Source organism: Panthera onca, chromosome B3 (assembly GCF_046562875.1).
Source record: "Panthera onca isolate mPanOnc1 chromosome B3, mPanOnc1 haplotype 2, whole genome shotgun sequence".
NCBI classification, from domain to species: domain Eukaryota; kingdom Metazoa; phylum Chordata; class Mammalia; order Carnivora; family Felidae; genus Panthera; species Panthera onca.
The window spans coordinates 97731308-98004108 of NC_138344.1; the positions used below are offsets into that span (position 1 = coordinate 97731308).

General features: G+C 39.8%; 4 protein-coding genes and 1 non-coding gene across 29 annotated transcripts; 2 read left to right on the forward strand and 3 right to left on the reverse strand.

The window, feature by feature from the left end:
- The first annotated feature begins 7465 nt into the window (after nt 1-7465).
- ATL1 (atlastin GTPase 1) lies at nt 7466-78915 on the forward strand. 3 transcript variants are annotated; one of them, XM_060619815.2, is made up of 14 exons: nt 7466-7650; nt 42358-42605; nt 44898-45032; nt 45473-45577; nt 47597-47647; nt 50024-50080; nt 64726-64818; nt 65858-65996; nt 70759-70886; nt 71966-72022; nt 73095-73166; nt 74475-74906; nt 76118-76132; nt 78463-78915. In XM_060619815.2, the coding sequence occupies exons 1-14, from the start codon at nt 7617-7619 to the stop codon at nt 78571-78573; spliced, it is 1677 nt and encodes a 558-aa protein (XP_060475798.2). In that variant the 5' UTR covers nt 7466-7616; the 3' UTR covers nt 78574-78915. The 3 variants fall into 3 exon arrangements, with proteins under 3 accessions (XP_060475798.2, XP_060475799.2, XP_060475800.2); XM_060619816.2 differs by lacking the exon at nt 76118-76132; XM_060619817.2 differs by lacking the exon at nt 50024-50080.
- On the reverse strand, nt 25334-25477 carry LOC132670541 (small nucleolar RNA SNORA62/SNORA6 family). Its single transcript, XR_009606772.3, has one exon. It is a non-coding gene; the product is annotated as a small nucleolar RNA SNORA62/SNORA6 family (small nucleolar RNA).
- Nucleotides 78916-79830: 915 nt separating the features above from the next.
- SAV1 (salvador family WW domain containing protein 1) lies at nt 79831-104687 on the reverse strand. The gene is made up of 5 exons (XM_060619818.3): nt 104328-104687; nt 100824-101267; nt 90914-91184; nt 87108-87251; nt 79831-81225 (listed from the first exon to the last, which is right to left on the reverse strand). The coding sequence occupies exons 1-5, from the start codon at nt 104419-104421 to the stop codon at nt 81024-81026; spliced, it is 1155 nt and encodes a 384-aa protein (XP_060475801.1). The 5' UTR covers nt 104422-104687; the 3' UTR covers nt 79831-81023.
- A 36-nt stretch (nt 104688-104723) lies between these two features.
- LOC132669840 (uncharacterized) lies at nt 104724-162205 on the forward strand. 12 transcript variants are annotated; one of them, XM_081795930.1, is made up of 7 exons: nt 104724-105232; nt 108105-108408; nt 111705-111777; nt 133397-133543; nt 136692-136871; nt 160378-160497; nt 162003-162205. In XM_081795930.1, exon 1 carries the CDS (start codon nt 104724-104726, stop codon nt 105066-105068), a length of 345 nt encoding a protein of 114 aa, XP_081652056.1. In that variant the 3' UTR covers nt 105069-105232; nt 108105-108408; nt 111705-111777; nt 133397-133543; nt 136692-136871; nt 160378-160497; nt 162003-162205. The 12 variants fall into 12 exon arrangements, 11 of the variants coding, with proteins under 11 accessions (XP_081652056.1, XP_078304399.1, XP_078304400.1 ...); XM_078448273.2 differs by lacking the exons at nt 133397-133543; nt 136692-136871 and adding an exon at nt 109378-109681 and having other exon boundaries at nt 160375-160497; XM_078448274.2 differs by lacking the exons at nt 133397-133543; nt 136692-136871 and adding an exon at nt 109378-109681.
- Nucleotides 139726-239097, reverse strand: NIN (ninein). Of its 12 annotated transcripts, none has more exons than XM_060619801.3 (32): nt 238920-239097; nt 238388-238441; nt 229706-229909; nt 219308-219389; nt 208928-209017; nt 207182-207342; nt 191850-191889; nt 190403-190593; nt 185865-186011; nt 185226-185393; nt 184601-184737; nt 184153-184293; nt 183740-183914; nt 180914-181024; nt 180436-180525; nt 176928-177066; nt 174954-175075; nt 173171-173676; nt 169970-172114; nt 168578-168703; nt 168404-168473; nt 166657-166872; nt 163436-163549; nt 160324-160446; nt 159557-159670; nt 158664-158810; nt 156787-156954; nt 155345-155494; nt 153088-153192; nt 149441-149641; nt 145803-145916; nt 139726-143670 (listed from the first exon to the last, which is right to left on the reverse strand). In XM_060619801.3, the coding sequence occupies exons 3-32, from the start codon at nt 229886-229888 to the stop codon at nt 143461-143463; spliced, it is 6486 nt and encodes a 2161-aa protein (XP_060475784.3). In that variant the 5' UTR covers nt 229889-229909; nt 238388-238441; nt 238920-239097; the 3' UTR covers nt 139726-143460. The 12 variants fall into 12 exon arrangements, with proteins under 12 accessions (XP_060475784.3, XP_078304382.2, XP_060475780.3 ...); XM_078448256.2 differs by having other exon boundaries at nt 153088-153189; nt 238920-238973; XM_060619797.3 differs by lacking the exon at nt 238920-239097 and adding an exon at nt 238758-238894.
- Nucleotides 239098-272801: the final 33704 nt, after the last annotated feature.

The window sequence follows — 272801 nt, forward strand, 5'->3', positions numbered from 1 at the left end:
AACAAGAGTTAGATTTCAAATAGGTGATGCGCATTAAGGAGTACACTGGTCATGATGAGTACCAGCTGTTGTATGGCAAGTATTGAATCACTGTACTGTACACCTGAAAGTAATATGACACTGTTAACTGGAATTTAAATAAATCCTTAAAAAAAAAGTTAGATTTCAGCACAGCCCTGGTGGAGAAGGACAAGACCTGTTCTTGGAGGAGAAAACTTGTGCACTGAAGAGTTACAGGATCTTGGCAAATACTTATCTATGTTTCAGGTTGACCTGAGAAGCCGGTGGTTTTTCTAAATGGGTTACTTGAAGCTGGTAATCTATGTGCTGAGATGCCAGAACTTCCAGGGCATACTTTAGAGGAATAAATCTGAAGACTTAGGGAGATGGGAATGTTGGACTTGCCCTATTATGTGCATCCTGCTTAGTAATGCTCTATCTGTACCATCCCTACAAGGACCCATAAAATTTACCTTTATCAAGGCATTGAGTAGAGGGTCACAGCTATCCTTGAAAAATTCTTTGGTGGCTGTCTTAATTGGCTGGAGATGATAATGGAGATGCCACAATGAAATCAGGATCCATGATTTCAGTGGGAATATTGAGATCCTGGTAGAGGCCAGGTGGAAGATTCTTAAATGTTAAAGACTTGTTCAGCACAATTATGATAACCCTCAGGAAGAAGTGATAATCAGAGTGTTTGAAAGCAAGGATCTTTGATGGTGGTGTATGATCATCCGTGTTTAGGAATGAATGAAATTAACAGTCTACTTAAGTACTGCTTGCCATATGTAAGCAGAAAAATTCTAGGTCTGATGAGCAGAAACGTAACTCAAGTCACTGGTATGGTGATTCAATACATATCACCCAATTCTTTTTTTTTTAAGTTTATTTATTTTGAGAGAGAGGGTGCGAGTGGGGGAAGGACAGAGAGAGGGAAAGAGAGAATCCCGAGCAGGCTCCTCACTGTCAGTGTGTAGCCCAACACAGGGCTCCAACTCGTGAACCATGAGATCATGACCTGAGCTGAGATCAAGAGTAGGATGCTTAACTGACTGAGCCACCCAGATACCCCCATATTTTTCAACTGAATCCAGTTCACAAGCCTGGATGGAGTCCCTTTGAGGGGGGAGCCTTGAGGAAGAAGCCTCATAGTTGTATTTCCACATGTGGAATTTTTACTAGAGCAAATCAGTATAGGCTTTGGCACCTAGAATGCAGCTATGGACTTGAAATCTAGAATGTGCTTTTCAATTCCCTTCAAAAGAAATAATCAGAAGCAGTTTGCCTTCATATAGCCGGGATAGCATTGTCGTTGTCTTACATCAAGGCTATGTAAACACGTCAATTGTAATATATCATTCCAGAGAGACCTTTGTTTCCTTGATATCCATTAGAACATCCTGCTAGTCTATTACCTTAATGACATGGTGCAAACCAGATAGATGAACTGGAAGTAGCAACTGCCCTAGATACCTTAAAAAGACCCTTCTATCAGAGGATAAGAAATACATCCAGGTCAGAGACCTGTGCCACAGTGAAATTTCTAACAGTTCAGTGGCATTATTGTGCTCCACCTCAAAAAACAATGCCCAGTCTTATTTGGCCTGTTTGGATTTTGGAATCACCATACTGCATGTACTGCTCTCTGATCCATTTATCATGTAACCTATATGACTGCCAGTTTTTCATATGACTTGGAAAAACAGAATGCCCCACAGATGGTCCAAGTTGTGGCACAAGCAGCATGGATAAGGTTTGGAATAAGAACATGCTCTCATCTCTTGGCAACTATTCTCCATTTGAAAGGTAACTCTTGGCCTGCTATGAGGCCTTGGCAGAAACTAAACACCTGACTATGGCATACTAAGGGACTGTGTGATGTGAACTGCTCTTTAGGAACTTGGTGTTACCTAATTTACTGAATCATAAATTGAACACGGGCAGCAGAATTCATTGTCAAATGGAAAGGTATATGTACTGGGGTGGCCGGAGCTGATATAGAAGGCACGAGTAAATTACATGGACAGATTTCCTCTGTACCTGCCCCTACTTCTTTGCCACTTTTTTTTGTTTTAACTTTATCTATGGGCTTGTGGTCATTTAACAGAGGAAGGAAAAACTTGGGCTTGGTTTATTAATGTTGTGCATTGTATCCAACTGGAAGCATATAGCCTCTGAATTATGCCCCTATCTGTAATGGGGTGGTCTTGAAAAATACAGATGAAGAGAAATTCTCCCTGTGGGCATAACTTTAAATAGAACATCTGGTTGCCCTCTTTGTTAGGAAGGCGAGCTGGCCTGAGGTATAGATCTATATTTATGTACAGTGGCTAGTAGGTGGGCCAATAACTTGGAAAGAAGAATATCTGAGATAAGGGAGTCAGTAGGAGAGGTAATACAGATGGATTCTCAAAGTGGGCCCAGAATGTGAAAATATCTGTGAACCACATAACTGCCCACAAGAGGGCATTCATTTCAATAATCAGGTTTACAAGAGATCTGTCCTATGGATGTCAGCCTCTACCTGGTCACCCAGTGGTAGTTCAGTGGTCCTATGTAAAAAAGGAATGAGGGCAAATGTGGGTTCAACAACATGGACTTCTACTTGCCAAGGATAATGTACTGGGGTGGCCGGAGGATAATACAGTTACTGCCACTTTGGAGCATTTAACCTGCTTATAACAGAGGCCATTGCAGAGACCCCAGTATGGTAGTATTCCCTAGACCAGTCAACCACCTGGTGGCAGTTTATTATACTAGATCCTTTCCATTATGGAGAGAAGAGGGATTCATCCTCATGGAAATAGTACATATTCCAAATACAGGTTTACCTTCCCTGCCTGGAAAGCTTTTTTACAAGTACCATAATCCAAGGATTTATAGAATGCCTTATTTCATCACCATGTATTACAACATTAAATTTAAGCAAGAAACTCATTTTATTTTGAGGGAAGTATGTCAATGAAGTCATAACCACTGAATTAATTGATCTTACCTTAAACCCATCACTTAGAAGCAGCTAGTTTAAGGGAAGAGAGGAAAGGCCTGCTGAAGGATTGGTTGTGATACTGACTGGGAGATAACCCAGTGAGGATATGGGATAGGACTTAACCTATAGCCAATATATGTTGCCTTCTAACCCACGTGCAGAATGTGTGGGTCTAGGAACCAAGGAGTGGAGTGGTGGCTCTTCCTACTACTAACAATTCACTTGAAGAATTTTTGTCTCTACAACTTTGTCTTTAAAACATTGGGCTTGGTGGATCTGAAGGCTCTGGTGCCCAAGGGAGAGATACTGTCCCTAGATAACTTAGTTACAGTTTCATTAAAGAGGAAACTGAAACTGTCACCTGGCCAATATGAGGTGTTTGGACTACGGAGGCAAAGGTTAGAGAGGGGATCATTGTACTGGTTGGAGTGATTGGTCCTCATTACCAAGGGGAATTGCTTGTTGCCCCACAAAGAGAATAGAAGGACTATGTCTAGGACCCTACGTGTGCACTAAGATACCTCTTGGTATTCACATGTCCAGTATTACTGAACAATGATAAACTGCAACAACCCAGTAAAGATAAGGCCACTAAAGATTTGGCCCCATGGAAATAAGTTTTGGGTCATCCCATCAGAGAAGATACTAGTGGAGGATAAGGGGAAAATGAAAGCTGTCATTATCACCTTGGGACTTGTGATATCTTCTCATTATCAGAACCACAATTTTGTTGACCTTTCCTGTGTTGCTATGTCTGTCAGATGAGACTGAGACCCTCCCTATGCTAGGGGATAAATCTTGATTGGCCTAGCCTCACTTCTGTTAATAAAGGGATGGCTTAGGCTTGACAATTCTAGATAATAACACATAGAAAAAGTCTATGGGAGTGCTTTTAACAAGGTACACAAGGCACAGACATACCTTTTTCTGTTTCTAGACATGGCTACCCACTTCTAATGACTGGAATGGCAGATGCCATTTTGGGACCATGATAGGAGCCCACATTAGAAAATAAGTCCACATATTAAGGATGGTAAAGTGCAACCTTGGTCCTTGTGGTGAAGTCTGCTGGTATTCTCCAGTATCCATTTCCTTCTTTTAAATTTTTTTTTTTATTTAAGTAATCTCTACATGCAACATGGGGCTCAGACTCATGACCCTGAGAGCAAGAGTCACATGTTCTTCCAACTGAGCCAGCCAGGTGCCCTCCTTTCTTTCGTTAGCATTAGATCTCCTAAATTTTAGTTGGATACACATATACATAATGTGTTTGTCAAATAGGTAGGACATGTACTGGTCAATGGTACTTGAGTAGAGGTGATATGTGCCACTTCTGGGTTGTACTCTTAGAAAGGATATATGCCCTTCTTTCCTTTCTTCTCCTCTATTTGGCTGGAATGAAGATGCAAATGCCCAAGCAACCATCTTGGATTATACCATGGAAGTCCAAGCTTAGGTTTCTTGATATTTCAGAGCCATCATTAATATGAACCCTGGAGGGTTTATGCTAAGATTATATCATGAGAAAGAAATGAATATGTCTTAAGCCACTGTAATTTTCTGCAGCAGCCACATCTATATCCTAACATGTCAATGATAAAGTTGAGCTGCTGAATTAATCCCCACAGAACCAACTTACCTTAAAAAATTATGTGACACTAAATGTCCTTTTGGTTTAAGCTCTTTTGAGTTACAGCCAAAAGCATTCTAACTGATATAAGTATGTTTCCAAGATTGCTAGCTGTAGAGGGAAGGAGTGAGTTGTAGCATCCACTATTGAGAAATTCCTGATTGAGAGAGCCCTTTTCTTTCTTAAGGAGGTTACAGTTTATTTTATTATTTTTTTATTGAAGTATAATTAACACACACTGTTATATTAGTTTCAGGTATACAATGTAATAATTGGACACTTTCATGCATTTCTCAGTGCTCAACAAGATAAGGGTGCCCTTGATCCCCTTTATTTATTTCACTCATCCCCCTCTCACCTCCCCTCTGGCAACCACCAGTTGTTCTCTGTATTTGAGTCTGTTTTGTTTTTTTTTTAATCTTTTTTGTTCATTTGCTTTTTCTTAAATTCCAAATCTGAGTGGAGTCATATGGTATTTGTCTTTCTCTGTCTGGCTTATTTCACTTAGCATTATACCCTCTAAGTCCATCCATGTTGTTGCAAATGGCAAGGTTGAGAGAGCCCTTTTCTTATGATTGGGGGAAATGAGCATGGTGAAGGAACAACTAGGAAAAAAATCATTGAGGATATAGGAGGGAGGGAATAGTGTACAGAGTAACATCCCAAGGGGTCAGGATGAGAAGGGTTCTAGAGTACTAATGTACAAATATCTTTTCTTCCTTTTTTCCAATTTAAAATAAACTTGACCTTGACTTTTTAAAAGCAGCCAAATGATGTGTAATACCATACCATATAATTCACCAATTTAAATTGTATAATTCAGTGATTTTTAGTATATCCACAAAGTTGTACAGAACTGATTTAAAACATTTTAAAATATTTTTAATATAATTTGTCAAATTGGCTTCTATACAACACCCAGTGCTCATCCCAACAAGTGCCCTCCTCCATGCCCATCACCCACTTTCCCCTCTCCACCACCCCCCTTAAACCCTCAGTTTGTTCTCTGTGTTTAAGAGTATCTTATGGTTTGCCTCCCTCCTTCTCTGTTTGTAACTTTTTTCCCCTTCCCTCCCACATGGTCTTCTGTTAAGTTTCGCATTTTAAAGTATTTTAATTGCCCCAAAAAGAAATCTTGTACTCAAATGCAGTCACTCTCTGCTTTCTCCTCCTCCTCTTATGTGTATCTTTGTGTGTCTGTGTGACTGTGGACTCTACTGTACTCCTTTTAATGAGATTTACCTGAAAGTAATTATCAGGCTGGAGTGTGAGCTGAGAATTAAGATATACAAGAAAAGCAGAACACACTTCTTTTTAATCCATGAATTTGGTTTGTAGATACAGGCGTGAGATAATTCCTGTCTTCCTATGTTGTTTCATTAGTGTTTGGGAAATGCAACTCTATTGAACACAGCCCCCTTCATTTATTATTTTTTTAAGTTTGTTTGTTTTGAGGTGGGGGGAGGGCACGAGAGAATCCCAGGCAGTCAGCGCAGCCTGAATTGTGGCTCGATCTCACTAACTGTGAGATCATGACTTGAGCCAAAATCAAGAGCTGGATGCTTAATCGACTGAGCCACCCAGATCTCCCTGACGTCCCTTTTAAAACTATAATGTAAACTTGGTTTACAGTGTTCCTAGCTCTGAGGTCACTAGAGCCATTAACCGAAATACAGAATGCATAAGATATGGCAGTGGTGGGTGAGATAATTTGGTTTTTGACATGTTGATTTTGAAGTGTTAGTAGGAAAACAAAATGAAGATGACCTTGGGCAGCTATAAATTTGGTTCTCGTAAGACGATTTTTCTCTCTTTAAGAGAGCATAAAACTAGAAGCACAGATTTGGAAATTATCAGGATGAAGGTCCTGTCTGAAGCCATTGTAGCAAATTACATTGAGTGAACATAGAGTGAAGAGTTGCTTATGGTGAAGAGACCAAAGATGTGATAATTAAGAGGCTAGCAATAATCTCATAGGCAGAACGCATCTGTAGAGTGTGGGCAACAACCAAATGCAGAAGAAAACTGTAAGGAATGGGTTAATGGTATCTTGAGGGTCAAGTACCATAAAGGACTGCTTCTAGAATACTGAAAGCTGAGTTTGTAGGCAGAGAGGAAGAAATCAGTGTCTTTGCCTTTTGCTTTGTATTCAAAATTGCCTGCAACCTTTGTGGATGCCAAGGCTCACCCAGACTATGTAATACGATTTTACCTAAAATATTTGCCAGTGTAACTCCAGAGGTTTTCTCTGCAAATCTAGTGGGCATTTTTGCCCACTAAACATTGAGTTAGTTACAGATTATGATGAATTTCCAGCTTTCATTTATCTCAATCTTGATCTAAATTTTTCTATCCTAATTTTAAAAGTCAGGCCTGTTCAGTATACAGGTAAAAAAATGGATGATATCCTCTTTACCAACATGACCTTGCTTTTAAAATGGGGGAAAAATGGTGCCTGGTAGATAAGTGCAGATTATTTTGACTTCTTTGGCTATATAAATGTTGTCTGCATATTGGTACTAATTTGTAACTGTTATAGGAAACGGGTATTTGAACATCCAGAATAATGCAGTATATTAGTAATTCTGTGACTGGCTAATGCTGTTATATTCTTTGAGAGTGTGTGTGAGGGGGGTACTGTTTATTTGTGTGTGTGTGTGTGTGTGTGTGTGTGTGTGTGTGTGTGTGTTCTCCGTGAAAGATGTTGCAGTACATCGTCTGTCCCTGTCTTCGTGCTCCGGGGGTGGGCTGAGGTAGGGAGGGTGTGACGCTGGTATTTGTGTGAACTCGGGCTTGTGATGCTGAGCTCGGTTCACCCGCTTTCTCCTCCCTTCTCCTCCCAGCTCCTTCCCACCAGCGCCACAGCAACATCCTCAGAGTCTGAGCGAACTGCGCCCAGCGCGGGCACGGAGCCTCCCACCGCCAGCAACCTGCGGCCCGGGAGAAGAGCCAGCACAGTGACAGCGCCTCACCGCCACCAGTCCCCGGACCACCATGGCCAAGAACCGCAGGGACAGGAACAGTTGGGGTGAGTAACATATGGTGACTTCTGCAGCCTGCGCCGGGACTGGCCCTCTGGTTTCTGCTTCTGGGGACGAGAGGGCCAAGGGCTGGGAGACGGGCCACAACCGAGCTGCTCCCTGTAGGGCCGGAGAGACCATGGCCGAGTGGTACCCGTGTAAGCAGAATCGCGCTGTGGGGCGAGGGCTGCAGCTTTCCGCAGGCCGGAGCCCCCTGTCTCTCCCCCACCCCCAGTCCTCCTCCTCGCAGCATTTGGACAGCACCCGCATGTCGCCTCCCTGGGACTCGTCGGTTCCGCTTTAGCGATCCTTTGGCAGAAAAGCGATGAGAGTAGGCAGGGGCTGTTACCCGGCCGAGAGGGGCGAGGGGGTGAGGATCCCTAAGCCCCGGCCCCTTCCTCGGGAGCTTTGAGCCCTTCCGCCAGGCAGGGCGCGGGCTCCCGAGCGGGCGGCATGCTGGAACAATGAGGCAGAGCGCGCCTAGCCCGGCGGGAGCGTTGCAGACCTGAGCAACCCAGAGGAAGGGGCGCCCGCCTGGGAGTCCCCCACCGCTGCAGTACTTGTTTTAATTTGGGGCTCGGAGGGGAATTGGGGAAGAAGGGAAGCAAAGTTGTGGTTTCCAGCCTCTGCTCCACCCCAATCTGAAACCCCATTCAGGCCAGCCCTAAGTGTGGCATTGTTCTTTGATTTTACCTTTTGGAGATATTGGGCTCATGATTCAGCACCAGGCCGAGGGGAGGGGGAAGGAGAGGCTAGGCCCAGTGGGTTCACGCCGCGAGTGGGTGGGCGGCGCTCACGCAGGCGGGGAAGAGAGAACGCAGTGATGCAGGAGAAATCGCGGCCCCGCCCCGCTCTGCTGCTCCAGACTTGGTTCAGGACGGAGAGTGTGGGCAGATTGGGCGTCTTTTTCTCCCCTCGGCTCGGGTTTTCTTCCAGTCACAGTGCTAACCTCACTACCATCTTAGGAACCAAAGCCTTTCAGGGCATTTTGTTTTCTGACCCAGAGCAGATCTCAGGCCACTGTTCCTCGGTGGGTAGAGAAATATTTTGTTCATTAGCTTTGTTATTTGGAAAGTTTACACACATCTTTTAGGAGTTTGGAGCTCCTGGATCTCTTCTGTGTCTCAGTGAGAACTCTTCTATAACTGTCCATCGGACCAGGAGGTATAAATTTAAATTTTGGGGGGGCTTACTTTTATCAAAAGACCGTATTTCTCCTTGCCTGGTTGTTCACAGAGCCAACTTAACTCCCAGTAGGCAACGTTTGTGGTAGGTGTGGGGAGCTAGGGCAGGGAGGTCTGGCTCTAGTTGTATGAATTTAAGAGAAAGCAGTTGCATTTTCTGAGATTACCAAACCTCAGTAAGTGTGAGTAACACTGTTTTCGTTGCTTCTTAGGAGATTATGAGTAAGCGTTTTCGCGGTCCCCCTAACTTTTCCTTGGCCTAGAGTAGGAATTTCTTTTTTTTTTTCTTTTTTTAAAAGTTTATTTATTTTGAGAGAGAGAAAGAGTGGGGGGGGGGGGCAGAGAAAGGGGGGAGTGAGAGAGAATCCCAAGCAGGCTCTGAGCTGCCAGTGCAGAGACCCATGTGGGGCTCGAACTCACTGTGATATTATGACCTGAGCCTAAATCAACAGTGGGTCCCTCGACTGAGCCACCCAGGTGCCCCTAGACTAGGAATTTCTTGAACACTCATGGTTCAGGTGTGGATGTTCAAGTCAGTTTTGATCCTGATCTCTGTGCATTGTTGACTCAACCATGTTAAGAGACAGGCATGTGAAAATTTATTCTGAGCATTAAAGTTCTTCTTAGTGAAGCTTTGGATCATTATTCTTCAGTATTTTCTTTGGTTTCAGATTTCTTATATGGTGGAGGTTTTTTCCTCTTGGAAATGTGTTTCTCAAATGGGATTTGCATAAAAATCACATTGGGAAATTGTTAGAAATGCATATTTCTACATCTTCTAGCAAGAGTTTTTCTCTTTTTTGATTATTTTTTATTTTTTTAAAGTTTTAATTTTAAGTCTCGTTAACATAGTGTTATATTAGTTTCAGGTGTACAATATAATGATTCAACACTTGTATACATCACCCAGTGCTCATTACAACAAGTGCACTCCTTCATCCCCATCACCTGTTTAACCCATGCCCCCCCACCCACCTCCCTCTGATAACCATCAGTCTGTTCTCTATAGTTAAGAGTCTGTTTCTTGGTTTGCCTCTCTTTTTTCCCTTTCCTCATTTGTTTTGTTTCTTAAATTCCACATATGAATGAAATCATATGGTATTTGTTTTTCTCTGATTGACTTATTTCTCTTAGCATTATACTATTTCCATCCATGTCATTGCAAATTAGCCAGAGTTTTTCAATCAATAGCTGATATGAAGTCTAGGAATCTGCCTTTTAATTAGCATTTCAGGTGATTGACAAGCACTGGATAATTTATATTTGATGGGAACATGTCCCGGACAGTTTACCCAGAAGTCATCAAGAGACTCTCAACTCAAGTGATGAATTAGGAAAAGAAATACTACAGTATTATACTAAAGTGTGGTCACTGGAAATTTTCACAGAAAAGAAATATTGGAATTGTGCAGTCTTGATCCTCTATGGAAATGCTTTAGTACTCAGATTTTTCTTTGCTATGAAGTATATATGACGTGGGGTGCCTGGATGGCTAGTTGGTTAAGCATCGACTCTTGGTTTTGGCTCAGGTCATGATCTCACAGTTTGTGAATTTGAGCTCCACATCCAGCTTCACATTGACAGCATGGAGCCTGCTTGGAGTTCTCTCTTCGCCTCCTCCCCCTCGCCCCCACCAATTTGTGTGCGCATGCTGTCTGTCTCTGTCTCTCTCTTTCAAAATAAATAATAAATAAACTTCAAGAAATAAAGTATGTGTGATGTAAATGACTTAGAAAAATGTAGTAACATGGAGTAAGAAATAGAGGTTTTTTGGCGAAGATGTTAGCCATGTCTGTCCTGATTTCATTTTATTACCAGCACCTAGTGTAATACCTAACACTGAGTAGGCATTTAAAAATAACATTAATAGCTAATGTCACTGAGCTAATATCATATGAGGTAGGTACTGTAATCCTCATTTTACATATTAAAGGTAAGTGATGAAGCCAGGATTCCAACTCTGGCGGTTTGACTTCAAATTCTTTTTATCTTCACCAGCATGCTATACTGCCTCTTAGGACTTGAAAATATCTGCTGCATTGTATAGAACTTCAGTGTTTAAGGCACAGTCACCTGCATCATTATTTTTTAAAATTTTAGTTAGCATGCAGTGCAATATTGGTTTCAGGAATAGCATTCAGTGATTCATCACTTAACAGCACCCAGTGCTCATCACAAGTGCCCTCCTTAATGCCCATCACCTGCGTTATTGCCTTTGCTCTTTAGCCTCTGAGTAGACATAATCCCTCTTTTGCAAATAAAAAAACTGAGTCTCAGATAAGTTAAATGATTTGGCAAAAATCATATATTTAGTAAGTTAGAGGAAATTAGAACCTCGGGTTGCCTTCTAATTGATTTTCTATAGCATAATGCTGTGGGATGTTTTATAAGATAATGGGGCATGGTGTGAGGGTAGAGAGAAAACAGGCTCAGGTGATAGCTTTTAAAACTCAGCTTTTAAAAACTCAGATGATAGCTTTATTATTTTTCTTAAGACAATGAACTGACCTTATCATCTGGCTAAATATATTTCAGACAAGTTAGAAAGCACTAGGTCAAGGCCAAAGGTAGACTCCCCCGAATTGGAAAATATAGTTATTTCCAAGAAAAGGGCAAGAGAGAATTTGCAAAATTTGTACAGGATACCTAAAATTGAGAGAAGTACACTGTAGGACCATATCACAGCTAATCTTTTTATCCGAGTGATCAGTGACCTGTTAGGTTCTAATAGGACCATGGAAGTTACAAAGCAAAAAAAGCAGCTCTAGTAACCAAGAATTGGGGATGTTACTTGAGGATCAGATCCAGAGATACAACTGAGAAGCAGGTCTGTGAGTAGAACTGAGAATCCCAACACCTATACCTAAATCTACACCAAACCAGACGTTTCAATAAATGTAAGCATTTAAAAGTCCATTTTTCAGAGGTAGACATTATTCTCATTTTAATATGTAAGGAATCCGAGACTCAGCATGAGGAATGTGCCAGAGGTCCCATAATTTATAAATTATAGATCTAAGGTTTAAGTTCAGGGTTGTTTGCTTCCCCAGTCCACTTGATGAAGGCCAGGAACTAAAATAGTATGCCAAAAAGGTGCCATGTCAAGCCCGTCTAGGCTTAAGCTGGTATAAGAAATCAATGCTGTATAAATTTAATCGCTTTGGACTAGAAAAGAAGGCGAAGAATGTATTAGTGTGGAAAATAAAAGATACAGATGGCTATCAGAGGCAGTAGCTCGGAAAGCAGTCTTTCAATGTTGAGCTTAGAATTTGAGTACTACCAGAAGCAAAACAAAAGTGCATTCTTTAAAATTTGTTTTTGTTAATTACAGTTGCTTAAAACTTGGGAGTTCACATGGGAATTTGGTTTTTCTACCGTGTAACAGAAACTGTCAGTACACTGATGCTTTAGAAAAATAATATTTGCAGTAAGTATAGGGAACCTCTGTTGAAAAAGCATTAGGTTTCTGTTTTTGTTTTTTGAGGCAAGATTATAAATGATCTTGAGTATAGTTACTTCCTTTTCTTTCTTTTCCAGTTGGTTGTATTCTATTTTTCTTAAAATGAGACTATTTGTGCCTTTTTACTCGCCTCATTCTGTATGTATCTATTCCTTCTGAAACAAAATAAAATTTCTAGTGAGTCATACATGTACTTCCCCTACAGACTCTCCCATCTCATTTTGCTAATTTGCCTTCCTGACATCTTTTCTCAAATACATTTTCCCAAAGATATGTATTTTTTATACTTTGTATCTGCTTACACCTTGTCTTGATGACTCCTGGGTTATATCTTTCCTCTGTTTCAAACTCTGTAGTCTTCACTATCTTTAGTCTAGTTACTAAACTAGTGACTAGACTCTAAATGGAACCTGTGATCATCAGGAAAATGATCTACTGTGAGAAAATTTTGGTCATAAAAAAAAGGTGGGGTGTTTTTAAATTTAGAGGCTTTTCCTCTTTTACATAAAATTTTATGAAAAATATCTGTACAAAAGAATATGTAAAACATAGTTGTTTTTTATAAACATAAATTTACTAATTTTCTCATAATTTTTTTGTAGTGTAACTTTTTAAAAGTTTGTTTATTTATTTTGAGAGAGAGAGAGAGAGAGCGCATGTACATGTGCACCTGTGTGAGAATGAGGGGGTGGGGGGAGAGAGAGAGAGAGAGAGAGAGAATCCCAAGCAGGCTCCATGCTATCAGTGTGGAGTCCAGTGTTGGGCTTGATCTAATGAACTGTGAGATCATGACCAGAGCAGAAACCAAGAGTCGGATGCTTAACTGACTGAGCCATCCACATGCTCCTGTAGTGTAACATTTTAATTCCCTTATCATTTATGTTTTGTGTATAGCATACACTATGGCTTGAATATTGGTATCCCCCCAAAATTCATGTCAAATGTGATAGTACAGGAAGTGGGGGCATTGGAAGATGCTTAGGTCATGAGAGTGAAACGCTCTGAATAAGATGAATGGGATGAACAGCCCTCTCTTTAAAAAAGCCCCACAGGGTTCCCTAGCCCCTCCCACCGTGCCAGGATTCAATGCGGACTCTTCGACTTGGAAGAAGGTCCTCACCTGACCATGCTGGCACCCTAATCTTGGTCCTCTAGCCTCCGGAACTAAGAACTAAATTTCGTTATCAACTACCCAGTCTGTGGTGTTTTGTTATAGCAGCCTGAACTAAGACATTCTAGAACTATTTTCTTTGTGGTTACCATGAGGATTACATTTAATATCCTAAAGTTACTATACTCTAATTTGAAATTATATCAGTTAAATTTCAATAACCTATAAAAACTCTGCTCCTTTTTAGCTCTATATGCACCCCTTTTAGTTCCTGACATCACACAATTACATCTTTATACATCATGTGTACAAAACATAAACTAATCGTTATTTTTAAAAATGCATTAGTCTCCAAAGAAGACATACAGATGGCCAACAATCACATGGAAAGATGCTCAACATCATTAATCATTAGGAAATGCAAATCAAAACCACAATGAGATGTAACCTTACACTTGTCAGAATGGCTAGAATAAAGAAGACAAGAGATAATAAGTGTTGGCCAAAATGTGCAGAAAAAGGAATCCTCACAGTTGGTGGGAATGTAAAATGGTGCAGCCACTGTAGAATACAGTATGGAGGTTCCTCAAAAAATTAAAAATAGAAATAGAACATGATCCAGTAATTCCACTACTGGGTATTTACCCAAAGAAAATGAAAACTTAATTCAAAATATGCATATTCTGTATGTATATTTCAAACACACACACACACACACACACACACACACACACACGCACACAGAAATATTATTATCCATAAGAAAGATGTGCTCTTGCCATTTGTGACAATATGAGTGGACCTAGAAGGTATTACGCTAAATGAAATAAGTCAGACTGAAAAACATATATCATATGGTTTCACTTTTATGTGGAATCCAAAAAAAAACAAAACAAAAAGCTGAAACAGAGTCATAACTACAGAGAACAAACTGATGCTTGCCAGATAAAAGGGCGGTGTGGGGAGAATGAGCAAAATGGGTGAAGGGGAGTAGGAGATACAGGTTTCCAGTTATGGAATAAATAAGCCATGGGGATAAAGGTACAGCACAGGGAATATAGTCAATGGTATTGTAATAGGGTTATATAGTGACTGATGGAAGCTACACTTGTGAACATAGCATAATGTATAAACTTGTGGAATCACTGTATTGTACACCTGAAACTATTGTAACGTGTATCAACTATACTTCAATTAAAAAATGTATTAGTGCCTTAAATTATGTAGAAAACAAAATGTGAAATTATAAACAAAAGTCATAATACTAATTTTTAGGTTAGTAATTGTATTTTTTTAATATATTGGTACCTTAGATCATGTAGAAAACAAAGAAACAACATTACGGAATGTTGTTTTAATAATACTAGCTTTTATAATTGCCCAAGTATTTACCTTTACTGAGAATTTTATTTCTTCAGATGGTTTTGAGTTACTGTCCAGTGTGCTTTCATTTCAACCCGTGGGAGTCCCTTTCACATTTCTTGCAGGGCAAGTCTGGTGGTAACAAATTTTCTCAGCTTTCGTTTATTTGAGATGTCTTAATTTCTCTCTCACTTTTGAAGGACATTTTTGCCAAACATAGGATTCTTGGTTGACAGATTTTTTGAAAAGCACTTTGAATATATCAGCCCAGTGTATTCTGGCCTCCAAAGTTTCTCATGAGTAATCTGCTGCCAATCTTATTGAGGATTCCTTGTACGTAATATCAGTTCTCTCTCGCTGCTTTCAGAATTCTATCTTTGTCTTTGTCTTTCAGCAATTTGGTTATAATATGTCTCAGTGTGGGTCTCCTGCTTGGAGTTAGTTGAGCCTTTAAATGTTTATATTCATGTCCTTTAGCAATTTGGGGAAGTTTAGGGCATTGTTTCTTCAAAAAAGTCTCTGTACCTCTTTCCTCTCCTTTTCGTACTCTTACAATGTGTATGTTGGTCTGCTTGATGGTGTCCTGTGTTTCCCTTAGGCTCTGTTCATTTTTCTTCAATCCTTTTTCCGTCTTTTCTGCAACCCTGATAATTTCAATTTCCCTGTCTCCAGCGGCTCATCATTTCCTTTGCGTGCTCAAATATCCCTATGAATTGTTCTTTTGAGTTCTTCAGTTCAGTTATTGTACTTTTCAGCTCTAGAATTTCTTTTTGCCTTCTTTTATGTCTATTTCTTTATTGATATTTCCATTTCTGTTCAGTGTTTTCTTGACTTTCTGCATTTTCATTTAGTTTTTTTGAGCATCTTTAAGACAGTCATTTTAATAAGATGTTTGTTTAATAGGTTCACCATCTGGTCTTTCTCTGGGACGGTTTCCATTTATTTTTTTTTTCTTTTGAATGGGTCATATCTTCCTGTTTCTTTGTATGCCTTGTGATTTGTAAGACTGGACATTTGAATCCAATAATGTGATAAGAAATAAGAAAGTTACTTTCAACTTGGTTAGTTCCCTATCTACTCCCAGAATCCTCCCCTGCCCCACCAGATTGCTGTAGGGGCCTAGTGTGCCTGGGAGCTAAATTGTTGACATTTCTTTTCTCCTATGCATCAGTTTTGCACAACTGGCCTTTTTCTTTCAAAACTGCAGCATTCCCACAGATGTGTGCATGTGAATAAAAATGCTAAAAACAAAATAAACAAACAAAAACAAGCACTCCGCCCATCTCCTCAGTACCACCTGGAAAAAACATTTACATTCTTTTCAATAAATAGCAAGCACTATGAAAAAAAAATAGGAAAGTCAGATTCTCTTCCTTCCCCAGGGTTTCCTGTGTTTGGGATTTGTTTGTTTGTTTTCATCATTATAGGATGAAATATATGTCTTCATGCTGACAATCAGCCTGAGGTATAAAGTTAAGACATTCTCAGGTCTTTTTTGAGCCTCTGCCATTCTGTGGGCATGTGTGGTGAGTTTTTTATTTTCCCTGTATATGCAGTTACCTTTGAATATCCTAATCTTTAATGTCTGACTCCCAAAAGAGGAAAAAGTGAAAACTGAAGAAGGGAAAAAAGGGACTGGCCCTTGGGGCATCTGGGTGGCTCAGTTGGTTGAGCATCTGACTCTTGTTTTGGCTCAGGTCTTGATCCCAGGGTCACGGGATCGAGCCCCATGCCAGGCTCTCCACTAAGCATGGAGCCTGCTTAAGATTCTCTCTCTCTGTCTCTCTCTCTGTCTTTCCCTCTCCCTCTCTCCCGCTCCCCCTTTCCCCCTTCCCACCCCCCCACCCCACCCCCACCCCCGCCAAAAAGGTACTGGCCCATTAAATCTCCTGGAAGTCACTTCACCGAGAAGGAAGTGGCAGTCAGCAATGGGGGAGAATACAGCTCTGTGTCTGTACCTTTGTGATAAGAAGCAGCAATCAGCAATTGGAACACAAATCCCCAAATTTTGGAGGACAGGGTCCTTACTGACTACCCTGACTTCTGTAAGCTGTGTGTAATGCGCATTAACTGCCTGCCATAGGGCTGAGGGGAGGAGGATCAGTAGCCGCTGCTGAGTTAAGAGTTGAAATTGACTAAAATTAACCACAATCTACCGTTCATGCCTCCCCCCAGAAGTTGTAAGCCTTCCAGAGTTCCAATAGTTCTATCAGGTAGATTCTGTCAGTGTAATTGTTGTCATGGTAGGGAGACAGATTCCTGGTGCTTCCTACTCTGCAGACTTCCCAACTTCATTTTAAGCTCTAGAACTATTTGGATTTTATTTTTATGGCTAGTATGATGTAGAAATCTTTTGGACTTTTTTTTCCATATGGACAACCAAATGTCCCAGACTCATTAGTGAATAATACACTTTTTTCCCATTGATCTCCAAACTGTATTGTCAGATATTACTCCTGAATATGTGTGAGTCTGTTTCTGCACTTTTTATTGTGCTCCAGTGCTCTTTGTCTATCCTTGTGTCAATAACAGTTTTAATTGCTGTGGTTTCATAGTGTCTTCATATATGGTAGAACAGATTGTCTCATTGTGTTCTTATTTATTGGTGTTTTGAACTATTCTTTATTCTTGGCTTTTGCTTTTGTATAAAATTTTAGAATCAGGTTTTCAAGTTCTTTGGAAAGCCCAGTTGGGATTTTTTAAATTAAAATTGTATCCTGTTTGTAGATTAATTTGATAGAATTTTTACTGTACTGAATATTTCTATTCATGTACATAGTATATTCCTTCATTTATTTAGATTTTGTTTATGTCTTTCAATAGTTTAAAAGCTCTCCTTGAAGGGATGGCTTTTATTTGTTAGATTTATTATTTTCCTTGTATTTTTTAGTTGCTATGATTTTTCCTTGTTATATTTTTTACTAGCTATTAATAAAAATGCAATTGAGTTTTACATATTTATCTTATATCTAGCAACCTTGCAAAACTCTCTTATTAATATTTGTGTGTGTGTGCGTGTGTGTGTGTGTGTGTGAGAGAGAGAGAGAGAGAGAGAGAGAGAAAGGGACAGAGAGAAAGAGTGCATGTGTGAGAGTTGGGAAGGGGCAGAGAGAGAAAGAGAGAGAATCCCAAGTAGGCTCCATGCCCAGCACAGAGCCCAACATGGGGCTCTATCCTATGACCATGAGATCATGCCCTGAGCCCAAATCAAGAGTCAGATGTTTAACCAAAAAGCCAGCCAGGTGCTCCTTATTAATTTTAATGACCTGTCTTTGATTCTGTAGAATTTTCTATGTAATGAAGCATACCACCTACAATATTGACAGCTTTATTCATTCCTTTTTAGTCTTTATCTTTTAAGTCTTTTTCTTATCTTAGAACATTCTCCTTTTTTCCTAAATAAAAGTTTTTTTTAATTATATGGAATTATAATTCATTTAATTATATGGAATTATAATTCATTTTCTGTATTTATTGAAATAATCATATGGTTCTTATTCTTTAATTTGTTCCTGTGTTTAATTACATTAAGGTATCTTTTGTGTTGAAGTGATCCTGCCTTCCTAGAATAAGCCAAGACATACTGTATTACCTTTTTAAATATGTTGCTAGATTTTCTAATTTTTAAAAAATATTTTCAAGCATGCTTATAATCAATATTCCCTTTTCATACTTACTTCGTCTGAATTTCAATATATCAAGTCTATATTAACTTTATGAAATGAGTGGAAGATGATTCTTTCTTTCTTTCTTTTTTTTCCTATTCTCTAGAAGAGTTTATATAAAATTAGATTGATCCAGTTTGGGAAAACTAGTTTATTAAAACTGCTGTTTACTTTATAGTAAGATTTTGAACTATTTTTTTTTAAGTTTATTTATTTATTTTTATAGAGAGACAGAGACCACGTGAGTGGGGAAGGGACAGAGAGAGGGAGACAGAGAATCCCAAGCAGGCTCCACACTGTCCATGCAGAGCCCAACATGGGACTCGAACTCACAAAACCATGAGATGGTGACCTGAGCCGAAACCAAGAGTCAGATGTTTAACTGACTGCACCACCCAGGTGCCCCAAGATTTTGAACTATTGATTTAGCTTCAGTATGGGTTTTGGAACAATTAAAGCTTTTTATTTCTTCTTGATTCAGTTTTAGTAATTTGTATTTTTCTTGGAATCTGTCCATACATCAGCTTAGCATAAGGTTGTTCTTAATTATCTGTTATTTTCTCTGCTTAATGTTGTGTTTTCCTTATTATATCTTTTATTGTTTAATCTCTCCTTTTTTCTTTATATTTACTTAATTTCCATGTATCTCTATTATTTTATTTTTTTACTTTCTTTGATTTTATTCTATATTCTCTTTTTAACTTAAAAAGTTGGATACTGAGCTCACTGATTTTCAGCTTGTCTTCTTGTATCCTATATATGTTGATATGCAGTAGATTAATTTTCATTTAGTTTCAAGTATTTTAAATGTCTACAATGATTTGTACCATGGTACAAATTTGGTATGGATTTTTAGGGCATCTGGCTGGCTCACTCAGTAGAGCACGCAACTCTTGATCTCAGGATCATGGGTTCAAACCCTATGTTGCATGTAGAGATTACTTAAAAATAAAATCTTTAAAAAAAAGAAAGAAAGAATGGATTTTTCTAAATTTTGTTACTTATGTGATACTTAATTTTACTCTAGTTAATATTATATAGCAGTACCACTTTCAGTGGTCATAAAAATGTTCTGTGTCTGTACTGTCCAATATGGTAGTCACTAGCCATGTATATCTTTTGAAGGGTTGAAGTATGGCTAGTGAGAATGAAGACCAAAAATTTACTTTTATTTAATTGTAGTCAGTTTAAACAGCCTCATGTGGTTAGTTGCTACAGTATTGAGCTGTTCATGTTTATACTCATGCTGTGAACTTTGTCGAAACTTACTTTGTCGTCCTAGTACATGTTTAATTTTTATAGATTTCCACAAAATCCTGGAAAGCATTTTATGTTTTCTAATTTTTGATGGACTGTGCTTATATATGTTTGCTAGCTCAAGCTTATTTTTTTTTAAAGAAGAGTGAATGAATGGGTTTATTTTAAAGACAAATAAGTTAATATAAATAAAGTATTTAAAGGTTGCATTTGCTGTCAAATCACTTTAAAAATTTTTGAATTTCAGTAGAGCTAAAATATAGTGTTATATTAGTTTTGGATGTACATTGTAGTGATTCAATAATTCTATATAGTTTAAGCTTATTAAATGTATATTCATGTTTTCCATACTCTGATTTCTGGACTGTTTGATCTATCAGATACTGATGTCTGATAGATACTTTAAAAATCTGATAGAGGGGCGCCTGGGTGGCTCGGTCGGTTGAGCATCCGACTTCGGCTCAGGTCATGATCTCACGGTCCGTGAGTTCGAGCCCCGCGTCAGGCTCTGTGCTGACAGCTCAGAGCCTGGAGCCTGTTTCAGATTCTGTGTCTCCCTCTCTCTCTGCCCCTCCCCTGCTCATGCTCTGTCTCTGTCTCAAAAATAAATAAACGTTAAAATAAATAAATAAATAAATAAATCTGATAGAAATTTTAAAAGATGATAGTGGATTTGTCAATTTCCCCTTGGTCTGTCAAGCTTTTATTGACTTTTGAGCTGTGTTGTTAGGTGCACATGAATATGGACTTCTTACATTTTCCTGAAGAATTGAGCCTTTTATTCCTATCTAGTGATCCTCTTTATCTTAAGGAATGCTTTTTGCCCCAAAGTCCATTTTGTTTGATATTAATATAGATGCTTCATGTTTCTTTTGCTGATTTAGTTTGTGAGCATACTGAGCAGAATTGGCTGGAGTAGGAGGCTGACTAGATCACACAAAACAAATCGTCTTGTCCATCTGATTTTTGAGTACCTTCTCTGCAGTGAATGCCGTCTGGTGAGCATTCACATGGAACTGACTATACTTATATTCCATGCCCATTCCAAAGATCCAGACACATACTTCTTTGAAATACCTGACCATCTGCCCAAAATGTTAGCTACTGTCTGTGAATTAGAACAGTGCCATACCTTTGGCCATGTGCTACAAGCCTCATGGGTTCTGTGTGCTCTCATATCTATCCGTTCTACTAGAAGACAGTGTAAGTTTCTTCTTTGCTGTCTCTTCCAGGTCATGAGTGCCTTTCATGGGCAAAATCTAAATCAGAAATCTAAGATGCGATTATAAGAACTGTAGTATTTTACTTCCCACACTTATAGTCTCTGCAAATTAGAACGGTGGAGATAGTCCTGAACATGACACAGTTGATATTCAGCAGAAAGGGTAACCAAAATTTTCCGAATAGCTGACTCAAAGATGATTAAAGGCCCAGACAATTGCTGAGAAACCAAATACTTCTAAAATTGACTTTTTTCAGTGACTATACATGCAGGTGTATTTGTTTGTTTGCCTTAATGGAAATGATACTTCCCATTTGCTTTTTTTCTTAAAATAGGTGAACATATTTTCTTATGATTAGGTATTTTTCAATCACATGATTTAAGATGGGTCCATATTTTGCATAGCATAGCCATGACATAATTTATTTCTGTTATCCTACAGTTAGGCATTTAGATTGTTTCCAATTTGTCATTCTATAAATAATGCTATAATGAACCTTTATGTAGACAAATACATATGCACAGTCTCGATAATTTCCTTAGGATAAATTCCTGGAAATGGAATTGTTTTATTAAAGGGTATGTACATTTTTTAATGTTTTTGAATGTTTCCAACTCTATGTGTACAGTTGACCCTTGAACAACATGGGTTTTAACTGTGCTAGTAACACTTAGATGCAGAGGTTTTTTTGATAACAGTATATAAATGTATTTTCTCTTCCTTCTGATTTTATTAATTACATCATCTTTTCTCTACCTTTACTGTAATATTACAGTATATAATAGCTATGGGATAGAAAATGTGTGTTAATTGACTTATTATTGGTAAGGCTTCTGGCCAACAGTAGGCTATTAGTAGTTAAATTTTGGGACAGTCAAAAGTTATATGTGGATTTTTGAGCATGTGGGGGGTTGGCACCCCTAATATTGTTCAAGGGTCAACTGTTTATATTTTTTTAACCATTGTAAGTTATGATAGCCAAAAACTTTATCTCCTTTAGTTAGTATTTTATCGGGGCACCTGGGTAGCTCAGTTGGTTAAGCATATGACTCTTGATTTCGGTTCAGGTCATGATTTCGTGGTCATGGGATCGAGTCCTACATCAGGCTCCAAGCTGAGGGTTGAACCTGCTTGGGCTTCTCTCTCTCTGCCCCTCCGCTGCTCATGCACATGTGCTCTCTTTCTCTCAAAATAAATAAATAAATAAATAAATAAATAAATAAATAAATATTTTTAAAAAATTAGCATTTATTCAGTTACTAGTAAGACTGAACTTTTCCCTCTATGTCTCTTACCCATTAGTATTTCTTCTTAAATGTTTATTCATTTTTGAGAGAGAGAGAGAGGGCGAGTGCACGCAGGGGTGGGGAGGGGCAGACACAGAGAGGGACAGAGTATCTGAAGCTGGCTCTGCGCTGACAGCAGAGAACGTGATGCTGGGCTGGAACTCACACACCATGAAATTGTGACCTGAGCTGAAGTCGGACACTCAACTGACGCAGCCACCCTGGCACCCCAGTATTTCTTCTTTTTATCTGTTACTTACCTTTCTATTTAAGTCTTCTCACGTGTGTGTGAATATATATGACACACACACATACACACAGTGCCTGAATCATGATGGCATTCTTCTAGAGGCATCCGTTGAATAGTTTATGGAATGCTTTTGTATTTAAAATAAATAAACAGACTGTTAAGTGATTTACTTATTTCTTCTAAGATTCTGAAGTTGTAGGACCTGCATTATTCCTTGAAATCCTCTTCCTTAAGGGTATTGCTAGCAGAACAGTCTGAGAGTCAGCATGGTAGTGTTCTGAGATCTATGTGTAATCATCTCATTGTAGTTCATAGCTCTGCTCTTGCTTAAACATTTTTAAGAGATTCATTTTTGTGAGTTATGTTTTGTTTTTGTTTCCTTAACCCATTTTGTCCCTTTCTATATGAACTCCCTTTGTTGTGATTTTGGAAATCATTCTGGGTCATTCAGACAAATGTTTTCAGTCACTTTTCAAGTTTATTTGTTCAAAAGAGATTTTACAGTGTAAGAAAATATATTTCCTTTTAATTTCAGTTGCTAAGAAACCGTTTCCTAGGTGCTATGTCTTTTCTCTGTAAAGGCTCCAATGTCCTCATAGTTCATCATCTTGTGGGGTTTAATTTTTGCTGGAAAGATGAAGTATAGATTTTTTTCAAAGTTTATAGTCAAGAAAATTAGAAATACACAATCCCAACATCTCCAATATATTAAAATGATTATTTTCCATATTTAAAATTTTTGAAGATTCCCTTTCAACATATATAAATTTATAGCTGGGTGGCGAGCTTCCAGTGATTTAGAATATCACGTAGAATGGAAAAGTCCTAGAAATCTTTATTGAACATAAAATCTACTATATGAGAAGATGAAACAGTATATATATTTTTTAGTTTTCCCCTTGTGAGCCATACATTTGTTATCATCCATAGTAAAATGTTAATTCCCATCTGGTTTTCTTCTATCCTGTTGTCTGCCTCTTTCCCTTTTAAAAATTTGCATAGTGTTCAGGGAATTGAAACAAATTTAGTTTAGCAAAACATATTTAAGAGGGTAAAAATCTGGTGCTAAAGAAACTTGGCATGCATTCTAAAGGATTTTTAGGTTCTTTATAACAAAGATAATCTTGATTGCTTGGTTGAAATGTAGTTATGAACAATGAGTCAAGCACATAACATTTATTCTTAATAGTACTGTGCATCTCAATACTTTTTCAGAACTACTTTATATTAATGTAAATATGTATTGGGTACCTACTGTGTGAGCTTCCATTTAAAAGTTTTTGTTTTTTTTTTTCAAGAAGTACAAACATGAGTAAGACAGTTTCCATTCTCCAGAAATTTTTAGGCTGTGATTTCAATTTTGACCTTTTTAATAGGAACTGAAGTTTTTCTAGTTTAACAGTTTTATTGAGCTATAATTATATACTATACAATTCACTCATTTAAAGTGTACAATTCAGAGGCTTTTAGTTTATTCAGAGTTGTGCATTCATCACTCAGTTTTAGACCATTTCATTAGCCCCAAAAGAAAACTTGCATCACCTCCTAATCCCCTCCTGCTCTCCAGTCCTAGGCAACCACTCATCTACTTTCTGTCTCTATAAATTTACCTATTCCTGGCATTTTATATAAATGGGATCATACAGTATGTGGCACTTTGTGACCCCTTATTTAACATTGTGTTTTCAAAGTTTATCCATGTTGTAGCATATGTTGGTTCTGCATTTCTTTTTATTGCTGAATAGTATTTCATTGAATGGATATACCATATTTTGTTTATCTGTTTATCAGTTGATAGATATCTGGGTTGTAGCTTATCTAAATACGTATTTTATATGTCAATATTTATTAGCGTAAATATATGTATAGATTGATGGTTATGATAGTTTCAGATAGGAAGCCTTTCTTAACTTTAGATGAGATGCAAACTAATGACTATGTATTTATAAATATTCCACAGATGCATTCTATTTTATTATTCATTCTACTTAATAAAAATTATTTCTGTTTTTAGAAGTTTTCTTACCAAAAAGGAATTTTTAATATGGTGTTTTGCCTACATTGGATTTTTTAAAATGTTTCTTTATTTATTTTGAAGAGGGGGAGTGGCAGAGAGAGGGAGAAAGAGAATCCTAAGCAGGCTTCACACTATCAGCATAGAGCTTCACTTCACAAACTGTGAGATCATGATCTGAGCCGAAATCACGAGTCAGTCACTTAACCGACAGAGCCATGCAGGGCGTCCCTGTTTTGCCTACATTATAATGAGACTTCTTCCCATAAACCACTTCATTATTTTATAGTCATGATTCAGATATTCGTTTTATTTTACAGTATACTTACATCACACTTAATATATAATTTCCCTTTTCTTCATTAAGTCCGTATGTAGCTCTTCAAAGGGCTTAAGCATATAAACCAAAAGTTCAGAGTTATCTATCTCATTCACTCCTAGTACACAAAGGTAGAGTAGAAAAGGATAATCATATACAAACATCTACTGAAGTCTTTTTCTCTCATCCCCAATATTTACTTTGTTGCAGATCCGTGCTTATCTCAGTCTGTTGATGTCACCCCTTACCACCTTCTCAGCCTGCTCCATCCATACCGTACTCCTTCTGTTCCTTCAGCATGCCAACACATTCTTCTTACACACTATACACATTGTTTTGTACCTTGAGTTATTTTTCACATTATATATTTGTAACTGTTTCAAATGAGCTCCCTTATTCTTTACAACTACCTTAGGTTCACAGGTGGATAAACCATAGTTTATTATTCAGTCTCTTGCTGGTGGGCATTTACATTGCTTCTAGTATTTTGCTTGTGTATGAGTATATCTGCAGGATGAATTAATTTATTATTTTAATTTTACTTATTTACTTATTTTTTGACTTGTAGCAAAAATTACTGTCAAACTCCACTCATTGGGCCAGAAGGGACCCTCGTGGTGTTAGTGATAGACTTGTCCTTCCTATAGCACACTACCTACACTTGTGAGTTCATCAGGATGAATTCTTTTAAATAGTATTGCTGGGTCAAGGAGTATGTTCATTGTATTTTTGATAATTATTTGCCAAATTGTTGTCTAAAGATGTTATATATATTTTAATTCCCACCTGCAATGCATGAGGATACAAATTTACATCCCAACCAATGAAAAGATTTATCATACTTCTTATGTTTGTGAATCAGATATATGTAAAAAGTATTGATCTATCTTTTAAATAAAATTTTGATTTTAACTTAAAGTAGTATTAATCAATTGAAATAAATTAAAATTTAATTTTAATTAAATGAATATGTTTTCATATGTGTGGAACCATTTGATACTGTGGTTTTTCTCAACTTCTTATTTGTATCCTTTGTCCACATTTCTTATTTCACATTTAGGTCTAAGATTTGTTTGGGACTGATTTTTATTCATAGTGAGAACAAGGGGTGAGGGTTCATTTTTTCCTCCGTAGGAATATCCACTGACTTAGCATTGTTTTTGGAAAAGATTATCCTTTCTTCACTTATTGCAGTGGCACCTTTGTTGCGTCAGATGATAGTATATGTGTGGATTTGTTTCTGAAATCTCTAGTCTTTTCTATTTGTCTACTTGTCTATCCTTGTGACAGTTGCACTCTGTTTTCACTACTGTAGATTTTAAAAATCTGTTGGTGTCTGTTAGTGTAAATCCCCCAAATTCTTCTTCAAGATTGTGTTTCTTATTTTCCACTCTTTGCCTTTCCATTTGAGCTTGTTAATCTATATAAGAAGGCTTTATACAAGAAAGAAACTTGCTAATTTGTAGAAGAAAGATTACTGAGAATTTGTTGGTATTGTAACCAAACTGTAGATCACTGGGGAACATGGACACATTTATAATACAGTCTTTTTTTAAAAAAATTTTTTAAATGTTTTTATTTACTTTTGAAGGAGAGAGAGAGAGACAGAGCATGAGCAGGGGAGGAGCAGAGAGAGAGAGAGAGGGAGACACAGAATCCGAAGCAGGCTCCAGGCTCTGAGCTGTCAGCACAGAGCCCGATGCGGGGCTCAAACTCACAAACTGTGAGATCATGACCTGAGCCGAAGTCGGACGCTTAACCGACTGAGCCACCCAGGCGCCCCTATAATACAGTCTTCTAATCTGAGGACATGTATATACCTCTTTCAATAATGTTTTCTATTTTTCTGTAGAGGTCTTAAATATCTTCCATTGCAATTCAGTGATACATTGGAACAGCTCATACTAGCTCCTGAGAGCTGATCAGGTGCATATCTTCCCGGTTCCACATTCAGTGAGTCTCACTGGTAGATAGAAATGAGCCATGGTGGTAGTATTTATATCACAGAAACTGGCAAACACTACAAATCAGGATTTCCCCATACCTACCTACTGCTAAGGGATGGTTGTTAAATATTTATCAGCACATCAGTTAGATTTATTACTAGATCTGTCAGGTTTTATACTGGTATATAAATGATATTTTTATTATTATTTTTAAACGTTTATTTATTTTACAGAGAGAGTAAGTGCAAGCCGGGTAGAAGCACAGAGAGAGGTGGACAGAGGATCTGGAGTAGGCTCTGTGCTGACAGCAGAAAGCCTGATACAGGGCTTGTACTCACAAACCATGAAATCATGACCGCTTAACCAACCGAGCCACCCAGGCGCCCCAATGATATTTTTATTATTAAAACTGAAATTATAAGGGCGCCTGGGTGGCTCAGTCGGTTGGGTGTCCCACTTGGGCTCAGGTCATGTTCTTACAGCTCGTGAGTTCGAGCCTCGCGTCAGGCTCTGTGCTGACAGCTCAGAGCCTGGAGCCTGCTTGGGATTCTGTGTGTGTGTCTCTCTCTACCCCTCCTCCGTTCATGCTCTGTCTCTCTCTGTCTTGAAAATAAATAAAACTTTTAAAAAAATAAAATGAATGTATAATGTACACATGATAAAATTTATGTCCTTATTTTCTGTCCATGTATTTTCCTTAGTGAAGCATTGGTTCACGTCTTTTGCCCATTTTTAAATTGGGTTATTTATTTCATTATTATTGAAGAGGATTGATGTTAATTCTTTAAATGTTTGGTAGAAGCCATCTGGTCCTGGAGTTTTCTGTGATAGAAGTTTTTTGATTACTGATTCAATCCTTTTACTTGTTATTGCTCTGTTCAGTTTGTTCCTGTTTCTTCCTGATTCAGTCTTGGTAGGTTGTACATTTTTAGAAATGTATGCCATTTCTTCTAGGTTATGTAATTTGTTGATATAAAATTGTTCATAGTAGGGGCGCCTGGATGGCTCAGTCGGTTGAATGTCCGACTTCGGCCCAGGTCATGATCTCACGATTCGTGGGTTTGAGCCCTGTGTGGGGCTCTGGGCTGACAGCTCAGAGCCTGGAGCCTGCTTCGGATTCTGTGTCTCCATCTGTCTCTTCCCCTCCCCCACTCATGCTCTGTCTCTGCCTCTCAAAAATAAAGAAACGTAATAAAAAATTTTTAAAAATAATAAAATTGTTCATAGTAGTCTCTTCTAATTCTGTGTGTTTTTGTAGTGTCAGTTGTAATGTTTCCTCTTAATTTCTAATTTTATTTGAGTCTCTTCTGTTTTTCTTAGTCTAGGTAAAGGTTTATCCATTTTAGCTTTTTTAAGAACCAGCTCTTAGTTTCATTGTTTTTTCTATTGGTTTTTTTTTTTTTTTTTTTTTTTTTTGGTCTCTATTTTATTTATTTCTGCTCTGATCTGTAGTATTTCCTTCCTTCTGCTAACTTTGGGCTTAATTTGTTTTTCATTTTCTAGTTCCTTAAGGTGTAAAGTTAGGTTGTTTCTTGAGATCTTTCTGATTTCTTAATATAAGAAACCTTTTATATATATAAACTATAAACTTTCCTCTCAGAACGCTTTTACTGTCTCCCAGAGTATTTGATATGTTCTATTTCATTTTCATTTTTTTTGAGATAATTTTTTATTTCCCTTTTGATTTCTTCTTTGATCCAATATTCTGTTTAGAAGGGTGTTGTTTAGGGGCACCTGGTGGCTCAGTGGGTTAAGCATACAACCCCGGCTCAGGTCATGATTTTGCAGTTCAAGTCCCGCATCGGCTCTCTGCTGTCAGCACAGAGCCCACTTTGGATCCTCTGTCCTTCCCTCTCTCTCTGCCCCTCCCCTGCTTGCACTCTGTCTTTCTCAAAATAAATAAATTTCTAAAAAGAAAAGAAGTGTGCTGTTTAGTTTCCACACATTTGTCAATCTTCTCATTTTCCTCTTGTTGATTTCTAGTTTGATACCATTGTCAGAGAAGATAGTTAGCATGATTTCAGTGTTCTTTTTATTTTATTTTTTTAAGTTTATTTATTTTAAGAGAGGCTGAGAGAGCATGAGCGGGGGGAGGGCAGAGAGAGAGAGAGAGAGAGAGAGAGAATCTGAAGAAAGCTTTGAGCTGCCAGCTCAGAGCCCAACATGGGGCTCTAACTCATGAAAGTGTGAGGTCATTACCTGAACTGAAATCAAGAGGCTGATGCTTACCTGGCTGAGCCACCCAGGCACCCCTTGATTTCCGTGTTCTTAAACTGCACAAAATTTATTTTGTAGCCTATCATATGAGCTATCTTGGAGAATTTACCACGTGCATTTGAAAAGAGTGCATATTCTGCTGCTGTTGGAAGAAATGTTCAAGTCCGTTTGTTCTGAAGTATGGTCCATATCAATATCTGCTTATTGATTTTCTGTCTGGACAATCTATCCATTGCTGAAAGTGGAATATTGAAGCCTCCTGAAATGATCTTATTGTTATCAACTTCTCCCTTAAGATCAGTTACTATTTGCTTAATATATTTTGGTGCTCGGCTGTTGGGAGCATATGTATTTATGCTCTGATGTGCTGACCTGTTTATCATTATTACTGACCTTCTTTGTCTCTTGTTACACTTTTTGACTTGAAGTGTATTTTGTCTGATGTAAGTATGGCTATGCCCACCTTCTTTTTGTTTCCATTTGCTTGGAATAGCATCTTCCATTCTTTTTGAGCCTAGATGTGTCTTTATAGACAAAAGAGTGTCCTGTAGGCAGCATATAGTTGGGTCCTGTTTTTTGTTTTTTTAAATCCATCTAGCTACTCTATGCCTTCTGGTTGGTGAGTTTAATTCATGTACATTAGGGTGATTATAGATATGCAAAGATTTACACTGCCATTTTATATTTTGCCTTCTTGTTATTTTTCTCTCCACTGTTTATTTTTCCTTTTGTTTTTGTCTGCCTTTACAAGTTAGTGGTTTTCCATGGTGCTGTGCTCAGTCTCCTGGTTTTTTGTTTTTTGTTTTTTTATGTTTCATATCACTGCTTTAGGTTTTGCTTTGTGCTTAAGTTTATTTATTTATTTATTTATTTATTTTAAGTTTATTTATTTTTGAGACAGAGAGAGACAGAGCATGAATGGGGGAGGGGCAGAGAGAGAGGGAGACACAGAATCAGAAGCAGGCTCCAGTCTCTGAGCTATCAGCCCAGAGCCTGACGCGGGGCTCGAACTCACAAACCGTGAGATCGTGACCTGAGCTGAAGTCGGACGCTCAACCGACTGAGCCACCCAGGCACCCCAAGTTTATTTATTTTAAGAGAGGCTGAGAGAGCATGAGCAGGGGAGGGCAGAAAGAGAGAGAGAGAGAGAATCCAAAGAAAGCTTTGAGCTGCCAGCTCAGAGCCCAACATGGGGCTCTAACTCACAAATAAATAAACTCAGTTAAGTTTACATAAAACATTTCATAGATTAAAAAGTCTTTGGTCATAGCAATTTATCTTTATTTGCCTATAAAAGTACCATCCTTTAACTCTTCCTCTTTTTTATTTTTGATGTCAAAATTTTTCCTTATATGCTATGATTTTATTACCAAGTTGTAACTATAGTTATTTTTAATGCTCTTTTCATTTAACTGTTATACTGTAAGAGTTTAATGTACAATTGTAAAAAAGTTTCCTATTTCTGTTACCTTAATCAGTTTTGTGTACTTTTGTATTTTTGTTTTAGCTTGAAGAATTCCTTTCAACATTTCTTACAAGGCAGGTCTAGTGGTGGTAGAATGAACTCTTATCTTTTGCTTGTCTAGAAAAAATTTTATTTCTCTTTCATAGCTGAAAGATCATTTTTTCAGTTGGAATCTTCTTGGCCGGCAGTTTTTATTTTAAATACGCCATTCCACTCTCTCCTGGCCTATAGAGTTTCTGCTGAGAAATCTGCTGATTGACTGATGGGATTCCTTTGTAAGTTACCGTCTTCCCCTGGATACTTAAAAAAAATTTTTTTTTAAGCTTATTCATTTATTTTGAGAGAGAGAGTGTATACATAAGCAAGGAAGGAGCAGAGAGAGTGGGAGAAGGAGAGAATCTCAAGCAAGCCATGCACTGATGGTACAGAGCCCTATGTAGGGCTCAAACTCATGAACTGTGAGATCATGAAGTGAGCCAAAATCAAGAGTTGGATACTCACCTGACTGAGCCACCCAGGTGCCCCTTCCCTGGCTACTTTTAAAATTCTTTATTTTCATTGATTTTTGGTAATCTTAATATGTATCTTAGAGAAGTTCTTTTTGTGTAATAAGTTATTCTATTGGCTTCATGGATTTGTATATACAGTTCTTTCCCCAGATTTGGAAGGTTCTCAGCTATTTTTTTAAAATAAACTCTGCCCCCTTCTCTCTCTCTTCTCATTCTGATATACCCATTCTTCTTAGGTTGACTTTTCTAATGGGTCTGGTGGTTCTCATAGTATTTTTTCACTTTTAAAAAATCTTAGTTCTCTCTCCTCTCCTCTTCCACCTGAGTCTTTTTTTTTTTTTTAAGTAAGCCCTACACCCAATATGGACTTGAACTCACAACCCCAAAATCAAGGGTCTCATGCTTCATCAACTGAGACAGCCAGGCACCCCACCGGAGTCACTTCAAGATTCCTATCTTCTAGCTTACTCATTCTTTCTTCTATCTGATCTCTATTTCCAATGCATTCTAATACATTCTTCATTTCATTTACTGAGTTCTCCAGCTCCAGAATTGCTTTTTTTTTTTTTTTTTTTTTTTTAAGGATTTCAGTCTCAGGGCACTTGGGTGGCTCAGTTGGTTGAGCATCCGACTTCAGCTCAGGTCATGATCTCACAGTTTGTAAGTTCGAGAACCACATTGGGCTTGCTGCTGTCAGTGTGTCAGCACAGAGCCTGCTTTGGATCCTCTGTCCACACACTCCCTCTACCCCTCCCCTGCTTATACTCTCCCCAAAATAAATAAATAGTTTTTAAAAAGAATTTCAATCTCTTTGGTAAAGTACTCCTTCTGTTCATTCATTTTATTTCTGATATCATTGTATTGCCTTTCTGAGTTTTCTTGTAGCTCATTGAATTTCTTCATAACAGCAATTTTGAATTCTTTGTCAGATCACACTATTCCCTTCCATGTCTTTGGATTTGGTTGCTGGAAAATTGTCATTTTCTTTTTATAATGCCATATTAATATGACTTTTTCATGTTGTTTGATGAAAAGTGCCTCTGCTACCACATTCGAAGTTGCAGATACCTTTCTCATTTAGGCAAGGTTTTATTTGCTTTGATTCTAACAGTTCAATAGATTTGGTAATTAGAAGTCTTCCTTTTGTTTTCCAGAAGGTGGTGCTATAGCACATGTTTTTGGTTTCCTTGACAAGAGCTTACAGCTGCTAAAGTTAGGAGCATTTATATATATATTATGTTTATTTATTTATATATATAAAGCTAGAAGAGGGGGAAAAAGGGTGGGTGGCTTTAGAGGGAGGAAATGTGTACTTAGCACTTGGAATTTGGGGTGTGTCCATAGCTGGAAGCCAGCCTAGTAGGGACTCCTTGAATGGAGGGATTTGGGTCTCAGAGGTCCCTGTGTGGTCCTTTTGTCAGAACCCTGGGGCAGACAGCAGGAGACATTTTTCTTCAGTTCTCTTTGCCTACTTCTTTTTCCTTTCTGTCTCCCCCTTTACTGCATTTTTACCTCAGAGACAGCAAAGGTCCCTCCAGCTGCAGAATGCAGAACCAGCCTGGCAGACCCCCACTCATTGCCTTTACACTGTACCTCTTTAAAGGCTTATGCTTCCCAGCTAATATACTTGATGCTGGAGGCTCTATAGCCCTAGGTTCCATGACCTCCTCTCTCTCCCTGCAGCCTCCTCTGTGGTCCAGTCCACCCACTTTTTGGTGCACAGATGAATGGATCTCTTGGGTGTTCTAGTAAGTTGTGGAGAGGCTCTTTTTTTCTTTCTCTTTTTCTTTCGTTATAGATGTCCAGTTAGTTTTAAATCAAAGAGGTGAGAAACTCATGAGGAAGGACTCATGTCACCATGATGCTGATGTCATTCTCCTCATATTATTTTTTAAATATCTGTAGGATCTGTAGTGATATCTCTTTGTCATATCTGATATTGTTGATATGTGATTTTATCTTTTATTTTCTTCGAATTGTCTTAACTTATTAAATCATTCTGGTTGATCTCTATTTCTGGTTCATTGATTTCCCACATCTTTATTCCTACTTTTTCTTTTCTTTGAATTTAATAAGCAATTCTTTTTCTTACTTAGGATTAATATTAGATTATGCTTCTTCAAGCATATTTTCTATTAAATGCATTTCAAAGTGTAAATTTCCTCTCAGCAAGTTTCTGATATGTTATATTTTAACTATCTTTGTATAATTAAAATACTACACTCCAACTTATTGATTCTAATACTTATATGGAAAGAGTCAAAACACCCCCAACTGTTAATAATTAGAAGATAGGACCAGCTTGCCCTACTATATGTAACGACTTTTCATAAAGCTATTTTGATTAAGATAGTATAATATCTCTGATGAATAGGTTACATTCATTAGATTATTTAGTTTACAACATTTTCTAATTTCCATTATATTTTCTTTTATCCAGAGGTATTTAGAAATTTACTGCTTAATTTCAATGTATTTAGGAATTTTCTAAATATAGAGTTATTGATTTCTAGTTTAATTTCTTTATTATTAGAGAACATATTTTTTGCAATATTTTAATAATTTGGAATGTGCTAACATCTGATATATGAACCAGTACACGATCTATTTGGTGAATATCCCATATGAACTTTAAACGAATGCATGGTTTTGCAATTAGATGTCAAACTGGTCAGGTTGGCTAATGATACTATTTAAATCTTCTACATCTTTACTGACTTTTTCTTTTAAGTTTTAGACAATGGAGAAAAATTCCTAGAAAGATAAAATGGACCAAAATTTTTCTCAAGAAGAAATGTAAAACTTTATTAGTACTAATGTAACTATTGCATCATAAGTATAATGAAATTGAGGTAACAGTTAAAAGTCATCTCACAAAAAAACAACAGGCCCAGACAGTTTTATAGGCAAGATCTATCAAAATTCTAAAGAACTGTTTTCTCTAATTTTTAAAAATTTTTAAAAATATTTATTTTTGAGAGAGAGAAAGAGCGTGAGTAGGGGAGGGGCAGAGAAAGAGGAAGACACAGAATCTGAAGCAGGCTCCAGCACTCTGAGCTGTCAGCACAGAGCCTGACATGGGCTTGAACCCACAACCATGAGATCATGACCTGAACCAAAGTACAGCACTTAACCTACTGAGCCACCCAGGCGCCCCTCTAATTTTTATTATAAACTCTTTTTGAAGATAGAAAAGAAAGCATTTGCTAATTCATTTTATAAAGCTAATGTCACATGGAATATTATACTTGCCAAAGACAAAAATGAGAATGGAAAATTGTAAATTCAATTCATTTGTGAATATAGATGCACAATTCCTAAACAAGATTTTCATGAACTGAATCAATAGTATATAATAAGATATTGCACCTTGAAAATATTAGGTTTATACAAAAACTTAAAATATATTACTTACTACATTAACAGAGTAGAGGTGGAAAACCAGATGATCATCTCAATAGGTTCAGAAAAGATATATGATAAAATTCATTTTCCATTTATGATTTTTGAAAACTTACAGTAAACCAGTAGAGGAGAAGTTCCTTAATATGGTAAGGTAAAGTGTACCTACCAAACCAAACTATAACAAATATGAACTCAAATATTGGAAGCACTCCCATTAAAATCAGATAGTTATGGTCACTAAAATCAGAAGTCATGTCTGCTACTACTATTGCTATTCAACATTGTATTGAATGTCCAATGATACAAGAAAAAGAAAAGAAAAACATAAGGATTAAAAAAGTAGAAGTAAAACTCATTATTTCTACAACTGATTTTTGTTTCTACATTAATAAAACCCCCAAATGTCTAAGAATTTATAGGGAATGGTAGTTTAATAAATGTTTCAATATGAGGCTAATCTATTAAAGTCAGTTACTCTTTGCCCAAGCAACAACTATAAAACATAATTAAAAACACAACAATGAAACCAGTTATAGTTAGCAACAAAAACTAATGTATCTAGCAATAAATGTCACAAAACTATTTTCCTCAGCACCCCAAATTATAAAAAGTTTATTGAAGGAGATTAAGAGAAATATCTCATGCTTACAGGTTGGAAGACATTATCATAACAGTATTGAGTCCTTTCAAATTGATCTATAAATTTAATATAACTTCAAAAAATTCAGCTAACACTTTGATTCTAATATTTATATGGAAAGGGTCAAAATAGCTAAGACTGATAATAATTAGAAGAATAAAGGGGCGCCTGGGTGGCTCAGTCGGTTGTGTTCGATTTCGACTCAAGTCATGATCTCACAGTTTGTGAGTTTGAGCCCCACATCCAGCTCTGTGCCCACAGCTCAGAACCTGGAGCTTGCTTTGGATTCTGTGTCTCCCCCTCTCCCTGCCCCTCCCCCACTTGCACTCTGTCTCTGTCAAAAATAAGTAAACATTAAAAAAAATTGTTTTTAAAAGAATATGGCTGGGGTACCTGGGTAGTTCACTTGGTTAAGCGACTGACTCTTGATTTTGGCTCAGGTCATGATCTCATGGTCGTGAGACTAAGCCCCCACATTGGGCTCCCATGCTGACAGCATGGAGCCTGCTTGAAATTCTATATCTCCGTCTCTCTCTCTGCCCCTCCCCCCCCCTCAAATTAGGTAAACATCAAAAAAAAAAAAAAAAAAAGGAATATGGTCGTACTATATTGGACTTTTATAAAGCTTTTTTGAGTAAGATAGTATACTGTTGGTGCTGATACAGACAAATTGTTGAATGAATCAGAACTGAGAGATCAGAAACAAAGTGTGTGTATGTGTATAAATATATACATATATATATTTATGCATATATATACAACATGCATATATGTGTAACTCTTATTTATGACAAAGATCACATGGTAGACTGCATGACGAGAGGAGGCTTTGATAGAGTTCTGAAAATTTTGTTACTCATATGGAAAAAATCAAATTGGTTTTCTATCTCACAGCTTACACAATAGCAACTCCTTGTGGGTTGAGAACTTACTTAAATATCAAAAGCAAAACTTAAAAACCAGAGGAATGTACGGGCGCCTGGGTGGCTCAGTCGGTTAAGTGTCCAGCTTTGGCTCAGGCCATGATCTCACGGTTCATGGGTTCAAGCCCCACGTCGGGCTCTGCTGACAGTGAGGAGCCTGGAGCTGCTTCAGATTGTTTCTCCCTCTTTCTCTCTGCCCCTCCCCGACTTGTACTCTCTCTCTCTCTCAAACATAAAATAAACATTAAAAAATATACTTTTATAAAATGGAGGAATGTATATGATGTCTTTATATTTTGTGTAAGGAATAATTTCTTAAACATGACAAAGTGCTAATCATAAAATAAATTATGAATAAAATCTGTTACATTAAGAATTTCTTTTCACCAGTAACAGCTTAAGGAAAGTGAAAAGGCAAGCTCTAAATTAGGAGAGTTTTGCCATACGTGTAACTAACAAAGGACTAGCATTCAAAATATATAAAGAACCACTGTAAATTGAGGAGAAGACAAACCTAATAGAAAAATGAACAAAAGGCATGTGTTCACCTTATCAGTGTTTAGAGAAATGTGTATGAAAACCATAATGAGATACCACTCACTCATTTTATTCCTATGCAACTGACAAAAATTAAGAATTCAGACAAAACCAAGTGTTGGAAAGGATATGGATGAATAGGGTCTCTAAGAAGCTTTTAGGAGTGGGTGAGGAGTGAAAATTTGGTACAACCACTTTTTTTTTTTTTAAACGTTTATTTGTTTTTGAGAAACAGACAGATCATGAGCACGACAGGGGAAGAGAGAGAGGCAGACACAGAATCCGAAGCAGGCTCCAGGTTCCAAGCTGTCAGCACAGAGCCCGACGCGGGGCTCGAACCCACAAACCGTGAGATCATGACCTGAGCTGAAGTCGGACGCTTAACCGACTGAGCCACCCAGGTGCCCCTGGTACAACCACTTTAACAGATTACATCTTTGATGCAATTTAAAAAAATTACAACCTAGAAATTCCATTCAGAGTACCTCTTATATATATGTAGTTTGATGCAAACAATCTTAGAGAATTATTTCAGTCTGTAGAAAGTTGTGAGATAGTTTTCAGCTCTGAAGATGTTTTTCCATACAAAATATTGTTTATCCAGCATGCTCAAGTCACATCAGTTGTGTACTCATGTGATAGGCAAGGAGCTTCGTCAAAGAAAATGTATATTTGATATCCTCAAAAAAGGGCCTGTGTTCTGAGGCTGAAATAAGGTTGGCAGGTAGTACTGGAATCAAATATGAATAGATAATAATAACTGATAGTATTAATAGAAATCACTATTAATAATAGTGCTATTAATAATATTTTTAGTAGAGGTCATTATAAAGCACATACCATTTGTCTGGCTCTTTGGCCTTCATTTAATGAACATTATTTAATTGTCATAAAACCTTTCTGATATAAGCACTATTCTCAATCGTGTTTTTCAGATAGCTGATAGTGAGCCATTGGGGGTTAAATAATTTCCACAGCTTCATATATGTGTACGTTGTGATGCTGGGATTTAAACAAAGACTGACTCCAATGTCTGAGATAAGGCAATATGGAAACTGTCATCCTTTAGATACAAAATCAATTTTTCTTCTTCACTTTGCTGAGAGAGCAGCTCTGATTCATGGCTATGGGCAATGGTCTTGTTGTCTCCAGATGCTTGGTACTATTGTTCAGAAAGTATTGGTATATATCTGTCTCCAATAATGAAAAACTAAAATTACATGTTAGATTTGCAATATTTCAGTAATACTATCTTATAGATGAACAATATAATATAAAGAGAGATACAGTTATCAAGGTGATACAATTATTTATATACATATATATGTATATATGTAATCTGAAGATTCATTTAAAATAACACCAAAAGATAAAATTGGCTTGTTTTTCTCTAGTTATCGGACTTCTTACTAAGTATAGGTATTCTCTTTTTATTGTACTTCGTTTTATTGCACTTCGCAGATACTGCGTTTTTACAAATTGAAGGTTTGTGACAACCCTGCGATGAGCAACTCTGTAGGCACCATTTTTCCAACAGCATTTGCTCACTTTGTGTCTCTGTGTCACATTTTGGTAATTATTGCAATATTTCAAACTTTTGAGTTTGATGACTTCAAGGGGTTCAAGACTTCAGTAGAGGAAGTAACTGCAGAGGTGACGGAAACAGCGAGAGAACTAGAATTAGAAGTGGAGCCTGCAGGTGGGACTGAACTGCTGTGATCTCAGGATAAAACTTGAACGGATGAGGAGTTGCTTCTTCTATATGAGCAAAGAAAGTAGTTCTTGAGATGGAATCTACTCCTAGCGATGATGCTGTGAAGATTGGGGAAATGACAACAGAAGGTTTAGACTATGACAGACATAGATGATAAAGCAGCAGCAAGGTTTGAGAGGATTAACTCCAATTTTGAAAGAAGTTCTGTAGGGACGCCTGGGTGGCTCAGTCGGTTAAGCGTCTGACTTCGGCTCAGGTCATGATCTCACGGTCTGTGAGTTCGAGCCCAGAGCCTGGAGCCTGTTTCAGATTCTGTGTCTCCCTCTCTCTCTGCCCCTCCCCTGTTCACACTCTGTCTCTCTCTGTCTCAAAAATAAATAAACGTTAAAAAAAAAAAATTAAAAAAAAAAAAGAAAGAAGTTCTGTATGTGTAAAATGCTATCAGATGGCATTACATGCTACAGAGAAACCATTCATGAAAGGAAGTCAATCAGTGCAGCAAACTTTATTGTTGTCTTATTTTAAGAAATTGGCACAGTCACCCCAGACTTCAGCGACCTGATTAGTCAGTAGCCATCAGCATCGAGGCAGGACCCTCCAGCAGCACAAAGATTACAACTTGCTGAAAGCTCAGATAATGGTTAACACTTTTTAGCAATAGTTTTAAATTAAAGTATATACATATATACTTTTTTAGACATAATGCTGCTGCACACTTAATAGACTACAGTGTTGTGTAAATATAACTTTTATATGACTTGCTTTATTGTGGTATTCTGGAACTGAATCTGCAATATCTCCAAGATGTGCCTGCAGACATAATGGAGGATGTCTTTTAAATATATTTTTAAAGGGGCGCCTGGGTGGCTCAGTCGGTTAAGCGTCCGACTTCGGCTCAGGTCATGATCTCGCGGTTCGTGAGTTCAAGCCCCGCGTCAGGCTCTGTGCTGACAGCTCAGAGCCTGGAGCCTGTTTCAGATTCTGTGTCTCCCTCTCTCTCTCTGACCCTCCCCCATTCATGCTCTGTCTCTCTGTCTCAAAAATAAATAAACATGAAAAAAAATTTTAAAAATATATATATTTTTAAAGATTTAAATGAAAAGTTGTTTAACAGCCCAGTTGGTTCAAAATTAACATTGTTGAGGGTTGGTTTGAGGTTAGGTCATATATCTGATGAGAAGAATTAATTGGTATATGTCTTGGCTTTCTGTTCTTTTGATACAAAACAAATGAGCCCATTTATGTGGTATCCAAGAGTTATTTGATTTCCACTAAAGAGGCAGAATGTTATAGTAGAAAGGCCTGGGATGAGAGTTTAGATACCTGGGATCTAATCTCAGGTTGACAGTTACTAACCCTGTGAACTTGGATCTATTGCTTACTAATGGGCACTCTCTTGGAAAAGTTACTTAACCCAGTTCTTAGTTTCCTCATATCAAAAGTGCAGATAATAATAAATACCTTGCTGGAATGTTAAAACAATAGTAACACAAGAAAGCATCCATGGTAGATTGCCTGATACAGAAATTCCATATTCTTTTCTTGGGCAAGGTTAGTTACATCTTTCGCTTTAGTTTCCTAAATGTATACTAATACTAATAGGATTTGTTACGTACCAGCCACTGTTCTAAGTGTGTTACATGAATATATTAATTCACAGCAACCTTATGAGGTAGGCACAGAGAGGTCAAACAACTTGCTTAAGGTTATTCAGCTAAACAATGGGGAAGCCTTTATTCAAATCCCACGGTCTGGTGCCAGGGCCTCTATTTTTAACCACTACACTGTACCTCCTTTCTAAAGGAAAGGGTTGTAGACTTTATCAGTAGTTTATTGCCTGTTATGCTGCATAATAAACAACCACAAAACCTCAGGGGCATAGAACAATAAGCATTTATTGATCACACATGTTGAAATGGTTGTTAGACAACTGTTGATCTTGGCTGAGCTGCCCCATGTGGCTTGGGGTTGGTTTGCTGTGGGGTTGGTTGGGACTGGGCAGTTTGCCTCTGCTCCAAGTGTGTCTCATCCTGCAGCAGACTAGTCTGGGAATATTCTCATGGTGAATGGCAGAAGTGAAAGAGCAAAACGGAAAAACACAAGTGGTTTTCCAAGCCTCTGCTGTCTCATGTCTGATAAAGCACATCACATGGCTGACCCCAGAGTCAAAGTGGGGAGACATTGCAGTTACATTACGAAGGCAGTAGATTTAAGAATGTGTCACTTGACACATTGAAGCTGTTTTGTAATATACCACAAATGCCACGGTCCAGGGTTCTAAAATTCTTGCATATTAAGGATTAATTCTAAAAGCTGACCTATGTCAAAATTGCCATTTCTGAAAATTAAATAAAAAACTTTTTTTTTCCATCTTACATATGAAGAAACTAAGCACTAGAGTTTCAAAAAGACTTGACAAGAGAACAAGACTTCTTTGGCTATATTTTTGCTTTTACCCTTTGACCCTCTTCAGCCATTTCTCCCACCCTCAACCCCCCATTTCTGGCAACCACCAATCTGTTCTCTGTACCTATAAGCTTGTTTTTTTTTTAATTCCACATATAAGAGACACCATATAATATTTGTCTTTAGATGTCTGACTTATTGCACCTAACACAGTGCCCTTGAGGTCCATCTGTGTTGTCACAGATGCCAAGATTTCATTGTTTTTTATGGTTGAGTAATAGTCCATTGTGTATGTGTGTGTGTGTCTGAACATGTATGTATATGCACACATACATATATACATACGTACACTCACAGACACACACAGTATAATTTCTTTATCCCTTCATTCATCATTGGACACTTAGGTTATTCTTAGGTTGTTGCCATATTTTGGCTATTGTAAATAATGCTATGATGAACATATATCCTTTTTAATTAGTCTTGTCATTGTCTTCAGATGAATACTCAGAAATTGAATTGCTAGATCATATAGTTTTATTTTTAATTTTTCCATACTGTTTTCTATAGTAGTTTCACCAATTTACATTTTCGCTAACAGTGCACACAGTTTCCTTTTTCTCTGTGTCCTAGCTAGCACTTGTTGCTTATCTTTTTGAAAATAGCCAATCTAACAGGTGTGAGGTGGTATCTACTTGGTTTTAATTTGCATTTTTTGATGATTATGATGTTGAGCATCTTTTCATGTGTCTGTTGGCCATTTGTGTGTCTTCTGTAGAAAAGGGTCTGTTTGGATCTTCTATTTTTTAATTGGATTGGGTGTTTTTTTCTTTTTTTTTTCTTTTGAGTTGTATCAGTTCTTTATATAATTATCAGATATATGAAAACTCTGAAAACACACACACACACACAACTTCTGGAAACTAGGCAGAAACTTCTTCCAGGAATACTTAGTTCAGTCTATAACCCCAGGATAGTGGTGGGGATGATGATGATGATGATAGGTAATCTTTAGGAGTTTACTATGTGCCAACCACTGTTCTCAGCACTTGATGTAGTTTCCTTAATCTTTACAACAACCCTATTAATGGGTACTATTAGTAGTTTATATCTCACAGATGAAGAACTGAGAAGTTTAGTAATTTCCCGGGGTTACCCAGCTTTTGTATAAGATCTCCACACCAGATAAATTTCAATTTTTTCTTTTTTTTTTTTTAAATCAAATTGTGTCTGGACTCCTTCGCTATGGATTTGAAGGTTGTCTGTAATTCCATTGCTCTGAAGTATAATTTTAGACATTTAAGAATCTGGGATTTTGTAGATGGCATGAATGTATTGAAAGGAGCTTTAGAACTAGATGCTTTAGAACTTTATTCCAGTTTCAAAAATATATGATTCTGAGTCCCTGTATGCATTTCCTCTTTTGTGTGTTCAGCTTTAAAAAGTGTTGCAAGGATCCTTTATGTGAATAACTAAACCTATTTCTAGGAGATGAAGAAAGTATGATCTAAAGTCCTTTTATTCCTGTGCTCCAAAAGTAGAATCCTTTGCTTTGAATTTCTTTCTCATTCTGCAGACAGAGTTCTCTGCCCTGACTTAGAGCATTCTTGAGAATAAAATTCTGTTTGATTTGGTCACATGATCAGAAAGACCAGATATGTCTTTCTGAGACACGATGTGAATGACATTAATGTATGTCATTAAAACAGGCATTTCTAATTCCACTGTGCCCCTGTTTCAGATATTTGAGAATTGAGCGGTACCTTACATTTCTTGGTATTTTGAGATGCTTAGCCGAGTAAATTGCTGTTTTATTCAACAGGTGGGTTTTCAGAAAAGACATATGAATGGAGCTCAGAAGAGGAGGAGCCAGTGAAAAAGGCAGGGCCAGTCCAAGTCCTCATCGTCAAAGATGACCATTCCTTTGAGTTAGATGAAACTGCACTTAATCGGATCCTTCTCTCAGAGGCTGTCAGGGACAAGGAGGTTGTTGCTGTGTCTGTGGCTGGAGCATTTAGGAAAGGAAAATCATTCCTGATGGACTTCATGTTGAGATACATGTACAACCAGGTACGTTAAGTGTTCTAAGGGGCACCTGGGTGGCTCAGTCGGGTAAGTGTCCAATTCTTGATTTCAGCTCAGGTCACGATCTCATGGTTCATGGGATCAAGCCCCATGTCGGGCTCTGCACTAACAGTGTGCAGCCTGCCTGGGGTTCTCTCTCCCTCTCTCTCTCTCTGCCCCTTCCCCACTATGCACACACTTGTGTGCTCTCTCTCAAAATAAATAAACTAAAACAAAAGCAGTGTTTTAAAATGTCTTCTTGTTTCCGTGCTTTTGTCACTTTGTGTTTTTATTCAGTAGTGTTAAGTATTTCCGCTTCCATTATCATATACCTTAATATGAACTAGTTTGCTAATGCTGTGGTACAACCATTCTGACTTCAGTGCTTTGGGCACCAAACTCCACAGGCCACTTTTGTCTGAAGCCACTTTGCAACATTTCCCTTAGGACATAACTTATTTTTTTAGAAAGAAACACAGCATAGTGATATGATTATAAACTTTACACTTTAGAGTGTGTAAAGTGTGTCAAATAATTTTTATCATAACTTTTATATTATAATCATATTCCCTCCAGCATTTATGATGACATTTTTCAAGCAGGCAGCAAAGTTAAAAGAATTTTATGGTGAACACCTACGTATCAAACTACCTAGATTTTACCGTTAATATTCTTGCTTCATCACATGTGTCTCCAGATACTCTTCCCTCTTTACATCTGTCACTGCATCTTATTTTTTTATTCATGTCATAGTAAACTGCTGACATTGGTTGCACTTCCTCATAAATATTTCAATATACATCATCATCATATATTTCAGTAGATTTTATCTTTTGTTGTAAAATCAGATACACTTACATGCACAAATTGTAGGTGTACATTTGCTAATTATTATTATTTTTTTTGGAAAATGCATATGCCTGGATGACCCCAAATGCTATCAACTATATCTTGCTGTTACCCCAGAAAGTTCTCTCTTATCTTTTCCCACTCGGCCCTCATCTTACCCATCCCCAAAGACAACCAACAGTGTTATAACATTTGAGACAGCAGTGTGGCACAGAAATGAGACTATAAGGGACCTAGGATAAACCAAAAGCAGAAGGATAAATGGGAAATCAGAGTCAGAAAACCGAAGGTTGGGAATGGAGAATGTACCAGTAGTTTTTTCTACTCTTTACCCACAGCCATTTCTGCTGCAAATATGGATGTTGAGGCAGAATAGACACACTACCCAAAGAAACTTTGTATCATGTATTTATACCATAACTATTCATTTTGGATTGATCTTTTATAGTTAGGGTATTTTTGATCAATTTTGTAAAGTTAACTTTAATATCTTCTATGTCTAGCTTCAGTTCAAACAAATCAAGAATAGAACTACCAAAATACTTCATGCTTTGAAACCAGACAGAACTCTCTGTTTCTAGCATATCACCATTAATATGCTACTTAACACAGCTGGGCAAATTAAGTGAACAAAATTAGTATCCATATTAGTTTCCATACTGTGGGATTATACAGTTTTAGGCATATTCATAGTTTTAACTGTGAAATAAACATTAAAATCAAATGCTCAGTAACACTTGTCCTGTTGCTTGTGTTAAATGGCACTTGCCAGATTAAAGTGTAACCGACCTGTTGTGTTTTTGTTTTTGTTTTTCTGCATCTACTACTAGGTGCCTCTCCTCTTGCTATTCACCCCCTCCTCTTCCACACTTGATCTTAGCCAAAAGGCCGAGAAGCGATCCCCCCCTCCTCTTCCAATACCAAAGCATTTGTATGTATTATTATTGTGTATATCCTGACATATTATGTTCTCTCTTATCTTTATTTCTTTGCTTCTAGAATGCCCTCCCCAAGTTTGCTCATCTGGAAAAATTCCCAAACATCCTTCAAGTTTTAGCACAAACACCACCTCTCCTATTAAGTCCTACCTGACCAACTGTTAGTTATTTCTTTTCCTATGCTTCTATCTTTGCGTAATACGCACCTCCATTTTGGCATGCATGTATGCATCATAATGGTTTCTTGACAGGTCTGTCTTTCTATTAGGCTGTAAGCTTCCTCTGGTCTGGAATGATATCTTCCTATTCCCAGGACCTAGAATAAAATGTAGCACATGGTTGCTCCTCTGTTATAATGTTTCAGATAACAAAGAAAGTAATTGTATCAGTACAGTAGATGTGAATACATCTCCTTTTGACGGCAGTTGGAGAGAGATACCCCCCAGAACGGATGCAGGGAAGAAAGTGTACCACGGTCCACTTCCATATCACAGACTTTCTTAATTTGCAGGAATCAGTCGATTGGGTTGGAGATTACAATGAACCATTGACTGGTTTCTCATGGAGAGGTGGGTCTGAACGAGAGACCACAGGAATCCAAATATGGAGTGAAGTCTTCCTCATCAATAAACCTGATGGCAAGAAGGTAAGATGCAAACTTTGTAAAGAAAATTGAGTTTTCAGTTGGCAACAGTTACCACTGTTCAGGATCCTTGAAAATGATCTTTTGAAAACTAATTTTGACCATTCGACATGAAATTCAAAAGGGATTCCTTGTTTCCCTTTCTGTTGATCAAGGTGATAAAATCATAGGAACGATAGAACAGCAGATCAGCAAGCTAACAGCTGTCTGTTGTTTCAGTGCTGTTTCTGTTAGCTTGGATTACCAGTGAAAATTAATCATTATAGTAGTCAGCTAATTAATATTTTCATTTTCTGTGGCATTCATGGCATATATAAAAAATTACCTGTTAAGTATTCATTGATAATGGGTTGCTATAGTTCTCATAGTGTTAACTTTGTAGTAGCCCTAATTCTACATATGTTCTATAAAATACCGATAATGTATTGTCTACTTGCCTGTAGGTTGCAGTGCTATTGATGGATACTCAGGGAACCTTTGATAGCCAGTCAACTCTGAGAGATTCGGCCACGGTATTTGCACTTAGCACAATGATCAGCTCAATACAGGTATGGAATAAAATAAATCCATTTCAATGGCTGTTACTTTAAAAATTATAAATATGTGTATTCCTACATTCTTACTACCATGCGTGTGGTAGTGAGACCAACAACAGAAATGCTAAATATGTTATTTGGCTCAGCTAGCATCCCAGTTCTTATGATTTCTATGAGTAGAATTGGTTTGGTTATTGTAATCTAATTTCTGATCAGTTTTCAAGCTGCCAATAGCCAGAAAAGTTTGCATTATTTCACTGATAATTTTTTATGTTTAAAGCCTACAATAAACGTAATAATATTGTCTTATAATGTATGCAGATAGATATATTGGAACTACCCATTATAAGTTACATTTACTGAACCGAGATTTATAAATGGGTTTTGTTTTGTTTTGTTTTCATAGCGTGTAGAAACATTGCTAAGGGTAAAAGCATTGATACGCTTTCCCAGCTGTTAAAAACACTTAATTAACATTTAGGAAAATAAATGTCTCACAAAAATTTTTTTATCTTTCTTTCCTTTTTTTTCTTTGTCTCTTACTAAGTATTGTTTTTGAGGTTAATGTAAGCTTTACAGATCATCTTGGAAAGTCTCTGGAGAGTTTTACTATAATCATAGAACACATAGCATGAAAGGTTTTACATTAACTTTTAGATATTTTCTATTTATTAGAAACAGCAAGAAGTAGTAGTAGCCAAGAAAACAGTTAAAAGAAAGGTAAGATAGTTTAAAAAGGTAGGGGAGGCAGAGTGGTTGGGATGAACAAGTCAAGGCTAAATTACAAGTGAGCAGAGAAAGAGGCTCGTGAGCCAGCAACCAGGGTATCATGTGTGGTTAGGACAGTGAGAGGGTGGATAGAAGGAAGACTGAATATTTTCTACAAAAAGCTTTAAAGTGGAAGCCATGATTATAACCTGTGATTGATTAGCTTTTAAAAATAGACTTCTTAAAACATATGAGCCTGTAAAATACGGACTTAATGTCTAATTTCTTCATAATCAGCAGTATAAAACCACTTGTACAAACCAATTAAAACATAATTCTTTATTACCTATATTTCTGTTTTACCTGAAGACATTGAATATTTTCACTGAAAAATCTTAAGTCCTTAGTAATGACCTTTTTATCATCTGAGAAACAATCTCTTATTTAAGTAAGTGCACAAAGCATTCTCTTTGTGTCAATACATAAACATAGAAGCTTCCTTCACTGTTTTTTGAAATTACTCCTCGAAAGAAAAAACAAAAGATAGAATGTCATCTTAGTACTGTGGTCTGTTCATGAAGTGGTTATGTATATGTATAGGGATATGAGCCTGATACTCAGAACCTAACTTCAATGTGATAGAACTTTCCAGAGACTTAACTAAATTAATCAATTGTGAGAAAGTCAACATAATTTTTCAAGACAAAATTTCATGTATGGCTTACTCAGATCTAGATTGTTATTATTTTGCTATGCTTGTAAGAATGATTTTTTATTGACTAATCATTAAATCAGTTTCATAAATAATTTTAATATTCTGTTTCCAGAGCAGGTGGCTGTTGTATTTCTGGAACAATTTTATGATCATTGTACATGGTTTATTGTTTCTCAAGCTTTCTTTACTCTTCTCTCAAGGTCTTATAAATACCATTACGTGAGAATACATGTAGGGGCACCTGGGTGGCTCAGTTGGTTAAGCGTCTGACTTTGGCTCAGGTCATGATTTCTTTGCTCATGAGTTCGAGCCCCGCATCAGGCTCTGTGCTGACAGTGTGGGTCCTGCTTGGGATTCTCTCTCTCTCTCTCTCTCTCTCTCTCTCTCTGTCTCTCTCTCTCTCTCCCTCCCTCTCTCCCTCCCTCCCCTCTCTTCTCCTCCCCAACTTATGCTTGCTCACTCTCGAAATAAATACACTTTAAAAAAAGAATACATATAAGAAAGTTTGATTTTGTGAAAATTGATATTTATAAAAATAAAGAATGACATAGTAAGTACTTCGAAGGATGCCAGTTATCGTTTCATTTTGACTTTATTTCTTAATCAAGGTATATAACTTATCCCAGAATGTCCAGGAGGATGATCTTCAGCACCTCCAGGTAACAATATGTATACTCTTTTTTCTATATATCTGGTAATGTTTTGAAGATGTGTGGATTTTGTTAGGCCTTCTCCTACCTAAAACTAAACAATTCAGAAAGATTTAGAAACATAATCAAATGGAGATTGTCTTATTCCCAGGTTTCTTGTTTTAGCCCTCCATGGTTATGTTCTCTGTCTCTCATTCAGTTTTCAAAGTTCTTTGTTACTCTAAAGCTACTTGTTACTGGCTCCGTATATTTGAAAATATATGGCAAATTAGAGTAGAGAAAGAGCCTTTGGTTTAAAAATGACCCCAGATGTGAAGCTGACCCAGTTATAAAATAAATAACTCACAGAGATAAAGAGTACACCACAGAGAACGCCGTCATTAATACCGTAATGACATCGTCTGGTGACAGATGGTGACTGCACTTGCCGTGGTGAATGTAGCGTAGTGTATACAACTATCAAATTGCTATGCTGTGCACCTGAGACTAATATTATATTGTATGTCAACTATACTTTAATACTACATTTTAAAACCCTTTCTGTTCTGTGTGCTGCCCTCAGGGGTATTGTTACAGCACAAATGCAGAGAACAATAGTGAAAGTGAAGTTGAAGTCTTATGGTCAGAGATTTAATAATTGCTAGTATGATATCAGTTGCGTGCCAGATTTTTTTTTCCCTGTGGACCACTTTATACTCAAGAACTATGAGGAGCTACCTGATAATTCATAAAACTCTGTTTTAGATCTGAAAGAGACTTCGGTGACTCCTAATTTACCCTTCATATTTTACAGATGAGGTAAATTTGGCTGAAAATAGTAAATGACTTGCCTAAACTCATGTGGCTAATTAGTGGTAGAGTGGGCATAGAGATCTGGGCATCTTCTGGGCTCAGGGCTTCTTCCACGCTCCAAGTAGCATTTAAATTTCAGATAAGTAAAAGATTAGATATTTCCTGAAGATAGTTTACATCTTTGTAACACTTTCTGCTCTTTTTCAATTCATGTTATTTTGGTTACACAGCAAAACCTATGTACCTTAAATATATAATCTATCTTGGCAATAAGAGCCATGTACAGCTTTAGCAGACAACATAGAATGATAGAGCAGGGTAACCTGTGATGCTGGACATAACATTTGGAGTTCAACATTATTCCCAAATCTATTTCTAGTATCTCACACTGAGCATTTGTGACAAATAGGCAGTATGCTGAATGACTGTTCGATGTTTCTTGTAATCAGTACGATTTACTTCTTCAGGCACGTGTCATAACTAGCCAATTATTTTCCAAGTTAATGGCATGGCACTGTTCAATACCAGCTTAGGGATTTCTTAAAGAAGGGCTGATTTTGGACTTTGATATTGAGTAAGTAATGTTTTTCTGAGACCATTTAAAACTTTTCCTGTAAATGGCAACACCTCAGCCTCCTCAAAAAAGATTGTGAATTCAAATTATGTTAGTAGATTATTCCAGTGAGAGTGCCTAATCCCTGGAGCAGCTGCAATATTCCAGACACAGTATTCCAGACTTTTCATTTAAATACTCTAATCAGATGCCTAGTAATTACTCTGGGCTTCCCCGATCCCCCTGCAGGGGAGATGGGTGTTGCTGTGGGAGCTATCCGAGAAGGGCAAGGGGTGGGAATCCTCTGTATCACTTGCACCCCGGCTCTGAGAAGCTGTTGTGCCTTGTAAGTCTTGTGGATGAAGTGGCATTTCCTGTGTACAGACGGGGAAACCCATTCCACTGATGACACACTCATCGGAGGCCTAATCACAGTCTTTGTTCTCTGAAATCTTCCTTAAGTTTTTAAACAACACAAAAAAATGAGAGGGTGCCTCTCAGTTGGGAGCAATTAAAAACAGAAGAAGGCAGTGTATTTGGTTGTATTTTTAAGCCAGATGCCTCTATACCTTTGTAATAATTCAGTCCATTGTGCCATTAAATTTCCTCAGGCGACAACTTTCGTTAAATATATCCAACATAGTTTATGGCTCTCTGGTCTAATCTGTGCAAGTTCTGCTTTGAAAGGGTTTTTAACATGTTTCTTTCTCCCCCATCTTCCCTACAAAAAACTGCCCTACATTCTTGATATAAAGTTGTTGGCTTTGAAGTAGAAACTTTATTTTTAACATATACTTTATGTCCTTAATTTTTAAATATCCAATTACTATCGTTCTGCTTTGTTTAATACTTAGTTCCTTAAAATGTTTATTGTAACCTTAATAATATAGTATTATGTTATAGTGAGGGGGGGAAAATGAATGGAAGAAAGCACAGAAGTAAAACTTTGCAGATACTGAAGTTTGTGTGTGTGTGTGTGTGTGTGTGTGTGTGTGTGTGTGCGCGCGCGTGTGTGTATGTGTGTGTTATTTCCCTTGTAGCTTTTCACTGAATATGGCAGACTGGCGATGGAAGAAATATTCCTGAAGCCATTTCAGGTGAGTGAAGAATAAAATTATGGTATATTCTTATTAAATTTTTCTAAAGAGTATGACCAGGTATATGAATTGAGAAGGTCACATTTCTTTCCTTTTTTCTTTATTTCATTCAAGAAGCACTTTGAATACCTTGCTAGTGCTATTTGGTGCAAGTAGGAGATTCAAATGGGGAAATGAAAATTTAACAAATTATTTTTTTAAAGAAATGGGAAAAACTTATTGGGAATAACAAAAATAAATAAAAGAAATGGGAAAATGAAAAGATGAATTAGATATTTTGATTCCTACAAGAATATCATCTTTTCTTCCCTGAATTCAACTCTAGAGATGTCACAGAAACCAAAAGAAAACTGATGAATTTGTCAAACATAAAAGCTAAAAACAAACAAGATTCCTGGGACTATAGAAAGGGTTACAAGTCACACAAAACCTGGCTAAGGCACAGAGACAGGATATTGGTCAGGTGGGTGCAAGTTTATTGAAGGTACTTTCTCTTTCTTACACAGTGACCCATGTGAACCATCACTTGCTTCATTGCACTAAGTATCAGACTAGCAACCAGCTCAGCCTCTTGGAACAGCAGGATAACATCAGGGCAATATATGAGCTCGTGTTGGGTGGTATAAACAGACTATTGGGTCCTTTAATGCTCCCTTCTGCCCCAGCAGTCTTTAAATAACAGGAACCAGGAGAGTATAATTAAGTCAAAAAGCCCTTGAAAGCCTGGAGGAGGTACAGATTTAAACACCCAAGACTGCTCACTTGAAGCATGACAGCGTCAGCCTTGGCTTCTCAGGGGGGCTCAGGCTAAGTCCCAGAATTTAGCCCCTCCGTGGTACGTATCACCAGCCAAGATGGATAATACCCTGAGAGGTATGTGAACGTACAAGGAGAACGAATGATAAAGGGCAAAGTAGAATTTATGGCTTCAATGGCAAGTAGTTTATTTTTATTTTTTTATAAGTTTATTTATTTATTTTGAGAGAGAGAGAGCATGTGCAGGTAGGAGGGGGGCAGATAGAGAGGGGGAGAGAGTATCTGAAGCCAGACTCTGTGCTGTCAGTGCAGAGCCCGAGACAGGGCTCGAACTCACAAACCGTGAGATCGTGACCTGAGCTGAAACCACGAACCAGATGCTTAACAGACTGAGCCACCAAAGCACCCCAGCAGGTAATTTAAAATGAGTTATTTAGTTATCTATTGTTGCATAACAAATCATCCTAAAAGGATAAACATTTATTGTTTCACACAATTTTTAAGGGTCAAGAATCTGGAGTGGCTCAGCCTGGGTGATTTTGGTTCAAGGTCTCTAATGAAATTATGCAAGATATTGGCCAACAAAACATTCTCAGAAGACCTGACTGGAGGGTCCACTTCTAAGCTTACTCACATGGCTGTTGGCAGGAGACTTCAATTCCCTGCCATATGGACCTTTCCACAGGGCTGTTCACACCAAGGTTCCCAGGGCAAATGATTCCACTGCCAGAGTGACCAAGCTGCAATCATTTATAACCTCATCTTGGAAGTGAAGACCCCGTCAGTTCTGCTAAATTGTATCTGTTGTACCCACCTACCCTGATATAATGTGGGAGGGGACCAAATAAAGGTGGGAATACCAGGAGGAAAGGATCTCAGATATAGTAAAAAATAAGCAAAGAAACTAGTACATACCTATTAGAATGGCCAAAGTCCAGATCACTGACAATACCAAATGCTCCCCAAATGAGGACGTAGAATGTTAGAAACTCCCATACATTTCTGGTGGGTGTGCAAAATGGTACAGCCACTTTGGAAGATAGTTTGGCTGATTTTTACAAAACTAAACATATTCTTTACATATGATCTGGCGTTGTACTCCTTGGTATTTACCCAAAGGAATTAAAAACTTCTGTCTATACAAATACCTGCACACAGATGTTTTTAGGAGCTTTATTCATAATTGCTCAAACTTGAAAACAACAAAAATGTCCTTCAATAGGAGAATGGATAAATCAACTTTGCTACATCCAGACAGTGGAATATTATTCAGAGTTAAAGGAAATGAACCATCAGGCCATGAAAAGACATGGAGAAACCTTAAATGCATATTATGAAACAAAAGAAGCAAATCTTTAAAAGCTACATACTGTACTATGCTACATACTGTAAAATTCCAACTGAAATTCATAAAACCTTGGTTTGCGAGCATGGTTCACTCTGGAAACATGCTTGTAATCCAAAGCACCTGTATATCAATGCGAATTTCCTCATAAGAGATAATGGAAACTCAGATGATTCATTTCACAACCCAAAAATATTCATATAAAAATGACTACAATGCTATAATATAATACAAAATAATAAAGTACAAAATACAAAGAAAAATTAACCAGCACTTACCTTTGAAAACCTTTGTTGTGAGGGAGACAAAAGACAGGAGTGTTATTGTGTAGAACGACTTTCACTATCACTCACAGAATCACTACTATCCATTGGGTCAATGGAATCTTTTTCTTTTTGTGCACCTTCAACAAGGAACCTATCCAATGACCTAGAATGAGGCAAATTATTCCTAAGCTAACTCTTGTATGGAAAAGCAAAGGACTGTCCATAGGTGCTTTGAAGTAACAAAAAATAAACTAGTGCCCATTGTGGGCACCTTCTAACATTCTGGAAAATCACTGATTTCTGCCAAACACCATAGCCTGAGACCAAGCATCTAAGCATGGGAGACGATCACCCACAATCCCACAGAGAGAGAGAGAGAGAGAGAGAAGAACCATGTTCACACAAGGGAAGAGGGTGCAGACAGGAGTTCAGGTAGAATAAAAACAGTCCCTGCTTACAATCCTCTGTTTTGTTTACAGTACCTACTAGTGTCTGTTAACTTTAAAAAATAATAATTTTTCAGGTTGATAAGTGAAGTATTCTATAGTAATTGGGCTATTAGCTTAGGTTTTTCTCTGAACTTTTTACTCTCTGGATCCATTGGCATAGGGTAGGAACTCCATTGCAAATTCTGGAAAGGATTTTTAAGTCTTAACCAGCAAATGTTACTACTTTTTAAAAAAGTTTTTAATGTTTATTTTTGACAGAGAGAGAGAGAGAGAGAGAGAGAGTGTGCAGGGGAGGGGCAGAGAGGGAGGGAAACACAGAATCTGAAGCAGGCTCCAGGTTCTGAGCTGTCAGCACAGAGCCCAACACAAACCATGAGATCAGACCCACAAACCATGAGATCATGACCTGAGCCGAAGTCGGGAGATTAACCGGCTGAGCCACCCAGGTGCCCGAAATGTTACTACTTCTTATGCTTTTTAAGATACATTAAGACCAAGAGGGACCAACTGGTGCTCTGATTAGATAGGTAGGTAGGTAGGTAGGGAGGGAGGGAGGGATACTGCTTTTGGTAAAAGAAATAATAAAAATGAGAACAATGGAAAAAGTTTTAGCACTTGTTGGTAAACTGAAGGCATTTTGAAATGTCAGTGAAAAAAGTTTTCACTGACACTGAAAGTTGACAAAGTTGACACTGAAAGAGTCAACAATGACTTCTAAACAAGTCTGTACCTGTAAATCTATGTATCTGAAATTGAAATGAGGAAGTCATTAAGTAGCAAAAGTGGCTTCCAAAGATACTTAATGATATTTAAAATGAAAGCAACCAAATTCAAAACAAAAAATACTACACACCATGAAATTAAAAAATAATATGCAAATATATTCAGGTCTCAGAATTTTTAAGGTATCAGCAAATAATTCACATTTTTAAAAAAACACCATTAAGACCAATGTTAATGAGCTTTACTAGCTACAAAATAATTCACATTTACCTTAGAAAAAGTTTCAAGAGAAAAAGTTCTGATAGGGTATAATTTTTAAATGAAAGTTCAATTAATTCATCAAGATTTTTTTACTTTTTATTTTATTTTTTAATGTTTATTTTTGAAAGAGAGCGTGAGTAGGGGAAGGGCAGAGAGAGAGGGAGACATAGAATCCGAAGCAGGCTCCAGCCTCTGAACTGTCAGCATAGAGTCCGATGACGCAGGGCTCAAACTCACAAACGGTGAGATCATGACCCAGGCCGAAGTCAGACGCTTAACTGACTGAGCTGCCGAGGTGCCCCTATAAGCTTTTTTTTAGAAGGTTATCACTTCCATCCTCTTCTTCTATCTCAGGAGAGAGCAGGTTTATTTATTTGGATAAAAGTGTGGAGAAATTTTAAACACTGCCCAAGAAGGCAAGGTGAGAGGTAATGAAATTTAAATCATAGTAATGTGTACTCAAACTAAATTTAATAAATTCAAAATAGAAGAATTCTTACGTCTGAAACAGTGAAATTGTAAATAATGAGCAAGATATATCACAGGCTGGAAAAGTAAGGGTAATTAGGCAATGAAGTAAATAGCTGCATTAACAGATTCATTTGATTCTTTTTTTTTTTTTTTTTTTAAGGTTTATTCATTTTTCAGAGACAGAGCATGAGAGGGGGGAGGGGCAGAGAGAGAGGGAGACACAGAATCCAAAGCAGGCTCCAGGCTCTGAGCTGTGGTCACAGAGCCGGACACGGGGATCAAACTCACAGACTATGAGATCATGACCTGAGCTGAAGTCGGATGCTCAACCGACTGAGCCACCCAGACACCCCAGATTCATTTGATTCTTAAATGAAAAGCCAGTTTATATCAAGAAAACAAAATATCTGTGGTATTTAAAAACTGTTTTTAAGCAGAGAACTAAAAGCGCAGTGAATTCAGTTTAAAAGCAATATTGAAGTGTAAAGTTTATCCAAGTGGTGTGCTGGTAAATGTATACAACTGGCTGGTGAGGAGGGAGGAGGTGGTTCTGATTTAAAGCATTTGCTGATTTCTGGTATGAATACCTTTACCATGGCTGATTTCAAGCTGCCAACATGATGTCAACTGACTTGTAAAATTTCTCAGACTTGAACAACTGCTCCTTGTGAGCCTGTAAGGGCCAGCTTTACACTAGTTAGCACACTCAGGAAGTATAACCCATGACAAGACATTGCATTTGAAGATTGAATTAACAACTGGGCACATCCTGGCAGAGGCATCTCTGGTAGGGGAGGTTCTGGTAGCAGAGAGGTAGGGTGCTGTTTCTGTGTACATTTTAATGTACAAGTTGGTAGTAGATTAAGGTTTGCCTATAATAGGAAAATAAGGATAAACCCTAAAAAAAACTTCCTGCACACAAACTTTAGTTCCCTTCTCTTAGAAGCTTTATTTTATTCCTGAGCATGTATTTTAGGACCACTTATCTTTAATCTCTGCTCTTTCACCTCCTCGATGTTAAGTACTTCACCTTCTAGATTAGTTAATTCACCCCAGTTTTCTCCCATAGCATTTAAAACATTTTTTTTCAATGTGTATTTATTTTTGAGAGAGACAGAGTGTGTGAGCAGGGAAGGGGCAGAGAGAGAGGGAGATACAGAATCCAAAGCAGGCTCCAGGCTCTGAGCTGTCAGCACAGAGCCCAACACGGGTCTCGAACTCACAAACCTCGAGATCATGACTGAGCCGATGTTGGACGCTTCACCAGCTGAGCAACCCAGGGCCCCTCTCCCAATAGCATTTTTAATTAATCATTTCATATGCTTAATGGCCCTTAAGGGCCTTAGAAATAGATCGACACACACACACACACACACACACAATAAGTACATGAGGTGATGAATATGTTAACTAACTTTATTGTGGTAACCATTTCACAATGTATACGTGTGTCACATCATTATGTTGTAGACCTTAAACATACACAATGTAATATGTCAGTTATAGTTCAGTAAAGCTGGAGGGAAAAAAAGATTTGAATCCTCTTTGTGAGAAAAAGCAAAACTCAACTTTTCATGTTTCCTTTGGTAGAGATGTAATTATTAGATCAGTCCATGCCACTTTTATGGTTAAACTGAATGTTGATGGAAAACAATAGTAGAGGAAGCATATAATAATATATTGCTATATTAGGATAAACCTTCTGTTTCTCACAATTTCTCATTCAAATTGGGCCTACATATGGAAAATTAGTAATATTTTACTTAATTATATTTAAGGACCCTTTATTCCTGTGATTTAAAAATGTTCAGGGGCTCCTGGGTGGCTCAGTTGGTTAAGCATCTGACTTTGTTTTATTTATGTATTTTGAGAGAGCAGGAGTGAGTGGGAGAGGGGTGGGAGTGGGGAAGAGGGGGATAGAGAGAATCCCAAGCAGGCTCCATGCTGTCAGCACAAAGCCTGATGTGGGGCTTGATTCCATGAAACATGAGATCATGACTTGAGCCAAAATAAAGAGTTGGATGCTTAACTGACTGAGCCACCCAGGCAACCTAAGAGTACATGTGTGCTCTCTTGCTCTCTCTCTCTCTCTCTCTCTCTCTCTCATAAATAGATAGATAGATAGATAGATAGATAAACAAACATAAAAAAATACATGTATAAAAATGTTTGGGGTGCCTGGGTGGCTCAGTCAGTTAAGCATATGACTCTTGATTTCAGCTCAGGTGGTGGTCTAGGGTTCATGAGATCTAGCCCTGTGTCAGGCTCCATGCTGACAGAGTGGTGCCTGCTTGGGACTCTCCCTCGCCCTCTCTCTCTCTGCCCCTCCCCCCCCCCCACACACACACTCTCTCTCTCTCTCTCAAACTTTCTCAAATAAAATAAACTTAAAAAATAAAAATAATAATTAAAAATTAAAAATGTTCATCTACAGAATAAATTCTTTGATAGTGATTTCAGCCACTTTAAAACAAACTATTCTTGGTCAAATATCTATGATGACTGTAATTGCCAAGTCATACCAGAGAAATGCATGACTTCACTGAGAAAATGAGAGGCTGTTTGTGCCTACATGGGCTGTAAATAAAGAAAAAGATATGATGGTAGGGCCGAGAAAAAGGATAGCTTTCTGAGAAAGCTACCTTATCCCATGTTCCTTCTAGAGAGCAATTTAGGTGATCTGAGAGCTGTATGATTCAGAATAAATATTCACCTGGCTACATAGAATTAGGTCAGTGATATGCACCAGGATTCTCCCAGTGTCCACATTTAGGTACATGAACTATGTAGAAGATCTGTATAAAATAGTAATAGTTTATTGAGCATTTATGTTGTGCCAGGCGCTGTGCCAAGTATGTTTCTTACATAAGTCAGATTATATTCATTATAGTTATATAAAAATAAGTAATGTTGTTTCTTTACTCTTTCTTTTTTAACTGATGAAGGAACACTGAAGCATAGAGTAGTTAAGAAACTTGTCCCTGGCCACATCATATCTGTTTTTTTAAAGGATTTATTATTTTTTTAAGGTTATTATTTTGAGAGAGACAGAGTAAGCACAAGCAGGGAAAGGGCAGAGAGGGGGAGAATCCCACCTAGCCTCTGTGCCATCAGCTCAGAGCCTGACGCAAGGTTCGAACTCAGGGAAATGTGAGATCATGACCTGAGCCAAAATCAAGAGTTGGACACTTACCTGACTGAACCAGCCAGGCGCCCCTGGTCACATAATATCTTTAAGTTGCAGAGCTGGTCTTCAACCCACGTAGGCCACAGGCTCAACACCCTGATAGTTCCACCATCCTTTATTGCCTCTCTTCCCCCTCATAATCCTCGTACTTACTGAGCTATATCGTGTAGTCTTATATTTGAATGTGCACATCTTCCTAAATTATAAATACCTTAGGAGCATGAACTATTGTAGTTTCCTTGTTTTCTTTTTAGTCTAGTACATCTAACTTCATACAGCAGATGTTCAATTAATGTTTGCTAATTATGGTGCTGTACACATAATTGGGATTGTGTATAGTTTGAATATAATCCATGGGACTCAGAATTGAAAGACCTGAATTCAAGTTCTTGTGTGACTATTACATGTCCATCCTAGTATTACCTCTTTACATTTTAAGATAAGATACATAAATATTAAGTCATACGCTGGTATGAGAGTGTCCAAAGTATTTGTATATGCATGGCCCCTTCTTGAACTGCAGAAACAACAATCATGAAATTTTCTTTTGGTGGGTAAGGGTAGTAGAGATTCTGAATTGAAAGTATTAATTGCTGGGTGGTAATATAAAAAGAGTAAAGTAACATATTTCATTAGTTTAGACTAACAGAAAAATGTTTGATGTTTTCAGTTCGCAGTAGTGATTGTATGTGGTACCATCAGATTTAAAGGTGATCTTAGTACAGTCTGAAGATGCTTCAAGTAGTCAGACAGTTAGTGGTTAGATGTAGTTCAAGTAGTTAGACAAGGTGCTCTGAAGTTAGAGCAGCTGCTCTGAAGCAAGGGAAGCCTTGGCTGCTGGATCAAGGGATGGGCCATTAAAGTCATTGATGTTTGCCAGGTTGTAATTTAATAACTTGGATGGCCTAATTTCTCATATACATAAAAAAGAAAGATTTATGTAATTTGGAAGATATTAATCTAGACTCATTCTGCCTATGCCCTTGGTGATTTTTGCTCAGAGAGATTCTTCGGTTACTTTTGGAGTCATCCACAACTATATTTTTAGCCAAGAAGGGAAATTCATTCTTCAAGTGGATTTTTTGCTTGCTCTACCTATAGGTGTCTCTGTTGATCGATTCCTGATTCATAGAGAACAAAGGATATTTTTGGTCTTGTTTTTCACGTGGAGGGCCCCAAATTTGTTTTAATTTCTACCCTGTTAACTATTCAAGCCCCTCTGAAAAGTCAGCCGTATATTGGAGATTTCTAGATTGATGATTTTTCTTTCAAGTTTTTTTCTTCAGATTCCTGTATTCTATGTCTGAGCCCATTTAAAAAAGAGCAGACAAGGTTTCCTTTACTTCAGCTATTTAGGTACCCAAAAGATTGAAAATTTCCTGAAGTCTATTTAAGTTTTTTATGATTGATCTTTATTTTGTTTGCAATTTTGAATCTTTGACCAATTAATCACTGAGAGAAAGTCTTCTGAAATGGTGTTAAGGGATGTTTTATCTATTTTTCTTGCCCTCTAAAGGCTGTTAAAATGTTTTAATTTATTATTATTATTATTATTATTATTATTATTATTTTGAAGAGCTGGTTTGCTTAGATGTTCTCCTGGTCTTTCTTACACTACTGCTTTTCACCATTTTTCCCCCATCCTAGAGACTAAAAATTAAGTGAACTAGTTGGAACAGAACTGATAGTTCGGGTCAGTAAGTATCAAACAAAATCCTGAATTACACAGCAAATTTCTGCCTTCTTGGGTTAAAAAAAATTCTTTAAACTCAGCTCTAGACCAGGGTTTAAATTCAGCTATCTATAGAACAGCCTTCTGGTCTAGCAGTTTGAAGTTGTTTGGGGCAGTGTGGCCAGTCCTTGTCTAGGAAATCAGTTAGGAGGTCAGGGGAGGGAGCAGGAGGAATTGAAGGGGTGCAGTGAGTGGTGAAGATAAAACTGAAAGAGATACAAGGAGGGTAAGTTTCAGAAGGTAAAAGAGTCAAATTGAGAGATGCTATTTGGAATCAGCATTTTGAGATCTCGGTTTACTAATTAAAGAAGTGAATTAATGAGTTATTAAAAGATACTTTATGTCTTAATTTTATAGAACTCTTCTTAACTGTATTAGTTATTTATTTTGACATGTACAAAGATCACCATAATGACCCCTGTTACTCTGAATTTTTTTAAAAGGCCATTTATAATTGCAACAATTAGGATTATAGTGCAATACAAATAGAAAGCAGAGGTTTTTCTAGGAAGAGGGCCTAGCTTTGATATATACAAGCCTGTAACAGGTTGGTCAAAAGTGTGTGCTTTGAAAAGCAGCTTGGAGGGGTGGCTGGGTGGCTCAGTTGGTTGAACGTCCAACTTTGGCTCAGGTCATGATCTCACAGCTTGTGAGTTCGAGCCCCGCGTCAGGCTCTGTGCTGACAGCTCAGAGCCTGGGGCCTGCTTCGGATTCTGTGTCTCCCTCTCTCTCTGCCCCTAACCCACTTGCATTCTGTCTCTGTCTCTCTCAAAAATAAATAAACATTAAAAAAAGAAAAGCAGCTTGGTTCCTCAAGCAAGCAAAGGTCAATATGGTGCTGTACGATCAGTCATCTGATAGCCACTGATCCTGTATTATGGGCTAAGAACAGTGACTCACAATTACAAGATCAAGAGTGTCCTCTTAAAAGTTTTGTAGGACTCCCAAGGCCAAGTTTGACTAATTACTTTTGTGTAAATTGGTTGCCAGTTTAACAGACCTCCAACCATTTGTCCTTGGGGCATCTTGATTGGTTTGGAGACTTATGAAGTCTGTGCCTCTATCTGTTCTTTCTGAAGCACTTCCCTATACATTCAGCAACACAAGACAATTCAAGCAAAAATACACGATACGAGGGCTTTGTATGAATTGTCAAGCAAGAAGGCAAAGCAAGCAGCCAAAGCATAAAGATATTAATAACAAAAATATTTACTAAATGGTATACCTCCAAACCAAAAGTTCTAATAACCTTATACAAAAGTTAGGTCTAATTATAAAATGAGTTCACTTCCAAAACTGAAGGTTGAATTGCCCTATACAAAGACTTTGAACTGATGACCTTATATGAAGACCTAGTGGGTCTTTGTAACAAAAATCCTAGAATAACAAATTAATCAGCAACAAGAAGCTCAGTGAAACAAATCAGAACTCTAAGTAAGACCATTGTTGAGACACATTCACCTGGCAGTAAATTTGAAGGACAAATGGAATTTTGGAACAAGGGACAAGGAGAATGCACCTGTTAGTCTGAGGGTATCAGAGACTGCTGCCAAGTGAGAGTATTCAAAATTATCTCAGCGGGGCTTCCAGAACTGTCAAAGGATGACACCATCACTCAAATCTGGTACAAAAGCCAAAGCTGAATTTATTGCTTTGTTAAGTAAAAGAGCTATGCTGGTGAGGCTTAGTCTCACTGAGCAAAGTCAACTAAAGATTATACATAGGGTTTAGGAGTGTGTTTTGGAGTTGCGTGGTTTCCAGAGGCAAGAACAGGTTGATGTCAGTTTTAGAATATTTGTCATTGTTGAATACAGAAGCATGTTTTGTGTTGGCTATAGAGGGGAGAAATGGATGCACATCAGCCTCAGTGAATTTTCTGGAGTGATTCTTCCATTAAGTATGAAGCTTTCACTGATTGGTTGGCTTTCAGTGGGCTGTTGATTGAAGTGACTTGTTAGTTAGATGGGTTTAAAACAAGTTCTAAACCTTGTTTCATTGTTCTCTGAAACTGAAACTGGAGCTGAAATTTGTTGATTACATGGTTAAAAACCAGTTCAGGTATTTACTGACTACATGGTTCTAGAACAGCTAGTCTTTTCCTGGGGATGGGGCTGGTAGGTATCTATAGCTAGCTTATATCAATTCATGCGAACTAATTAGTAAATATTCAGGAATGATATAAGCCAACTATTAAACTGCTAATAGCTTAAAATCAGTGATATTGGGCATGTTTACACCACAGAAATGGCCAAATGCTACAAAATCAAGTCATTTGGAGAGTCAGTTTACCAGGACATCACTGGACGAGAGCATTAGGCATGGAACTTACGAATTTAATACTATAGACAGGTAATAGATTCCTGATTTGAGAAAATAAGACTTCATATTTGATCCTATTCTACACATGGTCCTCATTATATTGACTTAGGGAGATGGCCAGTGAAACAAACCAAAAAATGAAACTAAAATTTCCCAAGAAAAATGCAAAATATAGCCAAATCCACATACTTGGCTTCATTGATCCTGGGTTATGAAGCTCTGTTTTGTAAAAGTTCCTTCCTAGCTAATCTCTATTTTCAAAATACATGTTTAGGTAGAAATATTCTGAATACAAATTACTATATTTCATTTTGAGAAAAATGGGCATCTGTTATAGACAGTGGACTATTTAAAGATCATGGGTAGGGGTATTTTTATTTTTTAAAAAATTTTTAATTTTTAAATTTTATTTTATTTTAGAGAGAGAGCAAGTGAACAGGGAAGAGGGGCAAAGGAAGAGAGAGAGAATCTCAGGCAGGCTCCAAGCCCAATGTGGGGCTTGATCCCATGACCCTGGGATCACTACCTGAGCTGAAATCAAGAGTTAGATGCTTAATTGACTGAGCCACCCAGGCGACCCATTAAAATATTTTATTTTTAAGTAATGTCTATACCCTAAGTGGGCTCGAACTCAACTTCGAAATCGGGAGTCACATGCTCACTGACTGAGCCAGCCAGGGGCCCCAGAAGTATTTTTAAACTCTCCTCTCCACAAAAATCTCTCCTTCCCCACAAGAATCCCCAAAATGAAAAAAAGAAAGGAGAGTTTCCACTTTGTGAAACAAGACTATCCATAACTCAAACTGAGAAGTGTCCCTGGTTTCAGGACAGGAGATGTGAGCCAAGGATTTTATATCCAGCAAAATTGACTTTCAAATAGAAAATCACAACTGTTACAACGGGTCACAAACTTATCAACATGTAAGAATGCAAAGAATATTGTTCTCATGAGCCCTTAATGAGAAAGCTACTGAAGAATGAACTTCAGATAAGCAAAGATGACATAATTTCACCAAAGGAGAGATAATCATAAACTATGTGCCTCCTGATGGAAGAGCACTCTGCCAAAGAAATAAAACCTGAGATCAAGGCTCTGTCTCCAGCTGCCAATTTGCAGAAATCCAGAAGAAAAAAGAGCATGTTGAACTGCCGGTGAATATGCAGGGTCCACGTTGTGGGAAACTCTACATGGTCATGTAGAATTTATGGTTAAATTCCTAGGTTCTTTAACAGATAAAGTAAGGAGGAAGAACCCATCGATTAAAAGAGAATTAAGAGACAGGTCAACAAATTTTAATAAGCAAGATTAAAAATTCAGTTAAAAACTCAGAAGATACAAACTTTTAGAAAGATCATTTAAAGATAGCTAATTTCATAAAAATTATTAATTTTTTCTCAATTTCCTGAATTTTTACTAAAACTAAAATTTGAAGCATCTTTTTTTGTTTTAAGTTTATTTATTTATTTTGAGAGAGAGAGGGAGAGAGCGAGAATCTCAGGCAGGCTCTGCAGTGTCAGCACAGAGCCCTGTGTGGGGCTTGAACTCACGAACCCTGAGATCATGACCTGAGCTGAAATCAAGAGTTGGACGCTTAAGTGACTGAGCCTACCCAGGTGCCCTGAAGAGTATCTCTTAATTTAACTTATAAAAGCATGATTTTATCAGACCTCAGATTGTAAACTACAGTATATGTTTTATACTTACTGTTGAGGCAGTACAACAAGGTTTTGAAGTAACCCAAGTTTAACCTGTTCTATGTCTGTGTGCCTTTGGCCAAGTCACTTAATGTCAGGTGGAGGTGATTTTTATATATCTCTTGTGAAAAGAGTCACAAATTATAACCTATCTCTTAGCTGTTGCAGGAATGCATGAAATATGTGCATAATTCGTGATATTGTGGTTGCCATATGATAGGCACTCAAACGAAAGCTACAATTACTTTGGTTCCGAGTGGTCTGGGGTGGGGCCCAAGAATTTTGTGCTTTTAAAAGCCTCTCAAATGATGCTAATGACTGTTCTAATTTTGGAAACACAGTCTCTGATAAAATCTTCCTGGATGTGAACAAATATTCAGCTTCAAGGATTTTTTTCAATGCATTTCTTAGTAGAAAAACTGGAAGACATCTGGGAGACTGGCAAAATAAACTATGGCCTATCAATTTCCTAAAATATGTGGCCATTAAAATAAAAATCAGATCGCTAACACAGCACTGTTCCAAATGCCTAATACATATCTCATTTAGTAGTCCTGGGAGATGGATTCCATTATTACCCCTATTTCACAGATGAGGAAAAATGTACACGGTGTTACAAATAAGTTGTGAAGCAGAGACATTTCTAAACTTTCTGTACTATTTTTTATAATAAAAAATGGCCTTGTTAGAGGACAGACTGAATTAGCTTTTTAACAGAAATTATTTCATAATCATTGAAGATGAAGCAATCAAATCATTTGCAGCCAAAAACAGTAGGGAAAAATCTATTAACAAGGTACGTTAATTATTTTTCAGGATTTGTGTGTGTGTGCTTGTGTTTTTGTCAGCTTTTTTGTATTTGTAATTTGTTATTTTTCTGATTCTAAATAAATATTCACTATCAAGCCTAATTATGTATTCTTTTTTGTATTGAGCCCTCCTCCCCCCAACAGATTGTATAAGCTTTGGGCCTCACAAAACCTGGATTCCCATCCATCTATGTAAACTGAGAGCCCCTGAAAAAGAGAATGGGACAGAAGTAGTAGAGGAAAAATATTTAAAGAGATAAAACTTTCCTCAAATAACACTTGAGTCTTCATAAAGAGCTGTCCCCAAATTGCCAAGAAGAATGCACCCCACCCCCCACAAGAGATGGGAGACAGAGGTGCCCTCAAACCGGCTGAATGGTTCTATGTCAATACAATCAGTTTGGAGGCAGCTTTCTGTTTACACTTAGTGGGAACAGGAAGGGTGATCTCATGGGGGAGAGATTGCTTGGAAACTTTCAAAGGTTTTATGTTTGCTGTTCTAATTCCATAGTGCGTTGTAGGACACTACTCATATGGTAGTAACAGTAGCACTTCATTGGTTTCCATAGGAAGCAGAGGAAGGCAATTTAAAGTCCCCATATCAATCCTTTCTTCTTCTTCTTGTTTCTCAGAGTCTGATATTTCTTGTTCGGGATTGGAGTTTCCCATACGAATTTTCATACGGAGCCGAAGGCGGCTCCAAATTCTTGGAAAAACGCCTCAAGGTTTGTTAGAAATTTAGGTGAATGAAACTTCACCAGTAGTAATCTAGAATTATTTCTGTTGAATGAGTTGCAGAATGGACATTTAGTAGATACAGTCTTATGCTTCTAGTGTCTCTACTAACTAAGATTGATATTTAATACAATGCTTTCAGAGTTACAGTTTTAAATATTATAAGTAATTATGATACAGATAGAGAATTCTTTTGTAGATATCTACAAAACAATGACTGATTCCTAAAGATAAATCTTTTAATTTGAATAATTAAATCAGTTCAAGGCTGACAGTACAAATACCTGTTTTCATTGAGGTTTAAAACAGTCTAACAGAAATATATAATTTTGAAATCCCCAAAGTCAGTCTCAGAACATTAGCAAATAGTTCAGAGAACTATTAGCAAATAGTTCAGAGAAAGTGAAATTAGAGGGTTCTCTATTTTCTGTATCAGGATAGTGCAATATTGAATCAACTGTTTATACTGAACACAGATGACAACAAATACCCGCTGAGAAAAAGTCCTTTTTGGCTTATAACTGCTTTTAGGGTGGTCGTACTATTAACTGTCAAATACATTTGAAAAAACAGGGGCAATTTAGCTTATAAATACCCACCTATTCAGACGCCTTTCTAGAATTTTAATGTATACCTACCAAGTGACAAGAGGTTGTCTTGAGTATCTCCTGAAAAGAAGGTAGGAATATCTTATGATCCATTCATGTCTCCTGTGAGTACTTTGAATTAAAATTGGAATTTATAAGAACTAGCTAGAATAAAACCCCACTAATTTGTAGTAAAAAATGGGAAGGCCCACCTGAGTTAGCATAAGAGTAAGCATTTGTTAATTGTAATAATAATGGCATATATATGCTATATGGAGATATGGCTGTTCACCCAAGACTTTATTCTTTCTTTATCAGCTTATATATTGTCATTTTTATCATTGTGGGACCAGACAGACATAGCAAATATAAGATGCTACAGAATTCTTTGGAGTTCAATTTATGTTGCAAGTAGTTTAAACTTTAGAATGATTTACTGCAGGTCTCAGGGAACCAGCATGAAGAACTACAGAATGTTCGAAAACACATCCATTCCTGTTTCACCAAAATTTCCTGTTTTCTGCTACCTCATCCTGGCTTAAAAGTAGCTACCAATCCAAACTTTGATGGAAAACTGAAAGGTGTGTTTTTTAATGAATATATACTTACATTACTTAGTCTGGTTGTACAATTGTCATTTTATCTACTGGGCTTACAGCTGCTGATTTAGGTTATCCACTTGTGTGAGGCTGATGACTAAAAAATGTCAGGAGAACTGGGAATCCTGGTCTGGTGCTGGAGCACCTTCTTGGGGAACTGTAGGATTCCATGGGTTCTAAATACGTACATGGAGAAAACAGGCAAAGTCTTGCATTCACCTAGGAGGCAGCGACTCTGCCCTTTTTGCAGAGGTTTCTACTTACATCTGTACATTGAGAAATGCTCCTTAATGTCTTCCTGTTTAATTTGCCTTATTTGCATTAGAGGAGAAAAATAGATGTCTATGTTATTGGAATGCTATATTATAAGTTATAGAATATTATGATAAGTTATAGAATTAAAGATTGAAAGAAACATTGTGTAGTTCTGAACTCAAGCTCTTTAAAAGTGCTACTAAGGAATTTAATTATAAACTATTAAAACCCTCAGTAAAAGTGAAATCCTCTTCTGGATGAGGACCAGTTGCTGAAAAATCCAGAAGCACTAGAGTGTTTTTGAAATAGTGTATTCTAATAGTATGTAATTATCTGTCAAACAGAGGCATTCCTAACATTTTAAGATTCCAAAAAATCTCAACTTGTTTAAAAAAAAGGGGTGGGGTGGGTGGAAGGGGTCTGAAGAAATAGAATTTAATAGTTCCTAATAGATATCACCAGGTCTTTAGATACTTGCTTTGTAATTCATACAAAAACATTTCTGACTTATTTACTTGTAAGGCTCGCACTGAATACACACCCCACTGAGTTCAGATATTTGCTTAATTTCCTGTGGCCTTTCTGCATCATGTCAGGGTTGGTGCGACAGTGACATTAACAAGCTTTTCAGCACAACTGTTCTCAAAGGGCTTCAAAATTAATCTTAAAAAGGGACAACATAACATGTATTCACTTTTACAGAACTGGCAGGTTTGAAAAGCAAACCTATTTTTTTCCCCGTTTCCATGGCATTTGTAGTCAGATACCTTATATTTAACTATGACAGTATCATAAATAGAATCTCACATTTCATCAGCAGTATTTCTGTACATGTTTTAAATTATCTTTATATAACAGAACAGATAGCACCAGGCACATATTAATGGAGGGATTCCAGGATCCTATCATGTCACTTGTCCCTGTCACTTACGAATTCCAACCCAGTAATGAGCACACAGACCTCTTGATACTGTGCACTTACCTAATGCCGTCAATGTGTTTTGAATAAATTACATAAAGGGTGGGCTCCCACAAGGCCCCTCTTTCTTCTCTGGAGTTGGGCAGTCGTAAACAGGCAGGGGAGGGGCAGGCCTTCAACAACAGTCCTTTATTGGGACACAAAAGTACTCTGGCTTGTTCCATTCGTGCAGTGTACAGCCACAGTTCTTAAATTAACTGATAGATTTTGCAATGAAAGAGCTCAGGGAGAGAGTTGAAGACAACACACACAGGTATAGAACCCCCACCCCCCTTTTTTTAAGTTTATTTTCAGAGAGACAGAGACAGCGTGAGCAGGGGAGAGGCAAAGAGAGAGGCAGAAAGAGAATCCCCAGCAGGCTGTGCGCTGCCAGCACAGAGCCCGATATGGGGCTTGAACTCGTGAACTGTGAAGTCATGACCTGAGCCAAAGTCAAGTCGGACACCTAACCGACCGAGCCACCCGGGCGCCCCACGAACCCCACTTTTTTAAGCAGATTTGTTTCTCATCAAATTGTACATATATGTCTAAATATGTACTAACCTACACAATTGTTTTACAGGTACCCCAAAATTATGAGTTTACCAAAGTGGCTAGCCTGAGAGAAAAAAAAAAATGAAAGCAGCTTCAGGTGCCCATCAAAATTGCATTTTGATGAGGCTTTCTAGGACACCTGCTGAATCTCTCTGTGTGCCAAAATGTTCTTCTTAGCCTCAGTTTCTCCTTGGGTAGTTTTGAAAGTCAGCTATCTACATTGCTTTTCCATCCCATCCTGAATCTTGTAATTCAATGTGAGTTCTATCTGGGATGTCTTGTCCACTGGCTATGCTGCTCTCCAGAAGGCTGGCATCTGAATAACCACTTTCTTCCTCTACGGAAGAAATGTCTCTAAATAAACAGTTGTGCAAAAATTGTTCTCTGATGATAGTTCCCACATACTCTTTCATAAACTTACAGAAGTACTTTCTAGTTCATTATCAGCAGTAATAATTGTTATAATTACTATTCATGGTCCCTCACTACTGAAAATGTTATCTTACCATTTCCTCTGTTATGTGAAATTTATGATACTATGATTAAATTTAGCTGCTATTAATTTAGTGGCTTCCCACATAGGAAATCAAAAGGATCAGGTTCATTCCTGCTGCATTCAGACAGTTCTTTCCAAGTGCCCACCGAATACCTCTCCTGACATAGTCAGTCTAACCTTTCAATTAACAAGGAGTTACTTTTTTTGTTTTTTTGTTTGTCTGTTTGTTTTCTTGAGATTCCTCTGGGTTATGGTACCACATGTAGAACGGCCAGGCAAACCACATCATAAATTGTGGAGATGCATTCTTAGCAGCTTCAGTTAGAGTTCAGGAAGTGTAGCCAAACACTATTGCAAGGTAATGGTTTTTTAAGAAGCTGTTTCTAATGAACTGTCAGTCAGGTAATCCTGAGATCTCTTTCTTGGTTGACTTACACAGCAGTGCCACACCAGTGCATCTGCCCCACAGAGTTCTTTTACAGCATCTTATCATGTCCCCAGTTGTGGCAGATAACCACTTTGGCCTAGCCCCTGAATTCCCGGCAGAGTTTTACTCCGGTGGCAAAGATTATTGAAGGAATGGTAAAGACAGAACAGCATCCCCAGTAACGGTCTCCCCACACATATTTGTTTGAATACTTGGAGTGGGTCAGAGCTAATTAGCACACCTCTGTAAACTGACCTGAACTGGGCTGCCGATATTCTGGGTCATGTGTGTACTGTGTTGAACTGATAGTGTTAGCAAGAGCTCACCACTGCGTATGTTGTGAACCTTTGGTTTGTGTTATCTGAATCCAGAATTGGGATATCTGGTATTGGTCTCAGTGAGAACAAAGACTATGGCCAGTGCCATCTTCAGAACGCATTTTTAATCCAAATATGCGGTTATATGCTGGCTGCTTTAATGATAATTACCACACCTGCTGGTGCATGAGATACAGGTGTATCTTATTTCATCCCAATTTTATAAGGGAGTGGGTGGGGAGTGGAATTTAAGTACATGCGTTAGAAGTGATTTTAAAGTCATTTTAAAATGAGAAAGTTTGTTTCATACAGAAATTCGGGAAGAATTCATACATTCTAGGTATATAGGAATATTTTACAAATGCTAAAAAAAAAAAAAAAAAAAAAACCTAAGGTGATAAGCAGAGAAGAAAACCTACTGGTATCAGTGAATACAGATGCATGTGGTAACATAATACAGACACCAGTATTGTTAGTGAATATTGGTACCTGAAAAGCAAACCGCAATAATAACTGAATAAATACATTTGAATAAATCTATATATAATACAAAGCAAAATTATGAGTAAGAATTGGTACAATGCAACAGCAAAATACATTTGAATAAACACCTATACAAGTACTCATAAAAGATTGGACACTACAATTTCAAAGGTATACAAAACCTGAAATAAAGGAAGTCTGAAGGATTTCCAACAGTATGCTCATGCATCTCGTAAAGGCAGCAAGCAAGAGAAGAAAAGCATGAATTCTTATGTAAACTAGTATTTCAGTGTATAGTGGGGTTGTAGTAACACGCAAGGAAAATGCAAACACAAACACATGGTTTGAATCTTTATTCTTAAGACCTCAGAAATCACCAGTCCCAAAGCCTGAAAGCTCAGTGATGCTGCTTAAATTCAGATTTTTAAAAATTGTAGGCAGTTATTACATTTACTTAGATATCAAATCTCTGGCCATATCTTGCTTTTTATGTAGGTGTATTTTTCTATATCTTTTGAAATGATTTAGAAATTATCACTATGTTCAAAAGACTTCTCTGAATATGTATTTTCTATATTACTTTGCTAAATACGTAATGTTAAGCTTGAACCTAATGCCGTAACATGGATTATGTGTCATCAGTTGTCCTAAACATGATAGGTGAACAACTCAGACATCCTGATTTGCCTCCATGGCCTTTTCTTGCCATGTTATTTTGTATGGGCGAATTTCATCACCAAATGTTGCATCACCATCACTGTCTTTCTGAACTTGAGTACTAATTAACAGACCTTATTCAGTTCTGTACACTTTTCATAAGGTGGGCACGCTAAAAACAGAGCAATTTTTGCATACATTTTCTGGCAGGAATACATCTTATAAACCAGTGAGTATCTGGCCTTTTTCCCATTTATGAGTCTGTATACATAAAACCACCAACAAACTCATCAGAATACATGAAATGTGGTTATGTGAATGGGATGTAAAATATTTGTTTAAAGTTTAACATCAAGAAAGCTACTTTATGGGTGGAAGATAAATATGTAGTTGAAGTAAAGAACAGCAGTTTAGGCAAGGAGGATCACTCATCCAAGAAAAGTGGGTTTTGGGAATTGCTTAGATGATGGCAAAGTGAGTGATGGCTTTATCACTGGGGAAGAAGTAGACAAAATCAAGAATGTTTTATTTATTGTATGCCTTGGAGGACTTGGATTGGATTTTTAAAATAATGATGAATGTGCTTTTACTTGTAGAAATAGATGATGAATTCATCAAAAACTTGAAAATACTCATTCCTTGGCTACTTAGTCCTGAGAGCCTAGATATTAAAGAGATCAATGGGAACAAAATCACCTGCCGAGGTCTGGTGGAGTACTTCAAGGTATGACTCTCATTTCTAGAGCATTGTTTTGGAATGCAGTTCCTACTTGAAACAAACAAAAAAGTATAGACTCTGTAATATAGGGGCAAACCTAGGAGGAATCTATAAAAATGAGAAAAAATCATTAGACTCCCAAGAGTAGCTTGCTTTCTGAAATTAAAATTTTAAAACTCTTAGTGTTAACTTTATCTTGAGAGAAATATATTTTTGAAATATAAATATGAGAGTTGGTAAAGTCTGTTTTTTGTGGGGGGAGGAGGTGTTTCTCGAGGTCCATAACATGTAGTCCTCAGTCATGACCTATGCTGAATCTTACCTTCATTCTGAAGATTCTTCCGAAGGGGCTATCCTTTACCTTTCTACTAGAGAAAATTCCTCCACATTTCCTGTCTCTGCACCATGGGCCGATGTAAAGTGGAATAACTTTAAATTTGTGTTTATTTTTTAGCTCAGGTAGCACCGAATACTACACTTTTTTTTTTTAACCAACCACATACATATTGGGGAATTTCAGTAATCAATCTCATTTGTGGAGTGATGCTCCAAGGACTAAACTATTTTTAAAATTCACATTTTTGTCATTAAAAATACTTCACATATCTCCTGTGTGATTATTTACCTTCATCACTCTTAGCAATTAATGAGATGTTATTTATCTATCTAAAATTTGAATTCTTATTGTGCATAACACTATGGAAGAGCTTAGAAGTTAGTAGGAGGTTAAGGACCCTTACAGAAATCAGATATTCCATAAAGCTGACGACAGCAGCAGGTACAAATTCCTGTGAGTAAATGAAAAAGAAAGGTTACTCCTAGCAAGGGATCTGAGAAGGTTTTAGAGAAGGGGGCAGTGACTTAAGTCTTCAAGAAGGGTAGGATTGGCCAAGTAGAGTTGGATGAAAGGGCCACTTCAGGAAAAGGGAACAGGGACTAAGAAAGGGGGAATTAACACATGAGAAAGATAATAGTTCCCCAAACTGTCAAGACTTTAGACCTTCGAGTACAATTTCACAGAGTTTGAGAAATAGTGAATGGAATTACTTGAACATGAGTCTCTCTTTTTCTTTTCATTTTTTTAGGCTTATATAAAGATCTATCAAGGTGAAGAATTACCACATCCCAAATCCATGTTACAGGTATTTATTCATCAAGAGGCGTGACATTTTTAAAAATACTTGTTACTAAAGCTAAGCTTTCCTTAGCTTTAGCCTATGCTAAGCTAAAGATATGCTCCAATCCAGCCGTCAGTAATTGCCAAATAAACATGGTGGAATGATTTATTGGAAGGTTATTTTTCTGTTAACTACTGTTTGTGTGTTCAGCTAAACAGTGTTGTATACACATAGAGGAGCTTCACTTGTGCTGACTATACAAACACTTTTTTTTTTTTAAGTTTATTTATTTTGAGAGAGACAGACTGCAAGTTGGGGTGGGGGTGGGCAGAGAGAGGGGGAGAGAGAGAATCCCAACAGGCTCCACACTGCCAGCACAGAGCCCAAAGGGGCTCAAACTCATGAAACTGTGAGGTCATGACCTGAGCCGAAACCAAGAGTCAGATGCTTAACTGACTGAGCCACCCAGGCACCCCAACATACACTTTAGACCAAAGAGTTCTCATTCTCTTTGTACAAAATTAGTTTGGAAAATAGACTCATATTGTGGTTTAGATTCACACATGTTAACAAGTAGAAAAGCAGGTCCAGGTTTTTAAACAAGTGGTCTCTATAAATAAACATTTAAGGAAGGAGAAATTAGCTTTTTCTTTATTAAAAAAAATTAAGTTGTTAATAGTTCCTTTTTGTCAGTGATCAATTGTTCTATCAGTATCAATCTTTAAACCTAAGACATATTTATATATATATTAGTACAGATAAAATGCACTGTATATTATTTCCCATGTGTTTGGGTTTATAAATTTCCCCCCACATTTGGTGAGAGGGTTGAAAATATTTTTTAAGAAGAAAATTCTTCCAAATGAAAATTCAGTTTTAGAACTGTGACTTAGTAAATTTCTGTTTTATGTATTTTGAAATTTTAATTTTACCAGCTTTTAAAAATGTAGTGGAAATACTTCAATACTTTCAAATTATTTCATGACCTTGTGTTCTTGTACATTTCTTGCACATGATACTCAGAAATGAGAATTGCCTGTGAGAGTTTAATAAATATGAATTCCATTTTACATCATATTTTGTACTTTGTCCAAAGGCCACAGCAGAAGCTAACAATTTAGCGGCCGTAGCAACTGCCAAGGATACATACAACAAAAAGATGGAAGAGGTAAGAATTAAATAATATTTTAAATTATGTTTTAAATAAAATCAGTATTTCTTCCATGAGATCATTCTTTTTTTTCTTCCAAGTTGTACCGTCTACAAAGAAGTGGTTTTAACTTCTGCTTTCTCAGCCTATGTTTATCACATTTCTATTTATTATATTCCTAAAGTATTTTTTAGGAAAGGAACACTATGTAGGCATAGTGTTAAAACACTTTTTACAAAACATAGTGTTAAAACGTATTTTAGATGTGTTCTCTCTATATCAGAGACACTTTTCTTATTTATTTATTTTTTGGCCATTTCTTCCCACTATTTATAAGTTCTAGTGACTAATATAATGTGCTACCATCTCCACTACACTTCCCTTCTTGCAACAATTCTAGTATTTCTATCTTAACTATAAAAAACTGTTAGGAAAAAAGAAATTAAGCCTCAAGGGCCAATATTTCTACATACTATATTTCCTCTTTTTAACATTCCGAATTTGGGTGCATCGAATAATTACTGTATATACCTACTAATTGGATAGGTTTTTTCCCTCTGAAAATGTTCTATGATAAAGATTACATCCAAAGTAGCTGGAGTCTTAAGAGTCAAGAGAAATACAGTATATGGAATAGTGTTCACACCATACCTAAACGGTACTTAGAGTATGTACTTAGTATGCTTTATATAGTTAAATCTCAAAAAACCAAAGTGAAAGGTATGGGTAACTGAGATTTCCCTTGTAACTTTTGAAAAAACTGCAAATGTGGTCCAAGAACATTTAATATGCTTTCATTTGGTCTCTTGAAGAAAATACTGAAAGGGCTCCATTCAAACAAAATCAGTAAAACTGCCAAAGAACATGTTTTTCATAATTTTACTTTAGAGTTTTATAGCACTACTCATTGTTTTAAGCTAAACCTCATTGGTTAAAAATACTTCAGTGTAGTTAGAATAAATTTCCTAGAAGAACTTGTATATAAGTAGTTTATTTGAATTTGGATTCATTCTGTGAATGAACTCAGTTTGCAGTTCACTTTGCATCATGCGTTTTCATCTTGAGGAACTTGGATTAAGTCTTGGATATTCTTTCCCAGGTGAAAAAGAGAATAAAAATTAAGAATGGCTTTATATAAGTCACCTATAAAGTACCGGTCCCACTTACAGTGATGCCTGATAATGGAGGGTGCAAATGTGGGTTGACAAAACATAAAAGTAGACACCTTCCGTGTTCTAACAAATTCATCTAGCTAAGTGGAAGATTTTGACACAGTTGTGAATTTTACTCTGCATTGCATAAATGGCACTTCTCTATCTGATACAGATTTGTGGTGGCGACAAACCATTTCTGGCACCTAATGACCTACAGACCAAACATTTGGAGCTTAAGGAAGAATCTGTGAAGCTATTCCGAGGGGTGAAGAAGATGGGTGGGGAGGAATTTAGCCGGCGTTACCTGCAACAGCTGGAGAGTGAAATAGATGAACTTTACATCCAGTATATCAAGCACAATGATAGCAAAAATATCTTCCATGCAGCTCGTACCCCAGCCACACTGTTTGTCGTCATCTTTATCACTTACGTGATTGCTGGTGTGACTGGATTCATTGGCTTGGACATCATAGCTAGCCTATGCAATATGATAATGGGACTGACTCTTATCACCCTGTGTACCTGGGCATACATCCGGTACTCTGGAGAATACCGAGAGTTGGGGGCTGTAATAGACCAGGTGGCTGCAGCCTTGTGGGACCAGGTAGGAATACATTTCATCCTTTTCAACTAATTTCGGCACACTTTTGAATGCCATCTGTTTACCAGACACAGTGTAAGATGTTGGAAATAAACAGGTGAAAATGACTTGGGCCCCAGTCTTCGTGGGCTTTAAAATCGGTCAGGATGGCCAGATACAAACTGTAATACAATATGTGAAGTCCCACACAACTGTTTCCCAGTTAGCATTTCAGTATTTTCAAATATCCATGGATTAGGCAGTGGTTTTTTACTTTTTGTCCTAAAAGTTAAAGATGTTAAGCACAGCTGAATTTTTTTGAGCCGATTGTTACTTGTTTATGTGTTAAGATTACTTCATACTTAAAACCCATCATTTGGCTAGAGTTGGCTTGGTTAGGGGTGTATGTGAACCACTGTCCTAAGTTGTTGTATCACTGTCTCTTTTAGTATAATCTCCTGAAAGCAAGATCTGATTACTTTAGATTGTCTCTATTTGAGCTAGACATTTGTACCGGGCCACAGGAGTCCAGGTCAAACTCTGGATCAGCTGCTGATCGGTTGGTTGTCCTTTATGTTTCAATTAACCATAACCTAGAGAGTCAGGGTCACTGTGGTCTGTTGTTCAAATAACTGATTATGGGTAGGGAAGACAATAATAAACACACCTAGAATAATAATGAACTCACTCTGTCATCCTGGAAGGGTCTTCAGTACCTCATGAAAATTTAGGGGCATTTAGTGAAGCTAAAATAGAGATTGTTCATAGAATTCTGGAGTTAAGACTTTTGAACATTTATGTTCTGCAGGTAGTAATGGCTACAATTATTCCAGCATTTATACTTACATATACTCTTTAGAATTGTAACTAATGAATTTACCATGTGCCTTTGAAGAATCTAGCTAAAATAAACTAATGGTCGCACTGTGGGTAAAGAATGAATGGATCCTCTGACCCACGGTCTCAAATAGCTCCTCAACCTCAGAAGAGTGAAGAGGGGCTATTTGAGGTCAATTCCAAGGCCCTCCTAGAACATGATGCTGAGCCCTATGAGGAATATAGAATTGGGTTCGTCAAAAAATTCAGATAAAATATATAATCTGAACTAAAAATATTTGCAGGAGTATTTGTTCTTAAATGCTCATAAATATTGTAAAGAGTTGAATTATCATAATGCTATTAATGAAGCAGGATATATACTTTTCTTTTTTCCCTTTTAAACTGCCTTGCCACAGGGAAGTACAAATGAGGTAAGTTGAATTTTTTTAATTAAGAGCTATATATTTATAAAATTTACAATGTTCTTATTTTGTAAACTAGCCATTAATGGATATCTCAATATAGATTAGAAAATCTCTGGTGACAACTGCTGTGTTCTAAGATTCACAATTTTAACTATGAATTTTTAACATGGTTTTAAATCTATTCCAGACATCTTATGTGATTTGATCTGCATGTGAAACAGAGTGTTGATGATCAGGAATATGATGTGTTGTGTTGTTTCCTGAATGTGTAGAAAATTTTGAAAGAATTTTTTAAATGTTTAATATTAGAGAGAGAGCATGTGCACACACAGACGCGTGAGGGAGTGAAGGAGGGGTAGAGAGAGAGGGAGAGAGAATCCTAAGCAGGCTCCATGCTGTCAGCACGGAGCCTGATACCACGGGGCTGGCTCTCATGAACTGTGAGATCATGACCTGAAATGAAATCAAGGATTGGGTGCTCAACCAACTGAACCGCCCAGGTTCAAACCGCCCAAATCTCCAAATTCTGCAGTTACAACATTGTGTATTTTGTTCTCCTGGGAGTGCAACAAAATACAGTTAGGAATCTTGAGGAAACTTAATTAGTAGAGAGTATTTAAATGGAACTACAACCTTTAGAAGTTGTTTTTAATTTTGGCTTTTGAGTGACCGTTACCTTTACCACTGTAAGCAGGTTCCGGGCCAGTGTGCAGTGTAACTTTCTTAGCATACCTCAGACAGGACCTGTAAGTTGTTCATATCTCCTGCACATGGGCAAAACTCTGTGTCTGAGGAAAGAATCTGAGCTTGCAGGAAGGAATCATTTGTTACATAAGAAAAACGATCTCTGTGGAGTTATTCTGGTCATTATCTTCAGGAAGCAAAACTGATCTTAACGAGAGATAGCACATAATTCTTTCCTCAGTTTCTGCTGTTACATGTAACTGAAGTATGTCCTCTAATTAATATCAATGACACATTTAATACAGGTCAATAAAGAATCATTTTATATAAAATTCAGTAAAACAAATTCATTAAAAAATAAAAGCAATCTAAGCTTTTAAGAGAACACGGATTAAATTGAATGTTAGACTCTAATATGATAGATCTAGGGCAACACCATTTATGCATTTATACCCATATGCATTCATAAAACTGATGGTATTACTTAGACTTAAGAAAACAGCCATAGAGACTTCAAAAAGATAAAAAAAAAAATAATGGGATTTCCTGGGCATTGGTTACTATTTAGAGGATATCAAGCTTTTACCCAGCTTTTAAAAATATTCAGACTCAAGGGTTGCCTGGGTGGCTCATTCGGTTAAGCATCCAACTTCGGCTCAGATCATGATCTCACCGGTTTGTGGGTTTGAGCCCCATGTTGGGCTCTGTGCTGACAGCTCAGAGCCTGGAGCCTGCTTCAGCTTCTGTCTCTCTCTCTACCTCTCTCCCCTCCTCACCCTCTCTCTCAAAAAGAAATGAATATTAAAAATACATATTAAAAATATTCAGATTCTTTACAGACCAGAATTACATCAATAAGTTGGTTTTAACTGGGTGTTCAATATGTGAAAGTGCGAGGGGGGAATGAATCTTAGACATTTGCTGAGGGGGAAAAAGGACAAAAATATTTATGGACACTTATGTAAAGCAGTATGTAAAAATTCCTATGATTCAAACACTGTTGACACAAAGAACAATCACAGTTTTAATGAGCAAAGGCTTTCTGAGGTAATGCTTCTGAAAAACGTTTTGTAAGATATAAACCAAGTAAGGGAAACAAGGCAAAAGAGCATGTTTAACTGAAGGATCCCAGTGGCAAGGGGAGGGCAACATGTGCTTATTTACATGACCGTATCAGGAAATAATGGAAAATAAAAATGGCCCCATTCTGGAAAACCTGTAAGGAAGCCAGAGAGCAAGTGACCTACCTGTGTATAATAAAGCATCTATTGGCAGTCAGAGGTTATGAGCTCCTCTAATTCCTCCCAAACTGATAATATGAACAATATGAGTTCCCAACACATATCTCAACTGAAGCACAGTGTTTAGGAAGCTCTGCTCCAAAAGGTGTGCACGGTAAAAGGAAATGCAGTCTGAGAATAAAACATTTACCACAAAGATCAATCCACAAAAGCAAAAACGCATACACAGTGGAGAGGTGAAGATACTTTTGAGTTCTAAGATTATTAGTTATGAATTTATATCTTATATAGATTAAAGATCTAAAGATTCCACATTTAGCATACTAAATTTTATATAGTACCATAAACTAATTACACTAAAAAGGAAAAATTTTATATCTCTGTTTATACTCTTGATTCTTATATTTCTAGGCTTTATACAAGCTTTACAGTGCAGCAGCAACCCACAGACATCTGTATCATCAAGCTTTTCCTGCGCCAAAGTCAGAATCTACTGAACAATCAGAAAAGAAGAAAATTTAATCTAAATTTTTAGAAATACAGGTGCATGACCAACTGTCAGTTAAATACTCAGTTTTCTGTCTCCATGCAAACATTCAAAGTGCTTCTATCAGGACAGAGTAAAATACCAAGCTCCTCTGAGAACTTCGAAATGGTTTAGTTTACTTCAGTGTTTAATAAGCAGATGTATGTATGCATGGTTATATCACTTTGTTAACATGTACAGTTTCCTGATTTTGTCTTCAAATATGCTGTTATAATTTCAAGTATTTGTCTATTTATGATGACAGTACATGTGTTCTGCTTGAATTTATTAAATTCTACTACTGGGTTATAATTAAACCATGTAGTAATATTACTCCATGTTTGGATATGCTCATTTAATTTCCACAGAATTTAAAACTTATTTTCCATAGTCATCCATTTAATCATAGCATCATAACTCAGCAGGCTCATAACTCAGCAGGCTTGATTCAATCTATGTCATCTTCTATATACCATGAGCTTTTATTTTTAAAGACATTTCAAAGAGCTTTTCAGTTGCTTTATCAATAACTAAATACTGCTTCTTTTATATTATGATTTAACATAGAATATAAACTTCTGGATCAAAATGCACAAAAAAATAATCACTTTGTATATGTACTTGAGTTTCACTGCATTGTATATTTTTTCATTTGGTACACAAAGAAATGTATTCTTCATAGGTTTATTCTTTTAACATGTGAACTATTATTAAAGTTTACTCTGGTTCCTAAGATTAAAAACAAATGCTTACTGAATTTGGAAATGTTTGGGAGGTATTAATATAGAATGATAAAAGTTTAGCTCTCTTTTAAAAATTAAAATGCATTTTTCTTCAGTGTTGACACCATTGCAAACACACATTTCCACTTTAAGAAACATCCACTAATCCCTTTTAAGGTAACTTTCAGTTCTTTTAAACCAGTGATTCTATAATCTGGGCGCTCTAAAACAGTAATTTCTAACTTTCTTAGAAATGGTTAAGTTTAATTAAATAGTTAATTAAATAGACAAAGTAAGTAGTAACAGGAAAGAATAATGAAGATAGAAGACTGTGTGAGAGTTCATAAGATATTTGAAAAGTTTGATTACATGTTCTGAAAGATAACTTTCCCAACTGCTAAAATCCCACTACATATTTTCCTTTTTCAATGTCCCTTTCATTATACCGCTTCCTTTGCCTTTGGGCCTTCTGAATGGAAAAATCAAGTATTTGCAGCACTATGTAAAAGACATGGATTCAAACATGACACCTTTAATTTCCACAAAAATATATTTAATAAGCTTGTTATATAAAATCAAACATTTAACATTTTCAACATTTTATCAATTCAAACTCACTGATAACTGGGAGTGCTCTATTTTGGAAGATTACCTAAACATATATTTACATATTTACAACACAGGTAAATATAACTGAAGAGCTACTTCAACTAATGTTGAAATTCACAGAATTCTAGAGATTTATAGGCTAAAAGTGCCATAAATTTATCTGTAGTCAAATGTACTGCACTAATTATGAACAATATCTTAGTAAGTATTAAAAGGAAAAAAATCTGGGAGGGAAATGGTGATCTTAAAGTTCTGTGACAAACTCTTAGAAGATACGTGAAATCAATTTAATGACCAAGATTTCTTGACGAGTCCCTGATTGTCATTTTTGGCAGCTCAACCCAGTCTGTTGAGATGGCAGTGTGCTATATGCTGTCCGGAACCCTACACTGTCTCATCAGAGCCATGCTCCTAAATGCTCCAAGGGCCCTGGTCAAAAGTAAGGAGATGATAGCAACTCTGAGTGCTGTATACACCTTTCCCATACAGGCTAAGGCCTTATGCCTAAATTTATTACTAAAAGATTACAGGCCTTTTACCCTTTCATACCAAAAAATACATTCTTAACATGTTTTAAAAGGGTTCTTTCTTTCCATTTTGGGAGGAGGTGAACCCTATGCATTATATATAGAAATATATCACAATTCAGGTCCCAAATCCTATTTTGCATTTTAAACTATGCAATAATAATATTTAAACCATCTGATTTCAGACAATATTCCACATTAAAGCAGTACACATCTGTTTTCAAATACTGCATAGGTTGTTTTTTAAAGAAATGTACTGCTGCTGTACGAGTTTACCAAGTGATCATTTCCTATTTACTATCTGGTTATAATCACATTTCTTGCTGCATTTGTCTCCACTGAGAATATTCAAAGCAGTTTCTAATATATAGCGTTTTAGAAGTGTTTGCTGTATTGGCTTTTAAATGATAAACATTTTTTTGCTCAATAAAATAATATTTTTAATAACAAAATACATGTAAAATTAGAATTTTATCATTTCCAAAAAAGTTGCCTTTATTAACCAAAGTACTTGTTTGCAGTTTTTTATCTGTGAAAATATTTTAAAGCCCTTACAAAAACCTAAATTTTATTTAAAAAAAAATTAACTTAAAAATTCTTGCCATGTTGCTGGGCATACCACTGCTGTCTCTGCTTGCGGTTTTCCAACTCTGTGAGCAGAGCCTGTCTGTAGGCTTCATACATTTTAACAATCTGTTCCAGTTCTTTCATGAAAAGCAACTTTAGCATTCCCTGGTATGTATCCAGGTCAGCCAGTTGGAAGAGTTCCCACTTGAGAATGTGGTCATATCTGTTTTAAAACATAATCATGCATATGTTCACAACACATACAGAAACAGGTATTGACAGCAACAAAATAATCTATTTTTATAAAGATCAACTTTATTATATCTAACAAACCATAAGCTTTAATTAAAAATAACTGAGTTGTTAACTTATTTAAACAGACTATCTTTTTAGGGAGAGGAGAAAACTGCTGATACTACTTCGTTTCAATTTAAGTTAAAAAATACCCATTTCTTTAATCTTTATCAATTATTCTAATGGTAACATTAGACAGCAATTAACACAGATTTCAGACCACTGTGGTTCTGTAATTTCAGAAAAACACACATGCTATTGCTGTTCGTAAGTTCATCTAAAGTTAATTTTCAGGACTTAAGAATGCTGTAGACATTATGCCTGAAAATAATATACAAAACTGGGCAAAGTCACTGAGTCATTAGTGTTGATAGAGCTTTCTGAAGAATGCTATCACTACAGTAAACAAGGAACTAAAAGGAGAATAAAAAGGAACCATCATTTGTGGGCTTTTTTCCTGAGGTGAGTATACACTATTAAAACAGAAAAACTCAAGCAGAAAGGGAAGAATAAGTTATTTTCAAAATGAGAGTAAGTATACTGTAGAAGTGTGTGGAGAAGGACTCATGTAAGATTGTATTTACATATATCTTAGAAGGCTTTTTAGTCCTTCAATGGTAAGTTGGTCCCATACTGAGAGGGAAGTAATAAGCAATAAAAAGGAGTAATTTACACTCTATATTGAAAGACCTGAAGCCATCACTCTACTCCCAATTCCCCCATTTTACAGATGAAAAAACTGAAACCTAAAGAGGGTATATCTCTCTTGCAAAATTGTTTAGTGACTAAAAAATCAGAAAGGCAGAGAGTAATAGTTTTTAATGTTAAGTTTAGACAAAGAACTTGAAGTTCTCCTCAAATCATATTGCACAACAGATACAATAGGAAGCTTTGATTGTAAATTCTAGTAAATTTATTATTAATAGTTATATTTCCTACCCAATGATTCTTTGGTAATTCACTTACCATCTTATTCCAAAAGTATCATCTAATATATTTTTAAAAACGGTTTCTAAAAAGGGAAACCGTAAACAAATAATGAGCAGTCAGTATGAGCCACACTGACATATTTCTGTACAACTTGGGTACATGTACCACGAACCCCAGGAGCACAATATGCAGAACCACAAGGTAAATATATCTTGTGGGATCCTAAATTTACCCATTTAATTACTTGAGTGCTGCAAATCTAACAGGTATACTTGGTAGAAAGCTTTATATTCTCTTTAGTGGGAAACTCCAATATAAATAAGAGAGATACTATAAGAAATACTCAATGAGCCTGTATGAAATAACAGTTACAAGGTATTTCCTAGAACCTCTGCCATGCATGTAGCTTAAGATCTTATTTGTTTGAGACAAATTCATGATTCCTAGCAAAAATAAAAACAAAAAAACAAAAAAAACCAAAAACGCTTCAGGTCAGAATTCCATAGCTAAAGGACATTGCAGCAATGTCTATTGATTCAAGATGCTTAAATTGATGACGACAGTTGGAACTATAAGAACATTAAAGCTCATTTATCATCTGTGTACTTTCTAGCAAGGAAAAAGAAGGGAGAGGATAAATTAGTAAGTATCACACTTGATTTAAGATAGGACTATCACTCTAGAAGCATTCAAATTTTGAAAAAAGGAAAAAAAAATAGCTTCACACAATTTTCTGACTTCCCAATCACCGCATTTAGCATCAAAAACAGGATTAAGGGTAGAAACAACAAAATCAGAATAATTACAGAAAATCCATTGGGAAGAAGAAAAAGCACTCCAGAAGAGCAGAGATGAGAAAAGTATGCAATTTGCCAATTCCCAGTCCAGAGTCTTACCCCCTTGCTATTTCTATGGCGTTACTTCCCTTCTCATATAAAACTTCCCAATATGCCTGTTTTGTTTTGTTTTTTAGGAGAAGTAAATATTTTCCATTCTTTCCTTCTTAACTAGCCAAATTATCTGATTCCCCAGGCTTAATTTTTAGTCACTTATATAATATATAGGTAAATCATTCAGAAAATAGGCTGTAAACTACTTCAGTAGCCTATACTTACAGTTTCTCTTTTTGCTGTTTTTCCTAGGGCAGTATTCTATTCAAGTAACTTCTTATAAATAACTCACACGTGCAAATATCAATTGCTGTCGTCCTACCAAAAAACTGTGTTCATACTCCAGGGAATGCTGTCTTTAAGGAGCCAAAAGTCCTACTACTTCCAGCTCCAGGGACACACAGCCTATGTCCCTTCATTGTGCCTGTCCTGCCTGTAACATTCTTCCTTTCTACCCACACCCAGAGCTGGGGCAAGACAACACTGCAGGACCGCCAAGCCGTAAGGAATAAAATACAGTCCATGCGAAGGTGATGCTTGGACTGGTGTTGGGGTACGTGTGTATGAGGAACAATGGAAAGTAAATATGCTCCTGATGGTCTTTTTCCTGTTATATATTAAATCTTATAACTTATTCTAGAGTTCAGCTTGATTACAGCTATATGATGCATTACAGACTTCTGAGTAGCCTCAGAAATAACTTCACTGGGGCGCCTGGGTGGCTCAGTTGGTTAGGCATCCGACTTCAGCTCAGGTCACGATCTCAGTTTGTGAGTTTGAGCCCCGCATCGGGCTCCATGCTGACAGCTCGGAACATGGAGCCTGTTTAGGATTCTGTGTCTCGGTCTCTCTGTGCCTTCCCCCACTCACACTCTGTCTCTGTATCTCTCAAAATAAGTAAAAACATTAAAAAAAAAAAAAAAAACACAACTTCACTAAAATTCATCAATAAAAATTTGGAACAATCTAAGTCAAATTCTGGAAGTATATGCAAAATTGTTTTGGTAAATTACTGCTAGAGACAGAATTTTTAAATTTCTGGAAATCAGACTGGCAACTGTTAACAAAAGGAGAAAAGATGGTAGTTTTTTGGCTAAAACCTCTCCTTTGATAAGTAAATGATTCTCCATTATCTACTTCACAGAGAACAGCTCATCCTTTGTTGATAGAACAATATCAACTATTTCCATCCTTTTTAGAGACAAAAATTTTGGAACAACTAAAAAGTAACAGGTTCCTAACACTCTTAAGTTTTTAAGCCATAAAGAAGTGCTTGCTCTCTTGTTTCAGTCTGGCCTATTCTGAGAGTTCTGACCTATTTGGGAAAAAAAAAAAAAACTAAGTTGCTCATTTCGTAAAGTTTTATAGCTAGCTCACAGAACCAGAGTTGAAAGGGCTATGATCTCTGGGAGTCTGTTTCTTTTCATAAGAAGCAAGGAATTTCACTTACGTACTATCTTTTTCCTCCAAAAGGAAAGCTTTTTTGTTATTCCTAGTGATGATTATAAAGCAGAACTAACATAAAAAGTAGGAAGAATAACCCTCCTCGATCTTATCAACTCCCAGAAATAACAAAATTTAACAGGCACATATTCTTCCAGACTTAAGGAACACATAAATATGCATATTCTGTAGGACATAATATTAGCATATGAACAAAGGCTGTACACAGTGATAGGTCAACTGGTACCAAGAGTGAAAAAAGAGGGAAAAAGGGATGAAAAGTCCATCTGCTATTATTCCTTATTCCATTCCTATACTGTATAAATACGATCAGATAAAGAGGCTTCAGTAGGTTAGCCCAGGCACCAAACCAAGCTAAACATCTATGGATAATTAGGTACCTAATTTCAAATAACCTAAAACGAAACTTTTGAAAAGTATTGTTTATATCTTGCAAAATAATATCTATAATTAAAACCTTTTAAAAAATTACGTTATCAAGGCTTAAATTTGACTTAGGGGGAAAAAAAGACCGTCCAAGATTGTTTTGTCTCCATATCAGATCACAGATTAACACCCATGAATTTACAGACTGAGAAGAATGTTTATGTTGGCCAAAAATTAATAAATAGTTCATAATAAAAGGCCAATAGCTTTATGAGAATGTTAATGTGGTCTAAATGAGCAGAATCATGATCAAATAATTATGAGACCCTTGAGGTAACCTATCAATTATTCAAATGAAAAGCCTGAAAAGGTAATAAAAACAAACAGCTCTAAGCAAGAAAAATAACTTCTAAAATCTCTAGGCTAAAGGCATACACATATGCATGATTGAATGCACATGCACACACGGTTGGTAAATACAGAGTAACATGGCAAAAATTTAGATCAGAGTTGGCTTAACCCCCTGCAAATTTTATTTCAATGATCATCCTTTAAAAGTATGGTTAAAAGTTACTATTTCAAAAAATATATATGAAAGGTTTTACATTCCTTTCACTTGAATCTCAAAGATTTAATTTTTTTTCCCCAAATTCACTGCCAATCATCTTATACTCTCTAAAACTCTTCTTTGGGCTATTTTATGCTGATAATTTTGGTTTCTGAAATACAAAAAAGAAATAAAGAATAAGACTACAAAAACAAGTAACTAAATGTTACCTTAACAGAGTTGTTAAAAGTACATGCAATTATTACGTGTGAAATGCCTAGACAAGTAACAAGAATTTATTAGCTGCTCAGTATGTAATAATTTATTAAATCAGAGCATTTTATTAATTACAAAAATTAAGAGCATGATCTTTGTAACTAGAGATAAAAGTCTGAAATCTACCACTTAATAGTTGTATGACCTTAAGCAGCGATAAAGCCTCCATTTTTTAATATTTTTTAACCCGTAAAATGGTTTCAGAAAGGTATGAGATAACATACATAAAAAGTAGCACCCTAAGATACATGGGAAGCACTGGATAATTAATAACTATTTATTTTCAAACACCCCCTTTTCTGAAATCACAGCACTTTGTATATACCAATGTTGCTAATCTCATCACATTGGGTTACTGACCTAGTACCTACTTCTATTTTCCCAGACAAGAAAGGCTCTTTAAGCCTGGCAACTTCACAGACAGCTTTAAAAACTGGCCCACCTAGCGTTTTCTTCTTCAGTGCGGCTTTACTAGCTCCACTAGTTATAGTAAGAAACCATACTAAGTGCTTACACAAGGCAGCCACCATGCCATGTGCTTTAAAATGTGTGATCATTTATGAATAAAAAAAAAAAAAAGTGATCATTTATCCCCCACAGTTCAGTAGAAGAAAAAAAACTTAATTCTAAGTTCAGGAACTTGCCCAAGGTCATTCAGTAAGTAGGTGATGGAGCCAGAAATCAGACTTAGTTTCCTTCCTGACGAATCTTGACCACTCTTCTACACCTCTGCCCCCAATCATCATCAAGCAGCAGCAGCAGCATCATCATCTTTACTAAGCTCTCAATGTACAAGGTACTGTTCATAAAAGATACTTTAGATGCACTATTTTATTGAAATCTTAATAACTTTAAGAATAGGTACTATTACTATCCTCAATTTACAGAAGATAAAACTAAGTTAAGTACTCTGCACAGGGTTACACAGCTAAAAAGTATCAGTAAACTCAAATAATCTCATATCAGAACTTACAGCCACTACATATATTATTTCCTCAACACCCTTGTATCCTGCTGTTTCTTCCTTGTACCCAGGACTTACCTGGGTCCTTACTTTTATCACAAGGTATGTATCACTTATATACAAGTTAATCTACCCGCTATGAGAATGTAAGCTCCTTACTGTATCCCTAATATAGCCCAGGTCTGCGAACAAAGAAAGATTTAATAAATGTCTGCAGAACTTGTATTTGTAGCAAATGATCTTTAAACTTTATAACCTGTGATAGCTGTTCCTCAAGTAAAATATTAGTTAAAAGCCCAATATTATTAAGAGAAAAAAAAAAAAGGTGCTACCGCTCACCCCTCAAAAAAACTCTGTGCTATAAATTCACTTACTTCACAGGAGCTCGAGCATATACCTGAAGCCAGTCAGGAATTTCTGCAGTATGGTACGGATTTGCAGGTACCAGCAGGGACTGATTTCTTTCAGTTTGCTGTGGTTGATATGTGACAGGAGGGGGCTGATCATACCGAGGTACACTAAGAAAAAAGAATCAACATTCATCAGGATAAAGGCTCTAAATCTAAACAAGAAATTATAAAGAATACTATTTGATGTTTTTCAATGTGCCTCTTGCCTAAACTGAACTCCTTCTACCATATAAAAAAACAGAGATGTGGCTTTTGTTTTTTACTATACCAGAAGAGGAATAAAATCCACCTTCTCCAGGAAAATAACAGGTCATTAGTGATAGATCGAAATCTAAACTAAATCTTTACATATGTTTAAGAAATTTCTTCTGTCTAGTATTTAGTCTTTTCAAGGAATGTCAAAGGCGGCCATAAAAAATCTGGAGATAAATTATAACCTTCATAACAAACTTAAAATTAGAATTATAATTTTCAGTAATAACTAGTAACTAGCTATACATTTATATTGGAAAGGTTGGTAGTTTCTCTCAAAAGAGAATGGATATGTTCTTCCTCCTTCAGGCTGAAAAGAAGGTCTGGAATATGTAGTACTGTAAGAGTGAGGACTGGGCTTGAAATATCCACATTAACTGTAGTATTTCCTTTCTGCGTTTATCAACTTACCGAAGTTAGAATTGATTAGAACTCATTTTAAATCACAGAGACTTAAAAAAAAAAAAAAAAAAAAAAAAAAAAAGACCATGCTTTTAATTAGTTCTAATGGCCTAACGGGTTGGACAGAGAGAACAGCAAAGTGGGGAGAGAACTGTTATATGGGAAAATGCTAAGGAAAAATACTGAACCACCTGAAGGCTAAAGACAGAAATCTGGGAGGTCAAAATGATCTATTTCAGAATTGGAGACAAAACCAGAAGAGCCTGCCCCAAACATCAATATTTATGTGTATACCAGAAAAGGTCACTACAATACTAAACTAGGATTAAAATAAATGTTAGACTGTGATTAACAATTTAAAGATCAATATCCACTGAGTTCTACTCCTGAAACCAATACTACACTGTATGTTAACTTGAATTAAAAAAAAAAATAAACATCAATATCCAAATGGTATTGTGTTTTATCCTTATCTCTTCTTTCTAAGTAGGTACAAAGTAAAATATCCCTTGATAGTGCAACTGGGAGGTGGAAAAGAACTGCGGCTCTGCAGTCAAATATGCCTGGAGGGTTTTAACCTCAGCTTGGCCACCTTACAAGTTATATGAATGTAGGCACAACTGCTTCACTTCTCTAACTTTCAGCCTCCTTACTTGTAAATTTGGAATAAATTCATACCAAAGATGATTGTTCTCAACAGTAAATGAGCTAATGTAAGTCAAGAGTTTTGTATATAGATTAGCATAACAGAGATAAACAGCTATTAATATTATCTATGTGAGCTTAAGAAAGGTGTTTATTCTCTCCTGTTTAATGTCTACAGAGTTGCTAAGAGAAGCAAATTGTGAAAATACTTTGTAAATTAACAATTCCATAGTAAAAGTTACTGATGATAAACAGAAAATTCAGCTCAAGGTGGCTTGGTAGGTTAAGCATCCGACTCTTGATTTTGGTTCAGGTCATGATCTCAAAGTCGTGAGATGGAGCCCGCGTGGGCCTCAGCACAAAGCTTGCTTAGGATTCTCTCTCTGCCCCTCCCCCATTTGTGCTCTTGCACATGCATGTGCCCTTGTTCTCTCTCAAAATAAATAAACTTAAAAAAAAAAAACAACAGCTCAATATACTCCCAAATCTGGTTGTCAGGACCACAAAGTCTTCTGCCACCAGGTGATAGCAATCTGTCATCACATTTGGTTTTTGGGTTTTGGTTTGTTTTTTTTTTTGCATTTCCCATCATTATTCATCAACAAACATCACTGTGCTCCCACTATGTGACTGTCTCTGTGTTGGATGCTGGGACACAGCAGGAATAAGTGGAACTCATCCCTGCTCTTGGGTGGGAATTTTGATCAGGTAGAAGTGGGAGACTCAAAATTACCCCCATGACATAGGCCTGAAAATGGAGTCCAGGGAAGGCAGCAGCTTGCCTGAAATGGTATAGAGAGTAGGTGAAGGGACCAGAGCCCAAAATAGGCAGAGTGGCCAGTCTGGCTCTTTTGAAAGGATGACAATTTCATTTATTCAATAAACAATGATTGAGTGTCACTAAATGGAGTCACTGGGGAAGAAAACTTTTCAAAGTTGAATTAATAAATCCAAATATGTAAAATGATTAAAATAACACAATAATGATAAAGCTTAGTTTTTTAGGTGATATTAAAATCTATTTTCACAACAATTTTAATGGTTCTAAAAAATGCCAAAGTTTGTTATCACCAAAGATCTGTGTTATGCTAGATATTAAGGAACATCTATCAACATGCTGACGATATTCTACCCATTTTAAATCTTATGGTTCAGAGAGAGTTAACAGGAAATATTTTCAATTTCATTACTAAACTAATACTAGCTTTTTATGTACTTTGAAATCCAGTGTGTATCTTACATTTATATACAATATACCTCAATTTGGATTAATTACATTTCAAATGCTCAAGAGCCACATGTGACAGCTGGCTACAGTAGTCACAGGACTAGAAATCTGGCCATAAATGAGATCTACAGGATAAGCCCAAAGGATCACTGGCTACATGTTTATTTTTATTAGAAAAATTTTTTTAATGTCTATTTATTTTGAGAGAGATAGAGCGCAAGTGGGGGAGGGGCAGAGAGAGAGGGAGAGAGAGAATCCCAAGCATGCTCTGTGCTCTCAATGCAAAGCCTGACATGGGGCTTCAACCCACAAACTGTGAGATCATGAACTGAGCCGAAATCAAGAGTCAGATGCTCAACTGACTGAGCCACCCAGGCGCTCCTCACTGGCTAAATTTATTAAAAAGATCTGGGATGTTTTGTACAGTTCCAATTTTCACTTTGCCTCACAACAGTAAGAAACAGAACATAAGTGTCAGAAACTGAGTAAAACAGTAAGATGTTATAATTCAGAAGAATATTTTGACACACTAGGAGGAAGGTCTGTATTATTTATAGAAATTGAAATGTAAATAGATAAATGTTTTATTTATTTATTTATATTTCTGGATATCTACAATCTAAACACTGGCATATTAAAGCAAAAATCTGATGATAAGAATAATGATCGTGTTTTTGAGTTGTCTAAAAAGTTTTTTTTACATATATAAAGCTTATTTTGAGAGACAGAGAGAGAATGAGTGAGTACTTGGGGGAGGGGCAGAAAGAGAGAGGAGAAGAAGAGAGAGAGAGAGAGAGAGAGAATGAATTCCAAGCAGGCTCCACACTGTCAGTGCAGAGCCTGGTGCGTGGCTTGAATTCACTAACTGTGAGATCATGACCTGAGCCGAAATCAAGAGTCAGGCACTTAATTGGCTGAGCCACCCAGGCATCCCTTGTTTTTTGTCTTTAAAGATTTTATTTGAAAGTAATCTCTACTCCCAACATGGGGGTCAAACTCACAACCCCCATATCAAGAGTCGCACACTCTACTGAACCAGCCAGGTGCCCCTAAAAAAATTTTTTTTTTAATTATTAAAACCATTACTGAATCTAAGTCCTAAGAAAAATGTCATAAACTTTTTAAAAATAAATCTTTCAAACATCAAACTTCAGGATGCCTTTCTCTTTAACAAAAATAGGAATCAAAATCTAACATTAGATAACCTCAATAAAAAAACTTAAAAATAGAAGTGAAACTATACCTAGGAGCACAAGGATGCCTATATTGAGCCTTCTTATTTGTGTGATCCACGTAATAGGTTCCAAATTCTGATGACTCAACTCGCTCCCATCCTGGAGGAAGTCCTTCTCGCTCAAGAGGATGGCTCCAATGAGTTGTATTTGTGTTGTGATCTATATAATATTTTCTCCCTCTCATTGTCCAGTCCACAGACCAGCCAGGAGGAAGAGGTAAATCTTCAGAACCATGGTTAGTTAAATTTCCTAAAGATGTAGCAGCAACTCTCCCAATTCCTTAGGATAAAGAGAGAAAAAGAAAAGAACAATTATTCAAAGCTAAAAAATATGCCATCTGACAAACAGTTACAAAATCAACTATCCTGCTTATACTCTTTGGCCAAAATCCATGATTTCATAATTATAAATAAAAATTTTCATGAAACTAGCCAGTATTACTAATGTTTAATTACAAAAAAGGGAGGAAACTAGATTTCCTCTTTGAAATTAGTTTTTTTTTGGTTGATGCCTCCATCACCAGGCTATATAAACATTTAGCTATTAGCAAAGCTACTTAAGTATGTATATTGCTAAAGGAAAAGTGAGGAAAATAAAATTTCACCCCATTCAAGATTTAAGATTTGACATCTCACCTAAAACAGCAAAAATAAATTTGTAAAACTGTTTCTGGTTTATGATTACTTAAATATAATCTAGCTGTGCCCTAGAACCATTAAGTAAATTTATCAAGGTAGCATCAAATGAGGTCAACATACAAAAATCAATTAAATATCTGTATACTAGCAACAACTGGAAACAGATTATACCACTTACTATAGCTCCAAAAAATCAAATATTTACATATTAATAAAACAAAATATAGACAACAAATTACATGGAGAATCTGTATGCTGAAAACTACAAAACACTGATGAGAGAACTGAAAGATGACCTATCATGTTAATGGACTGGAAGACTCAACATAAAGATGCCAATTCTTCCTGAAATGACCTTTAAGATAATTCCACTCAAAAGTCCAGGAGGAGTTTTACAGATACAGACAGAAATAGGCAGACTCTAAAATGTATACGGAAAGACAAAAGAAGTAGAGAAGCCAAGAAAAAATGCTGTTTTAATTGTTTTTAATGTTTATTTTTCAGAGAGAGAGAGAGACAGAGAGAGATCAAAATTGAGCAGGAGAGGGGTAGACAGAGGGAGACACAGAAATCTGAAGTAGGTTCCAGGCTCTGAGCTGTCAGCACAAAGCCCAATGCCGGGGCTCAAACTCACGAACCATGAAATCAGGACCTGAGGTGAAGTTGGACACTTAATCAACAAGCCACCCAGGTGCTCCAAAAAGCCAAAAATTTAAAAAATAAATAAATAAAATAAGAACAACGTTGGAGGATTCAAGCTACCTGATTTCTTTTTTAAAGTAATCTCTATGCCCAGGGTGGGGCTCGAACTCATGATCCTAAGATCAAGAGTCACATGCTCTACCAACTGAGACAGCCAGGTTCCCCTCATATTACCTGACTTAAGAATTAAAACAGTGTGGTATTGGCAAAGGACAAACAGATCAATGGAACAAAGAATCCTAAAATATACCTACACATATACTATCAATTGGTTTTAACAAAGATGAAAAGACAATTTGATAAAGGATAGTTTTTTCAACAAATGGTGTTAGAATTGGACATCTATATGCAAAAAAATTAATCTATACATTCTACCTTCTATAAACCTAAGAGGGATCATATACCTAAGCATAAAACATAAAACTATAAACCTTTAAAAAAAAAAAAAGGAGGATAAATTTTTGTGACCTTACATTAGGCAGAGTTCTTATATGCTGAAAGTGTAACCTATAAAAGAACTGTATACAAATGTTCGCAGCAGCTTTATTCATAATAGGCAAAAACTGGAAACAGCCCAGATTCTTCAATAAGTGAATGGGTTAAATGAACTCTGATACATATATAACCCAGAATACTATTTGGCAATAGAAAGAGGAACTATGATACATACACCAATTTATATCAATCTCTAGGGAATTTTGCTGAGTGAAAAATGCCAATCTATCTCAAAAGGTTACATGATGTATAATTATATAACATTTTTGAAATGATAAAATTTTAGAAATGGAAAATAGTGATTATTTGCCAAGGTTGGAAAGAGAGATGAGTGTGGTTATAAAAGGGCAAACATAAAAGATCCTTGTGGTGACAGAACTCTTGTGTCTTTACTATGGTGGTAAAATACACAATCTACACTACACACACACACACACACACACGTGTTCAAGTAAAGTAAAACTAGGGAAATCTGAACATGATGGGTGCATTGTACCAAGGCCAACATCTTAGCTATACTATAGTTTTGCAAAGTGTTAAGCAATGGGGGAAACTAAAGTGTACAGAGGATCTAAGTTATTTCTTACAACTGCATATGAATCTACAATTATCTTGATAAAAACTTTAACTAAAAAACAGAAAGAGGCATAACCTTTAGATTCAATATACATGTAATAACTGCCAAAAACATCTGAGATAGAGTAAGAACAGTAAAGAAAGAAATGGAGATAAAAAGAGAGCACTGTGAAAAACTAGTTAGCCCAAAACACTACTCTGGTATTTTCTCCTTTTCCCTCCACAACCTTCCACAATGCTTCCATCTCTAGCAATCATAGGAGGAGATTTCAAACAACTGGCAAAGAAAAACTTATTCAATATGTATAATAAGACCAGTACAACATCAATTCTTAAGAAAAATTAAAGACTTCTTCAAAAAGGTACAAATTTATTTAAATGAACATTCAGAAAAATGTCCCAAAGCAGAGGGGGAAAAAATGCAACTAAATATTCTCCCATTAATTAAAAGAAAAAGAGGAGGAAGCAATCAACTCTCTGAAGGAAGATCACAAAGAAAAGCAAGAACCCCAAAGATAGGATGGTAAGACAACAAAGATAAAAGCTATGCTCAGGAAAGAAAGATGAAGACAAAAAAATGGAAGAACAAACATGCAATGTTTGTTACAATGGAGAAACCTGGCAAATCTTAACCAAGTATGAATGTCAGTATCACCAGTAATGTCATATACATGTCATCTACACCTCCCTATATTTGACATGAAGAGGATATTCCACTTTTGTGGCATTCTTTCCAAAAACCAAAATCCCAGTCTAATGAGAAAAACAGGAGACAAACTCTAAACTGAAGGATGATCCACAAAATATCTGACAAGTATTCCTCACAACTATCAAGGTTGTGAAAAACAAGAAAGGAATAAGCAGTTGTCATAGACCAAAGAACACTAAGGAAGTATGACAACTAAATGCAATAATTTGATAAGGGAGCCAAGATGTCCACAAAGTTCCAAAATGGCTCGTCACCTTTACCAATGCCATATTAAACCATGATTCCTAACCTTTTCATGACACACCCCACCTATACTTTCTCAAAGTATTATGTGCACTAATTTTTTTTTTTCAAACTATTTTGGATAATTTTATAAAACCCATTGAGAGAAGAATGTACAGTACAAAATAACTCAGAACCACAGATTTAAAACAAAACATTCCTAGTAATAAAATAGGTGTAGCAGACAGGGAAAAAAAGCTGTATCAAGCTCTAGCACATGAGACACCCCCCCCCCCCCCACTCTAAGTTCAGCCAGAATGCTGAAACTTCAATAACCAAACATGCCAAATCTGAAAAAAGCATACAAGGGCACATTAACACTCTTACAAAGGGCATGAGCACTGACAATTACTAGTGTCTCCTCTGTCCCTGGCCTTTTCCAAATGTAGTAGTTCATACACAAAATAACTCTAAGGTAGTAGTATCACTACCAATTTACAGACGAGGAAACAAAGATTCAAGTAAGTTATTTTACCAAAACCACAGAGTTGGTACATGGTCAAATGACGAATTTATTACTAACGAAGTGTCACACAAAAGATCAACTGTAATTCTTCAAAGAAAAAATATGACTACCATTAATACAAGAAAAAGGCAGCTACCAAGTTTGAACTCAATCAGTGGAAAAATAACTTATTTCTGAGATACATGGAAAAAATTAGTTTTCCATTATTTCGATTAGTTTCAGAAAAGAATGAGTAGCATTCATAATCCTCAAAATAACTTCCATTTCATATAAACACCTTCCATTTATATGAAGTAAAACACTCATATGCTAAATACATTATTTCCCATACATAAGGATAAAGGATAACACAAGGATATTATTTTGTCTCCCCACCAAGATTTATTAGATATCCCGCCAAAGAATTTACAGCTGGCAGGTATCTGTGAAATCTGCCCTTATAGACAAAGCTCAAAAATTCTGATTTGCTAATTTTGTAGTGGATATGAGAATAAAATGGAATCTGAACTCTAAGGAAGGTCCACAGGCTTCAGGGTAATAAATACTAAACATCACAGCCCATGTTATAATCAAGATGTTGATAAAGAGATGTAAGCATTGAACCAAGCCAACTACTTTTTCTCCTCCTCTGCAAAATAATTACAAATAAAGTTGTATCTCTAAAGATTATTTACATCTCCTTAAAGATGATTCTAGGGTCATGAAATATTTATGCATTTCCTGGAGTAAACTTAACTTCAGTGTTTTTTTGTAAAGTCTGACACTTTTCAGTTTAATTTTGGTAACTTGAGTTCATAAGTTCAAGTCTTGCATCGGGCTCTCTGGTGTCAGCACAAAGCTTGCTTGGGATCTTCTGTCCCTCTTCCGCTTGGCTTGCGTGTGAGCTCTCTCAATGAACACTGGGGCACCTGGGTTGCTCAGTTAAGCGTGGCTCAGATCATGACCTCACGTTTCGTGAGTCTGAGTCCCACATCAGGCTCTGTGCTGACAGTTTGGAGCCTGGAGCCTGCGTTGGATTCTGCGTCTCCCTATCTCTTTGCCCCTCCCCCACTCTCTCTCTCTCTCTCAAAAATAAACATTAAAAAATAAACATTTTAAAATACATAAATAATAAAATTTTGAGGCGCCTGAGTGGCTCAGTCAACTGAGCGTCCAACTCTTGATCCCAGGATCATGGGATGGAGCCCTTTGTCAGGCTCTGCAGGGAGTGTGGAGCCTGCTTAAAAGTCTCTCCCTCTCCCCACCCCTCCCCCCTCCCTTGTGTGCAAGCTCTTTTTCTAAATAAATAAATGTTTTAGAAGTCTGTTACTTAAACCTGTGTAGAACTAAATTATTTAAATGCAAAACAAAGGAATTCAGTCTGCCATTAGTATTCCAACTAAAGACTTCCTGTTAACAGTAGAATTCCTTCCTTTGGCACATGGATTGGGTGCCTGACCAGTACATTGGCCAAAACATTAAAGGTCAAATTTCGCAGCTAAACAGAGAACTTGCTAGGCCCTAAATCTCTTTGAGACCTTATACAATCTGTTTTTGGCTTCTGCCAAATACAGTAACATAAAGTTAACCCTTGAGATAAGGTGTTTCCTGAAAGTCTAAGTAATTGGCAGGATATACTACTTTCATTAAGTCATTACAAAACTATTTTCTTCCACATCTTTATAATGTTTACTACATTAGAAGAACAATCAAAATTTAAAGTTGTGGAAATAAATCTGTCTATAGCACATCTTTATCCTCCCACAAACTTTCTCCTTTCCATTCATTCAAATTCCTTGAACTCTTGTCAGCATAAATCATGAAAATATAATGAAGTTTCAAGTCTTTTCAGGATAAATTCAAGAAACTTCCAGCTACTTTTTCCTATTCAGATTATTTTTCTTTTTGGAAAACACAGCTGTTCGGCTTTTCTGCTCGGTTAATAACTGATTATTAATCCTTCCCTGACACTTACTCCTTCAAAGAACTGGTTTTTTTCCTAAAAGGTAAAGCATTAAATCTTATTGCTCTGATAGAAACTGTTATTAAGTGAAATTTCTCAAGTATATGATCACTGCTCTAATAAACACAAATCTTTTTTTAAAATGACATTCTTGGGGCGCCTGGGTGGCTCAGTCAGTTGAGCATCCAACTTCGGCTCAGGTCACAATCTCATGGTTCATGGGTTCAAGCCCCACATTGGGCTCAGTGCTGACAGCTCAGAGCCTGGAGCCTGCTTTGGATTCTGTGTCTCCCTCTCTTTCTGCCCCTCCCTGCTCATGCTCTCTCTCTCAAAAATAAATAAACACCAAAAAAAATTTTTTTTCATGACATTCTTGGGGCGCCTAGGTGGCTCAGGTGGTTAAGCATCCAACTTCAGCCTAGGTCATGATCTTGCTGTTCCCAAGTTCAAGCCCCATATCAGACTCTGTGCTGACAGCTCAGAGCCTGGAGCCTGTTTCAGATTCTGTGTCTCCTCTCTCTCTCTGCTGCTCCTCCATTCAGGCTCTGTCTCCCTCTCAAAAATAAACATTAAAAAAAATTTTTTTTAAATGACATTTTTGGGGCACCTGGGTGGCTCAGTCAGTTAAGTGTCCAACTTCAGGTCATGATCTCACGGCTCATGGGTTTGGGCCCCCCATGGGGCTCTGTGCTGACAGCTCAAGGCCTGGAGCCTGCTTCAGATTCTGTGTCTCCCTCTCCCTCTGCCCCTCCACTATTTGCACTGTCTCTAGCTCTCAAAAATGAGTAAATGTTAAAAAAATTTTTTTTGTTGTTGTTTAAATGACATGCTTTAGAGGCACCTAGGTGGTTCAGTTGGTTAAGCATCAGACTTTTGGTTTTGGCTCAGATCATAATCTTGAGGTTTTCTGAGTTCAAGCCCAGAATCGGGCTCTGCACTGACAGTGTGGAGCCTGCTTGGGATTCTCTCTCTCCTCTCTCTCAAAATAAATAAATAAACTTAAAAAAAAGTTTAAACTTACCAAAACTATGTCAGACTGCCACTAAGAGAGGATTAGTAGAAATTCAGTTCTTGCAGTATTTCCTCAATGATATTTTGTGAATCAAAATTTTAAAACAGTATTTTAACTTGGCATTATTAATTCTAAATACTTATATTTAGACAGAAAAGTGTTAGGAGTTTTATTAGTGATGTCTGCAATACACATAAATATAACAAAAATGAGTGTGAAGTATTTATGATAAACAGATTCTTTTAAGCTATTATTCCTGCTACCCCTCAGCTAACCAAAACTGTCTTAAGACTCCAGATGTGAAATCTCTGGACTCATTCATTTAGTCAAGCATTTGTAGTTGCAGCACCTCCTATGCAGCCAAGTGCTATGCTAATCCTATCTGACTTTTCTCTTTCCCTCATCTCTCATATCCCATTTGTGGCCAAGTCCCATCAATGCAGATGTGTCCCACTTCTTCCCTTCCCAAATGCTTGCAGCTGAGGTCAGGTCCTCATTAACATTTAAAATAATAATCTCCAAACGTGCACCAAATGGAAGATTATGGATGATTGTGGAGTCACCAAAACTACTCATAAATAGTGTATAATGTTAAGAAACTCATTCAAGTAGGGGCGCCTGCCGTGGCTCAGTCCGTTATGCTGACAGCTCAGAGCCTGAAGCCTGCTTCAGATGCTGTCTCCCTCTCTCTACCCTGCTCATGTCTCTGTCTCAAAAGTGAACAAACGTTAGAAAAAAAAAAACCTTTTTTAAAGAAAAAAAATAAAAGAAACTCATTCAAGTAAAAAGCAGGGGTATGAAACTATACAGAGTATAATCACAACAATATGAAAAAAAAAAGAATTCCATAAAAAAAAAGATGAAGGAAATTAACTGAAACACTATGAATCTCCGGCCTGATGAGTACTTTCCCTTAACTTTTCCACCTCTTGCAAATTTTCTACAGTAAGCAGCTATTAACTCTAAAAACAAAAAAATGAGTTTTTTTAAAAAGCTTACTATTTTGGTTGGATAACAAATTATTCCTGAGATTTAAAATTACTCAACATTAGAAATATCCAAAATAAACACCAAAGCATGCAACTGTCTAATCCTTTGACCTAGATGCTCTTTAAAAACAAAAAGGCACAGGGGCGCCTTGCTGGCTCAGTCAGTGGAGCATGCGACTCAGTCTCAGGCTTGTGAGTTCAAGAACCGTGTTGAGAGTAGAGATTACTTAAAAAAAAAAAAAAAAAAATCTTAAAATCAAAAAGGCACTCAACCATGTTAATTTCTACATGCCTAGGAAAGCTCTCCTCTTCGATGTCCCAATGAGATTCCAAAGTCAGCTTTCACAAAATAAGCTGCTTTTACCAACTATTCTCCATTATTCCTCAATTTTCAAAACTTCAGTGATTTACTTTCTCCTAAAACCATAATTCTCAATTTTTCCTTCAAAAGCATCACAGATTTGCCCTTTTCTCTCCCATACCACTGGTACCTGCAGTTATCTTTTCTCTAGCCATCTATCTTGAGTACAACTAGTAATATTTATACACTGCTCTTATAAAATGACTTGTTTTTTGGGGGTGTCTGGGGGCTCAGTCGGTTAAGTATCCGATTCTGGCTCACGTCATGATCTCATAGTTCATGGTTTTGAGCTCTGCATCAGGCTCTCTGATGACAGCTCAGAGCCTGGAGCCTGCTTCAGATTCTGTGTCTCCACCTCTCTGCCCCTCTTCTGCTCAACTCTCTCTCTCTCTCTCAAAAATAAACATTAAAAAAACGTTTTTAAATGACTTGTCTTTTTGAAATCTTTGATGGCTTCTATTTGACTGTTTAAATCCTTCAGCCTGTTGTTGAACCACAAATCTGCATTCCGCCTCACATCTTTCTTTAAACTAGAACTACACAGTTCTTTGGATTTACATGTCTACTGTTTTCACCAGGTTATTCCTAGTTTTCCACCTCAAATGACCTTCCTCTGCCCCTGTCTGAAGTCCAAGCTCAAAGTGCAGTTCAAGTCCTACCTCTTCCACGAATCATTCTTTAAGTATCCCAGCCTGGGGTGCGTAGGTGACTCAGTTGGTTAAGCGTCTGCCTTTGGCTCAGGTCACGATCTCACAGGTTCCTGAGTTCAAGCCCCACATTGGGCTCTCTGCTGTCCCTGCAGAGCTGGCTTCAGATGCTCTGTTCCCCACTCTCTCTGCTCCTCCCCCGCTCATGCACAGGCATATGAACTCTCCCTCTCAAAAAAAAAAAAGTATTCCAGCCTACCCTGACATCTCTTCTGACTCCCCTCTTGTACTTAGTACCATAAAGTCTAACAACCGTTCTGTGATTATTGTGCATATGTTGGTTTTGTTTCCCAAGTAAGATCCCACAGGGCACAGAGGGCAGATACCAAGAAGGTCAGAGAAAATAAATAAATGATTAATACTAAATGTATAAAATGTTTTCTACACTCATGCTCCAAACTATTTCTAAGTCACCTTGTTTGAAGTTCCCTGAGTTAAAAAGTAAATGTGTCGTGTATTTATTTTTATACTGTCAAGATTTAATGCCTACAACTTATCAGGAAAAAAACAATCAGATAAAAGTTTAATTTTCAGCTCTTGCTTCAGTTTATCTAGTGTAATCCAGTACTTTAGGAATAAAGTAGAATTGTGCATTTCTATGTCTTCTGCCCCTTGTACAAATATCCCCAAGTTAACAAACATGGAAAGCAGATTTAAAAAAAATTATATGGCTAATATGTTTGTTCATTCCAAAAAGATCAACAAAACACAGGCAACACCCAACCATTTGACAGAAGTCTTTCTGACCAACCTGGGAAATAATTATTGAACTATGAAAGCAGTTTTGTTAAGAGAAACAATGTAGGTTCTATCCCTTACCATGCCCAATTCTTCCTATCCACCTTTCTTTTCTCAAGTTTAAGTCCACGTCCACTTTCTTTGAAACTCTAACATTCCCGTTCTACCAAATTATTAACAAAACTGGCAAAATGGGAAAGTATTTTTCTGGGAATGTCTGTTGGCTTCCCAAAACAATCCAGAAAAGAGCATCTTTTTAATTGTTAATAAATCTAATGTAGGATTTGTAATTTTAAGTTACCTGAGGCATGCCTCCCCTGATTCTGTGGCATTCTTTGGAAGAGATCGTGGTTGTATTCATAATATCTATAGTCTTCATGTGCACGATCTCCAAGTGGGCGCCTTCTCTGACCATCAAAATAATTATCTGAATAATAATATCGGGAACCAGAGTCTCCATTTTCAACAGCAAAATTAACTTCTGTTAAAAATGACTGAGAAGATCCATACTCCCTAGGGACATCTGCTAGACTCCTGGCAAGATAAGAAGGTGCAGATAATCTGTTGCTTTCTCTTCTCATTATTTCATGAGGTGTTCTTTGAATTGGAGTTCTAAGAAAACTCTGGTTTCTTGAAACTATTCCATCACCAGAAGCTGAAAAGGCATTTGGGCTTGATTCTGGCAAACAGATATCAGTTCGTCTTGGAATTGTTGGACCATGTCGAATAAATGAAGGCATGAGATCTACAATAAAACAAAGAGTAAAATGACCACTTCATTAAGGAATTAAATACACTTTTCAAAAGCTGTTCATTTACACCTATTACCCCAAAATGCAAAATTTCAATGGACTCAAACACACATCATTTAAAATTCTGACTTAAGATAGTACTTGGGTATTTAAAAATTAATGCTAATTAATATTTTCCCACTCAAATGAACTTATAATTTATATCAACGGGGTATGTGTAAACTTAGAATCAAATGTATTCTGCATACCACCACACAAAACAAGATGAAATGTCAGTAAGCTTAATTATGGTTAATGAAATATTCATTAATAAATGTGTAAAAATTGGGGCGTCTGGGTGGCTCACTCGGTTGGGCGGCCGACTTTGGCTCAGGTCATGATCTCACAGTCCATTAGTCTGTGAGTTCGAGCCCTGAGTCAGTCTCTGTGCTGACAGCTCAGAGCCTGGAGCTTGCCTTGAGTTGTGTGTCTCCTCCTCTCTCTGCACATCCTCCACTCGCACTCTGTCTCTCTCTCTCTCTCAAAAATAAACAAACATTAAAAAAAATTTAATAAATGTGTAAAAATAGGAAACAATCTAACAAATAGATAAAATTACCAGTATAATTTAAGATTTTTTTGTTGTTGATTTCAGTTCATTTTCAAAATTCCCAAAAATCCTTTTTCAAGCAAACACAATTTCAAGAATAAAACAAAACATATGCCATTCCCAAACATGTAAAGGTAAATTCCTTTAAAAAGAAAAAAAAAAAAACTTTAATTAACCTGGTTTCCTTTTGGATTACGTGGCACTAGTACATTAGTACACTAGTCAAAAGCTGGAGAGCCAAAAAGTTAGCTATGAAAATTAAAAAATAAAAAGATCTCATTTCAAAGAGGCACACAAATGTTGAATCAGTTCAAAAATGCCAAGCCTCAAACTATGGCTCCCTTAAGAACAAGTAATTATACTTCAAAACAAAAGATAACAGAACAATGGCCTTCAGGATATAGTACTTCTGAATACAGAACTTACATGGCTTAGACACGCCAGGTTAGAAAGCAAATAACTTTATAACAAAAAGAAAACTAGATTTGGAAACTTTTATTAGCTAAGTAAACAATTAAATTAGAGAGCACTGATATTAAGCTCTAGAAGCTAACTCTAGAAAATCAATATTCAAATAAGCAAGCTCAAAACTCGATGAAATTAAAAAATACTACATCATTATTTGCTTTAAAGTATGGTGAACGTGGGGCGCCTTAAGCGTCCGACTTCGGCTCAGGTCATGATCTCACGGTCTGTGAGTTCGAGCCCCGCGTCGGGCTCTGTGCTGACAGCTCAGAGCCTGTTTCAGATTCTGTGTTTCCCTCTCCCTCTGACCCTCCCCCATTCATGCTCTGTCTCTAAAATAAATAAACGTTAAAAAAAAAAAAAAAAAAGTATGGCAAACATATTTCATGATTTCAAGTAATGTTTAATAAAGTTTATTTGCAGCAAACTGCAACCTATCATAAATTTAACTGAAAACCTAAAAGCATATGTAACTGAAAAATAAACTGCTAAACAAAGGTTTAAAAATCAACTTTCAGGGGCACCGAGCTGGCTCAGCACGAAGAGCAAGCAGCTCTTGATTTGTGGGGTCATGATTTCCAGATCCACATTGGGTGTACAGATTACTTAAATAAACTTAAAAAATAAATAAATAAAAATCAATTTTCAGGTTACTGATGCATCCATCTAATCTATTTTGATGTTCTATCAAGAAAGAACTGCAAATACAAGAATAAGTTTCCAAAGCAGATGATGTGGTTATTATTTTTTTAAAAACATGATCCGTGCCTGGTGGCTCAGTTGGTTAAGCGTCCTGTCTTGATTTCGGCTCAGATTATGATCTCACAGTTATGTGAGTTCGAGCCCCACATCAGGCTCTGTGCTGTCAGCACGGAGCCTGCTTGGGATTCTTTCTTTCTCTCTCTCTCTCTTTCCCACCCCACCCCCCACCCCCGAGCCCGACTTGCGCTCTGTCTCTCTCAAAATAAGTAACTAAATTTAAAAAAAAAATGCTCTCCACACCTCTCTGAGTGATCCTGGATAAATACTAGGAACCTCTATGAACAGCTTTCCCAATTACAGTATGAGGTAATTAATGGTTAAGTCACAAGGTTATTAGGAACTTCCAAAAAGTACACTTACACAAGTGCTCAGTATGCAGTATAAACATCAAAATATTAGTTCCTTACTTCACAAATGTCCTGAACACACAAGCAAACATTAAAAATTAAAAAGATTCAGCTGAAAAATGAGAGTCAAATACCTGAATTGAAAAGTGATGGGGAGGTGGAGAGAAATACAAACTATTTAAAAAAAAAAAACAAAAAAAAAACAAACTTCCTGGCAATTTCTCCTAAAATACGATAGAAATCATTTTCAGTACTTCGCCTTTTTTGGAGTGGGGGGGGGGGGGGAGAGTGTTATTTGGAGCAATTCTCACGAATATACCCAAATACACATGATTTTGGCTTCTCTAATATCTAGGATTGATGAGGCTTTGGGAAGCGGCTACAATAGCGACGGTCAACTGTCACCTCTTCACATGTCTGCATCCAGCAGAAGGGCTAAGGAATTCTACTCGGGTTTGCACAACTCCCAGCACGGACGAGTAACACCCGAAATGTTTGCAAACACAAGGCATATCTTGAAGTATCTAGAAGAGGAAAAAGTATGCCCCAGTCTAATCACTTTCACCCCCATAGCATCAGGCAATCAGCAACCTAAGTGTTTCCTTAAGAACCTCTTGCTTCCAGTAATCAAAACGAAACAACACTCTGCCATGGGGGGACAGGAAAGTTTGTTTTTTTAGGAAGGCCCACGGGGGAGGGACTAATCTAAGTTTCTTATACTGTATCGGCTTTTAAACGATGACCACCACTTCGGGCACACAAAACATTAAAGAACAGTATTTCATAGAGACCAGTAGGAAAGAAAAGCCGCGGGAAGCCGCGTCGGGAGCCCCGCCTGGCCCCCCGCAGCTGCTCGGGCCAGGTGTGGGTGCGCCCCGCCCGACACTCACTCCGCAGCAGAGGCGACGTCTCCTTCTTCACGTACTTGCCCTGCACCTCGGCGGGCTTGGACACTTCGTTTTTGGTCTTCTTTCGGGACAGCATCCTTGTCGACGAGGCCCCAGGCCGCGCCAAGCAGCCTCTTTAGGGCTCCGCGCAGGGCGCCGGTCGGCCCCGCCGCCACCTCCGCCGGCGCCGCCGCCTCCTTCCCTCCCGAGCCGCCGCCGCTGCCGCCGCCGCCGCCTCTCCGCAGCCCGGGGTCGCCCGCAGGGACTGCCGCATGTTCGGGGCGCTAAGCGCGCCGGCCACAGCTCAGTCGCCTGTCAGTCCCTTCCCGGATATCTGCCCACTCCGCGATGCTGCCCTAGAACTCTGTGAGCAGAGGCCAGAAACGCCCGGCCAGGGCCATGGTCTGCCGCCGGCCGCCTAGTAACCGCTACCGCCGCCGCCGCCGCCACCGCCTACGTCCCGTAAACTTTCCCCGCGGCCGCTGGGAATTCTGGGAAACTCGACGCTGCGCGAGCGCCGCCACCGCCCTTCCCCCACCCCAGGTCCGGGGCGCGGCTCAAGCTGCGAGACGCCGGGAGGCGCTGTCAGCTAACGGGCCCGTCCCACTGTCTCCTCGGAGGAGAAGCGGGTCCTGCGGACCGCAGAGGACTGAGGACGAAGTCCGCCAGACTGAGCGCAGAGGCCGTCTCACGCTCTTGCTGTGGAACCCCTTCTACACCACAGATTTTCCCCCAGGACCTTGAGGGAGCGGGCTACGCCCCCCTACGCGTTCCCGTCGTCATCCTAGAGTGAGGACGTCCCTCTTGGAGTTTGTTGGACTGGTAAATTCAGGTCCCTGCGAACGCAGAATGCGAACAGAGTTGAAGGACCACAACGCTCCGGCTAGTGCGGTGACAAAAAATTCAAGGTGCCCCTTTTAATTGGGAACATTAATCTGTCCATTACTAGTTAAATATAAATCAGTGGTCTCCTGTATGCCAGGGTGCGTCTTTCTGATAAAGGAAAAACGGAGGAAAACAGCAAAATGGAGTTTATACTACCTCTTCTATAAATTTGATGTTCGCATAGTATTTATCATCGCTCTCTTTGTTACATTTAATACCACATAATTCCTCTTGGAATTAAATATTACAATCTTAGAATTTGTTTAGCGTATTAAGCACTAAAAGGTCAAGACCTAAATTTTTTAATTTAAAACAGAACTTAGTTTCTTTTGTGTAACTTAGAGGCGCTCCCAAATGTATGCAATAATATTTGAGAAATAAGGGGATCCATCCCCTAATGAGCAGATTAAGGCTTGGATGATGGAGAATGCTTTCCCTGAGATTGAAAGCATGTTAGATGTAAAACAATTAAAAAGCAAGGATTTTTTTTTGCTTCTTAAGATTAGGAAGATGGTCACATTTTGTTTTGCCATAAACAATCAAATAAGACGTTTTATCTAGTGTCTGTCTCCATCTTTGAATGCTGTTATGCTCCTTTGGTACAGAGTTTCTCACGATTAATAACCAACAAATAATTATTGAGCATCCACTGTGCTAGGCACCGTTCTAAACGATTGGAATATAGCAATAGACAAAACAGACAAGAATCCCTACTCCCGTGGGGAAGAGAGACAATAGAGAAAAATAAGTAAAACGTACTGTGCTAATTATTACATAGTAATAAGTGTGGAAGTGAAAATAAAACAAGAAAAAGAGGTTTTGTGATTTTAGGCAGTGTGGTAAAATAACACAGAAGGCTCATGAGAAAGAGATGTTGGAGTTAATTGGCAAATTGGAGGACTGGTAAGTCTATGTAGCTGGAGTAGAGGCGGAGAATAGTGGGAATTAAGTTAGTGAGGTAACAATGGCTAGGGCATCTAGGGCCTTTTAGGGCATTGCAAAGAATTTCACTTTGAGCAGAGGAATGACGTCGATCTAACTTAATGTTTTAGTAAGATCGCTTTGGATGCTGTGTTGAGCATGGATTGAAAGGGAACAAAGGTAAAAGTAAAAAGATAGAAGCTATTGCTGGCTTGGACCAGGGTAACAGTAGAGATGATAAGAAGCACTCATGTTTTGGGCATATCTTAAAGACGGAGCCAAGAGGCGCCTGGGTGGCTTACTCATTTGAGCATCCGACTCTTGATTTCAGCTTGGGTCATGATCCCAGGGTCGTGGGATCAAGCCCACTTTGGGCTCTGTACTGAGCATGGAGCCTGCTTAAGATTCTCTCTCTCTCTCTCTCTCTCTCTCTCTCTCTCTCTCTCTCTCTCTCTCTTTTGCAAATAAAAAAGGGCCAAGCCAACAGGATTTGTTGACAAATTGAATATGAAGTGTGAGAGAAAGAAATCAAGGATCACTCCTGTACATATGTAAATCTTAATGATAGAACAGAACTCCATAAATAGGAGAGTAGAGACACTGAGAAGAACATGAGAAAAGCCATGACTTGTTCCTGTGGTTCAGGTAGTAAGGCCCAGTACTAAAAACTGTTGGTCGTGTGGATGGAGGAGTGATGAAACAAATGAGGAGACACTGGGGTTTTGTTATAGATAGGATACGAGGCTGGGAGAGATGAAGGAGTGAGAGGGGCATTCAAAGAGCCAGGTTTCTGCCCATGCCTTACCTCAGAAGGAGAAGAGAACAAAAGGATATTAGGACCTTGTTAATAACACCAGCTCTCCTACACCTGGAGTTTTCTCAAAGACTGAAACACAGGCTACCTTTTACATTGGTGGGGGAAGGAATCAGAATTTTATAGTTGGAAAAGAATTGAGATCTGCTAAGCTAACCTCATTTGATCGATGTGGAAACAAAACTAGATAAATTAAGTTGTTTTGCCTCAGATTGTGTTCCTAGTGGCAGACTAGTCTCAGAACTGGGGTTTTCTGTTCCCATATTGCACCTCTTTCTGCTGTGGCACAATAAGAATCCCACTAAGTGAGCCCGGACTGTTTCTAACACAGTTGTTTTGAAAGTCATCCACGTTCCCTACTAAGCACTCCTCTTTTCAATGCTATTTTAATTCTTTTAATTACAGTACAGAGAAAGTCTCAATTAGGTGCTCTTTTTAAGAGTTATAATTTGCCTTTTTATCAAGGAGTGTAAATTCCAGAATTAACAATCTGCAGACAGCCTCAGCAGTTGCAATGCATAACAGTATGTGAACTTTAAATACAAATTCTTAAATCCAAAGGCTTTGAATTCACATCTGTTTTCTAGAAATTCCTGGACTTCTGGGAGTTTTTATTAAGTAATCCAGACTTTGCAGCTATAGTTCCCCAGGCATTGCTTTTGATAAGGCTAATACTGTATTACAGAACAGAGATATTATCTCCCTTTCAGTTGCTTTCTCAGTAGAGAAAAGGGACAATTAGGGAGTTACCCATGTCTTAACTTTATTAATTTAGCATTAAAATTTCTTTTAAAGAAGTGATAAGGCAGGACTCTGGGCTAACCTCATAGCTCCCTTGGTCTTAGTTTTCTCATCTGAAAATGAAGAAATTGGACAAGTTGAATTCCCAAACTGTCTTTCAGCCCTACAGTTTTGTGCCACATCTGTAAGAAAGATATACAAAAACTAAAACAATTGCCCTAGTAGGATAATAGGCAGATAGGTGACTTCTCATCTTTAAAAATCTTTATCTTTATTGTTGTTTTCACTAAAACAAAAGTTAAAGTTACCATATCAGCATTATATAAAATTATTATTAGTATAAAAATAAAATTTCATGCCTGATTGCTATTTTCAAAGAGAGCCAATGTTCTTATGCTGTTTCTATTTTCTCTTGCTAGAAATGTGTAAAATTTGAAAAGGTGAACTATCTAATAAAAGATCAAGTAAGGACCAATTGAAGTAAGCCCTACATATGGAGCTTTGTCGCAGACTATGAATCTGGAGTTTTCTCTTGTCCAGCAAGAGAGTGGATGCAGAATTGAATATGATAGAGGCTAATATCCGGGAGGAGTCAAGAGACCAGAACGGCGTTTTCTTCTCCGTATTTATTGAGCTCTCAAGATCTTACACACATGGTGAAAGTGAAGAAAACAGTATCTTACACATGTGAATGTGGAGAAAACAATCAGTAATCATTAACTTGTACGTGTAAGAAGCAAAGGGTTTAGGGGGCAAGTGGAATTTGTGATCAAAGTATTATTAGTGTCAGATAGAAAGTAATTTCCTGCAGGTGATATAACAAGTTGCTCGTGATCCCATTACAATACCTTGCTAGCTAACTTCAGGTGCTTTAGCTCCGTGGTGGCGGCTTTCCACCCTAAGCTTTTTTCTAACCCATTTATGTAAGTAGTACCTATTTCCCCCATAGTACTTCTTCAAAAAAAAAAAAAAAAAAAAAAGGCGGGGAGAGGATTGTCTACTCTCTGATTCACTCTTCTTGGTCATACAAGAGAAACTAAATCTGAATCAGGAGGAAGAAATAACTATACCAGAGTCTAGGGCTTTTCAGGCCTCCAAAGTTTTATTCTTAAAATCTGGAGGGTAATTTCCTGAGTACCTTTTTAGATAGAAGCTTCATTTGTTCCCTGTGAAGGATAAAGATGTGTGATGTTTACACGGTAGTGAAAATATAAACACTTAATTTTTTTTTTAAGTTTATTTATTTTTGAGACAGAGACAGAGCATGAACGGGGGAGGGTCAGAGAGAGAGGGAGACACAGAATCGGAAGCAGGCTCCAGGCTCTGAGCCATCAGCCCAGAGCCCGACGCGGGGCTCGAACTCACGGACCGCAAGATCGTGACCTGAGCCGAAGTCGGACGCTTAACCGACTGAGCCACCCAAGCGCCCCTATAAACACTTAATATTAGCATCTAAGTTGGGTTCCCAAACTCCTAGTGTCTGATGACTCCTTTCCCCCACCAAAATAATGTAGACAATTAGTATCATAAGTCTGATCAAAAAGGGTCAAGCTGTGTCCCTAAGTTTAGCTCTTATTCCTATATACTGTCATTGACTAGATTTAGAGGTCCTCTGAAACCTTGACAGGTAGCCAGAATGAGTCTTGTAGCTTGGCAGTGCTAGCCTTTGACTTCAATTGTCTGTCCTTATAGGTCTTTCTGGAGCTTTGCCTCTCTACCCCAAAACTGGGTCTTACCTTCAGCCACTTTTAGTTTTTACTTTTTTATAAAGGAATGAGAATCAGATTAGCATCAAATTTTTCATCATCAACAAAGACTGCTATAAACCAATGGAACAATGCCTTCAAATAAATGAGGAAAAGTCAGTTTTAGTTTACAATTCTATATTCACTCAAAGTGTCAATCAAAAGCAAAAGGAGAGTAAAGACATTTGGGGAAATGAAAGAACTCAGAAAATGTACTTCCCATGTATCCTATCCTGGTAAATTACTGGAAGGTAAGTTCTAACAAAATGAGAGAATAAACCCTCACAAACAAAGAACAAAACAAAAAAAGAAAAATAAGGGATTAAAGAAGTAGTGAATCTAACCCAGGAGAGTAATGAATTTAAGTCTAAGTATCACAGTTAGACAACTGGAACTCAATCCAGATTGGAATTGGAATTAAGAGACCTCTAGGAGGAAGTACCTAGGAATAGATGGAATTAAAGAAATCTGTACAAATTAAGATGATAAAGGCTGAAGTTTCAGGGAAAAAAGAAAGGCAAAGAAACATGGAAAACTTGGGGGAATTCAGCACTAGTGGCTCTTCTGAAAAGGACCTACCTGAGGATGAAATCCAACAAACCAAAAGATTTGCCAAAATTTAAAATCAGGATTGGAGGAGTAGTTGAAAATGGATTGATGCTAAGCATTAAATAGATTTTAATACAGAAAAACCTAAACAATTTTGGGAATTAAGATTTTAAAAAAATCAGACTTTGTCTTGCATTTTCTTCTGTCAATACATCTTTAAAACTTTCTACTTTAAAGAGCTTAGTACATTTAAAAACTTAATACAGATCTTGCATTTCATCAATACAAGTCTAAACAGGACAGTAAATATCAGGATCTTTTGCCTTTGGATGGTGATGTTTATTTACCTCATGCAGATGAGGACTGAGGAACTAGAAATAACAATGTAGACAAAGAGCAGATTCAGTGGAGTGAGCAAACTAGAGGGCATGGGCAGGAGGTTGTAGTCAGAGGGGAATTTTATGAGTTTTAAATGATAAGTTACCAGTTGTGAAGCATTAGCCAGTAGATGAAGTAGAGTGGATGTAATGGAATTGAGAAAGCTAAGGAATATGAAGGCAGCATGTCAGAAGACATGCAATGTGATAAAAATAAACTATGAGCCATTGACAAAGGGTGAAGGGAATGTCTAGGAAATCAGTAGAAGAGGAAGAGGAAAGGGTAGTGTAAATAAAGGGCATAAAAATACCACATTTCTTCCTTATGATTAATGTATTACTCCCAGGCCTCTGAATTCCAGTAACTTCTATTGAGAAGTTATATTTGGAACTTCTGTTCTAAATCACTCAGTAGTAACATTCAAATACTGTATTTCTCTGATGTATTTCACTGTTCGATTCACAGTCCTCTACACAAATTGATGTTTGGAATTTCCATAATAGTCTCCTCCAAATTTAGAGCATATGTAGACTTGATGCCAGGGCCTGATTATCTTATCCATGATTAATGAATAGAACTGAATGATCATCTCTGGCAACCAGGAGAGTTATCTTAATTATAGTATCAACAATTTTTCCAGTAACAACATTGATAATATTTCTTACTTGGGTAAGAATACAATGACTGAGAATACAGGGGGAATAAAGGAATTTCAAGCTACTTTCTTTATTGTCTCCATTTCTCTTACCCCATAAACACACATCATCCCTCACACAAAAACTCCCATCTAAATCCCAAATCTTAATGGGTTCTAATAGTATTGATAACTAATATTTGAACTGCTGACACTACTGAGTGCAATATGAAGATCCATGATGGACAGTGTAAATAAAGGACAAGCGTTTTAGCTTTTGTTAAGGATATGGAGAAATTCTTCCACAATCAAGTCAGTGATTGTCTCTCATGTGAATATCGTTATAGTTGAATCCCTGTACACATTTCCTTGGATTAAATTTTTAGAAGTAGAATCTCTGGGTCAGAGTGTGGTAGTTTAGATGATGGCACTTCACAGATATCCACATCCTAATCCCCAGAACCTGTGACTATGTTAACATAGTAAAAGGGACTTTACAGATGTGATTAAGTTAAGGATCTCAAGATGGGGAAAGTATCTTGGATTTTCCAGGTGGGCTCAACGTAATCACAAAGTCCTTATAAGAGTAGGAGGCAAAGTCATGATGGAAGCAAGAGGTTGGAGTGATGTAGGAAGTAGCTATGAGCTAAAGAAAAGAGACGTAAGTAGCATCCATAAGCTGAAAAAATCAAGGAAATTAATTCTCCCCTCAGAGCTTCGAAGAAGGAACCAGCCCTGCTGACATTTTGACTTTAGCCCAGCGAGACAGATTTTGAACACCTAACTGTAAGTGATAAATTCGTTTTGTTTCCTGCCACTAAACTTGTGTTGATTTGTCAATAGGAAACTAATACAGATAATTTGGAAATAGCCTCACGGTTTTGATCACTGAATTTCCTGTCAGCATTTCATGGGAGTGTTTCTCTTTAATCTCTACTTTTTTTATATTCATGTCCTTTTTCATATAAGTAGGCTGTAAACTTTTCTAGAGCATGGAATATGTCCTCTGCTTCTCTTTTCATCTCATACAAGTCTACTGAACCTGATAAACCCACAAAAGTGTATATTAACAATGGTGATGAATTTCAGTAGAGTAAGAAGGCACTAAGGAAAAACTTGACCTGATTTTTTTTTTTAAAGAAATGCATAAGTTTCACTCTGAGCCTCCTTAAGTATCATATCATGTGTTTAGAGTTAAGGAAAAAAAAGAAAAGCAAGTAGTAGGAGTAAATGTATCAGGAATCCCTAATATCTCATGCTGAAAGAACAAACTTAACAGACCCATTATAGACTATTTTGTTACCAAAATGAGAGAAGCAATGGGAAAAAATTAAAAGAAATAGAAATCTCACACTATGCAGATAAATACAGCAGACACCTGAATGGAGATCAGGATTAACATTCTTCTCATTCTTTTTCCACCTGTGTTGTAACACACGTTTCTATTGTTGCCCTTTATTTTTTTTCTTAATGGCTTTGAGGTATAAATAACATAAATTAAAATGCATGTGTTTAAAGTATACAATTTGGTAAGTTTTGACATAAGTATAAAAGCTGAGAAACCATAACCACAACAAAAATAATGAAGATAGCTATCACCCCAAAAAGTTTCCTTTTCACCTTTGTATTCCCCCTTTCTGCTGCACACAACCTCCCATCTGATCTGCGTTGTTACTATAGGTCAGATCGCAATGGCTTGAAGTTGTATAAATGAAGTTCTACAGTATGTACATGTTTTTCTCAAAATAAATATTTTGAGATTTGTCTATGTCGTGTGTACAATAATTCCTCTTCGTTGGATTAGTAGTTCGTGGTTTAGACATAACCACAATTTGTTTATCCATTTATCTATTGACGGACATTTGGGTTGTTTTTAGTTATTGGCCATTAGAAGTAAAGCTGCTGTGAACATTCATGTACATGTCTTTATATGAACATGTGCTTTCATTTCTTTTGGTTAAATACGTAGGAAAGCAGTGTCTGGGTAATGTGATAGATATATTTCTAACTTTGTAAAAAGACTGCCAGACTGTTATCCAAGGTGGTTTTACCATTTTACAGTTTAGCCATCAGGGTTTGTGAAAGTTCCAGCTAGTCCACATCCTTCCTTACACTTGTTCTGTTCATTTTCGGTTAGCCATTCTAATAAGTATGTAGTGATATCTCCCAGTGATTTTAATTAGCCTTTCTCTAATAACTTACCGTGTTGACATTTTTTCACTCATATCTTATTTGGTGCCTATTTTTGCCTACTTGTTGAGTTTTGAGAGTTTATCATTCTTAATAAAAGTCTTTTAAAAGAGCGTTTGCTTCATATGACTTGCATGTGTTTAAATGTCTTGAGACTTGTTTAACAGCTCAAAACATGGTCTGTTTGGGTAAATGTTTCATGTGCCCTTGAAAAACGTGTATTCTGCTATCGGGTGGATTGTTCTAGAAATGTTGATTCAGGTTTGCTGATAGTGCTTAAGTCTTCTACATCTATGGTAGGCAAATTAATAAAACCCCAAAGGTATCTATATCCTAATCCCATGATTGGTGAGTATGTTACTTTACATGGCAAAGGGGACTCTGCTGACATGATTAGGTTAAAAATATTGAGGTGGGAGAGTATTCTGGATGGTTCAGGTGGGTCCAATTTCACCATATGGGCCCTTAAGAGCAGAGGACTTTTCCCATCTATAATCAGAAGAATCTGGGTCTATGGAAAAAGAGAAATTTAATGTTGCTTGCTTTGAAGACAAGGAGGGCCATGAGCCAAAAAAATGTGGGTGATCTCTAGAAGCTAGGAAAGGTAAAGAAATGAATTTTCCTAAATAATGCAGAAAGGAAGGTAACCCTGATGATAGCTTAATTTTAGCCCAATGAGACCTGTGTTAACATTTCTGACTTACAGTACTGTAAGATAAATTTGTTTTGTTTAAGCTTCCAGATTTGTGGTAATTTGTTACAGCAGCAAGAGAAAAATAATACATTGGCCTATGTAATTAGTATTTCTCGTGCTCTTCTTTTTGTTATTGTTTACATCCAGATTTCCAATTGGTATCATCATTTTACCTATGTAAAACATTTAATATCCCTAATAGTGTAGGTCTACTGTTGATATAGTATTATAGCTTGTTTCTGTCTGGAAACGTCCTTTCACATTTTTAAATAATTTTGTGTTTTTATTTTTTCACTGGGAAAGAATTCTAGATTAGAATCTTTACCTTTTTTTAGTACTTTTAAAGATACTGTTCCAATACATAGCTTGCATTTTTTTTTTTCTGATGAAAAATTTGTTGTCATCTTTACTTGTGTTCCTCTTTATGTAATAGGTCTTTTTCTTTGGCTCTGTAAAATGAGTGGGATATGGATTTATAAACCATGGGCTTATAAACATGTATTCTTTGGTGAGAAATAGATCAAATAACCAAGGTCGACAAAATGACATTTGTCTGTAGGATAACTAGAAGTAATGTACAGTAATGGTTATCAAACTTTTTGGTCTCAGGACTACTTTACACTCTTAAAAATCATTGAAGGCCTTAAAGAGATTTTGCTTATATGGATTATATCTATCAATATTAATGACCATGTTAGAATTGAAATGGAGGAAAAATTGTAAAGTGTTGTTTTATAAGGCCATTATATCTTAACACAAATAACATTTTTTTGAAATTACCATATTTCCAAAACAATAGTGGTTATAAGAGTTACAAAGAAATCTCTTAAAAGGTACTTGGGTGGTTCAGTCAGTTGAGTCTTGGTTTCCAGCTCAGGTCGTGATCCTAGGGTTGTGGGATTGAGCTCGTTGTCAGGCTCCATGCTGAACATGGAGCCTGCTTGGGATTCTCCCTCTGTCCCTCTGTCCCTCTGTCCCTCTGTCCCTCTGTCCCTCTGTCCCTCTGTCCCTCTGTCTCTCTCTCTCTCGTGCACACGTGCCAAAAAAAATTTTTTTTTCTTTAGGGATACCTGGCTGGCTCAGTCAGTAGAACATATGATTCTTGGTCTTGTGGGTCATGAGTTCAAACCCCACATTGGGCGTGGAGCCTACAAAAAATAAATACAATAAAAAAATCTCTTTAAAGTCTGGGTTAATACATAATAGATAATCTCATCTGTTTTAAGTTTTTATTTATTTTGAGAGCGAGAGACAGCACAAGTGGGAGAGGAGCGGAGAGAGAGGGAGACAGAATCCCTAGCAGGCTCCCCACTGTCAGCACAGAGCCGGATGTGGGGCTTCAATCCACGAAACTGTGAGATCATGACCTCAGCCGAAACCAAGAGCCAGACGCTTAACTGACAGAGCCACACAGGCACCCCTCTCATCTGTTTTTGCAATCTGAGATATATAGGCATTGTTTTGGTTGAAGTTAGGTGAAGAAAGCCTGGCCTCACTTATTAAGTAGTTGGAAATGGGGAGGGAAATACTTCAATAATCTTCTTCAGATGACTGTAGATATTAGTCACTGATGATATGAATTAGCCTAATTCAACAAATAGTAGTTTCTCAAACGTAGGTTGTAATGTGGAATCTGAAAGCATACCATTGAACTTTTTGGACTCTGCTATATTAGTATCTACTGTCTGTCCTAGACTTCGGATCTTTTATCTTGGCGAGATTTTATAACCTCATGCATTGGTCAAATACTGGTTACTAAGTTGTGCACATCTTCTAATTCTTATACATATCATTAGATAATATCTTAAAATCACATTCATAAAGATCACCACTGATTTAATAGTCTTTAAATACCAGGAAGCTATTAAAGTCACCATGGCAGATGCAATTTTTCAAATATGTAACTTTCTCTTGAAAGCTTAAATTTCGCCTTTGACAACAAATATAATCTGTTGTTGTTCTTGAACTTGTAGGCTCACCTCCCTCATTATCAAGGAACTGTCCAGATATCAAAGTCTAGAATAACTAGTCTGTATGCCTATTCTTTTCCCCCTAGTTTTATTGAGGTACAACTGACATGTAAATTTGTAAGTTTAAGGTATACAACTTGATGATTTGATATATGTATATATTTTGAAATGATTAACATAGTAAGTTAGCACATCCATTACCTTATATAGTTACAGTGTGTGTGTGTGTGTGTGTGTGTAGTCAGAACTCTTAAGACTTAGTCACTTAGCAATTTTCAAACGTACAATACAGTTTTGTTAACTATAGTTACCGAGCTGGGTATTACATCCCCAAAATGACTTCATCTTATAACTGAAAATCTGTCCCCTTTAACCCCCTTCACCCATTTCCTCCACCCCCACCATACCCCTGGCAACCACCAATCTACTCGGTTTCCATGAGTTTAGTTTCCCCCCACCTTTTATTTTTAGATCGTACATATAAAGGAGACCATCTAGTGTATATGTTGATCTATTTCACTTAGCACAGGGCCCTCAACATCTACCCATCTTGTCACAAATGGCAAGATTTTCTTTTTTGTGTGTTTGTTTTTTGTTTTCATTTTTTTCTGGCTGAGCAATCCATGATACATACACACATATACCACATTTTGTTTATCCATTCATCCCTTGATGGACACTAGGTTGCTTCATGTCTTGGCTATTAAATAATGCTGCAGTGCACATGAGGGTACAGATATTTTTGACCTAGTGTTTTCATTTTCTTCAGATAAATATCTGGAAGTAGAATTGCCAGATCACATGGTAGGTCTACTTTTAGTTCTAATTCCAGTGTAATTAACATTTAGTGTTACGTGAGTTTCATGTGTACAATATAGTGATTCAGCAATTCTTTTTTTTTTTAATTTTTTTTTTAACGTTTATTTACTTTTGAGACAGAGAGAGACAGAGCATGAGTGGGGGAGGGTCAGAGAGAGAGGGAGACACAGAATCTGAAACAGGCTCCAGGCTCTGAGCTGTCAGCACAGAGCCCGACGCGGGGCTTGAACTCACGGACCGTGAGATCATGACCTGAGCCAAAGTCAGACACTTAACCGACTGAGCCACCCAGGTGCCCCTGATTCAGCAATTCTGTACATTACTCAGTGTTCATCATGATAAGTGTACTCTTAACCTTCTTTACCTATTTGACCCATCTCCCCTCTGGTAACCATCAGTAGGTTCTCTATATTTAAGAGTCTGTTTTTTGTTTTGTTTTGTTGGTTTGTCTTTTTGAATTTGTCTTGTTACTTAAATTCCACATACGAATGAGATCATATGGTATTTGTCTTTGACTTATTTGACTTAGCATTGTACCCTCTAGATCCATCCGTGTTGTTGCAAACAGCAAGATTTAATTTTTTTAATGTATCTATTTAAATTCAAGTTAGTTAACATACAGTGTGATATTGGGTTCAAGATTAGAACCCAGTGATTTATCACTTACATATGACACCCAATGTTCATCCTGAAAAGTGCCCTCCTTAATGCCTGTCACCCATTTTACCCATCCCTTGACTCCCCCTTTTAAGTAACCTTCAGTGTACTCTCTGTATTTAAGAGTCTGTTATGGTTTGCCTTCCTCTCTGTCTCTTATTTTTCCTTCCCTTGCCCTACATTCATCTGTTGAGTTTCTCAAATTTCGCATGAGTGAAATCATGATCCCCGTCTTTCTCTGACTTGTTTTGCTTAGCATAATACCCTCCATTTCTATCCACGTTGTTGCAAATGGCAAGATTTAATTCTTCTTCATTGCTGAGTAGTATTCCATTGTATAAATATACCACATCTTTTTTTTTTTTTTCAAATTTATTTATTTTTGAGACAGAGAGAGACAGCACGAATGGGGGAGGGTGAGAGAGAGAGGAAGACACAGAATCTGAAACAGGCTCCAGGCTCTGAGTGGTCAGCACAGAGCCCGACGTGGGGCTCGAACTCACGGACTGTGAGATCATGACCTGAGCCAAAGTCGGACGCTCAACCGAGTGAGCCACCCAGGCGCCCCCACATCTTCTTTATCCATCCATCATTTGACAGACATTTGGGCTCTTTCCATAATTTGGCTATTGTTGATAGTGCTGCTATAAACATTGGGGTGCATGTGCCCCTTCAAATCAGCATTTTTGTATCCTTTGGAAAAATACCTAGTAGTGCAATTGCTGGGTCATAGGGTACTTTTACTTTTAATTTTTTGAGGACTCTCCATACTGTTTTCCAGAGTAGCTGCACCAGTTTCCATTCCCACCAACAGTGCAAAAATGTTCTCCTTTCTCTGCATCCTCGCCAACAGCTGTTGTTTCCTGAGTTGTTAATGTTAGCTATTCTGACAGGTGTGAGGTGGTATCTCCTTGTGGTTTTGGTTTGTATTTCTCTGATGCTGAGTGATGTTGAGCATACTTGCAATATGTCATTTACAAATATCCTCTCCCATTCCTTCTTGTCTTGTTGATTGTTGCCTTTGCTTGCAGAAGCTTTTTATTTTGATGAGGTCCCATTTTGATGGTTTCATGACTCACAGGTCTTTCATCCATTCTGAATTTATTTTTGTGTATGATGTAAGAAAGAGGTCCAGTTTTGTTCATGTTGCTGTCCAGTTTTCCAGCACCATTTGCTGAAGAAAATGCCTTTTTTTCCATTGAATACTTTTTCCTGCTTGGCCAAAAATTAGTTGGTCATACATCTATGGTTCCACTTCTGGGTTTTCTATTCTGTTTCATTGATCTGCGTGTCTGTTTTTATGCCAGTATCATACTGTGTTGATGATTACAGCTTTATAATACAACTTGAAGTCTGGAATTGTGATACCTCCAGGTTTGACTTTCTTTTTCAAGGTTGCTTTGGCAATTTGGGGTCTTTTGTGGTTCCATACAAATTTTGGGATTGTTTGTTCTAGCTCTATGAAGAATGCTGGCGTTATTTTGATAGGGATTACGTTGAATATGTAGGTTGCTTTGGGTGGTATCGACATTTTAGCAATATTCTTGCAATCCATGAGCATGGAATGTTTTTCCATTTCTTGGTTTCTTCTTCGATTTCTTTCATAAGTTTTTGATAGTTTTCAGCATACAGATCTTTTACCTTTTTGTTCGGTTTATTCCTAGATATCTTAAGGGTTTTGGTGCAGTTGTAAATGGGATTAATTCCTTGATTTTTTTTTTTTTTTTTTTTTTTTTTTGCTTTCTGCTGCTTCATTATTAGTGTGTATAAATGCAACTGATTTCTCAATATTGACGTTTTATATATATATATATATATATATATATATATATATATATATATATATCTCCCCTAGGACTTTGCTGAATTCGCATCTTGGTTCTACCAGTGTTTTGGGTGGAGTCTTTGGGTTTTCAATGTAGAGTATCATGTCATCTGTGAAGAGTGAAAGTTTGACTTCTTCTCTGCCAATGTATATGCCTTTTATTTCTTTTTGTTGTCCCATTCCTAAGGCTGGGACTTCGAGTACTATGTAACAACAGTGATGAGAGTGAACATCCCTGATCTCAGGAGGAAAACTCATTTTTTCCCATTGAGGATGATACTAGCTGTGGGCCTTTCATCTATGACCTTTATGATGTTGAGGTATATTCCTTCTATCCCTACTTTCTGGAGGGTTTTAATCAAGAAAGGATGCTGTGTTTTGTCAAGTGCTTTTTCTGCATTTATTGAAAGAATCATATGTGTTTTTTTTTTTTTATTAGTGTGGTGTATGACATTGATTTTTTCCAAATATTGGAGTAGCCCTGTAGTCCAGGAATAACTCTCACTTGATCTTGGTGAATAATTCTTTTTAAGGTACAGTTTAATTTGATATGCTGGTATCTTGTTGAGAATTTTTTGCATCCAGGTTTATCAGGAATATTGGCCTGATTCTCCTTTTTAGTGGGGTCTTTGTCTAGTTTTGGAATCAAGGCAATGCTGGCTTTATAGAATGAGTTTGGAAGCTTTCCTTTCATTTCTGTTTTTGGAACATTTGAGAAGAATAGGTATTAACTCTTACTTAAATGTCTGTTAGAATTCTCCTGGGAAGCCATCCAGCCCAGGACTCTGATTTGTTGGTAATTTTTTTATTACTGATTCAATTTCTTTGCTGGTTATGGGTCTGTTCAAATTTTCTTGTTTCAGTTTTGGTAGTTTGTGAGTTTCTAGGGATTTGTTCATTTCTTCCAGATTTCCCAGTTTGTTGGCATATAATTTTTCATAGTATTGTCTTATAACTGTTGGTATTTCTGTGGTGGTGGTTGTGATCTCTCTCTCATTGATTTTATCTATTTGGGTCCTCTCTTTGCTTTTTGAGAAGTCTGGTTAGGAGTTTGTAAGTTTTGTTTATTCTTTGAAAGAACCAGCATTTAGTTTCCATTGATCTGTTCTATTGGTGGTGGTGGTGGTGGTTGTTTTTGTTGTTGTTTATTTATGCTCTAATCTTTATTATTTCCCTTCTACTGATTTCAGGCTTGATTTGCTTCTCCTTTTCCAGCTCCTTTAGGTGTAAGGGTAGGTTGTATATTTGGGACCTTTCTTGCTTCTTGAGATAGGTCTGAATTGCAATGTACTTTCCTTTTAGGGCTGCCTTTGTTGAATCCCAAATGGTTTGGACCGTCGTGTTTTCATTTTCATTTGCTTCCACGTATTTTTTTTTTTCTTCTTTAATTTCCTGGCCAACCCATTCATTTTTTTAGTAGAATATTTTTTAACTTCCATGTATTTGAGAGCTTTCCAAAAATTTTTTTTCTTGTGGTTGACTTCAAGTTTAATTGCATTGTGACCTGAAAAGATGCATGTCAATGTTAGTCTTCATGTAATTGTTGAGGGCTTATTTATGACCCAGTATGCGATTTGGTCTGAAGAATGTTCCATGTGCACTCAAAAAGAATGTGTATTTTGCTGCTTTAGGATGAAATGTTCTCAGTATATCTGCTAAATCCCACCTGGTCCAGTGTGTCTTTCAAAGTCATTGCTTCCTTGTTTTTCTGCTTAGATCATCGGTCAATTGCAATAATGTGGTATTAAAGTCCTCTACTATTACTGTATTATTATCAATGAGTTTCTTTATGGTGATTAGTAATTTTTTTTTTTTTTTTGAGAGAGAGAGTGCAAGTGGGGTGGGCAGTGGCAGAGGAAGAGGAGAATCTGAGGCAGTCTCCATGCTCAGTGCAGAGGCCGATGTGGGGACTCAATCCTACGACTCTGGGATCATGACCTGAACTGGAATCAAGAGTTGAATGCTCAACCAACTGAGCCACCCAGGCGCCCCTTGTTATTAATTGATTTATATATTTGGGTTCTTCCAAGTTGGAGACATAAATACTTAGAGTTGTTCTTGATGGATAGACCTCTTAATTATAATACAAGGCTCTTCATCTCTTGTTACAGCCTTTAATTTAAAGTCTAGTTTGTCTGATACAAGTATGGCTACTCCAGCTTTCTTTTGATACACATAAACACGATAGATGGTTCTTTATCCCCTCACTTTCAATCTGCAGGTGTCCTCAGGTTTAAAATGAGTCTCTTGTAGACAGCAAATAGATCAAACTTGTTTTTTTTTTTTTTTTTATCCATTCTGATATCCCATATCTTTTGATTGGAGCATTTAGTCTATTTACCTTCAGCATGATTATTGAAAGATATGAATTTAGTGCCATTTTGTTACCTTTACAGATTTTGTTTCAAAGTCCATTTTGTCTGATGTCATTATTGCTACCCCACCTTTCTTTTCACTTCCATTTTCACAAATATTTTTCCTTTTCTTCACTCTCCATCTGCATATTTCTTTATGTCTAAAGTGTGTCTCTTGTAGAGAACATAGAGATAGGTCTTACTTCTTTATCCATTCCATCACCCTATGTCTTTTGATTGAATGTGTAGTCCAATTACATTCAAAAAATTATTGATAGGAATGTACTTCCATTTTGTTTTATTTTTGTTTTTATAGTTCTTTCTTCCTTTTTTCTTGTGGTTTGATTGTATTTTTTTAGTGATATACTTGGATTCCTTTCTCTTTATTTTTTGTGTATCTATTATAAATTTTTGTGGTTACCATTAGGTTTATATATAATATCTTATGCATTTAGCAGTCTATATTAAGTTAATGGTTGGTTAAGTTTAAAACCCATTCTAAAAGCACTATTTTTTTTTTTTTTTTTTTTTACTCCTCTCTGTTTTAGGTATATAGTGTCATAGTTTATATCCTTTTGTTTTCTGATTCCCTTGACTGATTTTTATAGATCTACTTGATTTTACTGTATTTGTGCTTCCTACCTTTCTAACTCCTATTTATGGTCTTTCCTTTCCATATAGTTTTAATTTTTTAAGGATCCTTTACCGCTTTTCAGAGTGACTGTACCAATTTACATTCCCACCAGAAGTGCACAAGGTTCCCTATTCTCCATATATTCACAAACATTTTCTATTGTCTTTTTTTGATGATATCCATTCTAACAGGGGTGAGGTGATACCTTATGGTGTTTTAAAACATTTTTAAAATTTAACTTATTTAAGCAAAAACAAGAAGAAAATCAGAAACCACTCATTTCTCTGACTCTCACCCCCTGCCTCTTGTAACCACCAATCTGTTCTCAGTATACTAGTTTTTTTTTTTTTTTTAATTTCACGTACAAGAAATAATACAGTATTTGTCTTTGTCTGTCTGATTTCACTTAGCACAATGCCTTCAAGGTCCATCCGTGTTGTCACAGATGGCAACATTTCATTCTTTATTATGGCTGAATAATAATCCAGTGTGTGTGTGTGTGTGTGTGTGTGTGTGTGTGTTGTGTGTATTCTAACAACGTGTGAGGCGATATGATTTTGACTTGCATTTCCCTTATAATTAATGATACGAACATCATCTTTTCCTGTACCTGTTGGCTATCCAATGTCTTCTTCAGAAACATGTCTAATCAGATTTTTTGCCATTTATAAAGAATTTGTTAAAAGACAGCGAGAGAGAGGGCAAGTGGGGAGGAACAGAGGGACAGAGAATCTTAAGCAGGCTCCATACTCAGGAGCCTGATGCAGTGCTGAATCCCATGACCCTGGGATCATGACCTAAGCTGAAATCAAGAGCAAGACCCTCAACTGACTGGGCTACCTAGGGGCCCTAGATCTTTTGTCATTTTTTAAAAATTGAAACTTTGGTTTTGCTGTTGAGTGATAGGAGTTCTTTATATATTTTGGGGATTAGCCCCTTATCAGATAAATCCTTTGCAGTTTATTTTTCTCCCATTTATTAGGTTGCCTTTTCATTTGTTGATATCCTTTGCTGTGCAAAAGAATTTTAGTTTGATGTAGTCCTGCTTCTTTATTTTTGTTTTCTTTTTCTGTTGGTATCCTATTAAAAAAAAAAACATGAGGGGTGCCTGGGTGGCTCAGTCAGGTGAGCATCCGACTTAGGCTCAGGTCATGATCTCACAGTTTGTGGGTTCAAGCCCCGTGTTGGGCTCTGTGCTGACAGCTCAGTCTGGAACCTGCTTTGGATTCGGTCTCTCCCTCTCTCACTGCCCCTCCCCGACTTGTGCTCTGCCTCTCTAAACAAACATTAAAAAAAATCATCATGAAGAGGCACCTGGGTAGCTCAGTCAGTTAAGCGTCCGACTTTGGCTCAGGTCATGATCTCCCGGTTTGTGATTTAAGGCCTGGTGTCAGGCTCTGTGCTGACAGCTTAGAGCCTGGAGTCTGCTTTGGATTCTGTGTCTCCCTCTCTCTATGCCCCTCCCCTGATTGTGCTTGGTCTCTCTCTCTCTCTTTGTCTCTCTGTCTCTCTCTGTCTCTGTCTCTCTCTCTCTCTCTCTCTCTCTGAAAAGTGAACACCGGGGAGTGTTACGCTAAGTGACATAAATCATGCAGAGAAAGACAGATACCATATGTTTTCACTCTTATGTGGATCCTGAGAAACTTAAGACCATGGGGAAGGGGAAGGGGGCAAAAAAAACGTTAGGGAGGGAGCAAAACCATAAGAGACTCTTAAAAATTGAGAATAAACTGAGGGTTGATGGAGAGTGGGAGGGAGGGGAAAGTGTGTGATAGGCACTGAGGAGGGCACCTGTTGGGATGAGCACTGGGTGTTGTATGGAAACCAATTTGACAATAAATTTCATATTAAAAATTAAATTAAAAAAACATTTAAAAAAAACTTCTAAAGAAAAGAAAACATGAAGACTGATGTCAAAGAGCTTACCACCCATTTTCTTCTAGGAATTTTTTGATCTTCAAGTTTTTAATCTATTTTGAGTTGATTTTTGTATATGGTGTAAGGTAGTAGTCCCATTTCATTCTTTTGCATGTGGCTCTCCAATTTTCCTGGCACCATTTGTTGAAGAGACCATATCCTCATTGTATATTCTTGGCTGCTTTTGTTATAAATTAAGTGGCCATATATGTGTGGGTTTATTTCTGGTCTCTCTCTCCTGTCCCATTGATCTGTGTATCAGTTTTTATGCCAATATCATAATGTATTAATTAGCTTTGTAATATAGCTTGAAATCAGAACCTGATGCTTCCAGCTTCGTTTTTTCTCAAGATTGCTTTGGTTATTTGGGGTGTTTTGGTTTCATACAAATTTTGGGATTGTTTGTTTTATTTCTGTGAAAAATGCCACTGGGATTTTGATAGAGATTGCATTGAGTCTGTAGATTGCTTTGGGTAGTACAGACATTTTAATGATATTCTTCCAATCCATGACATGGAATATCTTTTCACTCATTTGTCTTGTATAGAACTTTTTTAATCAATGTCTTCTAGTTTTTAACATACAGACCTTTCTCTGTTAAATTTATTCCTAGTTTATTGTTTTTGATATAATTGCGTTTGTTTTCTTAATGTCAATTTCTGAAAGTCTTTTGTTAGTGTAGAGAAACCAATGGATTTTTGTGTATTTTGTGTCTTGAAAGTCTACTATATTAGTTGTAACAGGTTTTTCTGGGGGGGGGTATTGAGGGTTTTCTACATATCTTATGTTCTCTGCACAAAGTTACTCCTGCCTTTCCAATTTGGATGCCTTTTATTTATTTATTTTTGCCTGATTCCTCTGGCTAGGATTTCGAGTACTATGTTGAATGAAAGTGGCATCCTACTTTCCTAATCTTAGAGGAGAAACTTGCAGCTTTTTGCCATGGAGTATGATGTTAGCTTTGAGCTTGTCATCTATGGCCTTCATTATGTTGAGCTACATTCCCTCTGTACTTGTTTTATTGAGAGTTTTTGTCATAAAGGGATAAATTTTGTCACATGCTTTTTCTTCTATTGAAGTTATGTGGTTTATATCTCCTTTTGTTAATGTGCTGACCATATTAACTGATTTGGGGATGTTGAACCATCCTGTATTCCTGAAATCCCACTTGATCTTTTTAATGTATTGCTGAGTTTGGTTTGCTAATGTTTTGTTGAGGATTTTTGCATTTATGTTCAGCAGGGATACTGGCCTTTTTTTTTTTATTTTTTAATTTTGAGGCTTGGTATTAATTCTTCTTTGAATGTTTGGTAGAATTCACCAATGAACTTGTCTGGTCCTGGTTCTTTGTTGGGAGGTTTTTGAATACTAATTCAGTCTCCTTACTAATAACATGTCTATTTCATTGTGGTTTTGATTTGCACTTTCCTGATGATTAGTAATGTTAAGTGCTTTTTCATGTATCTGTTGATCATTTCAATGTTTTCTTTGGAAAAATGTCTATTCAGGTGCTTGGCCCATTAAAAAAAATTTTTTTTAATGTTTATTTTTGAGAGAGACAGAATGCGAGTGGGTTAGGGGCAGAGAGAGAGGAAGACACAGAATTAGTAGAAGCAGGCTCCAGGCTCCGAGCTTTCAGCACAGAGGCCGTCGCAGGGCTCGAGCTCCCGAATCACGAGATCATGACCTGAGCTGAAGTTGGATGCTTAACCGACTGAGCCACCCAGGTGTCACATTTTTTTGTCTTTTTGATACTAGCCATTCAGGCAGATGTAAGGTGATATTTCATTGTGATTTTCAGTTTGCATTTCCCTGATGATTAATGATGTTGAGCATCTTTTCATATGTCTGTTGCCGTCCTTATGTCTTCTTTGGAGAAAAATCTCTTCAGGTCCTTTGCCTGTTTTTAACTGGATTATTTGGTTTTTCTTCATGTTGAGTTATGTTCTTTATATATTTTGGATATTAATCCCTTCCAGGATACATCATTTGCAAATACCTTATCCTATTCAGTAGGTTACTTTTTAGTTGTGTTGACAGTTGCCTTCACTGTGCAAAAGTTTTTTACTTTGATGTAGTCCCAATGGTTTATTTTTGCTTTCATTTCCCTTGCTTTGGGAGACCTATCTAGAAAAATGAGAAGGCTGATGTCAAAGAGATTACTGTGTGTGTTTTCTTCTCGGACTTTTATGGTTTCAGGTCTCACATTCAGGTCTTTAATCCATTTGGAGTTTTTGTGTATGATGTAAGAAAGTGGTCCAGTTTTGTTCTTTTGCATGTGGCTGTCCAGTTTTCCAGCACTTTTTGAAGTGACTTATTTATTTATTGAAGAGACTTTTTTTTACCCATTGTATATTCTTGCCTCCTTTGGCATGGATTTTTTTTTTTAACTAAAATTTTTTTAGGTTTATTTATTTATGAGAGTGTGCACATGTGCACACAGCAGGGAAGGGGCAGAGAGAGAGAGAGAGAGAGAGAGAAAGAGAGAGAGACCCAGAATCCAAAGCAGGCTCCAGGATCTGAGCTGTCAGCACAGAGCCTGACATGGGACTTGAACTTGGAAACCACAAGATCATGACCTGAGCAGAAGTCGGATGCTTAACAGACTGAGCCAACCAGGCAGCCAGCAGAGATTAATTGACCATATAACCATGTGCTTATTTCCAGACTCTCTAGTTTGTTCCATTGATTTCTGCATTTGTTTTTGTGCCAGTACCATACTGTTTTGATTATTATAGCTTTTGTAGCTTTTATCTTGAAATCTGGATTATGATACCTCCAATTTTGTTCTTCTTTTTCAGGATTGCTTTGGCTGTTTGGGATCTTCTGTGGTTCCATATAAATTTCAGGGTTATTTGTTCTGGTTCTGTGAAACATCCTATTGGTATATGATGGGATTGAATTGAATCTGTAGATTGCTTTGGGTAGTATGGACATGTTAACATTACTTGTTTTTCCCATCCATGAACAGAGAATATCTTTCCATTTGTGTCATCTTCAATTTCTTTTAATCAGTGTTTTATAGTCTTCAGAGTACAGGTCTTTTACCTCCTTGGTTAAGTTTATTTCTAGGTATTTTATTGTTCTTGGCACAACTGTCAGTGGAACTGTTTTTCTTATTTCTTGTTCTGCTACTTCATTACTAGTTTAATATATATAAACTAGTTGGGTTTCTATAATGTGATATCCTAAAATTTTCCTGAATTCATTTGTTACTTCTAAGAGTTTTTTGGTGGAATCTTGGATTTTCTATGTATAGTATCATGTCATCTGCAAATATCATATGCCTTACCAATTGTATTCCTTTTATTTCTTGTCTGATTGCTGTGACTAGAATTTCCAGTACTATGTTGAACAAAAGTGGTGAGAGAGGACATCTTTGACTTGATCTTGACCTTAGAGAGAAAGCTCTGTTTTTCACCAGTGAGTATGTTACTGTGGGTTTGTCATATGTGGCCTTTATTATGTTGAAATATGTTCTCTCTAAACCCACTTGGTTGAGAGTTTTTATCATGAACAGATGATGAATTCTGTGAAATCTTTTTCTGCATCTATTGAGATGATGATATGATTGTTACCCTTCATTTTGTTAATGTGGTGTACTATGTTGATTGATTTGCAGATACTGAGCCATATCTATATCCCTGGGATAAACCCCACTTGATCATGGTAAATGATCCTTTTACTATATTGTGGATTTTGTTTGGTAATATTTTGTTGAGGATTTTTTGCGTCTATGTTCATCATGGATATTAGTCTGTAGCTTTTGTTTGTTTTGTTGTTTTCCTTTGTTTTTGTTTTTGTTTTTGGTGTGAGGATGGGGGTAACATCTTTGTCTGATTTTTGATATCCACGTAATGCTAGACTCATAGAATGTACTTGGATATTTGGAAACTTCCCATCTGCTACCTTTTGGAATAGGTTGAAAAGAATAGATCCGAAGTCTTGTTTAAATGTTTGGTAGAATTTACCTGTGAATCCATCTGGTCCTGGAATTCGGTTTGATGGAAGTATTTTGATCATCAATTCAATTTCATTACTAGTAATGGGTCTGTTCATATTTTCTATTTCTTCCTGATTAGTTCTGTAAGATTGTATATTTCTAGAAATTTATCCATTTCTTCTAGGTTGCCCAATCTATTGGCCTATAATTTTTCATACTGGTCTCTTACCTTTGTATTTCTGTGGTGTTCGTTGCTACTTCTCTTGTATTTTTGGTATTATTTAAGTCCTCCATTTATTTTTCTTCTTTTTTGTTTTTTTAATGTTTACTTACTCTTAGAGAGAAAGAGAGAGAGAGAGAGAGACAGAGAACAAGCAGGGAAGGGGCAGAGAGAGGGAGACGCAGGATTCAAAGCAGGCTCCAGGCTCCAAGCTGTTAGCACAGAGCCAGATGTGGGGCTCGAACTCACCAACCACGAGATCATGACCTGAGCTGAAGTCAGAAGCTTTACCAACTGAGCCACTCAGGCACCCCATCCATCTTTATCTTGAGTCTGGCTAAAGGTTTATCAATTTTATTTTTGTAAACAACTTGTACATGGTTTCATTGATGTTTTGTATTTTTATTTATTAGTCTTAATGATTTCCTTTCAGATCTTTTATTATTTCCTTCTTTCTACTAACTTTGGCTTTGTTCTTCTTTTCTAGTTCCTTTAGGTGTAAGGAAATTTGAGACTTTTCTTGTTTCTCTAGGTAGGCCTATATTACTATAAATTTTCCCCTTAGAACTGCTTTTGCTGGATCCTACAAGTTTTGAACTATTGTGTTCCCACTAGTTATTTTTGACAGCCTTTGTATTCTTAGAAAATACAAAAAAGCTTAAGTGATCTTTCAAAAGGAATCTTTAAAGATGCTCTCAATGTATTTTACTACCTGTTTTGACTCCTCCTCATTTTAGATCCTCATTGTGAGTGAGTATTCCCAGGTAGGTGAGAAAATCTTTAAAAAACTTCCCTGTATCTATGTCCTTATACTGTTATCTGTGGGGAAAAAAACCTTATGGCTTTGTTTCTAAAGACCCTAACTTCATGTATTTACACACGCCGTATGTGTGATTATCTAGTTCTGCCTGTTGTTTAATGAGACTAAGAACAATCTTATTTCAGGGTCAAAGTGCAGCCAAGTTAATACTACTTGAAAAGCAGAATTTAGAGACTTTCACATTGGAAGTTGATGTCAAAATAAAACTACTGCACTTAATTAGGTTCTAACACTACGCCCTGCTGCTTCTCTCTCTCTCTCTCTCTCTCTCTCTCTCTCTCTCAAGATACCACTTTTGTCCTTTCCTAGTAGATAGATCCCCTTTAAAATAAAACTTTACCCTGTTTTTTCTAGAAAGCCAACTAATAGAACTAAACTCTACCTTTCTTGGTCTTTTCCATCTTTCCCAGAGTGACATGCATCTTCTATACTCTTTGGGTTCAAGTTAAAATGTCAAAACCACTCTATCTCATCCCAATACCCAACTGCCTCCTGGTCTCCATTAGGATTAGGTTTGGCTGCATGTGACCACAAAATCAAAATTAAAATGGTTTAAACAAATTAAAAGTTTATTCCTTTTATGTAAAGATGTTCCAGAGATTTTTTTTTTTTTTTTTTAATTTTTTTTCAACGTTTTTTACTTATTTTTGGGACAGAGAGAGACAGAGCATGAACGGGGGAGGGGCAGAGAGAGAGGGAGACACAGAATCGGAAACAGGCTCCAGGCTCCGAGCCATCAGCCCAGAGCCTGACGCGGGGCTCGAACTCACGGACCCGCGAGATCGTGACCTGGCTGAAGTCGGACGCTTAACCGACTGCGCCACCCAGGCGCCCCGAGATTTTTAAAATAAATTTCTCAATCTTAATTTTCAGTATGTTTAATATGAATATAACCCACATAAACAAAACTTTCTGGAGTCTTCAATAATTTATTTCTTAATTGAAGTAAAAGTGATAGAATATTACATTAGTTTCAGGTGTATAGTACAACAGCTCATTATTTGTATACATTTCAAGTCCAGGTAATGTCCATCACCATTTATAGTTACAAACTTTGCTTCTTGTGATGAGAAGTTTTAAGATCCACTCTTTTGGCAAATTTCAAATATACAGTGATGTATTAACTATAGTCACATTGCTGTGATTACATTTCCAAGTGTTACATATTTTATTAGTGGAAGTTTGTACTTTTTGACCCCCCCCCCTTTACCCATTTAATCCTCCTCCCCAACCCCTGCCTCTAGAAACCACCAATCTGTTCTCTGTATTTATGAGCTTCGTTTCTGTTTTTTTGGATTGCACATATAAATTAAATCATATGGTTTGTATTTCTCTGTCAGACTTAATTCATTTAGCATAATGCCCTTAAAGTCCATCTATATTGTTACAAATGGCAAGATTTCCTCTTTTATGGCTGAATAACCACTGCAGATGGATTCAATTCAGGCCTCACATGACAACTACATCAATTTGAGAGATGGGCTCTTTCCAGCAATCCGCTCTTCCACCTGTGGGATGAGGCCCTCACCTTTGTGGTTCAAAATAGCTGCTAGATTTCCAGCCATCATCTTTATTCCAGATAGTAGGAACAAAGAAGTCACCAAAAAGGTGTATCTCATCCCTTTAAGACCTCATCCCAGACTTCTCACATATCAGTGGCCAAAACTTAGACATATGGCCACACCCAGCTACTGAAAAAGCTAGGGAATGTAGTCTGAAATTTGGGTGATACCCTGAATGGCTTAATGTCAATGTTCTTATTTTCAGGAAGATGTGAGAAAGGGCTAATTCAAGGCAACTATTTGTTCTGCCTTTCCTTCCCAAAAAGACACAGCCTATGAAAAGACAGACTTGCCCTTTGGGAAGTTGACCAAAGTTTAGTATGACTGAATTGTTGTGGGGCAAAGGTACATTGAGCAAGAGTGGGAAGTTAGGTTCTGAACATGTAGGTCTTGTATATAGACCATCTTAAAGAATGGAGACTTGAGTTTGAGGTTATTGGGAGACACTGAAAGACTTTAAACAAGAATGTGATGTTCAATTTTGTTTTAGTGTGGCCTACAATTTTGTTTTAGGACTTCTTTTGGAGGCTCTGTGGAGTACAGGTTGGAATGGGATAACTTGAAGTTCCTAGTGGCCTTGACAAGTGCAGTTTTGGTGAAATGATGGGGACAGACATCTGACAAGAAAGCAGTCCCAAATATTAGCCTTTCATATCCTTTATCTCTTCATTTCTCCTGATCTTTTCCTCTCCCCACTTTATGACCTTTATGTGTACTATGTCAGGAATCCTTTTAACATCCCACTCTTTGACCATCCTTTTTTTCCTTTTACTCATCTACTGTAGCACTGTCCCTTCAAAAAATCTTTACTCCTAGAGAGGGAGGGAGGCAAATCATAAGAGACTCTTAAATATGTAACAAACTGAGGATTGAGGCGGAGATGAGGGGAGGGCGGGGGAGAGGGGAAAATGGGTGATGGGCATTGAGGAAGGCCTTTGTTGGGATGAGGACTGGGTGTTGAATCACAAGAATCTACCCCCAAAACCAAGAGCACACTGTATACACTGTATGTTAGCCAACTTGATAATAAATTACATTTTAAAAATGATTTAAAAAAAACAGTAGAACTGTACCGGATCTGTAATGGAAACTGTTTAGCTATATGTGGAGTTTTCCTCTGTAGTTCAATACACTTTAACAATTAAAAAAAAAAAAAAAAAAACTTTACTCCCAAACACTGACGTTACTACTTGGCAGCATATGGCAACCACTCACCCACATCCATCTCCTGTTTCCATTGCCCTCTTCACCTAGCTTAGATTCTGTGCTCCCTCCCTAAACTTCTATCCTGGACATACCTTCAATCTCCTTGCCTTTTTGTCCCTTTATCATGACCACTTTATCCGTTATTTCCTCCTTTTTTTACTTTTTAACTCACTTGTCTGATCTCCATTAGACTCAAGTTTGATACTTAAGTGTCTTCTATCTTAAAAACAAGTCTTCTCTGTGGGTCATATCTACCTCCTTTTACAACCCAACTTCTCAAAAGAATTGCTATCTAATTAAACTCCACCACCTCCCCTGGACTCTTGTCAGTTATATGGAAATTGAAGTCGTCAAGAATAATGACAGGAATAGCTGTCTGGAAAATATTGATCCAGATGTTAAACTCTGTAATAAATGGGAGTAAAAGAGGGTAGTAGCCTAATGGTTAATAGCTGGGACTCTTGTACAATCTTAAAAAGGATGGTTGTAACCATCAAATTACAACAACTCACTGACACCAGAGTGAGGAGCTTGAAGTTAGACTTACATTAGTCAAGGAAGATAATGTGACATCTGTTATATAGGAGAATTATGGAGCAAACCGCATGTATGTGTGTGTATATGTATACACACATGTATGCGTATGCTGTCATTTACATAAAATTGTGTGAATATGTGCGTATGTGTACATATGTAAGCACAAAATTATGTCTGAAAGAGTTCAACAAAATTTATTTTCATTTAAATTCACGTTAGTTAACATATTGTATACTATTGGTTTCAGAGTAGAATTTAGTGATTCATCATTTACACATAACACCCAGTGTTCATCCCAACAAGTGCCCTCTTCTAATGCCCACAACCCATTTAGCCCATTGCCCCACCTGACACCCCTTCAGAAAACCTCACTTCTCTATACGTAAGAGTCTCTTAATTGTTTTCCTCCCTGTTTTTTGTTTTTAATGTTTATTTTTGAGAGCGAGAGAGCGAGAGAATCCTAAGCAGGCTCCACACTGTCAGCACATGGGACTGTATCTCACAAACAATGAGATCATGACCTGAGCCAAAATCAAGAGTCAGACACTTAACTGACTGAGCCACTCACGTGCCCCATTCCCTCTGTTTTTTATCTTTTTAAAAAATTTTTTTAAATGTTTATTTTATTTTTGAGATGGAGAGAGAGACAGAGCATACATAGGCGAGCGGCAGAGAGAAGGGGAGACACAGAATCCAAAGCAGGCTCCAGGCTCTGAGCTGTCAGCATAGAGCCCGATGCAGGGGCTTGAACTCACCAACCACAAACCACGAGATCATGATCTGAGCCAAAGTCAAAAGCCCAGCCAACTGAGCCACCCAGGCACCTCTCTCTGTTTTTATCTTATTTTTCCTTCCCCTATTTTTATCTGTTTTTAAATTCCACATAGGAGAGAGTTCACCAAAATATTAATAGTGGCTTTTACTGGGTGTTAGGATTTGGGGTAATGTTTACTTCATAGTGCTTTAAAAATTTTTTTTTCGGAATATTCTTTAAAAATGTGTGTAGTCTTTAATCTTTGAATTTAAGAAGTTGGAAAATTATTTTTCATTTTGGTAGGAAATTTTAAGGAATTGTTCTGAAGTGGCCTTCGTTCTTGCCTAACTTCATTTTAAAGTACATGTCTAATGAGCGGAAGAATAGAAATAAAAAAAGAGTGGATGGGAAGAGACTGTCTTGTATCATGAGATTGCTAGGTTCAAACAGGTGGGTGACAATTTATTGTAGGAAGACTTTTATTTTTTATTTTTTTATTAATATATGAAATTTATTGTCAAATTGGTTTCCATACAACACCCAGTGCTCATCCCAAAAGGTGCCCTCCTCAATACCCATCACCCACCCTCCAATCCCAATCAAAATTGCACCAGCATTCTTCTTGAAACTAGAACAAGCAATCCTAAAATTCATATGTAGGAAGACTTTTAAATCCCATCCAGGCACAAACCTTGAGGCAGAGGCTGACCCCATTGCATGCACTCAGAGCAGAAGCCAACTTGTGCGTTTTTGCTTTTACCAGAAAAGTTAGAATGTTGCAATTTGTTAAATAGCAAAGATTAAACAATTGTAACATTACATGTGATAATTTAAACCCAGCATCTCTATCCAAAAAAAATTCACTAGAAATTTGCCCTTTTTTTCCTTTCCTTTTTTTTCTTTTTCTTTTTCTTTTTCTTTTTTTCTTTTTTTTTTAAAGAAAGAGTGGTATTTAACTTGTTACACTGTCTTAGAAACCACTAATGTCAGTGTCATGAGTTTGTATTACTTTTTGTCAGAATTAATATATTGTGATTTATGGGCCTGGACAGGAAATGTATTCTTTCAACTGCTGGAATATAGCACTTGATTTTTATCATGCTGGAAGATGAGTTTTTCTTAAATTACCTGGAAATTTTTCTACAACTTCTTACTATTTTTTAAAATTATGGTACTTAAAATTTTTTTAATGTTTGTTTAATTTTGAGAGAGAGAGAGAGAGAGAGAGAGAGATCACAACCAGGAGAGGGGCAGAGAGACAGAGGGAGAGACAGAATCTGAAGCAGGCTCCAGGCTCTGAGCGGTCAGCACAGAGCCCGACCTGGGGCTCAAACTGAATAACTATGCGATCATGACCTGAGCTGAAGTTGGATGCTTGACTGAGCCACCCAGGTGCTCCAAATTTTGGTCCTGTAATAAACAATAAAGAATGAGAAGGGCACCATAAATCCTATACATACAACAATAGGGATACTTAGTCTCCTGTGAGTGCAGTGCCATTACAGGATGAAAATCTGAGAAATCTATACACCTTCCACCCATATAATGAATATTAATTGAGCACCAATTTTTTTTTTTTTTTCAGGCATTGACTTGGGAACTGGGAATACCATGGTAAATAAGGCACTACTTCTTATCTTAAAAGGTCTTAGTCTAATGGAGATGAGACAAGGCAGTAGGCAATTACACAGAGTGGTACCTATTTTACCTGGGAATGCGGAAGGTGCTTATGAGCACATAGGAGGGGCTCCTACACCAGTCCTTGAGACTAAGGGAAAATATTTTGAAAAATTTCAACAGAATTTCTTTTATGCATGGTCTTAATACAAAATTTAAGCCTTCTTCATATATATATATATATATATATATATATATATATGTATGTATAATGTGTGTGTATGTGTATGTATGTACATATATATGTATATGGGTGTATATATATGTGTGTATATATATATATATATATATGTATATATAGATAGATGTAAATTTTTTTCCTGTTATTTTGAGAGAAAGACTGTGGGAGATGGACAGAAAGAGGGAGAAGGAGAATCTCAAGCAGGCTCTTCCCTATCAGCACAGAGCCAAATGCGGGGCTAAATGATGTTAGGCTTGATCTCAAAACTGTGAGATCATGACATGAGCTGAAATCAAGCTTCAGATGAACTGATTGAGCCACCCAGACTCATTGGTTTTTATATTTTTGAAAAGACCTTTAACTTTTGCCTTCCTGGTCAATATTTTAAATAAGTTGTTACAGGATTGTCCTGTTTAAGTGGGTTATGGTAGGTGGTATTTCTTACACCCACTGTGACTTGGGTGGACACTCTGATGGAGCTATATGTGATATCTGGAGAAAATGTAGGAATTGGGACAAAGGAGTGGGGGCAGGGAACAAGGACAAAAGGTAGGAATAACAGGAATAGTGAGCAATTACATTTATCACCAGGTGGCATTTAAAATGGTACTTATTGGGGCGCCTGGGTGGCTCAGTCGGTTGGGCATCCAACTTCAGCTCAGGTCACGATCTCACGGTCCGTGAGTTCGAGCCCCGCGTCGGGCTCTGGGCTGATGGCTCAGAGCCTGGAGCCTGCTTCCAATTCTGTGTCTCCTTCTCTCTCTGCCCCTCCCTCCCCTGTTCATGCTCTGTCTCTCTCTGTCCCAAAAATAAATAAACGTTAAAAAAAATTTTTTTTAAATGGTACTTATCTGGGTGCATGGGTAGGCTCAGTTGATGCAGCATCCAACTCTTCCTCTAGGCTCAGGTCATGATCTCATGGTTTGTGGGTTCGAGCCCCACGTGGGGTTCTGCCCTGACAGTGAGGAGCCTGCTTGGGCTCTCTCTCTCTCTCTCTCTCTCTCTCTCTCTCTCTCTCTTTCTCTATCTCTCTCTCTCTCTCTCTCTCTCTCTCTCTCTCTGTCCTTGGGTGAGCCAGCCAGGTGCCCCTGAAATTCTACCTTTAAAGCTGTTTTTATCTACTGTCTGCATATCTTTAGCCTAGTTTTCCTTCACTGTCTGCTGTAACCCCTGATATAGGAGAGTATTCTGTCTCACGCAGTAGCCTCTGCAGCTTGTACCGTACCCCAAGACCCTGATTCTTGGTATCCATAGTTGACTGACCAGGCAAGGCTCTTTCCATGACCTAATCAGATTTTTAAAGAATTTGAAATTGTGACTTGGAAGTAATGATTGGATTCTACTTGGAATTTGAATAAGGACGTGATAGAAAGCAGGAAAACACTAATGCTGCTTCCCCCCCCCCCCCCCCACCACACTGGTACAGGGAGAAAAGCAAAAATGAGAGACCATGTGATGAGAGATAGATAGGGATAGAGATGGGGGCGGGGTGGTAGGGGAGAATACCAAAGGTCTTTAGTGAAGTCTGTCTATATTTTCTGCCCTTGGGTTCCATTAAACAAATTTGATTCCTTATAGTAAATCCCCTTTAAATTAAACTAGCTGCAACAAGTTTGTTTCTTTGGGTCACATTCTTCCTAGGGTAGCAGGAGAGTACAAGCATTTGTAGACATGGATAAAGTGTGTTTTCTACCTGCCATAAATGGCTGCTAGTCAGTTTCCAGTTTATTTATTTTTCAGAGATAGAGACACAGTGTGAGCAGAGGAGGGACAGAGAGAGAGAGAGACAGTGACACAGAGTCTGAAGCAGGTTCCAGGCTTTGAGCTGTCAGCACGGAGCCTGATGCGTGGCTTGAACTCATGGACCACAAAATCGTGACCTGAGCCCAAGTCGGACACTTAACCTACTAAGCCACCCAGGTGCCCTCACATTTAGTATATGTTATACGTGGAAACGTTTTATTTGGAAATAATTGCAAACTTAAAGAAGGTTGCAAGAGTATTACAAATACTTGCATAACCTTTCCCCATTTTTAAAAAAACATTTGGCTTCATTACTTTGTTCTGTGTGTGTGCGTGCACACGTGTGCGTGTATGTAATTTTGTTTCTGAATCACTTGTGAATAAGTTGCATACATTATGGTTCTTTATCCCTAAAAAACTTCATTGTATATTTCCTTACAATAGTCTTACATAAACACATTAATTATCAATGTCATTAAATTTTTAACACTGATAAAATACTACACTACACCATCCATATTCCCATTTTTCCCCTTGGTTTCTCCATTATAAAATTATAACCTAGGAGTAGGTATTGCATTTAGTTGTCATGTGTGTTTGGTCTCCTTTAATTTAGAACATTTCTGCAAGCTTTTCTCCTTTCTTTTTCTTTCTTTCTTTTTTTCTTTCTTCTTTTTCTGCTTTTTTAACATTGACATTTTTCTAGAATAATCCCTATTGTCCATAGCATTGCAATACTGGATAACATCTTAGCGCCTGGGACTGGGTTGGTGCCTGCTTGAGATCTTGAAGACAGATAAAATTCCAACCAGGAAAGAAAAATGTTTGGTAAATGCTCATCTGGGCTATAAGGACTGTTCAGATTTTTACTTTGCCTTCACTAGTAAAGCATATCTCATGCATTTAGAATTAAATACTTTTAACATGAGGGTATCCAGCTTTATTTTACGTGGTTGCCTCCTTTTTTTCTTTTTTCCTTAAGTAAGCTCTACACCCAATGTGGGGTTTGAACTCATGACCCCGAGATGAAGAGTCAAATGCTCTATTGACTGAGTCAGCCAGGCACCCCAGTTGCCTACTTTTTTTTTTTTTTTACGTTAATTCATTTTCGAGAGACCAAGAGAGGCATGAGTGGGGGAGGGGCAGAGAGCAAGACATAGAATCGGAAGCAGGCTCCAGGCTCTGAGCTGTCAGCACAGAGCCCGACCTGGGGCTCGAACCCACGAACCTTGAGATCATGACCTGTGCTGGTTAGATACTTAACTGGGACACCCAGGCACCACCCCCGCAACAGTTGACTACTCTTTAGTTGGCATTTCACTGTTTCAGTTTTATGGTTTGCCTTTGTGGAGTTTTTTTTTTTTTTTTTTTTTTTTTTTTTTTTAAAAGATGTTCACTTGTTTAAATTATTTTCCCTGATTTATAAATGAGGCAAAAACCAAACACTAAATAAAAACCACTTTTGTGACTTATGTCATATTTTATCTAATTTAAATTTAACTTTTTAATCAACAGATAATTTATATAATTTAGGTTAAAACTCTGATCCTTTGACTAAAATCTAACCATTTGATTGGACACCAAGTAAATATCAGAAAACATGACTTTTTGAATGCAAGATGAATGAGACTGCAAACAGGTTACACTAATCTCAATGAAGCACATACACAATTACATTTAATAGACTAGGTGAAGAACCTTCCCCAGTCTACATTAAAATACCTGAAGATGTTGGGGCGCCTGGGTGGCTCAGTCCGTTAAGCGTCTGACTTCGGCTCAGGTCATGTTCTTATAGCCTGTGAGTTTGAGCCCCACGTCAGGCTCTGTGCTGACCGTTCAGAGCCTGGAGCCTGCTTCAGATGCTGTGTCCCCCCGTCTCTCTGCCCCTGCTTGGCTCGTGCTTTCTCTCAAAAATAAACATTAAAAAAAATTAAATACCTGAAGATGTTAACCTTCCTTATCCTAGTGCCCATAGTATTGAATCTATCAACAAAGTGTAACCATCTTCTACATGGATACATTTTTCCTTTTTTTGTGTATAAATACCCCCATCAGATCATACAGTAAACCAGGAATGATTTAGATTTTTCTTTATAGTATGCATTTGATGGAAGTAGAAATTGATACAAGTGTTGCTGCAACATATTAATATAGACAAATATTTCTATATTGTCTATATAGAAAAATATAGACAAATCTGGGCCTTAAGTCCTGAGCCCTATTTAGCTGGCTGTGTGACCTTGAGTAAGTCACAAGTTTCAATTTACTCATAGCTCTTGCCTCATAAAGGCAGTATGTGGCTGATATGAAAGCTTTGAGGGGCACCTGGGTGACTCAGCTGGTTAAGCATCCAGCTTTTGATTTCAGCTCAGGTTGTGATCTCACCATTGTGAGATCAAGCCCCACATGGGGCTCTGCACTGGGCATGGAGCGTGCTTGTGATTCTCCCTCCCTTTCTCTGTCTTCTCCCCTACATGCTCTTGCTCTGTCAAAATAAATAAGTAAAAGCTTGAAAAGTAAATAAAACAAGGCTTGTGAGATGGGTCTGGTTTGGCCACCATTTTGCTTCTACGTTTCAGTATTCAGCTAGTGCCTCAATGTTCGTTCAGGTTAACTTTTATGACTATACTTGCATATATCTAGCCAGTCACGAGCAGCTCAACTAAGTTTGAGTCACCCATTAAAGATGGAAAAGTGAAACCAAGCCACTTTGGAAGTACCCACAATCTCAAGTAGGGCCTCACCTGAGGTTAAGTCAGGATTCTAGAAGTAAATTATGAACCATACTACAGGGTATAGAGACCCCAACCTGGCTGGTCCAGAAGTCCTTAATTCTATGACAGAAATGGAGTCCCAACGCTCAGATCTTCTTAAAATGCAGAATATGAGGATATCGTGTTAGGTCTGGAGTGGGTACTGAGACTCTGCATTTGTAGAATGTGTTTAGTGCAGTATTTTGATGCTTTTACTCTAAGGACCAATGGTAAACACATGGACACTGTTTAAAAGTTCAGGATGTATACAAAACAGCCATGTTTGCAAAATTATTTATTTACATCTTAAGCTCACATTAAAACCTTCCTAAGATAGAATGGCTAAGATGAAATGTACAAAGTTGATATCAACACATACACAATTTTATTTCAAAAAGTTATCCTGTGGATGGCTTTTGATGAACTCGTTTTTTTTTTCTCCACAAAACCAGTGTTCCCTTAAATCATGGTGTGAAAGTGTCTTCTCATAATGTTAAATCATTCAAAAAAGCTGAGAAATAAAGAGCTAACTTTTATTATTAAACAGCTATCCATATGCCATGCAGTGTTTTCTGTTTTAGTCTATGAGATGTTCAAATAGGCCCTAACATGATATAGTAAGTTTTAAATATGGAATACTTTGGTTATTAGGTTTTGACTTGGCTTTTGGCCGAACTTGTCTCTCATTCCACTGAGTCATTATAGGTAATCCGTTCAAAACAAGACTTGCTCAATACTCTTACAAAGCACTTAGTCGTGCCTGGATTGGGAATACCTTTTAAGATGCTGACAAAAACAACACATTTTTTTTTTTTCTTCACTCAAGAAAAAAACCCACAAAAAATCATTCCTACATGTCAAAGTTGACCATAAAGTAGACTTTTTATTCATTCTTCCAGAAAAAAAAAAAAAGTTCATCATAACAATACCTGACCTGGGTATTTGTACATTTTTGAAACACTAGACCTGTAAGACCTCCTTTGATACCCTAAAAACTCACGATTTTGTGATCTATTTATGTAAAATATGCTTGAGATTAAATACATAAGCAATGCATTTGAAGCTCCTGGGAAGGATTCACATTTAAAATAGTTTTTAAAATCTGGGTTTTAAAAGAGTTTTAGAAAAATAAAATACTGTGATCAGTTCTACCCCTCCCTCTCGACTTTTCTCTCCTCACAACTTGAGCTTAAGAGTTCAGGCTCTAAAAAGCATAAGAAAGCAAAAATAGAACAATGTAGGCTTTGTTACACACATTTTCGTCTCAGTTAACATATCACAAAGGCAAACCTGATTTTCTTTCCTTGAAATGAAGATCCCATCTTCTAAAACTAACATAAATAACTGTTCAGAAATACAAAGAAAGTTTAACCACTGCTTTTAATAAACAAGTGGCTAAATGCCTATAAAATAACGTGCTATTATAAATTGCCAGCTAAATTCCCACTCTAGTCTACAAAAATAAACTGCACAAATATGTAAATTTAAGGTAACTATTTCTCATGTTGGTCTTGCAATTTTATAAGTGCAGTAAAGCAAGAAATGAATAAGCACCTAGATATTGACTGAGTCAACTTTCATTTGAGCAGCATTCTGATTTTTGGATAAAGGGGATTCTGAATGTTTTCTAAAACTTTCCAGAAAGTCCTATTTACATTCATTGTACAGCATTTTATATACATGTAAATACACATTAATGAGAAATTAACCTATGCTTTTCATAATGTAAAAAATACAACACGTGATCATATGCTAAAGCCAGTAATTTGAGTAATCTGCTTGTTCAGTTTTGATAGCAATAACCTTGAGTAACTTGAATCATATTACATAAATATACCACAGATGCATAGTTTATTTATGACCTTAGTAGCCTAGGTCTAAACACAGTTTTAAGTGAAAAAGATTCTCTGTTAAAGCCTATGCCATACAAGTAGTTGGGCTTACTAGTAATGTTTGTACTGGGGAAGAAAGATTAAGGAAGGCGTGACAGCAGACATCAAATGTTTTGAAGGATAACTAAAGGGAAGAATTAAAATTAGTTATTTTTCCAGGGGGGTATTCATGACTTTCTGATAAGAGCTGTCCAAACATGAAAAGGTCTGTCTCATGAATGTGAATTCCAGTCCCACAAACGGCCATGCCTTGTCAGAGCTCTGGTAGTGAGGACTCCGGTGCTGGCAGTAGGTTGTCAGGTGGGACTAATAGATGGTTAGGCCACAAAGAGCTCTAAAGTTGCTTGATGCAAATTTTGTTAAAAATTTTTTTTTGTTTATTAGAGCGCGAGTGCTTGCGCGCACAAGTCGGGGAGGGGCAGAGAGAGAGAGGAAGAATCCCAAGCAGGCCCATGCTGTCAGGGCAGAGCCCCACGAGGGGCTCCATCCCATGAACCGTGAGATCATGACCTGAGCCAAAATCAAGAGTTGGATGCTTAACCCACTAGCCACCCAGGTGCCCAAAGATTTTTTTTGTTAACTCTGTATGACCTCTTAGGCGGTTTGCTTCATCTTTTGTTGCTGCCCATAAAGCAGTATGTGATTTTGCTGTTATTTGTCTTGTAAATTGATGGGCTTGGCCTTCCAGGAATGTATCAGAGTGAATTTTTCTCATCTAATTGCTGTCCCACAAAAACAAATAGCTAGTTAAGATGAGCTTTGTTAGTGTCTTACACATAGTAAGTCCTCCACCAATGCCTGACTAGCTGAAGTGGGCTAGAAGCAAAGATTTTACTTGGGGAAAATAAAAGTTACCTATTCTAAAATGTTGACTGTTCTAGAAAGTTCTGGTCTTGCGACTGAATGGAAAATCCTATTTGGCACTCCTTTACCTCAGAATGCATGCCAGTGCTTATCAGAGTTAAGAAATTCTTATGATCAGATTTGAGGTGTTAGGTTAAAATTTCCATACTTCCTATTCCTCTGTTAAACAAATAATAACTTCAAGTTAGGTTTTTAACGCTAAAATCAATGCTTTTTTTTCCAAAAGAGTAAATTCAGTAAAAATGTAAAACTAAAAATCCTATGGCTCTAAATCTAAGACAAATAAGGTCACATGGCTTATGCATTTCAGATTCTTAAAGAGGCCCTACTGTTTCAGGAAGACCATTTAAAATATTGTTCCCTGAGTTCTTGAAGCAACCCTAAAAGTGAGTTGATGAACTCCAAGACTTTAGAGAGAGAGAAACCCACATGGTTTGCTTAACTCTCTTCTAAGAGTAACTGTTGAAAGTGGTTTGTGTTCAGTGCTTTCCTTATAGCTCAAATGCTATTGTGGCTTTATCCATTTCTTAGAAGATAAGCTCCCCAAATGAAACTTGTCAGAAGGAAAAAAAATGCTTAAAGAAAGTTGGGTTTTTTAAAGCAAGTACAGTTTTAACCTTAGTTAACAGTGTAGTTGAGTAAATCAGTTTTTAGTATCCATAATCCATCAGGAGTGGTAATACTGCCATAGGTGTTAGAAGGTCAAGTACATGGGTTTTGGCTCTTCTGTCCTCCGTGGTTATTGAGCTCAGGGTCTCGCACTAAAGAGCCAAAATTATTGGAAACAGAATGACTTCTCCATATTTAAATGTGTAAGAAGACAGACATTTGGTTTTCAAATAAAGATCAAAACAAACTCATCAGATCTAAAACTTAAAATACCTGGAATTTACACAAGCATTTGTACATAATATTGTTTTGTTTTTAAACTTATTCACAACTGGGGGTTTTAAGATTCTTGCATTGTGTTCACATACCCACCTTTTTGGTGGCTATCAGGGTATGTTTTTAAAATTCAAAACTGGGGAATAATTTAAACAGTGAAATATGTGACTATTTGCAGCTCCCATTAGAGTCTCTTTAGAAAAACTAATTACAGTGAATGGAGAGTACAGTTCTGTTGCTGGCAGTTTTAGGTTGAGCTGAACTTTAAACCAGTAAAGGTTTAAAAAAAAAAAAAAAAAGGGTTGAGAGAACCTACTGAAATGTTCCATCCATTTCAGTAAAGTGCACAAATGAGTGTATCCTTTGGCTTGGCTATGACCTCAAGGGAGGTGTAGAAGTCAGTGGTGCTGGTGCCAGATTCCTGACTATATTACTGAGGCTGGCAATCTTCTCTTCTAGGAGGTAATTTTTCTTTTCTGCTGTTTTTTGTCGCTGTTCAGTCATTTCCAGAGCTTTCAACAACTGGGCATTTTCAACATACAAATCCTTCACCATCGCATCTGCTTTAGTATTCTTGCACAGCTAGAAACAGAAACCAGAAACATTTTGACTCCATTTCTGTAACTGTCTTAAGTTTAAGGTCTGACATTAGAACAGTTGTTCATAAAGGCAAATGACTTATATTCTTTTATTTAACAATACAGGTTTAACATCAGATGTGGCATCAGGGATACAGGCAGAGCACATCCACTTTTTCCAAGCTGTTTCTTTGCATAAAGTTTGTAGAAGCCACTAATAAAAGAACAGATTGATATTTGAAAGCTCAAAAAATGAAAGCTTTTTTTTTTCCCACCTAAGTAAATTAGGTGTTACTGCTTTTTCTTTCTCTAAAAATAGCAAAATACTTTCATAACTTCTGAGGTTTAGGGTGTGAACTTTAACTCTGTTCTTAACAGATGCTTGAGTTTCCTTCCCATTCATAGCTATAACCTACTGATTATTTTAAAATTTGGTTCATGTATTATAATACAGAGGTAAGATCTGGGCAGCTCCTTTTCCTTAACTCTTCCTCTTTTACATAGAACTTGTCAGAAGATAGACTTTAATTTTTATAGTTAAAATATATAGTCAAGGGATGGGAAAACTTGTCAGTGGCCTTGCGATAATTTTATTTTGGTTCCTATTATATATATTCCAACCCTCCCTTCCCTCATTACACCTCATTTTACAGGCAGTTTTAACCAGGGCATCTAAAAGTATAGAGGTTTCAGGGGAAAAAAGAACAACTGAGAGTGGCTAATTTATTAGCATTGCAAAGGGCAATGATAAAGACGATAACACCTGAAGCCTGGAATCTAGATGACGGGCAAGTGTAACATACTAACCTACCCTATTGAGCTGTTCTAAGGAAACATTTCATCCCTTCTTCTCTCCCTTCCTTCCTGCCGTTTACAAAACACTCCTGGCTCTTCATCCTAAGACCCTCTACTGCCCACTCCTCCCTATTTCTCCCGTTTCTTCTCCTGCTCCTCTCAGGACACTATGATCTGTTAATGCCAAAATATTTGTAGATGTCCACACACCATATGTTGTCGTAACTGCATGATGTTCCCGTAGCCTAGAATGCCCTTCTCACACTTCTTCACCTGTTCAAATCTTACTCAGCTGTCAATACTTGAAGAGGCCTTCAGGAAACTTTCTTTAAAGCATGGAGTTAGATCAAGTATTCTTCCCTGTGTTCCCCTCTGCTGAAAATAGAGTGGATCGGATTTTCTTTGTTTAAAATTACCACCTTGCCAAATGCTTAATACCTTGTATGTGAACTACGCTCCCCATTGGCAGGATTTTGTTCACTGTCATATCTCTAGCACTTAGAAAAGGACTTGGCATGTAGTAACTATGTTTTGAATAAGTGAATGATCACAGGGTTGAATAAATGCTTATTGTGGAAGACTTTCTTTTCTTTCCATTTTGTGATTAAGATATTGGGCAAAGAAAAGTTCCTAATTCTCCATTAAGACCTCTTGGTATTATTATTCTTAAGTTTTATGTGTCTAGAAAACCAGGTGGGACAATTTCTGCCCCCACCTCCCCAGGTCTTAATTTCAGTTTCCAAAGTAGCTATAAATCTTTACTATAGAGTGGTCCTTTTTTGCATGTCTCTTCAGTGGTTACACAAATACTTTCTAAACCCAGGCCACACCTGCCACCAGCAGGTCAGGGTCCCTATTCTAATTCAGAGCACAGCCTTTTGGGGTCTGGATATAGCCAGAAGACTTTTTGAAGTCGTCATAGCCATCGCAAACAGCAAAGCTAAAATTCCATTTATTATCTCCCCATTTTTTACCAACATAAATTTTCTAGTTATTTAAATAGAATGTTTACTGTCTTGGGCAAATAAAAAAAAACTACAAAAATTAAATTTGAGCCATGGAACTTCATTAGGAATGCATTATGTCCAGATGAGTCTCTTAGCAAATGTACATTTTCAAAATTGTGGACAAACAGGCCTTAGGAGAGCTCTGGAAAAATAATGTAGAATACAGAATTCATATTTTTGGAGTGGTATGGGGGACAGTGAATCCTAAGTCCTGCTATACGTTTGTAGTAGAATTTGCCTTTATTTGACAACAAAAATTAACACGTTAATGGCAATAAAGGAATGTAAAAGTGGAATGTGGGGTGGGTGGGTGGAGAGGACCCGGGAGGCTCACTTGTTCTTTGAGCTGATTCACTTTATCCTGAAGAAGCCTTTTCACCAGTTTCAATTTCTGTTCAACTTCCATCATCCGTTCTTCCATGACAGTTACCAGTTGTTCCTGGTTTCCCTGAAGGGAAGAAAAAAATGTGTTGTCATTTGAAAAATATGCCATACCGAAAAGAAAGCCCTAGTAATTTATTTTTCCCACAAGATGCCTAGAGAAAGGACAGTAAATATGTGCCTTTGTAACGGGAGGGGTGGATTTCTGATGAAATGGGGGCTCTGAACACTGCATGGGTTGCACATGAGAAAAGTAATCCTATCAGAGAATCAAAGATTAAAAAAAAAAAAATCTTACCTGTGTTACTATCTTCCCCTGAGATAAAGCAAAATTCTTAAAACCCGCATTTTAGTACCTGTGTGCACTTCTTCTAGTAAAATAGTTTTCAATGGTAAATTAAAAATAAGGTTATCAACCTTCCATCTGTGACTTGGGCCTTGGCAACACTGTGGGTCTCTCAAGACCAAAACAAAACTGAGTTTATTCAGGATCACTTAGCATTTCCAGTCAGCTTGCAATTTGTGTGTCCATTTTTCCTGTGTAAAATGGCTGATTACTGTGAGGGTGTTACTGTTCCTTTCTTTATAATAACCGGCTTCTTCCTGCCAGTTATTGTCATCTGTTTCCCAATTTGACTTGCCATTGTGAAGCAAACATCTGGATTGGAGGCTGGGTTTATCATAAAAAAAACTTAAGAATCTCCCCACAAACAACTCATAGATAAAACGAGAGGGCAGAAACAGAGCCAGGGCTTCTCCTCTTCTCACACAACAGTGATAGGTTAAGGAGTTATGCGGGTTTTGAAGAGAGTGTGAGTGCAGCCAGCTGCCCTCCCCGCAGGTCACGAAAATGTCCATGTAAGGAATTTCAGGTTTTTAAAGGTTCTTCAAGCATTAAGCAAAACTCAGGTGTTAATGGCTGATGGTATAACCCGTTTTAAAAGCATGGAGAATGACCAAACGTGGACTGGAAGCCAATGTTTGGATAAAGCAACAGCATTTATTCAGATATAAACAACTGAACCATGTGATTAGTTTGAAGACAACTGTAGTAGGTCAAAGTCCAATGCAGGAAGTAAATTTCAAGAAAGAAGCTTTGAGAACATTTAGCTTTAAAAAAAAAAGATAGAATGGCTTTTTAAAGGTCAAACGTAAATGAAAGATGCCTGATTTCTACTTGCTTTAAAAAACAAAACATATAACTCAAAGAACATGGAGCATGGCCAAAGAGGAAAAACAAAGGCAGTCATATATTTAAAACTTATTTTATTGTTTTCATCAAAATTTTTCTTTTTCCTGTCAAAAAAGCATGATACATCTTATACAAAACAGTATAAATAACCCAAATTTTCTTCCAATTCCATATATAAAAGTAGTACCTCTTATTAAAAATAGTTACAGCATATGGAATGAGAAAATATACAGAATACATCCTTTCAAGAATCTCAAGTCCACATTCTTTAAATGGTATAAATAAAATGATTTGTAACAAGCTGAAATTTGTGAATTTGATTCACAAACTGTCATTTCTACGTTAATAAATAAGAGACCTAATACTGCAAAGGCTTAATAATAATAATATAATTTAAAAGAGCACTTGATTCCAAAATGTTTTCCAGCTTATGTCTCTGCGTGTGTGTGTGTGTGTGTGTGTGGGAGGGGGGGGGAGCGTGTGCATCTGAGTAGCTGCCATGGTAAGAAATGTCATCAATAGCAGCCCAGTTTTCACAGGTGCCCAATCCTTCTGTAGGAATCTGCATGCACTGCTCGCTGCTCCGGTAGCAAGGCCTAGAGAAAGAAGGCAAGTGGTATACTTCACCCCATGTCAAGATCATGTTTGGGGAGGAGTCTAAATTCACACATCTATAATGCAAACAATCTTTAAAAGCACACACATTAACACTACAATGCAAGCAAAGCAACACAGAGGCAGAAGAAATCACATCACTCCACACACAGAGGCGACGTGCAGATTCTAATAATGTTCTGTAATCTTAAAATTAGTGTCAGCTCAGGGGCCAGAAACAGAAGAGCCTGCAGTGGTATTCTAGAGACAACAATAAGCAGTCCACTCTGCCATCTGGCTGGAGAAAAAAGTTTTTTTGTTTTTTTTTTTTTTTAGTACAAAAACCTCAACAGTCTTTGCAGCGCCTAGGTGGCTCAGTTGGTTGGGCGTCTGACTTTGGCTCAGATCATGATCTTGCAATCTGTGAGTTCAAGCCCCACGTCAGGCTCTGTGCTGACAGCTCAGAGCCTGGAGCTTGCTTCAGAGTCTATGTCTCCCTCTGTCTCTGTACCTCCCCTGCTCATACTGTCTCTCTCTCTCAAAAATAAACATTAGAAAAAAATTAGGCAAAAACTGTACTAAGGTTTTTTTAATCTTATCCTGAAGTAATTGGAGTAAAAGGATATTTTTTTATTTTTAAACATTGGCAGGTGGGTTGGAAGAACATGTTTTGAACATAGCGTAAATGAGAAAGCAATGGATACAATGTCTGTTAAAAACTGAGGTCAAGGTTTTATAACTCAATTCTGTAATGAATTACTGAAGTATCTTTGACAGCCCATCTACACAATTTTAATATTTGGAAACTGAAGTGGAATAGAGGAAGCTTCCAAAAACGTGGATTTTTAAAGCACAAAAGACAAAACTAATTGTAACCTTTTGTTTGAAAGGGCAGATGACAGAAGATATAATGACAAACCATAGATATATACTACGAGAAGAGGAAGACAGAACTGCTCCACTGTGTAATTGTAGTGCTAATTTGACTTTGCAAAGCCACTTTGAGACAATTAGGGAAAAGGAGTTGGGGAAATTCCTTATTAAATGTCCACTGAGAGACAGAAGATGAGCATCCAAACCAGAAAGGATTCATTTAAAATTATACAAACGAAGGAGTAATTTTAATTTTATTGGTTCTGAATAAACAAAATCGACAAGCAAAGCTGGACTATGAATGAAGCACTTAAGAGAACTATTTGAAAATCCAGCTTGTATCAGATTATGTCTGTAAGAAGCTAGGATGATTCTAACTCAAAGGGAAGGGGAAAAAGATGTTGATTTTCTGAAAGAGTTTTTGAAACTAGATGATTTTAAACATAGTTGACATTTTTCCCTTATGTCACTGACTCCACAAAGTCCCCACTTGTGAATTCTATGGAATTCAGCAGGTTGCACCCCTCTGGTACAGGAAAACCTAGGGGCCTGTGTTAGTACTGCGTATCTTAGAGGTGAACTTGAATTCTGTAATATTTCTGGCATCGCACAAATGTCAAGTCAAAAACTGTTAGGTCAGCTGTACACTGTGCTTAAGTGATCCTGATCCTTCGTCATGGATTACGAATGTGCAAAGGAGACCCAGAACACTTCATCACCCAGCTTAGAAGCTGAGAGCTCAAAAGCATCACTGCAAAAAACCAAACCCAAACAACACTGCAGTTCTGTGGGTGTGTAAACACAGGTAAGGTGAGACTCTTCAACAGACACGTTAAGTTCTTAATCTCCACCTCTGAACGGGTAGAACTTCCCAATAAACAGGTCAAATTAGGTGATCTGAGTTTACTATGAGGGAAAACAGAGCCTCGTACCTGCGGCGTGTTGGTTTCGGAGGTCCTGTTTTCAAGTTCCTCCTGCAGGCACTGGTTTATCCTTTCTGCCTGCAGCAGCTGCTGTTGTAGCTGCAGAAACTGCTCCCTGGGCACCGTCGGACAGGCTTGCTGCTGGCGCAGCTGGAGATCCCACGTGGGAGGGGATGGGCTAAGCATCACAGTGGACCTCAGGTGCTGCATCTGGAGGACAGAGGGAGGCGGAGCCCGGTCAGCCGCAGTGCCTTCAAGCACAGAGCTGCCCTTGCAAATGTCAAGCAGAGGGAATGAAGCTGATGAATTCATTAACGGCCTCTCAGACCCACTGATCACTTGAACACAGGACAGTACGTGACTTGAGTAAGAAGTGAGTAACGGGAAGGGTCATTTTCCTTAGGAGATAATATAGTTAAGAAGTAGGATTTCTTAAAAGTTTTTAGACTTAAAAGATGTACTTCCTCACTCATGATGGACCTACATGATATAAGTCATGTGTCTGAATTCTACTTCATTGTTTCTGGCACTAGAACTTTTAATTATGCCTGTTTAAAAAAACAGCGGGGCACCTGGGTGGCTCAGTCGGTTAAGCAACCGACTTCAGCTCAGGTCATGATCTCACGGTCCATGAGTTCGAGCCCCATGTCAGGCTCTGTGCTGACAGCTCAGAGCCTGGAGCCTGCTTTGGATTCTGTGTCTCCCTCTCTCTCTGCCCTGCTCATGTTCTCTCTCTGTCTCAAAAATAAAAGCATTAAAAAATAAAAATAAAGACACAAGTTGGGGTAAGCAAAGGGGAGAAAGTGGTTCAGCTTTAGGGTTTTGCCACTTTACTTACCATTCATAAAGACTCTTAAAAGCAAATGTTCAATGACTATGTATTTTCCAGGTTAGCAACTGAGTCAAAGAATCTCCTATCCAAAATTATTTTAACCTATTTTATTTTGTCAATGTTCAACTCTTAAATGGCACTGTAAGATAAGCAATTCGGGGACAGAGGGTGATATAGAAATACTTGTTCAAGACCATAAGACAATGATGTGTGTATCACATGCCGAAGTTGGGGAGAGGAAAAGGAAGGAGAATGCACACTGCGTGTGGCCAGTGAAGCATGGCACTCCACATCTGTCGATACATTCAGCGGACTGAGGACTCAACAGAAGGCATGCAATGAAGACGACCAAGTACCAAACTCAAGAAGAAGCACCTCAAGGCTTCTGAGAGGGGAAATAGGCCCTCTAAGAGACGACTATAACTAAACATTTACCATGAAACTTCAGAGCCACTATCCATTTCCTTCAAGCTAAAGTTCTGAGGTGGGAGATTACCCGTTTTGAAATATTTCTAGTTACAGATTTAGAAAACCCACCATTTTATTTTCAGGAATAAAGAATAGGGAGAGTTATGATCCCATGATTTTCTATCAGCAGGATGAGTTTCTTCACATATATCTTTACATACTGAGGAAAATCCTGGCCTAAATGTAAACAGACATATGCCACAGTTAAAGCAAACTGAAAATGAATACTGGCTCTTACCTTAAGTATGTATTAACTGTTACAGTCAGTAGAAATGATTACATGAACAGGGAGTCTAATGAGAGGTCTCCATGCTATGAAATTGATTGAAAGAGAATGTTCTACCTTCACATACTATCTCAGGCAGAGAACTGCACCCTTCTCTGCTAGTTCCAACCACAGAGTTCTAGGTACAGGTTAGCCACAGACAAAACAAAAACAAAAGAAAATTACAGGAGTCATAAAGAGAGGAAGAAAAGTATGAGTTACAAAAAGAGAACAGTTAAAACTGGGTATATTATATACCTGAATAGGTGTGCTCAAGTCAGAAAGAACTTACAAAAACCCCAACATTTACATTTCTCCGTGTATAAACTTTAAAATATCTTATTTCTCTGATCCTGCAACTGCAATGTGAGTTTGGGAACTTACCACCTTTTCCTCCACCTACCCCACTACAATTATTTAGAAGATTCCAGGTCCAGCATGGGTGGATCTGATGTTAAATACTTGGTTTTACAGTTTCTATTCTGCATCTCCAAATGGCAATTTTCTCGTTTGAGTGTTTGAAAACTGTTGGCTACCGGAGGTACCCAGTGGACTTGAGAAGTGCTAATATGGACTGGAACCCCTTTGTTGAATGTTCAAAATGAACTGTTTATAGAACACCGCCTCATGTAGTTCAAAGAGCCCCAGAGTGTGACTCAAATTCTTCTATTTCCTAGTCTAGTGATGTGGGAGCATGCCCTGGAGCATGGATATGTATTGTATTACATCAGCGACTTTTAAACTGGCATAGAAAGATGAGGAGAGATGCCTTCCGTCAAGGGAGTGCCTACATCAGATGAGAAAGCTTTCCTGAAATTCCTTGATCCTAAAAATTCTGAAAAATAATGAAGGGAAATTGCTTATGATGGCTAATCATGTCAAGGGGGGTTAGGAAGAGATGGGGGTTTCTGAGGACGGCTCGAGCAGGTGGGAGAAGAATTGGCCTGTTAGCAGAACATTCAGAGAGGATCTGCCACTGCTTAAGTATATACCCTGTTACTTATCAATTTGGTACTAGAGAGGTGGGGCTTAGCTTCAGATATCTTACTCCTCACAATATATAATTATTTCATCAGAAAGCATGTCTGTATCTAAACATAGCCTGCAGCTTGGGCTTTTGAACACACTTATTATATGCTATTTATAGTTTAATCTCCCTATTAGTGGATAAATCAGAGAACATAAGATTGGCAGAAACCTCAGTGGTCATTTAAATGTCAGTGTGACAAATTTGCCAGTATTTCGCCAGATTTCGTAAAAATCATCCATTTAAAATTACCTTGGCATGTCCAATTTCTTAAAATATTTAAATCTCTCATCCTATAATTCTGTTTTTAAGATATTTGTATTCGTAGTAGTTTTTAAGAGCACAAAGACATTTTCCACCCATGCCTCTCTACCTGAGATAAATTTTATAGTACACTATGTGATATTTTCATCTACCCAAAGCAAAATATCTCTGTGAAGTTTTTACTTATTATAGGAGGATTTGTACGGATGTTGTTTTACATCCTGTAATTGTACTTAGTAATCAGAAAGCAATCTGGTAGACTGGATACTCAATGTCCGAGCTGACAAGTTTTACAACTCCATTTTTATATTTAACAGATGTACCTCTCCCGAGGCAGTGAATTACAAATCTGTAATAAACCATGACAGCACCTGAACATTAAACTTCTACATGCTGATATTCCCAAATTCCTAACCCAAGAGGCTGTTAGCAATCCATCTATAAAACACTACGTATGATATGGGAGGTATCAGGAAACCGTTACAATCACAGCAGTGGTGGGGAGCTCTGGGCCAATATCAGAGTCCCCGCCCCCTGAATTTGTTGAGGTATGGGTCCTTGCATTTTAGGATTACCCACATTATTCCTTCCTCTGTGAAGCAGTGTAAATTCCCGTGACTATGTAATGAGCAAAAATGTCTATCAAACTTGGTAAGACAGACCAAAGAATTCAGCTTGGCAGCATACTTTTCCAGTTTTTCTCGTAATAGGAATTCATGCTATGCTGCTCTCTCTCAACAAACGGCACATTCGTGGATTAAAATATTCTTCAGACTGAGGCCCTTTGCTTAAAAACTCACCTCCATTAGCTGCTCATCCAGTTTTACTTGTTTCTTTTTCAGGCCTTCATTTTCCAAATGAATTGTTTCTAACTCTCTTTCAAGGGAATTCATCTGACTGACCTGCTAAAAAAAAAGAAAACAAAACAAAAAAAAAAAAAACCCAAAAATTTCCTTTACAAACAAACACTTGAGTTGCTCTTTTTTTATTTTGACAAATCCATGCTAGTCAGAAATCTCACCCCTTGGAAGAAAGCAAAGATCATTCAGCAAAGGAAAACAGCACTATGATTCAGTGCATCAATTATATTTAGTTTTTGATCATCACTGCTTACATAGAACAGATTCCGTAAGGCACCTGGCTTGCAAACTTTAGTGTCACTCACTGTAAGAAACACACGCAGGACATAAACTCATACCCATAAGTACATATATACGCATCATCAGTTATAAGTGCATATCACTGAAAGAAAATTTCATGAAATATTTATCCTTACCATGAACCATGTACTCTGATATTTTCCAGTACATTTTATTAATAAAAAAGGTAGAAGTTTTCACTACATCACTTTCATGATCCTCTACGATGGATCGGTGGGGAAAACAGTCTTAAGGCAAAGTTTAAGTCGGGTTTAAAACAGAGTACAAAAAACCTGCTTTATTTAACTCCTTTCTCAATTTTAAAGACTAAATTTGAAAATTTTATGAGTATCCATTTTTGGAATTCTCTATTGCAGGAAGAATCTAATGAGCTACCTGACCCAGGAATTCGGAATATTGCTAAGTAGAAATACAGGACACTTCTATAGAAGGCTGATTTTGGTTTCTATCAAAAAGAGCTGAGGAGAGTAGCAAGAATTTTTAAACAGAAGAGTAATCTTTTCAAGTTAAAACCTATCATTAGACTTTTCTCTCAGTGAGCAGCTGGATGAAACCCTTTATCTTTCTGAAAAATGTACTTGAATGTACCTAAAATTAAATGGCATTTTGGCTTTAGAGCACAAACCAGTCTTCTTACCGCCTATGGTCATAACTTTCACAAACTTAAAATTTTCATAAAATTTTTGTGACAGAAACAAATGATTGTTCATCATTCTTCCCAGATTTTTACACAAACCATAATTTTCAGAAGAGGAAGGTAACAGTGACCACTCTGAGTTTTGGTTGAGAAGAAGGAAGAAAGAAAAACAAGGGACAAGAACTCCCAGGGTAGCACTGGGCTTAGATCTCTTACTTCAGGGAACCAAGTACAGAAAGCAAAAGTTGCTCTGGAGACTTAACCACATGGTAGCCCCCCTCCAACACGGTCCCTACTGATGTCCACCCATGGTGTTCACACCCTTGGTCTGTGTGACCAACTGAAGACAGCAGAAATGATGGTGTGTCCCTTCCAAGGATTAGCTTATAAAAGGCACTACAGCTTTCTATAGTGATCTTTTGGAATTTCTCTCTCTCTCTCTCTCCTCTCACTCACTGCCATGTCCTGAGAAAAGGCCCCGGTGGTGAGGACCTGAGGCCTCTGGTAATCAGCCAGCCAGAAACAGAGCCTCTTCCTGTAATATTACTGAACTTGGACGTGGATCTTCTAGTACCAGTGAAGCCTTCAGATAAATGTAGTCCCAGCTGATAGCTGGACCACAACCTCATGAGAGACCCTGAGCCAGAACCACTCAGCTAAGCTGCTTCTGAATTCCTGGCCCACAGAAAAGGAGACAACAAATGTTTGTTCTTTTAATTTGTTGCACAGCAATAGATAACTAACACAGACCATATGAAGAGGTTCCTGATATTCAGGATATATATATTTTAAAGTATATCTATTTTGCTAACTTAAAAGGGCTGTGAGGCACTCAGTTGGTTGAGCATCTGACTATGGTTCAGGTTATGATCTCGCGGTTCATGGGTTCTGTGCTGACAGCTCAGAGCCTGGAGCCTGCTTCGGGTTCTATGTCTCTCCCTCTGCCCCTTCCCCATGTGTGCTTGGTCTCTGTCTCTCAAAGGTAAATAAATACTAGAAAAAAATTAAAAGGGCTGTAATACTGCTAAAGATGATTAACCATCTTCATTATGAATGCTTAAAGTTAACTGCTCCTTTGCAACCACCATTCAATCATAAAGAACTATAATACTATTTGACCAGATTACAAAAACATACATGTAAGGAAGAACCAAAATATACCATTGTGATCACTTCCTTGGAAGCATGCAGGGAAAGAAACATACACTTAGGGACACATCACAGTAAGGACGTTGACACATATAAACTCTCAAAACTTACCTTCCTATTAGTAGGTGATCGTTCCTTTTGAAACTGTTCACACTCTCTCTTTAAGCTCAACTTCTCTTGCTCTGTAGGTCTCACCGTACCTGATGAGTTTAGATGTTTTTGGTGCTTAGGGGGAAGAAGGTTTGATTCCAGTTGACGGACCTAATAACAACATATGTAAGAGGAAGAAATGTGAAGATAGTCATCCAGTGAGGAAGAAAAACAAAAAAAGAACATAAGGAAAGTTTTTATTCAGTACTTGGGTTCTGTTGTATTAAAAACACTTTTTTTTCCCAGTCAAGTCTGCCAATTTTTTTTTAATTTTGTTAATGTTTCTTTATATTTGAGAGAGTGAGGGGCGGGGGGCAGAGAGAGGGAGACACAGAATCTCAAGCAGGCTCCAGACTCCGAGCTGTCAGCACAGAGCCCGACATGGGGCTCAAACTCACAAACTGCGAGATCATGACCTGAGCCAAAGTTGGACACTTAACCGACTGAGCCACTCAGGTGCCCCAAGTCTGCCAATTCTTGAAGTCTGCTTTTTTTGGATTGCAAACGATCCTTCTAGGTAAATCTGTTTTGAGTCTGGTTGGGTCTAAAAACCCAACACTGTAAGGACCAGAGAATAGAGGACGTCTGGATCTACCAAATCGCTGGGCGTCCACAGGGTGACGTGGCTGTCAGGAAAACATAGTCCTAGGCACTTGCTCTCTGACATGAGCATGGCTTTTAGGAGTCAGTGATGTGACAGTCCCATCGATTTTATATTGGACTGTCCACACCTGAAACCATGTATCCACACCAACAAGTTCCATGAGGACAGCGACCATGTCTGTCTTGTTCAACGCTATAACTTCAGCAATAGCAGAGTTTCTGGCACAGAGTAGGTGTTCTAAATCGCTATCTGTGGCTCTTCAGAGAGTTCTTTCTTAAGAGAAATGTTTAAGCATAGGTTAAGCATAGTTGGTCAACTACTTAGCAAAAGTAAAGACTATATATAAACATCAGTTTAGTGGTTGGAAAAGATCATCTTCAGAGACCATTCTAACCTTAAAAGGCTGAATCTTTAAAAAGGGGTACTTTTTCTCTTACAAGGAGTTAGCCCAATAAGATGGAGTCCAATTTTGCCACTTTTGTACTATCAGTCTTGACAGCTAGTCTCTTTAAATGAAGAATACATAGTTACCATAATTCTCATGAGTCTGTATTGAAAGTCAGGATTAAAATCATTGATTTTAGTATAGAACTGATTACACAAAATGAAACAAAATATTTTATAAACATATCAGGATAAAATTATTTGCAAGTAAATGATAAATTATGCATTCTTAAAGTAAGTCTGCCATAGCAGAATACTCAAATCCATACCCTAGACCCATTTCAGTCCTATTAAACATTCATTTTTATACCACACTATTTTCAAACGTATGTCACCATGTGCCGCTTTTCGTTACCTTGTCCCGTGAGTGCGTGAGTTCCGCTTTGGTGTTCCGCACCACAGTTTGGAGTCTCTCGTTCTCTTGCCAAAGCAGCTGTTGTTCCTCCTTCATCACATGATCCATCTGGTCCCAAGAAGGCCTTTGCTGCTGGTTATGGAAGGTGGCTATTTCTGGGGCCCAGTTCTTAAGAGCAAATTGAAGAGTTAAGCCTTAAAAACAAGCTGATTTCTGTTTTGAGTATATTTACTCAATGACAATAATTCTTAGGAAGCACCTTTCATTCTTCGTATCTTCTAATGGGGGTGAGTGTATGTTGTGTGTGTGTGTGTGTATGTGTCTATATACACACATACATACCGTATTTGGGGGGTGTGACTTAAAAAAGGTTTGGAAACTTCTTTGTTTAAAATGATCTTCGGCAAAATAGTCCCATCAAGTCTAATAGCAAAGATGACTGTAGGGCAAGTCAATTCTATATAGAACCCAAGTGCGTAGAGATTGGTGGCCTTAAAAATTGCTTCATACTTATCAAGTTAATGCTTTGAACCCAGATCACTATTCTTTTGGTTAACAGAACACAGAGGGAACTTCAAGATGCACTGCTAACTTGAAAGCTTTCACAAGCTAAACTCTTTCATTTTTCCCATATGCAATCATACCCTTTTTTAGAATCCAAAGCACATATTGTCCATGTAATTGAGCCCTGAACTCAGGAATATGCTTTAAGCTACCAAAGTGATTTTTTGGATTCTGGAAAATGCTTTAAAAAAGGTAACAAGTAGGTAAGGCTTTTGTGTTTTAAGCTAAACCATGAAAAAGAAAAAGTTACAATCTCATTTTGAGAAAAATGTCAGCCCAGAAATAATTTTTTAAAATGGAAAGAACTATTGTTCTTTTTAAAAAAAATAAAGAGGAGGTTCCTGGCTGGCTCAGTAGGTAGAGTGTGAGACTCTTGGTCTTAGGGTCATGAGTTGAGCCCCATGTTGGGTGTGGAGCCTGCTTAAAAATATATATATATGTGTGTGTGTGTGTGTGTGTGTGTGTGTGTGTGTGTGTGTGTGTGTAAAATAAAAAGTATCACCAAGATATAACTGGATTAAAATAACTGTCCTACTTTTATGGTAGGACAAAATGTTAATATCTCCACAAGGCTGACATCTATAATACCATTTCTAATTTATATAAGCACACAAAATAGCATTTTGATATATTAAAATGAGATACACTTTATATAACATCAAGAGTGTTTTTGTTACCGCAAAATAACTCAGCGTGGTCTCCTGACCTGCGCAACACAAAACGTAACCTTGTCACTATGCTTCCATTTATATGAAGTTCAGAAAAAGGCATCCCTAACCTATGGTGGCAGTGGGTCAAAAAGTGGTTCCCTTGTGGTTATCGACTGGAGGGGAGACATGAGAGCCTGCTGGGTGCTGGCAATGTTCTATATTTTGAAATAGGAGTTGTTTACACAAATATATGCACATACATAGTTATGGAAAATATACACGTGAACAACATAGGTTTGAACTGCACGAATCCACTTACGTGGAGATTTTTTTTTTTGAGACAGTATTGTATTTTCTCTAGCTTTATTATAAGGATACAGTACATAATATGTATAATACCTAAAATATGTGTTAATTGTTTATATTATTGGTAAGGCCTCCAGTAAACAGTAGGCCTAACTATTAGTAATTAAGTTTTGGAGGAGTCAGAAGTTTTAGGTGGATGTCTGACTGTACAGGGGGCCGGGGCTCCTAACCCGTTGTCGTTCAGGGATCAACCATATATTTATGTAAATACACACATCCATAAAAATATTCAAGTTACAGACTTAAAATCTGTGCACTTAACTGTATAAAGTTATACCTCAATAAAAAAGAAATTACCTTGTCACCAGCATTCTGAAGTTGTTTATATAAAGACATCACTTCTTGTTTCAAAGCCTCCTTTTCCTGCTGAGTCATTCGTAGGTCAGATTTAATCAGGGACATTTGCAGGTTCACATTCTGTAGGGTGTCTTCTAAACTCTGAACCTGCATCATGAGAAAAATCTTACATTGTGATGCAGATCCTCACGGTCTCACCTACAGCATGTCCAGGAATGAATGAGCTAAGATAAGAGAATTCCAAGGTCTCTTATATTTACTATATCCAGCTCTTTTTAGTAGCCTCATGGAGACCCCAGTTATTATGTATTATTTACAGGATGTTATATTTAGAGCAATGATGAGCTATGTCCTGGAGCAAGGTGTCGCTAACACAGTCATCTGGTATATGACCAAGTGATATCTTACAGAACCAGTGAGTACCAGCTGGCATGACAAAAGCTAGCTCAATCCCATGAACCATGAGGTCACAACTTGAGCTAAAATCAAGAGTTGGATGCTTAACCGAATGAGCCATCCAGGTGCCCCAGTATCTATTTAGTTAAAAATAATCTAAATTTGTAAAAGCAATGTTGATAGATATCAAAACAGGGCATGAACCTGCCTTAGAAATCCTTTTTCTAAATCAGAAACAAGCAGTCATTTCCACACAGTATTCTTAAGCTTTTATAAGTAATCTCATAATGATGAGGTAATCTCATAATAATGAACTCTGAGGGAACTGTTGTTCAAGTTTCATCACACTATAAGCATATGACAAATATTAATCAAATTGAATCATTATGAACCCTCTTAGGCCCATTCTATCTGGAATATTCTTTTTACTAGGAATTCTGTTGGAATACATAGGAAAATAATTAACTGTACAGGTGAAACAACAGTTGGCCACATACCTTTTCCTGTGAAGCCTCTAGTTGGGACTTTAAGGTTTCACTCTGGTGTTCCCAAGATTTCTGTTCTTGCTTCATAGTAGCAATTCTATGCTCTAAAAGACTTGATTTTGCCAACTGTTTCAGGAAAAGAAAAGAGATAGCAGGCATGTTTGCAAACATATCTAGCCTCGATTTGTGCATCTCCACAGAGGCTGAAAAGATAAGTGCCATGTGGGAGCAGGGCAAGGTAAAACACAGACATTTTCCTGACTCCCTTTTCTACCTTTAATTTTGAAGAGTCTCTTTTCTTTGGTGGTTTCCATTTTTCTCTCTCATTGCCTCATTGTGGGTGAGAAGTGATAGGACGGGAGGCAATTAAAACTCTCAAGAGTGTACCATAATAGGAAAACATGGAATGCCTACTAAGGCAGGTGGGGCGAAAGCAGTGTTGTGGGATTTGCTAGGGAAAATATGATAGAAAAAAAAGCGTGTGTCTATGTAATAGATCTCAGAGTATTATATGCGACAATACTTATTTATATATTAAGTAGCATGGCTATATATTAAAATGAGGCAAACTGTATATTACTATATTTAATAATATCATCACTAAACAAATTTAGCCTCCTGTTAAAATCCTGACCTCAGAAATTCAGAGGGCACGTAAGGCCTGCTGAAATGCTGGAACGATCAGGCTAAAACGGGACTGCTGAGTGCCACTGGACATAGAGAAATGCTCACTATGGTATACACTGTATGGTGATGGTAAAAAGTCTTCTGTTTCCTACCTTATCCACACAGCTCTTTAGTTCTTCACTGAGAGCCTCCTTTTCTTCCAGCAGTTTTTCATTGTAGCTGAGAACACTAGCAAGTTTTTGCTGGAAGTCACCAAGATCAGGACATCTGTGCAGCTGTAAGAGATCAACAATCCCATCGTGTCTCATGGCTGTATTTATAAAGAGGTATTTATAAACAGGGCGTTTTCATGGCTGCTGCTACTTCCCTATCTACATAGATATTTCAGAGGACATATAAACTCTAAGGAACTATAATTAAATTTAACAAAATGTTCCCTACTCGATTCTCTCCATTCTCCAACTGACTGCCAAAATGTCTGCTCAGATAGATTCAAGCAGACAGACACTGTTACGTAACGGTCCTAGCTTCCGTTGCACCTCAGGGGAAAATAAGTGACATACTGCCATTCTGTCATCAATTTAACATGTGTACATACATAGCACCATACATTTTCCTCATGCTTTTTTAACTAGAAAAAAATCTTTTTCAGCAATCTCAGTCAAGAGTATAGAATTGGCATGAACCAAGGACTGTGTATCAATACAAAGACAAGTTTAAAGCTAAAACAATCAGCGTTTTTCAGTTTGTTTCATGGGTCCTTCCCTTTGGAAGAGGCCAAAATTGCCTGGCTCAGTAAAATGTTAATGCGGACACATTGGCTTCCTCCTCTCCACTGGAATCAAGGCAAACCAAAGGCTGTTTCCGTTCCATTTCAGTATCAGCCTTACTAGGACTGACATTTTGGGGGGCCTTTCTGTGTACTAGAGGATGGTTAGCAGCATCTCTGGCTTTTAGATGCCCATAGCACCCCTCTCTCCACACACCAGTTGTGAAAAACAAAAATGGCCCTAGATACTGCTAAATGTCCCAGGGTATGGGAGTGATTCCTACCTCCCCGCCAATGACTGCTTCAAAGAGACCGATTGTTTCTTACACGTCTTTACCCTTTCCCATAGTCCATATATTTTTAATTTCCCTCTGTTTCATTTGACTTCCATATGTTCAGTTCTTCATTAAGATTTTATGGCCATCTTTCTACTTTATACCTTAAGTTCTTTGACACATTTAGCTTTAGAATAATATGACAAAATAGACTTTAAGGGTTGAATCTTGTCTTCAACTGAGAACAAATACAGCACACCTTACAAACCTAAAGTCAGAAGGACATAGGACAATGTATTTTAAAGTACCGAGACACTGGTTTACTAAAGGATCTTTCTTTTTTTTTTTTTTTTTTTTTTTTTTTTTTTTTTTTTTAAATTTTTTTTTTTTTTTTTTTTTCAACGTTTTTTATTTATTTTTGGGACAGGGAGAGACAGAGCATGAACGGGGGAGGGGCAGAGAGAGAGGGAGACACAGAATCGGAAACAGGCTCCAGGCTCCGAGCCATCAGCCCAGAGCCTGACGCGGGGCTCGAACTCACGGACCGCGAGATCGTGACCTGGCTGAAGTCGGACGCTTAACCGACTGCGCCACCCAGGCGCCCCTAAAGGATCTTTCTCCTTTGCTCTCTGCCTTGCTTCCTCATCCCCAGAACCTCACAAAGCCTGGTACCATTTTGGGTGTGCAGGTTGGCATGTGGCTTCTGCTGATGCTACTTGTGTTTCTTTGCTGTGCAACAGATAATTTCTCACTCACAAAGTAATTTTACTTGTATTATGTCCTACAGAGCAGCACATACTTCCTAGGTCCATGCCGTATGGCAGCAACAATGGGCTGATACTATCCTACTGTCGTGATTCAAAAGAGCCCAGATGCCGTGAAACAACTTTCTACCCAAGGCAGACAAAGCTCACCATTTTTCCACTTCACTGTTTATCCCACCACCTCTATAAAACCTTCACAATAAAAACATGCCAAATGATGTCTTCACCATGCTATCTTACTCCCAGATCCACTCCTTTTCTTCTGATCTCTAGCTTAGCGAAGTCACAAAACATGCATTTCCCATGCTATGGATTTGGAGCCCATCATTATCATCTTAAAGACCGAACAACAGATTTTCAAAAGGTAAAGGAGAAAAGTATGCCCACGGTAATTAGGATGAACTTGGTAATAACAGCATTGGAAAACTTAGGCCCTGTGAGCTTCAACTTTTGGAATGTTTATAAAGGCAGACAGCTTCTGTTATGGCAGAACAGATCTGCTCTGCAGAACAGCATCTGACTTACAGAACTCCTCTCAGGTACCAGTACTAGGCATTAGGAGAGGCACAAACTCCCCGGAAGGCTTATAATCCTATTAGGAAGTCAAGACTTCTAGGAGTCAACTAGAGATCAACACAAACATAAACTCAGTGCTAGAGACTCCGTATTTCAGCATTCAGAGGACACCTTTGTGCTCACAGGCTGAACAGATACAAAAGAGAGAATCTGATAATCTAAGGATGTCCTAATATCGAAGTAAACCTTAAGTGAAGCAATTTTAAAAAACAGAACTAAATTCTCCTATTTATAAATTAGGATTGCTCAAATCCTGTACTCACTGAAAAGTACGGAATTAAGAATAAAATAGGACAATGCTCAGGATATACCTTTAAGGTGAACCCTCTTTTATACTTAAAATTAAGTCTTTGTTTGAAACTTTGACATAGGCTTCTTAAAACCAAATTCATAAGTGAGACTGCATCCCTGCTAATGTTCTAGAATTTGCTCCTTAGCCCAAGATAGGTGCCACATACTTGCCATAAGAAAAAAGAGAAAGAGGTACCTTTTTGTGTGTGTCACACCAGTCTGGATGAGTAGTTATTAAAGTTATGAGCAAGAAAGTCACTTTCATTTTAGACAAACTTATTATTACTTTGTCACCCGGCTAGAGGAAAGCAGAGCGACAAATTTCTTAAACTGAAGCGGCTGTGACTGATTTATAGAATTTTAGTCTACAACATGTCAGTTACACACCTCAAACAGCATGTAGAGGTTTAGGAATAGGAGCCCTTATACGTGGACTTGTACTGCAAACCCTCAGCTTTTACGAAGCAATGAGCTAGTTGACAGGACAGTGTATTAAGGATGTCCGGTGGCTGGCAACGCCAGACCATCAGGTTCACCATGTACTGTGAGCCTCTCCACTGCACCCACTCCCAGCAGCATACAGTCTTACTTGTTTCATTTTCTCCAGTTCATCTTTGAGAAGGAGGTTCTCCTGTTCCACAATATGAGTCTGTATTTTCACTTCAGACAGTTCTGCCTCCAGAGAAGACACTAAAGTGGAGGACTAAGAAGAAAAATTAAAAAATCAAAGAGCGGACATACTCATTTAGCCTAGGGAAACTTACTGGGTTCACAGAAGGCAGCATTAAAAAAACTCTAGCCCCCGATTCAATGACATACTCTTTTATGACCATTATATTCAGTGGAATGAACCAAAACTATTTTTTTTAAGTTTATTTTTACTTACTTTGAGAGAGAGAGAGAAAGAGAGACAGAGAGACAGAGAGAGAGCATGAGTGGGGTAGGGGCAGAGAGAGAGGGAGAGAGAGAGAATCCCAGGCTGGCTCTGCAGTGTCAGTGCAGAGCCCGACCCAGGGCTCAAACCCATGAACCTTGAGATCACGACCTGAGCTGAAACCAAGAGTTGGGCGCTACCCAGGTGCCCCCCGAAATTATCTCTTGAAAGACTGTCCACCTCAACGTCATGAACATGATTTCTCAGGTAGTTTTTTCAAGTCTCTCCACTGCAAAGTTATTTCTCTTGGGGGAGACAGGTTGAGACGATGATAACTGTGTTTCTCCTTAACCTTGTTTATTAATTTTAGTTTCTATCGGATTTTGTCTACAACAGTTACTACTCTCATGTTTGCCTAATGATAACTTTCTATTTTCTTCTTTCTTTCTACATTTATTTATCAGAATTCTGCTTTAAGGGAGAGGTGTTAATTCTCCCCCATTTAGTCAATTTTTAATATCGGTTTGTATCCATACCTATTTATTTTATTCTGTATTTATTTTATCCTTTACTATGATTATTTTGTTGGTCAAACTCTTCCAGCTTTGGCCATGAGGAGCTCTTCAAGTGGGGTTCTGTGTCCTCTCGATATGCGCCCCATCTATTTTATTTTATTTATTTTTAGCACTTTTTTCTTTCATCTTGTATTTTCCCTGCCCTAGCCCTAGAATCAATCATTTTTCCAAGGAGCCCTGGCTTCTTTTAAAAGAAAATGGTATTTAGAAACAAGATCTGGGCACTCCATCCATACACACACATCTATATCTCTGTATCAATATATATATATATATATATAAAGAAACCTGAGTTTATACTAATGCCTCAAATTCCAGTCCAACACCAGAGGGTTCAGTTTAGCCTTCCCCCATTTCCTCCTTGCAGCTTCCTTCTCCAACAATGAGAACCTCAGTTCTGTTGCCTATAATCTATTTACTTATTTGTTCAATTCTAATATACACAAAGTGGTTTCAGAATTACTGACTTATCCCCCATGAGAAACACATTCACTGGCTGGAGTAATTTTAGTGTTTGTGTACCCTTCTTTTTTTCTTTAGCCCTACAGTATGGAGTCAAAATAATCATTTCCAGTTTACTTAATTCTTTTCTTCCCCATCGTAATTATGTTATCCATTTACAATATAGTTAGGTTCATTTCTTAGTGTTTGTGTTCCAGGTTGGTATTCCTCACCATCTGATTGGTTTCGATTGGATGTTTATCTGGGGGTATGTGAAGAGTATGTAAAACACTGCTATGCTTTTAAGAGTCAGAGCCATGGGAAAAGATCTACTCAGGGAAGTGGCACTCCCTTCCCTCATCTCTTCTACAACCTTCCCATTCTTCTCTTCCATCCCTTTCCCACCCACCTTCTATGGCAATCATCTCTTTAGTTTCTGGTTTATCACTTTTGTATATTTTTCACACAAATGAGTGAGGATATGAGCATGTGTATTTTAGAACATCCCTTTATTTCTTACATGGACAGAGTCATCCTATACTCTTTTGTGCTTCTCTTTTTCACGTAACAGTGTGCCCTGGAAATAATTGCACATTGGTAGACAACTTTCCTTCCTCTCTTCCTTCCTTCCCTTTCTTTTTTCCCTCTCTCTTTCTCTTTTTTTATGGTTACACAGTACTACCCCAAGGTGTGACTGTGCCCACCACGTTTATCCAGGCATTCTCCTATATATGAACGTCTAGATGGTCTCTAATATTTTGCAATTACAAACAATGCTACATTGAGTATATGTGCATATGAGTATTCATGTTGCTGGAGGTGTACCTTTAGGGTAAATCCCTAGAAATGGGCTTGGTGGGACAAATGGTAAGCTCATATGTAATTTTGTTAAGTATTAGCATATTTCCTTCCAGAAGGCTAATATCAGTTTACACTCCCAGCAACATATAAAAGTGCCTGCTTTCCCCAAAGTCTTGCCAACAAAAAGTCATGGGTGAGAAAAGATGCTGTCGGTATTGTTTTTACTTCCATTTTTCTGATTATGAGTTTTTTCACGGACTTGAGGGACATTTTTATCTCTTTTTTTGTGATTTATTCATTAGCCCTACTTTCTGTGGTATAGGATATATAAATATTTTTCCCCAGTTTGTGAAATGTCTTTTGACTTTGTAGCATTTTTTTTTTTCTTTTTTGGCCACAAATTTTTTGATTTAATCATTTCTTTTTTGGTTTAATCATTTCTTTTTTGGTCTCTGGTTTATGGGTCATAGATAGCTTTTCTCTACACTAACATTAAAGACAAATTGGCCCATGTTTTCTTCTGGTACAGACGTAGTTTTGTTTGTTATATTTAGGCTCCTAATCCAATTAGAGTTTTTATCTTTATGCACTATATAAGATATAGATATCTAATTTTTTTTTTTTTTTTTTTTTTTTTTTTTTTTAGAGAGCACATGGGAGAGGGGCAGAGAGAGAGAGAGAGAGAGAGAGAGAGATAGAGAGAGAGAGAGAGAGAATGAATGAATGAATCTTAAGCAGGCTCCACACCCAGCACAGAGCCCAAGGCAAGGCTCGATCTCATGATCCTGAGATCATGATCTGAGCCAAAATCAAGAGTCAGATACTCAACCGACTGAGTCACCCAGACACCCATAGGGATCTAATTTTATCTGTTCCCAACCGTCTACTGAGTTGTCCAGGCACCACTTATTTATGAAATCCATCTTTACCCCAGTGATTTGTTATATAGTAAGTTTCCACTTGTATTTGAGTCTAATTCTAGACTTTCTGTTCCACTTCTCTATTCATTTGCTGATACTCTACTGTTTTAAGACTTTACATCTAAGAAATTGAATGTAAGCATTGCTTTATGCTTTGAGATTTTCTCCCAGAAGTTTGGAGGGTGGCCACATTCCATACCTGCACTTTACATTGTTCCAGTTCTTCCTTCAGATTAGACTTTTCTTGTTTCCATTCCTCCAATGTACTGCGCCCTGGCTCTTGATCCTTCTGGCGTAGCATTTCTGCCAGACGTTGATTAAGTTCTTGCAGTTCTTTCTCATTTTGAGAGTTCTTTTGGCTAAGTTCGGTATTTTCCAAATCCAATTGTTGGTTTTGGGTTTTTAATTCGGAAATCTAAATAAAATGGAAGTAAGTTTTAAAGACTAGTTGCCCTAATTCTACTAAAAAACAGATTTAGAGACTATCTACCCAGGGGAAAAAAACCAAAGTTTTATACATACGTACGTACACAAACACATCCTTAATAATAGAATTTAATATGTTATTCATTATTACAAATTCCACCACTTGGGAAGTGTATGAAGAAGTGATAGACCCTTCATTTGGTCTAGCTCCACAGGGGTTGCCATTGTTCACAGCTGGGTACCTATCCCTCCAGATTGTTTTCTATGTACATACAAAACTCGCATGTATGTGGAGGTTTTCTCCTTTTTATAACAAAAGGAAATTTGAATCATTTCAGATATTTGGGCAGCCTGCTTTTTCCACTTGTAATAGTTCACAGACTTTTATCTTTCCAAGTCAGTGCATTCAGAAACCACCACAAGCTATATTTTTTAGTGGCTCTAGCATATTGTGTCGAGACATTCCATAATGTATTTATCCATTCCCACAGTGACATACAAGTTTGTTATCATTCTTTTAATTATGAAGAAACAAACCAATCTTTTGAAAAACTCATTTACACAGGGTACCATTTTGAATTTTGTGTCATTTTCTTAAAAGTGGGGCTACTGGGTTAGGTAGGAGGTATGCACCTACATTACTGGTCTGAATATCCCCAAAATGTCTTCCTCATGGTGCTACCAACTTATAGTCCTATCGAAAATGTATGAGTACCTTCATATCCTTACCCCTTTTTAAAGACTAGATGGTATCTTTCATTTTTGCTAACCTGAAAGATGAAAAAAGAATTTATCTGCACTTCCCTAATAAGGTTAACTATCTTTTTATATGTTGTATTTTCCCCCTTTACTTGACCACTCCTACCAATTATCTGTTTTTTCAACAGGGTTTTGCCCTTTATTTGTGAGAACACAGAATATATTTTGGATGTTAAGACCCTGTCTGTTTCTAGTACTGAAAATTCTCTTTTCCCAGGATGTCCTTGTCTTTTGGCTGTTTCAGGCAGATTCTTAAATGGCCTTGTCCTGCACAACCCCATGTCATGAGACTACACAAATTGGGCACTTGAATGGCAAAAGCTATCTGAATCAATTCTAATCCTACGAAAAGATACACTGATACTCTATATCTGTGAAATTCTGTCCTTCCCTTTTTGGTTTCAGTCATGGTGATGAAGGAAGGCGCTAACATCAATTGAAAAGAATGTGAGGGACAGAGTTAGTATTTCATAGATTTGGATTTAGAGCTAGTATTGTCTCCCCATTGCCACTGATTATAAAATTTATATTAAACACTCAGAATCTAGAAATAATATATACATTATTATATTCACAAAAAAATATAAACCTAGCTTAGAGTCCGCATGGGGTGAGTTTCCATTCTGAAACCCGGGATTCACAACTTTATCATCACTAGCTACATGTGATTCCAGTAGTATGTCCTATAATTTTATAAATTGCAAATTAAAAAAGAAAATTTCAGAATCAAGAACACTGGGAAATACCAAGTATCTCCTCACCTGTTTCTTTAAATTTTCAACCATCTTCTGAACTGCAGCTTTTTCCTGTTTTACAGTTTCTATTTTTTGCCTAAAGGGACAGTGAAAATATAAGAGTTAGGCTTTAAAAGTTGAAGTCAAAACAGTCTTAGTCCTTGCAAAAATGCCCTAAGAAAATTTAAGTATATGTCTTACCACATTTCTTCCTGAGATCCATTTAATTTCCCTAATTTCAGGTTAGAAATGCTATCTTCTTCATTTAAAGTAGTAATTTCACTTCTCAAAATAGAATTTTCTTCTTGAAGCTTCTCAGATTCACATCTGAATCACAGAGATTTAAAAATATCATTATAACAAGGCAGTCATGTGGCATCTTTGGAAAATGCTTTCTAGGAACTTCCAATAAAACAAGTATTCCATGCCAGTTAAAATGAGAAGTCTAAATTAGTAGACTTTTAGTACTGGAAATCAAGCTCTGACATATTGACCCCTTTCTTTTGGGGAGATAAGAATTTCACTAAAAGACATTAGGGAAGTGTGGCTGAAACACTGGAGTGCAGACAGAGACAGGAACCGAGACTATGCCTGCTATGTTTGCTGGTCTTCTCAGTGGCAACCATACTGCTTTGGGCAAAAAACTTCCATTTATCTCGGGCTCAGGTCCTACCTGCTCTATATAGGCATGGGCCATATTGCTAAGCTGTATTAGCTTTAGTTACAGACCTCAGGGCACCTAGGAAAAGGAAATTCACTACATAAATAAAAGAAATATGTACACTCATGTTCACTTTGTGATGTTTTTCAACTCATTACATTCTGATTTTTAGAACCAAAAATGGTCTGAAGAAGGGGAAAAACTACATCTGGAATTCAATTATTTTGTTTCAGATCATTCAGATAACGTGATGTGATATTTTCCAAGTCTTTGAAAACCAAACTTGCTGGAAGACTATTGCAATCATGTTATATAAAGTCAAGTGAGCAGTGTTTCGCATGAGTTTCGTTTCTGTCTTAAGTACAAGCACATTTATTAGAATCTGATAGCTCTTCAACCAAATGATATGTTCTAAGATAAATTTCCATTGTTTACACAATATCAGCATGTACTTCAAGTGATAGGAGTGAAGAACTGTAAGTCATAAAGCACAGAATTTTTCCTATATTAGTATAAGAGTTCTCATCTACCAAGTGAGTTAATCATAAACAAAAGGCATTCTCACAGAACGTGTTCCATCAAATGCGGGAAACAATTAACATTTAGCAAAACCAAAACTACCAATCCAAATGAAATGCTAGAAAACAGTTAAAGACTTGACACACACTGAGGATGCACATGGTTAAACAGCAAACACACTCCATTAGGACACCCTGAACGAATGACATTTATTTCCTGTAGAGGGGGAGGGGATGCCTCCTAGGCAGGGTTATTCTATCTGTTAATACAACACAGAAGCAGAAGGAAGCCTACGGTACTGCTCTCTTCCTGAGGACTAACAGGTTAGTTTCTCTAGGCACAGCAAGCGGCGGAAGTTAGATTTGGTGAGATGCTCTTGGGATTCCATGAAGTTCAGAAGGTATATACGTTACCTCAGAAGTTCAACTTTCTGTTGCATCTCACTGCACGTGATTTGCAAGTCATGCATCATCGCCTTTAGTTCTTCCTCGTTTTCTCCTTGAGAAGGTCCATCTTTCTGCTTAACTAAAGTAGTGACTCTCTCCCTCAGCTTTCTAGTCAGCTCCTGCAGCTTCTTCTTCTCCAGTTCCAACTCTGCTATGGTGGCCTGACGCTGAAGATGTCCATCTTGAAGGCCCAGCAGAGCGGTGTCTTCCTCCAGCAGAACTTGGTTCTGTACTCTGGGCTTCTCTCGACGTGTCCGGATTGTTCTGTGAAGCCAGGCAATTTCACTCGCTTTTACTTCTCCCACGAGCTGTGCATTCTGCTGCTCAAGGTACTGGTTTTCTTGATAATGTTCTTCTAGAATATGGTGGACACTTGTCACCGTGGGCACACGCTCTTCCCATGTCTGATGTCGTCCGAGCACCTTCTCATCAGGTTGGACTTCCCGGTTATCTAAATGGGCTTCCCATAAGGAGAAGCAGTCACAGCGCAGCACCGCTCTTTCCTGGAGCCTCTCGATCTTGCCTTGAAGCCTCAAAACCAGAACATGCAGTTCCTCATTTTCTCTCTTGACCTCATCGTAACTCTTTTCCAGGCTAAGGAAGGTTTCAGTCACCTCTTCAACTTTCTTTAGCTCATCCTGCAATTTGAAAACTTCCGAAGTGAGGTCTTTGTTATTTTCTAGGGCTTCGTCATAGCGCATCTCCATCACTCTCAGCTCTTCCTGAAGACAGTCATTTTCTCTGCTGGCATCTTCATATAACAATTTATACTTGGGGGAAGCCTCGGGGATTCTCTCAAGCATCTTCAGTTTCTTTTTTAGCACAGAAACGTCAAAAAGTAGGTCCTGTTTCTTTTCAGAAGCTCGACTGCAGTCTGCACGCAAGATCATTAGCTGTTCCTGAAGCTGACAAATCTGATTCTTCAGGTCCCAGGTCTCGGTCCTGGTCTCTTCACTATTCTCGAGCTCGGAAAAACTCTCTATTGATGCTTCAGACTCCTCTGTCTTGATCTCCTGTCTCTGAGCTGAGCTTGTCCCTGTACTTCCCAGATCCCGGGTTTCATTGTCTTGCAGGTCACTTAGGGCACACCGTGTGGCTACACCTTCTACTTGCTTCGTTTGATTTTGCAGTAAAAATGGCTCTGTCCGTTCCACAGAATTTCCAAAGAATCCAGTAGTTGGCTCGTCTAAACAAGAAGACATCACCGACCCTGGCTCTAATTTCTGTAGCTTCTGTTGCAATCTCGAAATTTCAGTGGCCATTTTCACATTTTCCTTCACTGCTCGCTCATGAGCTCTCTGCAGGCTCAAGAGGACATCTCCATTCTCTTCCAACAACTGCTTTCCTTGCTGGAGCAGGGACATGGCTCCACTTCCTTCTGCGTCCTCCCCTCCTGTTGCCCGGCAGCCACTCTCTCTCCTGGAGAAAGGAGATGCCACCTGCTGCATTTGCTTGATTTTATTCTGCAGCCTGGAGATTTCTGTGCTCATCTGGGCCCTCTCCTGATCTGCCTTCTCACAGGTCACCCTGTGGACACTCTCCATGGCCTGAAGCTTGGCCGTCATTTCCTGCCTCTCCCGGTCACGTTCCATTTCCAGCTTCTCAAGCTGCTGGCTGGCCTGCTGCTCTGAGGCGCCCGCCTGGCACGGGACCTGCTCCCTGTCCTTCGGACCTCTGTCACGACCGCTCTTCAGCTCAAGTATCTGGTCGGATAGCAGGCTCTGTTGACTTTCAGACACATTTCTTAGATCTTCCAGGTCTCTGAGCAGCTGCTCTCTTTCAACGACCATACTACTCAAATGTTCCTTGTACGTTTTCTCCAGCATCTCTCTCTCCTGGGTCAGGACCAGAGACGTTGCTTTCTCTCTTTGCAGAGTCTCTTTGAGCTGCTCCTGGGCTTCGGCGCACTCCTGGGCGAGCTCGTCCTTCTCAAACTCCCACTGGGATCTCTCCTCCAGCTGCTGTTCCACGAGCTCCTGCAGCTCTTGGCGGTAGCGCCCCTCCAGGCTCCGCAGAGCGCTTTCACACCTCTCGGTGACCTTCTGACAATCAGCCTGGGACTGGGCTTCTATCTGAGAGGTTCTTCTATTACACTCAGTTTCCATTTTTTCCCTAAATGTAGTCAACATACAGCATTACTGAAACTGCCACCGCCTCCAGAAGCAAACAAAAAACATATTCCCGCGCACGGGAGAAGCCGCCAAGCAGACAATTTATATCCTTTCTATAAAAACGGTCTTCACGTATTCCTGTGTAATCGATTTATACAGAGACGGGGTCTCATTTCTGAGGGCTGAGACTGGCAGCCACAATTAAAAGACTTACCTCACTGTGTTTAGAGAAAATCTAGAAACTGCCTTCTTTGGCATCCTCCTGAATGTATATGTTTATGGATTTTTAACCAAAAACGTACACTGATATTTCACATTCACGACCAAATGCACATTAACCTAACCCCTAACTCGGGAAATGTAAATAATTCCTTCATTTTAATTAGGTATACATTGGAGGGTAGTAGTCACATAAACCACACATATTAATATATTCATTGCTTTTCCTTATTTAATAAAGCAGCAGTAAGGTAATCGGAGCATAAGGCATCAAAGCCCTCAAATATACCTGAGATTTCATGTGGGGAAAGTTAAGCACAAAGCTGCACTTTATAATTTGGAGAACACTACCCAGAATTTAGCTCATAAATAGCCTTTCTCAGAACACAGTAATTACTCTCATCTGGAACCTGAAAGGATAATTGAAACAAGAAATACTGTCTGTGGGGGCACCTGGGTGGCTCAGTGGGTTAAGCGTCTGACTTCGGCTCAGGTCTTCATCTCGCAGTTTGTGAGTTTGAGCCCTCTGTCAGGCTCTGTGCTGACCACTCGGAGCCTGGAGCCTGCTTCGGATTCTGTGTTTCTCTCTCTCTCTCTCTGCCCCTCCCTGCTCACACTCTATCTCTCAAAAATAAATAAACATTAAGAAATACGGTCTTTAAAAAAAAACAAAAAACAAAACCACCGTTTGAATAATCTCAGGGTAGGCTCATGTCTAAACACTGGCAAAACAGGTTGAGAAACTAAAGCATCTAGTCAAAGTCTCTTTAACTGCCTGGACCTTCTGGTGCCCCCAAGGGACAGTATTCTGGTTTCTCCACTTCCCCTATTTTCTTACCTTCCCTCTTGAAGTTCCCTTTGGTGCTTTTCCAAGAGCTCTTTTTGCAACTCCTCCTTCTCAAGAGTGTGCTTCTCCATCAGGCTTTTCAGCTGCTCCTGGTGAAGCTGCTCGAGTTCCTGAGTCAAGCCTCTCACCTTCTCTTCTGTCCAGGCACCATTCCGAAGGAGTCCTTCCCTCTCCCGGGTAAAGCTGTCCTCTGCCTGCTCCAGGCGAGCCTTGAGTTCCATCTCGTGTTCCAACCTCAGCTTCTCCTGCAGGTGAGCCTTTTCCTCATCCCACCTCATTTGCAGTTCTTTTTTCTCCTCCTCATGTCTGCAGAGAGTTGTATGTTGTGCTTCCTTGAGCACCACCGCCTGGCCCTGAAGTTCTGCAGTTTCGTTTTTAAGGTCACTTAGTTGTTTTTCCAAGACGCGGACCTCATTCTCGTACTTTTGCTTCATGCTGTCTTGCTCCTTTTCACAGGCGACCTTGGTTTCATCTAGCTGCTTTTCATAATGGTGCACCTGAAGTCACAAAGCGAAACCACCACAATGTTATCCAACTCAAGGCGGTGGGAAGGTGATGGGGGTGGTAACTACTTTTTTCCCAAGTGACATTCCTCAGCTTTCTCATTTTGACAGCTCGAAAACATGTTAAATAAGCTATGTTTGAGGCAGGCATAGTTTGTTTTCCTTTTTAACTCGGTTGAATTTTATTAGTTTCTGAACAACTCTGATAAAAATGACTAGACTTTCACATAGATAGTGTTGGTCTTCCCAGGCATCCTGTCCAACTGTAAAGGTAGGGGTTTAACATACTTAAATTCAAATATTGATCGAACACCTATCATAGGCACTCGGTGGGCTTTGTGGGGACACAAAGTTGCATACGATATAGTCCTGCCATCAAGGAAAAACAGCTCTAGACATGGTTTTGACAAACACAAACAAGTACGCTACAAGGCAGAATCAAAAATATAAGAGCTATAGAAAACAGACAAATATATTGGTCAAGGGTATTCAGGAATGGGTTCATGCAGGAGGTAGCATTTGACCTAAACTCTGAAGGGTAAGTAGACTTTCAAGAGGTAGAAAGGAATAACACAGCATGTGATGGCATGAACGAAAGAGGACAGTTTGATGAAGAATGGTGAACTACTGGCTTGGCTGGAGGAGAAGGTAACAAAGACCAGAAATCTAAGCTGAAGCACTGTGGTGAAGGGTTTTGGAGTCCAAGATTCAGAAGTTGTACCTAATGCTCTATCAAAGGGCTTTCTTCGGTCTTATTAACATGTTTCTCAACAAGTTAGAAATAATGCATTGGCCTTCAAGTTCCATGCTTGCTAGGGCTGAAGATAATACATTTTGGAGAAACTCTCTCCTAGGAGGAAAAGGCCTCATGCTCAGCCTACAAAACCATCCTGAGCAAAGGGGGGTTTGGTAGCCACCAGACACAAGAGGAAATGTATTAAAAGTGATGCTCTATGGGGCGCTTGGGTGGCTCAGTCAGTTAAGCGTCCTTCAGCTCAGGTCATGATCTCACGGTTCGTGAGTTTGACTCACACATCGAGCTCTGTGCTGACAGCTCAGAGCTTAGAGCCTGATTCAGATTCACATTCCTGTGTGTGTGTGTCTCTCTCTGCCCCTGCCCCGCTTGTGCTCTCTCTCTCAAAAATAAACATTAAAAAAAAAAAATTGTTTTTAAAAGGGATGCTCCATGAAGTAAAAAGAATTAAGTATGTCCTACAAGCCAAAGCTTGCCAGAGCTCAAAAAATGAGAGAACAGAATAAGAAGGACTTACTTTATCTTCAAGCTCCAGTCTTAAGCGACATAAGTCCCTGTGATGTTGTTCTTTCATCTGCTCAATGACCAGCTCCGCCTCGATGCTCATAGTCAATGGATTGCATTCTTCAGAACCAAGCCCTGAAAACACAAGGGATCTGGTGACCCTCCAGCAAGCTCTTTCAATAACACAACTGGCTTCTGAGGAAGGAACGTCCAGTTAAAGGAATAAATCTCAGCCTCAATTACCACTGATGAGATTTACTAGGAAACCATCGATGCCAAGAGGTTTCTTGCTTTCAAGCATTATGGAAAACAAGAAAAAAATGAAGGTGAACAAGCAATACGGTAAGATTCTTTCATGTACAGACTGTACCAAACCACAGAATTCATCTTTTTGAAGAGTAGGTGGGGTTAGGTATGGAAACTGTGGTTTAAATGTGACCTTCTAAAATGAAAATGCTGGGAAGTGAGGTAGTTTGATTAAACCAATCAGCTTTCTATCCATCCAACAAATACTATGGTGACAAACGAGCAGAGGGGCAAAGTGGCAGAAGATGCCTGGAGGCGTTAACTTCATGGGTCAAGACAGCGAACCCACCCCTCAATGACAGAAACTTGAGTATTACGATATTAATTTCCTATAGTGCAAGTGGAGCCCCATTTTAAATTATCAGCTAAAATTTTAAAAATAGGGCATAGGTTAGGAACCTGGATATAGGCAGTTTGGGAGAAAAATTCTCAAGTCATTCATATGAGTTCACTTCTGCAACCATCCCTGATGATGACGGGGAAGGATGCTCAAATGTGAAGCACAAATTGGAGACTGAGCTTGTACACAGACAAAATGATCATGTCTAATACTATGTGGGAATCTCTTAAGGCAGGGGATTCAAAAAAGTTTCTCACATGGGGTCCATAGGCAGATAGGAGAAAGGGCATGTCTAGCATCCGAGATGAAGTCTTGCCTTGGGCTTTCTTTCCATATATTCTTTCTTTTCCAGTTGGCATATCCCCAACTGAGAAGTGATAGTTGGGATATGGACCACCCCAGCACGGCACAGCTTCGCATGCCCATGAGGAGAACCCCCAAAACTATGGAAAAAGTCCAGAGAAGCTTCTGAGATGCATCATACACCATCAGTTGGGTTCCATCCTCACACTACAGTAAGGCTACTGACCACATACTTAGAATCACAGGAAAGGTCTTAAGCCCTCTCCCCATCCCCTCCGAAATCCCTTATTTATTCTAGAATAAACAGGTAAGGAGAGGAATAAACAATCCTTGTAAGAACCTGTACTTGCATAGCAGTGGGGAAGACCGTAACAGAAAAATTTATTATGAGCCCTTTGTGAAATTCAAACTCCACACACTGAGGAAAGAGGCAGAATGCCAGGAGGGAGGAAAAAAGCTGATGAAAAAGTAGCAGCGTTCCCAAACAACTCTGCCTTCCAACTTTCCCACTCAAAGTCTTCCTCAAAGGCACAGGCAACCAACACTTATTTAACTTCTTAGTTGTTTTACAGAGGCAATGCCGATGTTTAACACAGCCAGCGTAAGAAAACCAAATTCTGGTTTCTGGTTGGCCTGTTCTCCGAAATGATCATCATACCAGTGAGGCACTCCTTAAGAAAGGGAGCACTCAGCAATAGCTCAGTGTCTGAATTGTAACACTCCCAAGCCCTGCATTCTCAGACCTGTGGCCAATTTCTTTTGTTTGTTTTTTTAAACAAAGCAAATATCCTTGGGGTTTGATTTTTCCATTCCTTTGTTGATACATATAAAAATCAGAAAGAAATATTCTCATAAATACTTTAAGGATAAATGAAGAAAACAGACCACAAGCGAAATAGCTCAAGAAAATAGTACGGCCCAGGTTATTTTTTAAATTTATGTTGGTTGCCAAAGTTGTGCAATTTTATATTCAACCATGGCCATAAAAGCAAAAACCAAAGGCAGAGCCTCTGAAAAGATGATGTCTGAATGGCTTACCCTGGTCAGGCTCAATGCAACCACTGTTAACCTCAAGTTCTTCTGACACTGAGTTCTTCAAGGGAAGTCTCAACACTTTGCCTTGTGTGCGAAATTCCTCCAGCTCAGACTGGAGTTCATCCACTTGGTCTTGTAATACCTGGAGTTTAGAAACAAACACAAGTCTTTTTTTCCTTTTTTAGTTCGTTTACTTTAAATGTTTATTTTTCAGAGAGAGGGAGTGGAAGAGGGGCAGAGAGGGGGACAGATGATCCGAAGCAGGCTCTGTGCTAACAGCAGAGAGCCTGATGTGGGGCTCAATCCCATAAACCATGAGATCATCACCTGAGCCGAAATCAAGAGTTGGACACTTAACCAACTGAGCCACCCAGGCACTCCATAAAAACCAAAAACCACTACAAGTCTTATACATGACAGCAAAAGCACAATCAACAAAAGAAAAAAGATAAGCTGGACATCACTAAACCAAAACCTTTTTATTTTGAAGGGTATCATGAAAGTAAGAAGACAACCCACAGAATAGGACGATAGCTTTTGCAAATTACATGGTCTGATAAGGGACTTCTAACTAGAGTATACAAGGAACTATTACAACTCAATAATAAAAAGACAATCCATTTAAAAATTAGGCAAAGGATCTGAATAGACCTTCCTGGAAAAGGAGATATGCAGGGGCACCTGGGTGGCTCAGTCAGCTGGTTAAGCATCCAACTCTTGACTTCGGTTCAGGTCATGATCTTGTGGTTCGTGAGTTCAGGCCCTGCATCAGGCTCTGCGCTGACAACACAGAGCCTGCTTGGGATTCTCTCTCTCCCTCTCTCTCTGCCCCTACCCCATTCATGCTCTCTCTCTCAAAATAAATAAGCTTAAAAAAAAAAAAAGGAGATATATTCTGAGAAGCCCTTGAAGAGATACTCAAAATCATTAGTCATCAGGGAAATGCAAATAAAAAACACAGTGAGGTACCACTTCATAACGCCTAGGGATGGGTCGACTCCAGAAGACAGCAAAAACAACTGTTGTCAATGATGTACAGAAATTGGAACTCTCGTACTGGTAGGAAGTAAAAATGGAGCAAACCCCTTGGGACAAGTTTGGCAGTTCCTCCAAAAGTTAAACATGCGGTGATCTTATGACCCAGCAGTTCCACCCCCAGACATATACCAAAGAGAAATGAAAACATTTCCACATAAAAACTTGTGCACAGATGTTCACAGCAGCATTATTCATAACAGTCAGACTAACCCCAATGTTCATCAACTAATGAATGGATAAATAAAATGTGGTATGGCCATAAAATGGAATATAATGTAGCAGTGAAAAGAAAGGAAGTCAGCGGTGCCCGGGTAGCTCAGTTGCTGAAGCATCAGATTTGTGATTTTGGCTCAGGTCATGATCTTGCAATTCATGAGTTCAAGCTCTGCATCGGGCTCTGCACAGACAGTGCAGAGCCTGCTTGGGATCCTGTCTCCCTCTCTCTGCCCCTCCCCTGCTTGCTTTCTATCTCTCTGTCAAAATAAATAAAACTAAAAAACTGAAAAAAGAAAGAAAGAAACAAACAAACAAACAAACCAACCACTGATACTCGCTACAACATGGATGAACCTTGAAAACACTATGGGAAGTGAAGGAGGTCAGCCACAAAGGACCACATAGTGTAGGATTCCACTTATATGAAGTGTAAAGGATAGGCAAGTCTCCAGAGACAACAAAGGTGGATTATTAGTTGCCTAGGGGGAGATTACAGCTAAGTGGAGTGGGAGTTTCTTTCTGGGGTGATGAAAACGTTTTAAGATCAACTATGGTAGTGATTGTACAATTTTGTGAATATACTAAAAGACACTGAATTGTACACTCTAAATGGTGAACTACGTGGGTGAATGGTGTATAATCTGTTTAAGAATATAATGGAATGGATTTGGGGAGGTAGAGATGACAGATTTTACTAATGAAATCCTAACTTTTAAGAACTATAAGGAAAACACCTCTACTTGATTAGAGCCAAGAGCCAAAACTTAATTGTAAACGTGGCATTAATGTTTCATCTCTTTTCTCAAAATGCGCACATACATTTATTTCCTGGGAAGGCAGGCTGTGGGCAACCTCATAAGGAAGTGATTGTTTTCCTCATTTTTGCACAAATACAATTTACATCTAAAGTAGTCAGAACTCAGTTATACCTACCTTGTTAAAATCAACAAGTTTTTGTGATTCAAGAAGGGAAAAAAATCCCAAATTCCTAAGTTTAGGAGAGTTAAAAAAAAAAATCAAAGATGCCCATTATTTATAAAAATGTTTTTTGTCTCTTCTGGTATGAATTTGTAATTATTAGTAGCTAAAGCCCTGAGTGGTTTCTGCCTCATCTGCATTTTGTAAATAAAATAAGGTATCCAGGGAAAACACACACACACACACACACACACACACACACACACACACACACACACGACAAAAGCAATTTACATCAGATTAGGTCTGCAGTGTTTGATTAAGAAAGGCTCACTTCAGGGGTGTGTGGTGTTGGGTGAGCATCCGACTTTAGCTCAGGTCATGATCTCGCGATTCATGAGTTTGAGCCCCACGTCCGACTCTGTGCTGACAGCTCGGAGCCTGGAGCCTGCTTTGGATTCTCTGTCTTCCTCCCTCTCTCTGTGCCCCTGTCTCTCAAAAATGAATAAATGTTAAAAAAAAATTTAAGAGGGGCGCCTGGGTGGCTCAGTCGGTTAAGCGGCCGACTTCGGCTCAGGTCATGATCTTGTAGTCCGTGAGTTCGAGCCCCGCGCCGGGCTCTGTGCGGACAGCTCAGAGCCTGGAGCCTGTTTCAGATTCTGTGTCTCCCTCTCTCTGACCCTCCCCTGTTCATGCTCTGTCTCTCCCTGTCTCAAAAATAAATAAAACGTTAAAAAAAGAGTTTTTCTAAAAAGATAAAAAAAATTTAAGAAAGGCTCATTTTAGGGGCACCTGGGTGGCTCAGGTGGTTTAAGTGTCTGACTCTGGCTCAGGTCATGATCTCATGGTTCTTGGATTCAAGTCCCATGTCCAACTCAGAGCCTGGAGCCTGCTTCAGATTCTGTGTCTTCCTCTCTCTCTCAAAAATAAACATTTAAAAAAAATGCTCATTTTGGAATAAGCACATGAACATGACCATGTATTTCTCTACCTGGAATAAAACTACTATATTCTCCCCTAAGCACTAGCAATTTCTGACCTAGCTAAAACAGACTTAAATGCAGTTTGCATGATTCCCTAATATACTGGGTACTAAATAATAACCGCTAACGTTTGGGCTAAGTGCTTTCTATGTTCCAGGCTCTGTTCTAAGCACTTTACATATATTCACTCATTAATTCTTCACAACCTACTGAGCAGGTACTCTTATTTTTACCATGTTATAGATGAGGAATTGAGGAACCCACAGATTAAGTAACATGCTTATGGTCACTAGTAAATGGTGAAGTGGGATTTGAACCCAGGCCCTCCTGGACTTAATTTCTCTTTAGTCACTTACCCTGCACTGCTGCTCATATTCGTTTCTCATCTGTGTCAGCCTCTCCTCTTGCAGAAAGAATTCAGCACTGCTAGGATCAAGGTCACCAAACTAGAAAAGGACAAGGACACAGCTTTCATTTGCCCCAAGTGTCCGTCTTGGACCTTTAACCCAACAAAGGCTTCAGTTTCTGGTGTTCACCCAGAGTATGGTCTCTTGAGTATGAAAGGAATGTGACATTTATGCAGAACATTACCAACTGGATGATGGGAGAACATTCTAGAGTGATGTGTTCAACTAAGGCAGGGGTCATTTCTCAGTATATGCAATGTTTCCCTTGTACCCAATCTCTGAAATTAGATCCCTGTAAAACTGACGGCTAACTTTAGCCATCTAAATACTTCCCTAACAGAAATTTACTTGGTGGCATTGCTTCTGCTCTTTTGAGTAAACTACACTTTGGGCTGCATATCAGGAGATCAAATTCAAACAGATTTACCTTTTCTGCTAACACATTTTCCAAATTTCGCTGAAGTCTATTTGTCAGATTCTCATACTCTGCCAACTTCTCTGCATTTTCCAGAAGCTCATTTTCTAGACGACTGTTTTCCTGAAGCAATTTGGGGAAAGTAAATGGGCACAGATTAAAAATTAGCAAACTGTTGTACCATTTTATATGAAGCATAAATTCATGCTCTAGACTGAGAAAATTTGCTCAGCTTGAAAGTTTCAGTAGAATACAGAAGACAAAAGTAAAGATTAAAAAATTGGTATTTATCTTATAACCCAAAAGTTTGCCCCCTTTCTTTGATCCTACAGAACTATGCTAATACGGTAGCTGCTAGCAGACACATGCAGATATTAAGCACTTGAAACATGTATAGTACAAATAGAGATGTACTCTAAGTATGTAAAATACTCAGTAGATTTTGAAAAGTTAGTGCAAAACTATAAAATGGCTCAATAATAATTTTTGTATATGGATTAGGAGTCTAAATAATGTTTTGGAGATACTGGATTAAATAAAATGATCCCAAGTAAATTCACCTGTTTCTTTTTATGCAGCCATTTGAAAATTTGAAGTTACATATATGGTTTGCACCGTATTTCTCTCTAATAGCATTGGAATGTAGTATTTAATGACATGGAAAAACATTCTCAACACATTGTTACAATTGGTTGCAGGCTACCTATCAGCAAAAGAGAACTCAGGAAAAAACATAAAAAGGTAGAATAACTAGGGGAGCCTGGGTGGCTCAGTTGGTTGATCGCCCGCCACTCTCGACTTCAGCTCAGGTCATGATCTCATGGTTCATGAGTTGGAGCTCCACGTCGAGCTCTTCACTGACAGTGTGGGGCCTGCTTGGGATTCTCTATCTCCCTCTCTCTGTCTGCCTCTTCCCCATTTATGTCCGCTCTCTCTCTTGAAATAAACTTAAAAAAAAACCTAAAATTAATATCATTTATTAATGATATAGTTTGTTGATATTTACTTTACAATCTTATTTTGGCTTAATGATGTAAAAGCTGCACATACAAGTTTTTCATAACTTGTATATTGAAATTATTATAATAACACATGAACAGAAGTCCACAAATGATGGGTTTTTTTCTGTATATATAAAACTTGTTGGAGAGATTTCCACCCACATTTGTTTAAAAAAATAAAACTACACAGACATGCATTTTGACATATGTTCCATTCCAGTGTGAAAGGCTGACTGGAAGAACATTATTTTCAAAGCGTATTTTGCCAGAAGAATATAAAGCCAGTGTATTTTTAATACATTCTAGTTCACACTCTCATATAGCAATATGGAATGAAAAAGAATATGCTTGAAGAATTTTTTCCTAAAAAAAAAAACCAAAAAAAAAAACCACACTTTCTCCCAAAATGCCGGTGCTAGAACTCTAAGCTTTCAAAGCATGTCTAAATTTAGATGTCAAAACAGGAGCAATCTCTGTGGTGTATTGGGCCTGTTCTGGTGCTCTGGAAACTAACAAATCAGATTCTGTTACTGACCATAGGGAAAACACAATCTGGACAGTGGGGAGGGAGACAGATGTAGGCACAATTATCTGTGATGCACTATCTTCCGTCAAGAAAAAAGGAAGCATAATGGGAATGAAAGAGTCATGTGGTCTGCAGTGTTGGCAAAAGCAGTGAAGGAGCATAAAAACCCACTGAGAAACTGTGAGATCTGATGGCAGGTGCGGTCGGATTAAGGGCATGGCTCAGGGGGTTGCTGGCAGGACCTGAGGGTGGAAAAGTATAAGGACAAGTGCCCTTCCAAGGGCCTTCAGTGCTACCACGCTGTACTTTTACACAGGGGAACAGCATGTTCTTCACTAAGTTCTTTAGTGTTCTTTAGTAATGTAACTCTAGTGGCCATATGGAGGCTGGATGGATGGAAGAAAAGATGCACATAAGTCAGCTGAAATTCTGAACCTGTTCAGAGCCTGCAGAAATGGAGGAAAGGGATAAATCTGAGAGACGTTTCAGAGCACCAACAGGACTTAGAGACTAATGAGCGGGGATGACTGAGGGTTTTAGCTCCTGTGACACCTCATGGTAATGACACAGATTAAGGAGAAAATTCAGAAAAAGAGGCGATTTGATGGTTAGGGTGGGAGAGTTAGCTCAGTTTTTGATGTGTGGAGTTTCAGGAACAACAGTTAATATACTACGTGTACTTATTTCCTTTTACACGCTGCATGTGCAGCATCTCATTTAGTCCCCATATTAAATAGGCCATGAGGCAGATATTACAATGGTGCCCATTTTGTACATTAGGAAACAGGTCTGGATAACATGATCGAGGTTTTCCAGTAAGTAGTGGTATCCAGAATGGAAGTAGGCTGCACCGTATCAGAGTCCAGTGAAGAGAAGGATCGTTTCCTCTACTGAGACACGAGAAAAGAGGAGAGGATGTATAAGGCAAAAGACATATTTGGAAGCAAAGAAACAAAGCTGACGACCTGTGTGTGGCAGGAGACCATGCCATCTGCTCAGAATCGGGTGGGGGACAGGGAAGAGAGAAGTCATCAACCAGGTGCCAAAGAGCCCTAATGACTCAGTGCAACTACAAGGGGTGAGAAGAACAAGATCTACTGATTGACACCGAGGGCACACCAGAAGCCTGGACACTCCTGCAATCTAGATCCCAGCAGGGGCTCTGTCACGTCTGGGTCATGACCCAGCAGGAAAAATATACGGGAATCCTGGGACTGCGCCCTGGGCAGACCTGCCCTCTTTCCAGAGCTGTGGTTTTCCATGTGGCGTTCCCAGCAGGGACACAGACCAGAGAACTAAGAGGATGACTACCTTTAAAGAGAGGGCAAGGCGGTCCCGGATGTAGTTCTCTTCTGTTTTTGCCTTTTCAATTTCCTGCTCAAGTTCCAAGCGCTGCTTGCCCACCTGTTGCAGGATCTGTTCTCTCTCCTTTCGGAGTTCATTCTTTAAGGCTGCTATTCGCTCCTTGTACTCTTCATCCAGTTTCCTGTGAGGAGGAAAGACCAATAAGCTGCCAGTAAGACCCTCAGAGGTCCTTATGCAGACCCACCAAAAATGGAAACACAGAGTCCTAGAGATGGAAAGATCTACTGGGTCCTGCTTTCCTTAAGGCTCGACCACACCTGCGTCCCTCCAGCCAGGTGTGGCTGAGCAGGCAGGCAGGCTGAGCCCCACCACCCTGGCCAGTGTGGTGGGAAAGAGGGCCCTGGCCCCGCCAGTCCCACCTGAGGTTGTACTCATTGCGCCGCTCAATGGCCGCATGGTGATCATCCACCTCTGAAGCCATTAGAGACTTGAGCTTCTCAGCTTTGTCCAGATCTGACCGTAGCTTCTCTTTCTCTCTGACCACTTGATCAACTCGCTCCCTTGAAAGAGAAATAGTCCAAGTTAAAGGGAAACCATCTCTAAGCAACAGGTGGACCCAAAAAAGTTCTCCTCTGGCTTGCTTCAGTACAAAAACAAAACCAAGGCAACCAAAACCCATCCATAATAAACACTTCCACAGCTTCCTTCAGAAGCCTACATGCAAATCTAAGCGTTACTTAATTTTCACAATAGTGAGATGATAGGAGATTAGCTGCATTTGCATACAGAATGTGTCACAGGCCTCTAAAGGACTTGCTGGGCAAGCAGGAAAGGGAATAGGGCACGTGGACCTTCCAAGCAACTCACAGCAAATGCCGGATCTCAGCCTTAAAGCTGGCCAGAGCTGCCTGGTGAATGCCATTCTTGGTGACCAAAAGTTCATTTTCAAGAGCCAGTGTCAATTCTGTCAGGTTGACATTCCCATCAAGGCTGAAATCCAAGGCCTAGAAATCAGAACAAGTTCAAGATAATTACAAGTTCTGTCCTCTAAAGCGGAAGCTGTGAAGGGTATACAAACCCAGAGAAGTGAATGTACAGTCAAGAAGTTGGATGATCACATTTCTTTAGTGACTGCTTGGGAACAACCTTCAATTGACGTTCTAAGGAAACCATACATGCTTATGTGCACGTTTAACAAAATATTCTCTAGCACTGTAAATAAATACAATAGTATAACTCTGATCTTTACCAGCCAGAGATCAGTTAAGAGCATTGCACTTGTCAATAGTTTTGGTGTTAAAAACATGAGAAGTAGTTAGCAACAGACTCCTGGTAAAAGGGGGTAAGAAAAGTTACTTATTTCTGAGAGCTTGTGAACAGAAAAATCATTAAGGAGAAATCAAATTAAATCAGATCAAATCAGTTTCAAAAGCTCTGGAATTTTTCAACCCTTCCCCAGTCTGTCATTTCTCTCTCATTTTAGCTGCCGCACCTTCAGGATCTCCTGGCTGTTCTCAATGCCCTCTTCCTGCCAGGAGTCGAGTATTTTCTCCACTGATGCATAGCCCATCCCATCATCCAGGCAGGAGAAGACCCGAAAGCCAATGGTACTTGTCATTGCTGATGGGGTTGTGGTACGTCGTCCACTCTCATCAAAGGACTGGAAGAAGAAAGAGACTTGAGCAAGGTCAGGCCTTTCAACCAGACATTGACCCAAACTGGTCCGTCTTGACCACACTGAGCAGAAGCCATGTCTTTCTAACACTATTAAAAAAAAATAAAGTCACGCAGCCCCTTTGATCTTTCTTTCCCAAGGGAGTCAAGAATGCAAAACTTATCAAAAACAGTTGCTCTGGTAGGGAGATCCTTGACATAGATGAGATGTGTCTTAACACCAGGTTTCTTTGGACCCACAGCTAACATTAAGGGGCATAATTAGTGGCTTCCCACTTTGTAATTTATGGTCATTTTTTAAACCCAACTTTTCCTTCCCAATGGTTTAGTCTTTCTTCTTCTTTTGCTTCTCTCTTTCTCCTTATTCTTCTTCAAACAACAGATTAATTCATTAGAAACTATTCAAGTGGGTTTTAACTTCTGCTCACAAAGAAACCACTTCCTATTTCTCTCTCACCTGCATGGAGAGGTGCCTTTTCAATTGTCTATATGGAGTAGATGCTGATGGTGTGAGGGATTTTCCATTTTTGAATAAGCCATAGAAAAAATCTTCTACGCTCATTGTGCCATCAGGATCAAGATTATGGAAGACTTCCTCAAGCATCTGGAAAAGAGTAACCATTTACTTTAAATATTTCCCTCAACATAACACAAGGCCCAAAGTACATTCGTGGCCAATAGAAACTGGCACCACTGTTGACCCCAAGGCTCCAGAAATATAGCATGTCCCTTTATTCTCATTTCACTGAATTTATTTTCCTTTTCAGTAATATGTCCTTCCTCCTCCACAAGCTAAGTATAAACATCCATTTTCATAATCCTAGGCAATTTAGCAATTAACTGTTTTCTTTTTTACTCACACTTGTAAAATGGGTAATCTTTTTTTTTTTAATTAAAAAAATTTTTTTAAACATTTACTTATTTTTGAGAGACACAGAGAGATAGAGGGTAAGCGGGGGAGGGTGCAGAGAGAGAGAGGGAGTCACAGAATCTGAAACAGGTTCCAGGCTCTGAGCTGTGAGCACAGAGCCTGATGCGGGGCTCAAACCCATGAACCGTGAGATCATGACCTGAGCTGAAGTGGGATGCTTAACGGACTGAGCCACCCAGGCGCCCCAAATGGGTAATATTTAATGTTGCTACATATTATTCTTATGGATTAAAAAATATAAAGATATAGCTTTCCAGTACTGTAACAATAGAAATAAGTTTGGACAGTCATTAAACTATTATATTGTGGTGACTCAACACGATATTTTGTTTATATTGAATTTTTGCAATTGGTATGTTGGCACAGCAGAATTTGGTCTGGGACAGACTGCAATGATCTAAGAGTTTGGGTCTGAAACTCATGACTCGGGATTTAGAGCACTACTTGGAACAGGACTGCACGTATTGGGGTTTGTTTTAATGCTTTAGCACAGGAGAAATGAAGGTCGGAAAGGAAAGATTTTGTGTGTGTCCAACAGAAGGGCCCCAAGAGATGTAAAGAGAAGGAATTTTGCCTGGCTGTTTTGTGCCCTTTAACGGTAATCCAGTAGTCCTCATTATGTAATTGGGGAAGGAGAGCCTGGACTGTAGTCCCTTCGGAGCCTTGCCTACAAGATGGCTTGTTCCCTAGCGCAGTAGAGGAATAGAAAGGATGGATAAAGCGGCAAGAGTCACTGACACCACAAAATAGGGAGGAAAGGCAATGAGCTCTTTTTTCCTGGCAGTTGGATTCCTCTTTCCTTTGGGGGCTCAAGTTTTTCTATACAGACGCCCCTCCATTGTACAGAACAGAAATCGCCTGAGGATCTTGTTAAAATGCAGACTCTGACACAGTTAAATCTGGGGGTGGGGTCTGAGATTCTGAATCTCTAACAAGTTCTCAGGTGATGCCCACAGAGTAAGCAACACATTTAATCTGAAGGCATTAGAGTCTGCAACTGGGTCCATTCTAACAAAGGCCTCTTTGTAACACATCTTCAAAGTTTCAATATCCATTTTGTAAGTCTGGACTATTGCTAGGATTCATCATCTCATAATTGTTGATTTTATTCTTCATGGAAGTGCCTGAGGCATTTCTTTTATCTCAAATGCTTCTTTCCAATTCACATCCAATAGGAAACATCTGTCTCTATTCTTTTTTTAATACCACTTCCTCTGGTGAGGACTCTGAAACAAGAAACCATTCTAAAGAGTGGAAATCTTTGGAAGAGGAACAGTTTCTAATAGAGAATTATACGGTAAAACCAATGGAAAGGTATCTGGGTGAGATTTTGAGGTCACTAAGATCCCTCAGCAGTTCTGTCTTGTTCTTACCAAACCAAAGAACACTTTCTTAGAGGACTAGGCTCTCGGGATCATCAAACCATAAGTCATAGTAAAATCCAGGTGTGCTGACTGAAGTGAACAATCGTATTTTGGCTCTAACCTTAGCTCCACACTGCTTGGCCTTGTGACCCTGGCCAAACTGATGCACAGCTTCCAGACTGCCTAAAAACCCATCACCTCATTCATTCAAAGTGGAGGAGCAGGTGAGTCCCACCAGTTATTGTACATGGGGGGAGTAGGCGAGTGGTGAACAGAAGGTTGTGGATTCAGAAAAAGGCAGGGTTGGGCTAAATAGAACACAAGTCAAGTGGGCAAGTGGGGCACCTCCGCAGTCTGTGCAGGAGCCAGATCCAGAACCCTGAGGACATTCTTACTCCTCATGACACACCAGCCAGGCAGGTCTCTGGATGGTTGATTTCCCAAGGTATACATTGGGACATAATGCACTAGAATAGGGTAACAAACCCAAATACCTGGAGAGGCCAGGAAGGTGATATTAATGAATAAGGCAGGATGGTTTTGAGACACTACAAAGGAGTGCCGTTTAAAGCAGGGAACTGAACACACGAGTGCGTGTCCTGTCCAGAGGAGCTAGCCAGCCACTTCTCCCGGCTAGCAAAATGGGAGTCAAATCTTTGGGTTTTTAGAAAAATCTGATTTACAAAAAGTGTAGCAAGAGTTCAATTTTTAAACATTGGGCATACCAAAAGAACAAACAACAAAAGCAACTCAAAACTTTGGGCCATATTTGGCATGTGCCCTCCCTGCCGTACAGCGGTCCTTGCTTCTGGAAAGCATAGTACGTGAGACAGTGAGTCTAGTTCCCCTTCCTGGTAACGGCAACAAGCAGCAGCGACATCACTTTCTTTATCTAGAAAACGAGGAGATGACTAAATCTAAAATTGCTTTCAGTCATAAAATCCTATGATCCCAAGTTGCTTGTGGATGAGATCATCTTGAACTTTCAGCTCCTCTGTGGTCGAGAGCTAATAGTACAAAGTACTATAGTATTTCATGACTTTTTTTTTTTTTTTTTTTTGGTGGGGGGAAACATTAAGTAAAAGCTATACTCAATGAGCAATCTTTTACTCATCCTTGGATGAGAGGAAAATAACTAAATAAGCTACTTCTTTCCCTGGGTTTTAGAAATTCCACCACAGAAGAAAATGCAATTCCCCGCAAATGGCTACAGTTTATTCCAAGAATTGTTCTTAGATAAATAATCCAAGTTTGTGCAGTATTGTGCAGTATTTCTTGGCAAAACATCCCAAAGTTCTGCATACTGCACTGGGTTTATAATTTAGGAGGATGAATTTAATGTTACGACTCAACAACACTGGAAAATAAATGACCACTGAGCCATTAATAAGGTAGTCAATGGGGCGCCTGGGTGGCTCAGTCGGTTGAGTGTCCGACTTCAGCTCATGTCACGATCTCACGGTCTGTGAGTTCAAGCCCCGCGTCGGGCTCTGGGCTGATGGCCCAGAGCATGGAGCCTGCTTCCGATTCTGTGTCTCCCTCTCTCTCTGCTCCTCCCCCCCCGTTCATGCTCTGTCTCTCTCTGTCTCAAAAATAAATAAACGTTAAAAAAAAAATTTTTTTTTTAAAAAAAGAAAAAGGTAGTCAATGGGTATATAACAGTCACATATACTACAGAGGAGGAGGAAAAAAATCTCTTCTGCAAATGAGGCTACTTGGTAGCTTTTGATGATAAATCTGTTTTTGGTTTAGGAAATAATATCATTTATCCCCTGAACAAGCAGGCAGTATGGTTTCAAATAGCATTCTAATCAAAGATTCCCCAAACTACAACTGTAGCCCTAACCTCTGAGCCCCTCCAGTCCTTATTTTCAGCTCTCTGAAAAACATATCTTAGAATTATTTATGTTCTTATATTTCATGGCTTTTCAAGCACCCAGTCCTGCCAGTTCCCATCTTAATTTTTCAGAAAACAAAGCTCAGAATTTTACCAAGCAACAGTCTTTTGGTGGGGGTGGGGGGTGGGAGGGGGTGGGGTCCTTCAAGATTCTTCTGTATCTTCAAAACCACCAGCCCACCATTTTCCATTTCCTCATGACCAGAATATTGTGATAGCTCCTGGCTGGCTGGTCTCCTAGCCAAAGGCTGTCCGCACACCAATATACCCCATAAAAGCAGCTCAGAGCATCCTCAGGATCTAAGTTTTTCTTGTATGTTACTCAATCTGCTGAAGAATGCAGGGTTGATACTGAGATCTTCTCTCCAAAAACCTAAACTCATCAGTCTGGCCTTTGAAATATTCTCCCAATTCAAATCTTCTGAACTCCCTGCATAATCCTTCCTCCAGGTCCTTCTCACATTGTGTTTTGTGAATGCCACTTCTACAGATATATCTGACATGGTGGCCGCACCAAGCTGGTTAGTGTCTAGTAATAATGTGGGGTAACATGCTTAGCACAGTGAGGGTCACGTACTATGGGTTCAGTGAGGGTCAGCTATTGTCAGGTTTGGGTTTTTTTCCCACAACCTAACACAAGCTTCTTACGAAAGAATCTTCAAGGCTTATCTCCTATGAAAAGAAGAGAATGGAATCTCTGTAACATGCTGCAGGAAGGCAAGATATGGCTGTTCCTAGCCTGTGACCAGTTCAGATTTCATCATGATTATTATTCCTGAATAAAAATATGATGCAAGGCTTACCTCTCCATCGATATTCTGCAGGCCATACTGCTCACAGATGGAGACCAGCTTCTTTCGGTTCAGGTGACCATCACGGGTGATCCCCAGATCTTCACAAACCTCCTGCAGTTTCTCTTCTATCCAGTCTTGGGGAGCAGAAGACCCACTTTGTGAGGCATTCAAGTCATCTGGGTTCCAAAATCTTAACTGGCCTGAAATAAAAACATATATTGTGCTGTTCCCAAAGGAATTGCAAAGAGAGAGAGCCTGTTCTCAAAGAAAACTGTGCTTTTTGAAAGTAAATATTACAGAAAGAGACTATAAATGCTGATTCCATCTTGATTTGAATCTGTAGTCCAAATGAAATGGAACCACTGGTTCTTAGGCTGCAACAAGAGCAAACAGCCACATTTTTCTATACCACATGAGAAATATCTCCTGTGCAAGCATACCAAGGTTCTAGTCTGTTTTATTCCAACTGAAAACATGCACAGGCTTAAGGCTTGGATGTAACTGGAAGAGAAGGCTAGTTGAGAACCATTCCAAAGAGATTTATCAGCCCTGCCTCAACTATAGCTACCAGACTTTATCTAATCACCACTTTCTTTCTGGTCTAAGCACTAGAACTGCTTTTACTAAGAAGGAAATGATTTCATAATAAATATCATAAAATAATAAAAGTCTCAGGATTAGCCTGTTTACACATTTAAATATTCTGACCTACAAACAAACCAACTTGAAAGAATAAATGGTTGTAAATTACAAGTTGCTAGTTACCTATACATTAAGGATAAATTTTATTTGAAAACGTAAGGATCAAACTCATTTAAAAATCAAAATTTACTTATCCTCTATTATAAATTCTAATTAAACTTTCCACTTACATACGAGAGTTTTAGAGTCATTACTTAATCATGAGATAATTACTAGGACAGTTTTGTGTGCCTGGAAGAACCTTAGAGGGTTGAGAAGAACATTTAGTGCTACCGTTACTATTTATTGAACAAATTAAGTTCATTACTGCTGTGTCTTTCCAGGTTAGAGACATAGAGAACACACAGTAATTACACTTAAGTAGAGTACAGCCAGGGTAGGCTATGAGGTGGGCTCAAATTCTGTCAGCTGAACCACAGTGCCATCTGCTGGCCCCAGCAGTTCAACACTAAATAGGTTAATTTGAAAGTTTGCCTAAGAGAGTAATTAACCCATAAGTGAAATTCTACATCTTAGTTGCCATACCTTGTGTGAGGTTAAAATGCTGGGATTTTAAAACTATGAATTTTCCATTGGGAATGGATTTTTTTGTTGTTGCTGTTGTTCTTAACGTTACTTCTTAGCGGGCCTCCAGCATGCAAGGCTGTTTGTTGGGAAGAAGGCTAAGAGATGCAGGAAATGGGGACGTGCAAAGTGCCCTGGGAATGGCAGCCCTTCCTTTCCAGGCAGGCTCCAACACACACACAGTTCCTACCTTCCGCTTCATACTCTTCACTGCGCTGTGTCTTCCAGTGCTATGAGAAGGCAAGAAGAAAAGATTAGTGTGCTTTAGTAAATATTCAGTTTTTCCAGGGAAAACTCTGCGATCATCACCCAAGTAAGTCACATGATTCAGAACCTTTCGGTGGGCCATCCTTAGTCAACCAGCAAATCGAGAAGAGACACCTAAGAAACACCACTTAGCCACCCGCACTATCTCACTAGGGATTTGCCTTTCACATTTGCAAATTCACTTATTCAACAGCTAAACCTGTGACAGCCGATAAAACCAAGCCAAAGCAAATATTCAGAATCCATCAACCAACAAAAATTCATACCATGCATTTATGAATCTGTTCTTCAATGTTTATTGGGTGCTAAGTGTTATGATACAACTTCAGGATACAACTATGAACAGAACAGACACATTTCTTGCCTCAAGAAGTTTAAATGCTAATGAAGACATGCAGACAAGAAAACAAAGTATAATATTGTAGTATATTAAGTGTGATGGAGGGGCACCTGGGTGGCTCAGTCGGTTCAGCATCCGACTTCAGCTCAGGTCACGATCTCATGTCTCCTGGGTTCAAGCCCTGTGTCAGGCTCTGTGCTGACAGCTTGGAGCCTGAAGCCTGCTTCGGATTCTGTGTCTCTTTCTCTCTCTCTGCCCTTCCCCCACTTGGCATTCTGTCTGTCTCTCTCTCAAAAAATAAATAAGCATTTAAAAATTAATAAAAAAAATTAAAAAGCCTATAAAAAGTGTTATGATGTAGAAGTTCAAATACTATGAGGGTATCTAAATAGGATCCTTCAGACTTAGGAGATCTGGGTAGACTTCCTGAAAGAAGCAACATCTAAACTGAGACCTGAAGGGTGAGCAGGAGACAGCCATGTGAAAAGAAAGGAGCAGCTGCTATTTGCTGAAGCACAGAGGTAAGAATGAGCCTAGCATGTCTGTGACACAGTGAGGGAGGAGACAGAGATGCAACCCCAAACAGGTGGGCTAGAAAGCTCAAGTTAAAGAAAATACATGTTACCAGTAAATTGCATTAGAAGCAGTGAAATTTACCTGAACTGGACCATTTTGCCCCTATTGTGCTATGTTACTACTGGTCTTTTTCAAGTCACATCATACATTTTATAGTGTGTGTACTGCATGAAAGCACCCAGCCAGGACACAATCAGAACCAAACTCTGGACATTTGTCCACAAGCCAAGCGCAGCACAGGTCTGCTTCTGGTCAGTGGCAACAAGTAGGTCGCGGTGGCCCTTGGCCAGCCTGCGAGGTGCCTAATCACTCCTGTTGGGAGGTTTTACAACCATGGCAGGAAACCCTGTTGAGAAAAGGTGTATCCCCCTTTCAAAACCTGGCTGCTGTCTCAGCAGAGATCCAACTTGATGAATGAAACTGCTTTCGATAACAAATACCCAGCCCTTTCTCTGTGATGGTTGAACTGTACAAGATGATCTGATTTCCTGGAATCCTCAATAAACTCAACAGGAAAATAAGCCTGATTAACTCCAGTCTCCAAGAGCTGGCATCCCTACGGCAAAGAGTGTACCACCCTAAATTCTTAGATTGAACGTTGACTTTCAGTATCCCATTCAAGTTGATATGAGTGGAGGTCCTCTTTCAGGCAACCCAAGCATGTCTTTTTCCACCCCATACTCACTCATGCTGGTCCTCTCCAATTAATTAAAGGACCATTGTTGTATACCAGAATTTCACAGTTCCATATTTTACTTGGAAAGACACTGAAGAGAGCATCAGAGAGTTTCCCCAGTTTTGTCACACTAAACTAAAACTCCAGACTGACAATGCTGAGGTTGATCGTTCGTGCCATGCAGAAGACCTCAAAAAGCCATAACTCACAATGTACAAGTTCACTACAACTCATTCAGATTACAACTGAAAGTCACTAATATACATGGTAGTTATGGAAACAGAATTAGGGGACAGTGTGATTTTTGCTTGTTCATTTGTGATTACAATTTTAGCAGCCCACAGTTCCTCCTAAAGATGTATTTCAAACCTAGTGGATATATGAGGCATGGTGGGGGTAAGGAAGGAGCGGTGGGGTAAACAGCCCTCTGTAAATTTTCTTACATTATTATTTCTGGGTGGAGCTCTACTGTTTTCATATAAAATGATTTAAATCAATAAAGCTCCACTAATAAAAGTGTCCTGTCTGTCCCAGCATATTTATTTTCTTACCCACAGAGCAAAGACTTAAATTCTTATACTAATACTACTTTTGCATCTCCAAATTGTGAAAATTCATTCATTATTCAGCATATAATTTGGAAGCACCCTAAAATGGAATCCCTTAAATCTGCTTAAAACAAACAAAATAGGTTTCTATGATCTAAGAACCACTGGTCAAAATAAAACTAAATCACAAGGAGGAAAGGATTTTTAATAGCACAGATGGACAGAACAAAAACAGGAAGAGTATCAATGGGCCCCACCAATAAAGGAAGCCCCAACTGGGACACACAGATGGAAAAATGCAAAAATTCACTAGAGAATTTGAATGGCAGATTTGAACTGGCAGGAAGAAAGAATCAGCAAATTTGAAGACTAGTCAGTTCACATTATCTAGTCTGAGGATCTAAAAGAGAAACACACCTTCAAAACCCCCTTGGTAACAATTCCTAAAGTCATGAGGTATGTATAGTTACTTAAAAGATTATTGCTTACATTTTCTCACTTCTCCATTCATTTTATTTATTTATTTATTTTTAATGTTTGTTTATTTCTGAGAGAGACAGAGCATGAGCAGGGGAGGGGCAGAGAGAGAGGAAGACAGAATGTGAAGCAGGCTCCAAGCTCTGAGCTGTCAGCACAGAGCCCAACATGGGGTTCAAACTCACAGACCGTGAGATCATGACCTGAGCTGAAGTCAGACACTCAACCAACTGAGCCACCCAGGCACCCCTCCATTCATTTAAAAATAGTGAGCAATTAGTTCAGAGAAGCAAGAGGATTTAACATACTGTTTCAAATATTTCGTGAGTCTATGGGACTGGATGATTATATCGGATTCACTTATTTATTTTGAGAGAGCGAGTGAGAGAGCGAGGGACAGGGAGAGAGGGAAAGAGAAAATACCAAGCAGGTTTCACATTCAGCACAGAGCCCAATGCAGGGCTCCATCTCAAGACCATGAGATCATGACCTGAGCAGAAATCAAGTCAGACACTTAACTGAGTGAGTCACTCAGGTGCCCCCATACCTGATTCAGTTCTCAGGACAGTACTTCCCCAACTGTTCTCCTTCCCTGGTTCTTTCCCCAAACTAATAAGAGTAAGGGGGTTACATCACAGACAAAGAAGCCATACTGCCCCTTAACTACTGAATTTGGCCTGGACAAATTTATTAATTGCTTTTTGCCTCAGTTTCTCCATCTATAAAATGGGAATAAAGTAGTACATATTTCACAGAGTTGGGTAAAATGCTTAAAATTGTGCTTGGCAAACAATAAGCACTGTAAAATCTTATTTTTATTGGACATGTGTTTATGTAGTACATGTTAAATTTATTTTTGAAGATTTTATTTTCATTACCATGTTTAAACTTAAGGCATTAATTTAGGTGGCCTGGGGGGAATTATCAGTTATTCATATAAATTTGTAAGAAAATGCCAAGTCCAGTAGATAGATATCCAAAGAATACAAAGAGACAATTCACATAAAAGGCAACACAAATAAATATGGGGAAAGACTCATTTCAACAGCAAAGAAGTATAAATTAAAACCAGGGAATCCCTTTGTTCCCATTAAATTAGCAGTACTTAAGTCCTATTACCATCAAGGTTATGAATTAAAATAGGCCTGTTTATATGTTCCTGGTAGTAGTGGGAATGGATATTACCCTTTTGGTAAAGAAAATTGCTTCATGTTCCAAAAGCCATGAAAATGTTCGTATTCTTTGACCCAATAATTTCATATGATTTCCACTGACAATAAAATCAAAGGAAAAAAGTTTATGCACGGATAGGTACATTTAGAACTTTTTACAAAAAGTCCTGAAAGTGTAATTCTAGGGGTATCTGGGTGGCTCAGTCAGTTAAGCATCTGACTTTGGCTCAGGTTATGATCTCACGGTTCGTGGGTTCAAGCTCCACATCAGGCTCTGTGCTGACAGTTCAGAGCCTGGAGCCTGCTTCCGATTCTGTGTCTCCCTCTCTTTCTGTCCCTCCCCTGCTTGTGCTCTGCCTCTCTCTCTCACAAGAATAAATAAAACCATTAAAAAAAGTTTAAGTACAATTCTAAAACCATGTAAGACATGGAAAAACACGTGAAATGTTAAATGAAAGACCATGACAAAAATGCCATCTACGCTATGACTACCACGGGCAAAAATATTTATACAATTAGACAAAGAATGGAAGGAAATAGAGATAAGAAAAATAGACGCATTTAGTTGAGGGACTATGGGAAACAGTTATATTTCCTTTGCTATTATAAATGTTTGTGCACGGGGCGCCTGGGTGGCGCAGTCGGTTAAGCCTCCGACTTCAGCCAGGTCACGATCTCGCGGTCCGTGAGTTCGAGCCCCGCGTCGGGCTCTGGGCTGATGGCTCAGAGCCTGGAGCCTGTTTCCGATTCTGTGTCTCCCTCTCTCTCTGCCCCTCCCCCTTTCATGCTCTGTCTCTCTCTGTCCCAAAAATAAATAAAAAACATTGAAAAATAAATAAATAAATAAATAAATAAATAAATAAATAAATGTTTGTGCAATATAAACAGGTGCAACTTCACTATTTCTTTTTAACCCCCTGCCCTCTAATTCTCACTAAATGAATTTCCTGTGACCTGGGGGTGGGGAGAAAGGGAAAGTTCTTTCACAGAACCCACCTGCTCTGTGACCTGAGACAGAAGAGGCCTGGAGTGGTGGGAGTGGGGGGGTAGCAGGTGCTGTTCAGGAGGGTGAAAGCTGCTGATGCCAGTGCCTCCTGAGCTTCTCAGAGTGTGGACAGATCAGGGACACCAGTCTGAGACCCGAATTGGGGACTGAGACCATGACCATCCTTCAGGCAGCTTAACCCAATGGCACCAGGCACAGCACAGCCTTCTAAAACCCCAGGCAGCACTGGCAGCTTAAATGATTTCACACAAACTCTGTGGGCAAGTGGTGGCAGGTAAGGGACAACTTGTTAAAAAATCTCTAGGGGAGGTGTGCCTGGGTGGCTCAGTCAGTTGGGCGTCCAACATCGGCTCAGGTCATAATCTAACAGCTTGCGAGTTCGAGCCCTGTATCAGGCTCTGTGCTGACAGCTCAGAGCCTGGAGCCTGCTTCAGATTCTGTGTCTCCCTCTCTCTCTGCTCCTCCCCTGCTCACTCTCTGTGTCTCTCTCTCTCTTAAAAATAAATAAACATTAAAAACAAAAAACATTTTTTTTTTTTAACTCTCTAGGGGTAACAATTTCCCAAGCATTTCTCCCATGGCCCTGTATAAGAAACAGAGATCCAGCTAGGAACAGCCCTGCCTAGAACCAAATGTATATTAAATGGCTACATTTCCATTCCAAGACCACTTCAGTTGGAGATGGAGTTAGCCACCCAGAAACATGTGCTGTGCTTCTCCCCAGTCTCTGCCAAGGGTCTGTTCCTTTAACAAGGGGGAGGTAAGCACACGGAAGCCGAATGTTTGTTGTTAAATTGCAATTTCGTGGGGCGCCTGGGTGGCTCATTTGGTTAGGCAGCCGACTTCGGCTCAGGTCATGATCTCGCGGTCCGTGAGTTCGAGCCCCGCGTCGGGCTCTGTGCTGACAGCTCAGCGCCTGGAGCCTGTTTCGGATTCTGTGTCTCCCTCTCTCTGACCCTCCCCCGTTCATGCTCTGTCTCTCTCTGTCCCAAAAATAAATAAACGTTAAAAAAAATCATTAAAAAAAAATTGCAATTTCGAGGGGAGGGGGGGAGATTCAGTTCATTCATAGCTCATGTTCATTCTCACGCCTGGAGCCAGTAGTTCCAATTAAAAAGCAGGGGGAGCAGGAAGGGATGGCAGGTTAGAAGGTTGGAGGGATTAGGTCATTTGCCTACTGGAACACCATCAATAAAGGGAGGCATCATTCTGGAACAAGGTCTTTTAATTGCTGCCAGTTTACCCAGCACAGTGAAAGCCCAGCAGGTGGTCTTTAGACACAGATCAGCCATGAGCACTGGAAGGGAGATAATCTTAAAATCTTTGAAAAAGTGGGCGAAGAAGGGAGGGACAATTGCTGGCATGTGTTCTCAATACTAATTCATGAAAAAGGACTTTGAATTTCTTCCCCTGAAATCTTAGGTCATCTATCACTGGTGCAATGGATGTTAATAAGCGTTTTACGGTCATTCTGTTTGATTCTGGAGGCAAAACGGTAGAGGGCATGAGCACAAGGGTTGAACAGAGAGACTGGGTTCGATCTGGCTCTGTCGCTCAGTGTGACCCCTCGGTTCCTTACTTCATGCCCAAAGTGGGGATGAGCTGCCCAGTGCAGACGTGAAAGCGTATGCCTGGCACTTAGGAAGTGGTAGCTGTCATTATGATTTCAGCCAGAACAAATATGTGGTTAAGGATTTGGGCTCCAGGGGTGCCTGGGTTGAGTGTCTGACTTCGGCTCAGGTCATGAGCCGGTTCTCTGGGTTCGAGCCCCGCATTGGGCTCTGTGGTGACAGCTCAGAGCCTGGAGCCTGCTTCAGATTCTGTGTCTCCCTCTCTCTGCCCCTCCCCTGCCCGCTCTCTCTCTTCCTCAAAAATAAACATTAAAAAAAAAAAAAGATTTGGGCTCCAGAGCTGGACCCCCAGGGTTCAGTTTCACCTCCACCACCTACCTGCTGTCCAACCTTGGGCACATTACTTAATAGCCAGTGTGCCTCAGTTACCTCTTGGGTAAGTGAATAACAGTACCTGCCTACAAAGGTGTGCTAATATTTGGAATGCATTTCAAACGGTGCCTGCTATAACTCGAGAGCTAAGTATCTGTGAAGTAAATAGATATTACCATTACTATTCCTACTATTTGGGTGTCCAAAACTAGGACAAGGGCAGAGAAAAGAAACAACAGATAGACCAGTGTCAGCTTGAAGAACAAACCCAGAAGAGGCTCTGTAGAAACTACAGCTTTGAACACGTAATTGTGACGAAGCAATCAACTTTTGATTCAGCTTAGGAGCAGGGCCTCCCTAGTCGCCCTCCCCCTGGTCGAGAGTGTCCCCTGGTTGGTCACAGCTGGCAGGGGCTGCCTGTGCTTCCATATGACCATGCCAAGTGTGCTGGCCAACGACCCCATTGAGAGCAGCAGGAGGGGAGAGGGTCAGAGGTTGCCTGGCCCCAAAATGGCTGCTACAGAAGGCAGCCCCCCAGCCCCCTCAGGCGGACAAAGGAAGCCCGCTCTGTAGGCTGTGCATCTCAACGTCACTCTGGCCATTGTGGTCAACTCTCTGGTTGTCCGGTAGCCGGACGAGGGTGCCCCATATGCGTGGGCTACACCAGTGATGCCGCTTTCAGGACTGCTTTCTCTGGAGGGCCACCTGCTTTGCTGGACCGCAGAGCAGATGGCCCGAGCCTCTTGGATCCTGGGCTCCCAGCCCCAAGGCCGGGCCGGCATCTGCAGCCTGCGGGCCTGGCGAGGCCCCTGCCCACAATAGCCCCGTCCCAGCCCCCACCAGCCATCTGCTCCAGCGCAGACCTTGTGCCCTGCAGAATGTATGGCTAATTAAAACGATTATGGGGGCACATACGGGGCTATTCTTTCCCAGCAGAGGTTGCTGAACCAATCTCAGCAGCCTTAAGCAGATGTTTTTTTTTTTCTTTTCCTTTTTTTTTTTTTTTTTTTTTGAAAGGGGAAAGCCTTGCAAGCCCATAAAGAAGAGGAAGGAAATTTGCTGGAATAACAAAGCTCCCCAAACAAATAGAGCTATAGTGTCCATTTCACAAGAGTGGCACAATTAGCTAAGCACAGGAAGTCTCTGGAAAAACACAAACAGAACTCAGTTTAGAAGGGTGTTTATGACCAAAACGTGAGGACTTTGAAAAACACACCATCTATGGCATATTTAACTAACAGTTCTAAATATGTATAAAGCCCTTGCTTGCTCTGGGCTGGGTACTAGAAGCCAAGCAAGCCGAGGAGGGCCCCTGTTTCTGTAGGGACTTGGGTTCGTTTCTGTCATCCTGCCTTTCCAGGCAAAATGGGCAATGGAGACCGCCTGCCAGCCCAACTCTCAGTCTCTCTGCTCTGAACCCATGGACCTTCCTTTATCTTTAAAAGCAACTAAAAGCTGGGGTGCCTGGGTGGCTCAGTCGGTTGAGTGTCTGACTTCAGCTCAGGTCATGATAGCACAGCTCGTGAGTTTGAGCCCCACATCAGGCTTTGTGCAGACAGCCCAGAGCCCAGAGCCTGCTTCAGATTCTGTGTCTCCCTCTCTGTCCCTCCCCTGCTCATGCTGTTCCTCTCTCTCAAAAATAAACATTAAAAAAATTTTTAAAGCAATTAAAACCTACAGGTCAATACCGGGGACAACACGAATTAATGTAGGATTTTTCACTGCACACATGTTTTTATGGGTCCTGCCACGCTGCAAATTTAAGAGTTTGAGCCTTAAGCCTCTTCTCCTACTGAGATGGGGGGTGTTCTTGGCTCATTGGATTTGAAAGTCCCTAAAGGGATTTATTTTTATTTTTTTTAAATCCCTCATTTTTTTTAATGTTTGTTTATTTTTGAAACAGAGAGAGAGAGTGTGAGTAGGGGAGGGGCAGAGAGAGAGACACAGAATCTGAAACAGGCTCCAGGCTCCAAGCTGTCAGCACAGAACCCGATGTGGGGCTCGAACCCACGAACCGCGAGATCATGACCTGAGCTGAAGTCAGACGCTTCACCGACTGAGCCACCCAGGTGCCCCTAAAGGGATTTTTTTAATACATCTGCTCATGGTATCTCCTTCATCAGAGTTGCTCTTGGTGGATAATGAACAGTGTTTTCCATTCGGAAGATACACTTAATGGTACAGATGGAAAATGTTATCATTAAAATTAACTTTGTTCATTTTTAATTTGTTGTCTGTTTTTCTTTCTTGTTAGTAAATAAATACTAGAAATTGTTGACCTGGAAAGTGATGGGGGCGGGGGCTGGATGCCAAGGCAATTCCCTCTGGGATCAAGTCAGGAAGACGTACCAGAACAGCAAAGCCTGCAAGCCTGAGAGCTACAGTCTGTGTTAAAAGAGAGAGATCTTACCAGCTTTGAAGGGACTTCTTTCCATCACTTTCAAGTGATCTACAATTGCATCCTGAATGAGTGTTTCACCTCTGGGAATAGCGAAAGGATCTAACAGACTTAAGAAAACTCAAGGGAAACACTGGAAATTCCATTAATACAAAAAACTATCCTGATGATGTCCTATCGTTTGATGGAAATAAATGGCTTCAGCAATGAAAGTGCTTACTTTGTCAAAGATTAGAACAAAACATCTAACAGGAGGAATGGGAACACAGGTACATTTCGACGACAAAAGCTCTTAGCAGAACTTCTCAGTCATTAAGAAGTTTGCTCCAGAATTCAATATTTGCGCCACACAATATAAATGAATCATTCATGAAGGTTGACTGTGAAGATATGCATAGATGAAAATGAACATAAAGGGACTAGAAGTCAGTTTCCCACTTCTTGAAGAAGTCTGATTTTATGTGGGGTAGTAAAAATCAGTTTGGGGGGTTGTTCTTAGTTCTTAAACTACTGCCACCACTCCTGTCCCACCCACCCCCACCACCCCCGCCCCCTGCAGTCCAAACACAAAGACGCGATTTGCTGAGCAAGCCCCATTGTTGAGCAAATGAAGCAAGTGGCTTCAACTTTTCTCTCAGGTCCTCACTCAAACCTCACGGTTTTGGCTTACACTACTATTGTCTGTAGTTGAAAAAATAATGGTTTAAAGCCTCCTACTCTTGATAATAATCTTCTTAGACCCGATTTATTCCCTGTGGAGGAAAACAGTTAACAAGGTGTCCCCTGTTTTCAACGAGGGCAGAAAGCAAAGTAGTCCTGCCCTAATTACATTCATGGAACAACCTTTCCTACAGTAATACAGAATAGAACTGGGCATTAGTTTTGCTCCCCCCCCCACCCCTGCCTTCCACCTATCCTTAGAAGAAACCACAAAATTCAAGGTCAGTTCAGTAGCCATTGTGGGTATGCATATAAGAGAAGGGGAAAAAAATGTACTCTCTGGAAACTAAAACCTCACTTCTGTTTCTTAACCAAAAATAACCACCCAAACGTTCTCATTAATCACACCTTACGCTGGAATCGAGAATGTGCCCTTTCTTAGTCTGGATTAATTCAGAATAGAACGTCCAACTGAATTGCCTTGAGTGAAAATGATCCCATAAAAAAGAAAAAAAATCACCACTTTCCTTTCAATACCACCTGAGATGAGAGGTCAGACTCCCAAGGGAATCCATTTGCCAGATAAACACCCTAAATTGGAAGGTGAAGGCACATTTCAGCCTCGTGGTGGAACCTACCTGGCACCTGTGAAATTAGCACATTCTACGTCAGGGTTTCCAAATGAAATTCTGAAATACACGTTGTAGCAATGAGAACGTGGGGAGATTACAGTGGTCTTTCCCTACGCGATGGCTTTATGGCCTTATGAACTAGACACGGGAGGGGAAGCAAGCTTCATAGCTAGGTTAGATATTTTCTGTTTCAGCAGGAAAGAATCCAATTGCCAGAATTAAAGCTCGGGGCAAGATCAAGAGGATTAATATGTACACAATTTTTATTAGGGCTTTAACATATATGGACTGAAACAAAAGTCGAACACAATCAAAAGCACCTCATAGCAAGGCTTATTCTCCTACATTCTATTCAGAGGATGAGGCCCAGTTAGTAGATCATTCGTTACTCCACTGCCACCAAGCAGGCTCTCACCCAAGGTACCATGTCACAATGGGGTGCCACGAATGGTTATGAGAGGGGTTCCAGGTTCTTGTAACTAATGAAGACTGAAGCTTCACATGGGACTTACATTAAAAATAAATGTAATAGGGGCGCCTGGGTGGCTCAGTTGGTTAAGCGGCTGACTTCAGCTCAGGTCATGATCTCGCAGTTCATGAGTTCGAGCCCCGCGTCGGGCTCTGTGCTGACAGCTCAGAGCCTGGAGCCTGTTTCAGATTCTGTGTCTCCCTCTCTCTGACCCTCCCCCATTCATGCTCTCTCTCTGTCTCAAAAATAAATAAACGTTAAAAAAAAAATTAAAAAAAAAAAATAAATGTAATAGCTTGAAAGCAAACTCTGTAACAGTGTCACTCTTACCTGTCTGTATTTCTAGGTTTTGTTGGGTGGGACAGAAGGTTGGAGTTACAGGTAGAGAGTTACCTGAGAATTACCTATCATTTTGGTTGTACATATGGGAGAAGGCCTCCCAAAATAAGAATGCAGAAAAAAATGTAAGTCACGAACCCAGGAGTAGAGGACCAAACTGTCAATCCTTGGCAACTCCCTTATTACAGAATAATCCTAGAGGGAAGTGGGGGGAAGGAGATATTTTTTTTTAATGTTTATTTGAGAGAGTGCACAAGCAGGAAAGGGGAAGAGAGAGAGGGAGAGAGAGAATTTCAAGCAGGCCATGCGCTGTCAGCACAGAGCCCGATGTGGGGCTCGAACCCACAAACCGTGAAATCATGGCTGGAGCCGAAATCAAGAGCCAGACGCTCAACTGACTGAGCCACCCAGGCTCCCTGAGGAGGAATTATTGTTTCATCCCTTCAGATGGCTGTTTGCTCACTTATCCCTACAAGATGAGTTCCTAGAAGGAAGCAAGACTTTTGCAGGTATCTGTGACCCCATTCCATTCCACTGCCCACCCCTCTCCAAGAGCTCAGGTAAATAAAACTGATTGATCCTGGAGCAAAGATTAGTCTCCTTGTTGGGTAGCAACAGCCAGGCTTCTTCTCCATGTAACCTTTGACAACGGGTTAAGGTCCTTTAGTCTTCATCAAAAAATTCTAAACTCACTTTAGGAAAAATCTGGCATGTCTGAGAGGAGAAACTGCATTCAAAGGCCGGCTAGGAATCTCACCTTGCCCTGAGCCAGGATCCAGGAGTCAAAGGAAATTCACAATCAAAACCAAGAAGGCCCATCTGCGGTTCAGCAGCTGACTACTCCTGATGAATTATTCCCATCAGGAGACACCCATCCCTGCTCCCTCCTTCAATGCTGCCCAATGGCACTGAGATGGAGTATGAACCACTGGTAACAAATATACCCAAGAAATAAATTCTTAACACCCAAGGGCAGGAGACAAAAGGGCCTCAGGCAGCCAAAAGAGAAAAAAAGAAGCCAACAGTAAAGAACTTCTGACAGGTTCTGAAATGCTTATAAGTTAATGAATAAACCCCACAGGTCATTAAGAATTTTCTCCTCCCCATCATTCCCATTTGGGAGCCACTCTAGAATAAGGAAGATTACCAGGCATTGGGAAGAGACCAGGGGATTTCTGGTGCGAGCACGTGCTGTCCAGAGTGTGAAGTTCTGTTGGCCAACGGAGTGGCCGTAAATTGCTAAGGCTTCTATGGAACCTGGCCAGGAAACAGGAATACTATCTTGACACAACAGTATATGCCATGAAGGCTGACATCCCGTGGAAACTATGCCACCAGACTGAGTATCTGTGAAGGCAGGGTGCAGTCTACTGCTACACAAAGCTTGGACAGGCCCTCCTTGCTGCCCACAGGAACTTCAAAAATGTCACATGTGAGACTATTGACTTTTTAAAGTGATGAATCGATTTGAAAACTGACAACTCAATTCAGCTCAGAAACACTAAAGTTTTAGGCAAAAAAGCATCTGGATGAGCATTCAGTTTGAGTCCACTTTCAGCAATTAAAAAAAGACAGGGTAAAAGGGGGTTATCCAGTGCCCTCATAGGCTTTCAGGGGCCAGATCTAACAGATTCGCAAGGTCGGGTCGGTAGGGGGTCTTCAAGGTAGACAGACATGGAGAGAAAGGACCCTTCTAGGCCTCTATTTGCTGTTCTAGTGAAAGGCACATGAGCACTAAAGCTTCTATATACAGTATCAAAAGGTCCCACCTAAGAGGTTCCGAAAGAGTAAAGAAAGCTGAATATCGGGGGTGAAATGTGTTCTCCCAACACGCCCTCTCACTAAGACACAGCTGCAAGAATTCGCCTGAACTCGGGCCTCAACGCTTATCCTTATTTATACAGGAGCCTAAAGTCTCACTTTTAAACACTAAATCTCACTGGAAGTCCATAGATAAGATAAAACAAGGATATAAGAGCTCTGCTTAAGAACTTTCTAGGTATCCCAAGATCGTAATTAGAAACTGTGTTATCAGGGGTGCCTGGGTGGCTCAGTCGGTTGGGCGTCCGACTTCCCTCAGGTCACGATCTCGCGGTCCGTGAGTTCAAGCCCCGCGTCGGGCTCTGGGCTGATGGCTCAGAGCCTGGAGCCTGCTCCCGATTCTGTGTCTCCCTCTCTCTCTGCCCCTCCCCCGTTCATGCTCTGTCTCTGTCTCAAAAATAAATAAAACGTTAAAAAAAAAAAATTAAAAAAAAAAAACAAAACTGTGTTATCAAAAAAATAAGTAATCATTTAATTTCTGAGCACCAAATCATAATGCCTTGGGTACTGAAAGCAGTTGGAGAAAGGAGAATTAGACTTAAAAGTGTTTTCCAAATAATAAAAGGACCAAATACCCCCAGAAGTGTTGAGACATATTTTAATTTTTTTTTTTTTTTTTTTTTTTTTTGGTCCATAGGAAAGTGTCTTAGATACATTCCATACCACTCAGGGTTATGAAACAGATTTTGTGTAACAAAATGCTATCCTTCCTGACAGCAAGATAAATATTATGAGCACTGCAATAACTATGCAAATTACTTACACCTCTGAAACTGCATATGCAAAATTTTTGTGCACATGAGTATATGTGTTTTATTGGGGAAAGGGCCCTATAAATTCTCACAGGGACATGAGAAAGGGTCAGAAACTGACCGAACTCAAGAAGAGAGGTAGCCTCTGCCCCTGGCTGGCCCCAGGCGCCTCTTCCTTGCTTCTCACTGCCTTTTCTGTCTTCAGCTGTCACCTCTCACCCATGCCACCCTTACACCATTTGGCAAGTTTCTCTCTCTCTCTCTTCTCTAGCTTTTCTTCCTCTTTTCTTCTCTCACATGTCTGCCACTGCTCCTTCACCTCTGGTGTGAGGACAGGTATTCCTTTAAAACTATGGTGCAAACTTCTCGGGATCAGTAGACCACCAGTCCTGTGTCTTCTAAATGTACTCTGGCTGGTTTCATTTTTGCTCAGTACCTAGGATCTGTTACCTTTGGGTTTGTGGGCATTCTGGAAGACTGAAAATGCTAGATGTCTGACTGCTGGGGTCATTACTGGAGCAAGCTTCCTGTGGATTTTAATGAGCTGAACACGGGTGTTAGCAATGAATGCCCACGTGTACGCGCACACACGTGCACACACACCTCCAGGAAACCACCATCTACGGGCTATTTAAGAAGGTTGAGACACTTTGTCTCTTTCCCAGCTTATGTTAATATCTGAAATATTTGCATCCCCAGTCTGAGCTGGGATTTGCAAGAAATATTTAGAACTTGCTCAGCATGGCGTTTTCAATCATGTTCTATAAATGGCATGCTGGTAAATGAGCCGTAAGGAATGGATAAAGAAAATGTTACTGCTTCTCCTTCATTGATAGAGTACGGCGATGAGTACAAGGGGAAGAAGGGAGATGAGGGAAGTGGGCACATCCGACTGCTGGAAGGCCAGGCGGGCCTGGGTGCCAGGAAGGAGAACCACGACAGATGCTGAGACCACAAGAACCGAGTTTGAAAGCTGCTTTATCCCGCCATGATAGATAAGGCGCGGTTTTCAAAATGTCTAAGCGCACTGCTTTTGTTTCCTACCTGCCACAGATGCTGTTTTATAGCTTGCCGGGGGGTGGGGGGGGGGGGCAGCTTTTTACATAACTAAAAATGACAGTGCCACGAGGAGAGACGTATTCCTAAGAAGTGCTCAAAGTGGCAGACCCCAGAAAATAGGAAAATAACTGAATTTTAAAATATATAAACACAAAGCTTGCACAGAAATGTCAGCTCTCCAGAAGTTGAAACAGAGGTGAAAACATTCAAACAAAAGAAAAATTAGCCGTCTATATCCAAAAGGCCAAGTAATAAGATTAGCAAGTAGCTGGTAACTGAGAAGAGCCATAAATCCCTCAGTTCTCCTGTTTCCACACCACCGTGGCAGGGGTATCCGTCCGTCACCGCACCTCTGGTCCGGATGGATGTGCCCGTCCAATTCCTTACCTCGTGGCGGTCACTGGCTGGGGTGTGTGAAGGCCGTGCTTCTTCATCTAGTGGCTCAATCTCTGCAAACTCTTCCACGGATTCTTGAAACTCAGGCAAGGACCTTCGTCCGTAACGCTTCCCACCTTTAACATATTTGGGCTGAGCTTCTAGTGAACAGTCTAGGCAGGGAGACAAGAGTTGAGGCCACATTACATGACAGTCTCAGCCCTTAGCTGACACTCACAGCTGTCAGACACAGCCTCTTATACTAGCCCCCAAAATAAACCACCACTGTTTGCCAGTTGTGCGGGGATGTGGGCGTATATGAGGCGCCAGGTCAGACGCAGAGCACAGCTTCTAATTCTGAATGACTGACAGCAGCCAGAGCGCATCTCTGCATACAACGGGAGAGATGCAATGGCAGCAGAAGCGTCTGACTTTAGAAGTACAGAATTAAGATCAGGATAAAGCAAGGAGTCATATTTGTCCTTCTGTTTATTAAGCTGGTGTCGTGCAGGGAGGGGGAAAGGGAGAGGGGGAGATCATACTGACAAAGAGACACGCTAGAGGAAGTCTTGGGAAATAATGATAAAGCGAACACCATATCAGCACTGTTAGTATTCACGCACCCCTCCTGTACCTCAGTGACTCCTTTGTTAACCATCCCACCTTCTGATCCATCAGACAAGCGGGATGACAGAACAAAGAAACTGACACAGTGGATCCTAATAAATGAATGACAGCCCATCGCTTACATGAAACCTGGCATCAAGATCGCATTATAAAATTAAAAGCTGTAGAATAAAATAGTAAAGGCAAAACTGTATACAGAAAAATGGTACATTTTGTTTTTAATCTCTTCATGAGTTTGGTGTTGTACAAAACAAAATGGAATGCGCCTCACAGGAGGGTTATTTCTTGACCTTAAAGAAGGACCTCAGCATTTTGATGTAACATGTCTCAGGTTCAATGTTTCACCATGTTCACGACCACCAATGCCGCCACCGCCATCACCACCACCGCCATCGCCGCCACCGCCATCACCATCACCGCCACCCCCACCACCGCCACCGCCCCACACTAACCTTTCTCTACAACGGATGGCTTTAAAGCAATAGAATAAATACTTCACTCAATGCACGTGTCATCTTAGATACAGAGATTTTTTAGCACCTTGCACAGAATTAGGAGCATAAAATATTCTATTAAAATACAAAAGATCAGCAAGGTGTTGATTTCAGTTCTTATCATCCGCGAAAGCACGGTGTCTCTCTGAGAACATAACGTGTATTCTATTTGAACACGACAGTCTTAACAAGATGTGTCTCAACTCACACATGGAGATTTTCGGATGAGGTTATGTACACACATCATCAAAACCAGGGTGGTCAATTAGATAAGAACTGAAAGAACAAAACCCTTCCTTTACCACCACTGAAACCACATGAGGGGTTAAGCCATTACTTCGTAGCCTCCCTGGGAAGGCCGGCGATCCTGTGTGACTAACTCTGCCCTTCCCCGCACCCCCATGCCCTTCCTCTGATATACGCTCAGATTTCACAGATGTGGTCCGAAGCATTCTGAAAATGCTCAGCACAGCTCAGAGTGAAGTATTTATGCTTGCTCTATAATTTCTAGTGATATTTATATCCAGCTTTTAAAAAGTCCCAGCCAAGTCATTGTATTTGGTGGAGCGATTCTCTTACAGGAAGAGTTTAAGCATACACAATTTAGATTGAAAATCACATGCACATTTGAAGGTACCTTTCATCAGGAGAGAGTGTGTCAGCCTGTGAGTATTCAGGAGCGGCCCAGACACCCGAGCTACTTGTTGGCAGCTGACACCCACAGATGCTAGTCAGATAAAGAGGCAATGTAGAACCATCCTTAATTTATTACACATTCTTAAGTTTTACTGGCAGACAACAAGGTACACCGTTAGTGACGATGGGGATGGGGATGGGGATGGGGGTGGGGGTGGGGTTGGAAAAGATTAAAAGAAAAACTGACAACGTCAGAAAACGGAACATGACATGTTCCCAGTGTGAGAACAGTCGTGGTCTGGGGATGGAAATGGCAAAGGAGCTCTCACTGCGCGCTGCACTTTTACGGAGGAAAAGAGTAAAGGGACGAAGCAGCCATCTTAAAAAACCTACTGTAATTGACTCCAAAACCCGCCTGTGGATGAGATGGTCTCCCAGTTATGTACCACTAAATATCCCATGCCCTGCAGGGATATGAATAAGGAAGAGAACTAGTGGATTGTGGGCCATTAGGGACCCTGGGAGATTTGGGTTTATTTTACTTATTTTTGCATTGCCAAGAGTTTTTAAAGTTTTCTATTTATATTTTATTATAATTGTGAACAAGCTTTTAGTATCTTTAGCAGAATGTAAATATATCACAAAGTCAATTTCTAGCGAAATCTAGTCAAGTATACTCTCTTCTTTGGAATAAAGAGATTAGCACAAAGGAAAAATGGAGTGTTAATGTTACCTCACACTGCATTTCCCAAACCTTCTATGTGACCAATAAAGAATTAGACTAACTGAACCAATTACAGTGACTCCTTTGACTTACACACTCACATATTCCTCTCCTTAGAGCATAAGCATCATTGTACTTACATGATAAGAAGTGAAGAAAGACAGCAAAAGTAAGGAGGTCCAGAGAGAACATTCATGGTCAACAGTCATTACTGTGTTAAACATTTGAAAACTATGATTTTCCTTATCAACTCAACCAGGCCTTTAAAAGGCCACAGCAACAGTCCACCAAATGGATTTTAAGACACTCTTACACCCCATAATTAAAGAATGTCCAACCCCATCCTTACGCCGAACAGAGACTTAGAAAACTGCAGCCCTGGGGCAAAGTTGATGCATTTTACGAACACATCCAGATGTAACTTAACACATGTCAGGGTTTCACTGTAGAACAATTTTAGTTATGCCAGATAATATGGGGCGTCTGGGTGTCTCAGTCAGTTAAGCTCCCGACTCTTGGTTTCGGCTCAGGTCATGATCTCAGGGTTCCTGAGATGGAGCCCCCCCCCCCCCCCCATCATGCTCTGCCCAGGCAGGACAGTGCCTGCTTGGGGTTCCCTCCACCCCCCTCTCTCTCTGCCCTCCCCCTCTTGCATATTCTCTCTCTCAAAATAAATAAATAAACTTAAAAACAGAAATGAAATTGCTTACATCATATAGCTTTCTTTAACATAAGTGTAAGTGACTGCTCCAATCACGTGCTCCAAGGAGGGCTAGGAAATGCCAGTGATACAAACAATATATAAAGGACTGCCAAACTTGCAGTGTTTTCTTTCTTTGAACATTTATGATTTTACCCAGATGCCAAGCTTCGGAGTCATTTTTGCTTCTTTCAGTTTTCTATTTCTCCTATTTGACAAAAATAAAAATAGGCTTTCAAGGAAAGAGGACAAGCTGAGCCTGCCTAGAGGTGCCTTGGACCCCATCCTCAGAGAATTTATTATGAAACTCACCAGTCATAGTAAAGTGGCTTTGAAGCAGTCCTACCTGACTTAGTTTAGATGACTCAGGTTTTATTCCATAAACCAAACACATAGTTATGAGTAGGGGACAACAGAGAAATCTTGATTCAATCCCCTAAACACTGCTAGAGGAATATGGAAGCAACTGACAGTCTCTACAGAGCAGATGGGGTGGGAAGGGGAATCTCAATGGGAGTTCAAAAGACAAAAGAAATACTGTTCCTTCCAGTCTTAGAAATCAAACAACAACTGGATGGTCAGATATCACATTCTTTACTCCAGATCTCATCTGTCCCAAGAAGAGACACTCCAGACCTGTGATAATGTCCACCTTCCAGAATCAGGGTGAATCACTGTACACATACATGTACGACTTGTGACCAGAAGGGCTTGCACTTATAATAAAAGGAAAATTGAAATACAGTGTCAGTGGGAAGGACCACCCAGGGGATAAGCCAGCTGGAGGCAGGGTAAACCTCTGACACTCACCCATTCTCCCCTCTCTCCACTCCCTCCCTGCCTCAACTCCAGCTGAGGAGTACAGAGCACCCTTTCCTGTGGTCTTCAGACTGACTGCAGCCTTCCTGATGTAGGTCTCCACTTGGAAGGCTCAGCTCTCCCCAGGAGCCAAAGGGCAAAACAATGAGGGCCCAAGAGGAAGCGGAAGGGGTGACAGGAAAGCCTAAACACCATGTATTCCATCAATGCTTTCTTTACAAAAACACAAGCTTGGGACCTGGGATGGAGCGCCTTCCTCGGCACTTACACCGAGAAGTTACAGGAGAGTTGCAAAGACACACTCCAATATCAGGTAGATTCTTATAGCTTCTAATTATTGAACACCTGCCGTGGGCAAAGTATCATGTTGTACCTGTTGAGGGATAAGATGGATATTTGATCGCTTTTTGATTTAAACTTCCCTGTTCCCAAAACTGACCGAGGATACTTACAGGATGAAGAAGAGAGCTCTGCCTTTTTGGTGCTGATATTCTTATTTTAAAATTGCTTGAAAACACCCTTGCTTTCTACTTCCCCTCCTGCCCCATTCTGTTAGGCTGGACAATCGTTCCCACAGACACCGGCACCTTCCAAAGTCAAAGGCCCTCAGCACAGAGTAACGCCAGTCTGAGGCCCTCCGTATTACAGTTCTGCTGAGCTCACGGATTCCTGAAACTCATTTAAAAATAAGGAGTCAAAAATGAAGCATGTGCAAATCTCAGGACAAGCACTCCCAAGAAGCTTCCCTGGGAAAGGGCAGTCAGGCAGCTCCCCACTTCCTTGCCTCCTGTGAACACCATTACATGCAGACTGCACAGAGTATGACCCCATACTTGATACTAAGTAAGAGAAAAGGGCAGAGAGAGAATTAAAGGGGAGACCAAGGCCAAGAGAAGGAGAGGGGGAGAGAAAAAGGGAGAGGTAGAGGGAGGGACAGAAGTATGTGCAGATGGGGAAAGGGAGAGGGGGTGGGACAAGATGGGCAGGGATCTAGGGGCCTATGGAGAGACAGAGAGGGGCAGCAGTAGGAACAGATGGGGGAGGGAACTGAGACGTAGAAGCAAAGTATAGTGGGGGTCCAAGGAGGAGGACAGAGGTGAGCTGGAGTGGTGGAAAGAAGACAGGGGTGAAACGGGGGATGTCCCAAGGAGGGAAGGGGAGAAGAGAATCCAAGAGAGAATGAACAACATAAAGACATCAGGAAAGCCCTTAAACATTATCTGCCATTCCTCCTGCCTCCCAAGGTGCTCCCTGCCTCTGTGGGAGGTCATCAGCAAGCAGGGTCACCACCCCACACTTCTGTGCATACACAGCCCTTTCTGGGGCAGCTGCTCACTGGCCACTCGCACGATGCTCCCAGCTACCCCTCCCTCTGCAGTCCCCACACAAGATGCATACATTCATCTAGGCGTTCAGTGAATGCAGTGACCGAATTTTAGGAGCAGTCTCCAGTCAATTCTTACCAATCTGAGTGGAAGTTTCTTGCTGGAACACAGGCACTTCAGGACACAAAGCTAATGGAATGGCTCTGATTAACCTTGCCTGGGAGGAAAGCTCTGAGGCTAAGGTCTGCACCCCACAAGGGTGCCCAGGAATGGTGGATGGGTGTGGCTGGCAACCCCCGGGACTAAGTGGTCTGACTAGATGGTCTGTTCAGCCCTAAAGCAGTTCAAGATCAACAGGAAAAACTCTTTGAGTTGATAATGATGACAGGATTGTTTCCTTAGGCTTCTCCTAGAGATGTCAGCCTGCTGATCCCCATTGGAAGGTCATGCATGCATCTGGAGCCATTCTGGGGAAGAAGGCAGAGATTCACATTTCACTTAAGTGAATCCTCCCCTTTGTTCCAGGTTCAACTCAAAACTTATCTCTATCAAGTAACTGCTTGGCACAACCTTCACGGAACCTTTGCTTCTACGAATTTAGCACAACCTGTACTGTCGATAGCTCCTGACTTAATAATGGTCATGGTCAAATTTTTCTAAAAGCATTTTACGTGTTAGAATCACCTACCCAGCTGGACTGTAATGTTTCCCAGGGCACAAGAGCTTCATGGAAAGAGCCTGGGCTTTGATTCAAACAGACTTGGACTCAAACCCTCAGTTGTTAAAAAGATGAGGAGTACTTAATGTCATGAAGGCTTAGTCTACTTATCTGGAGGAAGAGAAAACAGGGGCTAGGTGGGACAAGGTCACTCTTTTGTCAGGTGGCTCCTGCCCTGGATGAAGACACACCCCAGTGGGTCCCCCCACCCAGACATCTGTGAGCCAGCAGTGGCTGGGGGGGCCGGTGGGCAGGACCAGTGCAGCCCCCAAACCCGCAGCAAACTTTTCCGACCTCATTTTTTTTGTATTGGGTAAGATTAGTGGCACAAGCATAATGATGTTATCGAATCCGTCATCTCAGAAAGTGGAACCACCTCCATTTCATTCTTGCTCTAACTTTCTCTTCCTTGTCACCTCCTTCCCCTTTATCAATGGGCTGATTGAGATGAGAGGGACACACCAATTTGCTATACTTCGTATCATTTTCATGTCCCTGCTTTGGAAATCTTCTCGGACTCTGGAGTGGAAATAAACTTAAAACATTGGTACAACTCCTTAGTAAACTGTTTTGTTCACGTGAGTATTTTGGTTTTTGCACAACACATGCTTTTTTTAATTAAAGAAAAATTTTTTTAATTTTTATTTCTTTTTGAGAGAGAGAGAAAGAGCGTGCACAAGTGGGGAAGGGGCAGAGAGAGAGGAAAACAGAATCTGAAGCAGGCTCTAGGTTCTGAGCTGTCAGCACAGAGCCCAACACAGGGCTCAAACCCACAAACCGTGAGATTAAGACCTGAGCCGAAGTTGGACGCTTAACCGACTGAGCCACCCAGGTGCCCCAACACATGTATTTTTTTAAAGAATGCCTTCTTACCCTTAGTAAAAACAAAGCACATGCAAAATCATCATAAATACTCTTCATAAAATCATCACAAGTGTTCTATAGCACACATGAATTGCTATTTGTTCTGTGATTACAGATACAACACGATTTGTCTAACTATACCTTATCAAATATTTATGCTTGATATATATTTTTCCACTACTTTATTTTTTCCCACTACTCTAAATGACTATCCTTATAGACACATCTTTGTGCACATACAGAAATATTTCCACAGCATAAAAATCTGAGAGCTGCATTCATTAGCCAAAGGCATTTTTACAGCTTTTGGTGCCCATTCATTGTTTGATATGATTCCAATAAGATCTTATCATTTTGCATGACCACCAGTGGGCCTGAGTGTTTCCAATTCTCTCTTAACTTATGAAATGACTCCACTCCTTTCTTGATGGTGGTGATGGTAGTGGTTTTATTTTGCTTTTAACTTTTGGAAAAATTTTCTGGTCCTCAGCGTTAGCATCTCACAGACACCAGGGAAACAGGGAACTAAATCCTTAGTTATTTGAGTATTTTGTAACAACCAGAGAAAGGACAACCAAGCACAATGGGTGGGCCACTGGTGCCTATATCTCCTAAAAGCAGGGCCCTCAGCCAGACATCAGTGCAGGGCCCAAGGTCTCTAAAGACAGTTGCAAACACATATCTTTAATCGCTGCAAATTAGGGTCTAGCCCGGGGCCTGGCCAGAAGGCCTGCTTCAGTGCACACTTGCTCAGTGAATGAAAAGTTATCTGTTTATTATATCCATAGCTTCTTCAAAGTGTAAGAAAAATAATGACATTAGGGCAGCTCCTGGAATTAAGAATTTTATTTTAAAAAAAATCACCTGCCCCATAACCACGCATAGTCTTATTTTCTTAACGATTTGGCTTTTCCAGATTCGAGTTTTCCCTTGCCAGTAAACAAAGGGAAGATTTTTACTCTAACCCTATCAGGGAAAGAAAGGGCTTCCTGTATGATGCTAACATCTTCCACTGAACAGAAATCTAATGCACGATGCATCCAACAAGGACAAAATCTCCGGAGAGCAGATCCAGACAGTATGCCGATGCCGTATAGCTTAGAGCCTGTGCCAGCATTTCCATCATAAAAATCCTATAATCCAAAGCCACAGCAAATTGAATAAGTAACTAATAATTAGGTTTTTGCCCCTCTCTTATTCCAGGAAAATAATTTAAAAATTAAATTGTACATGTAGATAGGAAGGGATTATGTCACTGGTGATGTTAATCAGTTAGGAATTTACAAACAATTCCCTATATCCCCAATCCATTTTTCTGTCCTTATCTGAATAGCAGCAGTTTTCACTGTGGTGGTGGTGGTGTACTTAGGGGGAAAAAAAAGCTTTTTCCTAAGAGTCTTAGAATCATAAATTATCAGAGGAAAAAGATGCTACAAATCATTTAATTTGAAAAATCACGCTAATTTTTAAAAAAAAGAAACTGTACCTCAGAGACGTTATAAATGGCAGATCTCAAGTCTATGGAAATAATGACTTAATTCCATCTCCCCTCAAATTCTAACATAGCTTCGTTTTTATTTATATATAACTGCCTTTTATTAGAGGAATATGAAGGTATGAAATCCACTGGGCATTTGCCCTTAGCAAGCAGAACCTTGTAATGTCGATTTATGTTAGGTAAAATCTGACAGAAAAGCAAAGCTAGCCTTTTCCATAAATTTAGATGTCATTTAGATATTCAGAGACAACACGACTCCATCTTGGAGCTGAACGGAGTTTAAGTATTTTCCAGTACAACTTCTTTCCCACATGAGGTGACCAAAGACCCCAAAGGTTGTGACATATAAAGCCAACCAATTAGAAAAGCAGAGCCAGTATTTTATCATTGCTGGCTCAGGGGCCTTTCCGCCATATCAAGCTGGATTTTCTATGGGATAGTCTGGTACAGCATCTGGTATAACTTATAAAATCTTAGGTATTATAAAATTTCCACTCATGACCCATTCTGTTTCAAAGGCTGTGCACTGTGGCCCTATTCTTTCGGTCACCTTCCACAGTTTAAGAGTAATCTTTTCTCTCAAAGTCTAGTTGGTCCATCGATTTCAAAAGACAAAACAAAAATAGCACAGGTCTGGCCCTTATCGTAACAAATGTACAAGTACTGAAAAGCCAAATAATGCTGCAGACACAGGCATTTCTGTCACTAATGATCAGGTGAAACTTGTTTTTTTTTCCTCCCCTTCTTGCTGACTCTGGCCACTTGTCAGAATCTTTTTGGCCATACTGCACTGACTGAGGACTGGGTTTACCCCCAGCTCACCCAACTGGGGGTTAACATGCTTCCTAGATTGGGGGAGTCCCTTGGTGAGCCCCTCAGCATCCTCCTGGGCCACCATCTGTGAGACTTCAGTTAAGCAATGTGCCTCTTTGGGCCTCCAGGTGCTCACGATAAGCTGTCAGTGTTTTCTCCAGCCCTACAATCATACAGTCTATGATTTAGGTGATAGTTATTTTCATAAAGGGGAAGGTGGGGGTGAACTGAGACGGCCTCTTGATACTGCATTTGAGTCCGGAACCTTCTTTCTCTCTCACCAGCCAAGCCAGTCTGCCTGTGGGGGTTGAATCGCATTTTAGAGTGGGTGGGAACACGTTTCAGGGCAAAGAACTGTATGATCCCCGAGAACAACTGGAAAGGCCGGAGAGAGAGAGAGAGACGGGCAAAAGACAGAAAAAGCAGAGATGTCAGGAACAAAGCAGGGAATGTGGGAGGAAGGGCTGACTCACTGCCTCCTCTGAGATAAAATGCCCTTTAAGGCGCTGGCTCAATCCTAGATTTTATCCCACCAGGCCAAACATTAGGGAGGTCCCGTAAATGCTGGATACATTGCTATCGATAAGTACTCTGCCACTCCATCACACCGATCTGGGACAGCTTTGTAACGAGGGTTTGCTACAGCCTACCCGAAGCATGTGGCACACAGCAAAACCATCGAGATCCCTTCTGGGTGCTGTCCTGCAAGACCCGTCCAAATTATGGTCTTGACCTGCACGGCAGCGGGGCACACACATAACTCTGAAACCAGCGTCTGGAGCTAGCTTCATCAACATTACTTCCCAGCTACTGGCAAACTAGGCCAGCCTTTGTCCGCCTCCTCATCCTATTATTTAGATCCCAGCACCGAACAACTCTAGGCGGTACCCTTCACATCTGGGGTCACCGTAAGTCTGTGCATTTATTATGACAATCTTCTGGCAGGTGACCATGCAGGTTTTGAAGAAAGGGCAGCCAAGAGGTCATGCGGACTAGTGTCAGAGTTGCCCATTCCAAACCGACATAAAAGCACATGACCAGCACCCAGAAGAACCACAAACTTTATGTTACCGAGTTTATGTTACGGAGGCTCTTACTAACTAAAATGTGGAGATGTCACCAAAGCTCTATTCTGGGTCCCAAGATCTTGCGCTATTGTTATCAAGATGACAGACAACCTCATGGGGCGCCTGGGTGGCTCAGTCGGTTGGGCATCCGACTTTGGCGCAGGTCATGATCTCACGGTTTGTGAGTTCAAGCCCCGCGTCGGGCTCTGTGCTGACAGCTCGGAGCCTGGAGCCTGCTTTGGATTCTGTGTCTCCTTCTCTCTCTGCCCCTCCCCAATTTGTGCTCTGTGTCTCTATGTCTCTCAAAAAATAAATAAATGTTAAAAAAAAAAAATGACCAACAACCTCAAATAAATAAAAATACCAATAAAATGTGAGACCTCGTAAGAACAAAAGCCCATGTTCCAGCAGTGGTCATCTACTGAAATTCTATTAGTAGTCTGGAAAATCTCCAGAAGGCAATAACCTCCCCCACAGGCTCACTGTAGGCTTCTAGAGAGCTCTGGCAAGCCGCAGAGTTGACGATAACCTTCCTTCGGGTGGTACTATACGCAGAAAGGGGATGTTCGATCCAGAACCCAAAACACTGCTAAACATAATGGTCACAGATATGACACAAATCTTGAGCATTCCAGAAGGTATGATGGAGAACTAGATCACCAGTGAAGATAAGAAATGAGTTCCCATCTGTGCTTTATCTAAATAGGTCACATTGAATGACTCCTTGTAGTGACAAGATGTTAATGATTTTTCCTCAGTCTCAAAAACTGGACTATATTTCTATGTTATCTTTTTTAAAATCAGGTTTTTAAAAATCTAGGTGTAATTCACATAGAGTAAATTTCCTTTTAGTGCACAATTCTGTGGGTTGGAAAAACTCATAAAATCTGTAACCACCACCATAATCAAGATGTGAGACAATTTCATCACCCCAAAAATCCCCTCATGCTTATTTACAGCAACCCCTACTTCTAGCCTGACAACCAATATTTGATAAAACTGGACTGTACCATAATACAAATATCAGCACTGCTTAGACTTTCCTTTAAATATTTACCATATTTCACCGACCCAAAACAAACAGACTGACAGGCAGGCAGGCAGGCAGGCAGGCACGCACACACACACACCCTAGATTTGAACACTATGACAGTAGGATATGTCTTACAATCAATGGCATTTTGCTATTTTAACTGGTAAAAACTTTTTCTTTTCAGATATACATAAAATGATGTCTTATAATCTACAGTGCTTTTTAAAAAACTAAGTGAAGTGTAATAGTAAGTTCTTTATTTTTCAACATTCATTCAATACTTACTATGTGTGAAGCCTTCTACTAGACACTGAAAACAGAAAAATGAAAACGTGGTCCTCAAAACTATCACTTGAGATATATATTATCAATTATAATATACGATAATGTCTGTAGCAAAAGGTTATCCACCTACTAAGTAAAATTATCTCTAAATTAGACACTCTTCTTTTTTCAGGCAAAATTCTCCCCCAATTCAGATCCTTCCACGGACACAGGAAATAAGGATGAAGGTAGAACCATTCGGCTTCACTCTGCCCATTCTAGGAATGAGTTATTGCCACGCCATGTGACATATTGCCTAGGAACAATCCAATTATTTCTTCCATAATACACTGTTGTGGTAGGGAAGCCTCATTTCAGTGTTCAACAGCTGCAAGGCTTTTAGGATAATATCAGAAGACAAGTCACTCAAAATAACTCAATCTGCAAGAGGCAGATGCCCCAAATCTTTCATAGACATGCTTCAAAGTCCCCAAATTCTTCCCTGGGCAATTTTTAAAGGGGAGTGTAGAGAAGAAAAGTTAGTGAGTGCCCTTACCTGATTCTTGAAAGTGTTCTTCATTTGACAGAGTTCTAGACAAGATAAGTATTAATGCTTCTTTAAATTGGTCAAAATGCACCTAAAAATAAACAATTAAAAATGAGTTCAAAAGAGTTTCCACAGCCTTAAGGACGCAAATCCATCTTCAAGGTACCAGAACCGTTTGTTAGCATCCTGACAGCCTTGAAGTGAGTCACAAACAGCTTTTGTTCTCTTTTCTTCATTTCTCTGAAGCACTGAAGGGAAAAGTGGGCTGATCATTTCTGACACCCCCGTGTCGTAAACCCTAACATCAACATCAATATTTATTCAACCCCGAGGGGGAAAGCTAGATAGCAAAACCCTCTTTATACACTCAGAAAAAGATACGTTTTGAACTCAACTCCTTTTATTTTTCTGAACAAGACCACAACAGAAAGATGATAGGTTAGACATTAGGAAAAACTTCCCAAGTAAATGATCCATTGTAACAATGCCCCAAAGGTGCTTTCATCCCTGAAGACATTCTAGAAGAGGGTGAGCTATCATCTGAGGGTGACTTGAATACAGTCTTGCCTGAGGCAGGTATATAATATTTATCTCCCAAGGCCCCTGTGACTCCATAAACAAATAGAAATCAATAGCAAACACAAAGAATAAAAGAACCTTGGGAAGCTTTGTCTTGAATTCTTAAAAATACAATTACCTTGATAGAAGGATGAAAGAACATGAGTTTTATTTAAGTAAATATTCAGTTAGAATTGGGGAAATACTTTGGTTAAAGGGGTAAAACAGTTTTCTTGATGGCCAAGTGTATTCTTCCATAATTTAAATTTATGTGACCTCACCGTGGGGTAGAAGGGAAAGATGGTATTCCTTCTCACGGTAATTCTAGTTCGATGATGTGGCACCTATTAACACAGAAGCCTATACATAAATTCAAAGTTGGTAAATTTGTAATTTGTGCCGCTAAGGGTCTCTTTGGACACCGTTACAAAACGTTGTCTAGAAGTTTAAATATGAGTGACAGATAAAAACCACTTGGCGAATTATACTGGGAAAAGTAGCAAACCTCATTAGTTATCTAAACAATGGAGGAAAAAAATCCTATGTCTTATCTATGCAAGTTACCATATTGTCCCACAGTAGGTGTGATTTTTCTACCACAACCATTTTGATCACTCCAAATTACTTTCCAAAATCATCTCCCTTTAGATGGTATACACTAAAAATCAGTATACCCTATGGAGCCAGAGCAGAAATCCGCCAAGGGAGGCAGGACATCTGCTAGAGAGCCAGGGCTGTGCAATCAATGAAAAGGTGAAGACACTGCAGAAATGTAAGCGATACTAATTAGGGTTCACAGCAGACAAATCACTGCAGAGCCTGCAGGAGGAGAAAGGGCCAGGTCCTGCTGCTGTCCCAAAGTCAGAGTACGGGCTTCAGGCACTGTGGCATCCTGGGTCCCGTTCCCAGGGGCAAGGCCATCTTCCCAAGCAGCCAGTTCAAAACCACACAGACCCAAGGGCTCTCCTGCCCATGGACATTGGCCAGGCATTTACTACTTCCTACTGGAACCATTCCTTCCTCACAGGGGGGCGGGGGGCAGGAGGAGGGTTAGGGGTACAGGCTCTGTGCTGGAGCCAGCTGGGTCCAGGTTCTGACCCTGCCTCAGCCACTTACTGCCTGCTGTGAGCTGGCTAAATTACTATACCTCTCTGAGCTTTAGTTTGTTCATGTAGAAAAATGGGGATCTCTAACAACTAAAGTTTAGGACTCATTCAGCAAATATTTATTGAGCAGCTGCTATGGGCCAGGCAATGTCCTAAGCCCTGCTGACAGAGCAGTGAACAAGAGTGACAGAGATCTTGCTGCCTGGAGTGCATGTTCTCAGGAAATGTCACAGGGGGTCCAGGCAGCCATTGTGTGAAAAGCATTGCATGCCTTTTATGTTATTTATAGTAACACCTCCCTCACAGAGGCATTAGGAAATCAAAATGAGAGTTACATAAGGGGTCTAGAACTTCCAGGGTAACTTATCAACTGCTAGGTAAGTGGTAGTTAATACTCTAATAGCTATATGGGGTGACTGTTTCCCCTGCTTTACAGAGAAATGGCTACATTTTCAAGCAAAGCAACTGGCCCTGAAAGTGACCGTGACAGCCAAGTGGCAGTGGCGGAGGTGACAGCAGGGATCTTGCCTCCCCGCCAGGATCTGGGCAGTTGCCCAACATCAGAGAAGCCGATCCAATTTGCTGTGCTTAGGGACCTCAGCTTGGGGTTTCTCCTCTCTTAGGACAGTGATGGGAATGACTTGAATGAAACCTTGGCCTCTCCTTGACACAGTTATGAGTTGAACAGAAAAGGGAAGTGCTTGCCTTGAGAACCTCAAGTCCTATCTACTTCGCCTCTGGGTCTCTGCTGGGTCTGGGCTTTGAGAGAGGTTATTGGATCTTGTCCCTACATAGTTCAATTCAGGGAGTATTGGCCATGAAGGTCACCATGAGTCTATGTACCTCAATTTCTCACCCTGAGAAGTGACCAAGATACCTACAATCTGGACGTTGATTCTCATCAACTTCCAAGACTTTGTTACACCATATTTAAGGGATAGTTAGCCTCATACAAACAAACCGACCTTTGAGACAGTAAAACCTCATTTATACGGAGATGGCTGATCAGACAATCAAGCGGCAGACAACTGGAAAACAAAGAAGCGATGTCCAAAGCTGAGGAAGGCATGGAAAAGCCCACACACTCTGCTCACAGAAAATGCCACAGAACCAGCTCCGGAGCTATTTATTCTCACTCAACCTGATTTATTATAAGCTTATTTACCTGCTTCCCAGACCACTATAGATTAGAAGCAGCAAATAAGACACAGGAGTGCTCTGAGGTGAAGTACTAAGAGAAGTAACTACTGACACCTTGGGATTGAGTAAAGACGTTAACTATCTTTCCTCAGACAAAAATACAGTTTTTAAACTTAAAAAACCTTGTCTTAAAAACTCTACCAACTGTTAGAGAAGACATGCACTAAAAAACCTAATAGGCTGGGGTTATTTATTTAGTGTTGAGACAAATATCTATGTGCCACAAAACAAAGGCTGAGAGTATTGCTCTTATAATGTAGACAAATAACTGATAGACCAAGAAGATTTTAAATGATCAAGAATAATCTTATGCTGGGGCACCTGGGTGGCTCAGTCGGCTGGGCATCCGACTTCGGCTCAGGTCATGATCTCGCAGTTTGTGGTTTCAAGCCCCACGCTGGGCTCTGTGCTGACAGCTTGGAGCCTGGAGCCTGCTTTGGATTCTGTGCCTCCCTCTCTCTCTGCCCTTCCCCTGCTCATGCTCTGTCTCTCTCTCTCTCTCAAAAATAAATAAACTTAAAAAAAAAAAAAAGAATAATCTTATGCTGTTTAATATCCTCTTTGACAGGGCAAAACTTTAACAAAATGTTTGCAATCCCCAAAGGTTATGTAAGACTGCTACTAAATGGGGTAAGAGATGCTGTTATCAGAAAATTGCATTAATGTAGATTCTGGATAACACTAGATGAGTGGGTGTATTATTGCAGGTTCCTTCTTTCCTGGGCATTTGGTCATTTGGATCTCACAATATCCACATGAGCCAGGTAAGGCAGGCATCTCCCCTTGGAATTGAGGAGGCAGAGCACAAAAAAGGCATGGGCCTTGCTGGTGGCCTCACGTCTTGAAGTTTTGGGGTTGCCTGGTGAACTCAGGACTTCTGACTGGACTCATCAAAGCCTGGCAGCCCTCCTGCCCTAGACCTGCTTCACTCTCTGACCTCTCAGGGAAATCCCTAAACTGCCCCACATCAAATCCCCAACTTTACACAAAGCCAGTGTAAAACAGTACACTGGGGCTCCAGGGGGTGAAAGGTCAGGAGGAGAATCTTGAGTGTGGGAGGGGAGAAGAGGAAAGAAGAGAGGAAAGTTGGTTAGCACTTACAAGATAGAAACTGGTGAGTGCTGTGAGAGACACAAAGACAAGCTGGAGAGACCATTTTTATGACATTTGGCTTCTCTGAGATATTCACAGGCAGAGCTTAACAGTTTCCAAAACAGACCTACTGAATCAGCCATTTTTTTTTTTTTTTAAGAAAAAGGGGCTATAAAAGACTAAACTTGATTAACTCAGAGGTTCTTCATAATCTAACAGTGTCTATCTGATGGACCTCTTCCACACACACACACACCCAGAAATCCAAAAACAAAAACGTGGCAAGCTGATCAAAACAACTGGAGCAGCCTTAAGTCTTAAACCGATCTTATTTTCCCTCCTGCCAGAGCATAGAGACACTGGACCCTCCACTTTAAATAACAGTAAATTCCACATCTTCCAAGAAGACAGTTCTCTAATAGAGGCAGGTGACTGCTATTTTCTGACAATGCTCATGAATACTGATGTGGTGGAAAAGCCCCTTAGGGCACATCCCAGAACCAAAACGTTAATAAATGCCCTCTATTGTAAAGAAATGTGCATCAGCGGGCTCACTAAGTTCAGTAACTGGAATTTGTAAGTACCATTTTTCTCCTCCAAGGGAGCTTTACTATTGCATTACGTTAAAAGTTAGAAATCGTCACAAATATACAATGCAATTAAACCTCACACAGTAACAAGCCTCCAAGCCATGCTTCGCCTGGTTGGCACCCCCTCATTTGAATAATAATTGCTGCCATTCATTTTACAAGCATTCCTATATCTTGTATGCCTCAAAGGACAGTTTGCAGCAATGGGAAAATTACATGACAGACTAAAAACACACATGACATTTACACTAAACTAATGGGAAGACTAGTCAAATCTGATTTTTTCTGTCATGTGTCACCAGCACATAATAGAAATTCACCTCATCATTTTTCCTCTCCAAATTTCATACGAATGCTTTTTTAGAAACATAATTTGCCTTTCCGACAAAAATAAAGTAAGTATCACATAAGAAAAAAACGTTACTTCAAACCGCACACACAGAAAAACGGCAACAGGAAGTAGAATAAGGAACCTAACATTGCATAAAATCATCTTACACAATCATGGAGATCAAATACATACAGTTTCCACATGTATGCAGTACAAACAGATCCAGGATGAGAAACTCAAGCCAAGTGTTGAACCAAGTGATCTTATTAAACGAGACAAAGGCCCGTGTAACTATCATCACACAGAGGAGGTTCGTATCTAGCAATACACAGGGAAACTGATGAAAGAACACTCAAAACATTAAATGCTAGCTGAATCGGGTAGAGAAATATGGACTCTTCAGAAGGACACAGTGCAGGAAAATGATGTTTACAGCACTATGCAAAAGAGAAATGATACCAAGAGATGTTGTTTCATTAAGAAAGAAATAGTTGTGAAATGTTTTATTCTAGTAAAGCATTCAGATGATTTTGGTCATTTACTACAGATAATGTGGACAGGGGCAATGTGGAGAGGGGCAAGCCCATTGCCCATCGTAAAAGGCAAGTCCACGGGACACCTGGGTGGCTTAGTTGGGTAAGCGTCCAACTCCTGATATTGGCTCAGGTCATCATCTTGCAGTTTGTGGGTTTGAGCCCCACATCCGGGGCTAGGGATTCTGTCTTTCTCTCTGCACCTTCCCCACTCACCGTCTCTCTCTCTCTCTCTCTCTCAAATAAACTTAAATTTTTTTTTAATAAAAAAAAAAAAGACAAGTCCAAACCTAAAGCAACTGTATGAAGTCATACTCCAAGACTGACCCAAGGGGCCCCACCTACAGATGGAGATGGATGCAACCACTGCCACACAAAAGAAGTTTCTAGCAAATCCATTCTCCACTCCTAGCCATATAGGGCTAGAAAGGGGCAAGAATCAGTACTTGAATCCAGGTCTGACTTCAAAGACTGTGCTCTAATATTATACTGTCTTGATGTGGTAGTAGTGGTGATGAGAGGGGCGTGGAGAATGAGATTCATTCTTGCATATCTGGAATCCAAGGAGGCTGTGAAAACGTGTGTTCAAATTCAGGGATGGGGAAATCTGGGTTCCTATCCTGCTGCTGCTTCCACTGAGTTGCCTGACCTTGGATGGGTCAATGTACTTTTCCAAGTTCTCTAAGGTTTCTTTGTCATACAGGTCAACACCGAAGTCTAAAATCTGTGATGGACACAAAAGAACGGTAAGTCCCCTCTGTCCAGAAAAGACATTACTCATAAGAGTATCAGTGGAATACTGCAGAAATCGGATCAGCCTTCTGGACCATACTTTCTCCAGAGAAAGAGACAGTCATTACTGAAATAAAGCAGGTAGAAGAGAACAGTCTTTCAGCACTTTTTCCCCACCTCTCGTTGGGAGCCAAAGATCTTCCCATCAGACTAAATACCTCTGAGAGGCTCAAGGTTCACAGCACGTAAAACCAAAGTTAATTTTGCAATAAGTCTGACAACCAAGTATTAATACAGAAGTAAATCTTGCAGCCTCTTAATCAGATTCTCTTCTTGTCCAAAAATGGGAACCACAGACCCTTAGGAGTTCAAGTCAACCTTAACAAAGATGGTTGTAAAAGAAGGGAGTGATGGTCTACACAGGGTCATAAGACAAAATGGGAATCAGAAAATATCCCTCACCATTTCAGGTTAAACTATGGTGGCTAAACAGTAAGATACAGCAAAGGTCCAGACATTTAATAAGAGACGCAATGAGAAATGTTTCCACCATTTCCTCCAATGCATTCAAAAAGCCTCAGATCAATATGAAACAGGAGGATGAACACCAGGTAGTTATAAATAGACACTATTTGATGATCAAGTGTAATTTTGCACACAGAGAACAAGTCCAAATAATCACTGCCAGAAAGTACTTCTGTATTTCTGATTTACTTTTCAAATGGTTAAAATATGTATAAGAGAAGGAAATTTTAAAAAGCTTTTAATGAACTGGAAACAAACAAGTCTACCATATGAAATTAATCATGATATTTATAAAAGACTCCCCCAAGCACTTTAAAATGAAAAATGGGGAATCTGAGTTTAATTATATATTTGTAAAGCTATTAGATCTTAAAACTAAAAATTTCAAAGCACCTTTGATGAACAAAGTCCACACACCTATGGGACTCTTTGGAAGCCACTGGTAAGTTCTGCTACCAGGTGGCCTGTTTTGATTCTAAAGAGTGCCAAAGACATAGAACACTTCAGCATCCAGGTTAATATTAGCAAGTATAGAAGGAAACGCCTCAGAACCTCAGGGGGCTATTTTGTCTCAAAGTTGTTATATTCCCTAAGTAAAGGAAATGCATTTTTAAAACTATATAAATAACACCTTCAATAAAACCAAGGTAAAGTATACTTCTGTCCTGATTACTAATAAAGGAGAAAGGCATATGAGAACATTTCATTTCTAAGAAACAAAAAGACCAGGAAGTACCTGTGACCAATATCAATTGCTAGGATGAAAACTTGGTTCAATTTAAGAGCTAATGCTGCTCTGTTTTCTTCTATGTTTGTAGTATGTATTTGCTCCCAGGACTATTCATCTGCCAGGCACATTACCCGACCAGACTGTAAGTTCTTCAGTGTCTTCAGGAGTCCCTTGTCTTGGGCTCCTACCCACCTGACAGGTGCTTCACTGATGACAAAGCTATGGATGGAGCTCTTCTGATTATGTAGCAGGAAACACCTTACCAGCAGTGTCCTGCCTTCTTTCAAATCAGTGATCCACAATCCTCAGGCATTGCAAACACTTACATAGTAAGCACTATGCTCAGGGGAATATGGCTTCAAGTTATAAAGCAAGATCAGATAGATGAATTGAAAGGGTTGAATGGCCTAGTAGCAAAATGGCGTGAAAATGGCAAGTCAATTTCAGTTACTTTCCTTAACCACTGTCGAAAGAAACATTAGGCTTAAAAAAGAAAAGCCAAGAATTCATTACAGATGGATTTTAAAATAAAAATAAACAGAAAATATTCATATTGAGGAAAACAATGCATTTTAGCTTATTCCTTTTTCAAGAAAAAAAATGACCAATTCAGCCCAATTCCAATAAAGGTAAACTTGGAAGTTTTGTTTCATTTAAAAATTACACTCATTAACATTTAAAGATACATTTGAACCCTAGGCATGCAGGAAACTGTTGGATACTACTGTATCCAAAAACCAATTTAATGGAAAACCTTAGTCTATGATAAACATAAATAAGTTGCACAGACTAGCAGAATGCCTAACATATAGGACACACACAATATATATTTGTTGAATTAATGACTATATTTAGATTTGTCATGCTACTATTTCTTTCTCCTTGTTAAACCAAATTCCTAAGCCTTATACATTTTTCTACAATTACCATCTAAAGAGAAGAAAGATGATTGGCATTGAAAACAACTTACAATTTTACAACTTACAATCCGTACTCAACGTCTCAAGAAGGTGTTAGCGCTTAGAATTCTTCAGCAAATTCTAAGGAATTTTTTCCTTATAACTATAGACTATATAGAATATCTCAACAGCATATGGCCAAGTTTATGTGATCATCTGAGGAGAATAATTCAGTTTCATAAAAAATGCAAATCGAACGGTAGTGCATTAATTCATGCCAACCCTGCTCTCAAGACAGTCACCAGAGACCTCCCACGTGAAATCAATATGCATACATCTATTTAACTTTTATCACTGGCTCACTAAGTAAATATCAGGCTACAGACCACTTAGGTATTCATTATTCACAGGCAAATAGCAAACGTAAAAAGCAGGCTGATAGTGTCAAGTTGTTAACAAATCAATCGATAACTGCTCCCCTGTTCTAGTTTGCTGAACGAGGGCAAAGATGTACAACATCTGGAGCAAACTGTGTAAGTGCTAAGGTACAATCTGTGCACAGCAGAAGGATCTGTATTTATGCTGATGCGGAGACAACCTCTCCAGGAACCCTTAGGTTGTATCTGTTCTTCTCAGGCTTTAATAAGCACTGAAACAGATCCACTCTCGGTGCTATTCCTTATACAACAAAAGGGCTGAGATCCCCAAGGACCACAGTAGTGGGAAACGCTACTCCCTTAGCTCTCCAAGGTGTCCGAGATGGAGACAGAATGAAAACACATTTGAGCACGTTACACGAATGAGGAACAAATGATTTCATCCTCAAACTTCCCAATTCTATGACTTTTGCAGCAAGATTTTTAGCATTTTTTAGGGACCACATGTTTTCACAGGCAGCTAATCCCTCCCCCAAGAGTGGCCAAGAATGGGTTTCACTTTCGTAAAACAACAACCTCACATTTTTTTTCTTTAAGTGTGAACCCTGATAAACATGATGTTCATAGTGCCAAGCCCCTGGGAATAGCATCCTTTGTACATTAATTTCAGGGTGATCACTACTCCCATCTGTCTCCTGTCACAGACAGTCAATACATCCTACTGTATCTGAGGTCACTTATCCAACTTGTCATCTAAGAGACAGCGAAAATGAAATGAAGAAAAAGAAATTCAGTCACCGGAATAAAGTTGAGCTTCATGACTCCTTCCTCAATTTACACATGATAAAAACCACTGTCTACAAAGCATCATCAATGATAACAGAGCTCAAAAAGCAATGCCCATTTCTTCCTCTCATCCATTCCAAAAATCAGCAGCAAGACTCAACTCAAAGCCATACAAATGATGCTCTTAATTATAATTACAAAAATTGAAGGCAATATGAGGTCAAGACAGATCAAACACCCTTTCCACTAACAGCAGGAGGTATAAAAAAAAAAAAAAAAAAAAGGCCCCTTCTCACTTCCTACTCATTTCTGTCACTTGATCTGTGGGGACAACATGACTATTTGTTGTCAAATGCAGAAGTTAACATCGGCACACATGCATATCCCTGCTGGAAGCAAGTCCTGCTGGGTTTTAAATGAACCTGCACTGTATTTACTTATCCTCCTGTCTTATTTCCTGGGTGAAAGGTTTAATTAATACTTCACCCCAGAAACACAAGAAATAGCTTTATTGGGAGTAAAAGTCATAACAGCAATCTATTCATCCTGTGAGCGGCAATTTTCTTGCTACGTTTTCTTTCTCTTCGAGGGAAATCTCAGTCCCCTCCCTCTGCCCTAACGATGAATATAGAGTCCCCAAAATGATCCACAACGACCAAGAGTTGGAAAACATGCTCTTATTGCTTCTTTTTCCTCTCTCTTCATCTGGGAAGCTCAGGGCACACCTTTATTCCACAGCACAAATTCAAGCGGGCCCTTGCCACCCGAGCAAACCACACTGCTGGGTCCCACCCATTACATTTTTTCTGTTTATCAGGTTAACAGCTAGGGGCACACACAGCCAGGATGTTAGAAGCAAGTTGCAACATGCGTGCTCTGCACCCCACCCCCACCCCGGACAGAAGCTGCACCCACTTCCCGCTGTCTGCCTTCTCCCCCAGACCTTACCCTGCCCAAGAGGTTGTCCTGAAGCAGCGTCTCCTGGAGCACTGGGGCCACCTCCTCCAAGCTCAACATGTGGCAAAGGTCGGTGAGTTCCTCCTGTCCCAGGGACCCGGTGCCTGTCGTGTCAAAACTGTCAAACAGCTCCTTGAGTCGGGCCTCATGCTGGTCCTGCTCCACCTCATCCATCCCATAGCCCACGGCGCTCACCTGTGTGCGACAGAGACAAGGGCGGGTGGTGGCAGCCCGGGAGTCCTACCCCTGCCCTTGCCAGCCCCTTGGGAAGGTTCTGTACGTCCTTGGTCCCTGATGCTGGTCCATGAGGACCTCGGTGGAGGCAGGCAGGAGAGGCGATGCTGCACCCTCACCCCTCACCCCACCCCCAGCAAGACCTCAGGTCTCTCCAGGAGCCAGCCCTGGCCGGCCAGGCGCCCACACAGGCACTCACACCAGGGCCACAGCTACACAGGTCACTCAGGGTAACGTTACCAGAATGAGGGAGTCTCCTCTCCTGCCTGGTCCTTGGGCAGGCGGCCAGTCTCAAACTCAAGACTGAAAGCGCTTCTCTATCAGCTCACGAGCCCCTGGACGTACAGAAGGTGAAAGGCCACTTCTGACACTCCGTCCTTTCAAACTAACTGTTAGCACCAATATAGGCTGCAGGGCCCGAGCTGTGAGGCAAGTCGGCGAGCTCCAGACCACCTGCCCAGATGTCGCAAGCCACCGCTGTGGCCACGCTATCTAGTTCCACTTGGCTCAGCCTAGATGCCCCCCCATCACAGTTAGCATGGAGGCTTGCAGCAAGAGGCACTGGATGAATATGTCCGATACAACACAAAACCACCTCCCTGTTTACATGAGACACAATGCCTTTTACACAAGTTCCCCCAAAAGCAGTGCAATTAACTTCACTGGTGCAATTACATGAGGTGTGACAGGAAGGGTATTCCCTGAAGCTGGCTTTAGTCCCTGGGGGTTTTAGGCAATGCCTAATTGCCTAGAGAAAGGGGAAAACACTATTCCAACCTTTCAGACTATGAGCTTCAGAGGAGCCACAGACCATATGAATCATACAGAGTCTCAGGGAACCTCCATTATCCAGACCACCTCATGTCTGTCTGTCTTCCTTCTTTTCAACCCCCAACCCCAGGCTTCCCATTTCCCCACCTTCCATGGGATCAATAAAAACACAGGCTCATGATTAACTCAGAATCACTTCTGCTAAAAACAGACATCATAAAGTTCTAGGTACCTCATATTTTAAGAGTGAAATATGGGGGTTTCTTTGGTTGTGCAAGAATTCATTTTTAATGTGTTGGGTCTTCCGACGAGAGCCTGAAATGCACATGTCTGAAGCTACCTTCACCATGACGCAACGGAAGCCAAACACAACCTAGACCCCTGAGACAATGACCTCAGCCATCTAAACCAGGCTCTCAGCACCAGCCCCTTGACTATAAAAAGCAGCACTTTCAAAAAATATATTTATCTTGCCCATATATTTTTTTTACTGTGATAAAAAATACATAATGTGAAATCTAACCTAACAAAAATTTATTAACAAAATTTTAAGCGCGCACAACCGTTTTCTTCGCTAAACGTGCACTGTTGTACAGCGGATCTCTAGAATGTTTTCATCCTGCGTGACTTTGTACCCACTGTAGAACAACTTCCCATTGCCCCCTGCCCCAGCCCCCGGCAAGCATCATCCCAGTTTTCAAAGCAGCACCTTTAACTAACAAAAGCCCTGAGTAAGAAAACTCTCTAACTCAAGGGCGATGTGCATATAGCAGATGGACAACACGGGCGACACACAAGTTCAGGTGTTGAACGTGGCCAGAACTGTAAATGAGAGAGGCTTCCATAACACATCAGTGCTGCTCTAGGCTGTGCTGTTTTCTTCCCACAGGCAGCCGTCCAAAACATTACAAGCTAAAATGCAACCATGACCACCTGGAGTTTCAGCACAATGAGGTAGACTCAAGGTGTTTTCAAACAGCTCGGCCATTACTCAAGGCCACTACTCAATTCGTACTGGGGCCGCTCATTAAGGCAAAGCAGCACCATTTAGGTCCAGGCTCCTGGGCTCGGGGTCTTCTTTCTCAGCTTTTCTATTACTAAGGTGCTGTCGGTTCTGGCTGCCTTCCCAGGATTGGTCTGTTGGGTTAACTAATCACCATGCAAATGTTTTCAAAATAAGTTGAGAGTGCGATATAAACATCAGAGCATCAGAAAAGAAACACCAAGGTGTTAAGCGAAGCCACAAAAGTTAGGGATTTAGACAAGACCAATGCCTGGCTAATGAGACTCCGTTAGAGTCTGTCAGTTTGTTGTCGCCTAGGATCTGAGACTCCCCAGGGGCCCTGGGATTTTCAAGGTTGCAGTGACTCTCAGACTCACTCTGAATTTTACAGTCCCCTGGGCTATACATAATCTGACCAACTTCATAAAAGGCACACAATTCCACTTTTACTTGATTTTGCATATGTAAAAAAACCCTCAAAAGTGAAAGAATTCAAAAATTTCCCCTTTTTATTTTTAAGGCATGGGGATTGGTTCACTGAGACCAATGAAAGGGGACCATAAAACTCATAATGTACTGAGAAGTCCTGATCTCATCCATGGCTTTGGATTCAATAAGCTATCATGCCCTGCTCTTTGGGAGGTCATTGGATTTTTCACTAAATCAAATCTCTTTCATTTCACAGCAGCTTTCCTTATTTATCTCTTTTTTTTCATCTCCCTCCTTCCCAAGACGCTATGCTTTGGAGAACATTCTTTTGACTGGAGGGGGAAAACAGCCTCAACCCTGTGGAACAAATGAGCATACGGAAACATCCAGAAGATGTTACATATGGTGACAAGTTGTCAGTCCTCGTTTGGCACAGAACGCATTTTTTTTTTCTGGTTGATATTATTCCTCAAATGTTCGTGAGTAATTTCATGTGCAAGAATTTTTTTTTTTCTCCCTGCTTGGCAGAAATTTCCGTAAGGACAAGGTCCACAACTTATTTCTTTTATATCCTCCCCCAAATGCATAGCACAGTCTGTTCCTCACACCAGACACTGACTCAGTGTAGGGAGATTCCATGAGTGGAACCTTACCCTGAATGAGTGATGAAATGAGCCTATGAAGATTCTGAAATGCCCATTTCTTCCACAAGCACACCTCTCCTTCCCCCATCTGACCCCTTTTGTCAAAGGCATTTTCCGTCTTGGATATCACTAAGCAGAAGCAGAAAGCCAGAACCCACTGCCAACCTGTAGCATCTAGAACTGTCCGGAGTTTGATTAAGGAGTTAGTAATTAAACCAATGGATTCATAAACTTCGGCTGTAATTTTTTTTTTTTTTTTTTTTGAGAGGGGCAGTTATAGGATGTGACTTCGGAAGAGAATCTGTACTAAACCACTGTCCCAAGTCCCCTTGTTTATAGAATGGGAATAATAATACCCATCTGGAAGGGCTGTCCTGAGGGTTGAAGATGGCAAGCAAGTGAGAGGATGACCCCAGAGAAAGTTGATACAAGAGGGGAATTGAGAAAACCACCAAGAAGATACTTGTGACTGACAAAGGCGGGGTGAACTGAAGTCAACCAGCCCTAGATCTGCTTTCAGAGAAGCAAAGCGGGAGCTGCGGAATGCCATTGGGAGAGCAAGAAAGCACAGGCCAGGTATTATGTATACAAACACTGTTATATCACTAAATGGTCAATGGTGGCAGGTAAGGCTCAGGGCTTCTTCCATTTTTAAAGGCAGATTATTGATAAATTTAACATCAATCAAAAGCGGAAAGTCTGAAATATTGTTGGGAGTTAAGAAGAAACTTTTATTTTTTTTTAACTCCTGAACATCTACCGTAAGTCTGGCCTATGTTGAGTACTTTACATAAATGATCTCATTTAATCCTTCTAATTCTTTAAAGTAGACACCATATTCCCATTTAAGATGCAGAAATTGGGGCTTGGCAAAATTAAGCAACTTCTCCAAGGATACGGTGCTAATATGGGGATGAAGTGGAGATCAGAACTCTGGTCTGACTCTAAATTGTACTATCTCTCAGTCCTGTGGATGCACACAGAACACATGAATAGGACATCACTGGCAAATCACTTATCTCCACCTTTCTGTGTTAATCAGCTAACCACTAAAGTCCCAGAAACCACCGCAAAAACCTGATGGCCACAAACCCCTCCAAACTGGAGTGGGGAAGGATGGGGTTTCTTCCTCCCTACCTCTCTTAATCCACTTATTGAATAATTACAAGGCACTAGAGAGGTATGGAATGAGCATTCTCTTTTTTCCAAAGCAGTTTTGGGATTTGGGGCAAAGAAGAAATAAAATTTTGTATAAAAATGACCATGGAGAGTTCCATATCTTCAACAGTGGGCACAGTACAGAAATTGATAATTGTCCTCAAAATGCTTAAGTATGTCTGGTCTGTGCAATCAATGCTTTCCATAGTTAAAGTCTACCTGATACCCACCAGTGACAGAAATCTTACTCAGAGATGAGGAAAGCTGGGCTTTGAGTAATAAACCCTCTTTCAAATTGCCAAGAATAACTCCAGTTTCATAAAGCCTCCCACAGGTCGTGGCCTCTCTTCGCCATCTACTTTCCCAATCAAATTGACAGAAGCCTTTACAATTCCTTTGGAAAAGAACGGTCGGTGCAAGCAATATTTTGGAGTTTTAACTAAGGATGGTTAAATAAGAGGCAAATGCACCGAGCCATTAATCACAACATTTACCACCCAATAACCACCCATAATGAGAACTATTTGGAACAGTTTCCTTCCAAATAACTCCAAACAAGGCTGCCAAAATGTGCAGACCCTGACGGGTATGGCCATTACCGATCTGTGTCCTTGCGCTCCACTTGGCAACCCCGGCTGATGAAATCAGGGCCAACTGGGCCTGGAAAAGACATAGGTGGAGGTCCAGCTGGAATAATGAAGTCCCCAACATAAGGCCAACATGAAGTGGATACATGAACTTATGAACTTTCCAGCATCCAAGGTACACAGAAAGGAGCTTGTAAGAATGGCACCCCAGCCAAAGGGGACGTCTGTTCTGGGCCAGAGGGAGTGAAAAAGGGACAAAGTCTGGCAAGGGAAAACCAAATAATAAATGAGCACAATGCCAGAGCCCCTCGCCCAGGCCTTTTATTTCCCTCCAGATGGTCCAGCAGCTGAACAGCTATGTGGAATGTCTGGAGGCCCCTCCTGGCTCGGCCGCTTTCCTTAGGCATCATAATAGATGCTTTCAGATTTGTGTTCAGACATAGCTGTTGGGGGTCCGCAGACCAGGCAGTGGCCACCAAGTGACTTATTTAGTTACTTTATAACCAAAATGGTGAACATGGACAAATCCTGCTTAGAGAAAGCTTTTCATTCATGCCTTTAAGCTTTCACCATTTGGCAAGTCAGAGTCTCATAATGCCAATGATCAAATTAAAATGTTTCTTCTTCCCTCTTTTCTGCAAACACTTTAATTGCAAAGATCTCCAGCCTTAACATTTTGGACTCATTTCAGTATAAAATGAAATAGTGACAAGAATAAATTCAAGTGCAGGAAAAGCTTAATAGAAAAAGCAACAGTCTTTTTTCATCTACATATCTCTGTATCTGTATTTACATTACATTTGTATAAAATATTTCTGCCAAAAACTATGGCTACTCATCAAAATGACTCCTGTCAGGTAGCCTCCTCTCAGTTCAGAGAGTATCTCACTTCTAGCTGGATACTGCAAGCACAAGAATATCACCCAGAACAAAATCACGGCATAAAGAGAGAACACCAAAGTTTAAATGCCACTGCACAGAAAAAAAAAAAAAAAAAGTCACATTAAATAAATATGAAAGAAAACAACAACCTCTGTTAATCTACACTATAAAACTGAATTTAACTAAGGACGTCCTACTAGCATTTATTCTACATTAAACATTAAAAAAGGTTTTAGGATTTTAATATTTAGTATATTGATGTGTACCAAACCCAAGCTTTTGTTAAACCTAATGGCTATGTGGATTACCAATCAGGTGGTTAACTCAGGGCAGCTGGAGGAATCAAATCATTAGGCTAGCACCTTGCAGCTTCGGTAACCTGTAATCCGCTAGTAAGTAAAATTACAGAAGCAGAAAACAGAGCTACAGGTTTGTTTATTTATTTATTTTGAGAGAGAGAGAGCGGGATCAGGGGAAAGGCAGAGAGAGAGGGGAAGAGGCTGAGAGAGAATCCCAAGCAGGCTCTCCACTGTCATCTCACAAACCATGAGATCATGACCTGAGCCGAGACCAAGAGTCCAACGCTTCACCGACTGAGCCACCCAGGCACCCCTGGTACTTTCTGAAAAGAGACTGCCTATAACAACGTTCACTTCTCAAGCCGCATGTACCTGAATTAATTCAGAATGCCTGCGGCTATGACTCCAGTTCCCGGAGGAAGAGCTTCCCTTCCCTCATCTATAAACCAGGTTTTCCCACCTTTGTTTTTTATGTGGACATTAGAACACAAACACTTCGTAATTTTTCCACCCAAAAGTTTGAATAAATTATTAACTGCTGATATACATTGCAACAAAGAAGTGTCCTAATTTCAAAAAAAAAAAAAGTTGCTTGCTTCTACATTCCCATAATCTTTTTCAAGTTCTATTTTATTCGTAAATAAGATAAGAACATCTTTTTGTAAGCCTCAGTCTCTCCACAAGCCTCTGCCCAACAGATGCAAGCTCAATAGCCAGAATTCAAACCACATAATTTATTGGCTTACAGATGAACTGGCATCTATAAAAACAACCCCCCACCCCGAGAAAAGGCTTTAGGCAGCTTGAATCCCACTTGAATACTCTGGTTAAACTTGCCAACCCTTTTTCAAGGTAAGACTGATAAAATGCATTTTCGTTACCAACACAAAATGGAAGCATCAAGATTGGTGAAATGTTAGTTTAGAAAGTCATTTGCAGTGACATTTAAAACAATTTATTTTAACAACATTTGACTTGCGATAAGAATATTGCCTATTAAATTAAAGTTGGCTGTTCAGAATTCACTGGTGCCCTGTTCTCCCCCTCTGTGACAGTTAACATCTTTTGATACTAAGGGTCATCACATATCTAAAATGGAAAAAGGACAAGAAGAAAGACACCGGGCTATTCTGAGCAAGTGCCTATTAAAATGACTGATCCGTGACATTTTAATTCGAAGACTGTACCCCTGATGGCTTCCATTCCATTGCCCTCTAAAGCTTTCTCCTGCCGTGGCAATATCTCTGTTGATGTCCAACACATTTGGAACATCTGTAAGTCCTACCCTTTACCTATATGGCGGTTCAGAAGGCTTTCCCCTAAGGAATCACCAGAGAACAGGTGGAAATAAACAAACCTGCAAATAAACTCCCCCCGGGAGGTCACTCTTCCTCCCTAAGAAACAATGACAACAGCTGAAGAGACTACAACAAACTGGTTTTTCAGCCAGCCTGTAATGTTACTTTTACACACAGTCTGGAAATTATCACAAACACACGCCCCCGCCCCCAACTCCAGGGCAAGACCTGCCAATATTTCAGGTCATCCACCCCTACGCTAGCCACTAGAGAAGACTCAAGATAAAATTAAGCTGACACAGAAAAAATACATTTCCTTGTAGACTGTCAAGCCTCTGCAAAGCAGCAGGATGAATTTATGTTAACATATTTAAGGCAGCCCAACCGAGAAATCGTCCATGGCCTCAGGAACTTAGCCCACGCACCATGATGGACTTTATCAGGATTCTAATCCAAAAAAGCTACCATGTCAGTCACAAAAGACAACTACGCAATCTGTTTTGATTTCAAAAACTCAGAAGTTATATGGCAAGTCCATCTCAGGAATTCCCCTGCCCCTGCTAAGAAGGCATAAGATCCCATTATAGCTAAGTTGTCAAAACAAGGTACGTGGTAGGGTAGCTTTCCAGCTCCTGTTTCACGTGCACCTTAACCTGGGTTTGTCAGGGCAGAGGCTAGGAAAACGTCTCTTCCTATCTCGCTTTCAACTTCACAGAAAGAGCTTTCGGCAGGAAAGTGTTTCCATCAGCCTTGTCCTTTTGTCAGGGACCGGTCTGGTAGCCGAAGAAGCCCAGCCCTTGGAACCCTGGAACGCTGCACTCCACACTTCCATTCCGCTGGTCTGGCGATCAAGGCTTTCAGGCAATAACCCAGTGTCATTTTGTTCTCTCCCCTTCGTTTTTAGCAACTGCACCGGGAAAGTCTTTCTATGTGCCTTTCTCCCGCGCACCTTCTAAAATTCCCCCATTCGGGGCCCCCAACGGCACTCCGCAGCTCCGAGCACCCAAGCTCATCACCTCGGGTTTCCCCCAGACAGGTTCACTTCAGCTTCTCAATCACAAGGCTGCCCGGGTGGTTCAGGCAACCGAACCGCCACCCTTTCGGCGCGCTCCGGGACTCCAGTCCGCTCCTGGGTCCACACACAGTAGCCGCTTTCAGCTCGCGGCTGCGGGCTGGGACCACGGGGGTGGCGGGGGATCCCAGCCTCGAATGAGCGGCCCGAGGGCGGGCGCGCCGCCGCGGTCCCTGCCAAAGCGGTGCTGCAGATGCGTCTCGGAGCCGCCCGCCCGGCGCGCCCCCGGAACCGGCGGACACCCCCATTGTGTCACCAGGCAGCGCGCTCTCTCGGCCCCCGCCGCCCTCGCCTACCTTCTGGCGGCCTCTCCGTCGCGCCCGCACCGCCGGCCGCCCGCCTCCAGCGCTCTGCAAAGCGAAGGGGGACGCTTTGTTAGGGCTCAAGAAGCGGGACAATACTTCGCAGCCGGCGCCGCGGTTCCGGGCGGGCGTCCTTCAAAAGGACGCGGCCGGGGAGCCGCGCGAGCGTCATTTCCATATGTAAGGAGCCGGCTCGTACAAAAGCGCGGCTCTCCGGGGCCGCGGCGCGCATCCTCCCCGCCCGCCGGCCCGCCCCCCGGCAGCGCAGCCCGCGCCGCCCGGGCCCGCCCCTCCTCCCGCCCGCGAAGGCGCCCCCTCTCCGCCGCGTTCCCCCCCACCCCGGGAGCGCCCCGCGCGCCCCGACCTCGCACTCCCGAGGGGAAGCCCCAGCCGGTCCCCGTGCGGTGTCCGCCCTGGGCGCTCAGGGCCTCGCCGACGGCGCGGGGGGCAATGCGAGGCCTCCGCGCACCGCCCCCCCCGCCAGGCCGCGGAGCGGGGGGGCCCCGGCAACCGGCTCCTCGCTCACCGCGTCCCGGGGCTCAGGCGCCCGGCGCCGCCGCGGCGACCATGGCCGCGGGCGCACTCGGGGCTCGGAGGCGGCGGCGGCGGCGGCGGCGGCGGGACGGCCGCGCCCAGCGCGCTCGGCTCCCGGCTCGGCCGCGGCCACCCGGAGCTTCGGACGCGGGGGAGGAAGGGCCGGGCCCGCGCGGGGAGGAGGAGCCAGGGCTACGCCGGCCGGGGCGCGGCTCCTCCTCCGCGGCCCGCGGCGCCCGGGCGGCCGAGGGAGGAGCGCCACGCGGTGTCCCGGCCCCCGCGGGGTCCGCCCCCGGCCCCCACCCGGACGGGTACGGGGCCACGGGTTCCGGGGATTGCTCAGGTAGCGGAAACACGGGGGGAGCCCGGTCCAGGGTTGGCTGCTGTGTGACGCTGGGAGGTCGCTTCGGAGATTTGAACTTGGAAAACGCAGGGTTCTAGGGGCGCAGGTGGATCGGCGTTCTCAGGTCGCCGTCAAGCAGGGGCTAGTGCGTCCACCCCTCCATCCCCTGCCCTCTAGCCTCTCCTTGCGAGCGCGCCGCTCACACCCCGCTCCGCCTGAGACACCCAGCCAGCCACCTCTGCGCGTGGAGGAAAGGCCTCCGCCTCCAGACAGCGGGACCTTAAGGTGGAGATTCAGGTGCCTCTCTTGCCCCCAGGCGGTCCTGGATTTCTCTGCCTTTGTGGAAGAGGGCTCCAGGGAGAGCGAAGAGCTCTAAGACTTCACTCCGAACTCTGGAACAAGTGTGATCGTCGTACCAGGTCTAGTCGGGCTTCCGCACCTGCCCACCATGTTCTCAGAGGCTCCCACCCGCATCAGGCCTTCCGCGGGTACATCCAGCCCTCAGTCACTAGCCACACAGGACGGAGATTCCTTGGAGTTGGTTGTTCTCCAGCCAGCGATTGTTCACTGTTTACCACCTCCTACCCCTACTCCACAGCTCCCCCAAATGCTCTCCTTTTTCACTCCTCCCGCCCCCATCTCTACACTTCTGATCTGGATGCAAACAGGATCTTAAACCCAAGCCAAGAAGCAGCAGCTGAGGGCAGGTGACATCCACTGTGCTCTCTCTTCCAACAGCAGAGTTCAATGTGTTGGCCTGGAAGAAGAAGCCGCCTGATTTATTATAACCCACAAGTCTGGTTATTTCAGCAAGAAACTGGAGACTGTTCCCTTGCTACTGAAAGAACGAGGGGTAGACAGGAAGGAACCTATCATTCAATGAGAACCCAGTGTGCTGGAAACTTAGCAGAAGTGATCTTACCTAATCCTCGCACCACCTTTAGGAGACAGACCTTATGATGCCCATTTTGCAGATGGGGAAACTGGGCCTCAGAAAAATTAGGGAGCTTGCTCAGGATCTTGCAGCTAGTACTTAACACAGCTGAGCTTCAAAAGCAGATTACACATGTGACAAAATTGCACCAAACTAAATACACAAATGAATATATGTAAAATTTGTGACGTTTGAATAAGGCCCTAGGATCGTATTAATGTCAGTTTCCTGGTTGTGCCATTGTGCTACAGTTATTCAAAATATTACCATTAGGTAGAAGGTCTATAAGGGATTACTCTGTACTATTTCTTAAAACTTAATGTGAATCTATAGTTGTGCCCTAACTAAAAGTTTGTTATTTAAAACATCTGTCTTGGGGCGCCTGGGTGGCTCAGTCACTTCACCTCAGGTCATGATCTCACGGTTCGGTTCGTGGGTTTGAGCCCCACATCAAGCTCTGTGACAGCTCAGAGTCTGGAGCCTGCTTCCGATTCTGCGTCTCCCTCTCTCTCTGCCCTTCCCCTGCTCGTGCTCTGTCTCCCTCAAAGATAAACATAAAAAAAATTAAAACAGTTCTGCCTTATTTTAGAACCAAACTCTCTTCTTTCAATACATACTCCTCCCCCCACCCTTTTTTAATACTCCTGTGCGTGCGCACACACACACACACACACACACACACACACACTCATGTACTTTGTGCACAGTTGTTCTATCCAGTAATAATTATACAACACACACTGTTAAGTGAATAACTAACTTGTTGCCAGAATACTTACATAGATGTCATCTCATAAATAAGAGAAGAATGTTCATCGGGGAGGAAAACAGCCAACAGTCTTAGAAGGTAAGAATGAAGAGATGTATCTTTGTTTCACCTAATCTCTGCCATGGGAGCCTCATCCTACTGGTTCTCTCTCTAAGCATCCCTTTTACCTGCAAGAATCCTTAAGGTGTGGATTGTTCTTGGGAGCCACGGGTTGTGGGAGGTGGCATTCATTCCCTACAGAGAAAGGTCAGAATTGGTGGGGGTTGTGTGATTTGAGAAACACAAGATACTCTTTCTTAAGAGGAGTGAATGGGGCGGAGTTAATGCTGGGTCTAGAAACTTGAAATCACATTCAACCCCCAGCCTTGCTACAAAGGAGGGGAGAGTGTGAGGCATGAGGACTTGGTGGTGTAGCTTTGCAAGGACAATCCTACCAAGGCAGATAATTTAATACCATGTGCCTGAAATTTAGGCTACACAGGGTGGAAGGTTAATCTTGGTATGTCTAGAGTCACTGCAAAAAAGCAAGGACTTACCTTAGAACCTATCACTTAAGCTTTTCTCTGTTAAAAAAAAATGAAGATAACAGCAGAAATGGTAGCTACATTATATACAATAGGAGGAAAAATGAAAAGAAGCATAAACATTTACCCAGCCTTTACAGACCACATTTCACTTTTATCTGTTGTAATTTATTTGCCTCTGATATTAACTCCCACAAAGAGCCTTGTTCAGGGACTCAGGATCCTTAAAGTATTTGTAGATGATGTTTTCGAGTGGCTTTTCTGCAATGTTTTTCAGTATTGGACTGGCTTTCTCAAGCGGCTGAAAGCTCTAAAAAGTTAACCAAGGAATAATCTAGGGAAGAGAAATTTATTCTGGTTTCTTCTTGAAGTAACTTTGTAATGAATAGTTTAGAGTGAGAACAACAAAAATGAATGTTTTTTTAAAGGAGAAAGAAAATTCAGGCTTTGTAAATTTCCCAGGATCTACAGAGTTATCTTTTTTTTTTTTCCTGGGCAAGGAAAGCAGATAGTTGTAACCAAACTCATTCTACCCTAACCCAAAGTCACAGTTGGATGTAAGTTATTTCTTACAGCACAGTAAATAAACAACAACAACAAAAACAAAACACCTCTTCTGTCATGCTGTAGAACTCCCAGCTGCTTCTACACTTGTTTAATAAATGTTTTTCTTATTTCTCTGACCATGTGAACTAATCAGAACAAACTTCAGGTAAGTTGCAAAGCTGCCTCAGGTGGGGCTCAATGGTTAAAGCAGATTATCAGTTATAGTCCAAGCCAGGGACTGTCTGGATGAAAGGGACATCATATTGTCGCCCAAGAACCCAAGGAAATGGGTGGTGAAAGGAGGAAAGGGGCAATTTGGGTTCCATCCAGATATGTAAGTCAAAGTCTAGGAGAAAGTGTCAGTGGCAAAATGGTGGTGGTTAAGAACCCAGGAAGATGCCAAGGAAGTAGACAGAAGGCAAACTGATTTACACTCTTGCCCCTGAAGAACCCTCACTTGGAATTATGATTCTCCATTTTCCTTCATGAAATATATGAAAGAAGAGGATACATGGATTCAGCACAATTTATTATTATTATTATTAGAATTATTATTATTATTTTAAAGTAAGCACTAGGTACATAGTCTGTGCCTACTACTGTCCTGGAAATCATGAGATATTCAAAAGAACCATCAACTTTGGCTCTTGCCCTTGAATGTATTATTCTCCTTCGGGGAAGTAAAAACATGCACAGGAGAGAGTAAGGGAATAATGTGAGGTAGCACAGGATTCTAATCTAATCCAATTGGGAGGATATGCATATATAGCATGACAGGGAAGAGGGGGATGAGTCCCCTAAAACATGGCTTCTGTCAGGTCATTCAGCCCATGGGCTTCCGTGTCGGGTCCTAGATATCCTTCCTGGTAGGTAAGCATCCACTTGATCCCTGCAGATGAATGGATGCTCAGTGTCTCCAGACAACCTACCCTCCTTCTACTCAACTCTTAGGTGCTCCCCTGTGAATCTCCTCTGTGCTGCTCTTTCTGCCCAGCTCATCAGTCCTAAGGAATATTTGATACCCTGTCTCTGTCTACTGTCTTCTAGTTGACCCAATGGGTAATGCACAGCAGGAAGTGATTATTGGACATGTGCTTTCTGGAGCTCATGAATTGAGCATTTAGGTGCTTTCCAAACACTTGGTTGGTGCTCACATGGAGAAGAGATGTTGCCTGTGTGCGTGGCAGGGGAGGAGGTCTGCTCTTCACTTTGGCAAGGATCGATTTTCATTATCTGGAATCTGGAAATGTTCTACTGTTCTAAAAACTATAAGTGCCCGAAGATTGACACTCCAGCTTCACTCAAAGTAAAAGAAAATGAAATTCTAGTTTAAGAAATATTGGTGTTCTTTCCCCTCACAATCTCGTGAACACTTAGCCAACATGACACGACATTTTTACCTTTTTAAAAAAAAGACTTTTGAGTGGAAAATGATGTAATATTTTTTCCCAAGCAAGACTCCTTTAAGTTTTCTAGACTTTGATGTGCATCTAGAAGACATTGGAATCCAGAAACCTATATTTTATTTTTTTTTAATTTTTTTTTAATGTTTATTTATTTTTGAGACAGAGAGAGACAGAGCATGAACGGGGAGGGTCAGAGAGAGAGGGAGACACAGAATCGGAAGCAGGCTCCAGGCTCCGAGCCATCAGTCCAGAGCCCGACGCGGGGCTCGAACTCACGGACCGCGAGATCGTGACCTGAGCCGAAGTCGGACGCTTAACCGACCGAGCCACCCAGGCGCCCCTCAAGATATTTTTAAAAATCACCACCCTCCAAAACCTTGGGACACCCCCCCCAATAGTATCTTAAAAATAAAATTTCAGAAGACAATAGTCTAAAATATACGATTTTAATACATAGCAACGACAGCCCTGCAGGCCGTTTGTTAATGCGTGCTCCCACAGCCTACCTGTTTTGTGCTCGGCTGTATCTGGGTCTGCAGGACACCCAGCAGAGAGAGGGCTAGGGGCCCAGAAGGCCTGTCCTCTGGGGATTGTGCAAGTGGTTCTTCTCCATCATCTATCCTTCATCTCACCCGCATCAGCTCCTGCCAGCATCCCAAAGACCAGGATGTTGCTTTCCATGATTAATCTCAAAGACCTTGAAGTAACTGAGTGACCGTTTGTCTTCAATCTGCACATTTTGCAGTGCTTTCTATTCTGAACCAGGCCAAAGCTGCTTGGGAGGAAAATGACCATTTCAGAAACAGAAAATGAGACCAATAGTAAGAAAGCATGGCTTCCAATAATGAGGACATTTGGGAGTAAACTGAATAATGAGGGCATTTTTGGATTGATGAGAAAGAAATTAAATATGCTATTACCAAAAAAAAAAAAAAAAACCCCACATAAATCTTTGATTTGTATTTTGTTTTCAATTGGGATAAAATGGGTATGGGATGTAAATTAGAGCTCTTTGCACCAAAGTATGGAGGTGTAAGTGATGATAGATTTTATGGTAGTGAGCTCTGTGAGTCATATTTCAATCTACAAAAAAAAAATGCCATCTTAGAGGCTGGGGTTTTGGGGGCTACTGTGGAGATGCCCAGATACCACACCCAGACTTTAATAAAAAATAAAAATATATTTTTTCTGATTCTTGATTATTGGTAGGCTGTGTGATGAGCAACATCATCGGCCTATCTCTGGGTCCCTAAACTATAAATAAGATAAAAGAAAACAAGATCAGCAGAGAGAAAAATTAGGGCCTATTTTATGTGTGTCTGTTCAGAGGTCAAAGTCAAGAACAGGCAAATTCTGTGTGTGTGTGTGTGTGTGTGTGTGTGTGTGTGTGTGTGTGAGAGAGAGAGAGAGAGAGAGAGAAAGAGAGAGAGAGAGAGAGAGAGAGAGAGAGAGAGAGAGAGAGAGAGGGGCGGGGGGGAATAGGTAGGTGGGTGTGCTGGAGAGCTTCTGTTTGTCCCTCTGGATGCCCTCTCTGCCCTTCTCCACCTGCCCCATGACCTAAGAGGTCAGCTTAGATGTACTGCATGAAGGGGCCCTTTTGCACCTGGCTTCCCATTAGGTTCAGCTCATGGGGTCACTGGCAAAAGATTGGAGGAATGAAGGGGCATGAGATTGGGGTATTTATTTGGCCAGCTTGCCCCCTATAGGGTCTCTATAGGCTGGTTGCATCCCTTAAGACCACAGCTTCTGACACAGCCCTCTCCACACAACTCTTGTCACCAGTTCTCCAGATATCAGTGGGGCTTGGTAACAGCACCCCCTGTTACCAGTTTCCAGGCAGGCCCTATCCTTGTTTCTCTGCACCCAGCCCACCCCTTTGTAATTAGTCTCCTTATTAACTATTCTCCAAATACCTAATTTGAGTTCATCCACTATTTCCTTCTGAGCTTTTGATTGATAAAATAGATATGCATACATTCCTTGCTCCAGAAACAGTGACTCTTCTATCTATCAGCACGAAATAACTTTTTTTTTTTTTTATATCAGCATGAAATGAAATTTTCCACTGCACAGAATTTTAAGTCATTTCCCCAGAAGCAGACCCTGGGATGAGGATTTGTGTGCAAGAATGTTGTTAAAGAGATACTCCTTCATTCTGTAAGGGAGCGTGGTGGAGAAGAGAAGAAGGAGGGGAGGGAGGAGCAAGACAGGGAAAGCAGAAGAGAAGGACCCAGCCGAGGGTTCACTTTCAGGTAAAGCCCCAACCTCATCCGGATCTGGAGAGGAGCTCTGGAGCATAAACCACATTCCAGAATGTGCCCTGACTTGACTCAGGGGAGCTAGGCTTTCGATCTCCTGCACCAGTAAGTCAGGGACCCAAGAGCATCCAGGCAGAGCACCATCAATTTATAGTTCATATATATTCCCTGTAATTTGAAAATAGGGAGGGGAGACATGCTGATTATTAATTGGTTTAATAATGGAGTTATTAGTAGAGAGGAATGAGAACCACCTCCAGATACCAAAAAAGCTCACCGCAGATGCTAAGGGGACACATCCTTTGAAAAACACCACGTGGAATCATTTGCTTTCAATGGACTCAGTTAATATACTTTAATATTAGTAAAAATCAAGACACGGCTTAATCTTCTTAAAAATCAGAGGCATCTTTGTGGGAATCTTAACTACCAGATGCAGGTAGTAAGTAGTTCTATGGTATGTGTGCGTGTGGCTGGAGGGATGGGGGGGGGGGGTGTATCAACACTTGCCATTTCCCTCTGAAGTTCCTAACACTTGGAAATTTGTCATAGCATCTTTTCTCATCTGCAGTTCAAACAGTTTTTTCCAGCAGGAATTCAGCTGAAGTTGAAATCACCATCTGGCATCTCATATTGAACCCGGTTCTTTGCGTGCCAAGAACTTCTTCTTTTGGCAATGACGTTGACTGTGATCTTTCGAAAATGTTTCCTGGGTTGGCAGTCTTGACTGAACAGAGCAAGAAGCCTGTCTTGGAATTTAGGAAGAGATATGCTGAGCAAATCGTGGCCCTGGGAAGAAAAGCGCAAGGTGAAAAGTTGAGCCTTAGGTTGTGAAACCCCAGAAGCCCTCTCTATCTTTTATTATTGAGCTAAAACCAGCTCAGGTGGAAAAAAAAATCTCAGCAATATGATCAGTAGCAGCACAAATGTTGCACAAGACCTACAAAAGGAGTATTCAATTTGAAGCAATAAATGCTATTTAAGACTTTCCAGGTGGGAGGTAACATCCTCTCTGCTGTAGGGAAATAGGACAACTAAGAAGGAGTCTCTTCTCCCAAGGAATTCACTATCTTGGGGCTGGAGATGCATGGGTAGAAACAAGATAGACGATAGTGAGAAGGATAGCTGACGTGGTCTGCCTCTTCTCAAATGCCTGGGGACCCCTTTTTACCATTCCTGTTCTCCTCCATCAGCTCTGACATACTTTTGCTTCCAATGGCTTGCACCTATGGCTCTCCTGGAGTGGCTGCCCTTGAGTACTGTGTACATAGTCAGAGAGTGGGATGTGCTTGGGAGCTGAGTTGCTTACCAGTGACTGTTCGGTGTCGGGATAAAAAGGCTCAGCCGCCTGGCCTTACAGCACGACACAAACTAATGTCCAGGCTTTCCCTACCGAATGAGGTGGAGAACTCCCTCTGGGACTCTGTCTAAAGCCACTCTTGCTCAGTCCCTTTCTCTTGTCCGTCTCCTTCTCTCCTTCATTTGCCAATCTTTTCAGGGAACATTTCCTTAATAAAACACTTCACTGCAAATCCTCCTCTCAGGATCTGCTTCCGGGAGCCTGACCTAAGTAAGACAGGCACTCCATAAGAACAGAAACAAAATGCTAAGACAGCAAAGAAGGACTGACTAATTCTGCCTGGAGATCAAGGACCTTTCCATAAAAGGAGGGTATTTGAGCCAGGACTTGAAGGGTAATTTGGATTTTGCCAGGCAGACAGAACTGAGAAGTGTCACAATAAACCTGAGGAAAGTACATATATGTGCAGCACTAAGGAAGGGAATGGTGGAGACTGATAGGACATGGGACTGCTAAGGAGTTAAGTGAAGATGGGTCTTGAATGTTATTAAGGAGTTTGGACTTTAAAAAAATTGGCCATAGTGAGTGATTGTAGGTTTATGAGCAGAGAAGAAACATGATACATCCTTTCAGAAAATAATTGAATGGAGGGGCGTGTGGGTGGCTCAGTCGGTTAAGCATCTGATTCTTGATTTCAGCTCAGGTCATGATTTCACAGGCATGGGATGGAGCCCCATGTTGGGCTCCACCCTGAGTGTGGGTCTTTCTTGGAATTTTCTCTCTCCCTTTTTCTCTGATCCTCCCCCCCTCCCAGACAAAGATGGATAAATAAACCTTTAAAAATTAAAAAATTTTAAAGAAAAAAATTGGATGGAAATATAAAGAATGGGTTGGTGGGGTAAGAGATAAACAATGGAAGCCAGTTGGGAGGGGTGATTGTCACAGCAATATTCTGGGTGAGGATGATGAGGGACTGACTTAGGGCATGAGAATGAAAAGGGAAGGATGGATCTAGAGGTTGAATGAATGGACTTATCAACTATCTGGATGTAAGTGGGAAAACAGTCATCAAAAGTGACTAAATATTGGTTTCGATCAAAGAGTGAATGATGGCGCCATCAACCAAGAGACAGAACCTAGGAGGAGAGAAAGACAGATGGGGGAGAGAAATCAGTGAGTTCATTTTTAGATATGTTGAAATTGGATGAGACATCTGAAAAAATAATCCCTAATAACTCAAAGAAATTTGAATGAAATATGAAAATTCATCTGGGAATAAAGAACAAAGAAAAAAAGGGATATTAGGAACAACTGGAATATTCAGAGACTCATGAAGTTCCAGTTCAAGGTTAGACCAAAGAAACACTTTTTAATATTAGCTCTCTGGATAGGAATCAAAACAACAAAATCAACCATAGAAACCTGGACACCTTTTAAGAATAAGAACACTTAACATTCACTGGTCACAACAGTGTAATGACTCAGTTTCGCCAGGATTTTATTTTGCTGATTAAAACTAGAGTGGGGTGGGGGCGCCTGGGTGGCGCAGTCGGTTAAGCGTCCGACTTCAGCCAGGTCACGATCTCGCGGTCCGTGAGTTCGAGCCCCGCGTCAGGCTCTGGGCTGATGGCTCGGAGCCTGGAGCCTGTTTCCGATTCTGTGTCTCCCTCTCTCTCTGCCCCTCCCCTGTTCATGCTCTGTCTCTCTCTGTCCCAAAAATAAATAAAAAACGTTGAAAAAAAAAAATTTAAAACTAGAGTGGGGTGGATATGGCTTAAAGATTAGATCTGATGTATTACATCTGTGTGACTGTTCGGAGCAATCTATGAAAGCAGAGCCCTATGATGCTGGCACTGAAATACAAGCAGAAAAATACCGCTTTCAGTGTTTGTGACCTATTATCTGTCTACCACAACATGTTGCTGGAGGAGGGACTCCTTAAGAAACAGTTCCATCAACTGACAGTGGCTATTTCCTTAATTATTGCTGTTCGTTTGTTTATGGGCTTGAGCTGATTTAAAAAGAAATAAATCAATATGTCCGTGAATTGTATTGACATTGCAAGCAGCACAATTAGAAGAAAAAGCACAAGTCCAAATTCTTAAAAAGTGTTTCAGTTTGAGGAACAATCTATATGAGTATAAAGTTGTTTCAAAAGCCAAATGAATTATAGGGCAACATAGAGGCTTCCTGACTCTGTAACAATGTTACATTTAGAGTCTTCTCTTTGAGAACCCTTGATACTTAGAGAAACTAACACATCCTTCTATCTTAGGTAAGATGTTAAAGATTTTAGAAACCAAGTTACCCATAGAAATGATACAGAAAGAGAAGGTAGAAAATCCAAAGAACAAGAGAAAGAGGACATTAATTGTATTTATTCATTCATTCTCTCTTCCTCCCTCCTTCCCTCTTTTCCTTCCTCCCTTGGTTTCTCCAGTCCTCCCTCCCCCACTTCCAGAAACACGTGAGGACCTACTATGTGTCAGGAAGTGTACTAGGAGTTAGAGACACCATACTGAGCAAGGGAGACATACATGATCTCTACCTTTGGGGATTTTAAGTCTATCCTACTTGATTTCAGATTCTGCATGTAAATAAAAGATGGTATCTCCTGTCCTTCACTCCTGTTCTCTCTCACCTTCATATTGTATATTAAAGCATATTAGGTTCACCCATTTTGGGGTTAGATGTGCTACCCATAACCCAACTAGGCTACCTTCATTTGGAATTCAACTCTCTCATTTAACAGTTGCGTAAATTTGGTCAAATGACTTAACCTTTTGACCCTTCAACTCTTCATGTATTAAGCGTAGATAACAGCACAATAGCACATGCCTCTTGGGACAGTTGTATTACAAGGAGATCAATTCATTTAGAACTTAGAATGGGCAGTGGACAATCAATTGATGTTATCCATTATTATTTTTAGCCTGCACAGGAATAAATAGATGAAACAGGTCACATCTTTTAAAGAGCTTATAGTCTTGCCGTTGGAGACAGACAGGTACACAGATAAAGGCAATAAAGTGTGGTGGGTGAACAATGAAGGAAGAGTGTTTAGGCTGCAGTTGGTCACAAAGAAAGAGAGTGGTGAATTCTTTTGGTCAACTCTTTTCAGATGGATGTAATATCAATCCAAAGTAGTTTCTTATTTCCCTGACCCTTAGGTAAATGATCCTTCCCTATTAGATGCCTGTTTTGCTTGCTTTATTTGCCCATAGTTATTCAACTGTGAATAATTATGTGAGCACAAATGCAGGCTTTCCATGAAGGGAATTGTGGTCCCTCTTTATTTACACTCTGAATAAAGGAGCTTCCCAGAATTGGTAAAACTGGGTTACACTCTCCTGATTTCTTGTGTTCAGTGGCATATTTCTTAGAGAAATCAGAGTTGTTTTTGCAAAGGGAAAATTGGTCTTGTCTTATCCCAGGAAGCAGTCTTATCCCTCTTGCCCATGACTGGCTAAGTCATTTTCATGTGATTCAATTCTGGCCAATAGGACCCGAGGTAAGTTGGAGGTTCTGGGAAAGATACTCTCAATTCTATGAGACTAATGAAAGCAGACATTACTATTCTTCCCTGGATGTTGTTTGTCTGCATGTGATGGCTGATGCTGCTGTAGCCATCTTGTGACCATGAAGACAGATACTGCTGGTACCCTAAGGATGGAAAAGTAAAAAGATGGTGATGAAGTGGGTCCCTGAAGACATCCTTGAGCTGCTGGATTTACCAACGTGAGCCTTGATCCATCTCCAAATGTCTTGTTGTGTGAGAAAATAACCCCTTAATTATTTAAGCTGCTTTTACATGGGTTTTCTGTTAATTTTCAGTTAACTCCTTGTGGTAACTTGTCCCCAAGTATTTGGGGGCACTTCCCTGTGGGAAAATTATACACGTCCTCCCTTTTAAGCCCAGGCATGGCCATATGACTTGCTTTGACAAAAGGAATATGAGATAATAGTTAGATGAGTTAAAGAAGAAATGATGGATCATTTCCAGGTAGAAGCTTCAAGAGCCAACATATATTTTGTCACGCCCCTTCTCTCTTGCTCCTATGATCGGGGAGGCATGTTAAGATGTAGCCCCTGCCAATCTGGTTCCTCAATCACTGCAACAAGTTAGACCTTACCCCTTCTATGGGGGACTGTAGCATGAACAAGAAGTAACCTTCATATGAAGCTGCTGAAATTTGTTGTTACCACAGGCGACTCTAGTTTATTTCACCTGGAAAGCATCCTACAAGCTGTAGGGAAATGCCAAAGTAAAGGCAGAACCTCAACGTGAGGAGTTCCTGCAAAACACAGGCTCCCCTCTGTCGACCGTACACCCTTCCTGTTCAGAGAGATGAGCCTCAGAACAGTAAGTAATTTAATCCAGAGAATGCTTGAAAAATGTCTTCACTTCAAATGCATTATTCAGAGTAAATGAATCACAACTTATTAAGTGTCTCTTCTGTAGCTCTGAGTTCACCTCATCACTTTGCCCCCCCACCAAGCTTTCCTGGAATGACCTCACCATGCACTCTCCTGACCACATCCACCTTCACGCCTTCCCAGGGGGCTTGGTAGTGGCTCAACAATCACATAGCTGAATTTTCGATGCACAAATACGGAACGAGGGTGACGCCTCTGTGGGCGGGACCGGAGGATGATGAGGGTGACAGCTAACACTTAACTAGCACCGGTTCTACACCAGGTACCATTCTAAGCTCAATTTAGTAACTCCCTTAATCCTCACCTTACGAGGCAGTATTCTTACCATCTCTTCTTTACAGATGAAGAACCAGAGGCCCAGAGGGAGAGAGAGAGAGGTTAAGCGTCCTGTCCAAAGTCACACAACTAAAACGTGGTGACACTCAGATTCAATTTCAGGCAATCTGGCTCCAGAGTCGTATTCTGTGATGCTTAACCAAGCCCTCGGCACGGCCGTTCTTGGAGAAACAAGAGGTTAAGAAGTCCAGGTGGGCTTCGCCTGACTGAAAACCCAGCTGGGTGATATCTCACAATCTGCAAAGCACATCCAGGTCCTGGTTTTCCCAACTGTAACACGGCAATGCTTAGGGTTGCACCCTGTGTGAAGGAAGCGAGGCCCGGTGAAGACCCCAACATTGAGCCGGGCCTTGGTAATGTTATAGCGGCTGCTGTGGCTTGTAGGACAGGCCCCACAGGGGCAGAAGTCTGGGGCACAGGAAAAGTCCTGCACAAATATGAAATGACCTTTCGGGGATTTCTCTAGACGTCTGGGGTGGAAGGGCCTAGGAAAGGCTGTCTGGAGAGTCATTTTCTGGGAATCTACAGACAGAAAAGCAGCTGAAGTGAACTTGGCTCATTGGAAGGAAGGCTAGATAAGCCTTTCGGACTGGCTGATTTAAGAGGGTTGAGATGTATTTTCGCGAGGCCTGCAAGGTATGCATGAATATGCATATGGGTGAGGAGCTGGGGGCCAGGAGCTTGGCCCTAAAATTGTTTCAGAAAAGCTTTGGAGATGTAGCTCAAGAGGGAGAACTTAGTTTGGGAAAATGCAGTTAACTAACAGCAAGTCCTTTAGGTTGGTATCTCTAAAATCTGTTTCGAATTTGAACACGTGTCACCATCCCCATTATGGCCACTGCCAGCGCCCTACTTGGGGCCACCGCTGTGACTCTCCTAGACTTCTGCATCAGTCCGGCTGGTCTCCCTGCCTCCATTCTTGCCCCTGTCCCATCAGCCTGCCTCGCAGGAGACAGAGTGATCTTTAAAAGATCTTTAAAAGAAGGCAGGCAGTGCCTATGGCTGCTTCTCACTCTTAGAATAAACTCCAAACCTTTACTATGAAAGCTGTCTCTGCCTAACACCTGGCTCTCATCTCTCACCACTCTCCGCTGCCACCCTCCCCCCCATCCTCCCCCCAGTCCAGCCCCCCTGGCCACACTTCTGTTATATGAACACACCCAACTCCTTCCTGCATTTTCCGCCCCCAACTGTCCGCATAGCTGACTCCTTCCCCTCCAGTGATCCAAACATCACTGTCTCCAAATTCTCGACCACCCTGTTCCCTGCCCCTCACCCTCTCTGGGCACCCTCTACACCATTAGCAGACTTCCTTCCTTCACAGCACTCACTGCTATGTGAAATGGCCTTGTTCATCCATTTGCTTATTTACAGGGCTCTTGCTAGAATCCCCTTTTAGCCTGACTGGGCCTTCTTCACCTCGGTTGTGGCTATATCCCCAGTGCCCAGATAAGTTCCCAGTGCACAGAGGCTATGCAAACTAAGAAATAAGTAATTTACATTTAATTTCCATCAGTAATACATTTCAAACAATTTACTTATATGCCCCAGTGGAAAAAAGAAGGAGAAAAAATTAATTTTATTTACATTTAATTGAATATTGATGTATTCTTTGGATGATGGCAATGAAATAGTGATATTTGAACACAATTTTGTGAGGTTAATCTACTCCTAGAAAATCTGAAATTACATACAGTTCAGGATAAATTAGTTTTACGTAGGAAATTAAAAACCCAGGAGCCAGGACTGATAGGTTCCTACATTTAAATATCATGAAAATATAAAATTTAAATACTATGAAACTATAAAATACAAGCTACAATGTTTCCATAATAAAGAGCTTATAGTTAGTAAGGGCAAGCGATACAATGTCAAAATCCAGCTAGCCATATGTTCTTTACTAATTTCTCTGAATAATATAATGGCACTGTATGTTTATTTGGAGTCCGTTGAAATATTAACATTATCCCTGTCTGGGTATTAATTACATTTGCCTCTTTGCCTTATTTCGGGATTAGATTCAGCATTTTTATATTTAAGGATTCTGAAAGGAAAGCTCTCTGGGCTATAATCACCTTCAATCCCCATATGACTAAATTTGGTCATATTTGCTGATTGTATAGACAGCCCTTTCTGAGAAGTAAATATTAATGCTGACTGGTTTTGAAAAAAGAACCCTTGGGGCACCTCTTCTTCTTTCCATTTTTAGACACCTCTGTTAGCTGCTTTAACACTCGAGTAGAAGTGTTTTTAAAGGAGCCTGTGAAGATTTGGAAAAGATTTTATTTTTAATACCCCAGATTGCATTCTCTGCATTTGGTTGGTTTTGTTACATGTGTTCCATCTGTCTTGGAGATATGGGAAACTCAGTCGGGAAAAAATGGAAAGGGCAAAATTGTTTCCCTAGCTCCATAAAATATCTAAAAATTACTTCACATGTAAGATCTGGTGCCTGGATTCCTTCACTTCTAACTTCTACACTGCCCAGGGGTAGTCTTCCCTGCAAAGCAGGAAGAGGAGAAATTGTTTAGTTACTCCCTTGTTGGAAAGTGTGCAAGGTAGAAAGCCTTTGAGAAAGGCTTCACCTTGAAAGATTTCTGCAAGACTTTATCATTTCAGGTGAATTTAATTAACACACAGATTGGTTCTTTTATTATGAATATCCTTAAAGTAAAATCCGCTTCCTTGCTGGCTACAGTTGATCTGGGATTTCTGGTATCTATTTTTTAATGGTTCAGGCTAAGTACTGGATGAAAAACAAATCTGAAAAACCAAACAAAACATTTCTTTGCCTATCCCCAGCTGCACCTGACAGTGAAAGAAGTTGAAATCTTACTCCTCGCTGGACATTACATCCAATTTCAAGCTTCTATTATCTTTTTTGAAAGCCACTGCAGAATACCTCGTAACGTTTTTTGTTTTCTCTGAAAATCAGCTGGTTATGTTTGTAATTGGAGCACTTCATGGACAGGGTGTCTGGGAGATATAAGTGCTTTCATTCCACCCTACCATTGTTTAGCATTATTTTTATGCATTTACTGAGGGTCTTGGAGCCTCAGAGAGTGAATTTCTGGAGACTACAGCTCTTTTATGATGTGTGTAGCACTGAATAAAATATGGATTCTTCAGGATCATCTTAAAAGGGACTTTAATCTGGAGCTATGAAGTAACATTTCCTTGGTGTGTGTTTATCTGCAAATGAACAGAATCAAACATTCGACAAACAAAACAGCCCCAACTTTATGAGCCTACTGAATTGAGATGGTGTCAGTGTCCTAGTTTGTTAATTTGGGGAGGATCATGGTTTTAGTATTATTATAAATAAAGTCTATTAAATCAAACATGGACTCTTGGAGATGGTGATATTTAAATATCGTGTGATATTTCAATATTTTGCAGTTAGAACTCTGAGAACATAATAAATGACATTACATATCTAGCACAAAAATACCATGTGATATTTAAAGCTGGCTTTACAGTTTATAAATCATGGCTCACGCTGATAAATGTATACATTAGTGCCTAATGCACATAATATCAAATTTTCTCATATCCTATGACTCATCTGAGAGCTCTGTTCACTTGTCATCAAGATCCCCTCTCTTGTTACAAGACCTTGTCATCACCTAGAACTTCTTCACTTCTGACATCTTGAACTTTGAAATTCCACTGACCTCAACCCTATATCCTTCCTCTCTTACACCCCCATCCCACCCATCTTCAGTCTTACCAAGGTGTCTGGCCTTCACTCTCCCCAGAAAATGGCCCCCAGCCCTCTTGGTCTTAAGGACATTCTCCTCATCTGACACAATCTCCTTACTCCTTTGACTTAATGGCACAGCCAGTCAACAAATCCTCAACTTTGGATCCATTCATCTGTTTTCTTCGGCCCATGAGTATTGCCGGAGAAAATCACATACCACGCTAATACACATTCTGAATTTCAAACCTCAACTAGGCATTCAAGACCATCTAAAATTCAAGACCAATTATATGGTTCCCTGTAAAATCAAACTGACCTGGATAACACAAACCACAGATACTTAGAACAGAGCTGTATTGAATAATACATATAATAATACATATAATAATATGTATGTATTATATATATATATATATATATATAATAGATATATGTGTATACATACATATGTGTATACATATACATATATATAATACATATAATAATATATACTCAAAATATATAATAAAGTTCATTTTCTCCCCTGGATTTCATATGGGCCAAACTTTCCCCATTTTGGGGGTGTGTATTTCCTCTTATTTTCACTTTCTTTTGCAGTTTTCCAATAGATTATTTATTAAAGAGTTTAGAAGAATATTAAAGAATTTAAGATAAACAGAAGATATTTACTACATAGCTATTGCATGCTGAGCTCTGCTCCAGGTACAGGGATACAGCGGTGAGCCAAATAAACAGCTTTGCTCTCAGAGAGTCTGTATTTTAGTAGCAAGGGACAGAAAATAGACAAATAAGTAAAATATATACTGTCAGAAAGTTACAGGTGGGACGGCAGCGTCCTGGGGAGGCAGTGGAAACTGTGGGCTACGCTGTGGAGAGACTACTTCCTGTACTAGGTGCGAGGGTGAGCCAGACTGCCTGGGTTCCAATCCCCCGTCCCGCGCTAACTACCTGCGTGACCCCGGGCAAGTGGCCTAGCCTCTCTATGACTCAGTTTCCCTATCTGTAAAAATGAAGATTTTCTTAGTACCAACATCTTAGGGTCGTTAAGAGGATTAAATGACTGAAGACACAAGTAACATTTCCCCTGGTAGGCACTACACGATCGTCAACTTTGTAGCTGTCTCAACCATTGCTACAACCCCTCACCTTCATGGCCTGTGCCCTCTAGGCAGGGGACAGAATCACCCTGAAGGGAAAGCTCCTTGCTTGCAGAAGTCACTCGCTTCTGGGGCCCTGGGAGAGGCCTCAGCAATGTGCTTGCAAAAGTAAGATACATATATTTTGAAAGTAAGACATCTTAATTGCACTGTTTAAGATGCCGCTGTGTTAGGTAGCATCGAGGGGGCTGTGGGCACTTGGGGATTCAGCTAAGAGGAAGTTAGGTGGGAGACACATTTGGTCTGAGTTTAGTGGGGAAACATCTATGTGTTTTGGTCACTTCTACATCAGTTTCAGTGAGAGCTTATCGTCCTGGTGTGGAGGCAGCTCCCAGGCTTCCTTCCACCCACTGTGCCATAGGTGCGAGGCAGGACATGGTAGAGGGAATGTGTCCCGTGCAGGCTGACAAAGGAGGTGGGGGGGGGGGGGGGAGAGGGGGAAACAGGGTGCAAAATGTATAGAGCCAGAAGTTGGTCTGTGGAAGTTGGTGTAATCCTCTGATATATAAAACCGTAAGTAGAGAATCCGCTGCTCAGGACACAGTCAAAACAGAAGTCCTTTCCTGTCAGGCACACACTAGATAAGGCAACATTAATAATTACCAGCGCATTTTGATGGACTGAATGTTGGTGCCCCCACCACTTATACACTGAAGCCCTAACACCCACTGTGATAGTAACTGGAGATGGGACTTGGGGGAGGTAATCCAGGTTAGATGAGGTCGTGAGGATGGGGTCCTTACGATGGAGTTAGTGGCCTTAAAAGAAGAGACCAGAGGGGCGCCTGCGTGGCTCAGTCGGTTGAGCGTCCGACTTCGGCTCAGGTCATGATCTCGCGATTTGTGAGTTCGAGCCCCACGTCGGGCTCTGTGCTGACAGCTCAGAGCCTGGAGCCTGCTTCGGATTCTGTCTGCTTCTCTCTCTGCCCCTTCCCCCCCTCATGCTCTGTCTCTCTGTCTCTCAAAAATGAATAAATGTTAAAAAAAAAAAAAAAAAAAAGAAGAGACCAGAGAACTTGCTCTTTTTCTCTTTGCCATGTGAGCACAGAGAGAGAAGGTGGCCATCTGAAAGACAGGACGAGGGCTCTCACTAGAGCCCGACCATACCGGCACCTGACTTCAGGTTTCCCGGCTCTAAAACTGTGAGACATAAAATGTAAAATGTCTGTTGTTTAAGGCACCCAGTCTATGGTATTTTGTTCTAGCAGCCCAAGCTAAGACATACATTACACTTTCTTTTCTTTTTTTAATTGGAATCACATCAGAGAGAAGTGTAATTCCTGCATTTGCAGAACAGAAGCCCTCGGCAGAACTACAAACAGCAAGTGGTCTGTGTGTAAAGTCGCAAGCTTTACGCATCCCATCCATCAACGTTAAAAAAACAAATAGCCACGAACCACATCAGAAGAAATGCTGAGTTCTTCCTCTACTCTCCCTTTAGAAAATATTACAAAATTATTTTCATTTCAGAGATCGATCAGAGTTTATAGCCAAATATTATATATATATAGCCAAATATTATATATATAGCAAAATACAATATTATAATATATATATATAGCCAAATATAATATTACAGAGGCATGCCGGTCAATGAATATAGATCATACTATTTTCTGAATTTTATAGTATTTGTGGCATGTATCTGGGTTTAAAAATTTATAATGTGTGTGACTTCTTTTCTCATTCTAAATAATATCCACTTTGTCCCTAATTTTGGTTTTATAAATTTTGTGTTCTTTTTATTAAATAGGCCCTCCTCCCAAACTACATGTATTTCAGGCCCATAAGCCCTGATCCACTTCTACCAGGAGGAAAGAGGAAGGAGGGAATGCCTTGGCTTTTTTTCCCACCTCATCCAGACTGCTGTACGTTCTGTTATACTTCATGTCTTCTGTCCTACAAGAGGAACACATGGCCCTACTCATTCCCTCCGCTTACAGCCTGATGGCCCCTGGCCTCCTACCCTACTCACCCACCTCTTCCGGTAGCTCTTTACCTCCACTGATGTCCCCACCCTTGGATGGCCATGTCCTTGCTCTCCACTGGCTCTTCCCTGTCACACCACAAGCGTGCTCACAAGTGTCGTTGATTCTGGCCACCCACTTCCTGCCCACCTCTGTTTTAGAAGTTTCCTGACTCCTTCCCTCTCTCTTCACTCTCTTTCAGTGTTTTGAAAGAGAAGCTGATATATATGGCCTTGGCTTCCTCATTCCTCACTACATTGAGATCTGGTTTCTTGCAGGTTTAGGGAACTGTCCCCTGGAGTCACCACTGCCAGACTCTGGCCTCTGATTGGTTCGCCTCCTATGGGGCCTCTCCAGTGCCTCTGCAAATGTCGACACCACTCTGCCCTGCATCCTCTCTGTCGTGCCCCCCGCCCCTCCCCAGGGCCAGTCCTTCTGGTTCACCTCCTTCCCCTCTGACCACTCCACTTGATCTTGGTCTCTTTGGCGGCCCCCTCTCCTCCCCGGGTTCCCTTAAGTACCTACCAGTGTCCCCCAGGCTCCGGCTCAGACCACTTGTGTCCCCATCTCCATGCTATTCCTGGATATGCCTGTTCATTCGGTAACAAGTCTCTGCTCTTGACTCTGCAGCGAGATTTCTATTCCCATGGTTGCTCCTGAACTTTGTAGCCACATTTCCAACTTTCTGCTGGAAAGATCCATCTGCTTCTCACATGCAACATCTTCCTAAATGAAGACCCTCCTCCTCCTCTTCCTCCTCCTCCTCCTCTCCAAACCTCTCCTCCCTCCGTGTTGTCCATGGTGAAAGGTGTCACCATCAATCACCCAGGTGTTCTTAGAGCCTCCTTCTTTTCCTCCTCCCCCCCCCCACTCCCCATCTCCAATCATTAACAAGCATTATTTATTTTATCTTTAAGCCAGATGTTCTTTTTTTTATTGAATCACTAGACCTCTCAGCAGTATGGTGAAGACTTTGGATTGCTTCTAGAATAATGCTTTTTAGAGAATAAAACAAAATCAAAGGATCAAAAAGGAAATAACTTTTTGAAATACGGCTTCTGAAATTATAAAAAGTTTTGATATGGTAATACATGTAATAATACACTAACAGTATTAAATACTTGGATCCAATGTCAGGTGTAATTACCATCATTTTATTTTTTTAATGTTTATTTACTTTTTTGAGAGAGAGACAGAAGCATGGGTGGCATGGGGGGGGGGGGGTGAGGGGGCAGGGAGAGAGGGAGACACAGAATCCGAAGCAGGCTCCAGGCTCTGAGCTGTCAGCACAGAGCCTGATGCAGGGCTCAAACTCATGGGCCATGAGATCATGACCTGAGCTGAAGTCGGACACTAAACCAACTGAGCCACCCAGGCACCCCTAATTACCATCATTTTAAAGTAATGAGGACCACAAATGATACTCGGGGATTCTTGGAGAAATGCGATGTGAAAAATCTGTGATTTCTTTTGATGACAAAGCCATACATACTGCTAATGTAATTTTCTTATATTAATCATCAAAGAATATGATAAATTTTAGTAAGAGAAAAGTAAAAATAAAGATATAGTGTTTCTCCCATACAGGTTTACAAACCCCTTGAGTTCTATCCAGACTAAGAAGACCTGCTTTAAAATGATCTCAGAGGGGCACCTGAGTGGCTCAGTTGGTTAAGCATCTGACTTTGGCTCAGGTCATGATCTCATGGTTTGTGAGTTTCAGCCCTGTATCCAGCTCTGTGCTGATAGTCTGGAGCCTGCTTCAGATTCTGTGTCTCCCTCTCTCTCTGCACCACCCCCCACCCCCGCCCCCACTCATGCTCTGTCTCTCTCTCTCAATAATAAAATAAATAATAAAAAATTTAAAAAAATGATCTGAGGAACTTTCCTACTTCCATTGCTCCTGCCACTGACCTAATTAGGGTCCTTCCTTCCACATGGAATCTCCACAGGTGCTTGATTGGCTCCTCCCCTTTCTTCAAAGCCCAATCTTGTTATTGCAGTGTTCCCAGCATGCCTGAGAAGAGCCCCCCTCCATCCTGTCACCTAAACTGGGTGCCGAGTATCAGGCTTTGTCTCCTCAGTAGAGCTCAGACTCGTCTATCTTCTCCACCCAGCTTGACCATCTCATTGGTCCATTTGATTGCTCACGGCCACCTCCCTGCTACCCTGGCTTTGCCTCACCAATCCTTCTGGAAGCACAAATCTCTCTAAAACCCAAATCAGATAATGACACCCTGTTGTTTCCAATCCTCTCCCGTCTTCACTATACAATTTGGGCTCCTTAGCCTCCCATGGCTTCTGCCCACCTTTCCACCCCGCTCCTGCAACTCTGTTCCAGCCAGCTCTCACTTCTAGAGTTAGCCAAACTGGAAGATAATTGAGGGTCAGAGCAAGGGCTCTGGAGCCAGAATACCTCAGTTCAAATGCTGGCTGCACCGCTCACGAAGGACGTGACCTTGAAGAATCACTCCATCCTTTGGGCCTCAGGGACCTCAGCTTTAATATGGAGCCGTAAGAGTGCTTGCCTCACAGAGTTCTGAGAACGAAGTGAGATGACACGTTTGAAGTGTTCAGAATGGGGCCATAGCATATAGAGAAGCAGAGAAAGAGAGGGACCCTGGTATTATTTCACGTTTCCCTTGTGGGGAATGACCTCTCTCATGTTTTCTGCTTGGCCAACTGGTCCTTTAGGACTCAGCTCAGGCACCTCCTCCTCCTGAGAACCTTCTGGAACATGGGCTGGGGGCCTGGGGGGGGGGGGCAGGCAGGGTTCTGGGCTCCATGGCCCCTACCCAGCCATCACTTAGCTGCATCCCACAGGAGAATGTGTGGCTCTCTAGGTGTGGGAGGTGGCTCCCTCCGTTTGTAACCCAGGAACTGCGAGAGCCAGGCACAGGGCGGGTGGGTGTTCAGCAAGTGTGTAGAGGCTGAATGGATTAAAGAGAGAATTCAAATCAAAGGACAAAGTGTTAAATAAAGAGAAGCCAGTTCTCTCCTACTCTCCTGACAATTTGCTTTTCAAAGTATTATATACAACATGGACTTATTGTACTGTTTTTCTGCATGGTCCTGTCTGCAGTGAATCCCTTCCTGGCCAGTTCTGGGGCTCGATAGCATGAAGCTTCTGAAAAAGAGAAAAATGTAACATAGGGTCTGGGAGGTGTGGTGGGGGGGGGGGGCGGGGAGTGGGCAGGACTCTCCACCACCAGCCACTGACAAGGAAACCCTCAGGAAACAGGCATCCAAGGACAGGATATGCGCTTAATACTCTTTTAGCAAAGGAGACTACAACAGTAGGAGCAAGAATTTAAGCATATTTTTAAGAATGGAAGAGAAAAACCTGCTGTGTGGGGCCCTGGCTGAGGGCACGTCCAACATGGCGATGGCCCTGACTTTAGTTAGAGCTGTCCCCATTCTTTCCTTTTCAAACAGTACAAAATAATTCATGTCTTGGGAAAAGATGAAACAGTGCAGAAGGGGAGAAAGTAAAAAACAAAAAAACAAAAAAAATCCCCAAAGCCCCCAAAACCAAAACAAACAAAAAAACAAAAAAACCCCAAACCCCAAACTTCCTATTCCCCAGAGGCACCCTCTGCCTCTGTGCAGATTCGCACCCCCAGGGAGGCTGACACTTGCAAGCATGCTCAAAACATCAGAAAGTGAAATCACGCCTGGATTTGTCCAGAGAGACAAACCGGATGGACATGTTACCACACTTTTTTTTTTTTTTTAACAGCGGACAAAGAAACGATTTAAAATATAACATGTAAAGGAACCCTTTCTATCAGAGATGGCCTGGGGTATAGAGGCGCAGAATGGAGAGCAGGCTTTGGGGTTGGCCTCGAACCTGTGCTCTTCCTCGCGGCTCCCGCAGGAGAAATGGCCCCCACTCAGCAGGAGGAGGGCCTAGCATTTCTGGCGGGCGGCCGGGGACGGTCCCATTTAGAAATGCCCCCCGGGGGACGGGGGTCCGAGGTGGGTTGAGAGAGGGCCCGCAGCTTCAGGGCAGGGCTGGGCGCTGGGGCCTGGGAGCAGAGGCGGGGCCTCAGCCCCGGTGCGACCTTCCCCAGCCCCCTCTATGCGACTACCAGCGCTCTAGCGACTTGACACTGTGGGAAGAAGGGAAGCTCAGCACCCGGAGGGCCGCGCTCAGGCGAGCGGAAGCAACAGTTGTGCGAAGGGAAGGGGAGACGGGGTGGGGAGGGCAGCGCTGGCGAGTCTAAACCTGCCGGCCTAACAAAGGCCTGGGGTGAGGCTCACCGAGGGGACCGTGCTGGGTGCTCCATGCGGGCAGTTCTGGGGCCACATGGAGAGGGAGCCCAGACCCTCCCTTCCGGGGTGTCATTCCCCAACTCCCCAAGGGACCAACCTGCCTTTTATTGTGGACCAGCCTGCCCTCAGTAAACACCCTCCCCCCCCCCCCCCTTGCTTCCAGGCCTCTCTCACTTGCACCCTGGCTTGGGGGGTAAAGGTGGGTGGCTGTGGTACCTTTGTTTACGAAATCCCCAGTCTGCAGCATCCAGGTTTCAGACAGGCAGGGATGAGATGAATCCTCTTTGGGGAGGCAGAGGTAGTGCGGCTGCGTTCCCTCATTTAAAAAGGAGCCCTTGGAAACCAATTTGCTCTAACGATGTTGTCAGCTCCAGTCCACCGTGGGTTCTCCACTAAGGCGGTCCTTGTTACCTTCTGCACCGCTCCGGGCTTGCCTTCTGTGCCCTCCTGGGGTAGGAATATCTTGATCCACTCCTGGGGCTTCAACTTGGACCAGTCAGGAAGATGCTTGTCAGCTTTAAAATGCTCATACTCCTAAATGGATTAAAAAATAATATTTCTGCGTGATTTCCTACAGTGTTGGTTCCTCCCTCCAGGTTGAGAGGCAATAACCACCATCCCAGGAATTCTCAATAAATTTTTATTAGTTAAGCTTAAAAAAAAAAAAAAAATAATATTGTCGGGGTGCCTGGCTGTCTCTGTACAGAATGCAACTTTTGATCTCGGGGTTGTAAGTTCGAGCCCCACGTTGGGTGCAGGGATTACTGAAAAATAAAAAATCTTAAAAAAAAAAAAGAAAATTGTGAGTAAGCAAAGCAAAACATTTGGGAAGTGAATGAAATTAAGCGCTAACAGGGAGCAGAAAACATATGCTAGAACGGTAAATTCTGCTAATGTTTGATTTTAAAGTTTTTAGAATAATGTGTTTCTGTTTGGTTTCAATGATTTTAAACAGCTAGCTGGCTTCTCCTGGTCTAGAGTCAAACTTTCTGGCTCAAAGCTGTTCCCATTGTTTCTGCTCCTCATTGGCTCACTGCTGCCTCCCTGTGTCTGATCTAAAAATCACAACACCGTGGTCGGCTTCACAAATACAGGGTACAACCCCCCTCCCCACCAGTCTATTAGCTTCCATGACAATAAATTACACAGGATTAAAGCGATACTTAAGTTTGTTAGCGTGAGCTGTACATACCACCTACCTTCCTCCTTCCTTCCTCCTTCCTTCCTTCCTTCCTTCTTTCCTTCTTCCTTCCTTCCTTCCTTCCTTCCTTCCTCCTTCCTTTCTCCTTCCTTCCTTCCTTCCTTCCTTCCTTCCTTCTTTCTTCCTTCCTTCCTTCCTTCCTTCTTTCCTTCCTTCCTCCTTCCCTTCCTTCCTTCCTTCTTCCTTTTTTCCTTCCTTCCTTCCTTCCTTCCTTCCTTTCCAATTCATTGGGCCTTTGCTGGAAGGACAAATTTAATCCTTAGAGAGATTGGTTATGATTATATTATCAATGTAAGTCTTACTAATGATACCCCCTTCCAGAGACATCACATAACTTATCCATATCCAGTGATGTACATTATATGTTATTTGATACCGTTCAATAAAAATCCTACATCCAGGATGATTACAAGTTTGCACAAAGAGTCTCTGATGTGAGATAAATTCTGAAAAATGGCTCAAACAAATACACATCAAAATGCAACCTCCTTGTGCTCACCTGGTACATTTGTCTTTAGTGAACAGATCAGATCCCCACCTTGATGTGAACTAGCTCCCTCTGTGGGTTTGTATTAAGCACCAGTTCTTCCCGTTTCTTGCTCATCCATGTAGTTTGAGATGCTTCTTGCTTCATAGAAACTGGGAGCCACACCGAATATCATGTTGTCCCAGATGGATTTTGGAAAATGCCTTCCATCCTGAGTAGATCAAGGAAGGGGCTGCTCCCTTTTGCAGAAGCATCACCTGCATGGAGGAAATTACCACTTGCTCCTAACGGTCACCCCAGATTCTTTCTATGCTGCAGCGGCGGCCTTACTATCGTCTCTCAAAGACACCTGCTGAAGCAACTTCGGTGGCTCCTGAGTGCTTGTCTTTCGATCTTACCGGTCTTTCACTGCTCAATACGAAAATAGCTCTGCAGGAGAAGACATGGGCTTTACCTCCTCCAAAGTAATTAAACAAATCTAGTGAAATTCAGTGCCCACATAGGATGCTGTAGCTCCCCTAAGGCAGATTGTCTTACACCCAACCCCATATCTGCTCCCAAAGGGAAGATGTGAAGGGCACGGTGTGAACGGGCAGCCAGTATTACTGAACACTTCAAGTTTGTGTTCCCACCTGGGTGACTTTGAACTTGCTCTTCCCTCTGGTTAGAACTCTGTTCTCAAGTCTTGCCATTAAGATCTCAAAAAGGGGTGCCTGGGTGGCTCAGTTGGTCAAGCGGCCAACTTCAGCTCAGGTCATGATCTCGAAGTATGTGAGTTTGAGCCTGGCGTCGGGCTCTGTGCTGACAGCTCAGAGCCTGGAACCGGCTTCCAATTCTGTTTCCCTCTCTCTCTGCCACTTCCCTGCTTGCTTTTTGTCTCTGTCTCTCTTAAAAATAATAAACATTAAAAATTTTTTTAAAAGATCTCAAATAAAATAGTTTTTCTATGACCTGATTTCATTTTAATAGCATTTATCTGAATTTGTATCGTGTATTTGTTTGTATGATTATTTTTTTGTCTTCCTCCTCTAGAACGTCAGCATCATAAGAGCAGTGAAGTTATTTGCTTTGGTTAACATTGAATCCACAGCACTTAGAACAGTACTTAGCACATATGCTAAATAAATGCTTGTAGAATAAATAAAGAACAATGCAGAATTTCCCTAACTATAATCTTAGTTCTTGAGATCAGGGGCCATATCTTATAATTTCTGCTCTTCTCCTTAGAGCCTGGCATGGTATAACTTGTACAGATGGTGTTTAATAAGTGCTTGTTGAGTGGGATTGCACAGGAGAAGGAATATGTGTGGAATCCTTAGGTGGGTCAAAGGCAGAGTGGGGCAGGACGCCACCTTTGCAGAGGGCACGATGGGCATACTAAGCTGGGAATGTGGCTCTTGGGTGTGGGGAAAAGGAGAATACGGCGGTGGACCCGCAAGAGACCTCTAAACTTTCTCTTGTCTTGAGTTCTACTTTTCCATGATCATGCAGTTCAAAATTGTATAGATGTGAATCAGAGAGTGCCAGAGGGGCCAAAGAGAATGTATGTGATGGGGAGATTGGGATCTTGTGGCACTGGTCAGGTTGCTGAATGATTCCAGTTCTTCAATTTTTCATTCATCTTACAAAATACTTACTGATGGGAATGCAAGCTGGTGCAGCCACTCTGGAAAACAGTATGGAGGTTCCTCAAAAAACTAAAACTAGAACTACCCCAGGACCCAGCAATTGCACTACTAGGCATTTATCCATGGGATACAGGTGTGCTGCTTCGAAGGGACACATGCCCCCCCCATGTTTATGGCAGCACTATCAACAATAGCCAAAGTATGGAAAGAGCCCAAATGTCCATCGATGGATGAATGGATAAAGAAGATGCGTGTGTGTGTGTATATATATATATATATATATATATATATATATATACACACACACTGGAGTATTACTCGGCAATCAAAAAGAATGAAATCTTGCCATTTGCAACTACATGGATGGAATGGAACTGGAGGGTATTATGCCAAGTGAAATTAGTCAGTCAGAGAAAGACAAAAATCATATGACTTCACTCATCTGAGGACTTTAGGAGACAAAACAGATGAACATAAGGGAAGAGAAACACAAATAATATAAAAACAGGGAGGAGACAAAGCATGAGACTCATAAATATGGAAAACAAACAGAGGGTTACTGGAGGGGGTGGGGGAGGGGGGTGGGCTAAATGGGTAAGGGGCACTAAGGAATCTACTCCTGAAATCATTGTTGCACTATATGCTAACTAATTTGGATGTAAATGAAAAAAAAAAAAAGACTAAGAAAAAAATACTTATTGAACACCTGCTTTGTTCCAGGTGTTATGCTAGGTACTGGGGATACCCGTGCTGTTCCAAACTTGACAAGTAATGTCAAACATAACAAGGATTCCCAATTCATACAGTCCAAGGTGATAGGGTTGTGTGTTAAACCCTATAGCCCTTCTGCTTAAAAACTGCTTAGCAGGTCACGTCACGATGCAATTCAACACTCGCCTCTCCATCATGTGCTGGTGGAGTTGCTAAGCAGTTTGTGACTGCCTGGTTGGGAGGTCTCCTTTGGGAGTTCCTATCCCTTTTGACACTTAGCAGTCAGGAGAGGGAAGAGTGTCCCTTACCCCCACCCTCAAGCATTCCTTTGTCTCACACCGTAGGGAAGGAAGAGAGTCTCCTGCGATATCAATTTTTAATTTGTTTTGGTGGGTGATGAAATTGATGAGATCGGCCGCATGGCCTCCTCTGTACATCTGTGTACCTATTCGTATTTATTACTAATTAAACTTCTATGTCAGTCTATGAGCCACAATGCTGATGACTGTATTTCTAAATGAACACATGCAAATGTGCCTAGGAGCCGGACAAAGACAGTATCAAATATACTCATTAATAAATAATATCAATACTGTGCATCTGCAGGCTGAGATGTTTTTAACTTCAAAGAAGAGCTTTCATATCTATGATCTCATCTCACACTACATATTATTATTTAAAAACTCCTCTCTAGGGACAGGTTGTTCCACGCATGTAAAGCCGGGCAGGGTGAGGATAATGAAGACCCGCCTCAGGCTACCCGACATTACTCCGCAGGGCAGCCCAGCACTCGGGGCCCTCCAGTCTCGTGGGGTCTCTCTTGGCTTGTTTGAAAACTAAAGGCAAACATGAAAAAGTACACTCGTTTCAAGTGGTGCTGGGAGCACACACACACTCGGGGCAGGAACAGGGAACTAAGGAAGTGAGGCTACTTTCAGGACCGACTTTGGAGCTTCTGCAAACAATGAGAAACAGACAACTTCAAACTCACGTCAGGCATCCAGAAAGCCCAGAATTGGAAACCTCTAGTCTCCTGGGACTGAAAAGCCAGTTCCTGTTTACTCTATCTACAGCTGTGACTTTTTCCCTGTCTTCCCCAATTTCTCCAAGAGCGTGCCTTCATTTTCAGGAAGGTTTTTTTTTTTTTTTTTTTTAACATATTTTCACCTAACCTTTTAAGGTTTTTCTGTTAGACTTCCTTTGGAGTAAAAACACCATGTCATTGTTTTCCTAAGGCTGGGCTGTGGTTATGGAAATGCCCTTCTCTGAAATTGCTCGGACATTTAAAAAATAACTCAAGGGCGCCTGGGTGACTCAGTCGGTTGAGTGTCCAACTTGGGCTCAGGCCATGACCTCACTGTTCGTGGGTTCAAGCCCCTCATCGGTCTTGCTGCTGTCAGCGCAGAAGCCTGCTTTGGATCCTCTGTCCCCTCTCTCTCTCTCCTTGTCCCCCACTTGTTCTCTCTCTCTCAAAAAATAAGTAAACATTAAAAAAAATTTTTTTTTAAATAACTCAAATAAAAGTAAAAAACAAACAAACAAAAAACACAAAAAACAAAACCACCCTGAGAGTGAGGCTCTCCCCCATCCCTATCTGTACGGTCCTAATACCAACCTGCAGTGTTTACACTTCACAAAAATTCAGGCTGTATCACCTTCCCTGGAGTGGACACTGTAAAGGTTGCTTCAGAATTTCCTACCTGGGTATCTGACCAGGTACTGTGGGTGGTGAATTCTTCCACCCTGATTACTCATGAAGAAAGAACTAACTTGTGATTGGCTCTTTTAATTCTTGCATTTTCAAGGGTAAGTGGAAGGACTAGTAACCCAGGTTACAACTACCAGTTGGTCCCACCTACTTTGCCGTCACTGCCCTGCCCCTTGGGCTGCTTTGACACAGGTTGGTTTCTTACCAGATACCAGGTGCCCTTTGAGAATTAGTCTCACTTTACCTGCTGCTGTTTTTTTTTTTAGTGTTCTTAAAAATTTTTTTCTTAAATGTTTTTATTTATTTTGAGAGAGAGGGAGAGCAGGGGAGGGGCAGAGAGGCAGAGAGGGAATCCCAAGCAGGTTTCGCGTGTCAGCACAGACTCCGATGCGGGACTCGAACCCACGAACCACGAGACCATGACCTGAGCAGAAACCAAGAGTCAGATGCCCCTCGCCTGCTGTTTTGAATGAGTGTAGCCTTTGCGCGCAGTGGGCACTCAATCCATCCTGAGTGAATGTAGCTTAACATCATCATTTGGTCTCTGGGGGTCTGAGTGTCCTCTATGTAAAATGAGAGTACTGGCAAATGACTGCTTATATTTCTTCCAGTTTTAACATTCCATGAGGCCTTTTGGACAGCACCTCCCATCACGAAAGCTGTTTCCAAGCAACAGAACAGTACTTCCTGACTCCTTGCCTGACCTCTCAGCCCACAAACATGTTTCTCACCGAGCCTACAGCATGATAGTATCTGTAATGCGTATTTATTTATTACCTAGTGATACATCTCAGGTTGTTATTTAGCTTTCCGGCTGTGTGGGTCCTGTCCTTGAGATTAGAGTGTAAGCTTCCCAAGCCAGATACTATCCAGAATGTGCTCAGTAAGTATTTGTTAAATAAATAAATATTACAACAAGGAATAATCTTCCTTCTGTCTACAGGGAATTCTGGGCTTAAGGGAGGCAGAAGAAATCAAGGGTGAAGCCCCAATTTGCGGTTTGGGAAACATGGTGTGTGATGAGGCTGCTCTTCAAGACAGGGAGTCCTGCAAACACGCAGGTTTGGGGCAGGGAGTAGAGGAGATGAATTTAGAGAAGAGCTGCATTCTATACATCCTTCTTGAGATTCTCAGAGAGCATTGGCCAGGCCAGGTAATTATTTTGAGACATGAGGTCCTGGCCAAAGGAACATACTTTGTGTTCAGCCCAAAGCTTCCCAAATAACTGAATGTGTGTGTGTGTGTGTGTGTGTGTGTGTGTGTGTTTTCGTGTTTGTTTACTTTTGGGAGGTGGGGAGGGGCAGAGAGAGAGGGAGACACAGAATCCGAAGCAGGCTCCAGGCTCTGAGCTGTCAGCACTGACCCCAACTCGGGGCTCGAACCCATGAATTTTGAGATCATGACCTGAGCTGAAGTCAGATGCTTAACCGACTGGGCCACCCAGGCGCCCCTAACTGAAAACACTGGTATAACCTGCGAAGAGAAGCAGGGCTAGGAAGGAAGCCTGCAGACCAAGTCACCTTTAAGGAATGGCCAGGGGCATTTGAAGAAGAGCATCCAGAGAGGGACGAGGAGTTTTAACTGCTGGGCCTTCATCTGGGCCCAGGGCTTCCATAGGTACAGGGAAAAGGCAGAGTCCCAACTCTTGCCAACGGAGCGACAAGGGAGCCCTTGGGCCATGTCCTGGACCGTGCGTGGTTCTTGGGAAGATAGAAGGCACTTGAGCACTTCGCTCCCAGGTTCAACTCTCCTATCACTCTCTCTTCTCAAAGAAATCACCCCTTCCACTAAAAGGAAGCTCAGAGGAACACTCTGGAGTTCAAACCAAGAGTAACCATCCACTCTTGTAACTGTAATAAATCAGGCTTTAAATTAGACCTGATGTAGGCAAAGACAATACAAAACTTTAAAAGCATAGAAAAATGAATGTTCTGAGTGAGTCACCTCACTCACTCACTATCATCTGGGACTGTCCTCAGACTTCCCTTTAATGTTTCATTTCAGCATCAACAGCATCAGTTTGTTTCTTTTGGTAATTGCCTATTGGCATATGGGAAACTGAGGCAAGGTGAAGACGTCGAGCAAGGGGGTGCACGGGGTGCTCATGCTGATGGGATTGAACAGTGGGGTAGCCATTTTGGGAGAGAGTTTAGAAGTCCCTCAAAAAAGTAAACACAACATTACCATATGACCCAGCAAAGGGTATGGGGTTTCCTTTTGGAGTGATGAAATATTCTAAAATTAAATAATGGGGAGGCACTTGAGTGGCTCACTCGGTTGAGCATCCGATTTCAGCTCAGGTCCTGATCTCACAGCTCGTGAGTTCGAGCCCCGCATCAGGCTCTGTGTTGACAGCTCAGAGCCTGGAGCCTGCTTCAGATTCTGTGTCTCCCCCTCTCTCTGCCCCTCCCCTGCTCATGCTCTGTCTCTCTCAGTCTCAAAAATAAATAAAAACATTAAAAAAAATAAAATAAAAAGAAGAAAATGCAAGGGGGATGAATACTTTCAAGATAAAATTTCTCTAAATAATATAAAATTAGCGAGTTGTTGTTTGCTACTTCTTTGTTCCTCAAGTGCTTTGTCACCAGCAGTTTGTTTTCATAGCTGCGTGGCAACTGAGAGACAGTGTTATCTCCGATTCCTTTTTGCCAGAATACCTCTTTCTTTTTTCGTTTTTATTTATTTAGGTAATCTCTGCACCCCATGTGGGGCTTGAACTCATGAACCCCGAGATCAAGAGTTGTACCTTCTTCTGACTGAGCCAGCCAGGCGCTCATCCAGAACAATTCTTGGTGGTAAAATTAATCTATCTCTAACTGAGATTTCTTTTTCTACTAGAAGCGTAAATAACATCCACCCATTGGTTTCTGAAATATGTGTACCAGGGGTGTCTTGTCATTTCTACAAAATCACATAAGACATGTTTACTTATATAATTTGTCCATACATTTCTTAGATTTCTTTCCACAAGTCAGGTTTGTTGAGGTACAATTTATATTCGGTCAAATTCACCCTTGAAAGGTTTCCAATTCTATGAATTTTGGTGAAAGCTTACAGTCATAAAACCACCACCACACTGGAGATGTATACTTTTTCCATCACCCTAGAACGTTCCCTCATATCCCTTTGGACTCAACCTCCTCTCCCCACATCCAGGCCCTGTGCCCCCCTGACCTGAGTGCCCTTAGTGCACTCTTCAATTCCTATCCTGTGTTCTCGTGATTTCCTCCGAGATAAATCTCTCTACCGAGCAGGGTGCTGCTTTGTATCCCAACGTGGTACCTGGCACTTAAAAGTTGCCTAGCGAATAATGCTGAATAAATGAATGAATCACTTGTGTTTTAGATTCTGCCAAATCCAATCAGAGACTCTGCTCTCTGATTTCCAGGACATGCCATTTGAAAAGGGGCTATTAATGTCAGGGAAAGCTTTCACCTAGAGTTTTAATTTTTACAGTCTTTTTTAAGCACATTTTTTTTTTTTAAGTTTATTCATTTTTGAGAGACAGAGAGTGAATGGGGGAAGGGCAGAGAGAGAGGGAGACACAGAATCTGAAGCAGGCTCCAGGCTCTGAGCTTGTCAGCACAGAGCCTGACGTGGGGCTCGAACTCATGAACTGTGAGATTGTAACCTGAGCCAGAGTTGGGCGCTTAACCGACTGAGCCACCCAGGCACCCCTCATCTTTACAGTCTTTTTAAAAAAGGGGCCATAGTGATTTCCAACTTCAGGGATTTGGCAGAGCATTTCAAACATTTTGCTAGACTTGGGGCCTACAACTTTTTGGCTGAACCAGCTTGTGGACCTCTATCCTCTCAACTTGAATAAACAGATGGAAATGCAATCTGGGACCAAATGCAGCTGCTGCATAGTCCTCCCCCAGTGCTCCCTGTCTCTGATCGCTCCACCTCCACATGGCAAGGCCTAGGGTCTCCTCCAGAGCTTCCCTAAACAGGTTCTATGGGATTCCAGACCCATTTTGTGAAGGACATCCGCTTGAGTGGGAACGTAACCTCCCTTACCATGCAGGGTGTGGGTGGCCCTGAGAAAACTCACCTGCAGGTGGCTCATCAGTCAGGCCCAGATCCCTTCCATCCTTCCTGATCTGATTCCTCTTCTGTCTTGATAGGACCCAGAAAATTGACATCCCCAGAGCAATTACAAGAGGCAGTGAACAAAATTCCTCC

Excerpts from the sequence above, each read along its gene's own strand:
- ATL1 (XM_060619815.2), top strand. The coding sequence starts at position 7,617 with ATGGCCAAGAACCGCAGGGACAGGAACAGTTGGG. Across the intron at positions 42,606-44,897 it reads TGAGATACATGTACAACCAG|GAATCAGTCGATTGGGTTGG; the intron begins GTACGTTAAGTG and ends CTTAATTTGCAG. Across the intron at positions 64,819-65,857 it reads TCTTGGAAAAACGCCTCAAG|GTCTCAGGGAACCAGCATGA; the intron begins GTTTGTTAGAAA and ends GATTTACTGCAG.
- SAV1 (XM_060619818.3), bottom strand. The coding sequence starts at position 104,421 with ATGCTGTCCCGAAAGAAGACCAAAAACGAAGTGTCCAAGCCCGCCGAG. Across the intron at positions 101,268-104,327 it reads GACGTCGCCTCTGCTGCGGA|ATCTCATGCCTTCATTTATT; the intron begins GTGAGTGTCGGG and ends GTTTTATTGTAG. Across the intron at positions 81,226-87,107 it reads TATGCTCGAGCTCCTGTGAA|ATATGACCACATTCTCAAGT; the intron begins GTAAGTGAATTT and ends GTTTTAAAACAG.
- LOC132669840 (XM_078448273.2), top strand. The coding sequence starts at position 104,724 with ATGGTCTGCCGCCGGCCGCCTAGTAACCGCTACCGCCGCCGCCGCCGC.
- NIN (XM_060619801.3), bottom strand. The coding sequence starts at position 229,888 with ATGGATGAGGTGGAGCAGGACCAGCATGAGGCCCGACTCAAGGAGCTG. Across the intron at positions 168,704-169,969 it reads CAGAAAGTTGAACTTCTGAG|ATGTGAATCTGAGAAGCTTC; the intron begins GTAACGTATATA and ends TCTGTGATTCAG. Across the intron at positions 166,873-168,403 it reads TTGAAAATTTAAAGAAACAG|ATTTCCGAATTAAAAACCCA; the intron begins GTGAGGAGATAC and ends CATTTTATTTAG.